General features: G+C 45.7%; 2 protein-coding genes and 1 pseudogene across 3 annotated transcripts; all 3 read right to left on the bottom strand.

Moving 5' to 3' along the window:
* Positions 1–54,720: 54,720 nt before the first annotated feature.
* On the bottom strand, positions 54,721–123,861 carry LOC106593846 (BAG family molecular chaperone regulator 1). Its single transcript, XM_045714195.1, has 7 exons — positions 123,697–123,861; positions 122,344–122,469; positions 111,072–111,154; positions 110,839–110,952; positions 108,117–108,224; positions 57,830–57,892; positions 54,721–57,278 (listed from the first exon to the last, which is right to left on the bottom strand). The coding sequence occupies exons 1-7, from the start codon at positions 123,731–123,733 to the stop codon at positions 57,186–57,188; spliced, it is 624 nt and encodes a 207-aa protein (XP_045570151.1). The 5' UTR covers positions 123,734–123,861; the 3' UTR covers positions 54,721–57,185.
* Positions 123,862–137,388: 13,527 nt separating this feature from the next.
* On the bottom strand, positions 137,389–201,715 carry LOC123741337 (charged multivesicular body protein 5-like). 2 transcript variants are annotated; one of them, XM_045714196.1, is made up of 9 exons: positions 201,647–201,715; positions 200,498–200,602; positions 196,361–196,407; positions 144,903–144,996; positions 142,766–142,837; positions 142,577–142,685; positions 140,027–140,141; position 139,830; positions 137,389–137,880 (listed from the first exon to the last, which is right to left on the bottom strand). In XM_045714196.1, exons 1-9 carry the CDS (start codon positions 201,713–201,715, stop codon positions 137,830–137,832), a joined length of 663 nt encoding a protein of 220 aa, XP_045570152.1. In that variant the 3' UTR covers positions 137,389–137,829. The 2 variants fall into 2 exon arrangements, with proteins under 2 accessions (XP_045570152.1, XP_045570153.1); XM_045714197.1 differs by lacking the exon at position 139,830 and having other exon boundaries at positions 137,389–137,882; positions 140,031–140,141.
* Positions 201,716–223,549: 21,834 nt separating this feature from the next.
* LOC123723955 (delta-type opioid receptor-like) lies at positions 223,550–240,199 on the bottom strand (annotated as a pseudogene).
* Positions 240,200–288,358: the final 48,159 nt, after the last annotated feature.

Below are 288,358 nucleotides of genomic sequence, written 5' to 3'. Positions count from 1 at the left end.
TATAATGTGGGTGGGGGACCGGGTAGTTGAGGTAATATAATGTAGGGAGGGGTAGCAGGTAGTAGAGGTAATGTGTACATGTGGGTAGGGGTACCAGGTAGTTGTGGTAGGGGTGCCAGGTGGTTGTGGGTAATATAATGTGGTAGGGGTACCAGGTAGTTGAGGTAATGTGTACATGTAGGTAGGGGAACCAGTAGTTGTAGGTAATATAATGTAGGTAGGGGTACCAGGTAGTTGAGGTAATATAATGTGGTGGGGTCAGGTGGTTGAGTAATATAATGTGGTAGAGGTACCAGGTGTTGTGGGTAATATAATGTGGGTGCGGGGACAAGGTAGTTGTGGGTAATATGATGTGGGTAGGGGTACCAGGTAGTTGAGGTAATATAATGTGGGTAGGGGTATCAGGTAGTTGAGGTAATATAATGTGGGTAGGGGTACCAGGTAGTTGAGGGTAATATAATGTGTGGGGTACTAGTTGAGGTAATATAATGTGGGTAGGGGTGCCGGTAGTTGAGGTAATATAATGTAGGTAGGGGTACCAGGTAGTTGAGGTAATGTGTACATGTAGGTAGGGGTACCAGGTTGTTGAGGTAATATAATGTGGGTAGTGGTACCAGGGAGTTGAGTCAATGTGTACATGTAGGTAGGGGTACCAGGTAGTAGAGGTAATATAATGTAGGTAGGGGTATCAGGTAGTTGAGGTAATATAATGTACTTAGGGGTACCAGGTAGTTGAGGTAGTTGAGGTAATATAATGTAGGTAGGGGTACCAGGTAGTTGTAGGTAATATAATGTAGGTAGTGGTACCAGGTAGTTGAGTCAATGTGTACATGTAGGTAGGGGTACCAGTTAGTAGAGGTAATATAATGTAGGTAGGGGTACCAGGTAGTTGAAGTAATATAATGTAGTTAGGGGTACCAGGTAGTTGAGGTAATATAATGTAGGTAGGGGTACCAGGTAGTTGAGGTAATATAATGTAGGTAGGGGTAACAGGTAGTTGAGGTAATGTGTACATGTAGGTAGGGGTACCGGTAGTTGTAGGTAATATAATGTGGTAGGGGTACCAGGTAGTTGAAGTAATATAATGTAGGTAGGGGTACCAGATATTTGAGGTCTGCGTACATGTGGTAGGGGTACCGGTAGTTGAGGTAATATTATTTGTAGGGGTGCCAGTAGTTGAGGGTAATATAATGTGGTAGGGATACGGTGGTTGTGGGTAATATAATGTGGTAGGGGTACCAGGTAGTTGAGGTAATATAATGTGGGTAGGGGTACCAGGTAGTTGAGGTAATATAATGTGGGTAGTGGTACCAGGGAGTTGAGTCAATGTGTACATGTGGGTAGGGGTACCAGGTAGTAGAGGTAATAAAATGTGGTAGGGGTATCAGGTAGTTGAGGTAATATAATGTAGTTAGGGGTACCGTAGTTGAGGTAGTTGAGGTAATATAATGTGGGTAGGGGTGCCAGGTAGTTGTGGGTAATATAATGTAGTAGTGGTACCAGGTGGTTGAGGTCAATGTGTACATGTGGTAGGGGTGCCGGTAGTAGAGGTAATATAATGTAGGTAGGGGTGCCGGTGGTTGAAGTAATATAATGTAGTTGGGGTACCAGTAGTTGAGGTGTTGAGGTAATATAATGTGGTGGGGGTACCAGGTAGTTGTAGGTAATATAATGTAGTGGGGGTACCAGTAGTTGAGGTAATATAATGTAGGTAGGGGTACCGGTAGTTGAGGTAATGTGTACATGTGGGTAGGGGTACCAGGTAGTTGTAGGTAATATAATGTGGGTAGGGGTACCAGGTAGTTGAAGTAATATAATGTGGTGGGGGTACCAGATATTTGAGGTTGCGTACATGTAGGTAGGGGTACCAGGTAGTTGAGGTAATATTATGTGGGTAGGGGTGCCAGGTGGTTGAGGTAATATAATGTGGTGGGGATACCAGGTGGTTGTGGGTAATATATGTGGTGGGGGTACCAGGTAGTTGAGGTAATATAATGTGGTAGGGGTACCAGGTAGTTGAGGTAATATAATGTGGGTAGGGGTACCAGGTAGTTGTAAGTAATATAATGTGGGTGGGGGGACCAGGTAGTTGAGGTAAAATAATGTGGGGAGGGGTGGCAGGTAGTAGAGGTAATGTGTGCATGTGGTAGGGGTGCCAGGTAGTAGAGGTAATATAATGTGGTGGGGGTATCAGGTAGTTGATGTAATATAATGTAGTTGGGGTACCGGTGTTGAGGTAGTTGGGTAATATAATGTGGTAGGGGTACCAGGTAGTTGTAGGTAATATAATGTAGGTGGGGGTACCAGGTAGTTGAGGTAATATAATGTGGTGGGGGTACCAGGTAGTTGAGGTAATATAATGTGGGTGGGGGTGCCAGGTAGTTGAGGTAATATAATGTGGGTAGGGGTACCAGGTAGTTGAGGTTATATAATGTGGGTAGTGGTACCGGTAGTTGAGGTCAATGTGTACATGTGTAGGGTACCAGGTAGTAGAGGTAATATAATGTGGTAGGGGTACCAGGTAGTTGAAGTAATATAATGTAGTTGGGGGTACCAGGTAGTTGAGGTAATATAATGTATGTGGGGGTACCGGGTAGTTGTGGGTAATATAATGTGGGTGGGGGTAACAGGTAGTTGAGGTAATATAATGTGGTAGGGGTACCAGGTAGTTGAGGTAATGTGTACATGTGGTGGGGGTACCAGTAGTTGTAGGTAATATAATGTGGTGGGGTACCAGGTAGTTGTAAGTAATATAATGTGGTGGGGGTACCAGGTAGTTGAGGGTAATATAATGTAGGGAGGGGTGGCAGGTGGTTGGGGTAATGTGTACATGTGGGTGGGGGTGCCGGTAGTTGTGTAGGGGTACCAGGTAGTTGTGGGTAATATAATGTGGTGGGTACCAGTGTTGGGTAATATAATGTGGTGGGTACCGGTGGTTGAGGTAATATAATGTGGGTAGGGGTACCAGGTGTTGTGGTAATATAATGTAGGTGGGGGACCAGGTAGTTGTGGGTAATATGATGTGGGTAGGGTACCAGGTGGTTGGTAATATAATGTGGGTAGAGGTACCAGGTAGTTGTAGGTAATATAATGTAGAGTGCGGGGACAAGGTAGTTGTAGTAATATGTGTGGTGGGGTACCAGGTAGTTGGGTAATATAATGTGGTGGGGGTATCAGGTAGTTGAGGTAATATAATGTGGTAGGGGTACCAGGTAGTTGAGGTATATAATGTGGGTGGGGGTACCAGGTAGTTGAGGTAATATATTGGTAGGGGTACCAGGTAGTTGAGGTAATATAATGTAGTAGGGGTACCGGTAGTTGAGGTAATGTGTACATGTGGTAGGGGGTACCAGGTTGTTGAGGTAATATAATGTGGGTAGTGGTACCGGGAGTTGAGGTCAATGTGTACATGTGGGTGGGGGTACCGGTAGTAGAGGTAATATAATGTGTAGGGGTATCAGGTAGTTGAGGTAATATAATGTACTTGGGGTACCAGGTAGTTGAGGTAGTTGAGGTAATATAATTGGTAGGGGTACCAGGTAGTTGTAGGTAATATAATGTGGGTAGTGGTACCAGGTAGTTGAGTCAATGTGTACATGTGGTGGGGGTACCAGTTAGTAGAGGTAATATAATGTGGGTAGGGGTACCAGGTAGTTGAGGTAATATAATGTAGTTAGGGGTACCAGGTAGTTGAGGTAATATAATGTAGGTAGGGGTACCAGGTAGTTGAGGTAATATAATGTAGGTAGGGGTAACAGGTAGTTGAGGTAATGTGTACTGTGGTAGGGTACCAGGTAGTTGTGGTAATATAATGTGGGTAGGGGTACCAGGTAGTTGAATAATATAATGTGGTGGGGGTACCAGATATTTGAGGTAATGCGTACATGTGGGTGGGGGTACCAGGTAGTTGAGGTAATATTATTTTGGTAGGGGTACCAGGTAGTTGAGGGTAATATAATGTGGTAGGGATACCAGGTGGTTGTAGGTAATATAATGTAGGTGGGGTACCAGGTAGTTGAGGTAATATAATGTGGTGGGGTACCAGGTAGTTGAGGTAATATAATGTGGGTAGTGGTACCAGGGAGTTGAGTCAATGTGTACATGTGGTGGGGGTACCGGTGTAGAGGTAATAAAATGTGGTGGGGTATCAGTAGTTGAGGTAATATATTAGTTGGGGGTACCAGGTAGTTGAGGTAGTTGAGGTAATATAATGTGGGTAGGGGTACCAGGTAGTTGTGGGTAATATAATGTGGGTAGTGGTACCAGGTAGTTGAGTTCAATGTGTACATGTGGTGGGGTACCAGGTAGTAGAGGTAATATAATGTAGGTGGGGGTACCAGGTAGTTGAGGTAATATAATGTAGTTAGGGGTACCGGTAGTTGAGGTGGTTGAGGGTAATATAATGTGTGGGGGTACCAGGTGTTGTATAATATAATGTGGGTAGGGGTCCAGGTAGTTGAGGTAATATAATGTAGGTGGGGGTACCAGGTGGTTGAGGTAATGTGTACATGTGGTAGGGGTACCAGGTAGTTGTGGTAGGGGTACCAGGTGGTTGAGGGTAATATAATGTGGTGGGGGTACCAGTGGTTGAGGTAATATAATGTGGGTAGTGGTACCGGGGTTGAGTCATGTGTACTGTGGGTAGGGGTACCAGGTAGTAGAGGTAATAAAATGTGGTAGGGGTATCGGTAGTTGAGGTAATATAATGTAGTTAGGGGGTACCAGGTAGTTGGGTAGTTGAGGTAATATAATGTGGTGGGGGTACCAGGTAGTTGTGGGTAATATAATGTGGGTAGTGGTACCAGGTAGTTGAGTCAATGTGTACATGTGGTGGGGGTACCAGGTAGTAGAGGTAATATAATGTAGATAGGGGTACCAGGTAGTTGAAGTAATATAATGTAGTTAGGGGTACCAGGTAGTTGAGGTAGTTGAGGTAATATAATGTGGTAGGGGTACCAGGTAGTTGAGGTAATATATGTGGTAGGGGTACCAGGTAGTTGAGGTAATGTGTACATGTAGGTGGGGGTACCAGGTAGTTGTGGGTAATATAATGTGGTAGGGGTACCAGGTAGTTGAAGTAATATAATGTGGTAGGGGTACCAGATATTTGAGGTAATGCGTACATGTAGGTAGGGGTACCAGGTAGTTGAGGGTAATATTATGTAGGTAGGGGTACCAGGTAGTTGAGGGTAATATAATGTAGGTAGGGATACCAGGTGGTTGTGGGTAATATAATGTGGTGGGGGTACCAGGTAGTTGAGGTAATATAATGTGGGTAGGGGTACCAGGTGGTTGAGGTAATATAATGTGGTAGGGGTACCAGGTGGTTGTAAGTAATATAATGTGGTGGGGGGACCAGGTATTGAGTAATATAATGTAGGGAGGGGTAGCGGTAGTAGAGGTAATGTGTACATGTGGTAGGGGTGCCAGGTAGTAGAGGTAATATAATGTGGTAGGGGTATCAGGTAGTTGATGTAATATAATGTAGTTAGGGGTACCAGGTAGTTGAGGTAGTTGAGGGTAATATAATGTGGTAGGGGTGCCAGGTGGTTGTAGGTAATATAATGTGGTGGGGGTACCAGGTAGTTGAGGTAATATAATGTGGTAGGGGTACCAGGTAGTTGAGGTAATATAATGTGGGTGGGGGTACCAGGTGGTTGAGGTAATATAATGTAGGTGGGGGTACCAGGTAGTTGAGGTTATATAATGTGGGTAGTGGTACCAGGTAGTTGAGTCAATGTGTCCATGTGTGGGGGTGCCAGGTAGTAGAGGTAATATAATGTGGTAGGGGTACCAGGTAGTTGAAGTAATATAATGTAGTTAGGGGTACCAGGTAGTTGAGGTAATATAATGTGGTGGGGGTGCCAGGTAGTTGTGGTAATATAATGTGGGTGGGGGTACCAGGTAGTTGAGGTAATATAATGTGGTGGGGGTGCCAGGTAGTTGAGGTAATGTGTACATGTGGGTAGGGGTACCAGGTGGTTGTAGGTAATATAATGTGGTAGGGGTACCAGGTAGTTGTAAGTAATATAATGTGGTGGGGGGACCGGTAGTTGGGGGTAATATAATGTGGGGAGGGGTGGCAGGTAGTAGAGGTAATGTGTACATGTGGTGGGGTACCAGGTGGTTGTAGGTAGGGGTACCAGGTAGTTGTGGGTAATATAATGTGGGTGGGGGTACCAGGTAGTTGAGGTAATGTGTACATGTGGGTAGGGGTACCGGTAGTTGTGGGTAATATAATGTGTGGGTACCAGGTAGTTGAGGTAATATAATGTAGGTAGGGGGACCAGGTGTTGGGTAATATAATGTGGTAGGGTACCAGGTAGTTGTGGGTAATATAATGTGGGTGCGGGGACAAGGTAGTTGTAGGTAATATGATGTGGGTAGGGGTACCAGGTAGTTGAGGTAATATAATGTGGTAGGGGTATCGGTAGTTGAGGTAATATAATGTGGTAGGGGTACCAGGTAGTTGAGGGTAATATAATGTGGTAGGGGTACCAGGTAGTTGAGGTAATATAATGTGGGTAGGGGTACCAGGTAGTTGAGGTAATATATGTGGTAGGGGTACCAGGTAGTTGAGGTAATGTGTACATGTAGGTAGGGGTACCAGGTTGTTGAGGTAATATAATGTGGGTAGTGGTACCGGGAGTTGGGGTCAATGTGTACATGTGGTAGGGGTACCAGGTAGTTGAGGTAATATTATGTGGTGGGGGTACCAGGTAGTTGAGGTAATATAATGTGGTGGGGATACCAGGTGGTTGTGGGTAATATAATGTGGTGGGGGTACCAGGTAGTTGAGGTAATATAATGTGGTAGGGGTACCAGGTAGTTGAGGTAATATAATGTGGTGGGGGTACCAGGTGGTTGTAAGTAATATAATGTGGTAGGGGACAGGTGTTGAGGTATTATAATGTAGGGAGGGGTAGCAGGTAGTAGAGGTAATGTGTACATGTAGGTAGGGGTGCCGTGTAGAGGTAATATAATGTGGTAGGTATCAGGTAGTTGATGTAATATAATGTAGTTAGGGGTACCAGTAGTTGAGGTAGTTGAGGTAATATAATGTGGGTAGGGGTACCAGGTAGTTGTGGGTAATATAATGTGGTAGGGGTACCAGGTAGTTGAGGTAATATAATGTGGGTAGGGGTACCAGGTAGTTGAGGTAATATAATGTGGGTGGGGGTACCAGGTAGTTGAGTAATATAATGTAGGTAGGGGTACCAGGTAGTTGAGGTTATATAATGTGGGTAGTGGTACCAGGTAGTTGAGGTCAATGTGTACATGTGGTGGGGGTACCAGTAGTAGAGGTAATATAATGTGTAGGGGTACCAGGTAGTTGAGGTAATATAATGTAGTTAGGGGTACCAGGTAGTTGAGGTAATATATTGGTAGGGGTACCAGGAAGTTGTAGGTAATATAATGTGGTAGGGGTAACAGGTAGTTGAGGGTAATATAATGTGGGTGGGGGTGCCAGGTGTTGAGGTATGTGTACATGTGGGTGGGGGTACCAGGTAGTTGTGGGTAATATAATGTAGGTGGGGGTACCAGGTAGTTGTAAGTAATATAATGTGGGTAGGGGACCAGGTAGTTGAGGTAATATAATGTAGGGGGGTAGCAGGTAGTAGAGGTAATGTGTACATGTGGTAGGGGTACCGGTGTTGTAGGTAGGGGTACCAGGTGGTTTGGTAATATAATGTGGGTGGGGGTACCAGGTAGTTGAGGTAATGTGTGCATGTGGGTAGGGGTACCAGGTAGTTGTAGGTAATATAATGTGGTGGGTGCCAGGTAGTTGAGGGTAATATAATGTGGTGGGGTACCGGTCGTTGGTAATATATGTGGTGGAGGTACCAGGTGGTTGTGGGTAATATAATGTAGTGCGGGGACAAGGTAGTTGTAGGTAATATGATGTAGGTAGGGGTACCAGGTAGTTGAGGTAATATAATGTGTAGGGGTATCGGTAGTTGAGGTAATATAATGTGGTAGGGGTACAGGTAGTTGAGTATATAATGTGGGTAGGGGTACCGGTAGTTGAGGTAATATAATGTGGGTAGGGGTACCAGGTAGTTGAGGTAATATAATGTGGGTAGGGGTACCAGGTAGTTGAGGTAATGTGTACATGTAGGTAGGGGTACCAGGTTGTTGGGTAATATAATGTGGGTAGTGGTACCAGGGAGTTGAGGTCATGTTACATGTGGTGGGGGTACCAGGTATAGAGGTAATATAATGTGGGTGGGGGTATCAGTGGTTGAGGTAATATAATGTAGTTAGGGGTGCCGGTAGTTGGGTAGTTGAGGTAATATATGTGGTGGGGGTACCAGGTAGTTGTGGTAATATAATGTGGGTAGTGGTACCAGGTAGTTGAGTCAATGTGTACATGTGGGTAGGGGTACCGGTAGTAGAGGTAATATAATGTGTAGGGGTGCCAGGTAGTTGAAGTAATATAATGTAGTTGGGGTACCAGGTAGTTGAGGTAGTTGAGGTAATATAATGTAGGTAGGGGTTCCAGTATTTGAGGTAATGCGTACATGTGGTAGGGGTACCAGGTAGTTGAGGTAATATTTGTGGTGGGGTACCGGTAGTTGAGGTAATATAATGTAGGTAGGGATACCTGGTAGTTGTGGTAATATAATGTGTAGGGGTACCAGGTAGTTGGTAATATAATGTATAGGGGTACCAGGTGGTTGAGGTAATATAATGTGTGGGGGTACCAGGTAGTTGTAAGTAATATAATGTGGTAGGGGTACCAGGTAGTTGAGGTAATATAATGTGGGGAGGGGTGGCAGGTATAGAGGTAATGTGTACATGTGGGTAGGGGTACCAGGTAGTTGTAGTAGGGGTACCAGGTAGTTGTAGTAATATAATGTGGTAGGGGTGCCAGGTAGTTGAGGTAATGTGTACATGTGGTGGGGGTACCGGTAGTTGTGGGTAATATAATGTGGTAGGGGTACCAGGTGTTGAGGTAATATAATGTGGGTGGCGGTACCAGGTGGTTGAGTAATATAATGTGGTAGGGGTACCAGGTAGTTGTGGTAATATAATGTGGTGGGGGGCAAGTAGTTGTAGTATATGATGTGGTAGGGGTGCCGTAGTTGAGGGTAATATAATGTAGGTAGGGGTATCAGGTAGTTGAGGTAATATAATGTGGGTAGGGGTACCAGGTAGTTGAGGTAATATATGTGGTAGGGGTACCAGGTAGTTGAGGGTAATATAATGTGGGTGGGGTACCAGGTAGTTGAGGGTAATATAATGTGGTAGGGTACCAGGTAGTTGAGGTAATGTGTACATGTGGGTAGGGGTACCAGGTTGTTGAGGTAATATAATGTGGTGTGTACCAGGGGTTGAGTCCAATGTTACATGTGTGGGTACCAGGTAGTAGAGTTAATATAATGTGGTAGGGGTTCCGTGTTGAGGTAATGTTACATGTAGGTAGGGGTACCAGGTTGTTGAGGTAATATAATGTGGGTAGTGGTACCGGGAGTTGAGGCCATGTGTACATGTGGTAGGGGTACCAGGTTAGGTATATTGTGGTGGGGGTACCAGGTAGTTGTGGGTAATATAATGTGGTAGGGGTACCAGGTAGTTGAGGTAATATAATGTGGGTAGGGGTACCAGGTAGTTGAGTATTAATGTGGTGCGTACCAGGTAGTTGGGTAATATAATGTGGTAGGGGTGCCAGGTAGTTGAGGTTATATAATGTGGGTAGTGGTACCGGGTAGTTGAGGTCAATGTGTACATGTAGGTGGGGGTACCGGTAGTAGAGGTAATATAATGTGGGTAGGGGTACCAGGTGGTTGAAGTAATATAATGTAGTTAGGGTGCCAGGTAGTTGAGGTAATATAATGTGGTAGGGTACCAGGTGGTTGTAGTATTTTAGTAGGGGTACCAGGTAGTTGAGGTAATATAATGTGGTGGGGGTAGTGTTGAGGTAATGTGTACATGTGGTAGGGGGTACCAGGTGGTTGTGGGTAATATAATGTGGGTGGGGGTGCCAGGTGGTTGTAAGTAATATAATGTGGTGGGGGACCAGGTGTTGGGTAATATAATGTAGGGGGGGTAGCGGTAGTTGAGGTAATGTGTACATGTAGGTAGGGGTACCAGGTAGTTGTAGGTGGGGTACCAGGTAGTTGTGGGTAATATAATGTGGTGGGGTACCAGGTGGTTGAGGTAATGTGTCATTGGTAGGTACCAGGTAGTTGTGTATATAATGTGGGTGGGGGTACCGGTAGTTGGGTAATATAATGTGGTAGGGGTACCAGGTGGTTGAGGTAATATAATGTGGGTAGGGTACCATAGTTGTGGGTAATATAATGTAGGTGGGGACAAGGTAGTTGTAGGTAATATGATGTAGGTAGGGGTACCAGGTAGTTGAGGTAATATAATGTAGGTAGGGGTATCAGGTAGTTGAGGGTAATATAATGTAGGTAGGGGTACCAGGTAGTTGAGGTAATATAATGTGGTAGGGGTACCAGGTAGTTGAGGTAATATAATGTGGGTAGGGGTACCAGGTAGTTGATGTAATATAATGTGGGTAGGGGTACCAGGTAGTTGAGGTAATGTGTACATGTGGGTAGGGGTACCAGGTTGTTGAGGTAATATAATGTGGGTAGTGGTACGGGGGAGTTGAGGTCAATGTGTACATGTGGTAGGGGTACCAGGTAGTAGAGGTAATATAATGTGGGTAGGGGTACCAGGTAGTTGAGGTAATATCATGTGGGTGGGGGTACCAGGTAGTTGTAGGTAATATAATGTAGGTAGTGGTACCAGGTAGTTGAGTCAATGTGTACATGTAGGTGGGGGTACCAGTTAGTAGAGGTAATATAATGTAGGTGGGGGTGCCAGGTAGTTGAGGTAATATAATGTAGTTAGGGGTACCAGGTAGTTGAAGGTAATATAATGTAGGTAGGGGTGCCAGGTAGTTGAGGTAATATAATGTGGGTGGGGTACCAGGTAGTTGAGGTAATGTGTACATGTAGGTAGGGGTACCAGGTGGTCGTAGGTAATATAATGTAGGTAGGGGTACCAGGTAGTTGAAGTAATATAATGTGGTGGGGTACCAGATATTTGAGGTAATGCGTACATGTGGTAGGGGTACCAGGTAGTTGAGGTAATATTTTTGGGTAGGGGTACCAGGTAGTTGAGGGTAATATAATGTAGGTAGGGATACCAGGTAGTTGTGGGTAATATAATGTGGTAGGGGTACCAGGTAGTTGAGGTAATATAATGTGGTAGGGGTACCAGGTAGTTGAGGTAATATAATGTGGGTAGTGGTACCAGGAGTTGAGTCAATGTGTACATGTGGGTAGGGGTACCAGGTAGTAGAGGTAATAAAATGTAGGTAGGGGTATCAGGTAGTTGAGGTAATATAATGTAGTTGGGGGTACCAGGTAGTTGAGGTAGTTGAGGGTAATATAATGTGGTAGGGGTACCGGTAGTTGTAGGTAATGTAATGTAGGTAGTGGTACCAGGTAGTTGAGTCAATGTGTACATGTAGGTAGGGGTACCAGGTAGTAGAGGTAATATAATGTGGATAGGGGTACCAGGTAGTTGAAGTAATATAATGTAGTTAGGGGTACCAGGTAGTTGAGGTAGTTGGGTAATATAATGTGGTAGGGGTACCAGGTAGTTGTAGGTAATATAATGTGGTAGGGGTACCAGGTAGTTGAGGTAATATAATGTGGGTGGGGGTACCAGGTAGTTGAGTAATGTGTACATGTGGGTAGGGGTACCAGGTAGTTGTAGGTAATATAATGTAGGTAGGGGTACCAGGTAGTTGAAGTAATATAATGTGGGTAGGGGTACCAGATATTTGAGGTAATGCATACATGTGGGTAGGGGTGCCAGGTAGTTGTGGTAATATATGTGGTAGGTACCAGGTAGTTGAGGGTAATATAATGTGGGTAGGGGTACCAGGTAGTTGTAGGTAATATAATGTGGGTAGGGGTACCAGGTAGTTGAGGTAATATATGTGGTGGGGGTACCAGGTAGTTGAGGTAATATAATGTAGGTAGGGGTACCAGGTAGTTGTAAGTAATATAATGTGGTAGGGGGACCAGGTAGTTGAGGTAATATAATGTAGGGAGGGGTAGCAGGTAGTAGAGGTAATGTGTACATGTGGTGGGGTGCCAGGTAGTAGAGGTAATATAATGTGGTGGGGGTATCAGGTAGTTGATGTAATATAATGTAGTTCCGGGTACCAGGTAGTTGAGGTAGTTGAGGGTAATATAATGTGGTAGGGGTACCAGGTAGTTGTGGGTAATATAATGTAGGTAGGGGTACCAGGTAGTTGAGGTAATATAATGTAGGTGGGGGTACCAGGTAGTTGAGGTAATATAATGTGGGTAGGGGTACCAGGTAGTTGAGGGTAATATAATGTGGTGGGGGTACCAGGTAGTTGAGGTTATATAATGTGGGTAGTGGTACCAGGTAGTTGAGTCAATGTGTACATGTGGGTAGGGGTGCCAGGTAGTAGAGGTAATATAATGTAGGTAGGGGTACCAGATAGTTGAAGTAATATAATGTAGTTAGGGGTACCAGGTAGTTGAGGTAATATAATGTGGTGGGGGTACCAGGTAGTTGTAGGTAATATAATGTAGGTAGGGGTACCAGGTAGTTGAGGTAATATAATGTGGGTGGGGTCCAGGTGGTTGAGGTAATGTGTTCATGTGGGTAGGGGTACCAGGTAGTTGTGGGTAATATAATGTTGGGGTACCAGGTAGTTGAGGTAATATATGTAGGTGGGGTACCAGATTTTGAGGTAATGCGTCTGTGGTAGGGGTACCAGGTAGTTGAGGTAATATTTGTAGGTGGGGGTACCAGGTAGTTGAGGTAATATAATGTGGTAGGGATACCAGGTAGTTGTGGTAATATAATGTGGGTGGGGGTACCAGGTAGTTGAGGTAATATAATGTTGGTAGGGTACCAGGTAGTTGAGGTAATATAATGTGGGTAGGGGTACCAGGTGGTTGTAGGTAATATAATGTAGGTAGGGGTACCAGGTAGTTGAGGTAATATAATGTAGGGGGGGTAGCAGGTAGTAGAAGTAATGTGTACATGTGGGTGGGGGTACCAGGTAGTTGTGGTAGGGGTACCAGGTAGTTGTAGGTAATATAATGTGGTAGGGGGTACCAGGTGGTTGAGGTAATGTGTACATGTGGTGGGGGTACCAGGTAGTTGTAGGTAATATAATGTGGTGGGGGTACCAGGTAGTTGAGGTAATATAATGTGGTAGGGGTACCAGGTCGTTGAGGTAATATAATGTAGGTAGGGGTACCAGGTAGTTGTAGGTAATATAATGTGGGTACGGGGACAAGGTAGTTGTGGGTAATATGATGTAGGTAGGGGTACCAGGTAGTTGAGGTAATATAATGTGGTAGGGGTATCAGGTAGTTGATGTAATATAATGTAGTTAGGGGTACCAGGTAGTTGGGTAGTTGAGGTAATATAATGTAGGTAGGGGTACCAGGTAGTTGTAGGTAATATAATGTGGTAGGGTACCAGGTAGTTGAGGTAATATAATGTAGGTAGGGGTACCAGGTAGTTGAGGTAATATAATGTGGGTGGGGTACCAGGTAGTTGAGGTAATATAATGTAGGTGGGGGTACCAGTAGTTGAGGTATATAATGTGGGTAGTGGTACCAGGTAGTTGAGTCAATGTGTACATGTGGTAGGGGTACCAGGTAGTAGAGGTAATATAATGTAGGTAGGGGTACCAGGTAGTTGAAGTAATATAATGTAGTTGGGGGTACCAGGTAGTTGAGTAGTTGAGGTAATATAATGTGGTAGGGGTACCAGGTAGTTGTAGGTAATATAATGTGGGTAGGGGTACCAGGTGGTTGAGGTAATATAATGTGGGTAGGGGTACCAGGTAGTTGAGGTAATGTGTACATGTAGGTAGGGGTACCAGGTAGTTGTAGGTAATATAATGTAGGTAGGGGTACCAGGTAGTTGAAGTAATATAATGTAGGTAGGGGTACCAGATATTTGAGGTAATGCGTACATGTAGGTAGGGGTACCAGGTAGTTGAGGTAATATTATTTAGGTAGGGGTACCAGGTAGTTGAGGTAATATAATGTAGGTAGGGATACCAGGTAGTTGTAGGTAATATAATGTAGGTAGGGGTACCAGGTAGTTGAGGTAATATAATGTAGGTAGGGGTACCAGGTAGTTGTAAGTAATATAATGTAGGTAGGGGGACCAGGTAGTTGAGGTAATATAATGTAGGGAGGGGTAGCAGGTAGTAGAGGTAATGTGTACATGTAGGTAGGGGTACCAGGTAGTTGTAGGTAGGGGTACCAGGTAGTTGTAGGTAATATAATGTAGGTAGGGGTACCAGGTAGTTGAGGTAATGTGTACATGTAGGTAGGGGTACCAGGTAGTTGTAGGTAATATAATGTAGGTAGGGGTACCAGGTAGTTGAGGTAATATAATGTAGGTAGGGGTACCAGGTCGTTGAGTAATATAATGTAGGTAGAGGTACCAGGTAGTTGTAGGTAATATAATGTAGGTACGGGGACAAGGTAGTTGTAGGTAATATGATGTAGGTAGGGGTACCAGGTAGTTGAGGTAATATAATGTAGGTAGGGGTATCAGGTAGTTGAGGTAATATAATGTAGGTAGGGGTACCAGGTAGTTGAGGTAATATAATGTAGGTAGGGGTTCCAGGTAGTTGAGGTAATATAATGTGGGTAGGGGTACCAGGTAGTTGAGGTAATATAATGTAGGTAGGGGTACCAGGTAGTTGAGGTAATGTGTACATGTAGGTAGGGGTACCAGGTTGTTGAGGTAATATAATGTGGGTAGTGGTACCAGGGAGTTGAGTCAATGTGTACATGTAGGTAGGGGTACCAGGTAGTAGAGGTAATATAATGTAGGTAGGGGTATCAGGTAGTTGAGGTAATATAATGTAGTTAGGGGTACCAGGTAGTTGAGGTAGTTGAGGTAATATAATGTAGGTAGGGGTACCAGGTAGTTGTAGGTAACATAATGTAGGTAGTGGTACCAGGTAGTTGAAGTAATATAATGTAGTTAGGGGTACCAGGTAGTTGAGGTAGTTGAGGTAATATAATGTAGGTAGGGGTACCAGGTAGTTGTAGGTAATATAATGTAGGTAGTGGTACCAGGTAGTTGAGTCAATGTGTACATGTAGGTAGGGGTACCAGGTAGTAGAGGTAATATAATGTAGGTAGGGGTACCAGGTAGTTGAAGTAATATAATGTAGTTAGGGGTACCAGGTAGTTGAGGTAGTTGAGGTAATATAATGTAGGTAGGGGTACCAGGTAGTTGTAGGTAATATAATGTAGGTAGGGGTACCAGGTAGTTGAGGTAATATAATGTAGGTAGGGGTACCAGGTAGTTGAGGTAATGTGTACATGTAGGTAGGGGTACCAGGTAGTTGTAGGTAATATAATGTAGGTAGGGGTACCAGGTAGTTGAAGTAATATAATGTAGGTAGGGGTACCAGATATTTGAGGTAATGCGTACATGTAGGTAGGGGTACCAGGTAGTTGAGGTAATATTATGTAGGTAGGGGTACCAGGTAGTTGAGGTAATATAATGTAGGTAGGGATACCAGGTAGTTGTAGGTAATATAATGTAGGTAGGGGTACCAGGTAGTTGAGGTAATATAATGTAGGTAGGGGTACCAGGTAGTTGAGGTAATATAATGTAGGTAGGGGTACCTGGTAGTTGTAAGTAAGATAATGTAGGTAGGGGGACCAGGTAGTTGAGGTAATATAATGTAGGGAGGAGTAGCAGGTAGTAGAGGTAATGTGTACATGTAGGTAGGGGTCCCAGGTAGTTGTAGGTAGGGGTACCAGGTAGTTGTAGGTAATATAATGTAGGTAGGGGTACCAGGTAGTTGAGGTAATGTGTACATGTAGGTAGGGGTACCAGGTAGTAGAGGTAATATAATGTAGGTAGGGGTATCAGGTAGTTGAGGTAATATAATGTAGTTAGGGGTACCAGGTAGTTGAGGTAGTAGAGGTAATATAATGTAGGTAGGGGTACCAGGTAGTTGTAGGTAATATAATGTAGGTAGGGGTACCAGGTAGTTGAGGTAATATAATGTAGGTAGGGGTACCAGGTAGTTGAGGTAATATAATGTAGGTAGGGGTACCAGGTAGTTGAAGTAATATAATGTAGTTAGGGGTACCAGGTAGTTGAGGTAATATAATGTAGGTAGGGGTACCAGGTAGTTGTAGGTAATATAATGTAAGTAGGGGTACCAGGTAGTTGAGGTAATATAATGTAGGTAGGGGTACCAGGTAGTTGAGGTAATGTGTACATGTAGGTAGGGGTACCAGGTAGTTGTAGGTAATATAATGTAGGTAGGGGTACCAGGTAGTTTAAGTAATATAATGTAGGTAGGGGTACCAGATATTTGAGGTAATGCGTACATGTAGGTAGGGGTACCAGGTAGTTGAGGTAATATTATGTAGGTAGGGGTACCAGGTAGTTGAGGGTAATATAATGTGGGTAGGGGTACCAGGTAGTTGAGGTAATGTGTACATGAGGTGGGTGTACCAGGTAGTTGAGGTAATATAGTGTAGGTAGGGGACCAGGTAGTTGAGGTAATGTGTACATGTAGGTGGGGGTACCAGGTAGTTGAGGTAATATAATGTAGGGAGGGGTACCGGTAGTAGAGGTAATGTATACATGTGGTGGGGGTACCAGGTAGTTGAGGTAATATAATGTAGGTAGGGGGACCAGGTAGTTGAGGTAATGTGTACATGTGGGAGGGGTACCAGGTAGTTGAGGGTCATATAATGTGGGGAGGGGTACCAGGTAGTAGAGGTAATGTGTACATTTGGGTAGGGGTACCAGGTAGTTGAGGTAATATAATGTAGGTGGGGGTACCAGGTAGTTCAGGTAATATAATGTGGGTGGGGTACCAGGTAGTTGAGGTAATATAATGTAGTTAGGGGTACCAGGTAGTTGAGGTAGTTGAGGTAATATACATGTGGGTATGGGTACCAGGTAGTTGAATGTAATATAATGTGGTAGGTGTACCAGGTAGTTGAGGTAATATAATGTAGGTGGGGGTACCAGGTGTTGAGGTAATATATGTGGTAGGGGTACCAGGTAGTTGAGAGTAATATAATGTGGTGGGGTACCAGGTAGTTGAGGTTATATAATGTGGGTAGTGGTACCAGGTAGTTGAGGTCAATGTGTACATGTAGGTAGGGGTACCAGGTAGTAGAGGTAATATAATGTAGGTAGGGGTACCAGGTAGTTGAAGTAATATAATGTAGTTAGGGGTACCAGGTAGTTGAGGTAATATAATGTAGGTAGGGGTACCAGGTAGTTGTAGGTAATATAATGTAGGTAGGGGTAACAGGTAGTTGAGGTAATATAATGTAGGTAGGGGTACCAGGTAGTTGAGGTAATGTGTACATGTAGGTAGGGGTACCAGGTAGTTGTAGGTAGGGGTACCAGGTAGTTGTAGGTAATATAATGTAGGTAGGGGTACCAGGTAGTTGAGGTAATGTGTACATGTAGGTAGGGGTACCAGGTAGTTGTAGGTAATATAATGTAGGTAGGGGTACCAGGTAGTTGAGGTAATATAATGTGGGTAGGGGTACCAGGTAGTTGAGGTAATATAATGTAGTAGAGGTACCAGGTAGTTGTAGGTAATATAATGTGGTAATGGGGACCAGGTAGTTGTAGGTAATATAATGTGGGTAGGGGTACCAGGTAGTTGAGGTAATATAATGTAGGTAGGGGTATCAGGTAGTTGAGGTAATATAATGTAGGTAGGGGTACCAGGTAGTTGAGGTAATATAATGTGGTGGGGTACCAGGTAGTTGAGAGTAATATAATGTGGGTGGGGGTACCAGGTAGTTGAGGTAATGTACATGTAGGTAGGGGTACCAGGTAGTTGAGGTAATGTGTACATGTAGGTAGGGGTACCAGGTTGTTGAGGTAATATAATGTGGGTAGTGGTACCAGGGGTTGAGTTCAATGTGTACATGTAGGTAGGGGTACCAGGTAGTTGAGGTAATATAATGTGGTAGGGGTACCAGGTAGTTGAGGGTAATATAATGTAGGTAGGGGTACCAGGTAGTTGTAGGTAATATAATGTAGGTAGGGGTACCAAGGTAGTTGAGGTAATATAATTTAGGTAGGGGTACCAGGTAGTTGAGGTAATATGTACATGTGGTAGGGGTACCAGGTAGTTGTAGGTAATATAATGTAGGTAGGGGACCAGGTAGTTGAGGTAATATAATGTGGGGAGGGGTACCAGGTAGTTGAGGTAATGTGTACATGTAGGTAGGGGTGCCAGGTAGTAGAGGTAATATAATGTAGGTAGGGGTATCAGGTAGTTGATGTAATATAATGTGGGTAGTGGTACCAGGTAGCTGAGTCAATGTGTACATGTAGGTAGGGGTACCAGGTAGTAGAGGTAATAAAATGTAGGTAGGGGTATCAGGTAGTTGAGGTAATATAACGTAGTGGGGGGTACCAGAGGTAGTTGAGGTAGTTGAGGTAATATAATGTAGGTAGGGGTACCAGGTAGTTGTAGGTAATATAATGTAGGTAGTGGTACCAGGTAGTTGAGTCAATGTGTACATGTAGGTAGGGGTACCAGGTAGTAGAGGTAATATAATGTAGGTAGGGGTACCAGGTAGTTGAAGTAATATAATGTAGTTAGGGGTACCAGGTAGTTGAGGTAATATAATGTAGGTAGGGGTACCAGGTAGTTGTAGGTAATATAATGTAGGTAGGGGTACCAGGTAGTTGAGGTAATATAATGTAGGTAGGGGTACCAGGTAGTTGAGGTAATGTGTACATGTAGGTAGGGGTACCAGGTAGTTGTAGGTAATATAATGTAGGTAGGGGTACCAGGTAGTTGTAGGTAATATAATGTAGGTAGGGGTACCAGGTAGTTGATGTAATATAATGTGGGTAGTGGTACCAGGGAGCTGAGTCAATGTGTACATGTAGGTAGGGGTACCAGGTAGTAGAGGTAATAAAATGTAGGTAGGGGTATCAGGTAGTTGAGGTAATATAATGTAGTTAGGGGTACCAGGTAGTTGAGGTAGTTGGGTTAATGTGGTGGGGGTACCAGGTAGTTGTAGGTAATATAATGTAGGTAGTGGTACCAGGTAGTTGAGGTCAATGTGTACATGTAGGTAGGGGTACCAGGTAGTAGAGGTAATATAATGTAGGTGGGGGTACCAGGTGGTTGAAGTATATAATGTAGTTAGGGGTCCTGGTAGTTGAGGTGTTGGTTATAATGTGGTAGGGGTACCAGGTAGTTGTAGGTAATATAATGTAGGTAGGGGTACCAGGTAGTTGAGGTAATATAATGTAGGTAGGGGTACCAGGTAGTTGAGGTAATGTGTACATGTAGGTAGGGGTACCAGGTAGTTGTAGGTAATATAATGTAGGTAGGGGTACCAGGTAGTTGAGGTAATATAATGTAGGTAGGGGTACCAGATAGTTGAGGTAATGCGTACATGTAGGTAGGGGTACCAGGTAGTTGAGGTAATATTATGTGGGTAGGGGTACCAGGTAGTTGAGGTAATATAATGTAGGTAGGGGTACCAGGTAGTTGTAGGTAATATAATGTAGGTAGGGGTACCAGGTAGTTGAGGTAATATAATGTAGGTAGGGGTACCAGGTAGTTGAGGTAATATAATGTAGGTAGGGGTACCAGGTAGTTGTAGGTAATATAATGTAGGTAGGGGGACCAGGTAGTTGAGGTAATATAATGTAGGGAGGGGTAGCAGGTAGTAGAGGTAATGTGTACATGTAGGTAGGGGTGCCAGGTAGTAGAGGTAATATAATGTAGGTAGGGGTATCAGGTAGTTGATGTAATATAATGTAGTTAGGGGTACCAGGTAGTTGAGGTGTTGGGTAATATAATGTAGGTAGGGGTACCAGGTAGTTGTAGGTAATATAATGTGGGTAGGGGTACCATGTAGTTGAGGTAATATAATGTAGGTAGGGGTACCAGGTAGTTGTAGGTAATATAATGTAGGTAGGGGTACCAGGTAGTTGAGGTAATATAATGTGGGTAGGGGTACCAGGTAGTTGAGGTAATATAATGTAGGTAGGGGTACCAGGTAGTTGTAGGTAATATAATGTAGGTAGGGGGACCAGGTAGTTGAGGTAATATAATGTGGGGAGGGGTACCAGGTAGTTGAGGTAATATGTACATGTTGGTAGGGGTACCAGGTAGTAGGGTAATATAATGTAGGTAGGGGTACCAGGTAGTTGAGGTAATATAATGTAGTTAGGGGTACCAGGTAGTTGAGGTAGTTGAGGTAATATAATGTAGGTAGGGGTACCAGGTAGTTGTAGGTAATATAATGTAGGTAGGGGTACCAGGTAGTTGAGGTAATATAATGTAGGTAGGGGTACCAGGTAGTTGAGGTAATATAATGTGGGTAGGGGTACCAGGTAGTTGAGGTAATATAATGTAGGTAGGGGTACCAGGTAGTTGAGGTAATATAATGTGGGTAGTGGTACCAGGTAGTTGAGTCAATGTGTACATGTAGGTAGGGGTACCAGGTAGTAGAGGTAATATAATGTAGGTAGGGGTACCAGGTAGTTGAGGTAATATAATGTAGGTAGGGGTACCAGGTAGTTGAGGTAATATAATGTGGTAGGGGTACCAGGTAGTTGTAGGTAATATAATGTAGGTAGGGGTACCAGGTAGTTGAGGTAATATAATGTAGGTAGGGGTACCAGGTAGTTGAGGTAATGTACATGTGGTTACCAGGTAGTGATGGTAGGGGTACCAGGTAGTTGGAGGTAATATAATGTGGTAGGGGTACCAGGTAGTTGAGGTAATGTGTACATGTAGGTAGGGGTACCAGGTAGTTGTAGGTAATATAATGTAGGTAGGGGTACCAGGTAGTTGAGGTAATATAATGTAGGTAGGGGTACCAGGTAGTTGAGGTAATATAATGTAGGTAGGGGTACCAGGTAGTTGTAGGTAATATAATGTAGGTACGGGGACGAGGTAGTTGTAGGTAATATAATGTAGGTAGGGGTACCAGGTAGTTGAGGTAATATAATGTGGGTAGGGGTACCAGGTAGTTGAGGTAATATAATGTAGGTAGGGGTACCAGGTAGTTGAGGTAATATAATGTAGGTAGGGGTACCAGGTAGTTGAGGTAATATAATGTGGGTAGGGGTACCAGGTAGTTGAGGTAATATAATGTAGGTAGGGGTACCAGGTAGTTGAGGTAATGTGTACATGTAGGTAGGGGTACCAGGTAGTTGAGGTAATATAATGTGGGTAGTGGTACCAGGTAGTTGAGGTAATGTGTACATGTAGGTAGGGGTACCAGGTAGTAGAGGTAATATAATGTAGGTAGGGGTACCAGGTAGTTGAGGTAATATAATGTAGGTAGGGATACCAGGTAGTTGTAGGTAATATAATGTAGGTAGGGGTACCAGGTAGTTGAGGGTAATATAATTTAGGTAGGGGTACCAGGTAGTTGAGGTAATATAATGTAGGTAGGGGTACCAGGTAGTTGTAGGTAATATAATGTAGGTAGGGGGACCAGGTAGTTGAGGTAATATAATGTAGGTAGGGGTACCAGGTAGTTGAGGTAATGTGTACATGTAGGTAGGGGTACCAGGTAGTTGAGGTAATATAATGTAGGTAGGGGTATCAGGTAGTTGAGGTAATATAATGTGGGTAGTGGTACCAGGGAGCTGAGTCAATGTGTACATGTAGGTAGGGGTACCAGGTAGTAGAGGTAATAAAATGTAGGTAGGGGTACCAGGTAGTTGAGGTAATATAATGTAGGTAGGGGTACCAGGTAGTTGAGGTAGTTGAGGTAATATAATGTAGGTAGGGGTACCAGGTAGTTGTAGGTAATATAATGTAGGTAGTGGTACCAGGTAGTTGAGTCAATGTGTACATGTAGGTAGGGGTACCAGGTAGTAGAGGTAATATAATGTAGATAGGGGTACCAGGTAGTTGAAGTAATATAATGTAGTTAGGGGTACCAGGTAGTTGAGGTAGTTGAGGTAATATAATGTAGGTAGGGGTACCAGGTAGTTGTAGGTAATATAATGTAGGTAGGGGTACCAGGTAGTTGAGGTAATATAATGTAGGTAGGGGTACCAGGTAGTTGAGGTAATGTGTACATGTGGTAGGGGTACCAGGTAGTTGTAGGTAATATAATGTCGGTAGGGGTACCAGGTAGTTGTAGGTAATGTAATGTAGGTAGGGGTACCAGGTAGTTGATGTAATATAATGTGGGAGTGGACCAGGGAGCTGAGGTCAATGTGTACATGTAGGTAGGGGTACCAGGTAGTAGAGGTAATAAAATGTAGGTAGGGGTATCAGGTAGTTGAGGTAATATAATGTAGTTAGGGGTACCAGGTAGTTGAGGTAGTTGAGGTAATATAATGTAGGTAGGGGTACCAGGTAGTTGTAGGTAATATAATGTAGGTAGTGGTACCAGGTAGTTGAGTCAATGTGTACATGTAGGTAGGGGTACCAGGTAGTAGAGGTAATATAATGTAGGTAGGGGTACCAGGTAGTTGAAGTAATATAATGTAGTTAGGGGTACCAGGTAGTTGAGGTAGTTGAGGTAATATAATGTAGGTAGGGGTACCAGGTAGTTGTAGGTAATATAATGTAGGTAGGGGTACCAGGTAGTTGAGGTAATATAATGTAGGTAGGGGTACCAGGTAGTTGAGGTAATGTGTACATGTAGGTAGGGGTACCAGGTAGTTGTAGGTAATATAATGTAGGTAGGGGTACCAGGTAGTTGAAGTAATATAATGTAGGTAGGGGTACCAGATATTTGAGGTAATATGACATGTAGGTAGGGGTACCAGGTAGTTGAGGTAATATAATGTGGTAGGGGTACCAGGTAGTTGAGGGTAATATAATGTAGGTAGGGGTACCAGGTAGTTGTAGGTAATATAATGTAGGTAGGGGTACCAGGTAGTTGAGGTAATATAATGTGGTAGGGGTACCAGGTAGTTGAGGTAATATAATGTGGTAGGGGTACCAGGTAGTTGTAAGTAATATACATGTAGGTAGGGGACCAGGTAGTTGAGGTAATATAATGTAGGTAGGGGTACCAGGTAGTTGAGGTAATGTGTACATGTGGTAGGGGTGCCAGGTAGTTGAGGTAATATAATGTAGGTAGGGGTACCAGGTAGTTGAGGTAATATCACATGTAGTTAGGGGTACCAGGTAGTTGAGGTAGTTGAGGAATATAATGTAGGTAGGGGTACCAGGTAGTTGTAGGTAATATAATGTGGTAGGGGTACCATGTAGTTGAGGTAATATAATGTAGGTAGGGGTACCAGGTAGTTGTAGGTAATATAATGTAGGTAGGGGTACCAGGTAGTTGAGGTAATATAATGTAGGTAGGGGTACCAGGTAGTTGAGGTAATATAATGTAGGTAGGGGTACCAGGTAGTTGTAAGTAATATAATGTAGGTAGGGGGACCAGGTAGTTGAGGTAATATAATGTAGGGAGGGGTAGCAGGTAGTAGAGGTAATGTGTACATGTAGGTAGGGGTGCCAGGTAGTAGAGGTAATATAATGTAGGTAGGGGTATCAGGTAGTTGATGTAATATAATGTAGTTAGGGGTACCAGGTAGTTGAGGTAGTTGAGGTAATATAATGTAGGTAGGGGTACCAGGTAGTTGTAGGTAATATAATGTAGGTAGGGGTACCAGGTAGTTGAGGTAATATAATGTAGGTAGGGGTACCAGGTAGTTGAGGTAATATAATGTGGGTAGGGGTACCAGGTAGTTGAGGTAATATAATGTAGGTAGGGGTACCAGGTAGTTGAGGTTATATAATGTGGGTAGTGGTACCAGGTAGTTGAGTCAATGTGTACATGTAGGTAGGGGTACCAGGTAGTAGAGGTAATATAATGTAGGTAGGGGTACCAGGTAGTTGAAGTAATATAATGTAGTTAGGGGTACCAGGTAGTTGAGGTAATATAATGTAGGTAGGGGTACCAGGTAGTTGTAGGTAATATAATGTAGGTAGGGGTACCAGGTAGTTGAGGTAATATAATGTAGGTAGGGGTACCAGGTAGTTGAGGTAATGTGTACATGTAGGTAGGGGTACCAGGAAGTTGTAGGTAATATAATGTAGGTAGGGGTACCAGGTAGTTGAGGTAATATAATGTAGGTAGGGGTACCAGATATTTGAGGTAATGCGTACATGTAGGTAGGGGTACCAGGTAGTTGAGGTAATATTATGTAGGTAGGGGTACCAGGTAGTTGAGGTAATATAATGTAGGTAGGGATACCAGGTAGTTGTAGGTAATATAATGTAGGTAGGGGTACCAGGTAGTTGAGGTAATATAATGTAGGTAGGGGTACCAGGTAGTTGAGGTAATATAATGTAGGTAGGGGTACCAGGTAGTTGTAAGTAATATAATGTAGGTAGGGGGACCAGGTAGTTGAGGTAATATAATGTAGGGAGGGGTAGCAGGTAGTAGAGGTAATGTGTACATGTAGGTAGGGGTACCAGGTAGTTGTAGGTAGGGGTACCAGGTAGTTGTAGGTAATATAATGTAGGTAGGGGTACCAGGTAGTTGAGGTAATATAATGTAGGTAGGGGTACCAGGTTGTTGAGTAATATAATGTAGGTAGGGGTACCAGGTAGTTGTAGGTAATATAATGTAGGTACGGGGACCAGGTAGTTGTAGGTAATATGATGTAGGTAGGGGTACCAGGTAGTTGAGGTAATATAATGTAGGTAGGGGTATCAGGTAGTTGATGTAATATAATGTAGTTAGGGGTACCAGGTAGTTGAGGTAGTTGAGGTAATATAATGTAGGTAGGGGTACCAGGTAGTTGTAGGTAATATAATGTAGGTAGGGGTACCAGGTAGTTGAGGTAATATAATGTAGGTAGGGGTACCAGGTAGTTGAGGTTATATAATGTGGGTAGGGGTACCAGGTAGTTGAGGTAATATAATGTAGGTAGGGGTACCAGGTAGTTGAGGTTATATAATGTGGGTAGTGGTACCAGGTAGTTGAGTCAATGTGTACATGTAGGTAGGGGTACCAGGTAGTAGAGGTAATATAATGTAGGTAGGGGTACCAGGTAGTTGAAGTAATATAATGTAGTTAGGGGTTACCAGGTAGTTGAGGTGTTGAGGTAATATAATGTAGGTAGGGGTACCAGGTAGTTGTAGGTAATATAATGTAGGTAGGGGTACCAGGTAGTTGAGGTAATATAATGTAGGTAGGGGTACCAGGTAGTTGAGGTAATGTGTACATGTAGGTAGGGGTACCAGGTAGTTGTAGGTAATATAATGTAGGTAGGGGTACCAGGTAGTTGAAGTAATATAATGTAGGTAGGGGTACCAGATATTTGAGGTAATGCGTACATGTAGGTAGGGGTACCAGGTAGTTGAGGTAATATTATTTAGGTAGGGGTACCAGGTAGTTGAGGTAATATAATGTAGGTAGGGGTACCAGGTAGTTGTCGGTAATATAATGTAGGTAGGGGTACCAGGTAGTTGAGGGTAATATAATGTAGGTAGGGGTACCAGGTAGTTGTAAGTAATATAATGTAGGTAGGGGGACCAGGTAGTTGAGGTAATATAATGTAGGGAGGGGTAGCAGGTAGTAGAGGTAATGTGTACATGTAGGTAGGGGTACCAGGTAGTTGTAGGTAGGGGTACCAGGTAGTTGTAGGTAATATAATGTAGGTAGGGGTACCAGGTAGTTGAGGTAATGTGTACATGTAGGTAGGGGTACCAGGTAGTTGTAGGTAATATAATGTAGGTAGGGGTACCAGGTAGTTGAGGTAATATAATGTAGGTAGGGGTACCAGGTCGTTGAGTAATATAATGTAGGTAGAGGTACCAGGTAGTTGTAGGTAATATAATGTAGGTACGGGGACAAGGTAGTTGTAGGTAATATGATGTAGGTAGGGGTACCAGGTAGTTGAGGTAATATAATGTAGGTAGGGGTATCAGGTAGTTGAGGTAATATAATGTAGGTAGGGGTACCAGGTAGTTGAGGTAATATAATGTAGGTAGGGGTACCAGGTAGTTGAGGTAATATAATGTGGGTAGGGGTACCAGGTAGTTGAGGTAATATAATGTAGGTAGGGGTACCAGGTAGTTGAGGTAATGTGTACATGTAGGTAGGGGTACCAGGTTGTTGAGGTAATATAATGTGGGTAGTGGTACCAGGGAGTTGAGTCAATGTGTACATGTAGGTAGGGGTACCAGGTAGTAGAGGTAATATAATGTAGGTAGGGGTATCAGGTAGTTGAGGTAATGTGTACATGTAGGTAGGGGTACCAGGTTGTAGAGGTAATGAGGAAATGTAGGTAGGGGTACCAGGTAGTTGAGGTAATATAATGTAGGTATGGGGACCAGGTAGTTGTAGGTAATATAATGTAGGTAGGGGTACCAGGTAGTTGAGGTAATATAATGTGGGTAGGGATACCAGGTAGTTGAGGTAATATAATGTAGGTAGGGGTATCAGGTAGGTGAGGTAATATAATGTAGGTAGGGGTACCAGGTCGTGGTAGGTAATATAATGTGGGTAGGGATATCAGGTAGTTGAGGTAATATAATGTAGGTAGGGGTACCAGGTAGTTGAGGTAATGTGTACATGTAGGTAGGGGTACCAGGTAGTTGAGGTAATGTGTACATGTAGGTAGGGGTACCAGGTAGTTGAGGTAATATAATGAAGGTAGGGGTACCAGGTACTTGAGGTAATATAATGTAGGTAGGGGTACCAGGTAGTTGTAGGTAATATAATGTAGGTAGGGGTACCAGGTAGTTGAGGTAATATAATGTACGTAGGGGTACCAGGTAGTTGTAGGTAATATGATGTAGGTAGGGGTACCAGGTAGTTGATGTAATATAATGTAGGTAGGGGTACCAGGTAGTTGTAGGTAATAGAATGTAGGTAGGGGTACCAGGTAGTTGAGGTAATGTGTACATGTAGGTAGGGGTACCAGGTACATGTAGGTAATATAATGTCGGTATGGTTACCAGGTAGTTGTAGGTAATTTAATGTAGGTAGGGGTACCAGGTAGTTGAGGTAATATAATGTAGGGAGGGGTATCAGGTAGTAGAGGTAATGTGTACATGTAGGTAGGGGTACCAGGTAGTTGAGGTAATGTGGACATGTAGGTAGGGGTACCAGGTAGTAGAGGTAATGTGTACATGTAGGTAGGGGTACCAGGTAGTTGTAGGTAGGGGTACTAGTTAGTTGTAGGTAATATAATGTGGATAGGAGTACAAGGTAGTTGAGGTAATGTGTACATGTAGGTAGGGGTACCAGGTTGTAGAGGTAATGAGGAAATGTAGGTAGGGGTACCAGGTAGTTGAGGTAATATAATGTAGGTATGGGGACCAGGTAGTTGTAGGTAATATAATATAGGTAGGGGGACCCGGTAGTTGTAGGTAATATAATGTAGGTAGGGGTACCAGGTAGTTGAGGTAATATAATGTGGGTAGGGGTACCAGGTAGTTGAGGTAATATAATGTAGGTAGGGGTACAAGGTAGTATAGGTAATGTGTGCATGTAGGTAGGGGTACCAGGTAGTTGAGGTAATATAATGTAGGGAGGGATACCAGTTAGTAGAGGTAATGTGTGCATGTAGGTAGGGGTACCAGGTAGTTGAGGTAATGTGGACATGTAGGTAGGGGTATCAGGTAGTAGAGGTTATGTGTACATGTAGGTAGGGGTACCAGGTAGTTGAGGTAATATAATGTAGGTAGGGGGACCAGGTAGTTGAGGTAATATAATGTAGGGAGGGGTACCAGGTAGTAGAGGTAATGTGTACATGTAGGTAGGGGTACCAGGTAGTTGAGGTAATATAATGTAGGGAGGGGGACCAGGTAGTTGAGGTAATGTGTACATGTAGGTAGGGGTACCAGGTAGTTGAGGTAATATAATGTAGGGAGGGGTACCAGGTAGTAGAGGTAATGTGTACATTTAGGTAGGGGTACCAGGTAGTTGAGGTAATATAATGTAGGTAGGGGTACCAGGTAGTTGAGGTAATATAATGTGGGTAGGGGTACCAGGAGTTGAGGTAATATAATGTAGGTAGGGGTAGCAGGTAGTTGAGGTAATGTGTACATGTAGGTAGGGGTACCAGGTAGTTGAGGTTATATAATGTGGGTAGTGGTACCAGGTAGTTGAGTCAATGTGTACATGTAGGTAGGGGTACCAGGTAGTAGAGGTAATATAATGTAGGTAGGGGTACCAGGTAGTTGAGGTAATATAATGTAGTTAGGGGTACCAGGTAGTTGAGGTAGTTGAGGTAATATAATGTAGGTAGGGGTACCAGGTAGTTGAATGTAATATAATGTAGGTAGGTGTACCAGGTAGTTGAGGTAATATAATGTAGGTAGGGGTACCAGGTAGTTGAGGTAATGTGTACATGTAGGTAGGGGTACCAGGTAGTTGTAGGTAATATAATGTAGGTAGGGGTACCAGGTAGTTGAGGTAATATAATGTACGTAGGGGTACCAGGTAGTTGTAGGTAATATGATGTAGGTAGGGGTACCAGGTAGTTGATGTAATATAATGTAGGTAGGGGTACCAGGTAGTTGTAGGTAATAGAATGTAGGTAGGGTACCAGGTAGTTGAGGTAATGTGTACATGTTGGTAGGGGTAACAGGTAGATGTAGGTAATATAATGTCGGTAGGGGTACCAGGTAGTTGTAGGTAATATAATGTAGGTAGGGGTACCAGTTAGTTGAGGTAATATAATGTAGGGAGGGGTACCAGGTAGTAGAGGTAATGTGTACATGTAGGTAGGGGTACCAGGTAGTTGAGGTAATGTGGACATGTAGGTAGGGGTATCAGGTAGTAGAGGTAATGTGTACATGTAGGTAGGGGTACCAGGTAGTTGAGGTAATATAATGTAGGTAGGGGTACCAGGTAGTTGAGGTAATGTGTACATGTAGGTAGGGGTACCAGGTAGTTGAGGGTAATATAATGTAGGTATGGGGACCAGGTAGTTGTAGGTAATATACATGTAGGTAGGGGTACCAGGTAGTTGAGGTAATGAGGATAATGTGGGTAGGGGTACCAGGTAGTTGAGGTAATATAATGTAGGTAGGGGTATCAGGTAGTTGTAGGTAATATAATGTAGGTAGGGGTACCAGGTCAGTTGAGGTAATATAATGTGGGTAGGGATACCAGGTAGTTGAGGGTAATATAATGTAGGTAGGGGTACCAGGTAGTTGAGGTAATGTTACATGTAGGTAGGGGTACCAGGTAGTTGAGGTAATATAATGTAGGTAGGGGGACCAGGTAGTTGAGGTAATATAATGTGGGAGGGGTACCAGGTAGTAGAGGTAATGTGTACATGTAGGTAGGGGTACCAGGTAGTTGAGGTAATATAATGTAGGGAGGGGTACCAGGTAGTAGAGGTAATGTGTACATTTAGGTAGGGGTACCAGGTAGTTGAGGTAATATAATGTAGGTAGGGGTACCAGGTAGTTGAGGTAATATAATGTGGGTAGGGGTACCAGGAGTTGAGGTAATATAATGTAGGTAGGGGTAGCAGGTAGTTGAGGTAATGTGTACATGTAGGTAGGGGTACCAGGTAGTTGAGGTTATATAATGTGGGTAGTGGTACCAGGTAGTTGAGTCAATGTGTACATGTAGGTAGGGGTACCAGGTAGTAGAGGTAATATAATGTAGGTAGGGGTACCAGGTAGTTGAGGTAATATAATGTAGTTAGGGGTACCAGGTAGTTGAGGTAGTTGAGGTAATATAATGTAGGTAGGGGTACCAGGTAGTTGAATGTAATATAATGTAGGTAGGTTTACCAGGTAGTTGAGGTAATATAATGTAGGTAGGGGTACCAGGTAGTTGAGGTAATGTGTACATGTTGGTAGGGGAACCAGGTAGATGTAGGTAATATAATGTCGGTAGGGGTACCAGGTAGTTGTAGGTAATATAATGTAGGTAGGGGGACCAGGTAGTTGAGGTAATGTGTACATGTAGGTAGGGGTACCAGGTAGTTGAGGTAATATAATGTAGGGAGGGGTACCAGGTAGTAGAGGTAATGTGTACATGTAGGTAGGGGTACCAGGTAGTTGAGGTAATATAATGTAGGGAGGGGTACCAGGTAGTAGAGGTAATGTGTACATGTAGGTAGGGGTACCAGGTAGGTGTAGGTAGGGGTACTAGTTAGTTGTAGGTAATATAATGTGGATAGGAGTACCAGGTAGTTGAGGTAATGTGTACATGAAGGTAGGGGTACCAGGTTGTAGAGGTAATGAGGAAATGTAGGTAGGGGTACCAGGTAGTTGAGGTAATATAATGCAGGTATGGGGACCAGGTAGTTGTAGGTAATATAATGTAGGTAGGGGTACCAGGTAGTTGAGGTAATATAATGTGGGTAGGGATACCAGGTAGTTGAGGTAATATAATGTAGGTAGGGGTATCAGGTAGGTGAGGTAATATAATGTAGGTAGGGGTACCAGGTAGTTGAGGTAATGTGTACATGTAGGTAGGGGTACCAGGTAGTTGAGGTAATGTGTACATGTAGGTAGGGGTACCAGGTAGTTGAGGTAATATAATGAAGGTAGGGGTACCAGGTAGTTGAGGTAATATAATGTAGGTAGGGGTACCAGGTAGTTGTAGGTAATATAATGTGGGTAGGGATATCAGGTAGTTGAGGTAATATAATGTAGGTAGGGGTACCAGGTAGTTGAGGTAATGTGTACATGTAGGTAGGGGTACCAGGTAGTTGAGGTAATGTGTACATGTAGGTAGGGGTACCAGGTAGTTGAGGTAATATAATGAAGGTAGGGGTACCAGGTAGTTGAGGTAATATAACGTAGGTAGGGGTACCAGGTAGTTGTAGGTAATATAATGTAGGTAGGGGTACCAGGTAGTTGAGGTAATAAAACGTACGTAGGGGTACCAGGTAGTTGTAGGTAATATGATGTAGGTAGGGGTACCAGGTAGTTGATGTAATATAATGTAGGTAGGGGTACCAGGTAGTTGTAGGTAATAGAATGTAGGTAGGGGTACCAGGTAGTTGAGGTAATGTGTACATGTAGGTAGGGGTACCAGGTAGATGTAGGTAATATAATGTCGGTAGGGGTACCAGGTAGTTGTAGGTAATATAATGTAGGTATGGGGTACCATGTAGTTGAGGTAATATAATGTAGGGAGGGGTACCAGGTAGTAGAGGTAATGTGTACATGTAGGTAGGGGTACCAGGTAGTTGAGGTAATGTGGACATGTAGGTATGGGTATCAGGTAGTTGAGGTAATATTATGTAGGTAGGGGTACCAGGTAGTTGAGGTAATATAATGTAGGTAGGGATACCAGGTAGTTGTAGGTAATATAATGTAGGTAGGGGTACCAGGTAGTTGAGGTAATATAATGTAGGTAGGGGTACCAGGTAGTTGAGGTAATATAATGTAGGTAGGGGTACCTGGTAGTTGTAAGTAAGATAATGTAGGTAGGGGTACCAGGTAGTTGAGGTAATATACATGTAGGTAGGGGGACCAGGTAGTTGAGGTAATATGACATGTAGGTAGGGGTACCAGGTAGTTGAGGTAATATAATGTAGGTAGGGGTACCAGGTAGTTGAGGTAATATAATGTAGGTAGGGGTACCAGGTAGTTGAGGTAATATAACGTAGGTAGGGGTACCAGGTAGTTGAGGAAGGTAATATAATGTAGGTAGGGGTACCAGGTAGTTGTAGGTAATATAATATAGGTAGGGCTACCAGGTAGTTGAGGTAATATAATGTAGGTAGGGGGACCAGGTAGTTGTAGGTAATATAATGTAGGTAGGGGTACCAGGTAGTTGTAGGTAATATAATGTAGGTAGGGGTACCAGGTAGTTGAGGTAATATAATGTAGGTAGGGGTACCAGGTAGTTGAGGTAATATAATGTAGGTAGGGGTACCAGGTAGTTGAGGTAATATAATGTAGGTAGGGGTACCAGGTAGTTGAGGTGATATAATGTAGGTAGGGGTACCAGGTAGTTGAGGTAATGTAATGTAGGTAGGGGTACCAGGTAGTTGAGGTAATATAATGTAGGTAGGGGTACCAGGTAGTTGAGGTAATGTGTACATGTAGGTAGGGGTACCAGGTAGTTGAGGTAATATAATGTAGGTAGGGGTACCAGGTAGTTGAGGTAATGTACATGTAGGTAGGGGTACCAGGTAGTTGAGGTAATGTGTACATGTAGGTAGGGGTACCAGGTAGTTGAGGGTAATATTATGTAGGTAGGGGGACCAGGTAGTTGAGGTAATATAATGTAGGTAGGGGTACCAGGTAGTTGAGGTAATATAATGTAGGTAGGGGTACCAGGTAGTTGAGGTAATATAATGTAGGTAGCGGTACCAGGTAGTTGTAGGTAATATAATGTAGGTAGGGGTACCAGGTAGTTGAGGTAATATAATGTAGGTAGGGGTACCAGGTAGTTGAGGTAATATAATGCAGGGAGGGGTACCAGGTAGTAGAGGTAATGTGTACATGTAGGTAGGGGTACCAGGTAGTTGAGGTAATATAATGTAGGTAGGGGTACCAGGTAGTTGAGGTAATGTGTACATGTAGGTAGGGGTACCAGGTAGTAGAGGTAATATAATGTAGGTAGGGGTACCAGGTAGTTGAGGTAATATAATGTAGTTAGGGGTACCAGGTAGTTGAGGTAGTAGTAATATAACGTAGGTAGGGGTACCAGGTAGTTGAGGTAATATAATGTAGGTAGGGGTACCAGGTAGTTGAGGTAATATAATGTAGGTAGGGGTACCAGGTAGTTGAGGTAATATAATGTAGGTAGGGGTACCAGGTAGTTGAGGTAATATAATGTAGGTAGGGGTACCAGGTAGTTGAGGTAATATAACGCAGGTAGGGGTACCAGGTAGTTGTAGGTAATATAATGTAGGTAGGGGTACCAGGTAGTTGAGGTAATATAATGTAGGTAGGGGTACCAGGTAGTTGAGGTAATGTGCACATGTAGGTAGGGGTACCAGGTAGTTGAGGTAATATAATGTAGGTAGGGGTACCAGGTAGTTGTAGGTAATATAATGTAGGTAGGGGTACCAGATATTTGAGGTAATGCGTACATGTAGGTAGGGGTACCAGGTAGTTGAGGTAATATTATGTAGGTAGGGGTACCAGGTAGTTGAGGTAATATAATGTAGGTAGGGGTACCAGGTAGTTGAGGTAATGTGTACATGAAGGTAGGTGTACCAGGTAGTTGAGGTAATATAGTGTAGGTAGGGGGACCAGGTAGTTGAGGTAATGTGTACATGTAGGTAGGGGTACCAGGTAGTTGAGGTAATATAATGTAGGGAGGGGTACCAGGTAGTAGAGGTAATGTGTACATGTAGGTAGGGGTACCAGGTAGTTGAGGTAATATAATGTAGGTAGGGGGACCAGGTAGTTGAGGTAATGTGTACATGTAGGAGGGGTACCAGGTAGTTGAGGTCATATAATGTAGGGAGGGGTACCAGGTAGTAGAGGTAATGTGTACATGTAGGTAGGGGTACCAGGTAGTTGAGGTAATATAATGTAGGTAGGGGTACAAGGTAGTTCAGGTAATATAATGTGGATAGGGGTACCAGGTAGTTGAGGTAATATAATGTAGGTAGGGGTACCAGGTAGTTGAGGTAATGTGTACATGTAGGTAGGGGTACCAGGTAGTTGAGGTAATATAATGTGGGTAGGGGTACCAGGTAGTTGAGGTAATGTGTACATGTAGGTAGGGGTACCAGGTAGTTGAGGTAATATAATGTAGGTAGGGGTACCAGGTAGTTGAGGTAATATAATGTAGGTAGGGGTACCAGGTAGTTGTAGGTAATATAATGTAGGTAGGGGTACCAGGTAGTTGAATGTAATATAATGTAGGTAGGGGTACCAGGTAGTTGAGGTAATATAATGTAGGTAGGGGTACCAGGTAGTTGAGGTAATGTGTACATGTAGGTAGGTGTACCAGGTAGTTGAGGTAATATAGTGTAGGTAGGGGTACCAGGTAGTTGAGGTAATGTGTACATGTAGGTAGGGGTACCAGGTAGTTGAGGTAATATAATGTAGGTAGGGGTACCAGGTAGTAGAGGTAATGTGTACATGTAGGTAGGGGTACCAGGTAGTTGTAGGTAGCGGTACTAGTTAGTTGTAGGTAATATAATGTGGATAGGAGTACCAGGTAGTTGAGGTAATGTGTACATGTAGGTAGGGGTACCAGGTTGTAGAGGTAATGAGGAAATGTAGGTAGGGGTACCAGGTAGTTGAGGTAATATAATGTAGGTAGGGGGACCAGGTAGTTGTAGGTAATATAATGTAGGTAGGGGTACCAGGTAGTTGAGGTAATATAATGTGGGTAGGGATACCAGGTAGTTGAGGTAATATAATGTAGGTAGGGGTATCAGGTAGTTGAGGTAATATAATGTAGGTAGGGGTACCAGGTCGTTGTAGGTAATATAATGTGGGTAGGGGTACCAGGTAGTTGAGGTAATATAATGTAGGTAGGGGTACCAGGTAGTTGAGGTAATGTGTACATGTAGGTAGGGGTACCAGGTAGTTGAGGTAATGTGTACATGTAGGTAGGGGTACCAGGTAGTTGAGGTAATATAATGTGGGTAGGGGTACCAGGTAGTTGAGGTAATATAATGTAGGTAGGGGTACCAGGTAGTTGAGGTAATATAATGTAGGTAGGGGTACCAGGTAGTTGAGGTAATATAATGTAGGTAGGGGTACCAGGTAGTTGTAGGTAATATAATGTAGGTAGGGGTACCAGGTAGTTGAGGTAATATAATGTAGGTAGGGGTACCAGGTAGTTGAGGTAATATAATGTAGGTAGGGGTACCAGGTAGTTGAGGTAATATAATGTAGGTAGGGGTACCAGGTAGTTGAGGTAATATAATGTAGGTAGGGGTACCAGGTAGTTGAGGTAATGTGTACATGTAGGTAGGGGTACCAGGTAGTTGAGGTAATGTGTACATGTAGGTAGGGGTACCAGGTAGTTGTAGGTAGGGGTACCAGGTAGTAGAGGTAATGTGTACATGTAGGTAGGGGTACCAGGTAGTTGAGGTAATATAATGTAGGTAGGGGTACCAGGTAGTTGAGGTATAATGTAGGTAGGGGTACCAGGTAGTTGTAGGTAATATAATGTGGGTAGGGGTACCAGGTAGTTGTAGGTAATATAATGTAGGTAGGGGTACCAGGTAGTAGAGGTAATGTGTACATGTAGGTAGGGGTACCAGGTAGTTGAGGTAATATAATGTAGGTAGGGGTACCAGGTAGTTGTAGGTAATATAATGTAGGTAGGGGTACCCGGTAGTTGAGAGGTAATATAATGTAGGTAGGGGTACCAGGTAGTTGAGGTAATATAATGTAGGTAGGGGTACCAGGTAGTAGAGGTAATGTGTGCATGTAGGTAGGGGTACCAGGTAGTTGAGGTAATGTGACATGTAGGTAGGGGTATTAGGTAGTTGAGGTAATATTACATGTAGGTAGGGGTACCAGGTAGTTGAGGTAATATAATGTAGGTAGGGGTACCAGGTAGTTGAGGTAATATAATGTAGGTAGGGGTACCAGGTAGTAGAGGTAATGTGTACATGTAGGTAGGGGTACCAGGTAGTTGAGGTAATATAATGTAGGGAGGGGTACCAGGTAGTAGAGGTAATGTGCACATTTAGGTAGGGGTACCAGGTAGTTGAGGTAATATAATGTAGGTAGGGGTACCAGGTAGTTGAGGTAATATAATGTGGGTAGGGGACCAGGAGTTGAGGTAATATAATGTAGGTAGGGGTAGCAGGTAGTTGAGGTAATGTGTACATGTAGGTAGGGGTACCAGGTAGTTGAGGTTATATAATGTGGGTAGTGGTACCAGGTAGTTGAGGTCAATGTGTACATGTAGGTAGGGGTACCACGTAGTAGAGGTAATATAATGTAGGTAGGGGTACCAGGTAGTTGAGGTAATATAATGTAGTAGGGGTACCAGGTAGTTAGGTAGTTGAGGTAATATAATGTAGGTAGGGGTACCAGGTAGTTGAATGTAATATAATGTAGGTAGGTGTACCAGGTAGTTGAGGTAATATAACGTAGGTAGGGGTACCAGGTAGTTGAGGTAATGTGTACATGTAGGTAGGGGTACCAGGTAGTTGTAGGTAATATAATGTAGGTAGGGGTACCAGGTAGTTGAGGTAATATAATGTACCGTAGGGGTACCAGGTAGTTGTAGGTAATATGATGTAAGTAGGGGTACCAGGTAGTTGATGTAATATAATGTAGGTAGGGGTACCAGGTAGTTGTAGGTAATAGAATGTAGGTAGGGTACCAGGTAGTTGAGGTAATGTGTACATGTTGGTAGGGGTAACAGGTAGATGTAGGTAATATAATGTCGGTATGGGTAACAGGTAGTTGTAGGTAATATAATGTAGGTAGGGGTACCAGTTAGTTGAGGTAATATAATGTAGGGAGGGGTACCAGGTAGTAGAGGTAATGTGTACATGTAGGTACGGGTACCAGGTAGTTGAGGTAATGTGGACATGTAGGTAGGGGTATCAGGTAGTAGAGGTAATGTGTACATGTAGGTAGGGGTACCAGGTAGTTGAGGTAATATAATGTAGGTAGGGGGACCAGGTAGTTGAGGTAATGTGTACATGTAGGTAGGGGTACCAGGTAGTTGAGGTAATATAATGTAGGGAGGGGTACCAGGTAGTAGAGGTAATGTGTACATGTAGGTAGGGGTACCAGGTTGTAGAGGTAATGAGGAAATGTAGGTAGGGGTACCAGGTAGTTGAGGTAATATAATGTAGGTATGGGGACCAGGTAGTTGTAGGTAATATAATGTAGGTACGGGTACCAGGTAGTTGAGGTAATATAATGTGGGTAGGGATACCAGGTAGTTGAGGTAATATAATGTAGGTAGGGGTATCAGGTAGGTGAGGTAATATAATGTAGGTAGGGGTACCAGGTCGAGGTAGGTAATATAATGTGGGTAGGGATATCAGGTAGTTGAGGTAATATAATGTAGGTAGGGGTACCAGGTAGTTGAGGTAATGTGTACATGTAGGTAGGGGTACCAGGTAGTTGAGGTAATATAATGTAGGTAGTGGGACCAGGTAGTTGAGGTAATATAATGTAGGGAGGGGTACCAGGTAGTAGAGGTAATGTGTACATGTAGGTAGGGGTACCAGGTAGTTGAGGTAATATAATGTAGGGAGGGGTACCAGGTAGTAGAGGTAATGTGTACATTTAGGTAGGGGTACCAGGTAGTTGAGGTAATATAATGTAGGTAGGGGTACCAGGTAGTTGAGGTAATATAATGTGGGTAGGGGTACCAGGAGTTGAGGTAATATAATGTAGGTAGGGGTAGCAGGTAGTTGAGGTAATGTGTACATGTAGGTAGGGGTACCAGGTAGTTGAGGTTATATAATGTGGGTAGTGGTACCAGGTAGTTGAGTCAATGTGTACATGTAGGTAGGGGTACCAGGTAGTAGAGGTAATATAATGTAGGTAGGGGTACCAGGTAGTTGAGGTAATATAATGTAGTTAGGGGTACCAGGTAGTTGAGGTAGTTGAGGTAATATAATGTAGGTAGGGGTACCAGGTAGTTGAATGTAATATAATGTAGGTAGGTTTACCAGGTAGTTGAGGTAATATAATGTAGGTACGGATACCAGGTAGTTGAGGTAATGTGTACATGTTGGTAGGGGTACCAGGTAGATGTAGGTAATATAATGTCGGTAGGGGTACCAGGTAGTTGTAGGTAATATAATGTAGGTAGGGGTACCAGTTAGTTGAGGTAATATAATGTAGGGAGGGGTACCAGGTAGTAGAGGTAATGTGTACATGTAGGTAGGGGTACCAGGTAGTTGAGGTAATGTGGACATGTAGGTAGGGGTATCAGGTAGTAGAGGTAATGTGTACATGTAGGTAGGGGTACCAGGTAGTTGAGGTAATATCATGTAGGTAGGGGGACCAGGTAGTTGAGGTAATGTGTACATGTAGGTAGGGGTACCAGGTAGTTGAGGTAATATAATGTAGGGAGGGGTACCAGGTAGTAGAGGTAATGTGTACATGTAGGTAGGGGTACCAGGTAGGTGTAGGTAGGGGTACTAGTTAGTTGTAGGTAATATAATGTGGATAGGAGTACCAGGTAGTTGAGGTAATGTGTACATGTAGGTAGGGGTACCAGGTTGTAGAGGTAATGAGGAAATGTAGGTAGGGGTACCAGGTAGTTGAGGTAATATAATGCAGGTATGGGGACCAGGTAGTTGTAGGTAATATAATGTAGGTAGGGGTACCAGGTAGTTGAGGTAATATAATGTGGGTAGGGATACCAGGTAGTTGAGGTAATATAATGTAGGTAGGGGTATCAGGTAGGTGAGGTAATATAATGTAGGTAGGGGTACCAGGTAGTTGAGGTAATGTGTACATGTAGGTAGGGGTACCAGGTAGTTGAGGTAATGTGTACATGTAGGTAGGGGTACCAGGTAGTTGAGGTAATATAATGAAGGTAGGGGTACCAGGTAGTTGAGGTAATATAATGTAGGTAGGGGTACCAGGTAGTTGTAGGTAATATAATGTGGGTAGGGATATCAGGTAGTTGAGGTAATATAATGTAGGTAGGGGTACCAGGTAGTTGAGGTAATGTGTACATGTAGGTAGGGGTACCAGGTAGTTGAGGTAATGTGTACATGTAGGTAGGGGTACCAGGTAGTTGAGGTAATATAATGAAGGTAGGGGTACCAGGTAGTTGAGGTAATATAATGTAGGTAGGGGTACCAGGTAGTTGTAGGTAATATAATGTAGGTAGGGGTACCAGGTAGTTGAGGTAATAAAATGTACGTAGGGGTACCAGGTAGTTGTAGGTAATATGATGTAGGTAGGGGTACCAGGTAGTTGATGTAATATAATGTAGGTAGGGGTACCAGGTAGTTGTAGGTAATAGAATGTAGGTAGGGGTACCAGGTAGTTGAGGTAATGTGTACATGTAGGTAGGGGTACCAGGTAGATGTAGGTAATATAATGTCGGTAGGGGTACCAGGTAGTTGTAGGTAATATAATGTAGGTATGGGGTACCATGTAGTTGAGGTAATATAATGTAGGGAGGGGTACCAGGTAGTAGAGGTAATGTGTACATGTAGGTAGGGGTACCAGGTAGTTGAGGTAATGTGGACATGTAGGTAGGGGTATCAGGTAGTAGAGGTAATGTGTACATGTAGGTAGGGGTACCAGGTAGTTGAGGTAATATAATGTAGGTAGGGGGACCAGGTAGTTGAGGTAATGTGTACATGTAGGTAGGGGTACCAGGTAGTTGAGGTAATATAATGTAGGGAGGGGTACCAGGTAGTAGAGGTAATGTGTACATGTAGGTAGGGGTACCAGGTAGTTGTAGGTCGGGGTACTAGTTAGTTGTAGGTAATATAATGTGGATAGGAGTACCAGGTAGTTGAGGTAATGTGTTCATGTAGGTAGGGGTACCAGGTTGTAGAGGTAATGAGGAAATGTAGGTAGTGGTACCAGGTAGTTGAGGTAATATAATGTAGGTATGGGGACCAGGTAGTTGTAGGTAATATAATATAGGTAGGGGGACCAGGTAGTTGTAGGTAATATAATATAGGTAGGGGTACCAGGTAGATGTAGGTAATATAATGTAGGTAGGGAGACCAGGTAGTTGTAGGTAATATAATGCAGGTAGGGGGACCAGGTAGTTGTAGGTAATATAATGTAGGTAGGGGTACCAGGTAGTTGAGGTAATATAATGTAGGTAGGGGTACCAGGTAGTTGAATGTAATATAATGTAGTTAGGGGTATCAGGTAGTTGAGGTAATATAATGTGGGTAGGGGTACCAGGTAGTTGAGGTAATATAATGTAGGTAGGGGTACCAGGTAGGTGAGGTAATATAATGTAGGTAATTGTTCCAGGTCGTTGTAGGTAATATAATGTGGGTAGGGGTATCAGGTAGTTGAGGTAATATAATGTAGGTAGGGGTACCATGTAGTTGAGGTAATGTGTACATGTAGGTAGGGGTACCAGGTAGTTGAGGAAATGTGTACATGTAGGTAGGGGTACCAGGTAGTTGAGGTAATATAATGTAGGTAGGGGTACCAGGTCGTTTTAGGTAATATAATGTGGGTAGGGGTATCAGGTAGTTGAGGTAATATAATGTAGGTAGGGGTACCAGGTAGTTGAGGTAATGTGTACATGTAGGTAGGGGTACCAGGTAGTTGTGGAAATGTGTACATGTAGGTAGGGGTACCAGGTAGTTGAGGTAATATAATGTAGGTAGGGGTTCCAGGTCATTGTAGGTAATATAATGTAGGTAGGGGTACCAGGTAGTTGAGGTAATATAATGTAGGCAGGGGTACCAGGTAGTTGAGTAATATAATGTAGGTAGAGGTACCAGGTAGTTGTAGGTAATATAATGTAGGTACGGGGACGAGGTAGTTGTAGGTAATAAAATGTAGGTAGGGGTACCAGGTAGTTGATGTAATATAATGTAGGTAGGGGTATCAGGTAGTAGAGGTAAAATAATGTAGGTAGGGATACCAGATAGTTGAGGTAATATAATTTAGGTAGGGGTACCAGGTAGATGAGGTAATATAATGTAGGTAGGAGAACCAGGTAGTAGAAGTAATATAATGTAGGTGGGGTACCAGGTAGTTGAGGTAATATAATGTAGGTAGGGGTACCAGGTAGTTGAGGTAATATAATGTAGGTAGGGATACCAGGAAGTAGAGTTAATATAATGTAGGTAGGGGTACCAGGTAGTTGAGTTAATATAATGTAGGTAGGGGTACCAGGTAGTTGAGGTAATATAATGTGGGTAGGGGTACCAGGTAGTTGAGGTAATATAATGTAGGTAGGGGTACCAGGTAGGTGAGGTAATATAATGTAGGTAGGGGTACCAGGTCGTTGTAGGTAATATAATGTGCGTAGGGGTATCAGGTAGTTGAGATAATATAATGTAGGTAGGGGTACCAGGTAGTTGAGGTAATGTGTACATGTAGGTAGGGGTACCAGGTAGTTGAGGAAATGTGTACATGTAGGTAGGGGTACCAGGTAGTTGAGGTAATATAATGTAGGTAGGGGTACCAGGTAGTTGAGGTAATATAATGTAGGTAGGAGTACCAGGTAGTTGAGGTAATATAATGTAGGTAGGGGTACCAGGTAGTTGAGTAATATAATGTAGGTAGAGGTACCAGGTAGTTGTAGGTAATATAATGTAGGTAGGGGTACCAGGTAGTTGAGGTAATGTGTACATGTAGGTAGGGGTACCAGGTAGTTGAGGAAATGTGTACATGTAGGTAGGGGTACCAGGTAGTTGAGGTAATATAATGTAGGTAGGGGTATCAGGTAGTTGAGGTAATATAATGTAGGTAGGGGTACCAGGTAGTTGAGGTAATATAATGTAGGTAGGGGTACCAGGTAGTTGAGGTAATATAATGTGGGTAGGGGTACCAGGTAGTTGAGGTAATATAATGAAGGTAGGGGTACCAGGTAGTTGAGGAAATATAATGTAGGTAGGGATACCAGGTAGTAGAGGTAATATAATGTTGGTAGGGGTACCAGATAGTTGAGGTAATATAATGTAGGTAGGGGTACCAGGTAGTTGAGGTAATATAATGTAGGCAGGAGAACCAGGTAGTAGAAGTAATATAATGTAGGTGGGGTACCAGGTAGTTGAGGTAATATAATGTAGGTAGGGGTACCAGGTAGTTGAGGTAATATAATGTAGGTAGGGGTACCAGGTAGTTGAGGTAATATACTGCTCAAAAAATAAAGGGAACACTTAAACAACACAATGTAACTCCAAGTCAATCACACTTCTGTGAAATCAAACTGTCCACTTAGGAAGCAACACTGATTGACAATACATTTCACATGCTGTTGTGCAAATGGAATAGACAACAGGTGGAAATTATAGGCAATTAGCAAGACACCCCCAATAAAGGAGTGTTTCTGCAGGTGGTAACCACAGACCACTTCTCAGTTCCTATGCTTCCTGGCTGATGTTTTGGTCACTTTTGAATGCTGGCGGTGCTTTCACTGTAGTGGTAACATGAGACGGAGTCTACAACCCACACAAGTGGCTCAGGTAGTGCAGCTCATCCAGGATGGCACATCAATGCAAGCTGTGGCGATAAGGTTTGCTGTGTCTGTCAGCGTAGTGTTCAGAGCATGGAGGCGCTACCAGGAGACAGGCCAGTACATCAGGAGACGTGGAGGAGGCCGTAGGAGGGCAACAACCCAGCAGCAGGACCGCTACCTCCGCCTTTGTGCAAGGAGGAGCACTGCCAGAGCCCTGCAAAATGACCTCCAGCAGGCCACAAATGTGCATGTGTCTGCTCAAACGGTCAGAAACAGACTCCATGAGGGTGGTATGAGGGCCCGACGTCCACAGGTGGGGGTTGTGCTTACAGCCCAACACCGTGCAGGACGTTTAGCATTTGCCAGAGAACACCAAGATTGGCAAATTCGCCACTGGCGCCCTGTGCTCTTCACAGATGAAAGCAGGTTCACACTGAGCACATGTGACAGACGTGACAGTCTGGAGACGCCGTGGAGAACGTTCTGCTGCCTGCAACATCCTCCAGCATGACCGGTTTGGCGGTGGGTCAGTCATGGTGTGGGGTGGCATTTCTTTGGGGGCCGCACAGCCCTCCATGTGCTCGCCAGAGGTAGCCTGACTGCCATTAGGTACCGAGATGAGATCCTCAGACCCCTTGTGAGACCATATGCTGGTGCGGTTGGCCCTGGGTTCCTCCTAATGCAAGACAATGCTAGACCTCATGTGGCTGGAGTGTGTCAGCAGTTCCTGCAAGAGGAAGGCATTGATGCTATGGACTGGCCCACCCGTTCCCCAGACCTGAATCCAATTGAGCACATCTGGGACATCATGTCTCGCTCCATCCACCAACGCCACGTTGCACCACAGACTGTCCAGGAGTTGGCGGATGCTTTAGTCCAGGTCTGGGAGGAGATCCCTCAGGAGACCATCCGCCACCTCATCAGGAGCATGCCCAGGCGTTGTAGGGAGGTCATACAGGCACATGGAGGCCACACACACTACTGAGCCTCATTTTGACTTGTTTTAAGGACATTACATCAAAGTTGGATCAGCCTGTAGTGTGGTTTTCCACTTTAATTTTGAGTGTGACTCCAAATCCAGACCTCCATGGGTTGATAAATTGGATTTCCATTGATTATTTTTGTGTGATTTTGTTGTCAGCACATTCAACTATGTAAAGATAAAAGTATTTAATAAGATTTTTTCATTCATTCAGATCTAGGATGTGTTATTTTAGTGTTCCCTTTATTTTTTGGAGCAGTGTACAATGTAGGTAGGGGTACCAGGTAGTTGAGGTAATATAATGTAGGTAGGGGTACCAGGTAGTTGAGGTAATATAATGTAGGTAGGGGTACCAGGTAGTTGAGGTAATATAATGTAGGTAGGGGTACCAGGTAGTTGAGGTAATATAATGTGGGTAGGGGTACCAGGTAGTTGCGGTAATATAATGTAGGTAGGGGTACCAGGTAGTTGAGGTAATATAATGTAGGTAGGGGTACCAGGTAGGGCCATTCCCCCAGAAATGTCCGGGAACTTGCAGGTGCCTTGGTGGAAGAGTGGGGTAACATCTCACAGCAAGAACTGGCAAATCTGGTGCAGTCCATGAGGAGATGTACTGCAGTACTTAATGCAGCTGGTGGCCACACCAGATACTGATTGTTACTTTTGATTTTGACCCCCCCTTTGTCCAGGGACACATTATTCCATTTCTGTTAGTCACATGTCTGTGGAACTTGTTCAGTTTGTGTCTCAGTTGTTGAATCTTACGTTCATACAAATATTTCTACATGTTAAGTTTGCTGAAAATAAACGCAGTTGACAAGTGAGAGGACGTTTCTTTTTTGCTGAGTTTGTGGTAGTGGTGGAGTAGGGGTCTGAGGGCACAGTGTCTTGTGAAATCTGTGAATGTATTGTAATGTTTTAAAATTGTATAAACTGCATTAATTTTGCTGGACTCCTGGAAGAGCTATAATATATACAGTTGGGGGAAAAAATATTTGATCCCCTGCTGATTTTGTACATTTGCCCACTAACAAAGAAATGATCTATAATTTTAATGGTAGGTTTATTTGAACAGTGAGAGACAGATTAACAAAAAAATCCAGAAAAACGCATGTCAAAAATGTTATAAAATGATTTCCATTTTAATGAGGGAAATAAGTATTTGACCCCTCTGCAAAACATGACTTAGTACTTGGTGGCAAAACCCTTGTTGGCAATCACAGAGGTCAGACGTTTCTTGTAGTTGGCCACCAGGTTTGCACACATCTCAGGAGGGATTTTGTCCCACTCCTCTTTGCAGATCTTCTCCAAGTCATTAAGGTTTCGAGGCTGACGTTTGGCAACTCGAACCTTCAGCTCCCTCAAAAGATTTTCTATGGGATTAAGGTCTGGAGACTGGCTAGACCACTCCAGGACCTTAATGTGCTTCTTCTTGAGCTACTCCTTTGTTGCCTTGGCCGTGTGTTTTGGGCCATTGTCATGCTGGATTCCCCAGCACGACCCATTTTCAATGCCCTGGCTGAGGGAAGGAGGTTCTCACCCAAGATTTGACAGTACATGGCCCCGTCAAATGATGCGGTGAAGTTGTCCTGTCCCCTTAGTAGAAAAACACCCCCAAAGCATAATGTTTCCACCTCCATGTTTGACGATGGAGATGGTGTTCTTGGGGTCATAGGCAGCATTCCTCCTCCTCCAAACACGGCGAGTTGAGTTGATGCCAAAGAGCTCCATTTTGGTCTCATCGAACCACAACACTTTCACCAGTTGTCCTCTGAATCATTCAGATGTTCATTGGCAGACCTCAGACAGGCATGTATATGTATTCTTGAGCAGGGGGGACCTTGCGGGCGCTGCAGGATTTAAGTCCTTCACGGCGTAGTGTGTTACCAATTGCTTTCTTGGTGACTATGGTCCCAGCTGCCTTGAGATCATTGACAAGATCCTCCTGTGCAGTTCTGGGCTGATTCCTCACCGTTCTCATGATCATTGCAACCCCACGAGGTGAGATCTTGCATGGAGCCCCAGGCTGAGGGAGATTGACAGTTCTTTAGTGTTTCTTCCATTTGCGAATAATCGCACCAACTGTTGTCACCTTCTCACCAAGCTGCTTGGCGATGGTCTTGTAGCCCATTCCAGCCTTGTGTAGGTCTACAATCTTGACCCTGACATCCTTGGAGAGCTCTTTGGTCTTGGCCATGGTGGAGAGTTTGGAATCTGATTGATTGATTGCTTCTGTGGACATGTGTCTTTTTTACAGGTAACAAGCTGCGGTTAGAAGCACTCCCTTTAAGAGTGTGCTCCTAATCTCAGCTCGTTACCTGTATAAAAGACACCTGGGAGCCAGAAATCTTTCTGATTGAGAGGGGGTCAAATACTTATTTCCCTCATTAAAATGCAAATCAATTTATAACATTTTTGACATGCGTTTTTCTGGATATTTTTGTTGTTATTCTGTCTCTCACTGTTCAAATAAACATACCATTAAAATTATAGACTGATCCTTTCTTTATCAGTGGGCAAACGTACAAAATCAGCAGGGGATCAAATACTTTTTCCCCCCACTGTACAAATACAAGTATTCATTCCACCGATTCTGTTGAAAAAAAATTCATAAACGAAAGCAAATGGAACAAAATGGGGATAAACATACCTGAATCTGTCCAATAGAAACTCTCGTTTGCAACTGTTGGGACTAATGATTACACCCTAGATCAGCTAGATGCAGGCAGGAGTGTGAAAGGCGGTATTGAATGTGTCACTGTCTGTCACCTTGATTACTCAAACCTCATGATGGGTATAGGGAAAATGGGAGTATCATGTATTAGCCTAAACCTATCGATGTTACATTGAACTGGGTGGATGGAATATGAATGACAGTCATCCAATATGCTGTAATAGAAATAAGACCATGCTCATTAAAAAATATTGCGTCCTCCCTCATTTTAAACTGCAGCGACCGCCACTGAAATACATCCTTTCCTTATTTATTTCTACATTTCAATGCACAGCCTTTGAATCAGGTAATAATTCAACAAAAACGTGCTGCCTTTCTAATTGACACAAATATTCCTTTGAAAAACGCAAAATACCTTCACATTGTCTGTTTTAACAATGTAATAATAATGTCCCACTGTGGCTCAGTTGGTAGAGCATGGCGCTTGCAACGCCAGGGTTGTGGGTTCGATTCCCACGGGGGGCCAGTATTTAAAAGTGTAATAAAATGTATGCACTCTACTGTAAGTCGCTCTGGATAAGAGCGTCTGCTAAATGACGTAATAATAATAAATGCAATTTAGCAGAAGCTTTTATCCAAAGCGATTTAGTCATTCATACATTTTACGTATCGGTGGCCCCGTGAATCAAACCCACAACCCTGCTGGTGCAACCACCATAGTCTATTATATTTGATTGATTTAACCTTTATTTAACGAGGCAAGTCAGTTAAGAACAAATTCTTATTTTACAATGACGGCCTACCCCGACCAAACCCTCCCCTAACCCGGACGACACTGGGCCAAATGTGCGCCGCCCTATGGGACTCCCGATCACGGCCGGTTGTGATACAGCCCGGGATTGAACCCGGGTCTGTAGTGACACCTCTAGCGCTGCGATGCAGGGCCTTAGACCGCTGCACCACTCAGGACCACAATGTATAATTGAATACGTGTTTATAACAGTCAATAGCAGTGTATTAACTGTTTATATCAATGTACAGCACAGCTACCTATGCCCAGATGCGTTTCAAGAGCATCAAATATTTTGTTTCTAAACCCTCAGACCCCTGACTGGGAGCAGCATGGGGGACAGTGCCATCTAGTGGAACGAAAATGAAACTGTTATTCCAGATATTATATAATTATATAATGCGGAATCTTTACATTTCAAATAATTCATTCCTTTTCAACTCATTTATATTTAACTTTATTGTTTAATACCCTTTTTGATGTCCACTTATTAAAATAATTATGTTTTTGAACATGTACTGATTGCATTTTATTAATTTACCTACCTTGGAAGAATACCTATTTACAAATAACCAATAGAAACAGCCAACATATACTCCATCTTGAACCTGCCAACATATACGCCAATTTGTTATGTTCAAGTGTTCAATACAAGACTCCCTTGTGAAAGAGACCTCGTTCTCAATGGTGACTCCCCTGCTTAAATAAAGGTCAAATAAGTAAATGGAAGACTTTTATTTTGAAGAGTTTTGCTCGATTTGGACCCATTAATGTTGCTGATTTCACAGAGCTACTTGAGTGATTGATCGTCTCGGTCCGTGTTCACAGAGCTACTTGACTGATTGATCGCCTCGGACTTTATTAGAAGACTTGTAGTACTAGCTAGAATAAATAACCTTGCACGGAATGATCACCCTGTGGTTTCTCTGACCCAGGTACAGCCCCCCCCACCCTGACAACATCATGATCACCCTGTGGTTTCTCTGACCCAGGTACAGCCTCCCACCCTGACAACATCATGATCACCCTGTGGTTTATCTGACCCAGAGACAGCCTCCACCCTGACAACATCATGATCACCCTGTGGTTTCTCTGAACCCAGGTACAGCCTCCCACCCTGCCAACATCATGATCACCCAGTGGTTTCCCTGACCCAGGTACAGCCTCCCACCCTGCCAACATCATGATCAACCTGTGGTTTCTCTGACCCAGGTACAGCTCCCCACCCTGACAACATCATGATCACCCAGTGGTTTCTCTGACCCAGGTACAGCCTCCCACCCTGACAACATCATTATCACCCTGTGGTTTCTCTGACCCAGAGACAGCCTCCCACCCTGACAACATCATGATCACCCTGTGGTTTCTCTGACCCAGGTACAGCCACCCCCACCCTGACAACATCATGATCACCCTGTGGTTTCACTGACCCAGGTACAGCCTCCCACCCTGACAACATCATGATCACCCTGTGGTTTCTCTGACCCAGAGACAGCCTCCCACCCTGACAACATCATGATGACCCTGTGGTTTCCCTGACCCAGGTACAGCCTCCCACCCTGCCAACATCATGATCACCCAGTGGTTTCCCTGACCCAGGTACAGCCTCCCACCCTGCCAACATCATGATCACCCAGTGGTTTCTCTGACCCAGGTACAGCCTCCCACCCTGCCAACATCATGATCAACCTGTGGTTTCTCTGACCCAGGTACAGCTCCCCACCCTGACAACATCATGATCACCCAGTGGTTTCTCTGACCCAGGTACAGCCTCCCACCCAACATCATGATCACCCAGTGGTTTCTCTGACCCAGGTACAGCCTCCCACCCTGACAACATCATGATCACCCTGTGGTTTCTCTGACCGAGAGACAGCCTCCCACCCTGCCAACATCATGATCACCCTGTGGTTTCTCTGACCCAGGTATAGCCCCCCAACCTGCCAACATCATGATCACCCTGTGGTTTCTCTGACCCAGGTACAGCCCCCCACCCTGACAACATCATGATCACCCTGTGGTTTCTCTGACCCAGGTACAGCCTCCCACCCTGCCAACATCATGATCACCCTGTGGTTTCTCTGACACAGGTACAGCCTCCCACCCTGTCAACATCATGATCACCCTGTGGTTTCTCTGACCCAGGTACAGCCCCCCACCCTGACAACATCATGATCACCCAGTGGTTTCCCTGACCCAGGTACAGCCTCCCACCCTGCGAACATCATGATCACCCCGTGGTTTCTCTGACCCAGGTAGAGCCTCCCACCCTGCCAACATCATGATCACCCCGTGGTTTCTCTGACCCAGGTACAGCCTCCCACCCTGACAACATCATGTCCATGTACAGTAAGATAGCGGAAGATCACTAAGAAACCCTTCTAGAGGGCAACCTCCAACGTGTTAAGAAAGCCTTCCAGAGGGCAACCTCCAACGTGTTAAGAAAGCCTTCCAGAGGGAAACCTCCAACGTGTTAAGAAACCCCTCCATAGGTCAACCTCCGTGTTAAGAAACCCCTCCAGAGGGTAAACTCCAACGTGTTAAGAAACCCCTCCAGAGAGCAACCTCCAACGTGTTAAGAAACCCCTCCAGAGAGCAACCTCCAACGTGTTAAGAAACTCTTTTAGAGGCCATCTCCAACGTGTTAAGAAACCCTTCCAGAGGGCAACCTCCAACGTGTTAAGAAACCCTTCTAGAGGGCAACCTCCAACGTGTTAAGAAACCCTTCTAGAGGGCAACCTCCAACGTGTTAAAAAAAACCCTCCAGAGGTCAACCTCCAACGTGTTAAGAAGCCCTCCAGAGGTCAACCTCCAAAGTGTTAAGAAACCCTTCTAGAGGTCAACCTCCAACGTGTTAAGAAACCCTTCTAGAGGGCAACCTCCAACGTGTTAAGAAACCCCTCTAGAGGGCAACCTCCAACGTGTTAAGAAACCCTTCTAGAGGGCAACCTCCAACGTGTTAAGAAACCCTTCTAGAGGGCAACCTCCAATGTGTTAAGAAACCCCTCCAGAGGTCAACCTCCAACGTGTTAAGAAACCCTTCTAGAGGTCAACCTCCAATGTGTTAAGAAACCCTTCTAGAGGGCAACCTCCAACGTGTTAAGAAACCCCTCTAGAGAGCAACCTCCAACGTGTTAAGAAACCCTTCCAGAGATCAACCTCCAACATGTTCGCTATGTTCGACCAATCCAGAATTTTAAAGAAGCCTTTAACATGACCAACCAGAACAAAGACAAATTCATCGACAAAGAGGACCTGCACAACATTCTGCCTTCACTAGGTACTGTAGGCTACACCAGCTGAAACAACATGGGTTAGGTTAGGAAGACATGCCCTACATGCCGGCATTACGAGGTACTGTAAGGTTAGGGGTTGTTTTCCCTAGGGGGAAAAGGAGGCAAACTGCGAGGGAGCCATCAAACAGGCAAAGTGTCAATACAGGACTACAATCGAATCCTACAACGCCGGCTCTGTCGCTCGTTGGATGTGGCAGGGCTTACAAACTATCACGGATTACAAAGGGAAACAACCGCAAGCTGCCCAGTGACGCGATCCTACCAGACGAGCTAAATGCGCTCTATGCTCGCTTCGAGGCAAGCAACACTGAACCATGCATAAACACATTCTCCGTAGCTGATCTGAGTAAGACCTTTAAATAGGTTAACATTCACAAGGCAGCGGGACCAGCTGGCATGTGTCTTCACTGGCATTTTCAACGTCTCCCTGACCCAGTCTGTAATACCTACGTTTCAAGCCGAACACCATAGTCCCCGTGCCCAATAACGCCAAAGTAACCTGTCTAAATGACTATTGCCTATCTGTAGCCGTGAAATGCTTTGAAAGGCTGGTCATGGCTCACAACACCATCATCACAGACACCTTGGACCAACTCCAGTTCACATACCGCCCCAACTGATCCATAGATGACACAATCTCTATTGCACTGCACACTCTCCTTAGAACATGTTCTAGAAGCATTCACTGATGTCTACTGATTCAAATTATATGGAATATGATTCTATAAAGTGTGTTAATATTATTATTATTTTAATGTTACGTGAAAACTGCCCTGTACATTGCCCACTATATGAAATGCCATAGGAATGCATTACATCCAGCAGAGAGGTACAGGTAACCCATTTTCACAAAATGCCTTCATAATGAGAGCACCAAACTGCACATCAAGCTAGGTCTAAACAATGATGCCTAGATATTTAAACAGTATGGCACCTCAGGGGTTTTGTGGTATAAGGTACCACGGCTAAGGGCTGTTCTTACGCACGACGTAACGCAGGTGGATACAGCCCTTCGCCGTGGTATATTGGCCATATACCACAACCCCCTGAGGAGCCGTATTGCTATTATCAACTGGTTATCAAAGTAATTAGAGCAGTAAAAAGGCATGTTTTTGTCATACCCGTGGTATACGGTCTGATATACCACAGCTGTCAGCCAATCAGAATTCAGGGCTCAAATCAGCCAATTTATAAAACTGATGTAACCGTATGTCATGACTTCCTCCTTGTTCGGGCGGTGTTCGACGTCACCGACCTTCTAGCCATCGCCGATCCACTTTTCATTGGTTTTGTCTTGTCTTCCATCACACCAATTCCATCAATTACATGTTGTGTATTTAACCCTGTTCCCCCCCCATGTCCTTGTCCGTAATTGTTTGTTGTAGTGCTTGTGCACGGTATGCTGGTATTTACCGGGTTTTGTTTGACCGATTGATTGTATTATTTTGTTGACGGTGGTTTATGGTTATTAAACACAACCGTTGTAAATCAGTTTCCGCTCTCCTGCGCCTGACTTCTCTGCCGCCAGTAGCATCGCATTACAGAATTACGGACCAATACTATGGAGTCAGCAGGAGCTGGTACCCGGGTATAGGGGTGGAGGAGCGCGTCCGGGAACACGCAGCAATGCTCCACCATCTTGGCACCACCATGGATCGCGTTGTCCAGACAATGGACCACTGAGAGACTCCACCAACATAACCGGGGTCTCCCCTGAGCGCCCCTCTTCATCCTGGTCCCAGTGGGATTCGTCTCTCCCTGCCCCAGGAATATGATGGGAAGGCTGCGAACTGCCAGGGGTTCCTTCTACAATTGGACCTATACCTGGCCACCGTCCACCCGGCTCCATCGGGCCGTGAGAGGGTGTCAGCCCTCGTCTTGTGCCTCACCGGGAAAGCCCTGGAGTGGGACAACGCCGTGTGGAGGGAGGGAGATGCGGCGCTGGACCAGTTTGAGGAGTTCACCCGCCCGAGGGTAGAGCGGCGGGTGAGCGACTCTTCCATCTGAGGCAGGAGACGAGGAGCGTCCAGGAGTTCGCCCTGGAGTTTAGGACCCTGGCTGCCGGCGTGGGATGGAACGACAGGGCCCTGATCGACCATTACCGCTGCAGTTTGCGCGAGGACGTCCGTCGGGAGTTGGCCTGCAGAGACATCACCCTCACGTTTGACCAGCTTGTGGACCTGTCCATCCATCTGGACAACCTGCTGGCTATCCGCGGACGTTCAGAGCGGGGTCTGGTGGTTCCATCCCCCAGCACCCCCCTCTCCGATACCCATGGAGCTGGGAGGGGCGGTGCGCAGGGAGACCGGAGGGGGTTCAATGACTCACTACTGTAGTGGTTCTGGATCAGAGAGTCTGTTAAATGACTCACTACTGTAATGGCTCTGGATCAGAGAGTCTGCTATATGACTCACTACTGTAGTGGCTCTGGATCAGAGAGTCTGCTATATGACTCACTACTGTAGTGGCTCTGGATCAGAGAGTCTGCTAAATGACTCACTACTGTAGTGGCTCTGGATCAGAGTCTGCTAAATGACTCACTACTGTAGTGGCTCTGGATCAGAGTCTGTTAAATGACTCACTACTGTAGTTGCTCTGGATAAGAGAGTCTGTTAAATGACTCACTACTGTAGTATCTCTGGATAAGAGAGTCTGCTAAATGACTCACTACTGTAGTGGCTATGGATCAGAGAGTCTGCTAAATGACTCACTACTGTAGTGGCTCTGGATCAGAGAGTCTGCTAAATGACTCACTACTGTAGTGGCTCTGGATCAGAGAGTCTGCTAAATGAATCACTACTGTAGTGGCTCTGGATCAGAGTCTGCTAAATGACTCACTACTGTAGTGGCTCTGGATCAGAGTCTGTTAAATGACTCACTACTGTAGTTGCTCTGAATAAGAGTCTGCTAAATGACTAACATTTAATGTGACGCATAGACTTCCATACAACAAGACATACATTAAGAAAGTATTCAGACCCCTTGACTTTTTCCCAAAAATGTTACGTTACAGCCTTATTCTAAAATGGATTTAATTGCTTTTTCGCCCCCTCATCAATCTACACACAATACCCCATAATGACATCACAATACCCCATAATGACAAAGTAAAAACAGGTTTTTAGAAATGTTTGCACATTTATTAAAAATACAAAACTGAAATATCACATAGACATAAGTAATTCAGACCCTTCACTCAGTACTTTGTTGAAGCACCTTTGGCAGTGATTACAGCCTCGAGTCTTCTTGGGTATGACGCTACAAGCTTGGCACACCTGTATTTGGGGAGTTTCTCCCATTCTTCTCTGCAGATCCTCTCAAGCTCTGTCAGGTTGGATGGGGAGCGTCGCTGCAAAGCTATTTGATGGTCTCTCCAGAGATGTTTGATCGGATTCAAGTCCGGGCTCTGGCTGGGCCATTCAAGGACATTCAGACTTGTCCCAAAGCCACTCCTGTGTTGTCTTGGCTGTGTGCTTAGGGCCGTTGTCCTGTTGGAAGGTGAACCTTCGCCTCAGTCCGAGGTCCTGAGCGCTCTGCAGCAATTTGTCATTAAGGATCTCTTTGTACTTTGCTCCGTTCATCTTTCCCTCCTCGATCATGACTAGTCTCCCAGCCCCTGCAGCTGAAAAATATTCCCACAGCATGATGCTGCCATCATCATGCTTCACCATAGGGATGGTGCCATGTTTCCTCCAGACGTGACGCTTGGCATTCAGGCCAAAGAGTTCAATCTTGGTTTCATCAGACCAGAGAATCTTGCTTCTCATGGTCTGAGAGTCCTTTAGGTGCCTTTTGGCAAACTCCAAGCGGGCTGTCATGTGCCTTTTACTGAGGAGTGGCTTCCGTCTGGCCACTCTACCGTAAAGGCCTGATCCTTGGAGTACTGCAGATATGGTTGTCCTTCTGGAAGGTTCTCCCATCTCCACAGAATGACCATCGGGTTCTTGGTCATCTCCTTGACCAAGGCCATTCTCCCCCGATGGCTGGGCAGACAGCTCTAGGAAGAGTCTTGGTGGCTCCAAACTTCTTCCATTTAGAATGAAGTAGGCCACTGTGTTCAATGCTGAATAATTATTTTGGTACCTATTCCCTGATCTATGCCTCGATACTATCCTGTCTTGGAGCTCTACGGACAATTCCTTCGATCTCACAGCTTGGTTTTTGTTCTGACATGCACTGTCAACTGTGGGCCCTTATATAGACAGGTGTGTGTCTTTCCAAATCATGTCTGATCAATTGAATTTACCACAGGTGGACTCTAATCAAGTTGTAGAAACATCTCAAAGATGATCAATGGAAACAGGATGCACCTGAGCTCAATTTCATGTCTCATAGCAAAGGGTCTGAATACTTTATTTAATAATTTAATAATAAATACTTTATTTAATCAATTTTAGAATAAGTCTGTAACGTAACAAAATGTGGAAAAGGGGGAAGGGGTCTGAATACTTTCCGAATGCTCTGTATAAAGGTATGAAAGTGAAGACAGATGTTGGATTTGTTAATCTGCTGACTGATAGAATACGCTTGACTGCATCTCAAACACCATATTCAATATGGCTGCGTTTACACAACCAGCACAATTCTAATATTCTTCCCACTAACTGCGTCGTTTGATCAACTAGATTAGCCCTTTTGTCAAAAATTGGGGGAAAGATCAGAATTCAGCTGCCTGTGTAAATTCAGCTAAATAGTGCACTACTTTTGACCAGGGTGCTGGGGTCTAGTGCACTACTTTTGACCAGGGTGCTGGGGGCTAGTGCACTACTTTTGACCAGGGTGCTGGGGGGCTAGTGCACTACTTTTGACCAGGGTGCTGGGGGGCTAGTACACTACTTATGACCAGGGTGCTGGGGGCTAGTGCACTACTTTTGACCAGGGTGCTGGGGGCTAGTGCACTACTTTTGACCAGGGTGTTGGGGTCTAGTGCACTATATTATCACAGGATGCCAGTTCAGACAGACTACACGGTTTAAACCACACAATCACAACAGCTTTTTATCTAAAACGACACACTATAACATGGTTCCACTAGGCAGCCAGCATCACATCCTGTCACTGGTCAGACTGTCCATTAGTGACATCACATCCTGTCACTGGTCAGACTGTCCATTAGTGACATCACATCCTGTCACTGGTCAGACTGTCCATTAGTGACATCACATCCTGTCACTGGTCAGACTGTCCATTAGTGACATCACATCCTGTCACTGGTCAGACTGTCCATTAGTGACATCACATCCTGTCACTGGTCAGACTGTCCATTAGTGACATCACATCCTGTCACTGGTCAGACTGACCCTTAGTGACATCACATCCTGTCACTAGAAAGCAGTACAGAATCAGTCACCAGCTCAATATCAGCCGTCTCTTCGTAATTACAACACATATCAGCAAACACCACACATTTTCAAAGTCTGAAGGATTATTTCATTTTGGTTATTTTACTTTGTTTGTTAAAATATCCTACATACACAGCACCAAAGGCAGGGGACATTGTTAAGAGGCTGCAACAGTCAGTGTTGTCTTCTCTACCCCAGCACACACACGGAGGGCTCAGTCACTATAAAGGTACTCTGCTGCATGTTGCCATGCTAAATAAATACATTAGAACAGCTCATAAATGTCACTTTTCCTTATTTAGAGTCCTAGCTTTGGCCTGACAGGGCTACCACATAGGTCTCTGTCCAAAACTAGAGCACTACGTTGGAATAGGCTTCCACTAGGTGTCCTAGAGCTGCACCAGGCCTGGAGAGAGATGATGACTCCACTAGAGGTGTCCTAGAGCGGCTCCAGGCCTGGAGAGAGATGATGACTCCACTAGAGGTGTCCGAGAGCTGCTCCAGGCCTGGAGAGAGATGATGACTCCACTAGAGGTGTCCTAGAGCTGCTCCAGGCCTGGAGAGAGATGATGACTCCACTAGAGGTGTCCTAGAGCTGCTCCAGGCCTGGAGAGAGATGATGACTCCACTAGAGGTGTCCTAGAGCTGCTCCAGGCCTGGAGAGAGATGATGACTCCACTAGAAGTGTCCTAGAGCTGCTCCAGGCCTGGAGAGAGATGATGACTCCACTAGAGGTGTCCTAGAGCTGCTCCAGGCCTGGAGAGAGGATGATGACTCCACTAGAGGTGTCCTAGAGCTGCTCCAGGCCTGGAGAGAGGATGATGACTCCACTAGAGGTGTCCTAGAGCTGCTCCAGGCCTGGAGAGAGATGATGACTCCACTAGAGGTGTCCTAGAGCTGCTCCAGGCCTGGAGAGAGATGACTCCACTAGAGGTGTCCTAGAGCTGCTCCAGGCCTGGAGAGAGATGATGACTCCACTAGAGGTGTCCTAGAGCTGCTCCAGGCCTGGAGAGAGATGATGACTCCACTAGAGGTGTCCTAGAGCGGCTCCAGGCCTGGAGAGAGATGACTCCACTAGAGGTGTCCTAGAGCTGCTCCAGGCCTGGAGAGAGATGATGACTCCACTAGAGGTGTCCTAGAGCGGCTCCAGGCCTGGAGAGAGATGACTCCACTAGAGGTGTCCTAGAGCTGCTCCAGGCCTGGAGAGAGATGATGACTGAAGACAGAAGTGTTGCTCAAAGAGCAACATAGGACCAGGGCAGAGTCACAGCAGAGAGAGAGAGAGAGGGAAGGGATATGTTGAGAGATTTAGTAGATTAAGAAATCTACTTGAATTCAATCACTTTTTGACAGCATCCCTTTTGATTTAAACACAACTTTCCATCCATGTTTGTCCATGGAAGAAGAGTCCTCAAAGGTCCTCAAAGTTTACCCATTTTGCATATCCCACCATACCACGAGACATCCATTTCAATGGAAAAGATTTATGGTTGAGATTGATATCATTTAAAAGCTTACAAACAGGGTTGTCATACGATTTAATAATTTATTGAAAAAATATGTTTTAATAAAAATGTGGACATTATTTAAGCTTTAACATAAATTATCTAACAACGTGTAAACTGTTTTTCATATCTGCATGTTGTAGCTTAGAACCTATTTCACACCATCTGAGGTGGTTGTGTTGTGCCCGTCATCGGTTGAGACACAACATGCTCTTGAATACAGAATGGGTGTCACACATTCCAATAGGTCAACGTTGAACACCTTTATGTCTTCGATGTTTTGACATTAAGGTCCCGAAAGTCATTTTCACACCACTTCTACAATGAGCGACTACGTATGGAAGGTTTTGTTCAAATCGAAAGGGATGCTGTCAAAAGGTCACTGAAATCAAATGGATTTCCCCAGATCCCAGACGGTGACCCAGTGGAGACCAGGGCAGATGGAGAGATGTGGAACAGCAGAGGGATGGACATGATGGCAGATCCCAGATGGTGACCCAGTGGAGACCAGGGCAGATGGAGAGATGTGGATCAGCAGAGGGATGGACATGATGGCAGATCCCAGACGGTGACCCAGTGGATCTCTGTGAACTGGTAGATCTAAGAATCTGCCAGGGCCAGGTTCTTAGACTGGATCTTAGCCAAGTGGTCTAAAATCCCTGCTTCTATCTTGTCACACTGAGCCAGGAATCCCTGGCAGAGGAACAAGGAGAGACAGTTAAATCCCTGGAGGAGGAACAGGAAGAGACAGTTAAATCCCTGGAGGAGGAACAAGAAGAGACAGTTAAATCCCTGGAGGAGGAACAAGAAGAGACAGTTAAATCCCTGGAGGAGGAGGAACAAGAAGAGACAGTTAAATCCCTGGAGAAGGAGGAACAAGAAGAGACAGTTAAATCCCTGGAGGAGGAGGAACAAGAAGAGACAGTTAAATCCCTGGAGGAGGAGGAACAGGAAGAGACAGTTAAATCCCTGGAGGAGGAGGAACAAGAACAGACAGATAAATCCCTGGAGGAGGAGGAACAAGAAGATACAGATAACTCCTTGGAGGAGGAGGAGGAGGCAGATAAATCCCTGGAGGAGGAGGAACATGAAGAAGTGACAGTGGATAGTCTTAGACCATCGTAGTAACCCTGTAATAACTAGTAACAACTTATTAACAGCATGGTTTTATATTTATTACTCAAGTGGAAAAAGGACATAATTGATCACTCACTGAGAGTTCATCAGAAATTAAACAGACTCACCTGAACTGTTTTTACTAGGCCTTTTTTCTTCATCCGACAGTCACCAAAGTTCTCTGGTAAAGTCTGTTAAAATAACATAGTTGTTTTAGTGTTTACAGAGTAAGCTGTGATAAGACTAGCAGCTAGGGAATCTCTACTCAACAAATCTGTTACACCAGTCCACTACGTGTGTTTGTTAATAAGGTTGTGTTACCATAGAGTTAACCTGCTTTAGGAGCAGGCCTAAATTACTGAAGGGGGGTTAGGGGGACCAGTACCAAGTGTAGGAGGGTTAGGGGGACCAGTACTAAGTGTAGGGGGGGTTAGGGGACCAATACTAAGTGTAAGGAGGTTAAGGGGACCAGTACTAAGTGTAGGAGGGTTAGGGGACCAGTACTAAGTGTATGAGGGTTAAGGGGACCAGTATTAAGTGTAGGGGGGTTAGGGGACCAGTACTAAGTGTATGAGGGTTAGGGGGACCAGTACTAAGTGTAGGAGGGTTAGGGGGGACCAGTACTAAGTGTAGGGGGGTTAGGGGACTAATACTAAGTGTAAGGGGGTTAAGGGGACCAGTACTAAGTGTAAGGGGGTTAAGGGGACCAGTACTACGTGTAGGAGTGTTAGGGGACCAGTACTAAGTTTAGGGGGGTTAAGGTTGACCAGTACTAAGTGTAGGGGGGTTAAGGGGACCAGTACTAAGTGTAAGGGGGTTAGGGGGACCAGTACTAAGTGTAGGGGGGTTAGGGGGACCAGTACTAAGTGTAGGAGGGTTAGGGGGACCAGTACTAAGAGTAGAAGGATTAAGGGAAAAGTACTAAGTGTAGGGGGGTTAGGGGGACCAGTACTAAGTGTAGGAGGGATAGGGGGACCAGTACTAAGAGTAGGAGGGTTAAGGGGAAAAGTACTAAGTGTAGGAGGGTTAGGGGGACCAGTACTAAGTGTAGGGGGGTTAGGGGGACCAGTACTAAGTGTAGGATGGTTAGGGGAACCAGTACTAAGTGTTGGGGGGTTAGGGGGACAAGTACTAAGTGTGGGAGGGTTAGGGGGACCAGTACTAAGTGTAGGGGGGTTAGGGGGACCAGTACTAAGTGTAGGAGGGTTAGGGGGACCAGTACTAAGTGTAGGGAGGTTAGGGGGACCAGTACTAAGTGTAGGGGGGTTAAGGGGACCAGTACAAAGTGTAGGAGGGTTAGGGGACCAGTACTAAGTGTAGGGAGGTTAGAGGGACCAGTACTAAGTGTAGGAGGGTTAAGGGGAAAAGTAGTAAGTGTAGGTTGGTTAGGGGGACCAGTACTAAGTGTTAGAGGTATAGGGGGCCAGTACCAAGTGTAGGGAGGTTAGGGGGACCAGTACTAAGTGTAGGGGGGTTAAGGGGACCAGTACAAAGTGTAGGAGGGTTAGGGGACCAGTACTAAGTGTAGGGAGGTTAGAGGGACCAGTACTAAGTGTAGGAGGGTTAAGGGGAAAAGTAGTAAGTGTAGGTGGGTTAGGGGACCAGTACTAAGTGTAGGAGGTATAGGGGGACCAGTACCAAGTGTAGCAGGGTTAAGGGGAAAAGTACTAAGTGTAGGAGGGTTAGGGGGACCAGTACTAAGTGTAGGGGGGTTAGGGGGACCAGTACTAAGTGTAGGGGGGTTAGGGAAACAGTACTAAGCATAGGGGGTTAAGGAGGACCAGTACTAAGTGTAGGGGGGTTAGGGGACCAGTACTAAGTGTAGGAGGGTTAGGGGGACCAGTACTAAATGTAGGGAGGTTAGGGGGACCAGTACTAAGTGCAGGATGGTTAGGGGGACCAGTACTAAGTGTAGGAGGGTTAGGGGGACCAGTACTGAGTGTAGGGGGGTTAGGGGGACCAGTACTAAGTGTAGGGAGGTTAAAAGGACCAGTACTAAGTGTAGGAGGGTTAGGGGGACCAGTGCTAAGTGTAGGAGGGTTAGGGGGACCAGTTCTAAGTGTAGGGGGGTTAGGGGACCAGTACTAAGTGTAGGGGGGTTAAGGGGACCAGAACTAAGTGTAGGGGGGTTAGGGGAACCAGTACTAAGCATAAGGGGGCTAAGGAGGACCAATACTAAGTGTAGGGGGGTTAGGGAGACCAGTACAAAGTGTAGGAGGGTTAGGGGACCAGTACTAAGTGTAGGGAGGTTAGAGGGACCAGTACTAAGTGTAGGAGGGTTAAGGGGAAAAGTACTAAGTGTAGGTGGGTTAGGGGACCAGTACAAAGTGTAGGAGGGTTAGGGGACCAGTACTAAGTGTAGGGAGGTTAGAGGGACCAGTACTAAGCATAGGGGGTTAAGGAGGACCAGTACTAAGTGTAGGGGGTTAGGGGGACCAGTACTAAGTGTAGGAGGGTTAAGGGGACCAGTACTAAGTGTAGGGAGGTTAGGGGGACCAGTAGTAAGTGCAGGAGGGTTAGGGGGACCAGTACTAAGTGTAGGAGGGTTAGGGGGACCAGTACTGAGTGTAGGAGGGTTAGGGGGACCAGTACTAAGTGTAGGGAGGTTAAAAGGACCAGTACTAAGTGTAGGGAGGTTAAAAGGACCAGTACTAAGTGTAGGGAGGTTAAAAGGACCAGTACTAAGTGTAGGGGGGTTGGGGACCAGTACTAAGTGTAGGAGGGTTAGGGGACCAGTGCTAAGTGCAGGAGGGTTAGGGGGACCAGTACTAAGTGTAGGAGGGTTAGGGGGACCAGTACTAAGTGTAGGGGGGTTAGGGGGACCAGTACTAAGTGTAGGGGGGTTATGGGGACCAGTACTAAGTGTAGGAGGGTTATGGGGACCAGTACTAAGTGTAGGGGGTTAAGGGAAACAGTACTAAGCATAGGGGGGTTAGGGGAAACAGTACTAAGCATAGGGGGGTTAAGGGGAAAAGTAGTAAGTGTAGGTGGGTTAGGGGGACCAGTACTAAGTGTTAGAGGTATAGGGGCCAGTACCAAGTGTAGGGAGGTTAGGGGACCAGTACTAAGTGTAGGGGGTTAAGGGGACCAGTACAAAGTGTAGGAGGGTTAGGGGACCAGTACTAAGTGTAGGGAGGTTAGAGGGACCAGTACTAAGTGTAGGAGGGTTAAGGGGAAAAGTAGTAAGTGTAGGTGGGTTAGGGGGACCAGTACTAAGTGTAGGAGGTATAGGGGACCAGTACCAAGTGTAGGAGGGTTAAGGGGAAAAGTACTAAGTGTAGGAGGGTTAGGGGACCAGTACTAAGTGTAGGGGGTTAGGGGACCAGTACTAAGTGTAGGGGGTTAGGGGAAACAGTACTAAGCATAGGGGGTTAAGGAGGACCAGTACTAAGTGTAGGAGGGTTAGGGGGACCAGTACTAAGTGTAGGGAGGTTAGGGGGACCAGTACTAAGTGCAGGATGGTTAGGGGGACCAGTACTAAGTGTAGGAGGGTTAGGGGGACCAGTACTGAGTGTAGGGGGGTTAGGGGGACCAGTACTAAGTGTAGGGAGGTTAAAAGGACCAGTACTAATTGTAGGAGGGTTAGGGGGACCAGTGCTAAGTGTAGGAGGGTTAGGGGGACCAGTTCTAAGTGTAGGGGGTTAGGGGACCAGTACTAAGTGTAGGGGGTTAAGGGGACCAGAACTAAGTGTAGGGGGGTTAGGGGAACCAGTACTAAGCATAAGGGGGCTAAGGAGGACCAATACTAAGTGTAGGGGGGGTTAGGGAGACCAGTACAAAGTGTAGGAGGGTTAGGGGACCAGTACTAAGTGTAGGGAGGTTAGAGGGACCAGTACTAAGTGTAGGAGGGTTAAGTGGAAAAGTACTAAGTGTAGGTGGGTTAGGGGACCAGTACAAAGTGTAGGAGGGTTAGGGGACCAGTACTAAGTGTAGGGAGGTTAGAGGGACCAGTACTAAGCATAGGGGGTTAAGGAGGACCAGTACTAAGTGTAGGGGGGTTAGGGGACCAGTACTAAGTGTAGGAGGGGACCAGTACTAAGTGTAGGAGGGTTAAGGGGACCAGTACTAAGTGTAGGGAGGTTAGGGGGACCAGTAGTAAGTGCAGGAGGGTTAGGGGGACCAGTACTAATATGAGGGAGGAGGGGGACAGGAAGTTAGTTTAGAGTATATTGAGTAGAACGTCATTAGATATAGTCTCAAATATTTTATATTTTTAAGAGCAACAGGGCTGGCAAGTAGGATTTAGTTTCTCCCTGTCTCTGGCCCCCACTCCAGTAGTAGTTGGTGGTAATGCACCATAACCTGCACCACAGCCTTCCCTGTGGCTCAGTTTGTAGAGCATGATGTTTGCAATGCCAGGGTTGTGGGTTCGATTCACACGGGGGCCAGTACAAAAAAATGTTTTTATGAAATGTATGTATTCACTACTGTAAGTCGCTCTGGATAAGAGCGTCTGCAAATGACTAAAATGTAAAAAATGTAAAATGTACTAAGTGTAGGAGGGTTAGGGGGACCAGTACTGAGTGTAGGAGGGTTAGGGGACCAGTACTAAGTGTAGGGAGGTTAAAAGGACCAGTACTAAGTGTAGGGAGGTTAAAAGGACCAGTACTAAGTGTAGGGAGGTTAAAAGGACCAGTACTAAGTGTAGGGGGGTTAGGGGACCAGTACTAAGTGTAGGAGGGTTAGGGGACCAGTACTAAGTGTAGGAGGGTTAGGGGGACCAGTACTAAGTGTAGGAGGGTTAGGGGGACCAGTACTAAGTGTAGGAGGGTTAAGGGGACCAGTACTAAGTGTAGGGTGGTTAGGGGGACCAGTACTAAGTGTAGGAGGGTTAAGGGGACCAGTACCAAGTGTAGGGGGGTTATGGGGAACCAGTACTAAATGGAGGAGGGTTAGGGGGACCGGTACTAAGTGTAGGGGGGTTAAGGGGACCATTACTAAGTGTAGAAGGGTTATGGGGACCAGTACTAAGTGTAGGAGGGTTAGGGGGACCAGTACTAAGTGTAGGAGGGTTAGGGGAGACCAGTACTAAGTGTAGGGGGGTTAGGGGACCAGTACTAAGTGTAGGAGGGTTAGGGGAGACCAGTACTAAGTGAAGGGGGGGTAAGTGTAGGGGGTTAAAAGGAACCAGTACTAAGTGTAGGAGGGTTATGGGGACCAGTACTAAGTGTAGGGGTTTAGGGGACCAGTACTAAGTGTAGGAGGGTTAAGTGTAGAGGGGTTAGGGGGACCAGTACTAAGTGTAGGAGGGTTAAGGGACCAGTACTAAGTGTTTGGGGGTTAAGGGGACCAGTACTAAGTGTAGGGGGTTAGGGGAAACAGTACTAAGCATAGGGGGGTTAAGGAGGACCAGTACTAAGTGTAGGGGGGTTAGGGGACCAGTACTAAGTGTAGGGGGGTTAGGGGTACAAGAACTAAGTGTAGGAGGGTTAGGGGAACAGTACTAAGTGTAGAAGGGTTAGGGGGTTAGGGGAAGAGTACTAAGTGTAGAAGGGTTAGGAGGGTTAGGGGGGTAGGGGGACCAGTACTGGACCAGTTAGGACCACTTAGTACTGGTTAGGGGGACCAGTACTAAGTGTAGGGAGGTTAGGGGACCAGTACTAAGTGTAGGAGGGTTAAGGGGACCAGTACTAAGTGTAGGAGGGTTAGGGGACCAGTACTAAGTGTAGGAGGGTTAAGGGGACCAGTACTAAGTGTAGGGGGGTTAAGTGGACCAGTACTAAGTGTCGGGGGGTTAGGGGACTGGTACTAAGTGTAGGGGGTTAAGGGGGACAAGTACTAAGTGTAGGAGGGTTAGGGAGACCAGTACTAAGTGAAGGGGGGTTAAGTGTAGGGGGGTTAAAAGGAACCAGTACTAAGTGTAGGAGGGTTATGGGGACCAGTACTAAGTGTAGCAGGGTTATGGGGACCAGTACTAAGTGTAGGGGTGGTTAGGGGGACCAGTACTAAGTGTAGGGGGTTTAGGGGGACCAGTACTAAGTGTAGGAGGGTTAAGTGTAGAGGGGTTAGGGGACCAGTACTAAGTGTAGGAGGGTTAGGGGACCAGTACTAAGTGTTGGGGGTTAAGGGGACCAGTACTAAGTGTAGGGGGTTAGGGAAACAGTACTAAGCATAGGGGGGGGTAAGGAGGACCAGTACTAAGTGTAGGAGGGTTAAGGGGACCAGTACTAAGTGTAGGGAGGTTAGGGGACCAGTAGTAAGTGCAGGAGGGTTAGGGGGACCAGTACTAAGTGTAGGAGGGTTAGGGGACCAGTACTGAGTGTAGGAGGGTTAGGGGGACCAGTACTAAGTGTAGGGAGGTTAAAAGGACCAGTACTAAGTGTAGGGAGGTTAAAAGGACCAGTACTAAGTGTAGGGGGGTTAGGAGACCAGTACTAAGTGTAGGGGGTTAGGAGTACAAGAACTAAGTGTAGGAGGGTTAGGGGAACAGTACTAAGTGTAGAAGGGTTAGGGGGTTAGGGGAACAGTACTAAGTGTAGAAGGGTTAGGGGGTTAGGGGGACCAGTACTGGACCAGTTAGGGGGGACCACTTAGTACTGGGTTAGGGGACCAGTACTAAGTGTAGGAGGGTTAGGGGGACCAGTACTAAGTGTAGGGAGGTTAGGGGACCAGTACTAAGTGTAGGAGGGTTAAGGGGACCAGTACTAAGTGTAGGAGGGTTAGGGGACCAGTACTAAGTGTAGGAGGGTTAAGGGGACCAGTACTAAGTGTAGGGGGGTTAAGTGGACCAGTACTAAGCGTCGGGGGTTAGGGGACCGGTACTAAGTGTAGGGGGGGTTAAGGGACCAGTACTAAGTGTAGAAGGGTTATGGGGACCAGTTCAAAGTGTAAGGGGTTAGGGGGACCAGTACTAAGTGTAGGGGGGTTAAGTGGACCAGTACTAAGTGTAGGAGGGTTAAGGGACCAGTACTAAGTGTAGGGGGTTAGGGGACCAGTACTAAGTGTAGGAGGGTTAAGGGGACCAGTACTAAGTGTAGGAGGGTTAGGGGGACCAGTACTAAGTGTAGGGAGGTTAGGGGACCAGTACTAAGTGTAGGAGGGTTAAGGGGACCAGTACTAAGTGTAGGGGGGTTAAGTGGACCAGTACTAAGTGTAGGGGGGTTAGGGGAAGAGTACTAAGTGTAGGGGGGTTAGGGGACCAGTACTAAGTGTAGGAGAGTTAAGGGGACCAGTACTAAGTGTAGGGGTGGTTAGGGGACCAGTACTAAGTGTAGGAGGGTTAGGGGACCGGTACTAAGTGTAGGGGGGTTAAGGGACCAGTACTAAGTGTAGAAGGGTTATGGGGACCAGTTCAAAGTGTAAGGGGGTTAGGGGACCAGTACTAAGTGTAGGAGAGTTAAGGGGACCAGTACTAAGTGTAGGGTGGTTAGGGGGGACCAGTACTAAGTGTAGGAGGGTTAGGGGACCAGTACTAAGTGTAGGGAGGTTAGGGGACCAGTACTAAGTGTAGGAGGGTTAAGGGACCAGTACTAAGTGTAGGAGGGTTAGGGGGACCAGTACTAAGTGTAGGAGGGTTAAGGGGACCAGTACTAAGTGTAGGGGGTTAAGTGGACCAGTACTAAGTGTCGGGGGTTAGGCGGACCGGTACTAAGTGTAGGGGGGTTAAGGGGACCAGTACTAAGTGTAGAAGGGTTATGGGGACCAGTTCAAAGTGCAAGGGGTTAGGGGACCAGTACTAAGTGTAGGGGGGGTTAAGGGGACCAGTACTAAGTGTAGGAGGGTTAAGGGGACCAGTACTAAGTGTATTAGGGTTAACGGGACCAGTACTAAGTGTAAGAGGGTTAGGGGGACCAGTACAAAGTGTAGGGGGTTAGGGGAACCAGTACTAAGTATAGGGGGGGTTAAGGGGCCAGTACTAAGTGTAGGGGGGTTAGGGGACCAGTACTAAGTGCAGGGGGTTAGGGGAACCAGTACTAAGTGTAGGGGGGTTAAGGGGACCAGTACTAAGTGTAGGAGGCTTAGGGTTGACCAGTACTAAGTGTAGGAGGCTTAGGGTTGACCAGTACTAACTGTAGGAGGGTTAGGGGGGACCAGTACTAAGTGTAGGGGGGCTAGGGGGACCAGTACTAAGTGTAGGAGGGTTAAGGGGACCAGTACTAAGTGTAGAAGGGTTATGGGGACCAGTTCAAAGTGTAAGGGGGTTAGGGGACCAGTACTAAGTGTAGGAGAGTTAAGGGGACCAGTACTAAGTGTAGGGTGGTTAGGGGACCAGTACTAAGTGTAGGAGGGTTAGGGGGACCAGTACTAAGTGTAGGGAGGTTAGGGGGACCAGTACTAAGTGTAGGAGGGTTAAGGGGACCAGTACTAAGTGTAGGGGGGTTAAGTGGACCAGTACTAAGTGTCGGGGAGTTAGGCGGACCGGTACTAAGTGTAGGGGGGTTAAGGGGACCAGTACTAAGTGTAGAAGGGTTATGGGGACCAGTTCTAAGTGTAGGAGGGTTAGGGGACCAGTACTAAGTGTAGGGGGGTTAGGGGACCAGTACTAAGTGTAGGGGGTTAAGGGGACCAGTACTAAGTGTAGGAGGGTTAGGGGACCAGTACTAAGTGTAGGAGGCTTAGGGTTGACCAGTACTAAGTGTAGGAGGGTTATGGGGGACCAGTTCTAAGTGTAGGGGGTTAGGGGACCAGTACTAAGTGCAGGAGGGTTAGGGGACCAGTACTAAGTGTAGGGGGTTAGGGGACCAGTACTAAGTGTAGGAGGGTTAGGGGACCAGTACTAAGTGTAGGGAGGTTAGGGGACCAGTACTAAGTGTAGGAGGGTTAGGGGGACCAGTACTAAGTGTAGGGGGGTTAAGTGGACCAGTACTAAGTGTCGGGGGGTTAGGCGGACCGGTACTAAGTGTAGGGAGTTAGGGGACCAGTACTAAGTGTAGAAGGGTTATGGGGACCAGTTCAAAGTGTAGGAGGGTTAGGGGACCAGTACTAAGTGTAGGAGGGTTAGGGGACCAGTACTAAGTGTAGGGGGGTTAAGTGGACCAGTACTAAGTGTCGGGGGTTAGAGCGGACCGGTACTAAGTGTCGGGGGGGTTAGGCGGACCGGTACTAAGTGTAGGGGGGTTAAGGGACCAGTACTAAGTGTAGAAGGGTTATGGGGACCAGTTCAAAGTGTAAGGGGGTTAGGGGACCAGTACTAAGTGTAGGGGGGTTAAGGGGACGAGTACTAAGTGTAGGAGGGTTAAGGGGACCAGTACTAAGTGTATTAGGGTTAACGGGACCAGTACTAAGTGTAAGAGGGTTAGGGGACCAGTACAAAGTGTAGGGGGTTAGGGGAACCAGTACTAAGTATAGGGGGGTTAAGGGGGCCAGTACTAAGTGTAGGGGGTTAGGGGACCAGTACTAAGTGCAGGGGGGTTAGGGGAACCAGTACTAAGTGTAGGGGGGTTAAGGGGACCAGTACTAAGTGTAGGAGGCTTAGGGTTGACCAGTACTAAGTGTAGGAGGCTTAGGGTTGACCAGTACTAACTGTAGGAGGGTTAGGGGGGACCAGTACTAAGTGTAGGGGGGCTAGGGGGACCAGTACTAAGTGTAGGAGGGTTAAGGGGACCAGTACTAAGTGTAGGAGGGTTAGGGGGACAAGTACTAAGTGCAGGAGGGTTAGGGGACCAGTACTAAGTGTAGGGAGGTTAAAAGGACCAGTACTAAGTGTAGGAGGGTTAGGGGGACCAGTACTAAGTGTAGGGGGTTAGGGGGACCAGTACTAAGTGTAGGAGGGTTAAGGGGACCAGTACTAAGTGTAGGAGGGTTAGGGGACAAGTACTAAGTGTAGGGAGGTTGGGGGGACCAGTACTAAGTGTAGGAGGGTTAAGGGGACCAGTACTAAGTGTAGGGGGGTTAAGTGGACCAGTACTAAGTGTAGGGGGGTTGGGGGAACCAGTACTAAGTGTAGGAGGGTTAAGGGGACCAGTACTAAGTGTAGGGGGGTTAGGGGACCAGTACAAAGTGTAGGAGGGTTAGGGTTGACCAGTACTAAGTGTATGGGGGTTAGGGGGACAAGTACTAAGTGTAAGGGGTTAAGGGACCAGTACTAAGTGTAGGGGGGTTAAGGGGCCAGTACTAAGTGTAGGGGGGTTAGGGGACCAGTACTAAGTGCAGGGGGGTTAGGGGAATTAGTACTAAGTGTAGGGGGGTTAAGGGGACCAGTACTAAGTGTTGGGGGGTTAATGGGACCAGTACTAAGTGTAGGGGGAGTTAGGGGGACCAGTACTAAGTGTAGGGGGTTAGGGGGACCAGTACTAAGTGTAGGAGGGTTAGGGGACCAGTACTAAGTGTAGGGGTGGTTAGGGGGACCAGTACTAAGTGTAGGACGGTTACGGGGACCAGTACCAAGTGTAGGGGGGTTAAGGGGTACTAAGTGTAGGAGGGTTAAGGGGACCAGTACTAAGTGTAGGGGGGGTTAAGTGGACCAGTACTAAGTGTAGGGTGGTTAGGGGGACCAGTACTAAGTGTAGGAGGGTTAGGGGGACCAGTACTAGGTGTAGGGAGGTTAGGGGACCAGTACTAAGTGTAGGAGGGTTAAGGGGACCAGTACTAAGTGTAGGAGGGTTAGGGGGACCAGTACTAAGTGTAGGAGGGTTAAGGGGACCAGTACTAAGTGTAGGGGGGTTAAGTGGACCAGTACTAAGTGTCGGGGGGTTAGGGGACCGGTACTAAGTGTAGGGGGGGTTAAGGGGACCAGTACTAAGTGTAGAAGGGTTATGGGGACCAGTTCAAAGTGTAAGGGGGTTACGGGGACCAGTACTAAGTGTAGGGGGGTTAAGTGGACCAGTACTAAGTGTAGGAGGGTTAGGGGACCAGTACTAAGTGTAGGGGTTAGGGGACCAGTACTAAGTGTAGGGGGGTTAAGGGGACCAGTACTAAGTGTAGAAGGGTTATGGGGACCAGTTCAAAGTGTAAGGGGGTTACCGGGGACCAGTACTAAGTGTAGGGGGGTTAAGTGGACCAGTACTAAGTGTAGGGAGGTTAGAGGGACCAGTACTAAGCATAGGGGGGTTAAGGAGGACCAGTACTAAGTGTAGGGGGGTTAGGGGACCAGTACTAAGTGTAGGAGGGGACCAGTACTAAGTGTAGGAGGGTTAAGGGACCAGTACTAAGTGTAGGGAGGTTAGGGGGACCAGTAGTAAGTGCAGGAGGGTTAGGGGACCAGTACTAATATGAGGGAGGAGGGGGACAGGAAGTTAGTTTAGAGTATATTGAGTAGAACGTCATTAGATATAGTCTCAAATATTTTATATTTTTAAGAGCAACAGGGCTGGCAAGTAGGATTTAGTTTCTCCCTGTCTCTGGCCCCCACTCCAGTAGTAGTTGGTGGTAATGCACCATAACCTGCACCACAGCCTTCCTGTGGCTCAGTTTGTAGAGCATGATGTTTGCAATGCCAGGGTTGTGGGTTCGATTCACACGGGGCCAGTACAAAAAAATGTTTTTATGAAATGTATGTATTCACTACTGTAAGTCGCTCTGGATAAGAGCGTCTGCGAAATGACTAAAATGTAAAAAATGTAAAATGTACTAAGTGTAGGAGGGTTAGGGGGACCAGTACTGAGTGTAGGAGGGTTAGGGGACCAGTACTAAGTGTAGGGAGGTTAAAAGGACCAGTACTAAGTGTAGGGAGGTTAAAAGGACCAGTACTAAGTGTAGGGAGGTTAAAAGGACCAGTACTAAGTGTAGGGGGTTAGGGGACCAGTACTAAGTGTAGGAGGGTTAGGGGACCAGTACTAAGTGTAGGAGGGTTAGGGGACCAGTACTAAGTGTAGGAGGGTTAGGGGACCAGTACTAAGTGTAGGAGGGTTAAGGGGACCAGTACTAAGTGTAGGGTGGTTAGGGGACCAGTACTAAGTGTAGGAGGGTTAAGGGGACCAGTACCAAGTGTAGGGGGGTTATGGGGAACCAGTACTAAATGGAGGAGGGTTAGGGGACCGGTACTAAGTGTAGGGGGGTTAAGGGGACCATTACTAAGTGTAGAAGGGTTATGGGGACCAGTACTAAGTGTAGGAGGGTTAGGGGGACCAGTACTAAGTGTAGGAGGGTTAGGGAGACCAGTACTAAGTGTAGGGGGGTTAGGGGACCAGTACTAAGTGTAGGAGGGTTAGGGAGACCAGTACTAAGTGAAGGGGGGTAAGTGTAGGGGGGTTAAAAGGAACCAGTACTAAGTGTAGGAGGGTTATGGGGACCAGTACTAAGTGTAGGGGGGTTTAGGGGACCAGTACTAAGTGTAGGAGGGTTAAGTGTAGAGGGGTTAGGGGGACCAGTACTAAGTGTAGGAGGGTTAAGGGACCAGTACTAAGTGTTGGGGGTTAAGGGGACCAGTACTAAGTGTAGGGGGGTTAGGGAAACAGTACTAAGCATAGGGGGTTAAGGAGGACCAGTACTAAGTGTAGGGGGTTAGGGGACCAGTACTAAGTGTAGGGGGGTTAGGGTACAAGAACTAAGTGTAGGAGGGTTAGGGAACAGTACTAAGTGTAGAAGGGTTAGGGGTTAGGGGAAGAGTACTAAGTGTAGAAGGGTTAGGAGGGTTAGGGGGTAGGGGGACCAGTACTGGACCAGTTAGGGGGACCACTTAGTACTGGTTAGGGGACCAGTACTAAGTGTAGGGAGGTTAGGGGACCAGTACTAAGTGTAGGAGGGTTAAGGGGACCAGTACTAAGTGTAGGAGGGTTAGGGGGACCAGTACTAAGTGTAGGAGGTTAAGGGGACCAGTACTAAGTGTAGGGGGGTTAAGTGGACCAGTACTAAGTGTCGGGGGGTTAGGGGACTGGTACTAAGTGTAGGGGGGGTTAAGGGGGACAAGTACTAAGTGTAGGAGGGTTAGGGAGACCAGTACTAAGTGAAGGGGGTTAAGTGTAGGGGGTTAAAAGGAACCAGTACTAAGTGTAGGAGGGTTATGGGGACCAGTACTAAGTGTAGCAGGGTTATGGGGACCAGTACTAAGTGTAGGGTGGTTAGGGGGACCAGTACTAAGTGTAGGGGGTTTAGGGGGACCAGTACTAAGTGTAGGAGGGTTAAGTGTAGAGGGTTAGGGGGACCAGTACTAAGTGTAGGAGGGTTAGGGGACCAGTACTAAGTGTTGGGGGTTAAGGGGACCAGTACTAAGTGTAGGGGGGTTAGGGAAACAGTACTAAGCATAGGGGGGGTAAGGAGGACCAGTACTAAGTGTAGGAGGGTTAAGGGGACCAGTACTAAGTGTAGGGAGGTTAGGGGGACCAGTAGTAAGTGCAGGAGGGTTAGGGGGACCAGTACTAAGTGTAGGAGGGTTAGGGGACCAGTACTGAGTGTAGGAGGGTTAGGGGGACCAGTACTAAGTGTAGGGAGGTTAAAAGGACCAGTACTAAGTGTAGGGAGGTTAAAAGGACCAGTACTAAGTGTAGGGGGGTTAGGAGACCAGTACTAAGTGTAGGGGGGTTAGGAGTACAAGAACTAAGTGTAGGAGGGTTAGGGGAACAGTACTAAGTGTAGAAGGGTTAGGGGGGTTAGGGGAACAGTACTAAGTGTAGAAGGGTTAGGGGGGTTAGGGGGACCAGTACTGGACCAGTTAGGGGGACCACTTAGTACTGGTTAGGGGGACCAGTACTAAGTGTAGGAGGGTTAGGGGGACCAGTACTAAGTGTAGGGAGGTTAGGGGACCAGTACTAAGTGTAGGAGGGTTAAGGGGACCAGTACTAAGTGTAGGAGGGTTAGGGGACCAGTACTAAGTGTAGGAGGTTAAGGGGACCAGTACTAAGTGTAGGGGGGTTAAGTGGACCAGTACTAAGCGTCGGGGGTTAGGGGACCGGTACTAAGTGTAGGGGGGTTAAGGGGACCAGTACTAAGTGTAGAAGGGTTATGGGGACCAGTTCAAAGTGTAAGGGGGTTAGGGGACCAGTACTAAGTGTAGGGGGGTTAAGTGGACCAGTACTAAGTGTAGGAGGGTTAAGGGGACCAGTACTAAGTGTAGGGGGTTAGGGGACCAGTACTAAGTGTAGGAGGGTTAAGGGGACCAGTACTAAGTGTAGGAGGGTTAGGGGGACCAGTACTAAGTGTAGGGAGGTTAGGGGACCAGTACTAAGTGTAGGAGGGTTAAGGGGACCAGTACTAAGTGTAGGGGGTTAAGTGGACCAGTACTAAGTGTAGGGGGTTAGGGGAAGAGTACTAAGTGTAGGGGGGTTAGGGGGACCAGTACTAAGTGTAGGAGAGTTAAGGGGACCAGTACTAAGTGTAGGGTGGTTAGGGGACCAGTACTAAGTGTAGGAGGGTTAGGGGGACCGGTACTAAGTGTAGGGGGGTTAAGGGGACCAGTACTAAGTGTAGAAGGGTTATGGGGACCAGTTCAAAGTGTAAGGGGGTTAGGGGGACCAGTACTAAGTGTAGGAGAGTTAAGGGGACCAGTACTAAGTGTAGGGTGGTTAGGGGGACCAGTACTAAGTGTAGGAGGGTTAGGGGGACCAGTACTAAGTGTAGGGAGGTTAGGGGGACCAGTACTAAGTGTAGGAGGGTTAAGGGGACCAGTACTAAGTGTAGGAGGGTTAGGGGGACCAGTACTAAGTGTAGGAGGGTTAAGGGGACCAGTACTAAGTGTAGGGGGGTTAAGTGGACCAGTACTAAGTGTCGGGGGGTTAGGCGGACCGGTACTAAGTGTAGGGGGGTTAAGGGGACCAGTACTAAGTGTAGAAGGGTTATGGGGACCAGTTCAAAGTGCAAGGGGGTTAGGGGGGACCAGTACTAAGTGTAGGGGGGTTAAGGGGACCAGTACTAAGTGTAGGAGGGTTAAGGGGACCAGTACTAAGTGTATTAGGGTTAACGGGACCAGTACTAAGTGTAAGAGGGTTAGGGGACCAGTACAAAGTGTAGGGGGGTTAGGGGAACCAGTACTAAGTATAGGGGGGTTAAGGGGGCCAGTACTAAGTGTAGGGGGGGTTAGGGGACCAGTACTAAGTGCAGGGGGTTAGGGGAACCAGTACTAAGTGTAGGGGGGGTTAAGGGGACCAGTACTAAGTGTAGGAGGCTTAGGGGTTGACCAGTACTAAGTGTAGGAGGCTTAGGGTTGACCAGTACTAACTGTAGGAGGGTTAGGGGGACCAGTACTAAGTGTAGGGGGGCTAGGGGGACCAGTACTAAGTGTAGGAGGGTTAAGGGGACCAGTACTAAGTGTAGAAGGGTTATGGGGACCAGTTCAAAGTGTAAGGGGGTTAGGGGACCAGTACTAAGTGTAGGAGAGTTAAGGGGACCAGTACTAAGTGTAGGGTGGTTAGGGGACCAGTACTAAGTGTAGGAGGGTTAGGGGACCAGTACTAAGTGTAGGGAGGTTAGGGGGACCAGTACTAAGTGTAGGAGGGTTAAGGGGACCAGTACTAAGTGTAGGGGGGTTAAGTGGACCAGTACTAAGTGTCGGGGGGTTAGGCGGACCGGTACTAAGTGTAGGGGGGTTAAGGGGACCAGTACTAAGTGTAGAAGGGTTATGGGGACCAGTTCAAAGTGTAGGAGGGTTAGGGGGACCAGTACTAAGTGTAGGAGGGTTAAGGGACCAGTACTAAGTGTAGGGGGGTTAAGTGGACCAGTACTAAGTGTCGGGGGGTTAGGCGGACCGGTACTAAGTGTAGGGGGGTTAAGGGGACCAGTACTAAGTGTAGAAGGGTTATGGGGACCAGTTCTAAGTGTAGGGGGGGTTAGGGGACCAGTACTAAGTGCAGGGGGGTTAGGGGACCAGTACTAAGTGCAGGGGGTTAGGGGAACCAGTACTAAGTGTAGGGGGGTTAAGGGACCAGTACTAAGTGTAGGAGGCTTAGGGTTGACCAGTACTAAGTGTAGGAGGCTTAGGGGTTGACCAGTACTAACTGTAGGAGGGTTAGGGGGACCAGTACTAAGTGTAGGGGGGGTTAGGGGACCAGTACTAAGTGTAGGAGAGTTAAGGGGACCAGTACTAAGTGTAGGGTGGTTAGGGGACCAGTACTAAGTGTAGGAGGGTTAGGGGGACCAGTACTAAGGTGTAGGGAGGTTAGGGGGACCAGTACTAAGTGTAGGAGGGTTAAGGGGACCAGTACTAAGTGTAGGGGGGGGTTAAGTGGACCAGTACTAAGTGTCGGGGGTTAGGCGGACCGGTACTAAGTGTAGGGGGGTTAAGGGGACCAGTACTAAGTGTAGAAGGGTTATGGGGACCAGTTCAAAGTGTAGGAGGGTTAGGGGGACCAGTACTAAGTGTAGGAGGGTTAAGGGGACCAGTACTAAGTGTAGGGGGGTTAAGTGGACCAGTACTAAGTGTCGGGGGTTAGGCGGACCGGTACTAAGTGTCGGGAGTTAGGCGGACCGGTACTAAGTGTAGGGGGGTTAAGGGGACCAGTACTAAGTGTAGAAGGGTTATGGGGACCAGTTCAAAGTGTAAGGGGGTTAGGGGACCAGTACTAAGTGTAGGGGGGGTTAAGGGGACCAGTACTAAGTGTAGGAGGGTTAAGGGGACCAGTACTAAGTGTATTAGGGTTAACGGGACCAGTACTAAGTGTAAGAGGGTTAGGGGGACCAGTACAAAGTGTAGGGGGGTTAGGGGAACCAGTACTAAGTATAGGGGGGTTAAGGGGGCCAGTACTAAGTGTAGGGGGGGTTAGGGGACCAGTACTAAGTGCAGGGGGTTAGGGGAACCAGTACTAAGTGTAGGGGGGTTAAGGGACCAGTACTAAGTGTAGGAGGCTTAGGGTTGACCAGTACTAAGTGTAGGAGGCTTAGGGTTGACCAGTACTAACTGTAGGAGGGTTAGGGGGACCAGTACTAAGTGTAGGGGGGGCTAGGGGACCAGTACTAAGTGTAGGAGGGTTAAGGGACCAGTACTAAGTGTAGGAGGGTTAGGGGGACAAGTACTAAGTGCAGGAGGGTTAGGGGACCAGTACTAAGTGTAGGGAGGTTAAAAGGACCAGTACTAAGTGTAGGAGGGTTAGGGGGGACCAGTACTAAGTGTAGGGGGGTTAGGGGACCAGTACTAAGTGTAGGAGGGTTAAGGGGACCAGTACTAAGTGTAGGAGGGTTAGGGGACAAGTACTAAGTGTAGGGAGGTTAGGGGGACCAGTACTAAGTGTAGGAGGGTTAGGGGACCAGTACTAAGTGTAGGGGGGTTAAGTGGACCAGTACTAAGTGTAGGGGGGTTAGGGGAACCAGTACTAAGTGTAGGAGGGTTAAGGGGACCAGTACTAAGTGTAGGGGGGTTAGGGGGACCAGTACAAAGTGTAGGAGGGTTAGGGTTGACCAGTACTAAGTGTATGGGGGTTAGGGGGACAAGTACTAAGTGTAAGGGGTTAAGGGACCAGTACTAAGTGTAGGGGGGGTTAAGGGGGCCAGTACTAAGTGTAGGGGGTTAGGGGACCAGTACTAAGTGCAGGGGGGGTTAGGGAATTAGTACTAAGTGTAGGGGGGTTAAGGGGACCAGTACTAAGTGTTGGGGGTTAATGGGACCAGTACTAAGTGTAGGGGAGTTAGGGGGACCAGTACTAAGTGTAGGGGGGTTAGGGGACCAGTACTAAGTGTAGGAGGGTTAAGGGGACCAGTACTAAGTGTAGGGTGGTTAGGGGGACCAGTACTAAGTGTAGGACGGTTACGGGGACCAGTACCAAGTGTAGGGGGGTTAAGGGGTACTAAGTGTAGGAGGGTTAAGGGGACCAGTACTAAGTGTAGGGGGGTTAAGTGGACCAGTACTAAGTGTAGGGTGGTTAGGGGGACCAGTACTAAGTGTAGGAGGGTTAGGGGACCAGTACTAGGTGTAGGGAGGTTAGGGGACCAGTACTAAGTGTAGGAGGGTTAAGGGACCAGTACTAAGTGTAGGAGGGTTAGGGGGACCAGTACTAAGTGTAGGAGGGTTAAGGGGACCAGTACTAAGTGTAGGGGGGTTAAGTGGACCAGTACTAAGTGTCGGGGGGTTAGGGGACCGGTACTAAGTGTAGGGGGGTTAAGGGGACCAGTACTAAGTGTAGAAGGGTTATGGGGACCAGTTCAAAGTGTAAGGGGTTACGGGGACCAGTACTAAGTGTAGGGGGGTTAAGTGGACCAGTACTAAGTGTAGGAGGGTTAAGGGGACCAGTACTAAGTGTAGGGGTTAGGGGACCAGTACTAAGTGTAGGAGGGTTAAAGGGACCAGTACTAAGTGTAGGAGGGTTAGGGGACCAGTACTAAGTGTAGGGAGGTTAGGGGACCAGTACTAAGTGTAGGAGGGTTAAGGGGACCAGTACTAAGTGTAGGGGGGTTAAGTGGACCAGTACTAAGTGTAGGGGGGTTAGGGGAAGAGTACTAAGTGTAGGGGGGTTAGGGGACCAGTACTAAGTGTAGGAGAGTTAAGGGGACCAGTACTAAGTGTAGGGGTGGTTAGGGGACCAGTACTAAGTGTAGGAGGGTTAAGGGGACCAGTACTAAGTGTAGGGAGGTTAGGGGACCAGTACTAAGTGTAGGAGGGTTAAGGGGACCAGTACTAAGTGTAGGAGGGTTAGGGGACCAGTACTAAGTGTAGGAGGGTTAAGGGGACCAGTACTAAGTGTAGGGGGGTTAAGTGGACCAGTACTAAGTGTCGGGGGTTAGGGGACCGGTACTAAGTGTAGGGGGGTTAAGGGGACCAGTACTAAGTGTAGAAGGGTTATGGGGACCAGTTCAAAGTGTAAGGGGGTTAGGGGGACCAGTACTAAGTGTAGGGGGGTTAAGGGGACTAGTACTAAGTGTAGGAGGGTTATGGGGACCAGTACTAAGTGTAGGGGGGGTTAGGGGACCACTACTAAGTGTAGGAGGGTTAGGGGGACCAGTACTAAGTGTAGGGAGGTTAGGGGGACCAGTACTAAGTGTCACGAGGGTTATGGGGACCAGTACTAAGAGTAGGGGGGTTAGGGGACCAGTACTAAGTGTAGGGGGGGTTAGGAGACCAGTACTAAGTGTAGGGGGGTTAGGGGTACAAGAACTAAGTGTAGGAGGGTTAGGGGAACAGTACTAAGTGTAGAAGGGTTAGGGGGACCAGTACAAAGTGTAGGGGGGTTAGGGGACCAGTACTAAGTGTAGGAGGGTTAAGTGTAGGGGGTTAGGGGGACCAGTACTAAGTGAAGGAGGGTTAAGGGGACCAGTACAAAGTGTAGGAGGGTTAGGGTTGAACAGTACTAAGTGTAGGAGGGTTAAGGGGACCAGTACTAAGTGTAGGAGGGTTAAGGGGACCAGTACTAAGTGTAGGAGGGTTAAGGGGACCAGTACTAAGGGTAGGAGGGTTAGGGGGACCAGTACTAAGTGTAGGAGGGTTAGGGGGACCAGTACTAAGTGTAGGAGGGTTAGGGAGACCAGTACTAAGTGTAGGGGGTTAGGGGACCAGTACTAAGTGTAGGAGGGTTAGGGAGACCAGTACTATGTGAAGGGGGGGTTAAGTGTAGGGGGGTTAAAAGGAACCAGTACTAAGTGTAGGAGGGTTATGGGGACCAGTACTAAGTGTAGCAGGGTTATGGGGACCAGTACTAAATGTAGGGGGGTTAGGGGGACCAGTACTAAGTGTAGGGGGGTTAGGGGGACCAGTACTAAGTGTAGGTGGGTTAGGGGGACCAGTACTAAGTGTAGGAGGGTTATGGGGACCAGTACTAAGTGTAGGAGGGTTAAGGGGACCAGTACTAAGTGTAGGGGGGTTAAGTGGACCAGTACTAAGTGTCGGGGGGTTAGGGGGACCGGTACTAAGTGTAGGGGGGTTAAGGGGACCAGTACTAAGTGTAGAAGGGTTATGGGGACCAGTTCAAAGTGTAAGGGGGTTAGGGGACCAGTACTAAGTGTAGGGGGGGTTAAGTGGACCAGTATTAAGTGTAGGAGGGTTAAGGGGACCAGTACTAAGTGTAGGGGGTTAGGGGACCAGTACTAAGTGTAGGAGGGTTAAGGGGACCAGTACTAAGTGTAGGGGGGTTAAGTGGACCAGTACTAAGTGTAGGGCGGTTAGGGGAAGAGTACTAAGTGTAGGGGGGTTAGGGGACCACTACTAAGTGTAGGAGAGTTAAGGGGACCAGTACTAAGTGTAGGGTGGTTAGGGGGACCAGTACTAAGTGTAGGAGGGTTAGGGGACCAGTACTAAGTGTAGGGAGGTTAGGGGGACCAGTACGAAGTGTAGGAGGGTTAAGGGGACCAGTACTAAGTGTAGGAGGGTTAGGGGGACCAGTACTAAGTGTAGGAGGGTTAAGGGGACCAGTACTAAGTGTAGGGGGTTAAGTGGACCAGTACTAAGTGTCGGGGGGTTAGGGGGACCGGGACTACGTGTAGGGGGGTTAAGGGGACCAGTACTAAGTGTAGAAGGGTTATGGGGACCAGTTCAAAGTGTAAGGGGGTTAGGGGGACCAGTACTAAGTGTAGGGGGGTTAAGGGGACCAGTACTAAGTGTAGGAGGGTTATGGGGACCAGTACTAAGTGTAGGGGGGTTAGGGGACCACTACTAAGTGTAGGAGGGTTAGGGGACCAGTACTAAGTGTAGGGAGGTTAGGGGGACCAGTACTAAGTGTAGGAGGGTTATGGGGACCAGTACTAAGAGTAGGGGGTTAGGGGACCAGTACTAAGTGTAGGGGGTTAGGAGACCAGTACTAAGTGTAGGGGGGTTAGGGGTACAATAACTAAGTGTAGGAGGGTTAGGGGAACAGTACTAAGTGTAGAAGGGTTAGGGGGACCAGTACAAAGTGTAGGGGGGTTAGGGGGACCAGTACTAAGTGTAGGAGGGTTAAGTGTAGGGGGTTAGGGGGACCAGTACTAAGTGAAGGAGGGTTAAGGGGACCAGTACTAAGTGTAGGAGGGTTAGGGTTCAACAGTACTAAGTGTAGGAGGGTTAAGGGGACCAGTACTAAGTGTAGGAGGGTTAAGGGGACCAGTACTAAGTGTAGGAGGGTTAAGGGGACCAGTACTAAGTGTAGGAGGGTTAGGGGGACCAGTACTAAGTGTAGGAGGGTTAAGGGGACCAGTACTAAGTGTAGGGTGGTTAGGGGACCAGTACTAAGTGTAGGAGGGTTAAGGGACCAGTACCAAGTGTAGGGGGGTTACGGGGAACCAGTACTAAGTGTAGAAGGGTTAGGGGACCGGTACTAAGTGTAGGGGGGTTAAGGGGACCATTACTAAGTGTAGAAGGGTTATGGGGACCAGTACTAAGTGTAGGAGGGTTAGGGGGACCAGTACTAAGTGTAGGAGGGTTAGGGAGACCAGTACTAAGTGTAGGGGGGGTTAGGGGGACCAGTACTAAGTGTAGGAGGGTTAGGGAGACCAGTACTATGTGAAGGGGGGTTAAGTGTAGGGGGGTTAAAAGGAACCAGTACTAAGTGTAGGAGGGTTATGGGGACCAGTACTAAGTGTAGCAGGGTTATGGGGACCAGTACTAAGTGTAGGGGGGTAGGGGGACCAGTACTAAGTGTAGGGGGGTTAGGGGACCAGTACTAAGTGTAGGTGGGTTAGGGGGACCAGTACTAAGTGTAGGAGGGTTATGGGGACCGGTACTAAGTGTAGGAGGGTTAGGGGACCAGTACTAAGCGTGGGGGGTTAAGGGGACCAGTACTAAGTGTAGGGGGGTTAGGGGACCAGTACTAAGTGTAGGGGGGTTAGGGGACCAGTACTAAGTGTAGGGGGGTTAGGGGACCAGTACTAAGTGTAGGGGGTTAGGGGACCAGTACTAAGTGTAGGGGGGTTAGGGGACCAGTACTAAGTGTAGGAGGGTTAGGGGACCGGTACTAAGTGTAGGGGGGTTAGGGGGACCAGTACTAAGTGTAGGGGGGTTAGGGGACCAGTACTAAGTGTAGGAGGGTTAGGGGACCGGTACTAAGTGTAGGGGGGTTAAGTGGACCAGTACTAAGTGTAGGGGGTTAGGGGACCAGTACTAAGTGTAGGAGGGTTAAGGGGACCAGTACTAAGTGTAGGAGGGTTAGGGGACCAGTACTAAGTGTAGGAGGGTTAGGGGACCAGTACTAAGTGTAGGAGGGTTAAGGGGACCAGTACTAAGTGTAGGGGGGTTAGGGGACCAGTACTAAGTGTAGGAGGGTTAGGGGACCAGTACCAAGTGTAGGGGGGTTACGGGGACCAGTACTAAGTGTAGAAGGGTTAGGGGACCGGTACTAAGTGTAGGGGGTTAAGGGGACCATTACTAAGTGTAGAAGGGTTATGGGGACCAGTACTAAGTGTAGGAGGGTTATGGGGACCAGTACTAAGTGTAGGAGGGTTAGGGAGACCAGTACTAAGTGTAGGGGGGTTAGGGGGACCAGTACTAAGTGTAGGAGGGTTAGGGAGACCAGTACTATGTGAAGGGGGTTAAGTGTAGGGGGGTTAAAAGGAACCAGTACTAAGTGTAGGAGGGTTATGGGGACCAGTACTAAGTGTAGCAGGGTTATGGGGACCAGTACTAAGTGTAGGGGGGTAGGGGACCAGTACTAAGTGTAGGGGGGTTAGGGGACCAGTACTAAGTGTAGGTGGGTTAGGGGACCAGTACTAAGTGTAGGAGGGTTATGGGGACCGGTACTAAGTGTAGGAGGGTTAGGGGACCAGTACTAAGCGTAGGGGGGTTAGGGGACCAGTACTAAGTGTAGGGGGTTAGGGGACCAGTACTAAGTGTAGGGGGTTAGGGGGACCAGTACTAAGTGTAGGGGGGTTAGGGGACCAGTACTAAGTGTAGGGGGTTAGGGGACCAGTACTAAGTGTAGGGGGTTAGGGGACCAGTACTAAGTGTAGGAGGGTTAGGGGACCAGTACTAAGTGTAGGGGGTTAGGGGACCAGTACTAAGTGTAGGGGGTTAGGGGGACCAGTACTAAGTGTAGGAGGGTTAGGGGACCGGTACTAAGTGTAGGGGGGTTAAGGGGACCAGTACTAAGTGTAGGGGGGTTAAGGGGAACAGTACTAAGTGTAGGGGGGTTAGGGGGACCAGTACTAAGTGTAGGAGGGTTAGGGGACCAGTACTAAGTGTAGGGAGGTTAGGGGGACCAGTACGAAGTGTAGGAGGGTTAAGGGGACCAGTACTAAGTGTAGGAGGGTTAGGGGACCAGTACTAAGTGTAGGAGGGTTAAGGGGACCAGTACTAAGTGTAGGGGGGTTAAGTGGACCAGTACTAAGTGTCGGGGGTTAGGGGACCGGGACTACGTGTAGGGGGGTTAAGGGGACCAGTACTAAGTGTAGAAGGGTTATGGGGACCAGTTCAAAGTGTAAGGGGTTAGGGGACCAGTACTAAGTGTAGGGGGTTAAGGGGACCAGTACTAAGTGTAGGAGGGTTATGGGGACCACTACTAAGTGTAGGAGGGTTAGGGAGACCAGTACTAAGTGTAGGGGGTTAGGGGACCAGTACTAAGTGTAGGAGGGTTAGGGGGACCAGTACTATGTGAAGGGGTTAAGTGTAGGGGGTTAAAGGAACCAGTACTAAGTGTAGGAGGGTTATGGGGACCAGTACTAAGTGTAGCAGGGTTATGGGGACCAGTACTAAGTGTAGGGGGGTTAGGGGGACCAGTACTAAGTGTAGGGGGGTTAGGGGACCAGTACTAAGTGTAGGTGGGTTAGGGGGACCAGTACTAAGTGTAGGAGGGTTATGGGGACCGGTACTAAGTGTAGGAGGGTTAGGGGGACCAGTACTAAGTGTAGGGGGTTAGGGGGACCAGTACTAAGTGTAGGGGGGTTAGGGGACCAGTACTAAGTGTAGGGGGTTAGGGGACCAGTACTAAGTGTAGGGGGGGTTAGGGGACCAGTACTAAGTGTAGGGGGGTTAGGGGGACCAGTACTAAGTGTAGGAGGGTTAGGGGACCAGTACTAAGTGTAGGGGGTTAGGGGACCAGTACTAAGTGTAGGAGGGTTAGGGGACCGGTACTAAGTGTAGGGGGTTAGGGGACCAGTACTAAGTGTAGGGGGGTTAGGGGACCAGTACTAAGTGTAGGAGGGTTAGGGGACCAGTACTAAGTGTAGGGGGGTTATGGGGACCAGTACTAAGTGTAGGGGGGTTAGGGGACCAGTACTAAGTGTAGGGGGGTTAGGGGGACCAGTACTAAGTGTAGGAGGGTTAGGGGACCAGTACTAAGTGTAGGGAGGTTAGGGGACCAGTACTAAGTGTAGGAGGGTTAAGGGGACCAGTACTAAGTGTAGGAGGGTTAGGGGACCAGTACTAAGTGTAGGAGGGTTAAGGGGACCAGTACTAAGTGTAGGGGGTTAAGTGGACCAGTACTAAGTGTCGGGGGGTTAGGGGACCGGGACTACGTGTAGGGGGGGTTAAGGGGACCAGTACTAAGTGTAGAAGGGTTATGGGGACCAGTTCAAAGTGTAAGGAGGGTTAGGGGACCAGTACTAAGTGTAGGGGGGTTAAGGGACCAGTACTAAGTGTAGGAGGGTTATGGGGACCACTACTAAGTGTAGGAGGGTTAGGGGACCAGTACTAAGTGTAGGGAGGTTAGGGGACCAGTACTAAGTGTAGGAGGGTTATGGGGACCAGTACTAAGAGTAGGGGGTTAGGGGACCAGTACTAAGTGTAGGGGGGTTAGGAGACCTGTACTAAGTGTAGGGGGGTTAGGGGTACAAGAACTAAGTGTAGGAGGGTTAGGGGAACAGTACTAAGTGTAGAAGGGTTAGGGGACCAGTACAAAGTGTAGGGGGGGTTAGGGGGACCAGTACTAAGTGTAGGAGGGTTAAGTGTAGGGGGTTAGGGGGACCAGTACTAAGTGAAGGAGGGTTAAGGGGACCAGTACTAAGTGTAGGAGGGTTAGGGTTGAACAGTACTAAGTGTAGGAGGGTTAAGGGGACCAGTACTAAGTGTAGGAGGGTTAAGGGGACCAGTACTAAGTGTAGGAGGGTTAAGGGGACCAGTACTAAGTGTAGGAGGGTTAAGGGGACCAGTACTAAGTGTAGGAGGTTAAGGGGACCAGTACTAAGTGTAGGGTGGTTAGGGGACCAGTACTAAGTGTAGGAGGGTTAAGGGGACCAGTACCAAGTGTAGGGGGGTTACGGGGAACCAGTACTAAATGGAGGAGGGTTAGGGGACCGGTACTAAGTGTAGGGGGGGTTAAGGGGACCATTACTAAGTGTAGAAGGGTTATGGGGACCAGTACTAAGTGTAGGAGGGTTAGGGGGACCAGTACTAAGTGTAGGAGGGTTAGGGAGACCAGTACTAAGTGTAGGGGGGTTAGGGGACCAGTACTAAGTGTAGGAGGGTTAGGGAGACCAGTACTATGTGAAGGGGGGTTAAGTGTAGGGGGGTTAAAAGGAACCAGTACTAAGTGTAGGAGGGTTATGGGGACCAGTACTAAGTGTAGCAGGGTTATGGGGACCAGTACTAAGTGTAGGGGGGTTAGGGGGACCAGTACTAAGTGTAGGGGGGGTTAGGGGGACCAGTACTAAGTGTAGGTGGGTTAGGGGACCAGTACTAAGTGTAGGAGGGTTATGGGGACCAGTACTAAGTGTAGGGGGTTAGGGGACCAGTACTAAGCGTAGGGGGGTTAGGGGACCAGTACTAAGTGTAGGGGGGTTAGGGGACCAGTACTAAGTGTAGGGGGGTTAGGGGACCAGTACTAAGTGTAGGGGGGTTAGGGGACCAGTACTAAGTGTAGGGGGTTAGGGGGACCAGTACTAAGTGTAGGGGGTTAGGGGGACCAGTACTAAGTGTAGGGGGGTTAGGGGACCAGTACTAAGTGTAGGAGGGTTAGGGGACCGGTACTAAGTGTAGGGGGGTTAGGGGACCAGTACTAAGTGTAGGGGGGGTTAGGGGACCAGTACTAAGTGTAGGAGGGTTAGGGGACCGGTACTAAGTGTAGGGTGGTTAAGAGGACAAGTACTAAGTGTAGGGGGGTTAGGGGACCAGTACTAAGTGTAGGGGGGTTAGGGGACCATTGCTAAGTGTAGGAGGGTTAAGTGTAGGGGGGTTAAGTGACCAGTACTAAGTGTAGGGGGGGTTAAGGGGACCAGTACTAAGTGTAGAAGGGTTATGGGGACCATTTCAAAGTGTAAGGGGTTAGGGGACCAGTACTAAGGGTAGGGGGTTAGGGGGACCAGTTCTAAGTGTAGGGGGGTTAGGGGCCAGTACTAAGTGTAGGAGGGTTAGTGGACCAGTACTAAGTGTAGGGGGTTAGGGGGGCCAGTACTAAGTGTAGGAGGGTTAGGGGGACCAGTACTAAGTGTAGGGAGGTTATGGGGACCAGTACTAAGTGTAGGAGGGTTAAGGGGACCAGTACTAAGTGTTGGAGGGTTAGGGGGACCAGTACTAAGTGTAGGAGGGTTAAGGGGACCAGTACTAAGTGTCGGGGGTTAGGGGACCGGTACTAAGTGTAGGGGGTTAAGGGGACCAGTACTAAGTGTAGAAGGGTTATGGGGACCAGTTCAAAGTGTAAGGGGTTAGGGGACCAGTACTAAGTGTAGGGAGGTTAGGGGGACCAGTACTAAGTGTCGGGGGGTTAGGGGACCGTACTAAGTGTAGGGGGGTTAAGGGGACCAGTACTAAGTGTAGAAGGGTTATGGGGACCAGTTCAAAGTGTAAGGGGGTTAGGGGACCAGTACTAAGTGTAGGGGAGGTTAGGGGGACCGGGACTACGTGTAGGGGGGGTTAAGGGGACCAGTACTAAGTGAAGGGGGGTTAGGGGACCACTACTAAGTGTAGGAGGGTTAGGGGACCAGTACTAAGTGTAGGGAGGTTAGGGGACCAGTACTAAGTGTAGGAGGGTTAAGTGGACCAGTACTAAGTGTCGGGGGTTAGGGGACCGGTACTAAGTGTAGGGGGGTTAAGGGGACCAGTACTAAGTGTAAAAGGGTTATGGGGACCAGTTCAAAGTGTAAGGGGTTAGGGGACCAGTACTAAGTGTAGGGGGGTTAAGGGACCAGTACTAAGTGTAGGAGGGTTATGGGGACCAGTACTAAGTGTAGGGGGGTTAGGGGACCACTACTAAGTGTAGGAGGTTAGGGGACCAGTACTAAGTGTAGGGAGGTTAGGGGACCAGTACTAAGTGTAGGAGGGTTATGGGGACCAGTACTAAGAGTAGGGGGGTTAGGGGACCAGTACTAAGTGTAGGGGGGTTAGGAGACCAGTACTAAGTGTAGGGGGTTAGGGGTACAAGAACTAAGTGTAGGAGGGTTAGGGGAACAGTACTAAGTGTAGAAGGGTTAGGGGACCAGTACAAAGTGTAGGGGGGTTAGGGGACCAGTACTAAGTGTAGGAGGGTTAAGTGTAGGGGGTTAGGGGGACCAGTACTAAGTGAAGGAGGGTTAAGGGGACCAGTACTAAGTGTAGGAGGGTTAGGGTTGAACAGTACTAAGTGTAGGAGGGTTAAGGGGACCAGTACTAAGTGTAGGAGGGTTAAGGGGACCAGTACTAAGTGTAGGAGGGTTAAGGGGACCAGTACTAAGTGTAGGGTGGTTAGGGGACCAGTACTAAGTGTAGGAGGGTTAAGGGGACCAGTACCAAGTGTAGGGGGGTTATGGGGAACCAGTACTAAATGGAGGAGGGTTAGGGGACCGGTACTAAGTGTAGGGGGGTTAAGGGGACCATTACTAAGTGTAGAAGGGTTATGGGGACCAGTACTAAGTGTAGGAGGGTTAGGGGACCAGTACTAAGTGTAGGGGGTTAGGGGACCAGTACTAAGTGTAGGAGGGTTAGGGAGACCAGTACTATGTGAAGGGGGGTTAAGTGTAGGGGGTTAAAAGGAACCAGTACTAAGTGTAGGAGGGTTAGGGGACCAGCACTAAGTGTAGCAGGGTTATGGGGACCAGTACTAAGTGTAGGGGGGTTAGGGGACCAGTACTAAGTGTAGGGGGGTTATGGGGACCAGTACTAAGTGTAGGTGGGTTAGGGGGACCAGTACTAAGTGTAGGGGGGTTATGGAGACCAGTACTAAGTGTAGGGGGGTTAGGGGACAAGAACTAAGTGTAGGAGGGTTAGGGGACCAGTACTAAGTGTAGAAGGGTTAGGGGGACCAGTACAAAGTGTAGGGGGGTTAGGGGACCAGTACTAAGTGTAGGAGGGTTAAGTGTAGGGGTTAGGGGACCAGTACTAAGTGAAGGAGGGTTAAGGGGACCAGTACTAAGTGTAGGGGGTTAGGGGACCGGTACTAAGTGTAGGGGGGTTAGGGGACCATTACTAAGTGTAGGAGGGTTATGGGGACCAGTACTAAGTGTAGGAGGGTTAGGGGACCAGTACTAAGTGTAGGAGGGTTAGGGAGACCAGTACTAAGTGTAGGGGGGTTAGGGGACCAGTACTAAGTGTAGGAGGGTTAGGGAGACCAGTACTATGTGAAGGGGGTTAAGTGTAGGGGGTTAAGGGACCAGTACTAAGTGTAGGAGGGTTATGGGGACCAGTACTAAGTGTAGGAGGGTTATGGGGACCAGTACTAAGTGTAGGGGGTTAGGGGACCAGTACTAAGTGTAGGGGGTTAGGGGACCAGTACTAAGTGTAGGGGGTTAGGGGACCAGTACTAAGTGTAGGAGGGTTAGGGGACCAGTACTAAGTGTAGGAGGGTTAGGGGACCAGTACTAAGTGTAGGGGGGTTAAGGGGACCAGTACTAAGTGTAGGAGGTTAGGGGACCAGTACTAAGTGTAGGGGGGTTAGGGGGACCAGTACTAAGTGTAGGAGGTTAGGGGACCAGTACTAAGTGTAGGGGGTTAGGGGACCAGTACTAAGTGTAGGGGGGTTAGGGGACCAGTACTAAGTGTAGGGGGTTAGGGGACCAGTACTAAGTGTAGGGGGTTAGGGGACCAGTACTAAGTGTAGGAGGGTTAGGGGACCGGTACTAAGTGTAGGGGGGTTAGGGGACCAGTACTAAGTGTAGGGGGGTTAGGGGGACCAGTACTAAGTGTAGGAGGGTTAAGGGGACCAGTACTAAGTGTAGGAGGGTTAGGGGACCAGTACTAAGTGTAGGAGGGTTAGGGGACCAGTACTAAGTGTAGGAGGGTTAAGGGGACCAGTACTAAGTGTAGGGGTGGTTAGGGGGACCAGTACTAAGTGTAGGAGGGTTAAGGGGACCAGTACCAAGTGTAGGGGGTTAGGGGAACCAGTACTAAGTGTAGGAGGGTTAGGGGGACCAGTACTAAGTGTAGAGGGTTATGGGGACCATTACTAAGTGTAGAAGGTTAGGGGACCAGTACTAAGTGTAGGAGGGTTAGGGGACCAGTACTAAGTGTAGGGGGTTAGGGGACCAGTACTAAGTGTAGGAGGTTAGGAGACCAGTACTATGTGAAGGGGGTTAAGTGTAGGGGTTAAAAGGAACCAGTACTAAGTGTAGGAGGGTTATGGGGACCAGTACTAAGTGTAGCAGGGTTATGGGGACCAGTACTAAGTGTAGGGGGTTAGGGGGACCAGTACTAAGTGTAGGGGTTAGGGGACCAGTACTAAGTGTAGGTGGGTTAGGGGACCAGTACTAAGTGTAGGAGGGTTATGGGGACCAGTACTAAGTGTAGGAGGGTTAGGGGACCAGTACTAAGCGTAGGGGGGTTAAGGGGACCAGTACTAAGTGTAGGGGGTTAGGGGACCAGTACTAAGTGTAGGAGGGTTAGGGGACCAGTACTAAGTGTAGGGGGGTTAGGGGACCAGTACTAAGTGTAGGGGGTTAGGGGACCAGTACTAAGTGTAGGGGGGTTAGGGGACCAGTACTAAGTGTAGGAGGGTTAGGGGACCGGTACTAAGTGTAGGGGGTTAGGGGACCAGTACTAAGTGTAGGGGGTTAGGGGACCAGTACTAAGTGTAGGAGGTTAGGGGACCAGTACTAAGTGTAGGGGGGGTTAGGGGACCAGTACTAAGTGTAGGAGGTTAGGGGACCAGTACTAAGTGTAGGGGGTTAGGGGGACCAGTACTAAGTGTAGGAGGGTTAGGGGACCAGTACTAAGTGTAGGGAGGTTAGGGGACCAGTACTAAGTGTAGGAGGGTTAAGGGGACCAGTACTAAGTGTAGGAGGGTTAGGGGACCAGTACTAAGTGTAGGAGGGTTAGGGGACCAGTACTAAGTGTAGGGGGTTAAGTGGACCAGTACTAAGTGTCGGGGGTTAGGGGACCGGTACTAAGTGTAGGGGGGTTAAGGGGACCAGTACTAAGTGTAGAAGGGTTATGGGGACCAGTTCAAAGTGTAAGGGGGTTAGGGGGACCAGCACTAAGTGTAGGGGGGTTAAGGGGACCAGTACTAAGTGTAGGAGGGTTAGGGGACCAGTACTAAGTGTAGGAGGGTTAGGGAGACCAGTACTAAGTGTAGGGGGGTTAGGGGACCAGTACTAAGTGTAGGAGGGTTAGGGGACCAGTACTATGTGAAGGGGTTAATTAGGGGGTTAGGAACCAGTACTAAGTGTAGGGGGTTATGGGGACCAGTACTAAGTGTAGCAGGGTTATGGGGACCAGTACTAAGTGTAGGGGGTTAGGGGACCAGTACTAAGTGTAGGGGGGTTAGGGGACCAGTACTAAGTGTAGGTGGGTTAGGGGACCAGTACTAAGTGTAGGAGGGTTATGGGGACCGGTACTAAGTGTAGGAGGGTTAGGGGACCAGTACTAGCGTAGGGGGTTAGGGGACCAGTACTAAGTGTAGGGGGTTAGGGGGGACCAGTACTAAGTGTAGGGGGTTAGGGAACCAGTACTAAGTGTAGGGGGTTAGGGGACCAGTACTAAGTGTAGGGGGTTAGGGGACCAGTACTAAGTGTAGGGGGGTTAGGGGACCAGTACTAAGTGTAGGGGTTAGGGGGACCAGTACTAAGTGTAGGAGGGTTAGGGGACCAGTACTAAGTGTAGGGGGTTAGGGGACCAGTACTAAGTGTAGGGGGGTTAGGGGACCAGTACTAAGTGTAGGAGGGTTAGGGGACCGGTACTAAGTGTAGGGGGTTAAGTGGACCAGTACTAAGTGTAGGGGGTTAGGGGAAGAGTACTAAGTGTAGGGGGTTAGGGGACCAGTACTAAGTGTAGGAGGGTTAGGGGACCAGTACTAAGTGTAGGGAGGTTAGGGGACCAGTACTAAGTGTAGGAGGGTTAAGGGGACCAGTACTAAGTGTAGGAGGGTTAGGGGGACCAGTACTAAGTGTAGGAGGGTTAAGGGACCAGTACTAAGTGTAGGGGGTTAAGTGGACCAGTACTAAGTGTCGGGGGTTGGGGACCGGTACTACGTGTAGGGGGGTTAAGGGGACCAGTACTAAGTGTAGAAGGGTTATGGGGACCAGTTCAAAGTGTAAGGGGTTAGGGGACCAGTACTAAGTGTAGGGGGTTAAGGGGACCAGTACTAAGTGTAGGAGGGTTATGGGGACCAGTACTAAGTGTAGGAGGGTTAGGGGGACCAGTACTAAGTGTAGGGAGGTTAGGGGGACCAGTACTAAGTGTAGGAGGGTTATGGGGACCAGTACTAAGAGTAGGGGGTTAGGGGACCAGTACTAAGTGTAGGGGGTTAGGAGACCAGTACTAAGTGTAGGGGGTTAGGGGTACAAGAACTAAGTGTAGGAGGTTAGGGAACAGTACTAAGTGTAGAAGGGTTAGGGGACCAGTACAAAGTGTAGGGGGTTAGGGGGACCAGTACTAAGTGTAGGAGGGTTAAGTGTGGGGTTAGGGGACCAGTACTAAGTGAAGGAGGGTTAGGGGACCAGTACTAAGTGTAGGAGGGTTAGGGTTGAACAGTACTAAGTGTAGGGGGGTTAGGGACCAGTACTAAGTGTAGGAGGGTTGGACCAGTACTAAGTGTAGGAGGGTTAGGGGACCAGTACTAAGTGTAGGAGGTTAAGGGGACCAGTACTATGTAGGAGGGTTAAGGGGACCAGTACTAAGTGTAGGGTGGTTAGGGGACCAGTACTAAGTGTAGGAGGGTTAAGGGGACCAGTACCAAGTGTAGGGGGGTTACGGGGAACCAGTACTAAATGGAGGAGGGTTAGGGGACCGGTACTAGTGTAGGGGGGTTAAGGGGACCATTACTAGTGTAGAAGGGTTATGGGGACCAGTACTAAGTGTAGGAGGGTTAGGGGACCAGTACTAAGTGTAGGAGGGTTAGGGGACCAGTACTAAGTGTAGGGGGGTTAGGGGGACCAGTACTAAGTGTAGGAGGTTAGGGGACCAGTACTATGTGAAGGGGGGTTATGTAGGGGGTTAAAAGGAACCAGTACTAAGTGTAGGAGGGTTATGGGGACCAGTACTAAGTGTAGCAGGGTTATGGGGACCAGTACTAAGTGTAGGGGGGTTAGGGGGACCAGTACTAAGTGTAGGGGGTTAGGGGACCAGTACTAAGTGTAGGTGGGTTAGGGGGACCAGTACTAAGTGTAGGAGGGTTATGGGGACCAGTACTAAGTGTAGGGGGTTAGGGGACCAGTACTAAGCGTAGGGGGGGTTAGGGGACCAGTACTAAGTGTAGGGGGGTTAGGGGACCAGTACTAAGTGTAGGGGGGGTTAGGGGACCAGTACTAAGTGTAGGGGGGTTAGGGGACCAGTACTAAGTGTAGGGGGGTTAGGGGACCAGTACTAAGTGTAGGAGGGTTAGGGGACCAGTACTAAGTGTAGGGGGGTTAGGGGGGACCAGTACTAAGTGTAGGAGGGTTAGGGGACCAGTACTAAGTGTAGGGGGGTTAGGGGACCAGTACTAAGTGTAGGGGGGTTAGGGGGACCAGTACTAAGTGTAGGAGGGTTAGGGGACCGGTACTAAGTGTAGGGTGGTTAAGAGGACCAGTACTAAGTGTAGGGGGGTTAGGGGACCAGTACTAAGTGTAGGGGGGTTAGGGGGGACCATTGCTAAGTGTAGGAGGGTTAGTTGGGGTGACCAGTACTAAGTGTAGGAGGGTTAAGGGACCAGTACTAAGTGTAGAGGGGTTATGGGGACCAGTTCAAAGTGTAGGGGGTTAGGGGACCAGTACTAAGGGTAGGGGGGTTAGGGGGACCAGTTCTAAGTGTAGGGGGTTAGGGGACCAGTACTAAGTGTAGGAGGGTTAGTGGACCAGTACCAAGTGTAGGGGGTTACGGGGACCAGTACTAAGTGTAGGAGGGTTAGGGGACCAGTACTAAGTGTAGGGAGGTTAGGGGGACCAGTACTAAGTGTAGGAGGGTTAGGGGGACCAGTACTAAGTGTAGGAGGGTTAGGGGACCAGTACTAAGTGTAGGAGGGTTAAGGGACCAGTACTAAGTGTAGGGGGTTAGGGGACCAGTACTAAGTGTAGGGGGTTAAGGGGACCAGTACTAAGTGTAGAAGGGTTATGGGACCAGTTCAAAGTGTAGGGGGTTAGGGGACCAGTACTTGTAGGGAGGTTGGGGACCAGTACTAAGTGTCGGGGTTAGGGACCGGTACTAAGTGTAGGGGGGTTAAGGGGACCAGTACTAAGTGTGAAGGGTTATGGCCGTTCAAAGTGTAAGGGGTTAGGGGACCAGTACTAAGTGTAGGGAGGTTGGGGGACCGGTACTTACGTGTAGGGGTTAAGGGGACCAGTACTAAGTGTAGGGGGTTAGGGGACCAGTACTAAGTGTAGGAGGGTTAGGGGACCAGTACTAAGTGTAGGGAGGTTAGGGGACCAGTACTAGTGTAGGAGGGTTATGGACCAGTACTAAGTGTCGGGGGTTAGGGGACCGGTACTAAGTGTAGGGGGGTTAAGGGACCAGTACTAAGTGTAAAAGGGTTATGGGGACCAGTTCAAAGTGTAAGGGGGGTTAGGGGACCAGTACTAAGTGTAGGGGGTTAAGGGGACCAGTACTAAGTGTAGGAGGGTTATGGGGACCAGTACTAAGTGTAGGGGGTTAAGGGGACCAGTACTAAGTGTAGGGGGTTAGGGGACCAGTACTAAGTGTAGGGAGGTTAGGGGACCAGTACTAAGTGTAGGAGGTTATGGGGACCAGTACTAAGTGTAGGGGGGTTAGGGGACCAGTACTAAGTGTAGGAGGGGTTAGGAGACCAGTACTAAGTGTAGGGGGTTAGGGGACAAGAACTAAGTGTAGGAGGTTAGGGGAACAGTACTAAGTGTAGAAGGTTAGGGGGACCAGTACTAAGTGTAGGGGGTTAGGGGACCAGTCTAAGTGTAGGAGTTAGTGTTTAGGGGGACCAGTACTAAGTGAAGGAGGGGTTAAGGACCAGTACTAAGTGTAGGAGGGGTTAGGGTTGAACAGTACTAAGTGTAGGAGGGTTAAGGGGACCAGTACTAAGTGTAGGAGGGTTAAGGGGACCAGTACTAAGTGTAGGAGGGTTAAGGGGACCAGCACTAAGTGTAGGGTGGTTAGGGGACCAGTACTAAGTGTAGGAGGGTTAGGGGACCAGTACCAAGTGTAGGGGGGTTATGGGGAACCAGTACTAAATGGAGGAGGGTTAGGGGACCGGTACTAAGTGTAGGGGGGTTAAGTGGACCATTACTAAGTGTAGAAGGGTTATGGGGACCAGTACTATGTAGGAGGGTTAGGGGACCAGTACTAAGTGTAGGGGGTTAGGGGACCAGTACTAAGTGTAGGAGGTTAGGGAGACCAGTACTAAGTGAAGGGGGTTAAGTGTAGGGGTTAAAAACCAGTACTAAGTGTAGGAGGGTTAGGGGGACCAGCACTAAGTGTAGCAGGGTTAGGGGGACCAGTACTAAGTGTAGGGAGGTTAGGGGACCAGTACTAAGTGTAGGAGGGTTATGGGGACCAGTACTAAGAGTAGGGGGTTAGGGGACCAGTACTAAGTGTAGGGGGGTTAGGAGACCAGTACTAAGTGTAGGGGTTAGGGGTACAAGAACTAAGTGTAGGGGGTTAGGGGAACAGTACTAAGTGTAGAAGGGTTAGGGGGACCAGTACAAAGTGTAGGGGGGTTAGGGGACCAGTACTAAGTGTAGGAGGGTTAAGTGTGGGGGGTTAGGGGGACCAGTACTAAGTGAAGGAGGGTTAGGGGACCAGTACTAAGTGTAGGAGGGTTAGGGTTGACCAGTACTAAGTGTAGGAGGGTTAAGGGGACCGGTACTAAGTGTAGGAGGGTTAAGGGACCAGTACTAAGTGTAGGAGGTTAGGGGACCAGTACTAAGTGTAGGAGGGTTAAGGGGACCAGTACTAAGTGTAGGAGGGTTAAGGGGACCAGTACTAAAGTGTAGGGTGGTTAGGGGAGACCAGTACTAAGTGTAGGAGGGTTAGGGGGACCAGTACCAAGTGTAGGGGGTTACGGGGACCAGTACTAAGTGTAGGAGGGTTAGGGGCCGTACTAAGTGTAGGGGGTTAGGGGACCAGTACTAAGTGTAGGAGGTTATGGGGACCAGTACTAAGTGTAGGAGGGTTGGGGACCAGTACTAAGTGTAGGAGGGTTAGGGGACCAGTACTAAGTGTAGTTAGGGGACCAGTACTAAGTGTAGGAGGGTTAGGGACCAGTACTAGGGAAGTGTAGGGGTTAAGGGAACCAGTACTAAGTGTAGGAGGGTTATGGGGACCAGTACTAAGTGTAGCGGGGTTATGGGGACCAGTACTAAGTGTAGGGGGGTTAGGGGACCAGTACTAGAGTGTAGGGGGTTAGGGACCAGTACTAAGTGTAGGTGGGTTAGGGGACCAGTACTAAGTGTAGGAGGGTTGGGACCAGTACTAAGTGTAGGGGGTTAGGGGGACCAGTACTGCGTAGGGGGTTAAGGGGACCAGTACTAAGTGTAGGGGGTTAGGGGACCAGTACTAAGTGTAGGGGGTTAGGGGACCAGTACTAAGTGTAGGGGGTTGGGGACCAGTACTAAGTGTAGGGGGTTAGGGGGACCAGTACTAAGTGTAGGAGGTTAGGGGACCAGTACTAAGTGTAGGGGAGTTAGGGGACCAGTACTAAGTGTAGGAGGGTTAGGGGGACCAGTACTAAGTGTAGGGGGTTAGGGGACCAGTACTAAGTGTAGGAGGTTAGGGGACCAGTACTAAGTGTAGGAGGGTTAAGGGGACCAGTACTAAGTGTAGGAGGGTTAGGGGGACCAGTACTCAAGTGTAGGAGGGTTAGGGGACCAGTACTAAGTGTAGGGGGGTTAGGGGACCAGTACTAAGTGTAGGAGGGTTGGGACCGTACTAAGTGTAGGGGGTTAAGGGGACCAGTACTAAGTGTAGAAGGTTATGGGGACCAGTTCAAAGTGTAAGGGGTTAAGGGGACCAGTACTAAGTGTAGGGGGTTAAGTGGACCAGTACTAAGTGTCGGGGGTTGGGGACCAGTACTAAGTGTAGGGGGGTTAGGGGGACCAATACCCCTGAAGTGTAGGAGGGTTAGGGGGACCAGTACTAAGTGTAGGGAGGTTAGGGGACCAGTACTAAGTGTAGGAGGGTTATGGGGACCAGTACTAAGTGTAGGGGGTATAAGGGGACCAGTACCAGAGTGTAGGGGGTTAGGAGACCATACTAAGTGTAGGGGGTTAGGGCACCAGGTACTAAGTGTAGGAGGGTTAGGGGACCAGTACTAGGGTGTAGAAGGGTTAGGGGACCAGTACTAAGTGTAGGGGGTTGATGGGGACCAGTACTAGTGTAGGAGGTGACCAGTACTAAGTGTAGGGGGTTAGGGGACCAGTACTAAGTGTAGGAGGTTAAGGGGACCAGTACTAAGTGTAGGGTAGGGGAAGTGCACTAAGTGTAGGAGGTTAGGGGACCAGTACTAAGTGTAGGAGGGTTAGGGGGGACCAGTCCACTAAGTGTAGGAGGGTTAAGGGGACCAGTACTAAGTGTAGGAGGGTTAGGGGACCAGTACTAAGTGTCGAAGGGTTAGGGGACCAGTACTAAGTGTAGGAGGTTAGGGGACCAGTACTAAGTGTAGAAGGGTTATGGGGACCAGTTCAAAGTGTGGGGTTAGGGGACCGGTACTAAGTGTAGGGGGGTTAGGGGGACCAGTACTAAGTGTAGGAGGGTTATGGGGACCAGTACTAAGTGTAGGAGGGTTAGGAGACCAGTACTAAGTGTAGGGGGGTTAGGGGACCAGTACTAAGTGTAGGAGGGTTAGGGGACCAGTACTATGTGTAAGGGACCATAAGTGTAGGGGGTTGGGCCAGTACTAATGTAGGGTTAGGGGACCAGTACTAAAGTGTAGGAGGGTTATGGGGGACCAGTACTAAAGTGTAGGGGGGTTAGGGGGGACCAGTACTAAGTGTAGGGGGTTAGGGGGGACCAGTACTAAGTGTAGGAGGTTAGGGGACCAGTACCCCAAGTGTAGGAGGTTATGGGGACCAGTACTAAGTGTAGGAGGGTTAGGGGACCGGTACTAGCGTAGGGGGTTAGGGGACCAGTACTAAGTGTAGGGGGTTAGGGGGACCAGTACTAAGTGTAGGGGGTTAGGGGACCAGTACTAAGTGTAGGGGGGTTAGGGGACCAGTACTAAGTGTAGGGGGTTAGGGGACCAGTACTAAGTGTAGAGTTGGGGGACCAGTACTAAGTGTAGGGGGTTAGGGGACCAGTACTAAGTGTAGGAGGGTTAGGGGACCGGTACTAAGTGTAGGGGGTTAGGGGACCAGTACTAAGTGTAGGGGGGTTAGGGGACCAGTACTAAGTGTAGGAGGGTTAGGGGACCCGTACTAAGTGTAGGGGGGTTAAGTGGACCAGTACTAAGTGTAGGGGGGTTAGGGGAAGTACTAAGTGTAGGGGGTTAGGGGACCAGTACTAAGTGTAGGAGTTAGGGGACCAGTACTAAGTGTAGGGAGGTTAGGGGACCAGTACTAAGTGTAGGAGGGTTAGGGGACCAGTACTAAGTGTAGGAGGGTTAGGGGACCAGTACTAAGTGTAGGAGGGTTAAGGGGACCAGTACTAAGTGTAGGGGGGGTAAGTGGACCAGTACTAAGTGTCGGGGGTTAGGGGACCGGTACTACGTGTAGGGGGGTTAAGGGGACCAGTACTAAGTGTAGAAGGGTTATGGGGACCAGTTCAAAGTGTAAGGGGTTAGGGGGGACCAGTACTAAGTGTAGGGGGTTAAAGGGGACCAGTACTAAGTGTAGGAGGGTTATGGGGACCACTACTAAGTGTAGGAGGGTTAGGGGACCAGTACTAAGTGTAGGGAGGTTAGGGGACCAGTACTAAGTGTAGGAGGGTTATGGGGACCAGTACTAAGTGTAGGGGGGTTAGGGGACCAGTACTAAGTGTAGGGGGTTAGGAGACTTGTACTAAGTGTAGGGGGTTAGGGGTACAAGAACTAAGTGTAGGAGGGTTAGGGGAACAGTACTAAGTGTAGAAGGGTTAGGGGACCAGTACAAAGTGTAGGGGGGGTTGGGGGACCAGTACTAAGTGTAGGAGGGTTAAGTGTAGGGGTTAGGGGGACCAGTACTAAGTGAAGGAGGGTTAAGGGGACCAGTACTAAGTGTAGGAGGGTTAGGGTTGAACAGTACTAAGTGTAGGAGGGTTAAGGGGACCAGTACTAAGTGCAGGAGGGTTAAGGGACCAGTACTAAGTGTAGGAGGGTTAGGGGACCAGTACTAAGTGTAGGAGGGTTAGGGGACCAGTACTAATGTAGGAGGGTTAAGGGACCAGCACTCATGTAGGGTGGCTAGGGGACCAGCACTAAGTGTAGGAGGTTAAGGGACCAGCACCGAGTGTAGGGGGGTTACGGGGAACCAGTACTAAATGTGGGGGTTAGGGGACCGGTACTAAGTGTAGGGGGGTTAAGGGACCAGTACTAAGTGTAGAAGGGTTATGGGGACCAGTACTAATGTAGGAGGGTTAGGGGACCAGTACTAAGTGTAGGAGGGTTAGGGAGACCAGTACTAAGTGTAGGGGGGTTAGGGGACCACTACTAAGTGTAGGAGGGTTAGGGAGACCAGTACTATGTGAAGGGGGTTAAGAGGGGGTTAAAAGGAACCAGTACTAAGTGTAGGAGGGTTATGGGGACCAGTACTAAGTGTAGGGGTTATGGGGGACCAGTACTAAGTGTAGGGGGTTAGGGGACCTGTACTAAGTGTAGGGGGGTTAGGGGACCAGTACTAAGTGTAGGGGGGTTAGGGGACCAGTACTAAGTGTAGGAGGGTTTGGGGACCAGTACAAGTGTAGAAGGGTTAGGGGACCAGTACTGTCGTAGGGGTTAGGGGGGACCAGTACAATGTAGGGGGTTAGGGGACCAGTACTCTGTAGGGGGGTTAGGGGACCAGTACTAAGTGTAGGGGGTTAGGGGACCAGTACTAAGTGTAGGGGGTTAGGGGAAGTACTAAGTGTAGGGGGTTAGGGGACCAGTACTAAGTGTAGGGGGGTTAGGGGACCAGTACTAAGTGTAGGAGGGTTAGGGGACCAGTACTAAGTGTAGGGGGTTAGGGGACCAGTACTAAGTGTAGGGGGGTTAGGGGACCAGTACTAAGTGTAGGAGGGTTAGGGGACCGGTACTAAGTGTAGGGGTTAAAAGGACAAGTACTAAGTGTAGGGGGGTTAGGGGACCAGTACTAAGTGTAGGGGGTTAGGGGACCATTGCTAGTGTAGGAGGGTTAAGTGTAGGGGGGTAATGACCAGTACTAAGTGTAGGGGGGTTAAGGGACCAGTACTAAGTGTAGGAGGTTATGGGGGACCATTTCAAAGTGTAATTAGGGGACCAGTACTAAGGGTAGGGGGTTAGGGGGACCAGTTCTAAGTGTAGGGGGTTAGGGGGGCCAGTACTAAGTGTAGGAGGTTAGTGGACCAGTACTAAGTGTAGGGGGGTTAGGGGCCAGTACTAAGTGTAGGAGGGTTAGGGGACCAGTACTAAGTGTAGGGAGGTTATGGGGACCAGTACTAAGTGTAGGAGGGTTAGGGGACCAGTACTAAGTGTTGGAGGTTAGGGGACCAGTACTAAGTGTAGGAGGGTTAAGGGACCAGTACTAATGTCGGAGGTTAGGGGACCGGTACTAAGTGTAGGGGGGTTAAGGGACCAGTACTAAGTGTAGAAGGGTTATGGGGACCAGTTCAAAGTGTAAGGGGGTTAGGGGACCAGTACTAAGTGTAGGGAGGTTAGGGGACCAGTACTAAGTGTCGGGGGGTTAGGGGGACCGGTACTAAGTGTAGGGGGGTTAAGGGACCAGTACTAAGTGTAGAAGGGTTATGGGGACCAGTTCAAAGTGTAAGGGGTTAGGGGACCAGTACTAAGTGTAGGGAGGTTAGGGGGACCGGGACTACGTGTAGGGGGGTTAAGGGGACCAGTACTAGGCAGTGAAGGGGGGTTAGGGGACCACTACTAAGTGTAGGAGGGTTAGGGGACCAGTACCAAGTGTAGGGAGGTTAGGGGACCAGTACTAAGTGTAGGAGGGTTAAGTGGACCAGTACTAAGTGTCGGGGGTTAGGGGGACCGGTACTAAGTGTAGGGGGGTTAAGGGGACCAGTACTAAGTGTAAAAGGGTTATGGGGACCAGTTCAAAGTGTAAGGGGTTAGGGGACCAGTACTAAGTGTAGGGGGGGTTAAGGGACTCAGTACTAAGTGTAGGAGGGTTATGGGGACCAGTACTAAGTGTAGGGGGGTTAGGGGACCACTACTAAGTGTAGGAGGGTTAGGGGGACCAGTACTAAGTGTAGGGAGGTTAGGGGACCAGTACTAAGTGTAGGAGGGTTATGGGGACCAGTACTAAGAGTAGGGGGGTTAGGGGACCAGTACTAAGTGTAGGGGGTTAGGAGACCAGTACTAAGTGTAGGGGGGTTAGGGGTACAAGAACAAAGTGTAGGAGGGTTAGGGGAACAGTACTAAGTGTAGAAGGGTTAGGGGACCAGTACAAAGTGTAGGGGGGTTAGGGGACCAGTACTAAGTGTAGGAGGGTTAAGTGTAGGGGGTTAGGGGGACCAGTACTAAGTGAAGGAGGGTTAAGGGGACCAGTACTAAGTGTAGGAGGGTTAGGGTTGAACAGTACTAAGTGTAGGAGGGTTAAGGGGACCAGTACTAAGTGTAGGAGGGTTAAGGGGACCAGTACTAAGTGTAGGAGGGTTAAGGGACCAGTACTAAGTGTAGGGTGGTTAGGGGGACCAGTACTAAGTGTAGGAGGTTAAGGGGACCAGTACCAAGTGTAGGGGGGTTATGGGGAACCAGTACTAAATGGAGGAGGGTTAGGGGACCGGTACTAAGTGTAGGGGGGTTAAGGGGACCATTACTAAGTGTAGAAGGGTTATGGGGACCAGTACTAAGTGTAGGAGGGTTAGGGGACCAGTACTAAGTGTAGGGGGGTTAGGGGGACCAGTACTAAGTGTAGGAGGGTTAGGGAGACCAGTACTATGTGAAGGGGGGTTAAGTGTAGGGGGTTAAAAGGAACCAGTACTAAGTGTAGGAGGGTTAGGGGGACCAGCACTAAGTGTAGCAGGGTTATGGGGACCAGTACTAAGTGTAGGGGGGTTAGGGGGACCAGTACTAAGTGTAGGAGGGTTATGGGGACCAGTACTAAGAGTAGGGGGGTTAGGGGGACCAGTACTAAGTGTAGGGGGGTTAGGAGACCAGTACTAAGTGTAGGGGGGTTAGGGGTACAAGAACTAAGTGTAGGAGGGTTAGGGGAACAGTACTAAGTGTAGAAGGGTTAGGGGACCAGTACAAAGTGTAGGGGGTTAGGGGGACCAGTACTAAGTGTAGGAGGGTTAAGTGTAGGGGGTTAGGGGGACCAGTACTAAGTGAAGGAGGGTTAAGGGGACCAGTACTAAGTGTAGGAGGGTTAGGGTTGAACAGTACTAAGTGTAGGAGGGTTAAAGGGACCAGTACTAAGTGTAGGAGGGTTAAGGGGACCAGTACTAAGTGTAGGAGGGTTAAGGGGACCAGTACTAAGTGTAGGAGGTTAAGGGACCAGTACTAAGTGTAGGAGGGTTAAGGGGACCAGTACTAAGTGTAGGGTGGTTAGGGGGACCAGTACTAAGTGTAGGAGGGTTAAGGGGACCAGTACCAAGTGTAGGGGGTTACGGGGAACCAGTACTAAATGGAGGAGGGTTAGGGGGACCGGTACTAAGTGTAGGGGGGTTAAGGGACCATTACTAAGTGTAGAAGGGTTATGGGGACCAGTACTAAGTGTAGGAGGTTAGGGGACCAGTACTAAGTGTAGGAGGGTTAGGGAGACCAGTACTAAGTGTAGGGGGGTTAGGGGACCAGTACTAAGTGTAGGAGGGTTAGGGAGACCAGTACTATGTGAAGGGGGGTTAAGTGTAGGGGGGTTAAAAGGAACCAGTACTAAGTGTAGGAGGGTTATGGGGACCAGTACTAAGTGTAGCAGGGTTATGGGGACCAGTACTAAGTGTAGGGGGGTTAGGGGACCAGTACTAAGTGTAGGGGGGTTAGGGGGACCAGTACTAAGTGTAGGTGGGTTAGGGGACCAGTACTAAGTGTAGGAGGGTTATGGGGACCAGTACTAAGTGTAGGGGTTAGGGGACCAGTACTAAGCGTAGGGGGTTAGGGGACCAGTACTAAGTGTAGGGGGGTTAGGGGACCAGTACTAAGTGTAGGGGGGTTAGGGGACCAGTACTAAGTGTAGGGGGTTAGGGGGACCAGTACTAAGTGTAGGGGGGTTAGGGGACCAGTACTAAGTGTAGGGGGGTTAGGGGACCAGTACTAAGTGTAGGGGGTTAGGGGACCAGTACTAAGTGTAGGAGGGTTAGGGGACCGGTACTAAGTGTAGGGGGGTTAGGGGACCAGTACTAAGTGTAGGGGGTTGGGGGACCAGTACTAAGTGTAGGAGGGTTAGGGGACCGTACTAAGTGTAGGGTGGTTAAAAGGACAAGTACTAAGTGTAGGGGGGGTTAGGGGACCAGTACTAAGTGTAGGGGGGTTAGGGGACCATTGCTAAGTGTAGGAGGGTTAAGTGTAGGGGGGGTTAAGTGACCAGTACTAAGTGTAGGGGGGTTAAGGGACCAGTACTAAGTGTAGAAGGGTTATGGGGACCATTTCAAAGTGTAAGGGGGTTAGGGGACCAGTACTAAGGGTAGGGGGTTAGGGGACCAGTTCTAAGTGTAGGGGGTTAGGGGCCAGTACTAAGTGTAGGAGGGTTAGTGGACCAGTACTAAGTGTAGGGGGGTTAGGGGGCCAGTACTAAGTGTAGGAGGGTTAGGGGACCAGTACTAAGTGTAGGGAGGTTATGGGGACCAGTACTAAGTGTAGGAGGGTTAAGGGGACCAGTACTAAGTGTTGGAGGGTTAGGGGACCAGTACTAAGTGTAGGAGGGTTAAGGGGACCAGTACTAAGTGTCGGGGGGTTAGGGGACCGGTACTAAGTGTAGGGGGGTTAAGGGGACCAGTACTAAGTGTAGAAGGGTTATGGGGACCAGTTCAAAGTGTAAGGGGGTTAGGGGACCAGTACTAAGTGTAGGGAGGTTAGGGGACCAGTACTAAGTGTCGGGGGTTAGGGGACCGGTACTAAGTGTAGGGGGGTTAAGGGACCAGTACTAAGTGTAGAAGGGTTATGGGGACCAGTTCAAAGTGTAAGGGGTTAGGGGACCAGTACTAAGTGTAGGGAGGTTAGGGGGACCGGGACTACGTGTAGGGGGTTAAGGGGACCAGTACTAAGTGAAGGGGGGTTAGGGGACCACTACTAAGTGTAGGAGGGTTAGGGGGACCAGTACTAAGTGTAGGAGGGTTAAGTGGACCAGTACTAAGTGTCGGGGGTTAGGGGACCGGTACTAAGTGTAGGGGGGGTTAAGGGGACCAGTACTAAGTGTAGAAGGGTTATGGGGACCAGTTCAAAGTGTAAGGGGGTTAGGGGACCAGTACTAAGTGTAGGGGGGTTAAAGGGACCAGTACTAAGTGTAGGAGGGTTATGGGGACCAGTACTAAGTGTAGGGGGGTTAGGGGACCACTACTAAGTGTAGGAGGGTTAGGGGGACCAGTACTAAGTGTAGGGAGGTTAGGGGGACCAGTACTAAGTGTAGGAGGGTTATGGGGACCAGTACTAAGAGTAGGGGGGTTATGGGGACCAGTACTAAGTGTAGGGGGTTAGGAGACCAGTACTAAGTGTAGGGGGTTAGGGGTACAAGAACTAAGTGTAGGAGGGTTAGGGGAACAGTACTAAGTGTAGAAGGGTTAGGGGGACCAGTACAAAGTGTAGGGGGTTAGGGGACCAGTACTAAGTGTAGGAGGGTTAAGTGTAGGGGGTTAGGGGGACCAGTACTAAGTGAAGGAGGGTTAAGGGGACCAGTACTAAGTGTAGGAGGGTTAGGGTTGAACAGTACTAAGTGTAGGAGGGTTAAGGGGACCAGTACTAAGTGTAGGAGGGTTAAGGGACCAGTACTAAGTGTAGGAGGGTTAAGGGGACCAGTACTAAGTGTAGGGTGGTTAGGGGGACCAGTACTAAGTGTAGGAGGGTTAAGGGGACCAGTACCAAGTGTAGGGGGGTTATGGGGAACCAGTACTAAATGGAGGAGGGTTAGGGGACCGGTACTAAGTGTAGGGGGTTAAGGGGACCATTACTAAGTGTAGAAGGGTTATGGGGACCAGTACTAAGTGTAGGAGGGTTAGGGGGACCAGTACTAAGTGTAGGGGGGGTTAGGGGACCAGTACTAAGTGTAGGAGGGTTAGGGAGACCAGTACTATGTGAAGGGGGGTTAAGTGTAGGGGGTTAAAAGGAACCAGTACTAAGTGTAGGAGGGTTATGGGGACCAGTACTAAGTGTAGCAGGGTTATGGGGACCAGTACTAAGTGTAGGGGGGTTAGGGGACCAGTACTAAGTGTAGGGGGTTAGGGGACCAGTACTAAGTGTAGGTGGGTTAGGGGACCAGTACTAAGTGTAGGAGGGTTATGGGGACCAGTACTAAGTGTAGGGGGGTTAGGGGACCAGTACTAAGCGTAGGGGGGTTAGGGGACCAGTACTAAGTGTAGGGGGGTTAGGGGGACCAGTACTAAGTGTAGGGGGGTTAGGGGACCAGTACTAAGTGTAGGGGGGTTAGGGGACCAGTACTAAGTGTAGGGGGGTTAGGGGACCAGTACTAAGTGTAGGGGGGTTAGGGGACCAGTACTAAGTGTAGGGGGGTTAGGGGACCAGTACTAAGTGTAGGAGGGTTAGGGGACCGGTACTAAGTGTAGGGGGGTTAGGGGACCAGTACTAAGTGTAGGGGGTTAGGGGACCAGTACTAAGTGTAGGAGGGTTAGGGACCGGTACTAAGTGTAGGGGGGTTAGGGGGACCATTGCTAAGTGTAGGAGGGTTAAGTGTAGAGGGTTAAGTGACCAGTACTAAGTGTAGGGGGGTTAAGGGACCAGTACTAAGTGTAGAAGGGTTATGGGGACCATTTCAAAGTGTAAGGGGGTTAGGGGACCAGTACTAAGGGTAGGGGGGTTAGGGGGGCCAGTACTAAGTGTAGGAGGGTTAGGGGACCAGTACTAAGTGTAGGGAGGTTAGGGGACCAGCACTAAGTGTAGGGGGGTTAAGGGGACCAGTACTAAGTGTAGGAGGGTTAGGGGACCAGTACTAAGTGTAGGAGGGTTAAGGGGACCAGTACTAAGTGTCGGGGGGTTAGGGGACCGGTACTAAGTGTAGGGGGGTTAAGGGGACCAGTACTAAGTGTAGAAGGGTTATGGGGACCAGTTCAAAGTGTAAGGGGGTTAGGGGGACCAGTACTAAGTGTAGGGAGGTTAGGGGGACCGGACTACGTGTAGGGGGGTTAAGGGGACCAGTACTAAGTGTAGGGGGGTTAGGGGACCACTACTAAGTGTAGGAGGGTTAGGGGACCAGTACTAAGTGTAGGGAGGTTAGGGGACCAGTACTAAGTGTAGGAGGGTTAAGTGGACCAGTACTAAGTGTCGGGGGGTTAGGGGACCGGTACTAAGTGTAGGGGGTTAAGGGGACCAGTACTAAGTGTAGAAGGGTTATGGGGACCAGTTCAAAGTGTAAGGGGGTTAGGGGGACCAGTACTAAGTGTAGGGGGTTAAGGGGACCAGTACTAAGTGTAGGAGGGTTATGGGGACCAGTACTAAGTGTAGGGGGGTTAGGGGACCAGTACTAAGTGTAGGAGGGTTAGGGGACCAGTACTAAGTGTAGGGAGGTTAGGGGACCAGTACTAAGTGTAGGAGGGTTATGGGGACCAGTACTAAGTGTAGGGGGGTTAGGGGACCAGTACTAAGTGTAGGGGGGGTTAGGAGACCAGTACTAAGTGTAGGGGGGTTAGGGGTACAAGAACTAAGTGTAGGAGGGTTAGGGGAACAGTACTAAGTGTAGAAGGGTTAGGGGACCAGTACAAAGTGTAGGGGGTTAGGGGGACCAGTACTAAGTGTAGGAGGGTTAAGTGTAGGGGGTTAGGGGGGACCAGTACTAAGTGAAGGAGGGTTAAGGGGACCAGTACTAAGTGTAGGAGGGTTAGGGTTGAACAGTACTAAGTGTAGGAGGGTTAAGGGGACCAGTACTAAGTGTAGGAGGGTTAAGGGGACCAGTACTAAGTGTAGGAGGGTTAAGGGGACCAGTACTAAGTGTAGGGTGGTTAGGGGGACCAGTACTAAGTGTAGGAGGGTTAAGGGGACCAGTACCAAGTGTAGGGGGGTTATGGGGAACCAGTACTAAATGGAGGAGGGTTAGGGGGACCGGTACTAAGTGTAGGGGGGTTAAGGGGACCATTACTAAGTGTAGAAGGGTTATGGGGACCAGTACTAAGTGTAGGAGGGTTAGGGGACCAGTACTAAGTGTAGGGGGGTTAGGGGACCAGTACTAAGTGTAGGAGGGTTAGGGAGACCAGTACTATGTGAAGGTGGGTTAAGTGTAGGGGGGTTAAAAGGAACCAGTACTAAGTGTAGGAGGGTTATGGGGACCAGTACTAAGTGTAGCAGGGTTATGGGGACCAGTACTAAGTGTAGGGGGTTAGGGGGACCAGTACTAAGTGTAGGGGGGTTAGGGGGACCAGTACTAAGTGTAGGTGGGTTAGGGGGACCAGTACTAAGTGTAGGAGGGTTATGGGGACCAGTACTAAGTGTAGGGGGGTTAGGGGACCAGTACTAAGCGTAGGGGGGTTAGGGGGACCAGTACTAAGTGTAGGGGGGTTAGGGGACCAGTACTAAGTGTAGGGGGGTTAGGGGGACCAGTACTAAGTGTAGGGGGGTTAGGGGACCAGTACTAAGTGTAGGGGGGTTAGGGGGACCAGTACTAAGTGTAGGGGGGTTAGGGGACCAGTACTAAGTGTAGGGGGGTTAGGGGACCAGTACTAAGTGTAGGAGGGTTAGGGGACCGGTACTAAGTGTAGGGGGTTAGGGGACCAGTACTAAGTGTAGGGGGGTTAGGGGACCAGTACTAAGTGTAGGAGGGTTAGGGGGACCGGTACTAAGTGTAGGGGTGGTTAAAAGGACCAGTACTAAGTGTAGGGAGGTTAGGGGACCAGTACTAAGTGTAGGGGGGTTAGGGGACCATTGCTAAGTGTAGGAGGGTTAAGTGTAGGGGGGTTAAGTGACCAGTACTAAGTGTAGGGGGTTAAGGGACCAGTACTAAGTGTAGAAGGGTTATGGGGACCATTTCAAAGTGTAAGGGGGTTAGGGGACCAGTACTAAGTGTAGGGGGGTTAGGGGACCAGTACTAAGTGTAGGGGGGTTAGGGGGACCAGTACTAAGTGTAAGAAGGTTAGTGGACCAGTACTAAGTGTAGGGGGGTTAGGGGACCAGTACTAAGTGTAGGAGGGTTAGGGGACCAGTACTAAGTGTAGGAGGGTTAAGTGTAGGGGGTTAAGTGACCAGTACTAAGTGTAGGGGGGTTAAGGGGACCAGTACTAAGTGTAGAAGGGTTATGGGGACCAGTTCAAAGTGTAAGGGGTTAGGGGACCAGTACTAAGGGTAGGGGGTTAGGGGACCAGTTCTAAGTGTAGGGGGTTAGGGGACCAGTACTAAGTGTAGGAGGGTTAGTGGACCAGTACTAAGTGTAGGGGGTTAGGGGGGCCAGTACTAAGTGTAGGAGGGTTAGGGGGACCAGTACTAAGTGTAGGGAGGTTAGGGGACCAGCACTAAGTGTAGGGGGGTTAAGGGGACCAGTACTAAGTGTAGGAGGGTTAGGGGACCAGTACTAAGTGTAGGAGGGTTAGGGGACCAGTACTAAGTGTAGGGGGTTAGGGGACCGGTACTAAGTGTAGGGGGTTAAGGGGACCAGTACTAAGTGTAGAAGGGTTATGGGGGACCAGTTCAAAGTGTAAGGGGGTTAGGGGACCAGTACTAAGTGTAGGGAGGTTAGGGGGACCGGGACTACGTGTAGGGGGGTTAAGGGGACCAGTACTAAGTGTAGGGGGGTTAGGGGACCACTACTAAGTGTAGGAGGGTTAGGGGGACCAGTACTAAGTGTAGGGAGGTTAGGGGACCAGTACTAAGTGTAGGAGGGTTAAGTGGACCAGTACTAAGTGTCGGGGGTTAGGGGACCGGTACTAAGTGTAGGGGGGTTAAGGGGACCAGTACTAAGTGTAGAAGGGTTATGGGGACCAGTTCAAAGTGTAAGGGGGTTAGGGGACCAGTACTAAGTGTAGGGGGGTTAAGGGGACCAGTACTAAGTGTAGGAGGGTTATGGGGACCAGTACTAAGTGTAGGGGGGTTAGGGGGACCAGTACTAAGTGTAGGAGGGTTAGGGGACCAGTACTAAGTGTAGGGAGGGTTAGGGGACCAGTACTAAGTGTAGGAGGGTTATGGGGACCAGTACTAAGTGTAGGGGGTTAGGGGGACCAGTACTAAGTGTAGGGGGGGTTAGGAGACCAGTACTAAGTGTAGGGGGGTTAGGGGGACAAGAACTAAGTGTAGGAGGGTTAGGGGACCAGTACTAAGTGTAGAAGGGTTAGGGGACCAGTACTAAGTGTAGGGGGGTTAGGGGGACCAGTACTAAGTGTAGGAGGGTTAAGTGTAGGGGGTTAGGGGGACCAGTACTAAGTGAAGGAGGGTTAAGGGGACCAGTACTAAGTGTAGGAGGGTTAGGGTGAACAGTACTAAGTGTAGGAGGGTTAAGGGGACCAGTACTAAGTGTAGGAGGGTTAGGGGACCAGTACTAAGTGTAGGAGGGTTAAGGGGACCAGTACTAAGTGTAGGGTGGTTAGGGGACCAGTACTAAGTGTAGGAGGTTAAGGGGACCAGTACCAAGTGTAGGGGGGTTATGGGGAACCAGTACTAAATGTAGGAGGGTTAGGGGACCGGTACTAAGTGTAGGGGGGTTAAGGGGACCATTACTAAGTGTAGAAGGGTTATGGGGACCAGTACTAAGTGTAGGAGGGTTAGGGGACCAGTACTAAGTGTAGGGGGTTAGGGGACCAGTACTAAGTGTAGGAGGGTTAGGGAGACCAGTACTATGTGAAGGGGGTTAAGTGTAGGGGGTTAAAAGGAACCAGTACTAAGTGTAGGAGGGTTATGGGGACCAGTACTAAGTGTAGCAGGGTTATGGGGACCAGTACTAAGTGTAGGGGGGTTAGGGGACCAGTACTAAGTGTAGGGGGTTAGGGGACCAGTACTAAGTGTAGGTGGGTTAGGGGGACCAGTACTAAGTGTAGGAGGGTTAGGGGGACCAGTACTAAGTGTAGGAGGGTTAGGGGGACCAGTACTAAGCGTAGGAGGGTTAGGGGACCAGTACTAAGTGTAGGGGGGTTAGGGGACCAGTACTAAGTGTAGGGGGGGTTAGGGGGACCAGTACTAAGTGTAGGGGGGTTAGGGGACCAGTACTAAGTGTAGGGGGGTTAGGGGACCAGTACTAAGTGTAGGGGGGTTAGGGGACCAGTACTAAGTGTAGGGGGGTTAGGGGGACCAGTACTAAGTGTAGGAGGGTTAGGGGACCGGTACTAAGTGTAGGGGGGTTAGGGGGACCAGTACTAAGTGTAGGGGGTTAGGGGACCAGTACTAAGTGTAGGAGGGTTAGGGGGACCGGTACTAAGTGTAGGGTGGTTAAAAGGACCAGTACTAAGTGTAGGGAGGTTAGGGGACCAGTACTAAGTGTAGGGGGGGTTAGGGGACCATTGCTAAGTGTAGGAGGGTTAAGTGTAGGGGGGTTAAGTGACCAGTACTAAGTGTAGGGGGGGTTAAGGGGACCAGTACTAAGTGTAGAAGGGTTATGGGGACCATTTCAAAGTGTAAGGGGGTTAGGGGACCAGTACTAAGTGTAGGGGGTTAGGGGGACCAGTACTAAGTGTAGGGGGGTTAGGGGGGCCAGTACTAAGTGTAAGAAGGTTAGTGGACCAGTACTAAGTGTAGGGGGTTAGGGGGCCAGTACTAAGTGTAGGAGGGTTAGGGGACCAGTACTAAGTGTAGGGGGGTTAGGGGGCCAGTACTAAGTGTAGGGGGGTTAGGGGACCAGTACTAAGTGTAGGAGGGTTAGGGGGACCAGTATTAAGTGTAGGAGGGTTAGGGGGACCAGTACTAAGTGTAGGAGGGTTAGGGGACCAGTACTAAGTGTAGGAGGGTTAGGGGGACCAGTACTAAGTGTAGGAGGGTTAGGGGACCAGTACTAAGTGTAGAAGGGTTAGGGGGACCAGTACTAAGTGTAGGAGGGTTAGGGGGACCAGTACTAAGTGTAGGAGGGTTAGGGGGACCAGTACTAAGTGTAGGAGGGTTAGGGGGACCAGTACTAAGTGTAGAAGGCTTAGTGGGACCAGTACTAAGTGTAGGAGAGTTAGTGGGACCAGTACTAAGTGTAGGAGGGTTAGGGGGATCGGTACTAAGTGTAGGGGGGTTAGGGGGACCAGTACTAAGTGTAGGAGGGTTAGGGGGACCAGTACTAAGTGTAGGAGGGTTAGGGGGACCAGTACTAAGTGTAGGAGGGTTAGGGTTGTGTTACCATAGAGTCCACCTGCTCTAGAATCTTCATGAACTGTTCAGAAGCCACCTTCACTCTTTGGTCCAGTCTCCCCAGCGCCTCAGCCTGCAGGTCCTTAGCTAGGAACCCCTATAGAACAACAGGAACAGGAAAGAGCAAAGAAAAGCTAACTCCTGTGTACATGCAATGTGTAGATACTGTGTGGGTGCTGACAAGTGCAGCCTCTTGCTTCACTCTCTCTGGGCATTATCTAACACTACTGCTGGGTCCTAGTTTGGGAAGGATGCCAAGGTAGAACCAGGACCATACCAGCAACGCAATACTCCTTAGTATTGTGGCAAGGACACAAAACACGAAGCGGATTTAACTTGTTTAGGAAACAAACATCATATTTATTTTCTAAGCTATAGGAGTGCTAGAGGGGCTCCGGTGGAAGTCTGTGGATTAGGAGTGCTAGAGGGGATACGGGTGGAGGTCTGTGGATTAGGAGTGCTAGAGGGGATACGGGTGGAGGTCTGTGGATTAGGAGTGCTAGAGGGGATACGGGTGGAGATCTTTGGATTAGGAGTGCTAGAGGGGATACGGGTGGAGATCTTTGGATTAGGAGTGCTAGAGGGGATACGGGTGGAGGTCTTTGGATTAGGAGTGCTAGAGGGGATACGGGTGGAGGTCTTTGGATTAGGAGTGCTAGAGGGGATACGGGTGGAGGTCTTTGGATTAGGAGTGCTAGAGAGGATACGGGTGGAGATCTGTGGATTAGGAGTGCTAGAGGGGATACGGGTGGAGATCTTTGGATTAGGACTGCTAGAGGGGATACGGGTGGAGGTCATTGGATTAGGAGTGCTAGAGGGGATACGGGTGGAGATCTGTGGATTAGGAGTGCTAGAGGGGATACGGGTGGAGGTCTGTGGATTAGGAGTGCTAGAGGGGATACGGGTGGAGATCTGTGGATTAGGAGTGCTAAAGGGGATACGGGTGGAGATCTTTGGATTAGGAGTGCTAGAGGGGATACGGGTGGAGATCTTTGGATTAGGAGTGCTAGAGGGGATACGGGTGGAGATCTTTGGATTAGGAGTGCTAGAGGGGATACGGGTGGAGGTCTTTGGATTAGGAGTGCTAGAGGGGATACGGGTGGAGGTTTTTGGATTAGGAGTGCTAGAGGGGATACGGGTGGAGATCTTTGGATTAGGAGTGCTAGAGGGGATACGGGTGGAGGTCTGGATTAGGAGTGCTAGAGGGGATACGGGTGGAGGTCTTTGGATTAGGATTGCTAGAGGGGATACGGGTGGAGATCTGTGGATTAGGAGTGCTAGAGGGGATACGGGTGGAGATCTGTGGATTAGGAGTGCTAGAGGGGATACGGGTGGAGATCTGTGGATTAGGAGTGCTAGAGGGGATACGGGTGGAGGTCTGTGGATTAGGAGTGCTAGAGGGGATACGGGTGGAGGTCTGTGGATTAGGAGTGCTAGAGGGGATACGGGTGGAGGTCTGTGGATTAGGAGTGCTAGAGGGGATACGGGTGGAGGTCTTTGGATTAGGAGTGCTAGAGGGGATATGGGTGGAGATCTTCTGATTAGGAGTGCTAGAGGGGATACGGGTGGAGATCTTTGGATTAGGAGTGCTAGAGGGGATACGGGTGGAGGTCTGGATTAGGAGTGCTAGAGGGGATACGGGTGGAGGTCTGGATTAGGAGTGCTAGAGGGGATACGGGTGGAGATCTTTGGATTAGGAGTGCTAGAGGGGATACGGGTGGAGGTCTGGATTAGGAGTGCTAGAGGGGATACGGGTGGAGGTCTGGATTAGGAGTGCTAGAGGGGATACGGGTGGAGGTCTTTGGATTAGGATTGCTAGAGGGGATACAGGTGGAGATCTTTGGATTAGGCATCAAGGGGGTTGAGGTCGCTCTGGATAAGAGCGTCTGCTAAATGACTTAAATGTAAATGTAGGTCAGGTCAGATCCCCTTAAGGGAGAAACAATGGTTTATTACCCCATCACTTCCTCTTCCTGTCAAACCATAATAGATGTACAGATTGGAGAGGAGGAGTGCCTAAATTGGAGTATATATACTTGTGGTGGTGGAAACATGTCTAATGCAGCTGTATTGATCCTCAGGGAAGAAATCAACTTGGTTAAGCTTTCACAGTGTCGTTTGAGTTATTTACTCTGTGAATTAGAACCTAAGAGTAGTGACTGGGTGTATTGATACACCATCCAAAGTGTAGTTAATAACTTCACCATGTTCTAAGGGATATTCAATATCTGCTTTTTTTAAACATGTTTACCTGTCTACCAATAGGTGTCCTTCTTTGCAAGGCACTGAAAAACCTACCTGGTCATTGTGGTTGAATTTGTGCTTGAAATTCACTACTCGATTGAGGGAACTTTTATTTATTTTCATTATTTAACTAGGCAAGTCAGTTAAGAACAAATTCTTATTTACAATGACGGTCTACAGATGTGTGGGGTACAGAGATGGGGTAGTCATTCAAAACTCCTGAACTTATTTAGGCTAGCCATAACAAAAGGGTTTGAATACTTATTGACTCAAGACATTTCAGCTTTAAAATGTTTTATCAATTAGAAAAATATTCCACAAACTAAATGTCACTTTGCCATGGGGTATTACATGTAGATCAGTGACACTAAATCTTAAGTAAATTAATTTTAACTTCAGTCTGTAACAACAAAAACGTGGAAACGGTGAAGGAAATGTATATAATATGTAGACATAAAGTATCATACATTCTTTAGCCCTGTCAGCTCTCCGTCCACCTTCTCCAGTTTCTTAGCCGTCTGTTCTACTGACTTCTCAATGTCCTTCAACTTCTTCAGCTCGGACTCCTCCTCTGGGCTGTTCTGAGAGGAGACGACACACAGAGGTCTGTATTCAAACCATTTTCAGGAACCAATGATTGACCGAATGATAAAAAAAACAAATGAGTGAGTGCCAGTCAGCAGAACTAGGAAGGTCTTACCCTCTTCCCAATCATCATGAGTTTACATCCCTGTTTGATTCCAAAGCTAGACAGACTCTCCTCCATCTCCTTCAGTGACTTCCCTGAAACAACAGGACAGCAGAGGCATCATGCTGGGGCTTGAACCAGCTACCCTGTGGTTAGAGGTGAGTGCAATATAGTACAACCTGTGCCATACAGTCCAGTCCTCTTGGCAGAAGCTGTAGTAATAATCGGTGCGGCCAACTCCTTATGAAACCCTGTGCCATACAGTCCAGTCCTTTTGGCAGAGGCTGTAGTAATAGTCTGGCTGCCAGTCTGTCTGTTGCTAACTCCTTAGAAAACTGTCAAGCCGAACAATGGACTTGACTTATTACACCTTTAATGAGAACAGGTGAAGAAGTCGCTGCAGTGGATTCCGCTATTTTCTGTGGTTGTTTTTATGCTGATCTTAACTTTTTTTTTTTGTACATAATATTTCCATCATCGTTTCTTATGACTGAAAACAGCTTCTGGGCATCAGAACAGCGATCACTACAGCACACCACCCACCGCTTCCCAGTATATTACTCACTAATGTCCAGTCCCTAGTTAACAAAGTCGCCGAATTTAGGGCAAGAGTTACTTTCCAAAGAGATATCCGGGATTGTAACATACTCTGTTTCACGGAGACATGGCTAGCCGGGGACGTGGCTAGCCGGGGACGTGGCTAGCCGGGGACGTGGCTAGCCGGGAGATGCTGCCAGAGTCCGTACAGCCAACGTGATTTTCACTGCATCGCGCCGACAGATACAAACATCTCTTTGGTAAGAAGAAGGGCGAGGGTGTAGATTTCATGATTAACGACTCATGGTGTAATTGTAACAACATACAATAACTCAAGTCCTTTTGTTCACCTGACCTAGAATTCCTCACAATCAAATGCCGACGGTATTATCTCCCAAGAGAACTCTCCTCGGTTATCGTCACAGCCGTGTATATCCCCCCGCAAGCAGATACCAAGACGGCCATCAAGGAACTTCACTGGAAACTTCATGCAAACTGGAAACCATATATCCTGAGGCTGCATTTATTGTAAATGGGGATTTTAACAAAGCTAAATCTGAGAACAAGGCTACCTAAATTCTATCAGCATATCGATTGCAGTACACGAGTGAGTAACACACTTGACCACTACTACTCTAACTTCTTCCGCAACGCATTCAAGGCCCTTCACCGCCCTCCTTTTGGCAAATCTGACCATGACTCCATCTTGTTGCTCCACTCCGATAGGCAGAAACTAAACCAGGAAGTGCCCGTACCAACGCTGATCTGACCAATCGGATTCCACGCTTCAAGATTGCTTCGATCACGTGGACTGGGATATTGTCCAGGTAGCCTCAGACAATAACATTGATGTATAAGCTGACTCGGTGAGCGAGTTTATAAGGAAGTGTATAGGAGATGTTAAACCCACTGTGACTATTAAAACCTTCCCCAACCAGAAACCGTGGATTGATGGCAGCATTTGCTCAAAACTGAAAGCACGTACCACCGCATATAGTATTCCCTCCATAAGGCAATCAAACAAGCAAAGCGTCAGTATAGAGACAAAGTGGAGTTGCAATTCAACGGCTCAGACATATGTGGCAGGGTCTACAGTCAATCACAGCTTATCAAAAGAAAACCAGCCCCGTAGCGGACATCGACGTCTTGCTGCCAGACAAATTAAACAACTTCTTTGCGCGCTTTTGGACAATACAGTGCCACCGACACGGCCCGCTACCAAAGACTGTGGGCTCTCCTTCTCCGTGGCCGATGTGAGAAAAACATTTAAACGTGTTAACCCTCGCAAGGCTGGCGGCCCAGACGGCATCCCCGGCCGAGTCCTCAGAGCATGCGCAGACCAGCTGGCTGGTGTGTTTACGGACATATTCAATCAATTCCTATCACAGTCTGCTTTAGTTAGTTCAGTCCCCACATGCCTCAAGATGGCCACCATTGTTCCTGTACCCAAGAAGGCAAATGTAATTGAACTAAATGACTATCGCCCGGTAGCACTCACTTCTGTTATCATGAAGTGCTTTGAGAGACTAGTCAAGGATCAGATCACCTCCACCCTACCTGTTACACTAGACCCACTCCAATTTGCATTCCGCCCCAATAGGTCCACAGACGATGCAATCACCATCACACTGAACAATCCCATCTGGACAAGAAGAATACCTATGTAAGAACGCGGTTCATTGATTACAGCTCAGCATTCAACACCATAGTACCCTCCAAACTCATCATTAAGCTCCAGACCCTGGGTCTCCACCCCACCCTGTGCAACTGGGTCCTGGACTTCCTGACAGGCCGCCCCCAGGTAGTGAAGGTAGGAAACAACACCTCTACTTCGCTGATCCTCAACACTGGGGCCCCACAAGGGTGCGTTCTCAGCCCTCTCCTGTACTCCCTGTTCACCCATGACTGCGTGGCCATGCACGCCTCCAACTCAATCATCAAGTTTGCAGATGACAAACAATACTAACAACGATGAGACGGCCGACAGGGAGGAGGTGAGGGCCCTTGGAGTGTGGTGTCAGGAAAATAACCCCTCACTCAATGTCAGCAAAATAAAACAAATGATACTGGACTTCAAGAAACAGCAAAGGGAGCACCCCCCTATCAACATCAACGGGACAGTAGTGGAGAAGGTGGAAAGTTAAGTTCCTCGGCGTACACATCATGGACAAACTGAAATGGTCCACCCACACAGACACTGAGGTGAAGAAGGCGCAACAACGCCTCTACAACCTCAGCAGGCTGAAGAAATGTGGCCTGTCACCGAAAACCCTGACTAACTTTTACAGATGCACAATTGAGAGCATCCTGTCGGGCTGTATCACCGCCTGGTACGGCAACTGCACCGCCCACAACCACAGAGGGTAGTGAGGTCTGCACAACACATCACTGGGGGAAAACTACCTGCCCTCCAATACACCTACAACACCCGATGTCACAGGAAGGCAAAAAAGATCATCAAGGACAATAACCACCTGAGCCACTACCAGTTCACCCCGCTTCCATCCAGAAGGCGAGGTCAGTACAGGTGCATCAGAGCTGGGACAGAGATTGAAAAACAGATTCTATCTCAAGGCCATTAGATTGTTAAACAGCACAGAGAGGCGGCTGCCTGCCTACAGACTTGATATCATTTTCCAATTTAATAAATGGAACACTAGTCACTTTAATAATGCAACTTTATATAATGTTTACATATCACGCATTACTCATCTCATATGTACAGTTGAAGTCAGAAGTTTACATACACTTAGGTTGGAGTCATTAAAACTCGTTTTTCAACCACTCCACAAATTTCTTGTTAACAAACTATAGTTTTGGCAAGTCGGTTAGGCCATCTACTTTGTGCATAACAAGTAATTTTTCCAACAACTGTTTATAGACAGATTATTTCACTTATAATTCACTGTATCACAATTCCAGTGGGTCAGAAGTTTACATACACTAAGTTGACTGCCTTTAAACAGCTTGGAAAATTCAAAAAAATTATGTCATGGCTTTAGAAGCTTCTGATAGGCTAATTGACATCATTTGAGTCATTTGGAGGTGTACCTGTGGATTTATTTCAAGGCCTACCTTCAAACTCAGTGCCTCTTTGCTTGACATCATGGGAAAATCAAAAGAAATCAGCCAAAAATTGTAGACCTCCACAAGTCTGGCTCATCCTTGGGAGCAATTTCCAAACGCCTGAAGGTACCACGTTCATCTGTATAAACAATATTATACAAGTATAAACTCAGTGCACAGTTTGCTAGGACCACGCAGCCGTCATACCGCTCAGGAAGGAGACGCGTTCTGTCTCCTAGAGATGAACGTACTTTGGTGCGAAAAGTGCAAATCAATCCCAGAACAGCAGCAAAGGACCTTGTGAAAGATGCTGGAGGAAACAGGTACAAAAGTATCTATATCCACAGTAAAATGAGTCCTATATCAACATAACCTGAAAGGCCGCTCAGCAAGGAAGAAACCACTGCTCCAAAACCGCCATAAAAAAGCCAGACTACGGTTTGCAACTGCACATGGGGACAAAGATCATACTTTTTGGAGAAATGTCCTCTGGGCTGATGAAACAAAAATAGAACTGTTTGGCCATAATGACCATCGTTATGTTTGGAGGAAAAAGGGGGAGGCTTGCAAGCCGAAGAACACCATCCAAACCGTGAAGCACGGGGGTGGCAGCATCATGTTGTGGGGGTGCTTTGCTGCAGGAGGGACTGGTGCACTTCACAAAATAGATGGCATCATGAGGTAGGAAAATTGTGGATATATTGAAGCAACATCTCAAGACATCAGTCAGGAAGTTAAAGCTTGGTCGCAAATGGATCTTCCAAATGGACAATGACCCCAAGCATACTTCCAAAGTTGTGGCAAAATGGCTTAAGGACAATAAAGTCAAGGTATTGGAGTGGCCATCACAAAGCTCTGACCTCAATCCCATTGAGAATTTGTGGGCAGAACTGAAAAATCGTGTGCAAGCAAGGAGGCCTACAAACCTGACTCAGTTACACCAGCTCAGTCAGGAGGAATGGGCCAAAATTCACCCAATTTATTGTGGGAAGCTTGTGGAAGGCTACCTGAAACGTTTGACCCAAGTTAACCTCTCTAGGCTAGGCGGGACGAATTCGTCCCACCTACGTAACAGCCACGGCTATCCTGTGGCGCGATTTTCAAAACCTTAAAAATCCTATTACTTCAATTTCTCAAACATATGACTATTTTACAGCCATTTAAAGATAAGACTCTTGTTAATCTAACCACACTGTCCGATTTCAAAAAGGCTTTACAACGAAAGCAAAACATTAGATTATGTCAGCAGAGTACCAAGCCAGAAATAATCAGACACCCATTTTTCAAGCCAGCATATAATGTCACCAAAACCCAGAAGACAGCTAAATGCAGCACTCACCTTTGATGATCTTCATCAGATGACAACCCTAGGACATTATGTTATACAATACATGCATGTGTTGTTCAATCAAGTTCATATTTATATCAAAAACCAGCTTTTTACATTAGCATGTGACGTTCAGAACTAGCATACCCCCCGCAAACTGTTAGTAAATTCCCCGGAAGTTTGCTGAACGTCACATGCTAATGTAAAAAGCTGTTTTTTGATATAAATATGAACTTGATTGAACAGACATGCATGTATTGTATAACATAATGTGTCATCTGATGAAGATCATAAAAGGTTAGTGCTGCATTTAGCTGTGGTTTGGGTTTTGGTGACATTATATGCTAGCTTGAAAAATGGGTGTCTGATTATTTCTGGCTGGGCACTCTCCTGACATCATCTAATGTTTTGCTTTCGTTGTAAAGCCTTTTTGAAATCGGACAGTGTGGTTAGATAAAGGAGAGTCTTGTCTTTAAATAGCTGTAAAATAGTCATATGTTTGAGAAATTGAAGTAATAGTATTTCAAACGATTCAAAAATCGCGCCACTGGATTAGACTGGCTGTTACGTAGGTGGGACGAATTCGTCCCGCCTAGCCCATAGAGGTTAAAGGCAATGCTACCAAATACTAATTGAGTGTATGTAAACTTCTGACCCACTGGGAATGTGATGAAAGAAATCAAATCTGAAATAAATCATTCTCTCTAATATTATTCTGACATTACACATTATTAAAATAAAGTGGTGATCGTAACTGACCTAAGACAGGGATTTTTTACTATGACTAGATTTCAGGAATTATGAAAAACTGAGTTTAAATGTATTTGGCTAAGGTGTATGTAAAATTCCGACTTCAACTGTACTTTATCCCACTAACTACTAACCCAAACATCAGATCCCTTATCACACTAACATCAGATCCCTTATCACACTAAACTTATCAGATACCTCATCACACTAACCTTAACATCAGATACCTCATCACACTAACCTTAACATCAGATACCTCAGGTGAATGTAAAACTTCTGACTTCAACTGTATCCTTCACTCTCTATTCTTTACTATCTATTGCATCTTAGCCGCTCTGTCACTGCTCATCCATATATTTTATACTGATATATTCTCATCCCATTCCTTTACTAGATTGTGTGTATTAGGTTTTGTTGTGGAATTGTTAGATATTACCTGTTAGATACTGCTTCACTGTCGGATCTAGAAGCACAAGCACTTCGCTACACTCGCAATAACATCTGCTAACCAAGTGTATGTGACCAACACAATTTGATTTGATGTCACCTGTGTGACTAGAGGTGAAAAAAACTCTAGATCACCTTTCCTCCACACAGAGAGACGTGTAAAAAGCTCTCCCTCGCCCTCCATTTGGCAAATCTGACCAAAACTCCACCCTCCTGATTCTTGCTTACAAACAAAAACTCAAACAGAAAGCACCAGTGACAATGAAACAGATGCTAAGATACAGGACTGTTTCGCTAGCGCAGACTGGAAAATGTTCCAGGATTCATCCGATAACCACATCAGTCACCGGCCCCACAGTGACTGTACGTACATATCCCAACCAGAAGCCATAGATTACAGGCAACATCCGCACTGAGCTAAATGCTAGAGCTTCCGCTTTCAAGCAGCGGGGCACAAATCTGGAAGCTTATAAGAAATCCCGCTACGACGAGCCATCGAACAGACAAAACGTCAATACAGGACTAAGATTGAATCCTACAACGCCGGCTCTGGCGCTCGTTGGATTGACAGGGCTTGCTAACTATCACGGATTACAGGAAACCCAGCTGCAAGCTGTCAAGTGACTCAAGCCTACCAGACAGACCAAATGCCTCTATGCTAGCTTTGAGGTAAGCAACACTGAACCATGCATGAGAACACCAGCTGTTCCGGGTGACTGTGTGATCAAGCTCTTCATAGCCGATGTGAGAAAGACCTTAAACCTGTTTAGGATAGGGGGCAGTATTTTTACGGCCGGATAAAAAATGTACCCGATTTAATCTGGTTATTACTCCTGCCCAGAAACTAGAATATGCATATAATTGTTTGATTTGGATAGAAAACACCCTAAAGTTCCTAAAACTGTTTGAATGGTGTCTGTGAGTATAACAGAACTCATATGGCAGGCCAAAACCTGAGAAGATTCTAAACAGGAAGTGCCCTCTCTGACCATTTCTTGGCCTTCTATAGCCTCTTTGTGGAAAATAGAGGATCTCTGCTGTAACGTGACATTTTCTAAGACTCCCATGGGCTCTCAGAAGGCGCCAGAACGGGGAATGATGACTCTGCAGTCCCTGGGCGAAAAACAGTAGCGCATTTGGATAGTGGTCGATCTGAGAACAATGAAACGGGCGCGCGTGAAGAGTCCATTTTACATTTTCAGTCTTTGAATGAAAACAACGTCTCCTGGTCGGAATATTATCGCTATTTTACGAGAAAAATCGCATAAAAATTTATTTTAAACAGCGTTTGACATGCTTCGAAGTACGGTAATGGAATATTTTGACATTTTTTGTCACGATATGCGCCGGCGCGTCACCCTTCGGATAGTGTCTTGAACGCAAGAACAAAACGCCGCTATTTGGATATAATTATGGATTATTTTGAAACAAAACAACTTTGGGTGTAAAGTAGAAGTCCTGGGAGTGCATTCTGATGAAGAACAGCAAAGGTAATCCAATTTTTCTTATGGTAAATCTGAGTTTGGTGAGTGCCAAACTTGGTGGGTGTCAAAATAGCTAGCCATGATGGCCGGGCTATCTACTCAGAATATTGCAAAATGTGCTTTCACCGAAAAGCTATTTTAAAATCTGACACAGCGATTGCATAAAGGAGTTCTGTATCTATAATTCTTAAAATAATTGTTATGTTTTTTGTGAACGTTTATCGTGAGTAATTTAGTAAATTCACCGGAAGTGTTTGGTGGGTATGCTAGTTCTGAACGTCACATGCTAATGTAAAAAGCAGTTTTTTTATATAAATATGAACTTGATTGAACAAAACATGCATGTATTGTATAACATAATGTCCTAGGAGTGTCATCTGATGAAGATCATCAAAGGTTAGTGCTGCATTTAGCTGTGGTTTTGGTTTTTGTGACATTATATGCTAGCTTGAAAAATGGGTGTGTGATTATTTCTGGCTGGGTACTCTCCTGACATAATCTAATGTTTTGCTTTCGTTGTAAAGCCTTTTTGAAATCGGACAGTGTGGTTAGATAAAGGAGAGTCTTGTCTTTAAAATGGTGTAAAATAGTCATATGTTTGAAAAATGGACGTTTTGGGATTTTTGAGGAGTTTGTAATTCGCGCCACGCCCTATCATTGGATATTGGAGCGGTTGTTCCGCTTAGCGGAACATCTAGATGTAAGAGGTTAAACAGGTTAATATTCACAAGGCCAGGTGGATTACATACTCAGAGCATACGCTGACCAGCTGGCAAGTGTCTTCACTGAAATTTTCAACCTCTCCCTGACCTGGTCTGTAATACCTACATGTTTCAAGCAGACCATCATAGTCCCTGTGCCCAAGAACGCCAAGGTAACTTGTCTAAATGACTATTGCCCTGTGGCACTCATATGTAACCTGGTCATGGCTCACATCACGCCAGACACTCTGGACCCATTCGAATTCACATACCACCCCAACAGATTCACAGATTGCACTCCACACTGCCCTTACCCACCTGGACAAAAAGAACAACTACGTGAGAATGCTGTTCGTTGACTACAGCTCAGCGTTCAACACCATAGTGCCCTCCAAGCTCATCACTAAGCTCAGGACCCTGCGACTAAACACTGCCTTCTGCCACAGGATCCTGGACTTCCTGACGGGCCGCACCCAGGTGGTGAGGGTAGGCAACAACACATCCACCACGCTGACCCTCAACACAGGGGCCCCTCATGGGTGTGTGCTTAGTGCCATCATGTACTCCCTGTTCACTCATGACTGCATGGCCGCGCACGTGACTACCAACCCCATCATTAAGTTAGCCAACGTCTCGACAGTGGTAGGTCTGATCACCGACGACAAAACAGCCTATGGGGAAGAGGTCAGAGACCTGGCAGTGTGGTGCCAGAACAACAATCTCTCCCTCAATGTCAGCAAGACAAAGGAGCTGATCGTGGACTACAGGAAATGGACGGGCGGCACGGCCCCATTCACATAGACAGGGCTGTAGTGGAGCGGGTCAAGAACTTCAAGTTCCTCATTGTCCACATCAGTAAGGACCCATCCTGGTACAAACACACCAATACAGCCGTGAAGAGGGCACGACATCTCCTCTTCCTCCTCAGGAGGCTGAAAAGATGTGGCATGGGCCATCAGATCCTCAAGAAGTTCTACAGCTGCACCATTGAGGACATCTTGACTGGCTGCATCATCGCTTGGTACGGCAACTGCTTGGCATCCAACCGTAAGCCGTTACAGAGGATAGTGTGTACGGCCAGTACATCACTGGGGCCGAGCTCACTGCCATCCAGGTACTCTGTACCAGGCGGTGTCAGAGGAAGCCCCTAACAATTGTCTAAGACATCAGTCACCCAAGTCATAGACTGCTCTCTCTTATATCGCATGGCAAGCGGTACCAAGTCTGGGACCAAAAGGCTTCTGAAAAGCTTCCATCCCCAAGCCATAAGACTGCTGAAGAGTTAATCAAATTTTTGGACAAAATATTTGCCGACTATAGTAGACATCGATCAAGTGCACAAGGCGACATGTATGCAAAAATAACGTCCACTGAGTAAAAAAAAAATCATAATCCCCCTGTGTTACTGTCAAGGTCAACACAACAAAAGCAATCTCTTTGGGCGACACTGCACATTATTACATAGTGCACATTATTACATTGTACACTTTCTGCCTGTGGACATCTGTTCTATAATGTTCCAGCAGAGCATGATACCCATTGTTGACATAATTGATCTCTTTCAGGCAGAGAGTAGACCTGGCATACCCCTTTTGATCCACTGTATTGAAGAAGTGAGACAGAGGGAAAGTGTGTGTTGTTCCTTTCACCTCTATAGAGGCATCCAGTTTAAGCCAGGCCCAGCTCCAGCTACACCTGATCCCTGAATCCACTTGTTTAACAAGCAACACCTCATTTTCACCTCATTCTCTCATTCTGAAAATTAACCACATACTGTAGAGGGAAAACATTAGTCAACAGATAGTAGTTAGTTCGTTAGCTAGTTAACATTTCACACATATTGCCAGGGTCCAGTAAGCAACTAACGTGTTATAACTTGACGAACGACAAGGAGTCGTATACCAGTTAATACTACAGTGAATTGGTTAGGTTACTAACGTTAGCTCACCTGATGTTGCAACGTTAGCTGCTGCTACTGTTTATTATATATCCTGTTGTCTAAGTCACTTTACCCCTAGTTATATGTACATATCTACCTCAATTACCTCGTACCTTGCACATCGACTCTGTACTGGTAGCCCATGTATAGCGCCATGTTATTACCTCGTACCCCTGCACATTGACTCTGTACTGGTAGCCCATGTATAGCGCCATGTTATTACCTCGTACCCCTGCACATTGACTCTGTACTGGTACCCCGTGTATATAGCCATGTTATTACCTCATACCCCTGCACATTGACCCAGTACAAGTACTCCGTCTATATAGCCACGTGATTACCTCGTACCCCTGCACATTGACTCAGTACTAGTAATCTGTGTATATAGCCACGTTATTACCTCGTACCCCTGCACATTGACTCAGTACTAGTAATCTGACTCAGTACTAGTAATCTGTGTATATAGCCACGTTATTACCTCGTACCCCTGCACATTGACTCAGTACTAGTAATCTGTGTATATAGCCACGTTATTACTCGCACTCCCTGCACATTGACTCAGTACTAGTATTCGGTGTATATAGCCACGTTATTACCTCGCACTCCTGCACATTGACTCAGTACTCTGTGTATTTAGCCATGTTATTACCTCGTACCCCTGCACATTGACTCAGTACTAGTACTCTGTGTATTTAGCCATGTTATTACCTCGTACCCCCTGCACATTGACTCAGTACTAGTACTCTGTGTATATAGCCATGTTATTTCCTCGTACCCCTGCACATTGACTCAGTACTAGTATTCGGTGTATATAGCCATGTTATTACCTCGTACCCCTGCACATTGACTCAGTACTAGTACTCCGTGTATATAGCCATGTTATTGTTACTCATTGTGCATTTATTCCTCATCTCATCATTTCTCTTGTTTCTCTCTGCATTGTTGGGAAGGACCCGTTAGTAAGCATTTCACTGTTAGTCTACACCTATTGTTTACCAAGCATGTGACATAACATTTTGATTTGTTTCTGTACCTTTAAAGATGAGTTTCTGTGCAGGCATCGGGACCCCGGTGACCTGAACGAGAGCATCAGAAAGGTCCTTCAGTATCGGTTCGTTCCCGTCCAGCCCCGTTACCGTGATGCTGTGCTTCGTAGAACCTGCATGAGGGGGGATGGAGTAGACGCAGAGTACTTTTATATAGTTGCTACATCAGAGACATTAGCTAGCTAGCCATCTCAGTAACTGATAGGTGCTTTTAGCAACATACACTAGCGTTGCTTTCGATTGTATTGGTTTGCACAAAAACAGTCCATGGGAAGCCAGATGTTAAATACAATTCCATTTCAATTTAGTGTGCCAGTGGGCAGGACGGTTTTGTCATTATGACCGGGGGCAGTTGAGACAAAATATCTAAAGGATCATATTACTAAACTGAATTTCCAAACGTGGGTCTGTTGTAGACCCACTTCCTCTCTGTTTACGTTCAAATTAAAAGTCGTGCACGTGTGGCATATGTGGACCAACAGGGAATAATAACCTGTGGGGGGACTTTGACATGGGTAACGTTACGCAGAGAGGAAGTGGGTAACGTTACGAGGAAGTGGGTAACGTTACGCAGAGAGGAAGTGGGTAACGTTACGCAGAGAGGAAGTGGGTAACTTTACGCAGAGAAGAAGTGGGTAACGTTACGCAGAGAGCAAGTGGGTAACTTTACGCAGAGAGCAAGTGGGTAACTTTACGCAGAGAGCAAGTGGGTAACGTTACGCAGAGAGCAAGTGGGTAACTTTACGCAGAGAGGAAGTGGGTAACGTTACGCAGAGAGGAAGTGGGTAACGTTACGCAGAGAGGAAGAGGGTTAGTGGGTAACGTTACGCACGCAGAGAGGAAGTGGGTCTACAACAGACCCACGTTTGGAACGTATTTCATAACACGATATTTTAGATATTTTGTCTCAAATTCGCCAGTTATTAATGACCAACAGTCCTGTCTACCCAGCGACTCAGTACATTAAAATGAAATCGTATTGATGTCGCGTTCAGATGCTAGTCGGAACTACGGGAATGTGTATTCGGAGTTTCCTAGTTCCGTCTAGCGTGTGAATGAGGCATTAACATCTGGCTCCCCAAACACTGTTTTGGTGCAATCCAATACAATTTAAAGCAATACCTGTGTACATAAATACACCAGCATTTCAAAAGCACCTAGCTACGTATCTGACAACTACCTGGCTAGCTAGCTAGCATCTCCTGCTGTGTGTAGCTAGCTAGCTAGCTAGCCCGTAGACTCAGACTTTCCGACTACCAGTACCATCTATTTGTCTTCGTTTTACGGGGTAATATACATTAAACAAGCGACAACATTCAAAGCAAAGTGTTTGACTTTACCGTAAGCGACAGTGACCGTCACAGTATTCTCCGCCATTTCTGTGTAGCATGAGTGAAAACCCAAGGGGCCAGGGTTCCGGTTGGAAAGCACGCCATCCCGTGTACATAGAGGGGACTGGCGGTACTGCAGTTTAACTGGCGCCGAGCCCAGAAAGACCCAGAGATTCTGGGTCCTCATCTCCCCTGGTCGATTTGAGAAGGGCGCTCCTCACTCACTACTACTGCCCGGTCACCGGAACACCCAATACACAACCAATCAGTCGATATAATCGAGAACTATCGTCAGAAATCACGCGATATGAATCAGACAGTGAAAAAAGTAACATGAAAAAGACACACACACACACAAAAAAACACAGAACAGCCATAATAGTTGTCGATTAAATCAACTGATTGCTTTTGTATGGGGTGACCGGTTATAGCCCGGTGTACCGTGGCTCAGGTTAAATCAAATCACATTTTATTGGTCACATACACATGGTTAGAAGATGTTAATGCGAGTGTAGAGAAATGCTTGTGCTTCTAGCTCCGACAGTGCAGTAATATCTAACAAGTAATCTAACAATACCACAATAACTACCTTATACACACAAATCTAAAGGAATGAATAAGAATATGTACATATAAATATATGGATGAACGATGGCCGATCGGCATTGGCAAGATGCAGTAGATGGTATAGAGTACAGTATATAAATATTAGATGAGTAATGTAAGATACGTAAACATTATTATAGTGGCATTATTAAAGAGACTAGTGATCCATTTGTTAGAGTGGCCAGTGATTGGGTTTCAATGTTGGCAGCAGCCTCTCTGAGTTACTGATGGCTGTTTAAGAGTCTGATGGCCTTGAGATAGAAGCTGTTTTTCAGTCTCTCGGTCCCAGCTTTGGTGCACCTGTACTGACCTCGCCTTCTGGATGATAGCGGGGTCAACAGGCAGTGGCTCGGGTGGTTGTTGTCCTTGATGATCTTTTTGGCCTTCCTGTGACATCGGTAGACTCAGACTTTCCGACTACCAGTAGGTGTCCTGGAGGGCAGGTAGTTTCAAATCAAATCAAACTTTATTTGTCACATGCACCGAATACAACAAGTGTACACCTTACCGTGAAATGCTTACTTACAAGCCCTTAACAACAGTGCAGTTCAAAAAGAGATAAGAAGAAAATATTTACCAAATAAACTAAAGGAAAAAATAATAAAAAGTAACACAATAACATAACAATAACGAGGTTATATAAAGGGGGTACTGGTACAGAGAAAGTGTGCAGGGGAACAGGTTAGAGGTAATTTGTACATGTAGGTAGGGTGGAACCGGTCAGGTTGCTCTCAATGGTGCAGCTGTAGAACTTTTTGAGGATCTGGGGACCCATGCCAAAGCTTTTTAGTTTCCTGAGGGGGAAAAGGTTTTGTCGTGCCCTCTTCACGACTGTCTTGGTATGTTTGGACCATGATAGATCGTTGGTGATGTGGACACCAAGGAACTTGAAACGCTCGACCCGCTTCACTACAGCCCCGTCGATGAGAATGGGGGTCTGTTCGGCCCGCCTTTTCCTGTAGTCCACAATCATCTCCTTTGTTTTGCTCACATTGAGGGTGGTTGTTGTCCTGGCACCACACTGCCAGGTCTCTGACCTTCTCCTTATAGGCTGTCTCATAGTTGTTGGTGATCAGGCCTACCACTGCTGTGTTGTCAGCAAACTTAATGATGGTGTTGGAGTCGTGTTTGGCCACGCAGTCGTGGGTGAACAGGGAGTACAGGAGGGGACTAAGTACACCCTTGAGGGACCCCAGTGTTAAGGATCAGAGTGGCAGACGTGTTGTTGCCTACCCTTACCACCTTGGGGCGGCCCGTCAGAAAGTCCAGGACCCAATTGCACATGGCGGGGTTGAGACCCAGGGACTCATGTTTAATGGTGAGCTTGGAGGGTACAATGGTGTTGAATGCTGAGCTGTAGTCAATGAACAGCATTCTTACATAGGTATTCATCTTGTCCAGATGGGTTAGGGCAGTGTGCAGTGTGATGGCGATTGCGTCATCTGTGGACCTGTTGGGGTGGTATGCAAACTGAAGTGGGTCTAGGGTGTCAGGTAAGGTAGAGGTGATATGATCCTTGACTAGTCTCTCAAAGCACTTCATGATGACAAAAGTAATTTAGTTCAGTTATCTTTGCCTTATTGGATACAGGAACAATGGTGTCCGTCTTGAAGCATGTGGTGACAGCAGACTGGGATAGGGAGAGATTGAATATGTCCGTAAACACACCAGCCAGCTGGTCTGCACATGCTCTGAGGACGCGGCTAGGGATGCCGTCTGGGCCAGCAGCCTTGCGAGGGTTAACACGTTTAAATGTCTTACTCACGTCGGCCACAGAGAAGGAGAGTTTTTGGTAGCGGCTGCGTCGGTGGCACTGTATTATCCTCAAAGCGTGCAAAGAAGATGTTCAGTTTGTCTGGAAGCAAGACGTCAGTGTCCGTGACATGGCTGGTTTTCTTTTTGTAGTCCGTAATTGCCTGTAGACGCTGCCACATACGTCTCGTGTCTGAACCTTTGAATTGCAAACTCCACTTTGTCCGTATACCGCTTGTTTGATTGCCTTGCAGAGGGAATAACTACACTGTTTATATTCGGCCATATTCCCAGTCATCTTTCCATGTGTCGGCTTTAAATGCGGTGGTTTACGCTTTCAGTTTTGCGCGAATGTCGCCATCCATCCATGGTTTCTGGTTAGGGTATGTTTTAATAGTCACAGTGGGTACAACCTCTCCAATGCACTTCCTTATAAACTCACTCACCGAGTCAGCATACAAATCGATGTACCCACTAGACATCCCTGTGTTGGCACTGCTACTTCCTACCTGACAGGTAAGACGACATCGAAACACACACTATTAGGAGTGTTCCCCTATTTATATGTTTGGGGGCATGTGTCAGTGGTGAGGGATGCTAAGCCAGTGTTTGAGTGTCTGGTATGTTATGAGGACATGCAGATGCACTCCAATTTCCTGGACAGGAAGGTGACATCACAGATAGAACAATGAGTTATAAAAACCTTTGGTGACAGTCTTTCCCTACACCCTACCCATTACCTCTACTCTCACTCTTCTTCTTCTTCTTCTTCGATGTGGTTTAATGGCGGTTGGCATCCAATATGTTGCATTACTGCCACCTACTAGACTGGAGTACAACTCCCGTATACTTTGCTTGAAAAAGAAATACAAAAAAAAGAATAACACCACTGTACTGCACTATTTAAATCTACAGTATTTAGTCCTACGACATGACCAACAAACTGAAAGGATGGGACATCACTTAACACACCCTGTAACTCTTCTGATGTCAAGTCTCGCATACCCAAAACCTCAACATGCCTCTCTCGCATGGCACATTTCTGATCCCTAGCCCCTACAATTAACACATACCACTACTTTCCGCAATGCTAAACATTCCTTTGTCTTATACCCTTCTGCACACTTCTCACACCTAGGAACCTCCCTCCTACACACTGCTGCCACATGCCCATATGCTTGACACCTGTAACAACGTAATGTATTCGGTACAAAAGCTTGTACAGGATAACTTATATATCCTAATATCACTTTGTCGGGCAAAAACTCAACATCAAAACTCAAAAGAACAGACAATGACTCTTCAGTTTCACCACTCTCGCCACCCTGTCTGAGTCTCGCCACCCTGTCTGAGTCTCACCACCCTGTCTGAGTCTCGCCACCCTGTCTGAGTCTCGCCACCCTGTCTGAGTCTCCCCACCCTGTCTGTCTCTCTCCACCCTGTCTGTCTCTCTCCACCCTGTCTGTCTCTCTCCACCGTCTGTCTCTGGTCACCCTGTCTGCGTCGTACCAAACGACGAGCATCACAAACACCAGGAATCTTCCCCTTCAGTTGGTCAACTTTAACATTTACCTCTACCCCCAGTAATCACTCCTTTCACATTTACCTCTACCCCCAGTAATCACTCCTTTCAATGGAGCCCTTTTCTAGAGAGAGAAACAATTCACATCTCTTGTCCCCATTCGTTTAAACTTTAATTTGATTTAACGCTGAGCGCCTTCTCCCTCTGACCAGCAGAAACACAAACAATTATCACAAGACCACTTCTGGTTACCCTCACCGATTCCACAGCACCCAACTCTGTTTTCACCTACCCTGAAACCACAAATGGATCAGCCAAAAGGGTCCACTTTTTCTGTCACAGACTCATCTTTATCCTGACCCTCGGTGCAAGCCTCGGGCTCAAGAGAACTTCACCACACCTACCACCTCAGATACTTTGCCCTCCTTCACTTCCATTTCTTCTCCTGTCTTCAGCTCACTCTGCTTACACTTTCTACCATTCTTCTTTAACAAACCATCTCCCTTTTTTCCACCATTTTTAACCGCCTCAAGCTCATCGTCTTCCTCCCTCTCTCTCTTACACCTCCTCTGCCTCTCTTTTCCCTCCATTCCTCCTCCGTATTCCAAGTATACGTCTCCTTGTGATAATACTGCACTTCTCCTGACATCCATCTTGTTCTTGCCTTCTCAAGGGACGCCATTTAACCCTCTGTCACAATCTCCATACAATCAGCACCTACCCCTCAGGACTCTCAACAGTACATCCCAATTATAATGCAGCTGCTTCGTCTTGATGTTATTCTTTATCAAAATCTACAGCGGCACTTTTCAATTTCAAACAAGCGTTCTCTCCGCCTTCCTTCTCCAACGTCGCTCCCCGATCCCTCTGCCCGTGGGGAAACATGAGAATAATGTTGCTCTGTAACTTCCTCCCCAGGCCTCTACTCTCACCCTGGCCTAGCTGCTTACTTTCAAACCACTATTGCCGCTTACAAAACTGGGATTTCGGAACTCGTAAATCTCAGACTTCAGTGCTTTCTAAACAACTGGGTACTCTGAAAAAAACGAGCTCCGACTGGGAATTCTAACTCAGGAACTCAGGCCTCTTTCCAGAGCTCCGACTTTCTGACCTGAAAATCACTGACGTCATGATTTGAACTCGTATTTTTCAGAGTTCCCAGTTGTTTTGAACACGGCATAAGTTTCCAACATGACCTGACGTGTGTGTTACACATGGTGTTATAGGAGGAATTGAAGACAGAGCATATGGGTGGTGATAAGTGCCAGAATTAAGCCTCGTGAAGCTACTGACACCTCTCACCAAGTCACCTAACGTCTTCCATAAAATACCTCCATGAATTAACAAGGACTGTCAATGGAGACACGTTTTTTTCTAAGGCGTCAAATCTTACATGACACGTACACGTCGTGTAGACGTAGTGTAAGACACATCACGTGTCACTTTGCTTGTAAGATTATTATGAAACATGTTAGTTGAAGTGTCTGTTTAGTTTATTATTAAAATATCTCACCATGTACATTACCAATCAAAAGTTTGGACACACCTACTCATTCAAGGGTTTTTCTTTATTTTTACTATTTTCTACATTGTAGAATAATAGTGAAGACATCAAAACTATGAAATAACACATATGGAATCATGTAGTAACCAAAAAGTGTTAAAGAAATCAAAATATATTTTAGATTCTTCAAAGTAGCCACCCTTTGCCTTGATGACAGCTTTGCACACTCTTGGTATTCTCTCAACCAGCTTCACCTGGAATGTTTTTCCAACAGTCTTGAAGGAGTTCCAACATATGCTGAGCACTTGTTAACTGCTTTTCCTTCAGTCTGCGGTCCAACTCATCCCAAACCACCTCAATTGGGGTCGGGTGATTGTGGAGGACAGGTCATCAAATAGCCTTTACACAACCTGGAGGTTTGGGTCATTGTCCTGTTGAAAAACAAATTATAGTCCCACTAAGCGCAAGCCAGATGGGATGGCTTATCGCTGCAGAATGCTGTGGTAGTTATGCTGGTTAAGTGTGCCTTGAATTCTAAATAAATCACTGACAGTGTCACCAGCAAAGCACCCCCACACCATCAAACCTCCTCCTCCATGCTTCACGGTGGGAACCACACTTGCGGAGATCATCCGTTCACCTACTCTGCGTCTCACAAAGACACGGCAGTTGGAACCAAAAATCTCAAATTTGAACTCATCAGACCAAAGGACAGATTTCCACCGGTCTAATGTCCATTGCTCGTGTTTCTTGGCCCAAGCAAGTCTCTTCTTCTTATTGGTGTCCTTTAGTAGTGGTTTCTTTGCAGCAATTCCACCATGAAGGCCTTATTCATGCAGTCTCCTCTGAACAGTTGATATTGAGATGTGTTTGTTACTTGAACTCTGTGAAGCAATTATTTGGGCTGAAATTTCTGAGGTTGGTAACTCTAATGAACTTATCCTCTGCAGCAGAGGTAACTCGGGATCTTCCTTTCCTGTGGCGGTCCTCATGAGAGCCAGTTTCATCATAGCGCTTGATGAATTTTTTGCGACTGCACTTGAAGTAACCTTCAAAGTTCTTGAAATTTTCCAGATTGCCTGACCATGCATTAAAGTAATGATGGACTGTCGTTTCTCTTTGCTTATTTGAGCGGTTCTTGCCATAATATCGACTTGGTATTTTACCAAATAGGGCTATCATCTGTATACCAACCCTACCTTGTCACTGATTTGCTCAAACGCATTAATAAATAAATAAATTCCACAAATTAACAAGGCACACCTGTTAATTGAAATGCATTCCAGGTGACTACCTCATGAAGCTGGTTGAGAGAATGTCAAGAGAGTGCAATTTGAACCCCCCTCCAGGTGTCGCCCATCTTACCCATTATCTCAAGTGTATTTATACCTGTGTTCTCTGTTTGTTTGTTGCCAGTTCGTCTTGGTCTTGTTAAGCTTGTTTTTCCATGGTCCTGTTTTCCTAGTCTCTGATTTCTAGCCCTCCCATTTCTGACCTGTTCTGCCTGCACTGACCTCAAGCCTGCCTGCCCCCCTGTATCTTTCAGACTCTGACCTGGTTAATGAACTTCTGCCTGTCCTCGACCTGTCTATTGCCTGCCCCATGTATTTTAATAAATATCAGAGACTCTAACCATCTGCCTCCTGCGTCTGCATCTGGGTCTCACCCTATGTCGTTGCCCTGAGTTTGAAGATGTAATCCAGAGACAGGTGTTTTCGCCATCTCTTTAGCTACCATACTCTAATTCCACTGATTTCAAAACTTGATCCTCCAGAAAGTGGAGAGCAACACTTATCCAGCTCCACTACACAATACATAAAAAAGCAGCGTTCTACAGGATTACCAACACAGACTGACAAGCTCAAATAGACAGAAGCCTTCTATATGGCAGACCAATCTGAACTCCTCTCTCGGCATGTCCAGCCCACTCATTATCTCAACCAATCTTGGCTAGTGGGAAGGTTGCTGACTTTTTCTGTGACTTTACCAACAAGGCTCATAATTTAACAATTGTATTTGTATTTACATACGGCATCCAAGTTTGTTATTAAGGCACATGAAAGTTGACATGTCCCAGAAGGCATTTCTGCCAGAAAAAATACATTTTGATCAAAATAAATACACTTTCAAATGGCTCTCCTGTGAAGTCGTGACTTGAGACATACGACTAGTCTCCTGAAACAGGTCACATTTATCAATTGGATACAGTTGAAGTCGTGACCTGAGACATACGACTAGTTTCCTGAAATGGGTCACATTTATCAATTACATACAATTGAAGTCGGAAGTTTACATACACTTAGGTTGGAGTCATTAAAACTAGTTTTTCAACCACTCCACAAATTTCTTGTTAACAAACTAGTTTTGGCAAGTGGGTTAGGACATCTACTTTGTGCATGAGACAAGTAATCTTTCCAACAATTGTTTACAGACAGATTTTTCACTTATAATTCACTGTATCACAATTCCAGTGGGTCAGAATTTTACATACACTAAGGTGACTGTGACTTTAAATAGCTTGGAAAATTGGCCACATATACTGTAGAACTGGTTAGTTAACCCACAGAGTCCAGTCCATATACTGTAGATAACCGACTGTAAGTTTACCAGAACAAGAGGAGGATGAGGATCCACACCAATAAAACATTTTTGGAGAATATTTATTATGTTTTTGAGTGAGTTTGTTGTTTCTGACAGGACAGTTGTCGGAGTCAGATTAAAGGTCATTTTTTACTGCTCGGACATGTGCAGCGTTTACCGTGAATGCAGTCTTCCGCTAAATCGGGAAAATTTAATTCACGCTGTAAAGCTGAACTTCAGCAGATTGAGATTCAGCTAGAGTTCAGACTCCAGTAAAACAACAGATAACCCTAAACACACCAGCCTGCCGCAAAGCTAAACCATCCACCAAGAAGACGATATCAACCTGTCAAAAAGGAGAAAATGAAGCAGCACGATATCATGTTGATACACATTTAGAGTATCGGAACTCCGTTCCTTTATTACATTCGTTTCCAAAACACATCTTACAGACAGAAAGGAATGTTCTTGGCAACATCTGGACCGATGGTTTTAGCCATCATACAGAAGAACACTGTTATATTAGTACAGGCTAATTAATATTGTACAGGACAATACTTACTGAGGATATGCTAGACAGGGAGGAGGGGGTGGGTAGCCTGAGTGCCAGTCTGTTTGTGTTATCATGCTAACTCCCTGGCACACCAAATGTTTGGCTTGACAATGGCAACAATGGAGTTGTCAAAAACACAGGCCTAGATTCAATCAAATCAAGCGTTAAAAACACAGGCCTAGATTCAATAAGATCCAAGCGTTAAAAACACGGGCCTAGATTCAATCAAATCAAGCGTTAAAAACACGGGCCTAGATTCAATCAAATCAAGTGTTAAAAACACGGGCCTAGATTCAATCAGATCAAGCGTTAAAAACACAGGCCTAGATTCAATCAATTCAAGCGTTAAAAACACAGGCCTAGATTCAATCAATTCAAGCGTTAAAAACACAGGCCTAGATTCAATCAAATCAAGCGTTAAAAACACAGGCCTAGATTCAATCAAATCAAGCGTTAAAAATGTCAGGCCTAGATTCAATCAAATCAAGCGTTAAAAACACAGGCCCAGAGTCAATCAAATCAAGCGTTAAAAACACGGGCCTAGATTCAATCAAATCAAGCGTTGAAAACACAGGCCTAGATTCAATCAAATCAAGCGTTAAAAACACAGGCCTAGATTCAATCAAATCAAGTGTTAAAAACACGGGCCTAGATTCAATCAAATCAAGTGTTAAAAACACGGGCCTAGATTCAATCAAATCAAGTGTTAAAAACACGGGCCTAGATTCAATCAAATCAAGTGTTAAAAACACGGGCCTAGATTCAATCAAATCAAGTGTTAAAAACACGGGCCTAGATTCAATCAAATCAAGTGTTAAAAACACGGGCCTAGACTCAATCAAATCAGGCATTAAAAACACAGGCCTAGATTCAATCAGATCAAGCATTAACGCCGATAGCAGACACCCGCATAGCGGATGTTTTGGCGGTGGAGGAACTGTGTCGGTGAGCAGCTGCTGCAAAAAGCTTATTTCTCTCAAATGTTGGGCACAAATGTGTTTACGTCCCTGTTAGTGAGCATTTCTCCTTTGCCAAGATTATCCATCCACCTGACAAGTGTGGCATATCAAGAAGCTGATTAAACAGCATGATTATTACACAGGTGCACCTTGTGCTTGGGACAATAAAAGGCCACTGTAAAATGTGCAGTTTTGTCACACAACACAATGCCCTCATGTTTTGAACGTGTAATTGGCATGCTGAACGCAGAAAGGTCCACCACAGCTGTTGCAATATAATTGAATGTTCATTTCTCTACCACAAGTCGCCTCCACCGTAATTTTTGAGAATTTGGCAGTATGTTCAACCGGCCTCACAACCACAGACCACGTGTAACCACACCAGTCCATAACCTCCACATCCTGCTTCTTCACCTGCGGGATCGCCTGAGACCAGCCACCAGGACAGCTAATGAAACTGTGGGATCATCTGAGACCAGCCATTCGGACAGCTGATGAAACTGTGGGATCATCTGAGACCAGCCACCTGGACAGCTGATGAAACTGTGGGTTCATCTGAGACCAGCCACCAGGACAGCTGATGAAACTGTGGGATCATCTGAGACCAGCCAGCCGGACAGCTGATGAAACTGTGGGATCATCTGAGACCAGCCACCTGGACAGCTGATGAAACTGGTTTCATCTGGGACCAGCCACCTGGACAGCTGATGAAACTCTGGGATCATCTGAGACCAGCCACCAGGACAGCTGATGAAACTGTGGGATCATCTGAGACCAGCCACCTGGACAGCTGATGAAACTGTGGGATCATCTGAGACCAGCCAGCTGGACAGCTGATGAAACTGTGGGATCATCTGAGACCAGCCACCTGGACAGCTGATGAAACTGGGGGTTTGCACAACTGAAGAATTTCTACAAAAACTGTCAGAAACCGTCTCAGAGAAACTCATCTGTGTGTTTGTCGTCCTCACCAGGGTCTTGATCTGACTGCAGTTCGGTGTTGTAACCAACTTCAGTGATCCCACCTATTTTAAAGGTATCTGTGACCAACAGATGAGTATCTGTATTCCCAGTCATGTGAAATCCATAGATTAGGGCCTAATGAATTCATTTCATTTGACTGACTTCCTCATGTGAACTGTAATTGAACTATATGAAATTGTTGCATGTTGCATTTATATTTTTGTTCAGTGTAGAAATAATTATGCTCAAAGTGGGGAATTCCCTTTTTATACATTTTTCTCTCTATGCGTATTCTGACCTTGAATTTAAGCATGAGAATAGCATGCTATTCACCCGCTATTTGTTTGGGATGGTCGATCAAAGAAATTAAAGGTGAGTTTGATGTGTTTCTACAGATACGCCATATTCTAACCTTGATTTAATGTAATTCCCTCATAATTCCACCATGGGATGAAAACCTGTCGGTTCCAAGTGGAACAACATCCAGCCTGCTTTCCTTTCCCTGACAGAAAAACACCATTCTCCATGCACTGTAATTTACAACTTGATAAGGCAGGGTAGCCTAGTGGTTAGAGTGTTAGAGTGTTGGACTTGTAACCGAAAGGTTGCAAGTTCAAATCCCCAAGCTGACAAGGTACAAATCTGTCGTTCTGCCCCTAAACAAGGCAGTTAACCCACTCTACCTAAGCCGTCATTGAAAATAAGAATTTGTTCTTAACTGACTTGCCTAGTTAAATAAAGGTTAAAAGAAAATAAAAATAATGAGTTAACCGTTTGGAAAAGGGGATTGTAAATTACAATTGTTTCAGATCAATTTTACCTTAAAATCGCTGGAGACAAATGTGAAACCAGTCACATCGCAGCAAACGGAATGAACATATCACCTTTTCCACAGTGAAGGTTATGAAATGCCTTCATAACTGTCAGGGATGAAATGTGGAGACCCAAGCTAAAGGCTTCTCTAGTCATGATAACAGTACATAACCAAACCTACTGAGTTGATTTATGATTTCTAGAATGTTTTATTATACGCCTGGACTTTTAAAATTTGTATGGTGTTAATATTAGCCACTTCGGTAGACACCGTCAGTTATTCCCACATACCGTTCAAAAGATTGGTGTCACTTAGAAATGTCCTTGTTTTCCATAAAAACATACATGAAATGAGTTGCAAAATTAATAGGAAATATAGTCAAGATGTTGACAAGGTTATAAATAATGACCTTTTATTGAAATAATAATTGTGTCCTTCAAACTTTGAAATCCTCCATTTACAGCAATTACAGCCTTGCAGACCTTTGGCATTCTAGTTGTCAATTTGTTGAGGTAATCTGAAGAGATTTCACCCCATGCTTCCTGAAGCACCTCCCACAAGTTGGATTGGCTTGATGGGCACTTACGTACCATACGGTCAAACTGCTCCCACAACAGCTCAGTAGGGTTGAGATCCGGTGACTGTGCTGGCCACTCCATTATAGACAGAATACCAGCTGACTGCTTCTTCCCTAAATAGTTCTTGCATAGTTTGGAGCTGTGCTTTGGGTCATTGTCCTGTTGTAGGAGGAAATTGGCTCCAATTAAGCACCGTCCACAGGGTATGGCATGGCGTTGCAAAATGGAGTGATAGCCTTCCTTCTTCAAGATCCCTTTTACCCTGTACAAATCTCCCACTTTACCACCACCAAAGCACCCCCAGACCATAACATTGCGTCAAGCACTCCTCCAGCATCTTTTAATTTCTTCTGCGTCTCACGAATGTTCTTCTTTGTGATCCGAACACCTCAAACTTAGATTTGTCTGTCCATAACACTTTTTGTCCAATATTCCTCTGTCCAGTCCTATGTTCTTTTGCCCATCTTAATCTTTTATTTTTATTGACCAGTCTGAGATATGGCTTTTTCTTTGCAACTCTGCCTAGAAGGCCAGCATCCCGGAGTCACCTCTTCACTGTTGATGTTGAGACTGGTGTTTTGCGGGTACTATTTTAATGAAGCTGCCAGTTGAGGACTTGTGAGGCGTCTGTTTCTCAAACTAGACACTCTAATGTACTTGTCCTCTTGCTCAGTTGTGCACCGGGGCCTCCCACTCCTCTTTCTATTCTGGTTAGAGCCAGTTTGTGTTGTTCTGTGAAGGGAGTAGTACACAGCGTGGTACGAGATCTTCAGTTTCTTGGCAATTTCTCACATGGAATAGCCTTCATTTCTCAGAACAAAAATAGACTGACGAGTTTCAGAAGAAAGTCCTTTGTTTCTGGCCATTTTGAGCCTGTAATCGAACCCACAAATGCTGATGCTCCAGATACTTAACTAGTCTAAAGAAGGCCAGTTTTATTGCTTCTTTAATCAGGACAACAGTTTTCAGCTGTGCTAACATAATTGCAAAAGGGTTTTCTAATGATCAATTAGCCTTTTAAAATGATCAACTTGGATTAGCTAACACAACGTGCCATTGGAACACAGGAGTGATGGTTGCTGATAATAGGCCTCTGTACGCCTATGTAGATATTCCATTAAAAATCAGCCTTTTCCAGCTACAATAGTCATTTACAACATTAACAATGTCTACACTGTATTTCTGATCAATTTGATGTTATTTTAAATGGACCAAAAATGTGTTTTTCTTTCAAAAACAAGGACATTTCTAAGTGACCGTAAACTTTTGAACGGTAGTGTACGTTTAGAACTGTCACTTCAGTGTTAGTTTCCTTACATGTTGCATCATTACATTGTTAGTTGACCTTTCATCCCTCTGTCATGTTGGTTGTTCCTGAGGGATGCTAGCAATAGTGGATCATATTAAGCTCATGTATTACAAGTTGTGGCATAATTTGGGACCTGTAGCCTATTTGAATCAAGGGCGATTTTTTAAAAACATTTTAAAATGCATGGCCTGCAATCATTTATTTTTTATTTAAAGAAATTATTGGGGGGGGAGGGGAGGGGGGGGAATTGACCCGTTCTGAATGTTGAGGGGGGACATGTCCCCCATCCCCCGTGGTAATTTATCCTATGATGTGAATCATTATGGAAAGCAGACCACACATAGCAGTTTATACCTGGAGCCTGGTGCACAGTTCCAGACGACTGGACCGTTGTCATCCCAGTTCCACGACTAGTGATGATTATTAGGATAGTTTTATAGGACTACTGGTCAACCCCTAATGTACACTTTTCTCCCCTTCCAATACTTCATGGATTGGACAACTGAATATGACAACTTTCAGGATGAATCAAACCACTGTAGTTTTGATTCACCAATATATTTAGTGTGTAAAGGCTCTCCAAACCGGTTTTTACTTTCCTAACCCTAAATAATATACAAGATCAGAGCATTTTAAAATCTACTAATTGGTGCTGAAAAGGAAACAAATGTATGTATTTCCATGGCTTTCTGTCATTGACCCCTAATATTCTGAACCGTCTCTCCATATATTCCACTGAGTCTGTCGAGAACCTTCTAATTAAAGATACACCACATTTAAAGGGACGGCTTTAGGTAAATGTAAACCCTATCGGTAACAATATAAACTCATCTCCAAAGCAGCATCAATACCTTAGTAATACAGTGGTAGTAAGTTATGTAACCTGTTCTCAGGTCAGATCATTGTAATGTAGAAATGTTACTCTACATATAAAAGTGTAGCAGGAATCTGTAGTTTTATGTAGCAGGGATCTGTAGTTTTATGTAGCAGGGATCTGTAGTTTTATGTAGCAGGAATCTGTGGCAGACCAAACTCATCCACCAGAACACCATCCTGGAAAAACAAGAAAATACTTGTTAAAAAAACCCTAGAGTCAATAACAATAACATATCAGTCAGTTTAAGCTAGAGAGGTGTTTGTCAGACCAGGAGACATCCCATCTGAGGTGAAAGAGCTAGAGAGGTGTTTGTCAGACTGTGAGACATCCCGAAAATCGCTCCTCACAAAATCGTCTGTAGCGTACTGAACGGTTTCTATGGAAAGGTGGGACTCACACGAACATGTTGGTTGTTTTGCTCTAGGACACCCACAAGTCCCATAAGACTAGTATGAAGGTAGCTGGGTACCAGTTAAAAAAATGAATTGAAGTACAGCGCATTTGGAAAGTATTCAGACCCCTTCACTTTTTCCACATTTTGTTATGTTACATCCTTATTCTAAAATTGATTAAATAAAACATTTTCCTCAATCTACACACAACACCCCATAATGACAAAGCGAATGCAGGCTTTCAAAAACAGAAATACCTTATTTACATAAGTATTCAGACCCTTTGCTATGAGACTTGAAATTGAGCTCAGGTCCATCCTGTTTCCATTGATCATCCGTGAGATGTTTCTACAACTTGATTGGAATCCACCTGTGATAAATTCAATTGATTGGACATGTTTTGGAAAGACCCACACACCTGTCTATATAAGGTCCCACAGTTGACAGTGCATGTCGGAACAAAAACCAAGCATGAGGCCAAAGGAATTGTCTGTAGAGCGCCGAGACAGGATTGTGTCGAGGCACAGATCTGGGGAAGGGTACCAACAAACGTCTGCAGCATTGAAGGTCCCCAAGAACACAGTGGCCTCCATCATTCTTAAATGGAAGAAGTGTAGAACCACCAAGACTCTTCCTAGAGCTGGCCGCCCGGCCAAACCGAGCAATCGGGGGAGAAGGGCCTTGGTCAGGGAGGTGACCAAGAACCTGATGGCCACTCTGACAGAGCTCCAGAGTTCCTCTCAATCAGGCCTTTACGGTAGAGTGGCCAGACAGAAGCCACTCCTCAGTAAAAAGTTTGCCAAAAGGCACCTAAAGGACTCTCAGACCATGAGAAACAAGATTCTCTGGTCTGATGAAACCAAGATTGAACTCTTTAGCCTGAATGCCAAGCGTCTGGAGGAAACCTGGCACCATCCCTACGGTGAAGCATGGTGGTGGCAGCATCATGCTGTGGGGATGTTTTTCAGTGGCAGGGACTGGGAGTCAGGAACGAGGGAAAGATGAACGGAGCAAAGTACAGAGAGATCGTTGATGAAAATCTGCTCCAGAGTGCTCAGGACCTCAGACTGGGGCCAAGGGTCACCTTCCAACAGGACAATGACCTGCCAGAACAAGGACTTTAACCAGATCGAACATCTCTGGAGAGACCTGAGAATATCTGTGCAGCGACACTCCCCATCCAACCTGACAGAGCTTGAAAGGATCTGCAGAGAAGAATGGGAGAAACTCCCCAAATACAGGTGTGCCAAGCTTGTAGCGTCATACCCAAGAACACTTGAGGCTGTAATAGCTGCCAAAGGTGCTTCAGCAAAGAACTGAGAAAAGGGTGTTATTTTTAATACATTTGCTAAAATGTCTAAAAACCAATTTTGCTTTGTCATTACGAGATAATGTTGATTCCATTTTAAAACAAGGCTGTAACGTAACAAAATGTGGAAAAAGTCAAGGGGTCTGAATACTTTCCAAATGCACTGTATAAGTACACTACATGACCAAAAGTACGTGGACACCTGCTGATTGAAAATCTCATTCCAAAATGATGGGCATTAATATGGAGTTGGTCTTCTGGGAAGGCTTTCCACTAGATGTTGGAACATTGCTGCTATAACAGCTTCCACTCTTCTGGGAAGGCTTTCCACTAGATGTTGGAACATTGCTGCTATAACAGCCTCCTCTCTTCTGGGAAGGCTTTCCACTAGATGTTGGAACATTGCTGCTATAACAGCCTCCACTCTTCTGGGAAGGCTTTCCACTAGATGTTGGAACATTGCTGCGGGGACTTGCTTCCATTCAGCCACAAGAGCATTAGTGAGATCGAGCGCTGATGTTGGGCGATTGGGCCTGGCTCACAGTCTGTATTCCAATTCATTCCAAAGGTGTTCGATGGGTTGAGGTCAGGGCTCTGTGCAGGCTAGGGCTGTGTCTTAACTTGTTGGTTTTACTGTCGTTGGGTACGCCCTCTGGGATGGAGGGGGCAGAGGAAGCCTCATCCAGGTAGGAACTGTCATCATCCAGTAACAACTCATCCCCTAGGGCATCCAGCTCTGACAAAACACAACAACATCATCCCCTAGGGCATCCAGCTCTGACAACACACAACAACATCATCCCCTAGGGCATCCAGCTCTACCTGCTGTTAGACCCACACCCCTACCTGCTGTTAGACCCACACCCCTACCTGCTGTTAGACCCACACCCCTACCTGCTGTAAGACCCACACCCCTACCTGCTGTTAGACCCACACCCCTACCTGCTGTTAGACCCACACCCCTACCTGCTGTTAGACCCACACCTCTACCTGCTGTTAGACCCACACCTCTACCTGCTGTTAGACCCACACCCCTACCTGCTGTTAGACCCACACCCCTACCTGCTGTTAGACCCACACCCCTACATGCTGTTAGACCCACAACCCTACCTGCTGTTAGACCCACACCCCTACCTGCTGTTAGACCCACACCCCTACCCGCTGTTAGACCCACATCCCTACCCGCTGTTAGACCCACATCCCTACCCGCTGTTAGACCCACATCCCTACCCGCTGTTAGACCCACACCTCTACCCGCTGTTAGACCCACCCCCCTACCCGCTGTTAGACCCAAATCCCTACCTGCTGTTAGACCCACACCCCTACCTGCTGTTAGACCCACACCCCTACCTGCTGTTAGACCCACAACCCTACCTGCTGTTAGACCCACACCCCTACCTGCTGTTAGACCCACACCCCTACCCGCTGTTAGACCCACATCCCTACCCGCTGTTAGACCCACATCCCTACCCGCTGTTAGACCCACATCCCTACCCGCTGTTAGACCCACACCTCTACCCGCTGTTAGACCCACCCCCTACCCGCTGTTAGACCCAAATCCCTACCCGCTGTTAGACCCACATCCCTACCCGCTGTTAGACCCCCATCCCTACCTGCTGTTAGACCCACACCCCGACCTGCTGTTAGACCCACACCCCGACCTGCTGTTAGACCCACACCCCTACCTGCTGTTAGACCCACACCCCTACCAGCTGTTAGACCCACACCTCTACCAGCTGTTAGACCCACACCCCTACCCCTGTTAGACCCACACCCCTACCCGCTGTTAGACCCACACCCCTACCCGCTGTTAGACCCACATCCCTACCCACTGTTAGACCCACATCCCTACCCGCTGTTAGACCCACATCCCTACCCGCTGTTAGACCCACACCTCTACCCGCTGTTAGACCCACCCCCCTACCCGCTGTTAGACCCAAATCCCTACCCGCTGTTAGACCCACATCCCTACCCGCTGTTAGACCCCCATCCCTACCTGCTGTTAGACCCACACCCCGACCTGCTGTTAGACCCACACCCCGACCTGCTGTTAGACCCACACCCCTACCTGCTGTTAGACCCACACCCCTACCAGCTGTTAGACCCACACCTCTACCAGCTGTTAGACCCACACCCCTACCCCTGTTAGACCCACACCCCTACCCACTGTTAGACCCACACCCCTACCCGCTGTTAGACCCACATCCCTACCCACTGTTAGACCCACACCCCAACCCGCTGTTAGACCCACACCCCTACCCGCTGTTAGACCCACACCCCTACCCGCTGTTAGACCCACACCCCTACCTGCTGTTAGACCCACACCCCTACCCGCTGTTAGACCCACACCCCTACCCGCTGTTAGACCCACACCCCTACCCGCTGTTAGACCCACACCCCTACCCGCTGTTAGACCCACACCCCTACCCGCTGTTAGACCCACACCTCTACCTGCTGTTAGACCCACACCCCTACCTGCTGTTAGACCCACACCCCTACCTGCTGTTAGACCCACATCCCTACCTGCTGTTAGACCCACAACTCTACCTGCTGTTAGACACACACCCCTACCCGCTGTTAGACCCACACCCCTACCCGCTGTTAGACCCACACCCCTACCCGCTGTTAGACCCACACCTCTACCTGCTGTTAGACCCACACTCCTACCTGCTGTTAGACCCACACCCCTACCTGCTGTTAGACCCACATCCCTACCTGCTGTTAGACCCACAACTCTACCTGCTGTTAGACCCACACCCCTACCTGCTGTTAGACCCACACCCCTACCTGCTGTTAGACCCACACCCCTACCCGCTGTTAGACCCACACCTCTACCTGCTGTTAGACCCACACCCCTACCTGCTGTTAGACCCACACCCCTACCTGCTGTTAGACCCACACCCCTACCTGCTGTTAGACCCACACCCCTACCTGCTGTTAGACCCACACCCCTACCTGCTGTTAGACCCACACCCCTACCTGCTGTTAGACCCACACCCCTACCCGCTGTTAGACCCACACCCCTACCCGCTGTTAGACCCACACCTCTACCTGCTGTTAGACCCACACCCCTACCTGCTGTTAGACCCACACCCCTACCTGCTGTTAGACCCACACCCCTACCTGCTGTTAGACCCACACCCCTACCTGCTGTTAGACCCACATCCCTACCTGCGTCCAGGTCGTCCTCGTCTATCTCAGGAGTTCCATAGCTGCGACTCAGAGACTCCTGAACCTCCTTGGCATCCTCCATCATATCCTCCAGCTGATCCTGTAGGTCCTACACCACATCATACATGATGAAGAAGCTCCACAGCGTATACTGTGAGAGAACTGATATAAACACATGAAATGAGTTACTTCTATCTGATCGGTCTTCACGTCCTTGTAAGCCCTCTTCATCTCTTTAGCGCCAATCTTCATAGCCTCCACCTGGGAACCAACAATACAAAGGACAAGTAGTCAACGACTAATCCTTTATATCTAATCAAACCCATTCCCTCTGCTTTGCATGCATGTTTCAGTTCTCTTCCGTGGGACAGAAGAGAACTGAACAGAGACAGATCGTGTAATCCTTATTGTAGTCTGAGGCCCTGTCTATACATGACAGTTAAAGCAGTTTTTGTATTCTGATCATAGAGTTCTGATCATGGAATTACAAACGTGTCATGCATCTACACCTACATTTAAATGTGTCCACCGTGTCCACAGTGTGTCCGGATTCCCTTCTCCCGCGCTATATTCAAATGTATGCATTCTGCAAGCGATGGAACAGGCTAAATATGATAACACAACAACAACTTCATGGCAGTAGCCAACTACTGTAGCTAACTAGCCAGCTAACCTCTGTAGTTAGCCAGCAAGCTAGCAAGCACAGCTAAAAGGATTTGCAAATGGCTTAGCATAACTGTAGCCAACCAAATATTTTCTTAGCTAGCTGGTTAACATTTAAGAGGCGAGCAAACACGTTCCTCACATGCTCGGAATGTATTTCCTCCAACGTTATAATGAAAGGTGCCTCTCGGTCCAAAACACACGTTTTCCGGAGACTTGAAGGCAGAATACTGATGACATCACCCACTGTATGCACTTACGGTAACCTGATTGTGTCCAGAATTAAGATACATTTGCATGGTGTTGTTACAGTGTAGTTACAATGTAGTTACATGGTAGTAAGTGTAGTTACATGGTAGTAAGAGTGTAGTAACAGTGTAGTTATGTGTAGTGTCAGTGTCGTTACAGTGCAGGTATAGTGTAATTACAGTGTAGTGTAGTTAGTGTCATTACAGTGTAGTGTAGTTATAGTGTAGTGTCACTATGATGTAGTTACGGTGTAGTTACAGTGTAGTGTAGTTACAGTGCAGGTATAGTGTAATTACAGTGTAGTGTAGTTAATGTCATTACATTATAGTTAGTGTCTTGATAGTGTAGTTACGGTGTAGTGTAGTTATAGCGTAGTGTCACTATGATGTAGTTAGTGTAGTTACAGTGTAGACAGTGTTGTGCAGTTATTGTGCAGTTAGTGTAGTTACACTGTAGTTTGGTTAAGGTGTAGTTATAGTGTAGTCACAGTGTAGTGTACTTATGGTGTAGTCAGTGTAGTTTTGTTATAGTGTCATTATAGTGTAATTATAGTGTAGTGTAGTTACAGTGTAGTGTAGTTATGGTGTAGTTGTAGTGTAGTGTAGTTATGGTGTAGTTAGTGTAGTGTAGTTATGGTGTAGTTACAGTGTAGTGCAGTTATGGTGTAGTTAGTGTAGTTTGGTTAGTGTAGTCATAGTGAAGTTACAGTGTAGTATAGTTATGGTGTAGTTAGTGTGTAGTGTAGTTACGGTGTAGTGTAGTTAGAGTGTAGTTCCAGAGTAGTGTAGGTATGGTGTAGTTAGTGTAGTTAGTGTTGTTACAGTGTAGTGAAGTTATGGTGTAGTTATAGTGTAGTGTTGGTGTAGTTATTGTGTGGTGTAGTTACAGGGTAGTGGAGTTATTGTGTGGTTATAGTGTAGTGTAGTTATGCTGTAGTTATAGTGTAGTTACAGTGTTGTTACAGTGTAGTGAAGTTATGGTGTAGTTATAGTGTAGTGTTGGTGTAGTTATAGTGTGGTGTAGTTACAGGGTAGTGGAGTTATTGTGTGGTTATTGTGTAATGTAGTTACAGTGTAGTTTGGTTGTAGTGTAGTTACGGCATAATTACCAGTGTAGTTTGTGACAGGTCTTACTGTAGTTTTAGTGTCCTACTGTAGTTGTAGTGTCCTTTAGTGTCTGGATGGTGTAGTGGGGCTATACAGCAGATACAGTGTAGTTAGTGACAGGTCTTACTGTAGTTTTAGTGTCCTACTGTAGTTGTAGTGTCCTTTAGTGTCTGGATGGTGTAGTGGGGCTATACAGCAGATACAGTGTAGTTAGTGACAGGTCTTACTGTAGTTTTGGTATCCTTGAGGGACTGGATGGTGTAGTGGGGCTATACAGCAGATACAGTGTAGTTAGTGACAGGTCTTACTGTAGTTTTGGTATCCTTGAGGGACTGTATAGTGTAGTTGGCCTGTTCCATGTTGAAGGACTGCTGAGCCAGCTGGTCTCTCTGGCCCTCATACCTGGAATATAACATGGTCGTTATTCATACCTGGAATATAACATGGTCATTATTCATACCTGGAATACAACATGGTCATTATTCATACCTGGAATACAACATGGTCATTATTCATACCTGGAATACAACATGGTCATTATTCATACCTGGAATACAACATGGTCGTTATTCATACCTGGAATACAACATGGCCGTTATTCATACCTGGAATACAACATGGTCATTATTCATACCTGGAATACAACATGGTCGTTATTCATACCTGGATTATAACATGGTCATTATTCATACCTGGATTATAACATGGTCATTATTCATACCTGGATTATAACATGGTCATTATTCATACCTGGAATATAACATGGTCATTATTCATACCTGGAATACAACATGGTCATTATTCATACCTGGAATATAACATGGTCATTATTCATACCTGGAATATAACATGGTCGTTATTCATACCTGGAATATAACATATAATTATTCATACCTGGAATACAACATATCATTCATCATACCTGGAATATAACATGGTCGTTATTCATACCTGGAATATACCATGGTCGTTATTCATACCTGGAATATACCATGGTCATTATTCATACCTGCAACATAATATACACTGAGTGTACAAAACACTAGGAACCCCCTTTTGTCCTCAGCCTCCATTCATCAGAACATGGACTCTACAAGGTGTGGAAAACATTCCACAGGGATGCTGGTCCATGTTGACTCCAATGCTTTCCCACAGTTGTGTCAAGTTGGTTGGATGTCTTTTGGATGGTGGACCATTCTTGATACACACAAGAAAATGTTGAGTGTGAAAAACCCAGCAGCTTTGCAGTTCTTGACACAAACCGGTGCGCCTGGCACCTACAACCATAACCCGTTCAAAAGCACTTAAATATTTTGTCTTGCCCATTCACCCTCTGAATGGCACACATACACAATCCATGTTTCAATTGTCTCAAGGCTTAAAAACCCTTCTTTAACCCGTCTCCTCCCCTTCATCTGCACCAGGGTTCGTCAACTAGGTTTGGCCTCGGGCCAAAGTTTGTCTGAGCTAATAGTCGGCGGGCCAGAACAATATTAGCACAATTAATTGGCCTACACTACAAATGGAACAACATGTTTAACACATCTGATTAGTACATAATGCATTTAGTGACAATAACAATCATTTTGATCTGATTACACTCATAAAATAACCAATGTCTCTATTCAATTATATTGTATATTTCTCTGTGCGTTGATTGGTGGGGAAAAACAGTTCTACGTAGTCTACTGTTTTGTGCTGATTGGTGGGGGGAAACAGTTCTACGTAGCCTACTGTAGTTTCTATTTCTCTGTGCGCTGATTGGTGGGGGAAACAGTTCTACGTAGTCTACTGTGTGCTGATTGGTGGGGAAAACAGTTCTACGTAGCCTACAGTAGTTTCTATTTCTCTGTGCGCTGATTGGTGGGGAAAACAGTTCTACGTAGCCTACTGTGTGCTGATTGGTGGGGAAACAGTTCTACGTAGACTACTGTAGTTTCTATTTCTCTGTGTGCTGATTGGTGGGGGAAACAGTTCTACGTAGTCTACTGTGTGCTGATTGGTGGGGAAACAGTTCTACGTAGCCTACTGTAGTTTCTATTTCTCTGTGCGCTAATTGGTGGGGGAAACAGTTCTACGTAGTCTACTGTAGTTTCTATTTCTCTGTGTGCTGATTGGTGGGGAAACAGTTCTACGTAGCCTACTGTACGCTGATTGGTGGGGAAAACAGTTCTACGTAGCCTACTGTAGGTTATACTACTCTTTTTAACGTCAACATTTCTTCAGAACAATTAACTTGATAGCAACAGATAATATCGCTCTCAAAAAGTATCAAAAGAAAGGTGGACAATGAAAATGGATGTTTCAGGGAAGAATGTACCGAGAGATGCGTTCATCTGACCATATTTTCCCATTGACAAACCAGTGTGTCTTATTTGAAAATAAAATGTAGCATTTTTTTTTTTTAAAGGGGTAGATCAACTTTAATATTGTTGATAGATTGTAGCTTCCATTAATGTAATTGTCTGCATCACTTCCAATCCCCCATATATATTTTTTGCAGATATACACTGCTCAAAAAAATTAAGGGAACACTTAAACAACACAATGTAACTCCAAGTCAATCACACTTCTGTGAAATCAAACTGTCCACTTAGGAAGCAACACTGATTGACAATACATTTCACATGCTGTTGTGAAAATGGAATAGACAACAGGTGGAAATTATAGGCAATTAGCAAGACACCCCCAATAAAGGAGTGGTTCTGCAGGTGGTAACCACAGACCACTTCTCAGTTCCTATACTTCCTGGCTGATGTTTTGGTCACTTTTGAATGCTGGCGGTGCTTTCACTCTAGTGGTAGCATGAGACAGAGTCTACAACCCACACAAGTGGCTCAGGTAGTGCAGCTCATCCAGGATGGCACATCAATGCGAGCTGTGGCAAGAAGGTTTGCTGTGTCTGTCAGCGTAGTGTCCAGAGCATGGAGGCGCTACCAGGAGACAGGCCAGTACATCAGGAGACGTGGAGGAGGCCGTAGGAGGGCAACAACCCAGCAGGAGGACCGCTACCTCTGCCTTTGTGCAAGGAGGAGCAGGAGGAGTACTGCCAGAGCCCTGCAAAATGACCTCCAGCAGGCCACAAATGTGCATGTGTCTGCTCAAATGGTCAGAAACAGCCTCCATGAGGGTGGTAGGAGGGCCCGACGTCCACAGGTGGGGTTGTGCTTACAGCCCAACACCGTGCAGGACGTTTGGCATTTGCCAGAGAACACCAAGATTGGCAAATTCGCCACTGGCGCCCTGTGCTCTTCACAGATGAAAGCAGGTTCACACCGAGCACATGTGACAGACGTGACAGAGTCTGGAGACGCCGTGGAGAACGTTCTGCTGCCTGCAACATCCTCCAGCATGACCGGTTTGGCGGTGGGTCAGTCATGGTGTGGGGTGGCATTTCTTTGGGGGGGCCGCACAGCCCTCCATGTGCTCGCCAGAGGTAGCCTGACTGCCATTAGGTACCGAGATGAGATCCTCAGACCCCTTGTGAGACCATATGCTGGTGCGGTTGGCCCTGGGTTCCTCCTAATGCAAGACAATGCTAGACCTCATGTGGCTGGAGTGTGTCAGCAGTTCCTTCAAGAGGAAGGCATTGATGCTATGGACTGGCCCGCCCGTTCCCCAGACCTGAATCCAATTGAGAACATCTGGGACATCATGTCTCGCTCCATCCACCAACGCCACGTTGCACCACAGACTGTCCAGGAGTTGGCGGATGCTTTAGTCCAGGTCTGGGAGGAGATCCCTCAGGAGACCATCCGCCACCTCATCAGGAGCATGCCCAGGCGTTGCAGGGAGGTCATACAGGCACGTGGAGGCCTGTATGTTTTAAGGACATTACATCAAAGTTGGATCAGCCTGTAGTGTGGTTTTCCACTTTAATTTTGAGTGTGACTCCAAATCCAGACCTCCATGGGTTGATAAATTGGATTTCCATTGATTATTTGTGTGTGATTTTGTTGTCAGCACATTCAACTATGAAAAGAAAAACTATTTAATAAGATTATTTCTTTTATTCAGATCTAGGATGTGTTGTTTAAGCGTTCCCTTAATTTTTTTGAGCAGTGTATATATATATATATCTGCAAAAATGTAAATACATACATATACACGTACATATTATTATTTTTTTTAAATTAGTATATAGACTTTTTTCTATAGTGTTATTGACTGTACGCTTGTTTATTCCATGTGTAACTCTGTGTTGTTGTCTGTGTCGCACTGCTTTGCATTATCTTGGCCAGGTCGCAGTTGTAAATGAGAACTTGTTCTCAACTGGCTGACCTGGTTAAATAAAGGACTTGTTCTCAACTGGCCTACCTGGTTAAATAAAGGACTTGTTCTCAACTGGCCGACCTGGTTTACAATAGTTTTATTTTAACTCTTGTCCTTCCTCTACCCTCAACCTCTCCATCTATTACTGATGTCCTTCCTCAACCTCTCCATCTATTACTGATGTCCTTCCTCTACCCTCAACCATCTATTACTGATGTCCTTCCTCTACCCTCAACCTCTCCATCTATTACTGATGTCCTTCCTCAATCTCTCCATCTATTACTGATGTCCTTCCTCTACCCTCAACCATCTATTACTGATGTCCTTCCTCTACCCTCAACCTCTCCCATCTATTACTGATGTCCTTCCTCTACACTCAACCTCTCCCATCTATTACTGATGTCCTTCCTCTAACATCTATTACTGATGTCCTTCCTCTACCTCTCCCATCTATTACTGATGTCCTTCCTCTACCCTCAACCTCTCCCATCTATTACTGATGCCCTTCCTCTACCCTCTACCTCTCCCATCTATTACTGATGTCCTTCCTCAACCCTCAACCATATATTACTGATGTCCTTCCTCAACCCTCAACCTCTCCCATCTATTACTGATGTCCTTCCTCAACCCTCAACCTCTCCCATCTATTACTGATGTCCTTCCTCTACCCTCAACCTCTCCCATATATTACTGATGTCCTTCCTCAACCTCTCCCATCTATTACTGATGTCCTTCCTCAACCCTCAAATCTATTACTGATGTCCTTCCTCTACCCACAACCTCTCCCATCTATTACTGATGTCCTTCCTCTACCCTCAACCATCTATTACTGATGTCCTTCCTCAACCTCTCCCATCTATTACTGTTGTCCTTCCTCTACCCTCAACCTCTCCATCTATTACTGATGTCCTTCCTCTACCCTCAACCATCTATTGCTGATGTCCTTCCTCTACCCTCAACATCTCCCATCTATTACTGATGTCCTTCCTCTACCTTCAACCTCTCCCATCTATTACTGATGTCCTTCCTCTACCCTCAACCTCTCCCATCTATTACTGATGTCCTTCCTCTACCCTCAACCTCTCCCATCTATTACTGATGTCCTTCCTCAACCCTCTCCCATCTATTACTGTTGTCCTTCCTCTACCCTCAACCTCTCCATCTATTACTGATGTCCTTCCTCTACCCTCAACCATCTATTGCTGATGTCCTTCCTCTACCCTCAACATCTCCCATCTATTACTGATGTCCTTCCTCTACCTTCAACCTCTCCCATCTATTACTGATGTCCTTCCTCTACCCTCAACCTCTCCCATCTATTACTGATGTTCATCCTCAATCCTCAACCTCTCCCATCTATTACTGATGTCCTTCCTCAATCCTCAACCTCTCCCATCTATTACTGATGTCCTTCCTCTACCCTCAACCTCTCCCATCTATTACTGATGTCCTTCCTCTACCTCAACTCAATCTATTACTGATGTCCTTCCTCAACCCTCAACCATCTATTACTGATGTCCTTCCTCTACCCTCAACCTCTCCCATCTATTACTGATGTCCTTCCTCTACCTCTCCCATCTATTACTGATGTCCTTCCTCTACCCTCAACCTCTCCCATCTATTACTGATGTCCTTCCTCTACCCTCAACCTCTCCCATCTATTACTGATGTCCTTCCTCAACCCTCAACCTCTCCCATCTATTACTGATGTCCTTCCTCTACCCTCAACCTCTCCCATCTATTACTGATGTCCTTCCTCAACCTCTCCCATCTATTACTGATGTCCTTCCTCAACCCTCAACCTCTCAAATCTATTACTGATGTCCTTCCTCTACCCTCTCCCATCTATTACTGATGTCCTTCCTCTACCTTCAAACTCTCCATCTATTACTGATGTCCTTCCTCTACCTTCAACCTCTCCCATCTATTACTGATGTCCTTCCTCTACCCTCTCCAATCTATTACTGATGTCCTTCCTCTACCCTCAACCTCTCCCATCTATTACTGATGTCCTTCCTCTACCCTCAACCATCTATTACTGATGTCCTTCCTCTACCCTCAACCTCTCCCATCTATTACTGATGTCCTTCCTCTACCCTCAACCTCTCCCATCTATTACTGATGTCCTCCTCTACACTCTCCCATCTATTACTGATGTCCTTCCTTTAACCTCAACCATCTATTACTGATGTCCTTCCTCTACCCTCAACCTCTCCCATCTATTACTGATGTCCTTCCTCTACCCTCAACCTCTCCCATCTATTACTGATGTCCTTCCTCTACCCTCAACCTCTCCCATCTATTACTGATGTCCTTCCTCTACCCTCAACCATCTATTACTGATGTCCTTCCTCTACCCTCAACCATCTATTACTTATGTCATTCCTCAACCCTCAACCTCTCCCATCTATTACTGATGTCCTTCCTCTACCCTCAACCTCTCCCATCTATTACTGATGTCCTTCCTCTACCCTCAACATCTCCCATCTATTACTGATGTCCTTCCTCTACCTTCAACCTCTCCCATCTATTACTGATGTCCTTCCTCTACCCTCTCCCATCTATTACTGATTTCCTTCTTCTACCCTCTCCCATCTATTACTGATGTCCTTCCTCTACCCTCAACCTCTCCCATCTATTACTGACGTCCTTCCTCTACCCTCAACAATCTATTACTATTACTGATGTCCTCCTCTACCCTCTCCCTTCTATTACTGATGTCCTTCCTATACCCTCAACCATCTATTACTGATGTCCTTCCTCTACCCTCAACCATCTATTACTGATGTTCTTCCTCTACCCTCAACCTCTCCATCTATTACTGATGTTCTTCCTCTACCTCTCCCATCTATTACTGATGTCCTTCCTCTACCCTCAACCTCTCCATCTATTACTGATGTCCTTCCTCTACCCTCAACCTCTCCATCTATTACTGATGTCCTTCCTCTACCTTCAACCTCTCCCATCTATTACTGATGTCCTTCCTCTACCTTCAACCTCTCCCATCTATTACTGATGTCCTTCCTCTACCCTCTCCCATCTATTACTGATTTCCTTCCTCTACCCTCTCCCATCTGTTACTGATGTCCTTCCTCTACCCTCAACCTCTCCCATCTATTACTGATATCCTTCCTCTAGCCTCAACCATCTATTACTGATGTCCTTCCTCTACCCTCAACCTCTCCCATCTATTACTGATGTCCTTCCTCTAACCTCTCCATCTATTACTGATGTCCTTCCTCTACCCTCAACCATCTATTACTGATGTCCTTCCTCTAACCTCAACCTCTCCCATCTGTTACTGATGTCCTTCCTCTACACTCAACCTCTCCCATCTATTACTGATGTCCTTCCTCTACCATCTATTACTGATGTCCTTCCTCTACCTCTCCCATCTATTACTGATGTCCTTCCTCTACCCTCAACCTCTCCCATCTATTACTGATGCCCTTCCTCTACCCTCTACCTCTCCCCATCTATTACTGATGTCCTTCATCAACCCTCAACAATATATTACTGATGTCCTTCCTCTACCCTCAACCTCTCCCATCTATTACTGATGTCCTTCCTCTACCCTCAACCTCTCCCATCTATTACTGATGTCCTTCCTCAACCTCTCCCATCTATTACTGATGTCCTTCCTCAACCCTCAAATCTATTACTGATGTCCTTCCTCTACCCTCAACCTCTCCCATCTATTACTGATGTCCTTCCTCTACCCTCAACCATCTATTACTGATGTCCTTCCTCAATCTCTCCCATCTATTACTGTTGTCCTTCCTCTACCCTCAACCTCTCCATCTATTACTGATGTCCTTCCTCTACCCTCAACCTCTCCCATCTATTACTGATGTCCTTCCTCTACCCTCAACCTCTCCCATCTATTACTGATGTCCTTCCTCTACCCTCAACCTCTCCCATCTATTACTGATGTCCTTCCTCAACCCTCAACCTCTCCCATCTATTACTGATGTCCTTCCTCTACCCTCAACCTCTCCCATCTATTACTGATGTCCTTCCTCTACCCTCAACCATCTATTGCTGATGTCCTTCCTCTACCCTCAACATCTCCCATCTATTACTGATGTCCTTCCTCTACCTTCAACCTCTCCCATCTATTACTGATGTCCTTCCTCTACCCTCAACCTCTCCCATCTATTACTGATGTTCTTCCTCAATCCTCAACCTCTCCCATCTATTACTGATGTCCTTCCTCAATCCTCAACCTCTCCCATCTATTACTGATGTCCTTCCTCTACCTCAACCTCTCCCATCGATTACTGATGTCCTTCCTCTACCCTCAACCTCTCCCATCTATTACTGATGTCCTTCCTCAACCCTCAACCATCTATTACTGATGTCCTTCCTCCACCCTCAACCTCTCCCATCTATTACTGATGTCCTTCCTCTACCTCTCCCATCTATTACTGATGTCCTTCCTCTACCCTCAACCTCTCCCATCTATTACTGATGTCCTTCCTCTAACCTCAACCTCTCCCATCTATTACTGATGTCCTTCCTCAACCCTCAACCTCTCCCATCTATTACTGATGTTCTTCCTCTACCCTCAACCTCTCCCATCTATTACTGATGTCCTTCCTCAACCTCTCCCATCTATTACTGATGTCCTTCCTCAACCCTCAACCTCTCCATCTATTACTGATGTCCTTCCTCTACCCTCTCCCATCTATTACTGATGTCCTTCCTCTACCTTCAAACTCTCACATCTATTACTGATGTCCTTCCTCTACCTTCAACCTCTCCCATCTATTACTGATGTCCTTCCTCTACCCTCTCCAATCTATTACTGATGTCCTTCCTCTAGCCTCAACCTCTCCCATCTATTACTGATGTCCTTCCTCTAGCCTCAACCATCTATTACTGATGTCCTTCCACTACCCTCAACCTCTCCCATCTATTACTGATGTCCTTCCTCTACCCTCAACCTCTCCCATCTATTACTGATGTCCTCCTCTACACTCTCCCATCTATTACTGATGTCCTTCCTTTAACCTCAACCATCTATTACTGATGTCCTTCCTCTACCCTCAACCTCTCCCATCTATTACTGATGTCCTTCCTCTACCCTCAACCTCTCCCATCTATTAGTGATGTCCTTCCTCTACCCTCAACCTCTCCCATCTGTTACTGATGTCTTTCCTCTACCCTCAACCATGTATTACTGATGTCCTTCCTCTACCCTCAACCTCTCCCATCTATTACTTATGTCCTTCCTCAACCCTCAACCTCTCCCATCTATTACTGATGTCCTTCCTCTACCCTCAACCTCTCCCATCTATTACTGATGTCCTTCCTCTACCCTCAACATCTCCCATCTATTACTGATGTCCTTCCTCTACCCTCAACCTCTCCCATCTATTACTGATGTCCTTCCTCTACCCTCTCCCATCTATTACTGATGTCCTTCCTCTACCCTCTCCCATCTATTACTGATGTCCTTCCTCTACCCTCAACCTCTCCCATCTATTACTGATGTCCTTCCTCTACCCTCAACTCCCCATCTATTACTGATGTCCTTCCTCTACCCTCAACCTCTCCCATCTATTACTGATGTCCTTCCTCTACCCTCCTCTCCATCTATTACTGATGTCCTTCCTCTACCCTCTCCCATCTATTACTGATGTCCTTCCTCTACCCTCAACCTCTCCCATCTATTACTGATGTCCTTCCTCTACCCTCAACCATCTATTCTTTACTGATGTCCTTCCTCTACCCTCATCCCATCTATTACTGATGTCCTTCCTCTACCCTCAACCATCTATTACTGATGTCCTTCCTCTACCCTCAACCTCTCCATCTATTACTGATGTCCTTCCTCTACCCTCAACCTCCCATCTATTACTGATGTCCTTCCTCTACCTCTCCCATCTATTACTGATGTCCTTCCTCTACCCTCAACCTCTCCCATCTATTACTGATGTCCTTCCTCTACCCTCAACCTCTCCATCTATTACTGATGTCCTTCCTCTACCCTCAACCTCTCCCATCTATTACTGATGTCCTTCCTCTACCTCAACCTCTCCATCTATTACTGATGTCCTTCCTCTACCCTCCCTCCCATCTATTACTGATGTCCTTCCTCTACCCTCAACCTCTCCCATCTATTACTGATGTCCTTCCTCTACCTCAACCCCCCATCTATTACTGATGTCCTTCCTCTATGCCTCAACCATCTATTACTGATGTCCTTCCTCTACCCTCAACCTCTCCATCTATTACTGATGTCCTTCCTCAACCTCTCCCATCTATTACTGATGTTCTTCCTCTACCCTCAACCATCTATTACTGATGTCCTTCCTCTACCCTCAACCTCTCCCATCTATTACTGATGTCCTTCCTCTACCCTCAACCTCTCCCATCTATTACTGATGTCCTTCCTCTGCCATCTGTTACTGATGTCCTTCCTCAACCTCTCCCATCTATTACTGATGTCCTTCCTCTACCCTCAACCTCTCCCATCTATTACTGATGTCCTTCCTCTACCCTCAACCTCTCCCATCTATTACTGATGTCCTTCCTCAACCCTCAACCATCTATTACTGATGTCCTTCCTCCACCCTCAACCTCTCCCATCTATTACTGATGTCCTTCCTCTACCCTCAACCTCTCCCATCTATTACTGATGTCCTTCCTCAACCTCTCCCATCTATTACTGATGTCCTTCCTCAACCCTCAACCTCTCCCATCTATTACTGATGTCCTTCCTCTACCCTCAACCTCTCCCATCTATTACTGATGTCCTTCCTCTACCCTCAACCTCATCTATTACTGATGTCCTTCCTCAACCTCTCCCATCTATTACTGTTGTCCTTCCTCTACCCTCAACCTCTCCCATCTATTACTGATGTCCTTCCTCTACCCTCAACCATCTATTGCTGATGTCCTTCCTCTACCCTCAACATCTCCCATCTATTACTGATGTCCTTCCTCTACCTTCAACCTCTCCCATCTATTACTGATGTCCTTCCTCTACCCTCAACCTCTCCCATCTATTACTGATGTCCTTCCTCTACCCTCAACCTCTCCCATCTATTACTGATGTCCTTCCTCAACCTCTCCCATCTATTACTGTTGTCCTTCCTCTACCCTCAACCTCTCCATCTATTACTGATGTCCTTCCTCTACCCTCAACCATCTATTGCTGATGTCCTTCCTCTACCCTCAACATCTCCCATCTATTACTGATGTCCTTCCTCTACCCTCAACCTCTCCCATCTATTACTGATGTCCTTCCTCTACCCTCAACCTCTCCCATCTATTACTGATGTTCTTCCTCAATCCTCAACCTCTCCCATCTATTACTGATGTCCTTCCTCAATCCTCAACCTCTCCCATCTATTACTGATGTCCTTCCTCTACCCTCAACCTCTCCCATCTATTACTGATGTCCTTCCTCTACCCTCAACCTCTCCCATCTATTACTGATGTCCTTCCTCAACCCTCAACCATCTATTACTGATGTCCTTCCTCCACCCTCAACCTCTCCCATCTATTACTGATGTCCTTCCTCTACCCTCTCCCATCTATTACTGATGTCCTTCCTCTACCCTCAACCTCTCCCATCTATTACTGATGTCCTTCCTCTACCCTCAACCTCTCCCATCTATTACTGATGTCCTTCCTCAACCCTCAACCTCTCCCATCTATTACTGATGTTCTTCCTCTACCCTCAACCTCTCCCATCTATTACTGATGTCCTCCTCCCAACCTCTCCCATCTATTACTGATGTCCTTCCTCAACCCTCAACCTCTCCCATCTATTACTGATGTCCTTCCTCTACCCTCTCCCATCTATTACTGATGTCCTTCCTCTACCTTCAAACTCTCACATCTATTACTGATGTCCTTCCTCTACCTTCAACCTCTCCCATCTATTACTGATGTCCTTCCTCTACCCTCTCCAATCTATTACTGATGTCCTTCCTCTAGCCTCAACCTCTCCCATCTATTACTGATGTCCTTCCTCTAGCCTCAACCATCTATTACTGATGTCCTTCCTCTACCCTCAACCTCTCCCATCTATTACTGATGTCCTTCCTCTACCCTCAACCTCTCCCATCTATTACTGATGTCCTCCTCTACACTCTCCCATCTATTACTGATGTCCTTCCTTTAACCTCAACCATCTATTACTGATGTCCTTCCTCTACCCTCAACCTCTCCCATCTATTACTGATGTCCTTCCTCTACCCTCAACCTCTCCCATCTATTAGTGATGTCCTTCCTCTACCCTCAACCTCTCCCATCTGTTACTGATGTCCTTCCTCTACCCTCAACCATGTATTACTGATGTCCTTCCTCTACCCTCAACCATCTATTACTTATGTCATTCCTCAACCCTCAACCTCTCCCATCTATTACTGATGTCCTTCCTCTACCCTCAACCTCTCCCATCTATTACTGATGTCCTTCCTCTACCCTCAACATCTCCCATCTATTACTGATGTCCTTCCTCTACCTTCAACCTCTCCCATCTATTACTGATGTCCTCCTCTACCCTCTCCCATCTATTACTGATTTCCTTCTTCTACCCTCTCCCATCTATTACTGATGTCCTTCCTCTACCCTCAACCTCTCCCATCTATTACTGACGTCCTTCCTCTACCCTCAACCATCTATTACTATTACTGATGTCCTCCTCTACCCTCTCCCATCTATTACTGATGTCCTTCCTATACCCTCAACCATCTATTACTGATGTCCTTCCTCTACCCTCAACCTCTCCATCTATTACTGATGTCCTTCCTCTACCCTCAACCTCTCCATCTATTACTGATGTTCTTCCTCTACCTCTCCCATCTATTACTGATGTCCTTCCTCTACCCTCAACCTCTCCATCTATTACTGATGTCCTTCCTCTACCCTCAACCTCTCCATCTATTACTGATGTCCTTCCTCTACCTTCAACCTCTCCCATCTATTACTGATGTCCTTCCTCTACCCTCTCCCATCTATTACTGATTTCCTTCCTCTACCCTCTCCCATCTGTTACTGATGTCCTTCCTCTACCCTCAACCTCTCCCATCTATTACTGATATCCTTCCTCTAGCCTCAACCATCTATTACTGATGTCCTTCCTCTACCTTCAACCTCTCCCATCAATTACTGATGTCCTTCCTCTACCCTCAACCTCTCCCATCTATTACTGATGTCCTTCCTCTACCCTCAACCTCTCCCATCTATTACTGATGTCCTTCCTCTACTCTCAACCCATCTATTACTGATGTCCTTCCTCTACCCTCAACCTCTCCCATCTATTACTGATGTCCTTCCTCTACACTCAACCTCTCCCATCTATTACTGATGTCCTTCCTCTACCCACCATCTATTACTGATGTCCTTCCTCTAGCCTCAACCATCTATTACTGATGTCCTTCCTCTACACTCAACCTCTCCCATCTATTACTGATGTCCTTCCTCTACCCTCAACCTCTCCATCTATTACTGATGTCCTTCCTCTACCCTCAACCTCTATCTATTACTGATGTCCTTCCTCTACCCTCAACCTCTCCCATCTATTACTGATGTCCTTCCTCCTCAACCTCTCCATCTATTACTGATGTCCTTCCTCTACCCTCAACCATCTATTACTGATGTCCTTCCTCTACCCTCAACCTCTCCCATCTATTACTGATGTCCTTCCTCTACCCTCAACCTCTCCCATCTATTACTGATGTCCTTCCTCTACCCTCTACCTCTCCCATCTATTACTGATGTCCTTCCTCTACCCTCAACCTCTCCCATCTATTACTGATGTCCTTCCTCTACCCTCAACCTCTCCCATCTATTACTGATGTCCTTCCTCTACCTCTCCCATCTATTACTGATGTCCTTCCTCTACCCTCAACCTCTCCCATCTATTACTGATGTCCTTCCTCTACCCTCAACCTCTCCCATCTATTACTGATGTCCTTCCTCAACCCTCAACCTCTCCCATCTATTACTGATGTTCTTCCTCTACCCTCAACCTCTCCCATCTATTACTGATGTCCTTCCTCAACCCTCAACCTCTCCCATCTATTACTGATGTCCTTCCTCTACCCTCCCTCCATCTATTACTGATGTCCTTCCTCTACCTTCAACCTCTCACATCTATTACTGATGTCCTTCCTCTACCTTCAACCTCTCCCATCTATTACTGATGTCCTTCCTCTACCCTCTCCAATCTATTACTGATGTCCTTCCTCTAGCCTCAACCTCTCCCATCTATTACTGATGTCCTTCCTCTAGCCTCAACCATCTATTACTGATGTCCTTCCTCTACCCTCAACCTCTCCCATCTATTACTGATGTCCTTCCTCTACCCTGAACCTCTCCCATCTATTACTGATGTCCTTCCTCTACAACCTCTCCCATATATTACTGATGTCCTTCCTTTAACCTCAACCATCTATTACTGATGTCCTTCCTCTACCCTTACCTCTCCCATCTATTACTGATGTCCTTCCTCTACCCTCAACCTCTCCCATCTATTAGTGATGTCCTTCCTCTACCCTCAACCTCTCCCATCTGTTACTGATGTCCTTCCTCTACCCTCAACCATCTATTACTGATGTCCTTCCTCTACCCTCAACCATCTATTACTTATGTCATTCCTCAACCCTCAACCTCTCCCATCTATTACTGATGTCCTTCCTCTACCCTCAACCTCTCCCATCTATTACTGATGTCCTTCCTCTACCCTCAACATCTCCCATCCATTACTGATGTCCTTCCTCTACCTTCAACCTCTCCCATCTATTACTGATGTCCTCCTCTACCCTCTCCCATCTATTACTGATTTCCTTCTTCTACCCTCTCCCATCTATTACTGATGTCCTTCCTCTACCCTCAACCTCTCCCATCTATTACTGACGTCCTTCCTCTACCCTCAACCATCTATTACTATTACTGATGTCCTCCTCTACCCTCTCCCATCTATTACTGATGTCCTTCCTATACCCTCAACCATCTATTACTGATGTCCTTCCTCTACCCTCAACCTCTCCATCTATTACTGATGTCCTTCCTCTACCCTCAACCTCTCCATCTATTACTGATGTTCTTCCTCTACCTCTCCCATCTATTACTGATGTCCTTCCTCTACCCTCAACCTCTCCATCTATTACTGATGTCCTTCCTCTACCCTCAACCTCTCCCATCTATTACTGATGTCCTTCCTCTACCTACAACCTCTCCCATCTATTACTGATGTCCTTCCTCTACCCTCTCCCATCTATTACTGATTTCCTTCCTCTACCCTCTCCCATCTGTTACTGATGTCCTTCCTCTACCCTCAACCTCTCCCATCTATTACTGATGTCCTTCCTCTTGCCTCAACCATCTATTACTGATGTCCTTCCTCTACCTTCAACCTCTCCCATCTATTACTGATGTCCTTCCTCTACCCTCAACCTCTCCCATCTATTACTGATGTCCTTCCTCCAACCTCTCCCATCTATTACTGATGTCCTTCCTCTACCCTCAACCATCTATTACTGATGTCCTTCCTCTACCCTCAACCTCTCCCATCTATTACTGATGTCCTTCCTCTACACTCAACCTCTCCCATCTATTACTGATGTCCTTCCTCTACCATCTATTACTGATGTCCTTCCTCTACCCTCAACCATCTATTACTGATGTCCTTCCTCTACCCTCAACCTCTCCATCTATTACTGATGTCCTTCCTCAACCTCTCCATCTATTACTGATGTCCTTCCTCTACCCTCAACCATCTATTACTGATGTCCTTCCTCTACCCTCAACCTCTCCCATCTATTACTGATGTCCTTCCTCTACCCTCAACCTCTCCCATCTATTACTGATGCCCTTCCTCTACCCTCTACCTCTCCCATCTATTACTGATGTCCTTCCTCAACCCTCAACCATCTATTACTGATGTCCTTCCTCAACCCTCAACCTCTCCCATCTATTACTGATGTCCTTCCTCAACCCTCAACCTCTCCCATCTATTACTGATGTCCTTCCTCTACCCTCAACCTCTCCCATCTATTACTGATGTCCTTCCTCAACCTCTCCCATCTATTACTGATGTCCTTCCTCAACCCTCAACCATCTATTACTGATGTCCTTCCTCTACCCTCAACCTCTCCCATCTATTACTGATGTCCTTCCTCTACCCTCAACCTCTCCCATCTATTACTGATGTCCTTCCTCCACCCTCAACCTCTCCCATCTATTACTGATGTCCTTCCTCTACCTCTCCCATCTATTACTGATGTCCTTCCTCTACCCTCAACCTCTCCCATCTATTACTGATGTCCTTCCTCTAACCTCAACCTCTCCCATCTATTACTGATGTCCTTCCTCAACCCGCAACCTCTCCCATCTATTACTGATGTTCTTCCTCTACCCTCAACCTCTCCCATCTATTACTGATGTCCTTCCTCAACCCTCAACCTCTCAAATCTATTACTGATGTCCTTCCTCTACCCTCTCCCTTCTATTACTGATGTCCTTCCTCTACCTTCAAACTCTCACATCTATTACTGATGTCCTTCCTCTACCTTCAACCTCTCCCATCTATTACTGATGTCCTTCCTCTACCCTCTCCAATCTATTACTGATGTCCTTCCTCTAGCCTCAACCTCTCCCATCTATTACTGATGTCCTTCCTCTAGCCTCAACCATCTATTACTGATGTCCTTCCTCTACCCTCAACCTCTCCCATCTATTACTGATGTCCTTCCTCTACCCTGAACCTCTCCCATCTATTACTGATGTCCTCCTCTACACTCTCCCATCTATTACTGATGTCCTTCCTTTAACCTCAACCATCTATTACTGATGTCCTTCCTCTACCCTCAACCTCTCCCATCTATTACTGATGTCCTTCCTCTACCCTCAACCTCTCCCATCTATTAGTGATGTCCTTCCTCTACCCTCAACCTCTCCCATCTGTTACTGATGTCCTTCCTCTACCCTCAACCTTATCTATTACTGATGTCCTTCCTCTACCCTCAACCTCATCTATTACTTATGTCCTTCCTCAACCCTCAACCTCTCCCATCTATTACTGATGTCCTTCCTCTACCCTCAACCTCTCCCATCTATTACTGATGTCCTTCCTCTACCCTCAACATCTCCCATCCATTACTGATGTCCTTCCTCTACCTTCAACCTCTCCCATCTATTACTGATGTCCTTCCTCTACCCTCTCCCATCTATTACTGATTTCCTTCCTCTACCCTCTCCCATCTATTACTGATGTCCTTCCTCTACCCTCAACCTCTCCCATCTATTACTGACGTCCTTCCTCTACCCTCAACCATCTATTACTATTACTGATGTCCTCCTCTACCCTCTCCCATCTATTACTGATGTCCTTCCTATACCCTCAACCATCTATTACTGATGTCCTTCCTCTACCCTCAACCTCTCCATCTATTACTGATGTCCTTCCTCTACCTACAACCTCTCCCATCTATTACTGATGTCCTTCCTCTACCCTCTCCCATCTATTACTGATTTCCTTCCTCTACCCTCTCCCATCTGTTACTGATGTCCTTCCTCTACCCTCAACCTCTCCCATCTATTACTGATATCCTTCCTCTTGCCTCAACCATCTATTACTGATGTCCTTCCTCTACCTTCAACCTATCCCATCAATTACTGATGTCCTTCCTCTACCCTCAACCTCTCCCATCTATTACTGATGTCCTTCCTCAACCTCTCCATCTATTACTGATGTCCTTCCTCTACCCTCAACCATCTATTACTGATGTCCTTCCTCTACCCTCAACCTCTCCCATCTATTACTGATGTCCTTCCTCTACACTCAACCTCTCCCATCTATTACTGATGTCCTTCCTCTACCATCTATTACTGATGTCCTTCCTCTACCCTCAACCATCTATTACTGATGTCCTTCCTCTACGCTCAACCTCTCCATCTATTACTGATGTCCTTCCTCATCCTCTCCCATCTATTACTGATGTCCTTCCTCTACCCTCAACCATCTATTACTGATGTCCTTCCTCTACCCTCAACCTCTCCCATCTATTACTGATGTCCTTCCTCTACCCTCAACCTCTCCCATCTATTACTGATGTCCTTCCTCTACCCTCAACCTCTCCCATCTATTACTGATGTCCTTCCTCAACCATCAACCATATATTACTGATGTCCTTCCTCAACCCTCAACCTCTCCCATCTATTACTGATGTCCTTCCTCAACCCTCAACCTCTCCCATCTATTACTGATGTCCTTCCTCTACCCTCAACCTCTCCCATCTATTACTGATGTCCTTCCTCAACCTCTCCCATCTATTACTGATGTCCTTCCTCAACCCTCAAATCTATTACTGATGTCCTTCCTCTACCCTCAACCTCTCCCATCTATTACTGATGTCCTTCCTCTACCCTCAACCATCTATTACTGATGTCCTTCCTCAACCTCTCCCATCTATTACTGATGTCCTTCCTCTACCCTCAACCTCTCCATCTATTACTGATGTCCTTCCTCTACCCTCAACCATCTATTACTGATGTCCTTCATCTACCCTCAACATCTCCCATCTATTACTGATGTCCTTCCTCTACCTTCAACCTCTCCCATCTATTACTGATGTCCTTCCTCTACCTCAACCTCTCCCATCTATTACTGATGTCCTTCCTCTACCCTCAACCTCTCCCATCTATTACTGATGTCCTTCCTCAACCTCTCCCATCTATTACTGATGTCCTTCCTCTACCCTCAACCTCTCCCATCTATTACTGATGTCCTTCCTCTACCCTCAACCATCTATTGCTGATGTCCTTCCTCTACCCTCAACCTCTCCCATCTATTACTGATGTCCTTCCTCTACCTTCAACCTCTCCCATCTATTACTGATGTCCTTCCTCTACCCTCAACCTCTCCCATCTATTACTGATGTTCTTCCTCAATCCTCAACCTCTCCCATCTATTACTGATGTCCTTCCTCAATCCTCAACCTCTCCCATCTATTACTGATGTCCTTCCTCTACCCTCAACCTCTCCCATCTATTACTGATGTCCTTCCTCTACCCTCAACCTCTCCCATCTATTACTGATGTCCTTCCTCAACCCTCAACCATCTATTACTGATGTCCTTCCTCTACCCTCAACCTCTCCCATCTATTACTGATGTCCTTCCTCTACTCTCCCATCTATTACTGATGTCCTTCCTCTACCCTCAACCTCTCCCATCTATTACTGATGTCCTCCCTCTAACCTCAACCTCTCCCATCTATTACTGATGTCCTTCCTCAACCCTCAACCTCTCAAATCTATTACTGATGTCCTTCCTCTACCCTCTCCCTTCTATTACTGATGTCCTTCCTCTACCTTCAAACTCTCCCATCTATTACTGATGTCCTTCCTCTACCTTCAACCTCTCCCATCTATTACTGATGTCCTTCCTCTACCCTCTCCAATCTATTACTGATGTCCTTCCTCTAGCCTCAACCTCTCCCACCTATTACTGATGTCCTTCCTCTAGCCTTAACCATCTATTACTGATGTCCTTCCTCTACCCTCAACCTCTCCCATCTATTACTGATGTCCTTCCTCTACCCTCAACCTCTCCCATCTATTACTGATGTCCTCCTCAACACTCTCCCATCTATTACTGATATCCTTCCTCTACCCTCAACCATCTATTACTGATGTCCTTCCTCTACCCTCAACCTCTCCCATCTATTACTGATGTCCTTCCTCTACCCTCAACCATCTATTACTGATGTCCTTCCTCTACCTTCAACCTCTCCCATCTATTACTGATGTCCTTCCTCTACCCTCAACCTCTCCCATCTATTACTGATGTCCTTCCCCAACCTCTCCCATCTATTACTGATGTCCTTCCTCTACCCTCAACCCATCTATTACTGATGTCCTTCCTCCACCCTCAACCTCTCCCATCTATTACTGATGTCCTTCCTCTACCCTCAACCTCTCCCATCTATTACTGATGTCCTTCCTCTACCCCCCATCTATTACTGATGTCCTTCCTCTACCCTCAACCATCTGTTACTGATGTCCTTCCTCTACCCTCAACCTCTCCCATCTATTACTGATGTCCTTCCTCTACCCTCAACCTCTCCCATCTATTACTGATGTCCTTCCTCAACCTCTCCCATCTATTACTGATGTCCTTCCTCAACCCTCAAATCTATTACTGATGTCCTTCCTCTACCCTCAACCTCTCCCATCTATTACTGATGTCCTTCCTCTACCCTCAACCTCTCCCATCTATTACTGATGTCCTTCCTCCACCCTCAACCTCTCCCATCTATTACTGATGTCCTTCCTCTACCTCTCCCATCTATTACTGATGTCCTTCCTCTACCCTCAACCTCTCCCATCTATTACTGATGTCCTTCCTCTAACCTCAACCTCTCCCATCTATTACTGATGTCCTTCCTCAACCCTCAACCTCTCCCATCTATTACTGATGTTCTTCCTCTACCCTCAACCTCTCCCATCTATTACTGATGTCCTTCCTCAACCCTCAACCTCTCAAATCTATTACTGATGTCCTTCCTCTACCCTCTCCCATCTATTACTGATGTCCTTCCTCTACCTTCAAACTCTCCCATCTATTACTGATGTCCTTCCTCTACCTTCAACCTCTCCCATCTATTACTGATGTCCTTCCTCTACCCTCTCCAATCTATTACTGATGTCCTTCCTCTAGCCTCAACCTCTCCCATCTATTACTGATGTCCTTCCTCTAGCCTCAACCATCTATTACTGATGTCCTTCCTCTACCCTCAACCTCTCCCATCTATTACTGATGTCCTTCCTCTACCCTCAACCTCTCCCATCTATTACTGATGTCCTCCTCTACACTCATCCCATCTATTACTGATGTCCTTCCTTTAACCTCAACCATCTATTACTGATGTCCTTCCTCTACCCTCAACCTCTCCCATCTATTACTGATGTCCTTCCTCTACCCTCAACCTCTCCCATCTATTAGTGATGTCCTTCCTCTACCCTCAACCTCTCCCATCTGTTACTGATGTCCTTCCTCTACCCTCAACCATCTATTACTGATGTCCTTCCTCTACCCTCAACCATCTATTACTTATGTCATTCCTCAACCCTCAACCTCTCCCATCTATTACTGATGTCCTTCCTCTACCCTCAACCTCTCCCATCTATTACTGATGTCCTTCCTCTACCCTCAACCTCTCCCATCTATTACTGATGTCCTTCCTCTACCTTCAACCTCTCCCATCTATTACTGATGTCCTCCTCTACCCTCTCCCATCTATTACTGATTTCCTTCTTCTACCCTCTCCCATCTATTACTGATGTCCTTCCTCTACCCTCAACCTCTCCCATCTATTACTGACGTCCTTCCTCTACCCTCAACCATCTATTACTGATGTCCTCCTCTACCCTCTCCCATCTATTACTGATGTCCTTCCTCTACCCTCAACCATCTATTACTGATGTCCTTCCTCTACCCTCAACCTCTCCATCTATTACTGATGTCCTTCCTCTACCTACAACCTCTCCCATCTATTACTGATGTCCTTCCTCTACCCTCTCCCATCTATTACTGATTTCCTTCCTCTACCCTCTCCCATCTGTTACTGATGTCCTTCCTCTACCCTCAACCTCTCCCATCTATTACTGATGTCCTTCCTCTTGCCTCAACCATCTATTACTGATGTCCTTCCTCTACCTTCAACCTCTCCCATCAATTACTGATGTCCTTCCTCTACCCTCAACCTCTCCCATCTATTACTGATGTCCTTCCTCAACCTCTCCATCTATTACTGATGTCCTTCCTCTACCCTCAACCATCTATTACTGATGTCCTTCCTCTACCCTCAACCTCTCCCATCTATTACTGATGTCCTTCCTCTACACTCAACCTCTCCCATCTATTACTGATGTCCTTCCTCTACCATCTATTACTGATGTCCTTCCTCTACCCTCAACCATCTATTACTGATGTCCTTCCTCTACGCTCAACCTCTCCATCTATTACTGATGTCCTTCCTCATCCTCTCCATCTATTACTGATGTCCTTCCTCTACCCTCAACCATCTATTACTGATGTCCTTCCTCTACCCTCAACCTCTCCCATCTATTACTGATGTCCTTCCTCTACCCTCAACCTCTCCCATCTATTACTGATGCCCTTCCTCTACCCTCTACCTCTCCCATCTATTACTGATGTCCTTCCTCAACCATCAACCATATATTACTGATGTCCTTCCTCAACCCTCAACCTCTCCCATCTATTACTGATGTCCTTCCTCAACCCTCAACCTCTCCCATCTATTACTGATGTCCTTCCTCTACCCTCAACCTCTCCCATATATTACTGATGTACTTCCTCAACCTCTCCCATCTATTACTGATGTCCTTCCTCAACCCTCAAATCTATTACTGATGTCCTTCCTCTACCCTCAACCTCTCCCATCTATTACTGATGTCCTTCCTCTACCCTCAACCATCTATTACTGATGTCCTTCCTCAACCTCTCCCATCTATTACTGTTGTCCTTCCTCTACCCTCAACCTCTCCATCTATTACTGATGTCCTTCCTCTACCCTCAACCATCTATTGCTGATGTCCTTCCTCTACCCTCAACATCTCCCATCTATTACTGATGTCCTTCCTCTACCTTCAACCTCTCCCATCTATTACTGATGTCTTTCCTCTACCCTCAAACTCTCCCATCTATTACTGATGTCCTTCCTCTACCCTCAACCTCTCCCATCTATTACTGATGTCCTTCCTCAACCTCTCCCATCTATTACTGTTGTCCTTCCTCTACCCTCAACCTCTCCATCTATTACTGATGTCCTTCCTCTACCCTCAACCATCTATTGCTGATGTCCTTCCTCTACCCTCAACCTCTCCCATTTATTACTGATGTCCTTCCTTTACCTTCAACCTCTCCCATCTATTACTGATGTCCTTCCTCTACCCTCAACCTCTCCCATCTATTACTGATGTTCTTCCTCAATCCTCAACCTCTCCCATCTATTACTGATGTCCTTCCTCAATCCTCAACCTCTCCCATCTATTACTGATGTCCTTCCTCTACCCTCAACCTCTCCCATCTATTACTGATGTCCTTCCTCTACCCTCAACCTCTCCCATCTATTACTGATGTCCTTCCTCAACCCTCAACCATCTATTACTGATGTCCTTCCTCCACCCTCAACCTCTCCCATCTATTACTGATGTCCTTCCTCTATCTCTCCCATCTATTACTGATGTCCTTCCTCTACCCTCAACCTCTCCCATCTATTACTGATGTCCTCCCTCTAACCTCAACCTCTCCCATCTATTACTGATGTCCTTCCTCAACCCTCAACCTCTCAAATCTATTACTGATGTCCTTCCTCTACCCTCTCCCTTCTATTACTGATGTCCTTCCTCTACCTTCAACCTCTCCCATCTATTACTGATGTCCTTCCTCTACCTTCAACCTCTCCCGTCTATTACTGATGTCCTTCCTCTACCCTCTCCAATCTATTACTGATGTCCTTCCTCTGGCCTCAACCTCTCCCACCTATTACTGATGTCCTTCCTCTACCCTTAACCATCTATTACTGATGTCCTTCCTCTACCCTCAACCTCTCCCATCTATTACTGATGTCCTTCCTCTACCCCAACCTCTCCCATCTATTACTGATGTCCTTCCTCAACCTCTCCCATCTATTACTGATGTCCTTCCTTTAACCTCAACCATCTATTACTGATGTCCTTCCTCTACCCTCAACCTCTCCCATCTATTACTGATATCCTTCCTCTAGCCTCAACCATCTATTACTGATGTCCTTCCTCTACCTTCAACCTCTCCCATCAATTACTGATGTCCTTCCTCTACCCTCAACCTCTCCCATCTATTACTGATGTCCTTCCTCAACCTCTCCATCTATTACTGATGTCCTTCCTCTACCCTCAACCATCTATTACTGATGTCCTTCCTCTACCCTCAACCTCTCCCATCTATTACTGATGTCCTTCCTCTACACTCAACCTCTCCCATCTATTACTGATGTCCTTCCTCTACCATCTATTACTGATGTCCTTCCTCTACCCTCAACCATCTATTACTGATGTCCTTCCTCTACCCTCAACCTCTCCATCTATTACTGATGTCCTTCCTCAACCTCTCCATCTATTACTGATGTCCTTCCTCTACCCTCAACCATCTATTACTGATGTCCTTCCTCTACCCTCAACCTCTCCCATCTATTACTGATGTCCTTCCTCTACCCTCAACCTCTCCCATCTATTACTGATGTCCTTCCTCTACCATCTATTACTGTGTCCTTCCTCTACCTCTCCCATCTATTACTGATGTCCTTCCTCTACCCTCAACCTCTCCCATCTATTACTGATGTCCTTCCTCTACCCTCAACCTCTCCCATCTATTACTGATGTCCTTCCTCAACCCTCAACCATTATTACTGATGTCCTTCCTCAACCCTCAACCTCTCCCATCTATTACTGATGTCCTTCCTCAACCCTCAACCTCTCCCATCTATTACTGATGTCCTTCCTCTACCCTCAACCTCTCCCATCTATTACTGATGTCCTTCCTCAACCTCTCCCATCTATTACTGATGTCCTTCCTCAACCCTCAAATCTATTACTGATGTCCTTCCTCTACCCTCAACCTCTCCCATCTATTACTGATGTCCTTCCTCTACCCTCAACCATCTATTACTGATGTCCTTCCTCAACCTCTCCCATCTATTACTGATGTCCTTCCTCTACCCTCAACCTCTCCATCTATTACTGATGTCCTTCCTCTACCCTCAACCCCATCTATTGCTGATGTCCTTCCTCTACCCTCAACCTCTCCCATCTATTACTGATGTCCTTCCTCTACCTTCAACCTCTCCCATCTATTACTGATGTCTTTCCTCTACCCTCAAACTCTCCCATCTATTACTGATGTCCTTCCTCTACCCTCAACCTCTCCCATCTATTACTGATGTCCTTCCTCAACCTCTCCCATCTATTACTGATGTCCTTCCTCTACCCTCAACCTCTCCATCTATTACTGATGTCCTTCCTCTACCCTCAACCATCTATTACTGATGTCCTTCCTCTACCCTCAACATCTCCCATCTATTACTGATGTCCTTCCTCTACCTTCAACCTCTCCCATCTATTACTGATGTCCTTCCTCTACCCTCAACCTCTCCCATCTATTACTGATGTTCTTCCTCAATCCTCAACCTCTCCCATCTATTACTGATGTCCTTCCTCAACCCTCAACCTCTCCCATCTATTACTGATGTCCTTCCTCTACCCTCAACCTCTCCCATCTATTACTGATGTCCTTCCTCTACCCTCAACCTCTCCCATCTATTACTGATGTCCTTCCTCAACCCTCAACCATCTATTACTGATGTCCTTCCTCCACCCTCAACCTCTCCCATCTATTACTGATGTCCTTCATCTACCTCTCCCATCTATTACTGATGTCCTTCCTCTACCCTCAACCTCTCCCATCTATTACTGATGTCCTTCCTCTACCCTCAACCTCTCCCATCTATTACTGATGTCCTTCCTCAACCCTCAACCTCTCCCATCTATTACTGATGTCCTTCCTCTACCCTCAACCTCTCCCATCTATTACTGATGTCCTTCCTCAACCCTCAACCTCTCAAATCTATTACTGATGTGCTTCCTCTACCCTCTCCCTTCTATTACTGATGTCCTTCCTCTACCTTCAAACTCTCACATCTATTACTGATGTCCTTCCTCTACCTTCAACCTCTCCCATCTATTACTGATGTCCTTCCTCTACCCTCTCCAATCTATTACTGATGTCCTTCCTCTACCCTCAACCTCTCCCATCTATTACTGATGTCCTTCCTCTAGCCTCAACCATCTATTACTGATGTCCTTCCTCTACCCTCAACCTCTCCCATCTATTACTGATGTCCTTCCTCTACCCTGAACCTCTCCCATCTATTACTGATGTCCTCCTCTACACTCTCCCATCTATTACTGATGTCCTTCCTTTAACCTCAACCATCTATTACTGATGTCCTTCCTCTACCCTCAACCTCTCCCATCTATTACTGATATCCTTCCTCTAGCCTCAACCATCTATTACTGATGTCCTTCCTCTACCTTCAACCTCTCCCATCTATTACTGATGTCCTTCCTCTACCCTCAACCTCTCCCATCTATTACTGATGTCCTTCCTCAACCTCTCCATCTATTACTGATGTCCTTCCTCTACCCTCAACCATCTATTACTGATGTCCTTCCTCTACCCTCAACCTCTCCCATCTATTACTGATGTCCTTCCTCTACCCTCAACCTCTCCCATCTATTACTGATGTCCTTCCTCTACCATCTATTACTGATGTCCTTCCTCTACCCTCAACCATCTATTACTGATGTCCTTCCTCTACCCTCAACCTCTCCATCTATTACTGATGTCCTTCCTCTACCTCTCCCATCTATTACTGATGTCCTTCCTCTACCCTCAACCATCTATTACTGATGTCCTTCCTCTACCCTCAACCTCTCCCATCTATTACTGATGTCCTTCCTCTACCCTCAACCTCTCCCATCTATTACTGATGTCCTTCCTCTACCATCTATTCTGTGTCCTTCTCAACCTCTCCCATCTATTACTGATGTCCTTCCTCTACCCTCAACCTCTCCCATCTATTACTGATGTCCTTCCTCTACCCTCAACCTCTCCCATCTATTACTGATGTCCTTCCTCAACCCTCAACCATCTATTACTGATGTCCTTCCTCTACCCTCAACCTCTCCCATCTATTACTGATGTCCTTCCTCTACCCTCAACCTCTCCCATCTATTACTGATGTCCTTCCTCTACCCTCAACCTCTCCCATCTATTACTGATGTCCTTCCTCAACCTCTCCCATCTATTACTGATGTCCTTCCTCAACCCTCAAATCTATTACTGATGTCCTTCCTCTACCCTCAACCTCTCCCATCTATTACTGATGTCCTTCCTCTACCCTCAACCATCTATTACTGATGTCCTTCCTCAACCTCTCCCATCTATTACTGATGTCCTTCCTCTACCCTCAACCTCTCCCATCTATTACTGATGTCCTTCCTCTACCCTCAACCATCTATTACTGATGTCCTTCCTCTACCCTCAACCTCTCCCATCTATTACTGATGTCCTTCCTCTACCTTCAACCTCTCCCATCTATTACTGATGTCCTTCCTCTACCCTCAACCTCTCCCATCTATTACTGATGTCCTTCCTCTACCCTCAACCTCTCCCATCTATTACTGATGTCCTTCCTCAACCTCTCCCATCTATTACTGATGTCCTTCCTCTACCCTCAACCTCTCCCATCTATTACTGATGTCCTTCCTCTACCCTCAACCTCTCCCATCTATTACTGATGTCCTTCCTCTACCCTCAACATCTCCCATCTATTACTGATGTCCTTCCTCTACCTTCAACCTCTCCCATCTATTACTGATGTCCTTCCTCTACCCTCAACCTCTCCCATCTATTACTGATGTTCTTCCTCAACCCTCAACCTCTCCCATCTATTACTGATGTCCTTCCTCAATCCTCAACCTCTCCCATCTATTACTGATGTCCTTCCTCTACCCTCAACCTCTCCCATCTATTACTGATGTCCTTCCTCTACCCTCAACCTCTCCCATCTATTACTGATGTCCTTCCTCAACCCTCAACCTCCATCTATTACTGATGTCCTTCCTCTACCCTCAACCTCTCCCATCTATTACTGATGTCCTTCCTCTACCTCTCCCATCTATTACTGATGTCCTTCCTCTACCCTCAACCTCTCCCATCTATTACTGATGTCCTTCCTCTAACCTCAACCTCTCCCATCTATTACTGATGTCCTTCCTCTACCCTCAACCTCTCCCATCTATTACTGATGTTCTTCCTCTACCCTCAACCTCTCCCATCTATTACTGATGTCCTTCCTCAACCCTCAACCTCTCCAATCTATTACTGATGTCCTTCCTCTACCCTCTCCCATCTATTACTGATGTCCTTCCTCTACCTTCAACCTCTCCCATCTATTACTGATGTCCTTCCTCTACCTTCAACCTCTCCCATCTATTACTGATGTCCTTCCTCTACCCTCTCCAATCTATTACTGATGTCCTTCCTCTACCCTCAACCTCTCCCATCTATTACTGATGTCCTTCCTCTAGCCTCAACCCCCATCTATTACTGATGTCCTTCCTCTACCCTCAACCTCTCCCATCTATTACTGATGTCCTTCCTCTACCCTCAACCTCTCCCATCTATTACTGATGTCCTTCCTCTACCCTCTCCCATCTATTACTGATGTCCTTCCTTTAACCTCAACCATCTATTACTGATGTCCTTCCTCTACCCTCAACCTCTCCCATCTATTACTGATGTCCTTCCTCTACCCTCAACCTCTCCCATCTATTAGTGATGTCCTTCCTCTACCCTCAACCTCTCCCATCTATTACTGATGTCCTTCCTCTACCCTCAACCATCTATTACTGATGTCCTTCCTCTACCCTCAACCATCTATTACTGATGTCCTTCCTCAACCCTCAACCTCTCCCATCTATTACTGATGTCCTTCCTCTACCCTCAACCTCTCCCATCTATTACTGATGTCCTTCCTCTACCCTCAACCTCTCCCATCTATTACTGATGTCCTTCCTCTACCTTCAACCTCTCCCATCTATTACTGATGTCCTTCCTCTACCCTCTCCCATCTATTACTGATGTCCTTCCTCTACCCTCTCCCATCTATTACTGATGTCCTTCCTCTACCCTCAACCTCTCCCATCTATTACTGATGTCCTTCCTCTACCTTCAACCTCTCCCATCTATTACTGATGTCCTTCCTCTACCCTCAACCTCTCCCATCTATTACTGATGTCCTTCCTCTACCCTCAACCTCTCCCATCTATTACTGATGTCCTTCCTCTAACCTCTCCCATCTGTTACTGATGTCCTTCCTCTACCCTCAACCTCTCCATCTATTACTGATGTCCTTCCTCTACCCTCAACCATCTATTACTGATGTCCTTCCTCTACCCTCAACCTCTCCCATCTATTACTGATGTCCTTCCTCTACCTTCAACCTCTCCCATCTATTACTGATGTCCTTCCTCTACCCTCAACCTCTCCCATCTATTACTGATGTCCTTCCTCACCCTCAACCTCTCCCATCTATTACTGATGTCCTTCCTCAATCCTCAACCTGTCCCATCTATTACTGATGTCCTTCCTCTACCCTCAACCTCTCCCATCTATTACTGATGTCCTTCCTCTACCCTCAACCTCTCCCATCTATTACTGATGTCCTTCCTCAACCCTCAACCATCTATTACTGATGTCCTTCCTCAACCCTCAACCTCTCCCATCTATTACTGATGTCCTTCCTCTACCTCTCCCATCTATTACTGATGTCCTTCCTCTACCCTCAACCTCTCCCATCTATTACTGATGTCCTTCCTCTACCCTCAACCTCTCCCATCTATTACTGATGTCCTTCCTCTACCCTCAACCTCTCCCATCTATTACTGATGTCCTTCCTCTACCCTCAACCTCTCCCATCTATTACTGATGTTCTTCCTCTACCCTCAACCTCTCCCATCTATTACTGATGTCCTTCCTCTACCCTCAACCTCTCCCATCTATTACTGATGTCCTTCCTCTACCCTCAACCTCTCCCATCTATTACTGATGTCCTTCCTCTACCCTCAACCTCTCCCATCTATTACTGATGTCCTTCCTCTACCCTCAACCCATCTATTACTGATGTCCTTCCTCTACCCTCAACCTCTCCCATCTATTACTGATGTCCTTCCTCCCTCACCTCTCCCATCTATTACTGATGTCCTTCCTCTACCCTCAACCTCTCCCATCTATTACTGATGTCCTTCCTCTACCCTCAACCTCTCCCATCTATTACTGATGTCCTTCCTCAACCCGCAACCTCTCCCATCTATTACTGATGTCCTTCCTCTACCCTCAACCTCTCCCATCTATTACTGATGTCCTTCCTCAACCCTCAACCTCTCCCATCTATTACTGATGTCCTTCCTCTACCCTCTCCCATCTATTACTGATGTCCTTCCTCTACCTTCAACCTCTCCCATCTATTACTGATGTCCTTCCTCTACCCTCAACCTCTCCCATCTATTACTGATGTCCTTCCTCTACCTCAACTCTCCAATCTATTACTGATGTCCTTCCTCTACCCTCAACCTCTCCCATCTATTACTGATGTCCTTCCTCTACCCTCAACCATCTATTACTGATGTCCTTCCTCTACCCTCAACCTCTCCCATCTATTACTGATGTCCTTCCTCTACCCTCAACCTCTCCCATCTATTACTGATGTCCTTCCTCTACACTCTCCCATCTATTACTGATGTCCTTCCTTTAACCTCAACCATCTATTACTGATGTCCTTCCTCTACCCTCAACCTCTCCCATCTATTACTGATGTCCTTCCTCTACCCTCAACCTCTCCCATCTATTAGTGATGTCCTTCCTCTACCCTCAACCTCTCCCATCTGTTACTGATGTCCTTCCTCTACCCTCAACCATCTATTACTGATGTCCTTCCTCTACCCTCAACCATCTATTACTGATGTCCTTCCTCAACCCTCAACCTCTCCCATCTATTACTGATGTCCTTCCTCTACCCTCAACCTCTCCCATCTATTACTGATGTCCTTCCTCTACCCTCAACATCTCCCATCTATTACTGATGTCCTTCCTCTACCTTCAACCTCTCCCATCTATTACTGATGTCCTTCCTCTACCCTCTCCCATCTATTACTGATTTCCTTCCTCTACCCTCTCCCATCTATTACTGATGTCCTTCCTCTACCCTCAACCTCTCCCATCTATTACTGATGTCCTTCCTCTACCCTCAACCTCTCCCATCTATTACTGATGTCCTTCCTCTACCCTCAACCTCTCCCATCTATTACTGATGTCCTTCCTCTACCCTCAACCTCTCCCATCTATTACTGATGTCCTTCCTCACCCTCTCCCATCTATTACTGATGTCCTTCCTCTACCCTCAACCTCTCCCATCTATTACTGATGTCCTTCCTCTACCCTCAACCATCTATTACTGATGTCCTTCCTCTACCCTCAACCTCTCCCATCTATTACTGATGTCCTTCCTCTACCCTCAACCTCTCCCATCTATTACTGATGTCCTTCCTCTACCCTCAACCTCTCCCATCTATTACTGATGTCCTTCCTCTACCCTCAACCTCTCCCATCTATTACTGATGTCCTTCCTCTACCCTCAACCTCTCCCATCTATTACTGATGTCCTTCCTCTACCCTCAACCTCTCCCATCTATTACTGATGTCCTTCCTCTACCCTCAACCTCTCCCATCTATTACTGATGTCCTTCCTCAACCCTCACATCTATTACTGATGTCCTTCCTCTACCCTCAACCTCTCCCATCTATTACTGATGTCCTTCCTCTACCTCAACCTCTCCCATCTATTACTGATGTCCTTCCTCTACCCTCAACCTCTCCCATCTATTACTGATGTCCTTCCTCTAACCTCAACCTCTCCCATCTATTACTGATGTCCTTCCTCAACCCTCAACCTCTCCCATCTATTACTGATGTCCTTCCTCTACCCTCAACCTCTCCCATCTATTACTGATGTCCTTCCTCTACCCTCAACCTCTCCCATCTATTACTGATGTCCTTCCTCTACCCTCTCCCATCTATTACTGATGTCCTTCCTCTACCCTCAACCTCTCCCATCTATTACTGATGTCCTTCCTCTACCTTCAACCTCTCCCATCTATTACTGATGTCCTTCCTCTACCTCAACCTCTCCCATCTATTACTGATGTCCTTCCTCTACCCTCAACCTCTCCCATCTATTACTGATGTCCTTCCTCTAGCCTCAACCATCTATTACTGATGTCCTTCCTCTACCCTCAACCTCTCCCATCTATTACTGATGTCCTTCCTCTACCCTCAACCTCTCCCATCTATTACTGATGTCCTTCCTCTACCCTCACCTCTCCCATCTATTACTGATGTCCTTCCTCTAACCTCAACCCATCTATTACTGATGTCCTTCCTCTACCCTCAACCTCTCCCATCTATTACTGATGTCCTTCCTCTACCCTCAACCTCTCCCATCTATTACTGATGTCCTTCCTCTACCCTCAACCTCTCCCATCTGTTACTGATGTCCTTCCTCTACCCTCAACCATCTATTACTGATGTCCTTCCTCTACCCTCAACCATCTATTACTGATGTCCTTCCTCTACCCTCAACCTCTCCCATCTATTACTGATGTCCTTCCTCTACCCTCAACCTCTCCCATCTATTACTGATGTCCTTCCTCTACCCTCAACCTCTCCCATCTATTACTGATGTCCTTCCTCTACCCTCAACCTCTCCCATCTATTACTGATGTCCTTCCTCTACCCTCAACCTCTCCCATCTATTACTGATGTCCTTCCTCTACCCTCAACCCTCACATCTATTACTGATGTCCTTCCTCTACCCTCAACCTCTCCCATCTATTACTGATGTCCTTCCTCTACCCTCAACCTCTCCCATCTATTACTGATGTCCTTCCTCAACCCTCAACCTCTCCCATCTATTACTGATGTCCTTCCTCTACCCTCTCCCATCTATTACTGATGTCCTTCCTCTACCCTCAACCTCTCCCATCTATTACTGATGTCCTTCCTCTACCCTCAACCTCTCCCATCTATTACTGATGTCCTTCCTCTACCCTCAACCTCTCCCAATCTATTACTGATGTCCTTCCTCTAGCCTCAACCTCTCCCATCTATTACTGATGTCCTTCCTCTAGCCTCAACCCCATCTATTACTGATGTCCTTCCTCTACCCTCAACCTCTCCCATCTATTACTGATGTCCTTCCTCTACCCTCAACCTCTCCCATCTATTACTGATGTCCTCCTCTACACTCTCCCATCTATTACTGATGTCCTTCCTCTAACCTCAACCATCTATTACTGATGTCCTTCCTCTACCCTCAACCTCTCCCATCTATTACTGATGTCCTTCCTCTACCCTCAACCTCTCCCATCTATTACTGATGTCCTTCCTCTACCCTCAACCTCTCCCATCTGTTACTGATGTCCTTCCTCTACCCTCAACCATCTATTACTGATGTCCTTCCTCTACCCTCAACCCATCTATTACTGATGTCCTTCCTCAACCCTCAACCTCTCCCATCTATTACTGATGTCCTTCCTCTACCCTCAACCTCTCCCATCTATTACTGATGTCCTTCCTCTACCCTCAACATCTCCCATCTATTACTGATGTCCTTCCTCTACCTTCAACCTCTCCCATCTATTACTGATGTCCTTCCTCTACCCTCTCCCATCTATTACTGATTTCCTTCTTCTACCCTCTCCCATCTATTACTGATGTCCTTCCTCTACCCTCAACCTCTCCCATCTATTACTGACGTCCTTCCTCTACCCTCAACCATCTATTACTATTACTGATGTCCTCCTCTACCCTCTCCCATCTATTACTGATGTCCTTCCTCTACCCTCAACCTCTCCATCTATTACTGATGTCCTTCCTCTACCCTCAACCTCTCCATCTATTACTGATGTCCTTCCTCTACCCTCAACCTCTCCATCTATTACTGATGTCCTTCCTCTACCTCTCCCATCTATTACTGATGTCCTTCCTCTACCCTCAACCTCTCCATCTATTACTGATGTCCTTCCTCTACCCTCAACCTCTCCCATCTATTACTGATGTCCTTCCTCTACCTTCAACCTCTCCCATCTATTACTGATGTCCTTCCTCTACCCTCTCCCATCTATTACTGATTTCCTTCCTCTACCCTCTCCCATCTATTACTGATGTCTTTCCTCTACCCTCAACCTCTCCCATCTATTACTGATGTCCTTCCTCTAGCCTCAACCCCATCTATTACTGATGTCCTTCCTCTACCCTCAACCTCTCCCATCTATTACTGATGTCCTTCCTCTACCCTCAACCTCTCCCATCTATTACTGATGTCCTTCCTCAACCTCTCCCATCTATTACTGATGTCCTTCCTCTACCCTCAACCTCTCCATCTATTACTGATGTCCTTCCTCTACCCTCAACCTCTCCATCTATTACTGATGTCCTTCCTCTACCCTCAACCTCTCCCATCTATTACTGATGTCCTTCCTCTACCATCTAGTCCTTCTCCCTCAACCATCTATTACTGATGTCCTTCCTCTACCCTCAACCTCTCCATCTATTACTGATGTCCTTCCTCTACCTCTCCCATCTATTACTGATGTCCTTCCTCTACCCTCAACCATCTATTACTGATGTCCTTCCTCTACCCTCAACCTCTCCCATCTATTACTGATGTCCTTCCTCTACCCTCAACCTCTCCCATCTATTACTGATGTCCTTCCTCTACCCTCAACCTCTCCCATCTATTACTGATGTCCTTCCTCTACCCTCAACCCATCTATTACTGATGTCCTTCCTCTACCCTCAACCTCTCCCATCTATTACTGATGTCCTTCCTCTACCCTCAACCTCTCCCATCTATTACTGATGTCCTTCCTCTACCCTCAACCTCTCCCATCTATTACTGATGTCCTTCCTCTACCCTCAACCTCTCCCATCTATTACTGATGTCCTTCCTCAACCCTCAACCATCTATTACTGATGTCCTTCCTCTACCCTCAACCTCTCCCATCTATTACTGATGTCCTTCCTCTACCCTCAACCTCTCCCATCTATTACTGATGTCCTTCCTCAACCTCTCCCATCTATTACTGATGTCCTTCCTCTACCCTCAACCTCTCCCATCTATTACTGATGTCCTTCCTCTACCCTCAACCTCTCCCATCTATTACTGATGTCCTTCCTCTACCCTCAACCTCTCCCATCTATTACTGATGTCCTTCCTCTACCCTCAACCTCTCCCATCTATTACTGATGTCCTTCCTCTCCCTCAACCTCTCCCATCTATTACTGATGTCCTTCCTCAACCTCTCCCATCTATTACTGATGTCCTTCCTCTACCCTCAACCTCTCCCATCTATTACTGATGTCCTTCCTCTACCCTCAACCATCTATTACTGATGTCCTTCCTCTAACCTCTCCCATCTATTACTGATGTCCTTCCTCTACCCTCAACCTCTCCCATCTATTACTGATGTCCTTCCTCTACCCTCAACCTCTCCCATCTATTACTGATGTCCTTCCTCTACCCTCAACCTCTCCCATCTATTACTGATGTCCTTCCTCTACCCTCAACCTCTCCCATCTATTACTGATGTCCTTCCTCTACCCTCAACCTCTCCCATCTATTACTGATGTCCTTCCTCTACCCTCAACCTCTCCCATCTATTACTGATGTCCTTCCTCTACCCTCAACCTCTCCCATCTATTACTGATGTCCTTCCTCTACCCTCAACCTCTCCCATCTATTACTGATGTCCTTCCTCTACCCTCAACTCCCATCTATTACTGATGTCCTTCCTCTACCCTCAACCTCTCCCATCTATTACTGATGTCCTTCCTCTACCCTCAACCTCTCCCATCTATTACTGATGTCCTTCCTCTACCCTCAACCTCTCCCATCTATTACTGATGTCCTTCCTCTACCCTCAACCTCTCCCATCTATTACTGATGTCCTTCCTCTACCCTCAACCTCTCCCATCTATTACTGATGTCCTTCCTCTACCCTCAACCTCTCCCATCTATTACTGATGTCCTTCCTCTACCCTCAACCTCTCCCATCTATTACTGATGTCCTTCCTCTACCCTCAACCTCTCCCATCTATTACTGATGTCCTTCCTCTACCCTCACTCTCCCATCTATTACTGATGTCCTTCCTCTACCCTCAACCTCTCCCATCTATTACTGATGTCTTTCCTCTACCCTCAAATCTATTACTGATGTCCTTCCTCTACCCTCAACCTCTCCCATCTATTACTGATGTCCTTCCTCTACCCTCAACCTCTCCCATCTATTACTGATGTCCTTCCTCTACCCTCAACCTCTCCCATCTATTACTGATGTCCTTCCTCTACCCTCAACCCCATCTATTACTGATGTCCTTCCTCTACCCTCAACCTCTCCCATCTATTACTGATGTCCTTCCTCTACCCTCAACCTCTCCCATCTATTACTGATGTCCTTCCTCTACCCTCAACCTCTCCCATCTGTTACTGATGTCCTTCCTCTACCCTCAACCTCTCCCATCTATTACTGATGTCCTTCCTCTACCCTCAACCATCTATTACTGATGTCCTTCCTCTACCCTCAACCTCTCCCATCTATTACTGATGTCCTTCCTCTACCCTCAACCTCTCCCATCTATTACTGATGTCCTTCCTCTACCCTCAACCTCTCCCATCTATTACTGATGTCCTTCCTCTACCCTCAACCTCTCCCATCTATTACTGATGTCCTTCCTCTACCTCTCCCATCTATTACTGATGTCCTTCCTCTACCCTCTCCCATCTATTACTGATGTCCTTCCTCTACCCTCAACCTCTCCCATCTATTACTGATGTCCTTCCTCTACCCTCAACCTCTCCCATCTATTACTGATGTCCTTCCTCTACCCTCAACCTCTCCCATCTATTACTGATGTCCTTCCTCTACCCTCAACCTCTCCCATCTATTACTGATGTCCTTCCTCTACCATCTATTAGTGATGTCCTTCCTCTACCCTCAACCTCTCCCATCTGTTACTGATGTCCTTCCTCTACCCTCAACCATCTATTGCTGATGTCCTTCCTCTACCCTCAACCTCTCCCATCTATTACTGATGTCCTTCCTCAACCCTCAACCTCTCCCATCTATTACTGATGTCCTTCCTCTACCCTCAACCTCTCCCATCTATTACTGATGTCCTTCCTCTACCCTCAACCTCTCCCATCTATTACTGATGTCCTTCCTCTACCCTCAACCTCTCCCATCTATTACTGATGTCCTTCCTCTACCCTCAACCTCTCCCATCTATTACTGATGTCCTTCCTCTACCCTCAACCTCTCCCATCTATTACTGATGTCCTTCCTCAACCCTCAAATCTATTACTGATGTCCTTCCTCTACCCTCAACCTCTCCCATCTATTACTGATGTCCTTCCTCTACCTCTCCCATCTATTACTGATGTCCTTCCTCTACCCTCAACCTCTCCCATCTATTACTGATGTCCTTCCTCTACCCTCAACCTCTCCCATCTATTACTGATGTCCTTCCTCAACCCTCAACCTCTCCCATCTATTACTGATGTCCTTCCTCTACCCTCAACCTCTCCCATCTATTACTGATGTCCTTCCTCAACCCTCAACCTCTCCCATCTATTACTGATGTCCTTCCTCTACCCTCTCCCATCTATTACTGATGTCCTTCCTCTACCCTCAACCTCTCCCATCTATTACTGATGTCCTTCCTCTACCCTCAACCTCTCCCATCTATTACTGATGTCCTTCCTCTACCCTCTCCAATCTATTACTGATGTCCTTCCTCTAGCCTCAACCTCTCCCATCTATTACTGATGTCCTTCCTCTAGCCTCAACCATCTATTACTGATGTCCTTCCTCTACCCTCAACCTCTCCCATCTATTACTGATGTCCTTCCTCTACCCTCAACCTCTCCCATCTATTACTGATGTCCTCCTCTACCCTCTCCCATCTATTACTGATGTCCTTCCTTTAACCTCAACCATCTATTACTGATGTCCTTCCTCTACCCTCAACCTCTCCCATCTATTACTGATGTCCTTCCTCTACCCTCAACCTCTCCCATCTATTAGTGATGTCCTTCCTCTACCCTCAACCTCTCCCATCTGTTACTGATGTCCTTCCTCTACCCTCAACCATCTATTACTGATGTCCTTCCTCTACCCTCAACCATCTATTACTTATGTCCTTCCTCAACCCTCAACCTCTCCCATCTATTACTGATGTCCTTCCTCTACCCTCAACCTCTCCCATCTATTACTGATGTCCTTCCTCTACCCTCAACATCTCCCATCTATTACTGATGTCCTTCCTCTACCTTCAACCTCTCCCATCTATTACTGATGTCCTCCTCTACCCTCTCCCATCTATTACTGATTTCCTTCTTCTACCCTCTCCCATCTATTACTGATGTCCTTCCTCTACCCTCAACCTCTCCCATCTATTACTGATGTCCTTCCTCTACCCTCAACCATCTCATCTATTACTGATGTCCTTCCTCTACCCTCTCCCATCTATTACTGATGTCCTTCCTATACCCTCAACCATCTATTACTGATGTCCTTCCTCTACCCTCAACCTCTCCATCTATTACTGATGTCCTTCCTCTACCCTCAACCTCTCCATCTATTACTGATGTCCTTCCTCTACCTCTCCCATCTATTACTGATGTCCTTCCTCTACCCTCAACCTCTCCATCTATTACTGATGTCCTTCCTCTACCCTCAACCTCTCCCATCTATTACTGATGTCCTTCCTCTACCTTCAACCTCTCCCATCTATTACTGATGTCCTTCCTCTACCCTCTCCCATCTATTACTGATTTCCTTCCTCTACCCTCTCCCATCTGTTACTGATGTCCTTCCTCTACCCTCAACCTCTCCCATCTATTACTGATGTCCTTCCTCTAGCCTCAACCATCTATTACTGATGTCCTTCCTCTACCCTCAACCTCTCCCATCTATTACTGATGTCCTTCCTCTACCCTCAACCTCTCCCATCTATTACTGATGTCCTTCCTCTAACCTCTCCCATCTATTACTGATGTCCTTCCTCTACCCTCAACCTCTCCATCTATTACTGATGTCCTTCCTCTACCCTCAACCTCTCCCATCTATTACTGATGTCCTTCCTCTACCCTCAACCTCTCCCATCTATTACTGATGTCCTCCTCTACCCTCTCCCATCTATTACTGATGTCCTTCCTCTACACTCAACCTCTCCATCTATTACTGATGTTCTTCCTCTACCCTCAACCTCTCCATCTATTACTGATGTCCTTCCTCTCAACCTCTCCCATCTATTACTGATGTCCTTCCTCTACCCTCAACCTTCCATCTATTACTGATGTCCTTCCTCTACCCTCAACCTCTCCCATCTATTACTGATGTCCTTCCTCTACCCTCAACCTCTCCCATCTATTACTGATGTCCTTCCTCTACCCTCAACCTCTCCCATCTATTACTGATGTCCTTCCTCACCTCTCAACCATCTATTACTGATGTCCTTCCTCAACCCTCAACCTCTCCCATCTATTACTGATGTCCTTCCTCTACCCTCAACCTCTCCCATCTATTACTGATGTCCTTCCTCTACCCTCAACCTCTCCCATCTATTACTGATGTCCTTCCTCTAACCTCTCCCATCTATTACTGATGTCCTTCCTCAACCCTCAACCCATCTATTACTGATGTCCTTCCTCTACCCTCAACCTCTCCCATCTATTACTGATGTCCTTCCTCTACCCTCAACCATCTATTACTGATGTCCTTCCTCAACCTCTCCCATCTATTACTGATGTCCTTCCTCTACCCTCAACCTCTCCCATCTATTACTGATGTCCTTCCTCTACCCTCAACCATCTATTACTGATGTCCTTCCTCTACCCTCAACCTCTCCCATCTATTACTGATGTCCTTCCTCTACCCTCAACCTCTCCCATCTATTACTGATGTCCTTCCTCTACCCTCAACCTCTCCCATCTATTACTGATGTCCTTCCTCTACCCTCAACCTCTCCCATCTATTACTGATGTCCTTCCTCAACCTCTCCCATCTATTACTGATGTCCTTCCTCTACCCTCAACCTCTCCCATCTATTACTGATGTCCTTCCTCTACCCTCAACCATCTATTGCTGATGTCCTTCCTCTACCCTCAACCTCTCCCATCTATTACTGATGTCCTTCCTCTACCCTCAACCTCTCCCATCTATTACTGATGTCCTTCCTCTACCCTCAACCTCTCCCATCTATTACTGATGTCCTTCCTCTACCCTCAACCTCTCCCATCTATTACTGATGTCCTTCCTCAACCCTCAACCTCTCCCATCTATTACTGATGTCCTTCCTCTACCCTCAACCTCTCCCATCTATTACTGATGTCCTTCCTCTACCCTCAACCTCTCCCATCTATTACTGATGTCCTTCCTCAACCCTCAACCATCTATTACTGATGTCCTTCCTCCACCCTCAACCTCTCCCATCTATTACTGATGTCCTTCCTCTACCTCTCCCATCTATTACTGATGTCCTTCCTCTACCCTCAACCTCTCCCATCTATTACTGATGTCCTTCCTCTACCCTCAACCTCTCCCATCTATTACTGATGTCCTTCCTCTACCCTCAACCTCTCCCATCTATTACTGATGTCCTTCCTCTACCCTCTCCCATCTATTACTGATGTCCTTCCTCTACCCTCAACCTCTCCCATCTATTACTGATGTCCTTCCTCTACCCTCAACCTCTCCCATCTATTACTGATGTCCTTCCTCTACCCTCTCCAATCTATTACTGATGTCCTTCCTCTAGCCTCAACCTCTCCCATCTATTACTGATGTCCTTCCTCTACCCTCAACCATGTATTACTGATGTCCTTCCTCTACCCTCAACCTCTCCCATCTATTACTGATGTCCTTCCTCTACCCTCAACCTCTCCCATCTATTACTGATGTCCTTCCTCTACCCTCTCCCATCTATTACTGATGTCCTTCCTTTAACCTCAACCATCTATTACTGATGTCCTTCCTCTACCCTCAACCTCTCCATCTATTACTGATGTCCTTCCTCTACCCTCAACCTCTCCCATCTATTACTGATGTCCTTCCTCTACCCTCAACCTCTCCCATCTATTACTGATGTCCTTCCTCTACCCTCAACCTCTCCCATCTATTACTGATGTCCTTCCTCTACCCTCAACCATCTATTACTGATGTCCTTCCTCTACCCTCAACCTCTCCCATCTATTACTGATGTCCTTCCTCTACCCTCAACCTCTCCCATCTATTACTGATGTCCTTCCTCTACCCTCAACCTCTCCCATCTATTACTGATGTCCTTCCTCTACCCTCAACCTCTCCCATCTATTACTGATGTCCTTCCTCTACCCTCTCCCATCTATTACTGATGTCCTTCCTCTACCCTCTCCCATCTATTACTGATGTCCTTCCTCTACCCTCAACCTCTCCCATCTATTACTGATGTCCTTCCTCTACCCTCAACCTCTATTCTATTACTGATGTCCTTCCTCTACCCTCTCCCATCTATTACTGATGTCCTTCCTCTACCCTCAACCTCTCCCATCTATTACTGATGTCCTTCCTCTACCCTCAACCTCTCCATCTATTACTGATGTCCTTCCTCTACCCTCAACCTCTCCATCTATTACTGATGTCCTTCCTCTACCTCTCCCATCTATTACTGATGTCCTTCCTCTACCCTCAACCTCTCCCATCTATTACTGATGTCCTTCCTCTACCCTCAACCTCTCCATCTATTACTGATGTCCTTCCTCTACCCTCAACCTCTCCCATCTATTACTGATGTCCTTCCTCTACCCTCAACCTCTCCCATCTATTACTGATGTCCTTCCTCTACCCTCACCTCCCATCTATTACTGATGTCCTTCCTCTACCCTCAACCTCTCCCATCTATTACTGATGTCCTTCCTCTACCCTCAACCCTCCCATCTATTACTGATGTCCTTCCTCTACCCTCAACCTCTCCCATCTATTACTGATGTCCTTCCTCTACCCTCAACCTCTCCCATCTATTACTGATGTCCTTCCCTCCCTCAACCTCTCCCATCTATTACTGATGTCCTTCCTCTACCCTCAACCTCTCCCATCTATTACTGATGTCCTTCCTCTACCCTCAACCTCTCCCATCTATTACTGATGTCCTTCCTCTACCCTCAACCTCTCCCATCTATTACTGATGTCCTTCCTCTACCCTCAACCTCTCCATCTATTACTGATGTCCTTCCTCTACCCTCAACCTCTCCCATCTATTACTGATGTCCTTCCTCTACCCTCAACCTCTCCCATCTATTACTGATGTCCTTCCTCTACCCTCAACCTCTCCCATCTATTACTGATGTCCTTCCTCTACCCTCAACCTCTCCCATCTATTACTGATGTCCTTCCTCTACCCTCAACCTCTCCCATCTATTACTGATGTCCTTCCTCTACCCTCAACCTCTCCATCTATTACTGATGTCCTTCCTCTACCCTCTCCCATCTATTACTGATGTCCTTCCTCTACCCTCAACCTCTCCCATCTATTACTGATGTCCTTCCTCTACCCTCAACCTCTCCATCTATTACTGATGTCCTTCCTCTACCTCTCCCATCTATTACTGATGTCCTTCCTCTACCCTCAACCTCTCCCATCTATTACTGATGTCCTTCCTCTACCCTCAACCTCTCCATCTATTACTGATGTCCTTCCTCTACCCTCAACCTCTCCCATCTATTACTGATGTCCTTCCTCTACCTTCAACCTCTCCCATCTATTACTGATGTCCTTCCTCTACCCTCTCCCATCTATTACTGATTTCCTTCCTCTACCCTCTCCCATCTATTACTGATGTCCTTCCTCTACCCTCAACCTCTCCCATCTATTACTGATGTCCTTCCTCTACCCTCACTCTCCCATCTATTACTGATGTCCTTCCTCTACCCTCTCCCATCTATTACTGATGTCCTTCCTCTACCCTCAACCTCTCCCATCTATTACTGATGTCCTTCCTCTACCCTCAACCTCTCCCATCTATTACTGATGTCCTTCCTCTAGCCTCAACCATCTATTACTGATGTCCTTCCTCTACCCTCAACCTCTCCCATCTATTACTGATGTCCTTCCTCTACCCTCAACCTCTCCCATCTATTACTGATGTCCTTCCTCTACCCTCAACCTCTCCCATCTATTACTGATGTCCTTCCTCAACCTCTCCCATCTATTACTGATGTCCTTCCTCTACCCTCAACCTCTCCCATCTATTACTGATGTCCTTCCTCTACCCTCAACCTCTCCCATCTATTACTGATGTCCTTCCTCAACCCTCAACCATCTATTACTGATGTCCTTCCTCCACCCTCAACCTCTCTCATCTATTACTGATGTCCTTCCTCTACCCTCAACCTCTCCCATCTATTACTGATGTCCATCCTCTACCTTCAACCTCTCCCATCTATTACTGATGTCCTTCCTCTACCTCTCCCATCTATTACTGATGTCCTTTCTCAATCCTCAACCTCTCCCATCTATTACTGATGTCCATCCTCTACCCTCAACCTCTCCCATCTATTACTGATGTTCTTCCTCTACCCTCAACCTCTCCCATCTATTACTGATGTCCTTCCTCAACCTCTCCCATCTATTACTGATGTCCTTCCTCTACCCTCAACCTCTCCCATCTATTACTGATGTCCTTCCTCTACCCTCAACCTCTCCATCTATTACTGATGTCCTTCCTCTACCCTCAACCTCTCCCATCTATTACTGATGTCCTTCCTCTACCCTCTCCCATCTATTACTGATGTCCTTCCTCTCAACCTCTCCCATCTATTACTGATGTCCTTCCTCTACCCTCAACCTCTCCCATCTATTACTGATGTCCTTCCTCTACCCTCAACCTCTCCCATCTATTACTGATGTCCTTCCTCTACCCTCAACCTCTCCCATCTATTACTGATGTCCTTCCTCTACCCTCAACCTCTCCCATCTATTACTGATGTCCTCCTCTACCCTCTCCCATCTATTACTGATGTCCTTCCTCTACCCTCAACCTCTCCATCTATTACTGATGTCCTTCCTCTACCCTCAACCTCTCCCATCTATTACTGATGTCCTTCCTCTACCCTCAACCTCTCCCATCTATTACTGATGTCCTTCCTCTACCCTCAACCTCTCCCATCTATTACTGATGTCCTTCCTCTACCCTCAACCTCTCCCATCTATTACTGATGTCCTCCTCTACCCTCTCCCATCTATTACTGATGTCCTTCCTCTACCCTCTCCCATCTATTACTGATGTCCTTCCTCTACCCTCAACCTCTCCATCTATTACTGATGTCCTTCCTCTACCCTCAACCTCTCCCATCTATTACTGATGTCCTTCCTCTACCCTCAACCTCTCCCATCTATTACTGATGTCCTTCCTCTACCCTCTCCCATCTATTACTGATTTCCTTCCTCTACCCTCTCCCATCTATTACTGATGTCCTTCCTCTACCCTCAACCTCTCCCATCTATTACTGATGTCCTTCCTCTACCCTCAACCCTCCATCTATTACTGATGTCCTTCCTCTACCCTCAACCTCTCCCATCTATTACTGATGTCCTTCCTCTACCCTCAACCTCTCCCATCTATTACTGATGTCCTTCCTCAACCTCTCCCATCTATTACTGATGTCCTTCCTCTACCCTCAACCTCTCCCATCTATTACTGATGTCCTTCCTCTACCCTCAACCTCTCCCATCTATTACTGATGTCCTTCCTCTACCCTCAACTATCTATTACTGATGTCCTTCCTCTACCCTCAACCTCTCCCATCTATTACTGATGTCCTTCCTCAACCCTCAACCTCTCCCATCTATTACTGATGTCCTTCCTCTACCTCTCCCATCTATTACTGATGTCCTTCCTCTACCCTCAACCTCTCCCATCTATTACTGATGTCCTTCCTCTACCCTCAACCTCTCCCATCTATTACTGATGTCCTTCCTCTACCCTCAACCTCTCCCATCTATTACTGATGTCCTTCCTCTACCTCTCCCATCTATTACTGATGTCCTTCCTCTACCCTCAACCTCTCCATCTATTACTGATGTCCTTCCTCTACCCTCAACCTCTCCCATCTATTACTGATGTCCTTCCTCTACCTTCAACCTCTCCCATCTATTACTGATGTCCTTCCTCTACCTTCAACCTCTCCCATCTATTACTGATGTCCTTCCTCTACCCTCTCCCATCTATTACTGATTTCCTTCCTCTACCCTCTCCCATCTATTACTGATGTCCTTCCTCTACCCTCAACCTCTCCCATCTATTACTGATGTCCTTCCTCTACCCTCAACCTCTCCCATCTATTACTGATGTCCTTCCTCTACCCTCAACCTCTCCCATCTATTACTGATGTCCTTCCTCTACCCTCAATCCCATCTATTACTGATGTCCTCCTCTACCCTCTCCCATCTATTACTGATGTCCTTCCTCTACCTCAACCTCTCCCATCTATTACTGATGTCCTTCCTCTACCCTCAACCATCTATTACTGATGTCCTTCCTCTACCTTCAACCTCTCCCATCTATTACTGATGTCCTTCCTCTACCCTCAACCTCTCCCATCTATTACTGATGTCCTTCCTCTAACCTCTCCCATCTATTACTGATGTCCTTCCTCTACCCTCAACCTCTCCCATCTATTACTGATGTCCTTCCTCTACCCTCAACCTCTCCCATCTATTACTGATGTCCTTCCTCTACCCTCAACCTCTCCCATCTATTACTGATGTCCTTCCTCTACCCTCAACCTCTCCCATCTATTACTGATGTCCTTCCTCTACCCTCAACCTCTCCCATCTATTACTGATGTCCTTCCTCTACCCTCAACCTCTCCCATCTATTACTGATGTCCTTCCTCTACCCTCAACCATCTATTACTGATGTCCTTCCTCTACCCTCAACCTCTCCATCTATTACTGATGTCCTTCCTCTACCCTCAACCTCTCCATCTATTACTGATGTCCTTCCTCTACCTCAACCTCTCCCATCTATTACTGATGTCCTTCCTCTACCCTCAACCTCTCCCATCTATTACTGATGTCCTTCCTCTACCCTCAACCTCTCCCATCTATTACTGATGTCCTTCCTCTACCCTCAACCTCTCCCATCTATTACTGATGTCCTTCCTCTACCCTCAACCTCTCCCATCTATTACTGATGTCCTTCCTCTACCCTCAACCTCTCCCATCTATTACTGATGTCCTTCCTCTACCCTCTCCCATCTATTACTGATGTCCTTCCTCTACCCTCAACCTCTCCCATCTATTACTGATGTCCTTCCTCTACCCTCAACCTCTCCCATCTATTACTGATGTCCTTCCTCTACCCTCAACCTCTCCCATCTATTACTGATGTCCTTCCTCTACCCTCAACCTCTCCCATCTATTACTGATGTCCTTCCTCTACCCTCAACCTCTCCCATCTATTACTGATGTCCTTCCTCTACCCTCAACCTCTCCCATCTATTACTGATGTCCTTCCTCTACCCTCAACCTCTCCCATCTATTACTGATGTCCTTCCTCAACCCTCAACCATCTATTACTGATGTCCTTCCTCTACCCTCAACCTCTCCCATCTATTACTGATGTCCTTCCTCTACCCTCAACCTCTCCCATCTATTACTGATGTCCTTCCTCTACCTCTCCCATCTATTACTGATGTCCTTTCTCAATCCTCAACCTCTCCCATCTATTACTGATGTCCATCCTCTACCCTCAACCTCTCCCATCTATTACTGATGTTCTTCCTCTACCCTCAACCTCTCCCATCTATTACTGATGTCCTTCCTCAACCTCTCCCATCTATTACTGATGTCCTTCCTCAACCCTCAACCTCTCCGATCTATTACAGATGTCCTTCCTCTACCCTCAACCTCTCCATCAATTACTGATGTCCTTCCTCTACCCTCAACCTCTCCATCTATTACTGATGTCCTTCCTCTACCCTCAACCTCTCCATCTATTACTGATGTCCTTCCTCTACCATCTATTAGTGATGTCCTTCCTCTACCCTCAACCTCTCCCATCTGTTACTGATGTCCTTCCTCTACCCTCAACCATCTATTGCTGATGTCCTTCCTCTACCCTCAACCTCTCCCATCTATTACTGATGTCCTTCCTTAACCCTCAACCTCTCCCATCTATTACTGATGTCCTTCCTCTACCCTCAACCTCTCCCATCTATTACTGATGTCCTTCCTCTACCCTCAACATCTCCCATCTATTACTGATGTCCTTCCTCTACCCTCAACCTCTCCCATCTATTACTGATGTCCTTCCTCTACCCTCAACCTCTCCCATCTATTACTGATGTCCTTCCTCTACCCTCAAATCTATTACTGATGTCCTTCCTCTACCCTCAACCTCTCCCATCTATTACTGATGTCCTTCCTCTACCCTCAACCTCTCCCATCTATTACTGATGTCCTTCCTCTACCCTCAACCTCTCCCATCTATTACTGATGTCCTTCCTCTACCCTCAACCTCTCCCATCTATTACTGATGTCCTTCCTCTACCCTCAACCTCTCCCATCTATTACTGATGTCCTTCCTCTACCCTCAACCATCTATTACTGATGTCCTCCTCTACCCTCTCCCATCTATTACTGATGTCCTTCCTATACCCTCAACCATCTATTACTGATGTCCTTCCTCTACCCTCAACCTCTCCCATCTATTACTGATGTCCTTCCTCTACCTCTCCCATCTATTACTGATGTCCTTCCTCTACCCTCAACCTCTCCATCTATTACTGATGTCCTTCCTCTACCCTCAACCTCTCCCATCTATTACTGATGTCCTTCCTCTACCCTCAACCTCTCCCATCTATTACTGATGTCCTTCCTCTACCTTCAACCTCTCCCATCTATTACTGATGTCCTTCCTCTACCCTCAAATCTATTACTGATGGGCTTCCTCAACCCTCAACCTCTCCATCTATTACTGATGTCCTTCCTCTACCCTCAACCTCTCCCATCTATTACTGATGTCCTTCCTCTACCCTCTCCCATCTATTACTGATGTCCTTCCTCTACCCTCAACCTCTCCCATCTATTACTGATGTCCTTCCTCTACCCTCACCTCCCATCTATTACTGATGTCCTTCCTCTACCCTCAACCTCTCCCATCTATTACTGATGTCCTTCCTTTAACTTCAACCATCTATTACTGATGTCCTTCCTCTACCCTCAACCTCTCCCATCTATTACTGATGTCCTTCCTCTACCCTCAACCTCTCCCATCTATTACTGATGTCCTTCCTCTACCCTCAACCTCTCCCATCTATTACTGATGTCCTTCCTCTATCTTCAACCTCTCCCATCTATTACTGATGTCCTTCCTCTACCCTCAACCTCTCCCATCTATTACTGATGTCCTTCCTCTACCCTCAACCTCTCCCATCTATTACTGATGTCCTTCCTCTACCCTCAACCTCTCCCATCTATTACTGATGTCCTTCCTCTACCCTCAACCTCTCCCATCTATTACTGATGTCCTTCCTCTACCCTCAACCATCTATTACTGATGTCCTTCCTCTACCCTCAACCTCTCCCATCTATTACTGATGTCCTTCCTCTACCCTCAACCTCTCCCATCTATTACTGATGTCCTTCCTCTACCTCTCCCATCTATTACTGATGTCCTTCCTCAACCCTCAACCTCTCCCATCTATTACTGATGTCCTTCCTCTACCCTCAACCTCTCCCATCTATTACTGATGTCCTTCCTCTACCCTCAACCTCTCCCATCTATTACTGATGTCCTTCCTCAACCTCTCCCATCTATTACTGATGTCCTTCCTCTACCCTCAACCTCTCCCATCTATTACTGATGTCCTTCCTCTACCCTCAACCTCTCCCATCTATTACTGATGTCCTTCCTCTACCCTCAACCTCTCCATCTATTACTGATGTCCTTCCTCTACCCTCAACCTCTCCCATCTATTACTGATGTCCTTCCTCACTCTCACCATCTATTACTGATGTCCTTCCTCTACCTCAACCTCTCCCATCTATTACTGATGTCCTTCCTCTACCCTCAACCTCTCCCATCTATTACTGATGTCCTTCCTCTACCCTCAACCTCTCCCATCTATTACTGATGTCCTTCCTCTACCCTCAACCTCTCCCATCTATTACTGATGTCCTTCCTCTACCCTCAACCTCTCCCATCTATTACTGATGTCCTTCCTCTACCCTCAACCTCTCCCATCTATTACTGATGTCCTTCCTCTACCCTCAACCTCTCCCATCTATTACTGATGTCCTTCCTCTACCCTCAACCTCTCCATCTATTACTGATGTCCTTCCTCTACCCTCAACCTCTCCCATCTATTACTGATGTCCTTCCTCTACCCTCAACCTCTCCCATCTATTACTGATGTCCTTCCTCTACCCTCAACCTCTCCCATCTATTACTGATGTCCTTCCTCTACCCTCAACCTCTATCTGTTCCTTCCCTCCCATCTATTACTGATGTCCTTCCTCTACCCTCAACCTCTCCATCTATTACTGATGTCCTTCCTCTACCCTCAACCTCTCCATCTATTACTGATGTCCTTCCTCTACCCTCAACCTCTCCCATCTATTACTGATGTCCTTCCTCTACCTCTCACCTCTCCCATCTATTACTGATGTCCTTCCTCTACCCTCAACCTCTCTCCATCTATTACTGATGTCCTTCCTCTACCCTCAACCATCTCTCTATTACTGATGTCCTTCCTCTACCCTCACATCTATTACTGATGTCCTTCCTCTACCCTCAACCTCTCCCATCTATTACTGATGTCCTTCCTCTACCCTCAACCTCTCCCATCTATTACTGATGTCCTTCCTCTACCTCAACCTCTCCCATCTATTACTGATGTCCTTCCTCTACCCTCAACCTCTCCCATCTGTTACTGATGTCCTTCCTCTACCCTCAACCTCTCCCATCTGTTACTGATGTCCTTCCTCTCAACCTCTCCCATCTATTACTGATGTCCTTCCTCTACCCTCAACCTCTCCCATATATTACTGATGTCCTTCCTATACCCTCAACCTCTCCCATATATTACTGATGTCCTTCCTCTACCCTCAACCTCTCCCATCTATTACTGATGTCCTTCCTCTACCTTCAACCTCTCCAATCTATTACTGATGCCCTCTCCCATCTATTACTGATTTCCTTCCTCTACTTTCTCCCATCTATTACTGATGTCCTTCCTCTACCCTCAACCTCTCCCATCTATTACTGATGTCCTTCCTCTAGTCTCAACCATCTATTACTGATGTCCTTCCTCTACCCTCAACCTCTCCCATCTATTACTGATGTCCTCCTCTACCATCTCCCATCTATTACTGATGTCCTTCCTTTACCCTCAACCATCTATTACTGATGTCCTTCCTCTACCCTCAACCTCTCCATCTATTACTGATGTCCTTCCTCTACCCTCAACCTCTCCATCTATTACTGATGTCCTTCCTCTACCCTCAACCTCTCCCATCTATTACTGATGTCCTTCCTCTACCCTCAACCATCTATTACTGATGTCCTTCCTCTCCCCTCAACCATCCATTACTGATGTCCTTCCTCTACCCTCAACCTCTCCCGTCTATTACTGATGTCCTTCCTCTACCCTCAACCATCCATTACTGATGTCCTTCCTCTACCCTCAACCTCTCCCGTCTATTACTGATGTCCTTCCTCTACCCTCAACCATCTATTACTGATGTCCTTCCTGTACCCTCAACCTCTCCCATCTATTACTGATGTCCTTCCTCTAACCTCAACCATCTATTACTGATGTCCTTCCTCTACCCTCAACCTCAACCATCTATTACTGATGTCCTTCCTCTACCCTTACGTAGGACGCTACATTTAAATGATTGTTTATGTAGGACGCTACATTTAACTGATTGATTGATGTAGGACGCTACATTTAAATGATTGTTTTACGTAGGACGCTACATTTAAATTATTATTTTACGTAGGACGCTACATTTAACTGATTGTTTTACTTAGGACGCTACATTTAACTGATTGTTTTACGTAGGACGCTACATTTAACTGATTGTTTTACGTAGGACGCTACATTTAACTGATTGTTTTACGTAGGACGCTACATTTAACTGATTGTTTTACGTAGGACGCTACATTTAACTGATTGTTTTACGTAGGACGCTACATTTAACTGATTGTTTTACGTCGGACGCTACATTTAACTGATTGTTTTACGTCGGACGCTACATTTAACTGATTGTTTATGTAGGACGCTACATTTAAATGATTGTTTATGTAGGACGCTACATTTAAATTATTGTTTTACGTAGGACACTACATTTAAATGATTGTTTTACGTAGGACGCTACATTTAAATGATTGTTTAAATGACAGCCTTATAGCCTACCTCTGGCAGTTCAATTATTTTATATAGGCCTAGGCTCAGGAAGAATTAGACTCCAATTAAGCCCTATTGATGTTTGTAAAGTCAAATTAAAATGAAGGTTATTGAAGATATGATCAATATATCTTCAATATAAAATATAAAATATAATTATTCATACCTTCAATATATCATTATTCATACCTTCAATATAATATATCATTATTCATAACTGGAATACAATATGGTCATTTATTCCAAGCTGAATAGACAATTTGACTCATTTTCTGAGTGTTTGTTTCTAAACAACAGTGGTATCTTGCTTATACAGTGGTACTGAAATGAACATCATCTTACTGTCTCTTCTGCTTCAGAACCCTCATAGCTTTCTGCTTCACCATGTTCTGGAGAGGAAGAGGAGATAGGAGACAAGAAGACTTTATTAGTCCATCAGCTTTCAAGAACACCGACAGACAGGCAGGCAGACTGACAGACAGAAAGGCAGACAGACAGGCAAGACAGGCAGGCAAGACAGACAGGCAAGACAGACAGGCAAGACAGACTGACAACCAGAGACAGACTGACAGGCAGAGACAGACTGACAGACAGTAGGACAGAGACAGACTGACAGACAGTAGGACAGAGACAGGCAGGCAGGCAAGACAGACTGACGGACAGGCAGGCAAGACAGACGGACGGACAGGCAGGCAGGCAAGACAGACGGACGGACAGGCAGGCAAGACAGACGGACGGACAGGCAGGCAAGACAGACGGACGGACAGGCAGGCAAGACAGACTGACGGACAGGCAGGCAAGACAGACTGACGGACAGGCAGGCAAGACAGACGGACGGACAGGCAGGCAAGACAGACGGACGGACAGGCAGGCAAGACAGACGGACGGACAGACAGGCAAGACAGACGGACGGACAGGCAGTCAAGACAGACGGACGGACAGGCAGTCAAGACAGACGGACGGACAGGCAGTCAAGACAGACTGACAGGCAGGCAAGACAGACTGACAGGCAGGCAAGACATACTGACAGGCAGGCAAGACAGACTGACCGACATACTGACACATAGACTTGCAGGCATCAGAGGTTAGTGTAAGCGGTCAGTCAAGGGCAGCGTTTCCCAAACTCGGTCTTCAGGACCCCAAGGGGTGCACGTTTTGGTTTTAATGATGATTAGTTGATAATCTGAATCAGCTGTGTAGTGTTGGGGGAAAATAAAACCGTGCATCCCTTGTGGTCCCGGGGACCGAGTTTGGGAAACGCTGCTCTAGGGTGAAATCATTTGAATTAAAACACTTTTTGACAGAGAAGGAGATGTGTCGCGCTGCACGAGGTAAATGGTGGTCACACCAGATACTGACTGGTTTTCTGATCCACGCCCCTACCTTTTTTATAAGGTATCTGCGAGTAGGGCTCTACCTGATTTAAAAAAATCTTGGTCGACTGAGAGTTTTGTTGGTCGACAGAGTTTTGTTGTTTCGACCAATCTATTAGTCTACATTTTAAAACATGTATTTTTCCGTATATAGACACATGAAATCAACTATATGTAGGCTACTGAGCTTGTCTGATGCTTTAAGCGATTAAAAATGAAGACACAAATTACTAAAGAGGGAGCCAGAGATCAATATAGCCTAACCAGTATACAATAACCAGTTTCCGACCCCCCTCATCCTGCTGGCCTTGGCAGATTCTGCCATTATGTTCCTGAAGTTGCCAGTAACAGGCTACACCAGCGGTCTACAACCTTCTCCATTTGGAGTGCCAAGTTATCCTACCATTTCTACTGATCTGCTTGCCAGTAATGGTTTTCATGTGCACATTTTCATGGAACAGTTTTATTTCATTCATAATAAAAGTCTTCATATCTCAAAATCAATGTCATGTGGTTAATCAAAATTCTATCTAAATGAAAATGATACAAATCTGTCAATATCTAAAAATAGCCGACATAAAGACAACAAATACAAACTTGGTAGCCTGCTGGTAGAAAACATTCCGATAAAAACAATATCCTATAAATCACATTGTTTACACATGGCCTGTCTGCAAACAACTTGAAACATTGTATCAACTATTAACTTGGTCCAGCCTGAAGCTTGCTAGCAAACTTGCAAGATATTATAAAATATTCTGGTCCCTCAGAGTTTCCCACTCCAGTGAGCTCCAGACTGACAGACACGGCTGTAGGCTATTTGAGCAAAGGATAAGAAGTAATCAGGAAGGTCTATTTTATGACATTTTTCCCCCTTTCATGCTGAGTGGTTATGGAAAGGGAGAGAGCTGGAAAGATTTTTCAAATTGGCTACATTGAGGAACTATTGTCATTCTCAATGGATGTAAAAACAGGTTTGCTTGGTGTTTGAGGTGAGGAAGACTTTACTTTGAGAAGTTCCACAGCTCATTAGTGGTGGTGCTTTAAGCCAATCAGAAATACTGTCGGATCCCCAAATAGGCACATTTATATGCCCACATTTAGGAGGCCAGGTAGCCTAAAGGCCTAAAGCCAGGTAGCCTAAAGGCCTACTCTATGCCTAATCAGGTGCGTGTCCATTCTATGCCTAATCAGGTGCGTGTCCATTCTATGCCTAATCAGGTGCGTGTCCATTCTATGCCTAATCAGGTGCGCGTCCATTCTATGCCTAATCAGGTGCGCGTCCATTCTATGCCTAATCAGGTGCGCGTCCATTCTATGCCTAATCAGGTGCGCGTCCATTCTATGCCTAATCAGGTGCGCGTCCATTCTATGCCTAATCAGGTGCGCGTCCATTCTATGCCTAATCAGGTGCGTGTCCATTCTATGCCTAATCAGGTGCGTGTCCATTCTATGCCTAATCGGGTGCGTGTCCATTCTATGCCTAATCGGGTACGTGTCCATTCTATGCCTAATCGAGTGCGTGTCCATTCTATGCCTAATCAGGTGCGTGTCCATTCTATGCCTAATCAGGTGCGTGTCCATTCTATTCCTAATCAGGTGCGTGTCCATTCTATGCCTAATCAGGTATGTGTCCATTCTATGCCTAATCAGGTACGTGTCCATTCTATGCCTAATCAGGTGCGTGTCCATTCTATGCCTAATCAGGTGCGTGTCCATTCTATGCCTAATCAGGTATGTGTCCATTCTATGCCTAATCAGGTACGTGTCCATTCTATGCCTAATCAGGTACGTGTCCATTCTATGCCTAATCAGGTGCGTGTCCTTAAGATTGACAGGAGCGCTACAAACAAATGACAATTAATAAATTGACATCTCGTAAATGAAATAAACCCCCCCAAAACCAAAATTCTCACAAGTTAGGCCCTGCAAACAACTTTTTTTTTTACATTTACATTTTAGTCATTTAGCAGATGCTCTTATCCAGAGCGACTTACAGTAGTGAATGCATACATTTCATAATTTTTTTTCTCTGTACTGGTCCCCTGTGGGAACCGAACCCACAACCCTGGCGTTGCAAACACCATGTTCTACCAACTGCTCTACCACCTGCTCTACCAACTGATCTACCAACTGCTCTACCACCTGCTCTACCAACTGATCTACCAACTGCTTTACCAACTGCTTTACCAACTGCTCTACCAACTGCTCTACCAATTGCTCTACCAAGTGCTCTACCAACTGAGCCACACGGGACTGTGGCTTTTTAATATATTTTCCACAGCTCGACTAAAAAAAATCTTGGGTCGACCAACAGCCTATTGACCAAACAATCACCTAGTCAACTAAATGAGGTCAGCCCTATCTGTGACCAACAGATGCAGATCTGTATTCCTAGTCGTGAAATTAATAGATTAGGGCCTAATTCATTTATTTCAGTTGACTGATTTCATTATATGAACTGTAACTCAGTAAAATGTTTGAAGTTGTTGCATGTTGCGTTTAGATACGTGTAGATAATAAAATAGACTTTTCCATTTAAGTTGACATGCGACGGCGGGTGGGCCGGCAGCCATTTTATTGTAGTAATTAGAAGTTAAAATGTCAATGGTGTACCATCTAAACGTAGTGTTCTGAAGAGATAGAAACATAACTCATAGAATGGACCTATGATTGAAATGACACCCATTCTGTATTCAAGAGCATGTTGTGTCTCAACCGATGACGGGCACAACACAACCACCTCAGATTACGTGAAATAGGGTCTAAGCTACAACATGCAGATATGAAAAACAGTTTACATGTTGTTAGATAATTTATGTTAAATGTCATAATTTTTTATTACAAATCATCAGTTTATTTTTCCCAGTGATGTAGAAATGGATGTCTCGTGGTATGGTGGGGTATGCAAAATGGGTAAACTTTGAGGACCCTTTATCTCCTGAATGTTTTGGTATTCAGGTCCCAAAAGTCACTTTCTGACCTCTTCTTCCATGGGCAAACATGGATGGAAAGTTGTGTTTAAATCAAAAGGCATGCTGTCAAAAAAGTGACTGAATTCAGATGGATTTTCCCTCTAACCTGAGCCATCTACTAAATCTCTAACCTTTGAGGGTCCGTCTCTCATCTTCTTCATTTGGTCTTTATACTTCATCAGTTCAGCGTCCAGACGGGAGATCTTCTGATCCATAGACTCCGCCCTGGCATCCACCTACATCACATCAAATCAAATGTATTTATAAAGCCCTTCTTACATTTTTATTTTATTTATTTTGCTCCTTTGCACCATATTATTTATATTTTATCTTTGAACTTTCTTCAAACTACAAATCTACCATTCCAGTGTTTTTCTTGCTGTACTTTATTTACTTTGCCACCATGGCATTTTTTTGCCTTTACCTCCCTTATCTCACATCATTTGCTCACATTGTATATAGTCTTATTTTTATTTTTATTTTTCTACTGCATCATTGATTGTATGTTGTTTTACTCCATGTGTAACTCTGTGTTTTTGTATGTTGTCGAACTGCTTTGCCAGGTCGCAATTGTAAATGAGAACTTGTTCTCAACTTGCCTACCTGGTTAAATAAAGGTGAAATAAATAAATAAATAAAATACATCAGCTGATATCTCAAAGTGCCGTACAGAAACCCAGCCTAAAACCCCAGAACCTAGGAAGAAACCTAGAGAGGAACCAGGCTATGAGGGGTGGCCAGTCCTCTTCTGGCTGTGCCGGGTGGAGATTATAATAGCATCACACAGCATCACACAGCTCTCAGTTAATCACAGATGTATCAATAAATACTATCTAAAGACACAGATACCACAGTCCTTCCTTTAAATGACATGTTTGGAATAAACTGAAGGAAAATGCAGCCCCTTGGGACAGTTCCCAAACAGGCCTACAGCTAGGAGAGACATGAGACCTGGACAGACAACAGGACAAACCAATTACATTACTGTAATAGCCTGAAGCAGCAAGACACCAAATAACAGGATTACCACGTTGGGAAAGAAGGCAGTTTATTAGCTGTTTGACCCGAGGTGGAAAATGACCCTAACTAGCTGCAGTGACATGATCCATCCAGGGAAATGGCTCTACAGTTGAACCGTAATGTTGGTGAGTTCTGTTGTTTTGATTTCTACAGATGAACAACCTAACCCTATCGATAGGTAACATTAGCTGGCTAATTTTAGCCGACTGGTTGTCATCATAACTAGCGGAAAAACAAACACACCACCAGATAAAACTTACATTTCCTATGCAGTCCGATAGCTTAGGAGGGGGTGCTTTGGGTTTTCCCCGACCAAATATTCGGTTCATTTTGACAATATATAACTCCCAGAAGCCTTATAACCTGTGTAATAAAGATAATCTAACGTTTTACCTAATTATATATAAGGAGGGCATTTGCACAACATGTTTCACAACAGCACACAACAAAATTCCAGAGACATATTGAGCAACCAACTGATACCAATCACGACCACACCCAGAGACTGATGGCGGACTAAGCACTCACACAAAAATGTCAAGACATGAAAGCACCCTAGCCACACGAACTGACCAATGGTGTAAAGAACAACATTCCATGAATATCGCAAGCACCCAGACACGAATTACCAGAAATACACACACACACACACACACTTAGGTGTGTTGGACTCCGAGGACAACGGACACTGCCAAGGGCCAATGGGAAGTCGACACCACCTGGAGAGTGGACCGTCCCTCCACTCATCGACCAGTCAGGAGAGCGGACCTACTAGACTCAACGTCAACACACTGTTATTTCATTGTATAAATTGGATGTACACTATGTTTCGGGGCTCTCTTCTGCTAGTTCCCTATGAGCTAAACGAAGGAGTCCGTGCATGCTTTGCCAAATATCTTTGTCTCATAATAAACTGCCTTACTATAAACTGAATCACCCGGTCCAACGTCTTGACTTGGTCTCCTTCTCAAATAACTAATCATCAACAGAATTGGTAGCAGAGGATGGTTTCAAACTCCTGAATTCGGTCCATTAATGGTTGATGTGAGAGGAGACAAGTCCGGGACAATCTCGTAAGGACGGGTGACCTGTCCGCAGGAGTCATCGGCGATTCTGCTTACCCCGGGAAACTGATCAACGAGCTCGACTTAAAAAAAAAAAGGTAAGCAGAGCCTGTTAAACAAAATCTGCATATTATATTATAGTCTTTATCCAAATTTTGATCAGTAGTACTGGGCGTGAGTATGAATTACTGTTAATATTGTATAAAATTGTATAAACAAACGTTAAGGCTGAGTACAAGGATATTTGCTGTTATAGGCCTAAAAATGTATCCGTGAGTTTCTGTCCAACCAAAGTGGCGTTTGGTTTGGACATTAATACATAGTCGGGTACATGGGATATTGCATTCCGTGAGATTGGGACGGACTGAAGTGACTCTCAGTCCGGAGCATCAATACATAGTCGGGTGCATATAAATGAACCTAGAGATATCCGTGAGATTGGGGCTAACTGAAGTGGTCATCAGTTAGGAGCACCAATATATAGTCGGATAATTAGTTGTTAGGTCAAGTTGCATCGGTACACTGGGACTAGTCGAAATGGCGCTCGACTAGGCGCATCAGTAAAACTGGGATTGATCACGATTAGAACCGAGTAGCGTCAGTAAACTGGGATCGGTATAACTACTCAAGTAGAGTTAGTAAACTGGGATTGGTAAAACGTATCTGTGAGTTTCTGTCCGGCTGAAGTGGCGTTTAGTTGGAGACATTAATATACAGTCAGATACATTGGAATAGTGCATTCCGTGAAATTGGGGCGGACTGAAGTGACTCTCAGTCCGGAGCGTCAATACACAGTCGGGTGCATAGAAAATTTAACCTGGAAATATCCGTGAGATTGGGACAACTGAAGTAGTCATCAGTTAGGAGCGCCAATATACAGTCGGATAATTTGGAATATTGTAGTGTTGATTGAGCGTTTCACAGGTCTCCTTTTAATCAATTTAATTTCATTTGTATAATTTTTAAGAATTACTGAGTGAATTGTGGTAAACCGCCGTGCTGTTGGTATTGTCCTGGGTTATTTCAACAATACAATTAACGAACTGTCTTAATAAAGGTTGAAGTGGTTGTTATTCTGCTACTGTAATATAGACAGTTCATTAAATTAAATTATAATTTTCGGAACTTTGTCTACGAGGGTGGGGCACCAGAGATAAGTCTGTGTCAGCACCGTGAATACATCGCTGGTTTTGACCAACGACGGGCTAAGTATACAAAGATAGAGGGACATTAGTGTGGGTAATAAAATGGCAACCATTCCACCAACCAAACTTAAATTTAGCGAATATTTAGATCAGAAGATACAGGATAGAGCGGGGGGAAAGGAACATTATAAAGCAATAAGGTAGTGATGGAGGAAGGTTTGAAGGAAGCAGTTGAGAAGGGAATAGAAAGTGAAAAGGACAGAAACAGGAACCACATGTTTAAGAAGGAAGAAAAAAAAACAGAGAAAAGGAAGACACCGTCAGGGGCCCAGATAACGTGGCAAGTGGAAAGGGGGTACCTGGTGGGAGTGAAAGACAGGTTTGTTGGGTGGGTAACAGTAGTACCAGAGCAATACCAAAGGCACGAGAGGATGCCAAGTCAGTCATAAAGTGGCTGCAAATCAGTAACAAGCACCTGAGACAGGTGGAGGAGAGATTCGGGATTGTACACAAATTTGGGTAGGTGTGCAGGCCCCAATCTCAGGGCCTCGTGGAACGCGCCACTCAAACCCTTAAGGCTAAATAGCTAAGGTATGTGCAGGTTTGAATATGCCTGGTCCACCAAGGGAGGGAGGTCATATGCCCGCCCTTGATGTACAACAAATTGTAATGTCTGTATGTGATAAAACTGACGGAACTTTCTGCAGCTCTCTCCACACAGATCCGCAAGGTCAAAGAGGGGGAGCTGTTGGGAGACTCGCCACCACTGAAGGTAAAAGTTGGGGACTGGGTGAGGGTCAAAGTCCACAAGAGAAAGTGTCTGGAACCCAGGTGGACTGGGCCGTACGAAGTGAAGGAAGTTACTTCACACTCTGTCCAGGTCAAAGGTAAATCAGGAGCACCTTGGCACCACCTTACACATTGCACTCCAGCCCCAACCCCTTCCAGAACTTTGACTGAAACCAGGGCCGATTTGCGCGCCCTATATAAATTCGATTCCAACCACTGAAACCTTAGTTGGGGAAAATGGGACAATGGCTTCCGTTTCCACGACCTAAGGCACCACGCCCAGGGTCGGGGTACATCCCTCCCTGGGAGAGGCTGGGGATATCAGCTCCCCTGTTTGTTATTTTTGTGAGTGTACACTACTAGGCTGATCACCACCGCTATTGACCCTGGTCAGGCTGATAGGGGCCTAATGTTTCCTTTGCTTCAGGTGGAAGACACTGAACCCGAGTATGCATTCGAATAGTTTAGTTTTCACGCCTGCCACGCGGGAGGCCTGGGTTCGGATCCCAGCCCATGCACCATGGGACTAAAATGTAAGAAGATATGTTTTGCCTGGAGAGATACGGTTGCTAGCGTTTGTTTAAGATATAAATGTAACGTTTTGATAGCTTGATTAGTTTAAATTGAAAGGCTAACTAATTAGAAAATAATAGCGAGGGAATTTTGATATAATACGTTCTCTGTTGCTGGAAATGGCATACAGAGAAAGAGTTGAATGATGTTATTTTTATAAGTATGGCGATTTACATGGTACATATAAGGACATAGACATTTCATAAGTGTGAAGCCGAAAGAGAGATACAGTTGGAATATTGGTTTTAATCTTGTGATAGAGGAAAGGCAGAACGCTGTTTGAAAAGAGGTAATCGCTGGGCTATGTTTGGCGGGAAAGAAGCGTTTTGTTTTGTGATAAATTCTGGTTATTGATTCGTGGTATTGATTGTTTAGTAACACCAGTGAATTGAACATTGCAAGGAAAAATATCAAGTCATTAAGGTGAATTACAGGTGGAGTTAATTTTATATTAACAGGGACGGTGCACATTAAACACAGTTGTGTATAATGGCAGGGTATTCCTAGCAAACAGAATGGGCCGGTTTGCAGACAAACTGAAAGGGTTTTAGGGTTTTAAGCAATCTTGGGTCAAATTGGTTAAATAGTACGTTAAAATATGGGGTTTCATAGATTGAAGTACAGTATTGTATCCAAGGGTAGCGCATGTTCAATTAAGTTTAAAACTAATGATTGGGGGGAGTACAATGGAAGTATAAGCATTTTTAGGTTTTGTTTGTAGTTAACTTTTGGGTTTCTGAATCGGTGTAGTATGAGGAAATGCTGATCAAGTGGTTATTTTATGGAATATGGAGCGCTTAGCTCTTTGGGGAAAATTCCTAGGGACAGGATATCTTAAAGGGGTAGACACACATGGCATTTTAAAGTTTTATTTTCTGAGTTTTAATTAAACACGTGAAATTCTTTTGATAGGGAATGTTTTGGGAACTTGAGATACGAAATCTAGATAAGGTTATTAGCTTTCATTTGTCTAATGTAGTAAGAAAGAAAAAACGGTTCTGAAAAGGGGTTATGACTTTTTTGACCCCACTGGTGACTTTTCCTTTTGTGGTCTGATCAGCCGCAATGAAAAGCCATTGGATGGTGAATTTAAGGTCATTTGGGATACTAACTTTAAGGAAACTAGGAGAACTGATAATTATGATGGATTTAAAGTTCTTAGACACAATTGATAATTTGAACCAATGAGAAGACAAAATGACGAAAAGGGTACAATAATTTTTCTTTGGGGAGTAGTTCAGATTAGTCATTTTGATCTGATTATGTTACGTGAATATCGTTTGATAAGTAGGGGTACTTTTTACATTATCTAGATACGTTTATTTTCCCTTAGGAAGTCAGCTGTGGTTGTATTTAGTGGAAGAGATTTACCACAACAAGACTGTGGAATTAATATAATAGTAATATTATATTTTGTTGATAAAACAGGTTAATAATGGTAGACTTAAGCCAACAGGACAGGAATATATGACATGTGTAGGGAATCCAGGATTATTGAGGGTATCTAGATAAATGTAAGTAGCTATGTAATAAGACCATGAGACATTTAGTACTGCCCTGCACTGCTGAGACCTTGATGGGTTGGAAGTAGAAGGAGGAGAGCATAAACAAGGAAGAGAAGATAAAAGTAACATAGAATTAGATAACGGTTAGTGAGTGGAGACCAGCATAGTTAAATTATAAACAGGTGAGGACAGAAATAACACTGGGAGAGACAGAAAAGACATAAGAATAGAAGATAGCAGGATAATTTAGTTAGGTTCATTTAGTTAGGATAGTAATACATGGAGAGACTATCGGCTCCATAGGCATGTATTATAGTTTTGATTTTAAGTTATGTTTGGTAAAATTCGCTAGGAAAAGATATGATAATTTAGTTGAAAGAAGTTGTTCAATCTTAAAGAGGATAGGACACTTGATAGAGAAATGCACAGGGTACCTAAGGATGAATGCCCCAGGGAGAATTGTACATGTGGTATATGAAAGGGGGCAATCCTACAAGAGAAGGGCTGACATAAGGATAATTTACTAACCTTACAAAAGACATTGTTAAGAAATACAGCAAAATTGATACATGGTTTGAGCCATGTATAAAAAGGGGGAGTAAGGGGGAGTATAGTAGAGCAGGCGATAGAACAGGATAGGATGCTACTAGAACAAAAACATTTTTTGTAGAATGTCCGTTCCAACATTTGGAAATGGACTTATTGAACTATTCCGAATTGAGGGGAAGAAGGGGTGTTTAACAATAACAGATAAGTATAGCAAATGGGTAGAAGTGTTCCCAACTTACTTGGTGGACATGATTATGGTAGCTAGAATATTAGGACAAGATATAATCCCTAGTGTTGATACTGGGATCTATCTCTTTAAATGATGGATGACAGTTTAGCTAATCAGGTAGAGCCTATAGAATGCCAGAGTTAGGGAGAATAGAGATACCAGAACAGGTAGACATAGAAGTTAAAGATATACTAGCAGAGCACATGAGAAGACTGTTTGTTAACCAAACCCGTATGTCCAAGATTTTGTGTTCAACAGGTGAATTACAGGAGAAGGTGATTCACTCAATCCAACCAGGAGACTGGGTGTGGATCCAGTCCCTGAGGAGAAAAGACAGGAAGCAGCCCCGTTGGGAAGGCCCATACCAGGTGCTGTTAAACCATTGCCTTTGCCATTAGAAAAGCTGAGAGAGTCACTTGGGTCCACGTTACCCACTGCAAGGAGGTATGTACACATATGACCACTGCTGATCACACACAGAGTTAGGAGAAGAACCGATACCAACAGGGTCCGGGGGTTACCTCCTTAACGAAGATTCCCTATCCCGACCGTTCATCACTGTGTGTGCTCCTAGAGGTGTGAGTATGGGGTGGTACCAAGCAGAGAGACTAAGGGCAGGAGAGGGTTGACGGTTTTTGGGAAGAGTAGAGACTCTGAGCTGCATCATAGTCTAATCTTTCTGATACATTCAGATCCAACACCTACGGGTACTAAACATAGGTTACCGTTGTCATTGAGATGAAGTAAAAGATAAACTATATAATACACTGATGAGTGACGTACAGAATAAGGAATCAAAGAAGATCAAGATGTAGAATTTAAGGTAAACATTAAACAATTTCCTGGGGAAGCAGACAACTTTACAGGAATTGGGGTTGGCCAGATTGTACTCAGCCAACCCACCTCGGTTCACCTAAATTCTGGATGAATACCAGTGTTATAGATACAAGAATGGCACCGAGAACTAAGATGATTTTAATGGCTGAAAATAATCGTTAATGTGACTAACTTAGGTTTGAGAGATGAATAGAACATTCTTAACCTCACAGCACCTATAACTGATGAAGGGTGGGCTAGTACCAGCAAAGGACGCATACGACAGAAATTACCACAAAGGGTGGTTAGGAATTGCGCCCTGGGGTTATTGGTCTAACCAGTTCGAATTAGTCATCAGAGGCCAGTTATAGGAGGCTAAAGTAGGCACAGGAGGAGTTTTGACCAGGATGGGAGTAGCTTTACAAGATGGATGCTATTGGCATCCTCAGGGAAGTTCCAGATGAATACAAAGCTATGAATCAAATATGTGAAGGCTTTAACACTACATTATTTTGGTGGTTAACAATAAATAATAATGGGGATTGAATTAATGACATCTTTTAATCAACAGAGATTCATGAAGGAAACAGGGGATGCAGTAAAGAGGTTCTCTGACCAATTATCCGCCACCTCCCTCATGACCTGGTAAAATAGACTGACTCTAGATAGGTTACGGGCAAAAGAGGATGGTGTAGGTAGAATGATTAGGTTCATTGCTGTACGTACATTTTTGATAACACAGATCATGTTTGGGAAATGGAAAAGTGTTGCAAGAACTGTATTATGGGCTGCTTTCACCTGTATGAGTGTGTTTGGGTTGTGTGGTTGTTGTTTGGTCCCGTGTGCAAGAGGTTTAATCACCAGAACTCTAGAGAGATGGATAACGGAGCAGATGGTGAGCTACGGACCGAGTCAAAGTTCAGATCAATGAGACGACAAGTACCTACCGCCGAGCAAGCCTGTTTCCCTTTTTCTTTGTCACGTCTTGCAGACGTGAAGAGGGGGATTTGTAATAAAGATAATCTAACGTTTTACCTAATTATATATAAGGAGGGCATTTGCACAACATGTTTCACAACAGCACACAACAAAATTCCAGAGACATATTGAGCAACCAACTGATACCAATCACGACCACACCCAGAGACTGACGGCGGACTAAGCACTCACACAAAAATGTCAAGACATGAAAGCACCCTAGCCACACGAACTGACCAATGGTGTAAAGAACAACATTCCATGAATATCGCAAGCACCCAGACACGAATTACCAGAAATACACACACACACACACACTTAGGTGTGTTGGACTCCGAGGACAACGGACACTGCCAAGGGCCAATGGGAAGTCGACACCACCTGGAGAGTGGACCGTCCCTCCACTCATCGACCAGTCAGGAGAGCGGACCTACTAGACTCAACGTCAACACACTGTTATTTCATTGTATAAATTGGATGTACACTATGTTTCGGGGCTCTCTTCTGCTAGTTCCCTATGAGCTAAACGAAGGAGTCCGTGCATGCTTTGCCAAATATCTTTGTCTCATAATAAACTGCCTTACTATAAACTGAATCACCCGGTCCAACGTCTTGACTTGGTCTCCTTCTCAAATAACTAATCATCAACACCTGTCATAAAACACAATGCATCAAATATATATGTAAACCACCGCTGAACACACCCGGAAGCTGCGGTACCCACACAAAGTGATGCTATTGGTAATGACGGTGGCCAATGACGTTTGAGCAAAGGTCGCCCTCATGTGGTGAGAACAGGTGCTGCACATGCAGGGCAGATTACTATCTGTTATTATATTATTATATGTTATTATTATATGTGTCTGTTATTACTCTGGCCTGGCCTGGAGGGGGTGACCGACCAAGTTATAAACCATCAATGAAAACAGTGATTATGCATGAGAAAAAATATGACCTTTATAATAAAGCATTACATGCATATCATCGCATTGCATTTGCGTAGTGGCATTAATCAGTAAAGTAGAGGCACTTACAGAAGTTCCACACATGGGGCAGATTTTTTGGTCGCCTAGGTTCCTGGGTAAATGTTGACCTTTTATTAACGCATTTTAATGCAATTTAATTATGCGTCATCTTACATGACTGCAGACTTTGGCATAATATTCTTTTTTTATACCACACAAATGATCAAAATCACAGGCTACTTTGACACTGAGAAACGGAGGATCTGATATCAATAAAAACAACCTTGTGTTTAATCCATCAATAGCCTTGGCCTAGATGTGTGGAGACAGACACATTGTAAGCTACAATATGACAAGGAAATTATAGTCCTAAAAATTGCTTTAAAGTTTCACTGACTCACCCAATGATTGCAGCTCACTTGCAGGTGATGGCTGATGCATCCTGACAAAAGCCTGTACAGTATCTCTCTTGTTTTACTTTGTAAAACAATATTTGGAAGTTGATCTAGTATTTTGGTAGCCTACAGTCTTTTCAGCAGGAGCCATTTCCTAACAAACTTGTGGTTTCCCCTGATTGTATTTTAAATATTGCGAAAGGCCTGTTTTGTCCGCATGCTGTTTGTTCATTGACAGATTTGCCATTCCTGACCGTAGGCTATGCCTTGTTATTGGGCTACATACAATCCACAGCTAGGCTATTTAAAAAAAGAAAAGCTATTGATCCTCTGTGGCTAAATGATGGTCCTTCTCATGGTGTAGTCGGCTATTTTGAATTATTTCATTTGTTTCCGAACAATAATTCTATAACTTTGATAAAAGGAGAGATGAGAGTTGCAGGCATGTCACCTTGTTTTCCTTGGGCACTGGGATGACGGTGGTCTCCTTGAAGCAGGTGGGAACTACAGGATCGGACAGCCTGGGACAGCCTGGGACAGCCTGGGAGAGGGACAGCAGCTGGTCGTCCGGAGCCCCCGGAAGAGCTCAGAGACATGGCAGTGTGTGCCAGGACAACAACCTCTTCCTTTGTCAGCAAGACAAAGGAGCTAATCATGCACTACAGGAGGGGCAAATGCCCCATTCACATCAACAGGGCTGTAGTGGAGCGGGTCGAGAGCTTCAAGTTCCTTATTGTCAAGATCACTAAGGAAATAACAAGGTCCACACACATTAACACATTTATGAAGAGAGCACGGCAGCGCTTCTTTCCCTCAGGAGACTGAAAAGATTTGGCATGGACCCTCAGATTCTCAAAAAGTTCTACAGCTGCACCATTGAGAGCATCTTGACTGGCTGTATCACCGCTTGGTATGGCAACTGCAAGGTACCCGACCTCAAGGCGCTACAGAGGGTGGTGGGTACGGACCAGTATGTCAGTATGCCATCCAGGACCTCTCTACCAGCAGTGTCAGAGGAAAGCCCCAAAAAGTGTCAAAGACTCCAGCCACCCAAGCCATGGACTGATCTCCCTACTACTGTTCTTTCTCCTAATGTACAGCAAGTGGTACCGATGCACCAAGTCTGGAACCAACAGGACCCTGAGAACAGCTTCTACCTCCAAGCCATCAGACTGCTAAATATTTAGTTAATCCTTAGCTACCCGGACTATCTGCATTGACCCTTTGCACTAACTCTTTTGACTCATCGCATATACTGCTGCTACTGTCTAATATCAATCCTTTACCCCTACCTACAGTATAGTGCTGTTACTGTCTATTATCTATCCTTTACCCCTACCTACAGTATACTGCTGTTACTGTCTATTATCTATCCTTTACCCCTACCTACAGTATACTGCTGTTACTGTCTATTATCTATCCTTTACCCCTACCTACAGTATACTGCTGTTACTGTCTATTATCTATCCTGTTGTCTAGTCACTTTACCCCTACCTACAGTATACTGCTGCTACTGTCTATTATCAATCCTTTATCCCTACCTACAGTATACTGCTGCTACTGTCTATTATCAATCCTTTACTCCTACCTACAGTATACTGCTGTTACTGTCTATTATCTATCCTTTCCCCCTACCTACAGTATACTGCTGTTACTGTCTATTATCTATCCTGTTGTCTAGTCACTTTACCACTACCTACAGTATACTGCTGTCACTGTCTATTATCTATCCTTTACCCCTACCTACAGTATACTGCTGTTACTGTCTATTATCTATCCTTTACCCCTACCTACAGTATACTGCTGTTACTGTCTATTATCTATCCTTTACCCCTACCTACAGTATACTGCTGTTACTGTCTATTATCTATCCTTTACCCCTACCTACAGTATACTGTTAGCCCCCATGTGTTTAGTTGGATTTCCTTCATCATTTGCTGTAAAAGATATCAGAGAATATTGTTAATTAAATCAACACCTTTCTCAAATATTCAAATGGCAGGAAGTGGTAACGATTAATCTTTCTGTGATTCGAGTGTCACTGATATCTTTGTGGAATTTCTTTGAGGTCATTTAAAGAAGTGCCTATTCGATGTTGTCCATATTGGTCGTGTCTGTGCTTAGAAATATCTGGAAAGATGAAAAGCTGTCTTTGAAAATGCATATTGATGAGTTAGTTAAGAAGCTGAGAATAAAAATGGGCTTCTTCTATAGAAATAGGTCCTGCCTCTCGCTACATAGTATTCAGTTGACGTTCCTATCGGTTCTTGACTACGGCGACATCGTCTATATGAACGCAGCTTCATTAAAGCCGTTAGATGCAGTTTGTCATAGCGCACTGTGCTTTATTACAGAGCAGGTTTTGGCCTCTTGCATGTTAATGTCAGAAGTCTATTTCCAAAAATAGACATGATTAGAATATGGGCCAAAATAACAAATGCAGACGTAATGGTTATATCAAACTTGGCTAAAGAAATCTGTGTCAAATAACTTGATTTCTATTGATGGGTACACGGTTTTTAGATCAGATGGGTAAAGGAGGAGGGGTTGCAATTTGTTAAATCCGAGTTTAACTTCTGAAATTCTCTCGATTACTAAAGCCAAACATTTTCAATTGCTTGCAGTTAAAGTGAACACATATAAGGACTCCCACATCACTGTAGTCGGCTGCTTACAGACCGCCCTCGGCTGCCGCAGGCCGCCCTCGGCTGCCGCAGGCCGCCCTCGGCTTCGGGAGACGCACTTAACTCTTTCTGATGTCCTGCACAAACTAAATGACTCTGAATTCATTATCTTAGGAGATTTGAACTGGGACATGCTTACATCTGTATCGGACTCTTTTAAAGAACTGTGTGACTCTGAATCTCACTCAATTAATGCGCCTACAAGACCGAATCCCAGAGCACCTAACAAATCAACGCTATTGGACATTATTCTAACGAATACCCCTCACAAATACACATGGACTTGCAGAATGAATTAGAAAGAGAAATATCTCTTGGAATCAAGCCAGACATACAAATGCTCCTGTTGACTGGGCCTCCTTCAGAGCTTTAAGAAACAAATGCTCCTGTTGACTGGGCCTCCTTCAGAGCTTTAAGAAACAAATGCTCCTGTTGACTGGGCCTCCTTCAGAGCTTTAAGAAACAAATGTTCCTGTTGACTGGGCCTCCTTCAGAGCTTTAATGAAACAAATGTACAGATTTGATCAGGAAGTCCAAATCAGATTACTATTTAAATACAGTCACAGAGAACCTAAACAACCCTACCAAGTTCTGGAAGCTAATCAAATCAGTGTCAGGTTTTAATGTGGCCTTCCTGACCGTTTAATGATGGATTCTAATGAAGTGAAGGATAAAGCCGATATTGTAGGGGTTTTTAACAAGCACTTCCTATCTGCTGGTTCAGTTTTTGATAATGGTGGGGCCCATGCCTCTAATGTAAAGCTCTGTTACAATCAACTATGATATAGGCTCTCATGTGAACCCTTTTAACTTTGAGCCTGTTTCTTATGCTGATATCTATAAAGCACTAAAGGCAATGGACACTAACGTCTGCAGGTCCAGACAACCTCTTAAAGATAGCAGCAGGAATTATTACTGAACCCGTGGCTCACATTTTCAACTTGAGTCTCTTGACCAATTCCATACCCAGCATTTAGAAATCAGCTGATGTCCTCCCACTGCTAAAGGGTGGAGATCCCTCAGATGCTAATAACTATGGTCCTCTCTCTAAACTCCCTATCCTGGACAAAGTCTATGAATCCCTAGTGAACTCCCTCTATCCTAGACAAAGTCTATGAATCCCTAGTGAACTCCCTATCCTGGACAAAGTCTATGAATCCCTAGTGAACTCCCTATCCTGGACAAAGTCTATGAATCCCTAGTGAACTCCCTATCCTGGCCAAAGTCTATGAATCCCTAGTGAACACCGGTAGACTTCTTAATTGAGAAGAACATACTGAGTGGGGTTCAGTCTGGCTTTAGATCGGGGCACAGCACCACAACTGCAGCTATGGCAGTGTGGCAAATAACATCATTAATGTACTTGATAAAAAGCAACATTGTGCTGCTCTGTTTGTGGATTTATCAAAGGCCTTTGATTCAGTTGACCATGAATTGTTGCTAGCTAGTCTCAGTGAAGGGGCAGTAAATTGGTTTAGGAACTATCTTTCCGACAGAACACAATGTGTATATACTGACAATCACAAGTCTAGCTGTCTAGAGATTAATAGAGGTGTCCCCCAGGGTTCCGTTTTAGCTCCTGTGTTGTTCTCAATGTTTATTAATGATTTGGGAAATGATAGTTATATATTCATGTGCTCCTTCTCTGGGTCAGGCTGTTGAAGAGCTCCAGACTGATTTTCAGTCACTGCAGGCCTCCCTTTATGATCTCAAACTGGTCTTGAATGTACAAAAACCTAAATTCATGACCTTTTACCAGAGTTCGAACTCTGCTAGAGAAGGTTAGCATTGTCACCTCTGGTGGCTTATCCATTGAAAAAGTGTCATCCTACAAATACCTAGGTATATGGTTGGATGACAAGTTGTCCTTTAAAGTTCATGTGGATAATCTTGTGACAAAGCTTAAATTGAAATTGGTTTTTTATTTTCGTAATAAGGCTTGCTTCCCGCTTATGGCTAGAAAGAAGCATGTTCAGCCCACTATTTCTCTCTGTAATTGATTATTGTTTCAATCTTATTGACTGTCCCTTTTAGCTTGTTTGTATCTTTCTCCAATGTCGCAGCTTTTTCGTCACTCATCTCGAGGCTTGCCTTCAACTCTTTTATATCCTTACTGACTAGTTCAAGTGTACCCAGTTTGTCATTTATTTATTTTAACAGATCGGTTTCGACCTTTACCATTCCCGGTGGTGAAAATATTAAATCGTCTGTGTCTGTAGAAGAGTCACTTTTTCATTTTGAAATCGGTTCCCCTGTCTTACTCTCCGTCATGTTTGGGTGTTGCTTGTTTTCATAATATTTGTTGATAAATCTAGTTTTAAGATTTGTTTTGTGTTATTATCCAGATTGAAGGTTATTACCCACCAGATTGTGTAGTGCTAATATTTAGTCTAATTTACCGATATTGAATATTACGTTTTTATCTTTGAGGTGGTCTACATAGCTGTGTTCAGTCCACCATCTTGCTCTGTGTTGTCCCAACCTGTGGGGCCTCCCACTCCTCTTTCTATTCTGGTTAGAGTCAGTTTGCGCTGTTCTGTGAAGGGAGTAGTACACGGCGTTGTACGAGATCTTCCATTTCTTGGCAATTTCTCACATGGAATAGCCTTCATTTCTCAGAACAAGAATAGACTGACGAGTTTCAGAAGAAAGGGCTTTGTTTCTGGCCATTTTGAGCCTGTAATCGAACCCACAAATGCTGATGCTCCAGATACTCAACTAGTCTAAAGAAGGCCAGTTTTCAGCTGTGCTAACATAATTGCAAAATGGTTTTGTAATGATCAATTAGCCTTTTAAAATGATAAACTTGGATTAGCTAACACAACATGCAATTGGAACACAGGAGTGATGGTTGCTGATAATTGGCATCTGTACGCCTATGTAGATATTTCTTAAAAAATTTGCAGTTTCCAGCTACAATAGTCATTTACAATGTTTACACTGTATTTCTGATCAATTTTATGTTATTTTAATGGATATTTTTTTTAAAATTTTCTTTCAAAAACAAGGACATTTCTAAGTGACCCCAAACTTTTGAACGGTAGTGTATGTCCTGGATGTCAGGAAGCTTGGCCCCGGTGATGTACTGAGCCATACTCACTAACTTGTGTAGCACCTTACGGTCAGATGCCGAGCAGTTGCCATACCATGCGATGATGCAACCGGTCAGGATGCTCTCGATGGTGCAGCTGTAGAACTTTTTGAGGATCTGGGGACCAATGCCAAATCTTTTCAGTCTCCTGAGGGGGAAAAGGTGTTGTCGTGCCCTCTTCACAACTGTCTTGGTGTGTTTGTACCATGATAGTTAGTTGGTGATGTGGACACCAAGGAACTTGAAACTCTCAACCCGCTCCACTACAGCCCCGTCAATGTTAATGGGGGCCTGTTCGGCCCGTCTTTTTCTGTAGGCTGTCTCATCATTGTCGGTGATCAGGCCTACTACTGTTGTGTCGTCAGCAAACTTAATGATAGTATTGGAGTTGTATTTGGCCACACAGTCGTGGGTGAACAGGGAGTACAGGAGGGGACTAAGTACACACCCCTGAGGGGCCCCAGTGTTGAGGATCAGTGTGGCAGACGTGTTGTTGCCTACTCTTACCACTTGGGCGCGGCCCGTCATGAAGTCCAGGATCCAGTTGCAGAGGGAGGTGTTTAGTCCCAGGGTCCTGAGCTTAGTGATGAGCTTCGTGGGCACTGTGGTGTTGAATGCTGAGCTGTAGTCAATGAACAGCATTCTCACATAGGTGTTCCTTTTGTCCAGGTGGGAAAGGGCAGTGTGGAGTGCGATTGAGATTGCGTCATCTGTGGATCTGTTGGGGCGGTATGCGAATTTGAGTGGGTCTATGGTATCCGGGAGAATGCTGTTGTTGTGAGCCATGACCAGCCTTTCAAAGCACTTCATGGCTACCGAGGTGAGTGCTATGGGGTGGACAGGTTACCTTCACTTCCTTGGGCACAGGGATTATGGTGGTCTGCTTGAAACATGTAGGTATTACAGACTCGGTCAGGGAGAGGTTGAAAATGTCAGTGAAGACACTAGCCAGTTGGTCAGCGCATGCTCGGAGTACACGTCCTGGTAATCCGTCTGGCCCTGCGGCCTTGTGAATGTTGACCTGTTTAAAGGTCTTGTTCACATTGGCTACCAAGAGCGTTGTCACACAGTCGTCCGGAAAAGCTGATGCTCTCATGCATCTTTCGGTGTTGCTTGCCTCGAAGCGAGCATAAAAGGCATTTAACTCGTCTGGTAGGCTGGTGTCACTGGGCAGCCCGCGTCTGGGTTTCCCTTTGGGTTTCCCATCCAACGCGTGTCCTCTATTGACACTTTGCTTGTTTGATGGTTCGTCTGAGGGCATAGCAGGATTTCTTATAAGCGTCTGGATTAGTGTCCAGCTCCTTGAAAGCGGCAGCTCTAGCATTTAGCTTGATGAGGATGTTGCCTGTAATCCATGGCTTCTGGTTGGGATATGTACGTACGGTCACTGTGGGACGACGTCGTCGATGCACTTATTGATGAAGCCGGTGACTGAGGTGGTATACTCCTCAAAACTGTTAGATGAATATTCCAGTCTGTGCTAGCAAAACAGTCTTGTAGCGTAGCATCTGCGTCATCTGACCACTTCCGTATTGAATGAGTCACTGGTACTTCCTGCTTTAGTTTTTACTTGTAAGCAGGAATCAGGAGGATAGAATTATGGTCAGATTTGGATGTCGTTATTTCACCATGTTAATAACCTATAGTTCAAAAGGTACTCGCACATTTGAGCTATCTTTGTTGCAGGTACAGTACATGGTAACAAAATAATAATATGAGAGAAAAAAGAAGAAACCTGCACACTGCTCTTGCTAGTATCACTGCTCTTAATGAAGCGCTCCCCTCCCCCACAGGGGAGACAACTAAGGCGTTGAGTCCAATACGTAAAGCTTAATAAAGAGCAGTGATACTAGCAAGAGCAGTGTGCAGGTTTCTTCATTAATCAGTAGTTGACAATAGACATACTATATACACCCCTTCGAACCAGTGCATTCAGCTATATCAGCCCGTTGCTGACAGGTGTATACAATCCTTTAAAGTTATTGTGAAGTGGAAAGGTCTAAGAGCAACAACGGCTCAGCCGTGAAGTGATAGGCAACACAAGCTCACAGAACGGGACCGCCGAGTGCTAAAATGCGTAGCGTGTAAAAAATAATCTGTCGTCGGTTGCAACACTCACTACCGAGTTCCAAACTACCTCTGGAAGCAACGTCAGCAAAACAACTGTTCGTCGGGAGCTTCATGAAATGGGTTTCCATGGCTGAGCAGCCGTACACAAGCCTAAGATCACCATTGTGCAATAACAAGAGTCGGCTGGAGTGGTGTAAAGCTCGCCGCCATTGGACTCTGGAGCAGTGGAAACGCGTTCTCTGGAGTGATGGCAGTCTGACAGACGATTCTTGGTTTGGCGGATGCCAGGAGAACGCTAGCTGCCCCAATGCATAGTGCCAACTGTAAAGTTTGGTGGAGGAGGAATAATGGTCTGGGGCTGTTTTCCATGGTTTGAGCTAGGCTCCTTAGTGCCAGTGAAGGGAAATCTTAATGCTACAGCATACAATGACCTTCTAGACTGTTCTGTGCTTTCCAACTTTGTGGCAACAGTTTGGGGAAGGCCCTTTCCTGTTTCAGCATGACAATTCCCCCACGCACAAAGTGAGGTCCATACAGAAAAGGTTTGTCAAGATCAGTGTGGAAGAACTTGACTGGCCTGCACAGAGCCCTGACCTCAACTCCATCGAACATTTTTGGGATGAATTGCGAGCCAGGCCTAATTGCCCAATATCAGTGCCCAACATCACTAATGCTCTTGTGGCTGAATGGAAGCAAGTCCCCGAAGCAATGTTCCAACATCTAGTGGAAAGCCTTCCCAGAAGAGTGGAGGCTGTTATAGCAGCAATGTTCCAACATCTAGTGGAAAGCCTTCCCAGAAGAGTGGAGGTTGTTATAGCAGCAAAGGGGGGGACCAACTCCATATTAATGCCCATGATTTTGGAATGAGATGCTCGACGAGCAGGTGTCCACATACTTTTGGTCATGTAGTGTATGTAGTGATGTTTTAGACTGGCTGGGATGTAAACACTGTCATGTATGTGTCAATGTTAGGGACAGATCAACATATTTATCCATGCTACCATAGCAATGCTGGTGCAGGTGCAAAGCTCCTGGGTGGCCTCTTCTAATACAGCACAGAGATAACACGTTGACAGTATCATCACACGTTGACAGTATCATCACATGTTGACAGTATCATCACACGTTGACAGTATCATCACACGTTGACAGTATCATCACACGTTGACAGTGTCATCACACGTTGACAGTGTCATCACACGTTGACAGTATCATCACACGTTGACAGTATCATCACATGTTGACAGTATCATAACACGTTGACAGTATTATCACACGTTGACAGTATCATAACACGTTGACAGTATCATCACACGTTGACAGTATCATCACACGTTGACAGTATCATCACACGTTGTCTTTATTGTGTCTGTGTGGAACTGTGTGTTGACATTTCAAAGCTTCCAGCAAACAGGTAAAGTACAACATAGATAGTAAACACTACAATACACAGTGTTGCTCAACCTGTTTCTGGACATCCACTTTGTATAGTCCTGTGGACTTCACCACAGGAACCACATGGAATGACAACTATGTGCATCCCAAATGGCTGCCTATTCCCTATATAGTGGCAACTAGTTGCATCCCAAATGGCTGCCTATTCCCTATATAGTGGCAACTAGTTGCATCCCAAATGGCTGCCTATTCCCTATATAGTGGCAACTAGTTGCATCCCAAATGGCTGCCTATTCGCTATATAGTGACAACTAAATGTGTTCCAAATGGCTGCCTATTCCCTATATAGTGACAACTAGTTATGTCCCAAATAGCTGCCTATTCCCTATATAGTGCACTACTTCTGAACAGAGTGTTTTGAGTCCTGGTCAAAAGTAGTACTATAAAATCCTATAAAGGGAATGAAGTGCAATTTGGATGAAAAACTAGTGTAGGACACAGTGGTCCAGGACTGAGCCATGACAACACACATCACTTAGTGGCAAGACTCTATACACGTCAAACTGGTTCAAATTCTGCTACAACAACTTCACTAATATTGAACATGTTAATAGTAGAAACAGCATGATTCAAAATATTCACCAATATTGACTAAAAGAAATGCATCATATTAATATCATAAATAGTAGGAACAGAACTAGACAGTGTAACCTCTATGGGATTGGTGTCCCTCCACCGAGACGGTTGAGCTAACGTGCGCTAATGTGATTAGCATGACATTGTAAGTAACAAGAACATTTGCCAGGATATAGACATGTCTTATATGGGCAGAAAGCTTAACTTCTTGTTAATCTAACTGCACTGTCTAATTTACAGTAGCTATTACAGTGAAAAAAAGACCATGCTATTGTTTCAGGAGAGTGCACAACAACAAAAACTTTTATCACGGCAACTGGTTTGATACATTCACCTCTGAAGGTAAATAATGTACTTACATTCAGTAATCTTGCTCTGATTTGTCATCCTGAGGGTCCCAGAGATAAAATGTAGCATAGTTTTGTTTGATAAAATCAATTTTATAATAAAATGTAGGAACTGGATTCTGCAGTTTAAACCCCTGCTGTCTCTGGCTCCACACCCACCCCACCCAGCCATCTAGATGTGTGAAAGTTAGTCTAGAAGCTAATGATCCATCATGTATGACGTTCCTGGGAGTGTGTCAACTTACATTTTGTATTACCATATCATTTTTGTATGTTCTCTATAGTTCTGTTCACCGGATGTGCTACCTTGTCCTGGACCTTCTGTTTTCGACTCTCTCTCTCTCTACCGCACCTGCTATCTTCGTCTCTCTCTCTACCGCACCTCTACCGCATCTCCACCCGGCACAACCAGAAGAGGACTGGCCACCCCTCAGAGCCTGGTTCCTCTCTAGGTTTCTTCCTAGGTTCCTGCCTTTCTAAGTAGTTTTTCCTAACCACTGTGCTTCTACATCTGCATTGCTTGCTGTTGGAGTTTTAGGCTGGATTTTTGTATAGCCCTTTGTGACATAGGCTGATGTAAAAAGGGCTTTATAAATACATTTGATTGATTGATTGATTGATTGATTGAAAAGGTATCAATTGACCAATTCTGCACATTTGGGCAGACTTGATACAAAATATTGTCCAGGATTGAAAGGCTATACTGGATCAATCTGGAACTTTGCACACACACTGCTGCCATCTAGTGGGGAAAATCTAATTTGTGCCTAACCTGCAATAATACATTATGGCCTTTCTCCTGCATTTCAAAAATGCATGTTTTTTTGTTTGTATTATCTTTTACCAGATCTAATGTGTTATATTCTCCTACATTAATTTCACATTTCCACAAACTTCAAAGTGTTTCCTTTCAAATGATACCAAGAATATGCATATTCTTGCTTCAGGCCCTGAGCTACAGGCAGTTAGATTTGGGTATGTAATTTTAGTCGAAAATTGGAAAAAAAGGGGCCGATTCATAAGAGGTCTACGTAGTTCATAGTTCTGGTCCATTAGGCTCAGAATTTTTACAAATTGTCTTTTTTTTTCTCAGATAGAACTACTACACATATTAGTATAGACAGTCAAAACAAACATGTCTGCTTTCTGTTCATACTATATGCTATATGTCAGGTTGTCTTTTCCCTGGTGGGCTAACAGTGGAAACTACGATGGTACACAAGTGAACGATGAGATAGGCAATAATAATTGTTCATGTTCTTAAAAACACCTAATTTTCAGACATCACTGACTGACAACACAACGGGTAGAAACACCAAATATGTTGATAAAACAAATTTTAGATGAACAGAAATGTCAATTTAGTATTTTTTAAGAAACACATTGTCTGTATACTAAATCCTGTAAATATATGTTGAGCTGCATCAAACAGAAACACTAGCCTTTATACACTGAATACAAGATAAGCTCACACTAAATCCTTGTAGTTGTCTCAAATGAATGTTTACATTCTGTTACGATTTTAATTAGTATTTCAACAGAAGCTAACAAATATAACTGATAGATCCATCTAAACTTACAGTTTACAATCCATAGCATAATATTACAGTAATGCGAAGTTACAGTTTACAATCCATAGCATAGTATTACAGTAATGCGAACCCACTGAACGTTGATAACATGAGTATAGATCAGGGCTCTCCATCCCTGTTCCTGGAGAGATACCATCCTGTGTATTCAGACCAAGGCTCTCCAACCCTGCTCCTGGAGAGATGCCATCCTGTGTATTCAGACCAAGGCTCTCCAACCCTGTTCCTGGAGAGATACCATCCTGTGTATCTAGACCAGGGCTCTCTAACCCTGTTCCTGGAGAGATAACATCCTGTGTATCTAGACCAGGGCTCTCCAATCCTGCTCCTGGAGAGATATCATCCTGTGTATTCAGACCAAGGCTCTCCAACCCTGTTCCTGGAGAGATACATCCTGTGTATTCAGACCAAGGCTCTCCAACCCTGTTCCTGGAGAGATACCATCCTGTGCATTCAGACCAAGGCTCTCCAACCCTGTTCCTGGAGAGATACCATCCTGTGTATCTAGACCAGGGCTCTCCAACCCTGCTCCTGGAGAGAAGCATCCTGTGTATCTAGACCAGGGCTCTCCAACCCTGCTCCTGGAGAGATACCATCCTGTGTATTCAGACCAAGGCTCTCCAACCCTGTTCCTGGAGAGATATCATCCTGTGTATTCAGACCAAGGCTCTCCAACCCTGTTCCTGGAGAGATACCATCCTGTGTATCTAGACCAGGGCTCTCCAACCCTGCTCCTGGAGAGAAGCATCCTGTGTATCTAGACCAGGGCTCTCCAACCCTGCTCCTGGAGAGATACCATCCTGTGTATTCAGACCAAGGCTCTCCAACCCTGTTCCTGGAGAGATACCATCCTGTGTATTCAGACCAAGGCTCTCCAACCCTGTTCCTGGAGAGATACCATCCTGTAACTTTTCACTAAAATCCTAATCATGCGCATCTGATTCTAATAATTAGCTGGTTGATAAACTGAATCAGGTTAGTTACAATCTCAATCTCTCCAGGAACAGGGTTGGAGCGAAAACCTACAGGAGGGTCTCTCTCCAGGAACAGAGTTGGAGTTAAAACCTACAGGATGGTATCTCTACAGGAACAGGGTTGGAGTTAAAACCTACAGGAGGGTCTCTCTCCAGGAACAGGGTCGGAGTTAAAACCTACAAGATGGTATCTCTACAGGAACAGGGTTAGAGTTAAAACCTACAGGAGGGTATCTCTCCAGGAACAGGGTTGGAGTTAAAACCTACAGGATGGTATCTCTACAGGAACAGGGTTAGAGTTAAAACCTACAGGAGGGTCTCTCTCCAGGAACAGGGTTGGAGTTAAAACCTACAAGATGGTATCTCTACAGGAACAGGGTTGGAGTTAAAACCTACAGGAGGGTATCTCTCCAGGAACAGGGTTGGAGTTAAAACCTGCAGGAGGGTATCTCTCCAGGAGCAGGGTTGGAGTTAAAACCTACAGGAGGGTATCTGCTGTCCCTCAGTTAGAAGATCTGGGTCTCTTTAGGACTGGGTCAGGTTAAGATAGCGGTGGTGAGGTGAAGGATGTACTGCTGTCCCTCAGTTAGAAGATCTGGGTCTCTTTAGGACTGGGTCAGGTTAAGATAGCGGTGAAGGATGTACTGCTGTCCCTTAGTTAGAAGATCTGGGTCTCTTTAGGACTGGGTCAGGTTAAGATAGCGGTGGTGAGGTGAAGGACGTACTGCTCTAGAAGAACACATCAGAAGACGGTGCTGTGATACTCTCCCGGAGATAGACGATGTGATCTGAGTCAACCCGTTGGAGTCATCTCTGCCGTGGGAGTTAAGGGAGGACTGTTCCAGTACCACCGCTGGTCATACAGGCCTCCCCCTCCCTCTGTCCCCCCTGGCCTGCCCCCTGCCCCCGAGCCCTAGGTGGGCAGGTGTAGCTCCTCAACGTGCTCCTCACTCGACTCCCCCCCTGGCTGTCCCCCCCTGCCCCCCTCCCCCCCGGGCAGCAGAAGTCTCTGAAGCAGCGTTTGAAGTTCTCGTCCAGGAAGGCGTAGAGGATTGGGTTGAGGCTGCTGTTGGTGTAACCCAGGGCAACGCAGAAGAAGTAGGCCGCCATGACGGGCGTGGTCTCGAGGACGCCACCGGGGGGCGCCAGCATCTTGACCAGGATAAAGATGTGGATCGGCGTCCAGCAGACTATGAACACTGCCACCACCACCAGAACCAGACGGGTGATCCGCCGCAGGTTCCGGTCCTTCTCCCGGGAGCCGGAGAGCAGCCGCACGCTCTTCAGACGCAGAACCATGAGGGTGTAACACACACTGACGATGAGGAGGGGGGCCACGAAGCCGAAGATGAACACACAGATCTTCATCACTGTGTCCCAGTAGAGATAGGGGTCAGGGAACTGGAGGGCACACTCTGTACTACCTGGAGATATAACAACAACATTATCCCTAACTAACCTTAACCTAGAGATATAACACTAACATTATCCCTAACTAACCCTAACCTAGAGATATAACAATAACATTATCCCTAACTAACCCTAACCTAGAGATATAACAATAACATTATCCATAACTAACCCTAACCTAGAGATATAACAATAACATTATCCTTAACTAACCCTAACCTAGAGCTATAACAATAACATTATCCCTAACTAACCCTAACCTAGAGATATAACAATAACATTATCCCTAACTAACCCTAAATAACACAAACCCTAACCTAGAGATATAATAATAACATTATCCCTAACTAACCCTAACCTAGCGATATAACAATAACATTATCCCTAACTAACCCTAACCTAGCGATATAACAATAACATTATCCCTAACTAACCCTAACCTAGAGATATAACAATAACATTATCCCTAACTAACCCTAACCTAGAGATATAACAATAACATTATCCCTAACTAACCCTAACCTAGAGATATAACAATAACATTATCCCTAACTAACCCTAACCTAGAGATATAACAATAACATTATCCCTAACTAACCCTGACCTAGAGATATAACAATAACATTATCCCTAACTAACCCTAACCTAGAGATATAACAATAACATTATCCCTAACTAACCCTAAACTAGAGATATAACAACAACATTATCCCTAACTAACCCTAACCTAGAGATATAACAATAACATAATCCCTAACTAACCCTAAATCTAACTGGTGAATCAGTTAGACAGTGGTCTGGTGTATCAGTTAGACAGTGGTCTGGTGTATAGACAGTGGTCTGGTGTATAGACAGTGGTCTGGTGTATCAGTTAGACAGTGGTCTGATGTATAGACAGTGGTCTGGTGTATCAGTTAGACAGTGGTCTGATGTATAGACAGTGGTCTGGTGTATAGACAGTGGTCTGATGTATAGACAGTGGTCTGGTGTATAGATAGTGGTCTGGTGTATAGACAGTGGTCTGATGTATAGACAGTGGTCTGGTGTATCAGTTAGACAGTGGTCTGATGTATAGACAGTGGTCTGGTGTATAGACAGGGGTCTGATGTATAGACAGTGGTCTGGTGTATAGACAGTGGTCTGGTGTATAGACAGTGGTCTGATGTATAGATAGTGGTCTGGTGTATAGACAGTGGTCTGATGTATAGATAGTGGTCTGGTGTATCAGTTAGACAGTGGTCTGGTGTATAGATAGTGGTCTGGTGTATAGATAGTGGTCTGGTGTATAGATAGTGGTCTGGTGTATAGACAGGGGTCTGGTGTATAGACAGTGGTCTGGTGTATAGACAGTGGTCTGATGTATAGACAAGCAACAACCTTGGGATTAATTTTATTTTAACCATGCTAAACTCTAAAATCGAAATAACTGAACTGTCTCTCACTACTGTCTCCTCATTTGAATACATTGTTTACAAATCATCTTGCTCCATGACCACTCTACTTGTGTACCGTCCTCCTAAAGCTAATGAATCGTTCTGTCTGAACTACTCACCATTGCTGTCCCACTCTCCTCCCGCTGGCTGTTGCTTGGTGATATGAATATTCACGTGGACTTGCCTCTGATTTCAATGTTCACAGTCACATCAAGGGACACATACTAGACCTCATCTGCTCTGTCTGACCCCAACCTAACTCATATTACCCCTCCCTGTTCCCACTGTCTGACCCCAACCTAACTCATATTACCCCTCCCTGTTCCCACTGTCTGACCCCAACCTAACTCATATTACCCCTCCCTGTTCCCACTGTCTGACCCCAACCTAACTCATATTACCCCTCCCTGTTCCCACTGTCTGACCCCAACCTAACTCATATTACCCCTCCCTGTTCCCACTGTCTGACCCCAACCTAACTCATATTACCCCTCCCTGTTCCCACTGTCTGACCCCAACCTAACTCATATTACCCCTCCCTGTTCCCACTGTCTGACCTCAGTACAGGTGCATCAAAGCTGTGACGGAGAGACTGAAAAACAGCTTCTATCTCAAGGCCATCAGACTGTTAAACAGCCATCACTAGCACATTAGAGGCTGCTGCCTATAGGCATAGACTAGAAATCACTGGCCACTTTAAGGAATGGAACACTAGTCACTTTAATAAGGTTTACATATCTGGCATTACTCATCTCATATGAACTGTATATACTGTATTCTATACTATTCTACGGTATCTTAGTCACTTAATAATGTTTACATATCTTGCATTACTCATCTCATATGTATATGCTGTATTCTATACTATTCTACTGTATCTTAGTCCGTTCCACTCTGACATCACTCGTCCATATGTATATAGTCTTAATTCATTCCTACTTAGATTTGTGTGTATTGGGTATATGTTGTGTAATTTGTTAGATATTACTTGTTAGATATTACTGCCCTGTCAGAGCTAGAAGCACAAGCATTTCGCTACACCCGCAAAAACATCTGCTAATCACGTGTATGTGACAAATTAAATTTGATTTTATTTGACATCACCCCTGTCCTCATCACCCCTTGATTACAAGATCCTCCTTCTGCCTTACAAAGCCCTTCACCACCTTGCCCCCCCTTACCCCTCAGACCTTCTTCTTCCCTATCAACCCACACCCTCACTCCGTGCCACCACGTCATCCCCAGATCCAAATAAAATCTAATTGTATTTGTCACATGCGCCGAATGCAACATGTGTAGACCTTTCAGTATAATGCTGACTTACAAGCCCTTAACCAACAATGCAGTTTTAAGAAAAATAAGTGTTACCCTTATCCTGCCCCTTACCCTAGTCCCTACCCTACCCCTTACCCTAAACCCTTACCCTAAACCTTACCCTACCCCTTACCCTAAAACCTTACCCTAAACCTTACCCTACCCTAAACCCTTACCCTAATCCAGGTTCCTATCTAAACCCCAACTCTGACCCTCCCCATCCACTGATACATCAGACTCTTTCGCTTCGTTGAGCCCACCCCTCTCTTTATTCATGTCTTCTTTGAGCCCACCCCTCTCTTTATTCATGTCTTCATTGAGCCCACCCCTCTCTTTATTCATGTCTTCATTGAGCCCACCCCTCTCTTTATTCATGTCTTCTTTAGTCTGATGTTTTGATGGTTTTCTTTTTCATTTCTATAATTGGAAAGCGACTTTGGGTCGCTACAGCAGCGTAGCCTAGTGGTAAGAGTGTTGGACTAGTAACCGAAAGGTTGCAAGTTTGAATCCCTGAGCTGGCAATGTACAAAATCTGTCGTTCTACCCCTGAACAAGGCAGTTAACCCACTGTTCCTAGGCTGTCATTGAAAATAAGAATTTGTTTTTAACTGACTTGACTAGTTAAATAAAGGTAAAAAAAGTGACTATATAATTCCCATGCATTATTATTATTATTACTAGCTACAGTACCAGTTAAAAGTTTGGACAAGCCTACTCATTCCAGACTGTTAGTTACTGTAGAATAGCTAGTCTTATATTTATTTGTCTCCCTGAAACTCAAATAACCCATAATGCACTTCTCCTTCTCGTCAAAGCCTCTACTCCTCGACAGACATAATCCCACATCGACCCCTAAATCCTAAACCATACACACTGACGCGATGTAATCAATGTGTGTGTGTGTGTGTGTGTGTGTGTGTGTGTGTGTGTGTGTGTGTGTGTGTGTGTGTGTGTGTGTGTGTGTGTGTGTGTGTGTGTGTGTGTGTGTGTGTGTGTGTGTGTGTGTGTGTGTGTGTGTGTGTGTGTGTGTGTGTGTGTGTGTGTGTGTGTGTGTGTGTGTGTGTGTGTGTGTGTGTGTGTGTGTGTGTGTGTGTGTGTGTGTGTGTGTGTGTGTGTGTGTGTGTGTGTGTGTGTGTGTGTGTGTGTGTGTGTGTGTGTGTGTGTGTGTGTGTGTGTGTGTGTGTGTGTGTGTGTGTGTGTGTGTGTGTGTGTGTGTGTGTGTGTGTGTGTGTGTGTGTGTGTGTGTGTGTGTGTGTGTGTGTGTGTGTGTGTGTGTGTGTGTGTGTGTGTGTGTGTGTGTGTGTGTGTGTGTGTGTGTGTGTGTGTGTGTGTGTGTGTGTGTGTGTGTTGTGTGTTGTGTGTGTGTGTGTGTGTGTGTGTGTGTGTGTGTGTGTGTGTGTGTGTGTGTGTGTGTGTGTGTGTGTGTGTGTGTGTGTGTGTGTGTGTGTGTGTGTGTGTGTGTGTGTGTGTGTGTGTGTGTGTGTGTGTGTGTGTGTGTGTGTGTGTGTGTGTGTGTTGTGTGTGTGTGTGTGTGTGTGTGTGTGTGTGTGTGTGTGTGTGTGTGTGTGTGTGTGTGTGTGTGTGTGTGTGTGTGTGTGTGTGTGTGTGTGTGTGTGTGTGTGTGTGTGTGTGTGTGTGTGTGTGTGTGTGTGTGTGTGTGTGTGTGTTGTTTTTTTTGTGTGTGTGTGTGTGTGTGTGTGTGTGTGTGTACCGTTGCTGTTCTGTGTGCTGCCCAGCACCAGAGCAGGGATGCCGCAGCGGAGGATGAAACCCAGATGAGAACGTTGATGATCTTCGCTTTCACGGGAGTTCTAAAGTCCAGAGCCTTGACCGGGTGACACACAGCTACATACCGATCCACTGACATCATGGTCAGAGTGAAGATACTGGTAAACATGTTGTAGTAGTCTATACTGATGAACACCTTACACACCACCTGGAGGACAGGATCATTATTTTACAAAGAAATGTGCTTAATGCCATTTCAAATCAGCTCACCACAGGACAGACAGAGTAGGTAATCTGCCAAACATTATGCTGTTGAGGTACAGTAATCTACCAAACACTATGCTGTTGAGGTACAGTAATCTACCAAACATTATGCTGTTGAGGTACAGTAATCTACCAAACATTATGCTGTTGAGGTACAGTAATCTACCAAACATTATGCTGTTGAGGTACAGTAATCTGCCAAACATTATGCTGTTGAGGTACAGTAATCTACCAAACATTATGCTGTTGAGGTACAGTAATCTACCAAACATTATGGTATTGAGATACAGTAATCTACCAAACATTATGCTGTTGAGGTACAGTAATCTGCCAAACATTATACTGTTGAGGTACAGTAATCTGCCAAACATTATGCTATTGAGGTACAGTAATCTACCAAACATTATGCTGTTGAGGTACAGTAATCTGCCAAAAATTATGCTATTGAGGTACAGTAATCTACCAAACATTATGCTGTTGAGGTACAGTAATCTACCAAACATTATGCTGTTGAGGTACAGTAATCTACCAAACATTATGCTGTTGAGGTACAGTAATCTGCCAAACATTATGCTGTTGAGGTACAGTAATCTACCAAACATTATGCTGTTGAGGTACAGTAATCTACCAAACATTATGCTATTGAGATACAGTAATCTACCAAACATTATGCTGTTGAGGTACAGTAATCTGCCAAACATTATACTGTTGAGGTACAGTAATCTGCCAAACATTATGCTATTGAGGTACAGTAATCTACCAAACATTATGCTGTTGAGGTACAGTAATCTGCCAAAAATTATGCTATTGAGGTACAGTAATCTGCCAAACATTATGCTGTTGAGGTATAGTAATCTGCCAAACATTATGCTGTTGAGGTACAGTAATCTGCCAAACATTATGCTGTTGAGGTACAGTAATCTGCCAAACATTATGCTATTGAGGTACAGTAATCTGCCAAACATTATGCTGTTGAGGGACAGTAATCTACCAAACATTATGCTATTGAGGTACAGTAATCTACCAAACATTATGCTGTTGAGGTACAGTAATCTGCCAAACATTATGCTATTGAGGTACAGTAATCTACCAAACATTATGCTGTTGAGGTACAGTAATCTGCCAAACACTGGAAGGGTTAGGGGTTAGGGGTTAGGGGTTCGAGGTTAGAGGTTAGGGGTTAGGGGTTAGAGGTTAGAGGTTAGGGGTTACGGGTTAGAGGTTAGGGGTTAGGGGTTAGAGGTTAGAGATTAGGGGTTAGGGGTTAGAGGTTAGAGATTTAGAAGTTAGGGGTTAGAGGTTAGGGGTTAGAGGTTAGGGGTTAGAGGTTAGGGGTTAGGGGTTAGAGGTTAGAGGTTAGGGGTTAAGGGTTAGAGGTTAGGGGTTAGAGGTTAGGGGTTAGGGGTTAGAGTTTAGGGGTTAGAGGTTAGGGGTTAGGGGTTAGAGATTAGGGGTTAGGGGTTAGAGGTTAGAGGTTAGGGGTTAGAGGTTAGGGGTTAGGGTTAGGGGTTAGAGGTTAGAGGTTAGGGGTTAAGGGTTAGAGGTTAGGGGTTAGAGGTTAGGGGTTAGGGGTTAGAGGTTAGGGGTTAGGGGGTAGGGGTTAGAGGTTAGAGGTTAGGGGTTAGGGGTTAGAGTTTAGGGGTTAGAGGTTAGGAGTTAGGGGTTAGAGATTAGGGGTTAGGGGTTAGGGTTAGAGGTTAGGGGTTAGAGGTTAGGGGTTAGGGGTTAGAGGTTAGGGGTTAGGGGTTAGAGGTTAGGGATTAGGGGTTAGGGGTTAGAGGTTAGGGGTTAGAGGTTAGAGGTTAGGGGTTAGGAGTTAGAAGTTAGGGGTTAGAGGTTAGGGGTTGGGGTTAGGGGTTAGGGGTTAGAGGTTAGATGTTAGGGGTTAGGGGTTAGAGGTTAGGGGTTAGAAGTTAGAGGTTAGGGGTTAGAGATTAGGGGTTAGGGTTAGGGTTACCTCTCCGAAGGGCCAGGAGTTGATCAGGTAGTCAGTACTCTGGAAAGGCATTGTGGTGGTCACTAGGGCGTCGCCTACTGCCAGATTAAAGATGTAGATGTTGGTGGCCGTATTCATCTTAGTGTACCTGGAAAGACAGATATAATAGGACTTTATTAGTGGTATACCTGGAAATACAGATATAATAGGACTTTATTCGTGGTATACCTGGCCAGACAGAGAAATTAGGACTTTATTAGTGGTATGCCTGGCCAGACAGAGATAATAGGACATTATTAGTGGTATACCTGGCCAGACAGAGAAATTAGGACCTTATTAGTGGTATACCTGGCCAGACAGATATAATAGGACTTTATTAGTGGTATTCCTGGCCAGACAGAGATAATAGGACATTATTAGTGGTATACCTGGCCAGACAGAGAAATTAGGACCTTATTAGTGGTATACCTGGCCAGACAGATATAATAGGACTTTATTAGTGGTATTCCTGGCCAGACAGAGATAATAGGACATTATTAGTGGTATACCTGGCCAGACAGATATAACATGACTTTATTAGTGGTATACCTGGTCAGCAAGAGATAACATGACTTTATTAGTGGTATACCTGGTCAGACAGAGATAATAGGACATTATTAGTGGTATACCTGGACAGACAGAGTAACATGACTTTATTAGTGGTATACCTGGCCAGACAGATATAACATGACTTTATTAGTGGTATACCTGGCCAGACAGAGATAACATGACTTTATTCGTGGTATACCTGGTCAGACAGAGATAATAGGACATTATTAGTGGTATACCTGGACAGACAGAGATAACATGACTTTATTAGTGGTATACCTGGCCAGACAAATATAACATGACTTTATTAGTGGTATACCTGGCCAGACAGAGATAATAGGACATTATTAGTGGTATACCTGGCCAGACAGAGATAATAGGACATTATTAGTGGTATACCTGGCCAGACAGATATAACATGACTTTATTAGTGGTATACCTGGCCAGACAGATATAACAGGACTTTTTTAGTGGTATACCTGGTCAGCAAGAGATAACATGACTTTATTAGTGGTATACCTGGCCAGACAGAGATAATAGGACATTATTAGTGGTATACCTGGCCAGACAGATATAACATGACATTATTAGTGGTATACCTGGCCAGACAGATATAACATGACTTTATTAGTGGTATACCTGGCCAGACAGAGATAACATGACTTTATTAGTGGTATACCTGGCCAGACAAATATAACATGACTTTATTAGTGGTATACCTGGTCAGACAGAGATAATAGGACATTATTAGTGGTATACCTGGACAGACAGAGATAACATGACTTTATTAGTGGTATACCTGGCCAGACAAATATAACATGACTTTATTAGTGGTATACCTGGCCAGACAGAGATAATAGGACTTTATTAGTGGATAAAGCCCCACCTTATCTCAGCTCACTGGTCACCATAGCAGCACCCACTCGTATCACGCGCTCCAGCAGGTATATCTCACTGGTCACCCCCAAAGCCAATTCCTCCTTTGGTCATCTTTCCTTCCAGCTCTCTGCTGCCAATGATTGGAACGAACTGCAAAAATCTCTGAAGCTGCGGACTCTTACCTCCCTCACTAGCTTTAACCTGTTGGGTCTAGGGGGCAGCATTTGCACGTCTGGATAAAAAAAATGTACCCGATTTAATCTGGTTACTAATCCTACCCAGTAACTAGAATATGCATATACTTATTATATATGGATAGAAAACACTCTAAAGTTTCCAAAACTGTTTGAATGGTGTCTGTGAGTATAACAGAACTCATTTGGCAGGCAAAACCCTGAGACATTTTCTGACAGGAAGTGGATACCTGATGTGTTGTATTGACTTTAAACCTATCCCATTGAAAAACACAGGGGTTTAGGAATATTTTGGCACTTCCTATTGCTTCCACTAGATGTCACCAGCCTTTACAAAGTGTTTTGAGTCTTCTGGAGGGAGATCTGACCGAACAAGAGCCATGGAACGGTGATGTCCCATTAGACACCTGGCGCGCTACTTCATGTTGGGTACCCTCGTTCCAATACGTTATAAAAGACTATGCATTCGTCCACCTTGAATATTATTCATGTTCTGGTTAAAAAGGCCCTAATGATTTATGCTATACAACGTTTGACATGTTTGAACGAACGGAAATATATTTTTTCCCTCGTTCATGACGAGAAGTCCGGCTGGCTTACATCATGTGCTAACGAGACGGAGATTTTTGGACATAAATGATGAGCTTTTTTGAACAAAACTACATTCGTTATGGACCTGTGATACCTGGAAGTGACATCTGATGAAGAGAATCAAAGGTAATGGATTATTTACATAGTATTTTCGATTTTAGATCTCCCCAACATGACGTCTAGTCTGTATCGCAACGCGTATTTTTCTGGGCACAGTGCTCAGATTATTGCAAAGTGTGATTTCCCAGTAAGGTTATTTTTAAATCTGGCAAGTTGATTGCGTTCAAAAGATGTAAATCTATAATTCTTTAAATGACAATATAATATTTTACCAATGTTTTCTAATTTTAATTATTTAATTTGTGACGCTGACTTGACTGCCGGTTATTGGAGGGAAACGATTTCCTCAACATCAATGCCATAGTAAAACGCTGTTTTTGTATATAAATATCAACTTGATAGAACAAAAATGCATGCATTGTCTAACATAATGTCCTAGGAGTGTCATCTGATGGAGATTGTAAAAGGTTAGTGCATCATTTTAGCTGGTTTTATGGTTTTGGTGACCCTGTCTTTGACTTGACAAAACATTACACACAACTCTTGTAAATGTACTGTCCTAACATACTCTAAATTTATGCTTTCGCCGTAAAACTTTTTTGAAATCGTAAAACGTGGTTAGATTAAGGAGATGTTTATCTTTCAAATGGTGTAACATAGTTGTATTTTTGAAAAATTTGAATTTTGACATTTATTTGGATTCAAATTTGCCGCTCTTGAAATGCACCTGCTATTGATGGAGTGCACCACGGGTGGCACGCTAGCGTCCCACCTAGCCCCAAGAGGTTAAGCACCAGCCGTCAGAGCAGCTCACAGATCACTGCACCTGTATATAGCCCATCTGTAAACAGCCCATCTATCTACCTACCTCATCCCCATACTGTATTTATGTATTTATCTTGCTCCTTTGCACCCCAGTATCTCCACTTGTATCTCTCCACCAGTCCTCCGTGTCAGCCCTGATTCTGCTCTTCACCAGTCCTCCGTGTCAGCCCTGATTCTGCTCTTCACCAGTCCACCGTGTCAACCCTGATTCTGCTCTTCACCAGTCCTCCGTGTCAGCCCTGATTCTGTTCTTCACCAGTCCTCCGTGTCAGCCCTGATTCTGTTCTTCACCAGTACTATTCTACCAATCTCCCATTATACCATTCTACCAATCTACCATTCCACCAATCTACTGATCTACCATTCTTCTGATCTACCTTTCTACCAATGTCTACCATTCTACCAATCTACCATTTTACCAATCTAACATTCTAGCAATCTACCATTCTACTGATCTACTATTCTATGAATCTACCATTCTACTAATCCACTATACTACTAATGTACCATTCTACCAATAAACCATTCTACTAATCTACCATTCTCCAATCTACCATCTACCAATCTACTACTCTACCAATCTACTAATCTACCATTCCACCAATCTACCATTCTACCATTCAACTGATCTACCGATCTACCATTTTACTAATCTACCTTTCTTCCAATCTATCATTCTACTGATCTACTATACTACTTATAGCCTCTTTTGGCTAGGGGGCAGTATTTTCACGTTCGGATGAAAAGCGTGCCCAGAGTAAACTGCCTGCTACTCAGGCCCAGAAGCTAGGATATGCATAGTATTAGTAGATTTGGATAGAAAACACTCTGAAGTTTCTAAAACAGTTTGAATGATGTCTGTGAGTATAACAGAACTCATATGGCAAGCAAAAACCGGAGAAAAATCCAACCAGGAAGTGGGAAATCTGAGGTTGGTAGTTTTTCAAGTGATTGCCTATCGAATATACAGTGTAAATGGGGTCAGATTGGACTTCCTAAGGCTTCCACTAGATGTCAACAGTCTTTAGAAAGTTGTTTCAGGCTTCTATTGTGAAAGGGGAGCGAATAAGACCAGTCACAGTAGATGGCTCAGCTGAAAGCCTTTAGTTGTTGATCGCATGCAGCTCTGTTCCCTTTCCTTTCTAAAGACAAAGGAATTGTCCGTTTGGAATATTATTGAAGATTTATGATAAAAACATCCTAAAGATTGATTATATACATCGTTTGACATTTTTCTACGAACTGTAATGGAACTTTTGGACTTTTCGTCTGGACTTAGTGCCCGCGCCTTGTGCATTTGGATTAGTGAACTAAACACGTGAACAAAAAGGAGGTATTTAGACATAAAGATGAACTTTATCGAACAAAACAAACATTTATTGTGGAACTGGGATTCCTGGGAGTGCATTCCGATGAAGATCATCAAAGGTAAGTGAATATTTATAACGCTATTTCTGACTTATGTTGACTCCACAACATGACGGGTATCTGTATGGCTTGTTTTGGTGGCTGAGCGCTGTACTCAGATTATTGCATGGTGTGCTTTCGCCGTAAAGCTTTTTTGAAATCTGACACAGCGGTTGCATTAAGGAGAAGTTTATCTTTAATCCTATGTATAACACTTGTATCTTTCATCAAAGTTTATGATGAGTATTTCTGTAAATTGATGTGGCTTTCTGCAAATTCGCCGGGTGTTTTGGAGGCAAAACATTACTGAACATAACGCTCCAATGTAAACTGAGATTTTTGGATATAAATATGAACTTTATCGAACAAAACATACATGTATTGTGTAACATGAAGCCCTATGAGTGCCATCTGATGAAGATCATCAAAGGTTAGTGATGAATTTTATCTCTATTTCTGCTTTTTGTGACTCCTCTCTTTGGCTGGAAAATGGCTGTATGTTTTTTTTTTGTGACTAGGCGCTGACCTAACATAATTGCTTGGTGTGCTTTGGCCGTAAAGCCTTTTTGAAACCTGACACGATGGTTAGATTAACAAGAAGTTAAGCTTTAATTTGATGTATTGCACTTGTGAATGTATGAAAGTTAAATATTTCAAATAATTTTATTTGAATTTTGGGCTCTGCCATTTCACCGGATATTGTCGAGGGGTTCCGCTAGGCTAATCTACCATTCTACTAATCCACCTATATTACTAATCTACCAATATACCATTCTACTAATCTACCATTCTCTAATCTACCATTCTTCCAATCTACCATTCTGCTAATCTACCATTCTACTAATCTACCATTCTCTAATCTACCATTCTGCTAATCTACCATTCTGCTAATCTACCATTCTACTAATCTACCATTCTCCAGTCTACCATTCTACTAATCTACCATTCTCTAATCTACCATTCTTCCAATCTACCATTCTGCTAATCTACCATTCTACCAATCTACCATTCTACCAATCTACCATTCTACCAAGCTACCATTCCACCAATCTATATCTCTACCAATCTACCATTCTACAGTCAACCAATCTACCTATTTACCAATCTACCATTCTACATTCTACCATTCCACCAATCTATCTACCAATCTACCATTCTACATTCTACCAATCTACCATTCTACTACTATACCAATCTACCATTCTACCAATCTACTATTCTACTAATATACCAATCTACCATTCTACATTCTACCAATCTACCTATTTACCAATCTACCATTCTACATTCTACCATTCCACCAATCTATCTACCAATCTACCATTCTATATTCTAGCAATCTACCATTCTACCAATCTACTAATATACCAATCTACCAATCAACCATTCCACCAATCTATATCTCTACCAATCTACCATTCTACAGTCTACCAATCTACCTATTTACCAATCTACATTCTACCATTCCACCAATCTATCTACCAATCTACCATTCTACATTCTACCAATCTACCATTCTACCAATCTACTAATATACCAATCTACCATTCTACCAATCTACTATTCTACTAATATACCAATCTACCATTCTACCATTCTACCATTCCACCATTCTACCATTCTACATTCTACCAATCTACCTATTTACCAATCTACCATTCTACATTCTACCATTCTATCTACCAGTCTACCATTCTACATTCTCTAATCTACCATTCTACCATTCTACCATTCCACCATTCTACCATTCTACCAATCTACTATTCTACTAATCTACCTATCATTACCTCTAGAATCCTGACTGATTCTGATGCAAAAAAAGGCATCAAGGATCCAGAGTACCACATTATCATAGCCATTTCACACACCAGCACATGCACACATACAAGCTCGCACCCCCACCACACACACACACACTGACAGTGAACAATTATTAAATGTGAAATTAATCGGAATCTAAATCTGTATTTTGACAGTTTTGGCTCTGAATGTGTTCCAATTGGGGGCGCAAAGGAACGTCCACAAACTTCAAACACACAGCATCTCAGTGTTGCGCGTGAAACTCAGACAATTCCATGGCATGTCATCGAATCACTAGAGTGGGAGCAGTTGAAAGTTAAACCAGAACAAACACTATCACACAACGTCCTCATAATAATGCAGCATAGTAGGGTCCTAGTCGTTTATTTATGAATTGTTTCAATAGTTGAGCGTTTCATATAGATTACACCTAACCACGGTCTAGATTACACCTAACCATGGTCCAGATTACACCTAACCACGGTCCAGACTACACCTAACCACGGTCCAGACTACACCTAACCACGGTCCAAATTACACCTAACCCCAGTCTAGATTACACCTAACCACAGTCTAGATTACACCTAACCACGGTCCAGATTACACCTAACCACGGTCCAGATTACACCTAACCACGGTCTAGATTACACCTAACCATGGTCCAGACTACACCTAACCATGGCCCAGATTACACCTAACCCCAGTCTAGATTACACCTAACCATGGTCTAGATTACACCTAACCATGGTCCAGATTACACCTAACCATGGTCCAGATTACACCTAACCATGGTCCAGACTACACCTAACCATGGTCCAGACTACACCTAAACATGGTCCAGACTACACCTAACCATGGTCCAGACTACACCTAACCATGGTCCAGATTACAGCTAACCATGGTCCAGATTACACCTAACCATGGTCCAGATTACACCTAACCCCAGTCTAGATTACACCTAACCATGGTCCAGATTACACCTAACCACAGTCTAGATTACACCTAACCCCGGTCCAGATTACACCTAACCATGGTCCAGATTACGCCTAACCATGGTCCAGACTACACCTAACCATGGTCCAGATTACACCTAACCATGGTCCAGATTACACCTAACCATGGTCCAGATTACACCTAACCATGGTCCAGACTACACCTAACCACGGTCCAGATTACACCTAACCACAGTCTAGATTACACCTAACCACGGTCCAGATTACACCTAACCATGGTCCAGATTACACCTAACCATGGTCCAGATTACACCTAACCATGGTCCAGATTACACCTAACCACGGTTCAGATTACACCTAACCACAGTCCAGATTACACCTAACCACGGTCTAGATTACACCTAACCACGGTCCAGATTACACCTAACCATGGTCCAGATTACACCTAACCACGGTCCAGATTACACCTAACCATGGTCCAGATTACACCTAACCATGGTCCAGATTACACCTAACCACGGTTCAGATTACACCTAACCACAGTCCAGATTACACCTAACCACGTTCTAGATTACACCTAACCACGGTCCAGATTACACCTAACCATGGTCCAGATTACACCTAACCATGGTCCAGATTACACCTAACCATGGTCCAGATTACACCTAACCATGGTCCAGACTACACCTAACCATGGTCCAGACTACACCTAACCACGGTCCAGATTACACCTAACCACAGTCCAGACTACACCTAACCACAGTCCAGACTACACCTAACCACGGTCCAGACTACACCTAACCACGGTCCAGATTACACCTAACCATGGTCCAGACTACACCTAACCACAGTCTAGATTACACCTAACCACAGTCCAGATTACACCTAACCATGGTCCAGATTACACCTAACCATGGTCCAGATTACACCTAACCACGGTTCAGATTACACCTAACCACAGTCCAGATTACACCTAACCACGGTCTAGATTACACCTAACCACGGTCCAGATTACACCTAACCACGGTCCAGATTACACCTAACCACGGTCCAGATTACACCTAACCATGGTCCAGACTACACCTAACCATGGTCCAGACTACACCTAACCATGGTCCAGACTACACCTAACCATGGTCCAGACTACACCTAACCATGGTCCAGATTACACCTAACCACAGTCCAGACTACACCTAACCATGGTCCAGATTACACCTAACCATGGTCCAGCGCTGGGATAAAAACTTCCAAGGCTTCATGCTTGGATCTGTGCTAAAGTAGTGATGCCTTCATCTATGCATCACATAGCCTATAACCCCTAGTTTACTCCACATGGACCATACAGGTAAGGGACAGGAGTAGACTAACCTAGTCAGAACATGACTATCCTAGACTCACCTGATGATGATAAACATGACCAGACAGTTTCCAACCAGTCCGACCACAAACACAACGGAGTACATCGCCGCTATGATGAGGATGATTGGCGACATGGGCTCCGGGTCCCCCAGCGAGCTGCCATTAGCTGTGTAGTTGAACAGCTCTGGGAAACCTGGCTGCCACGTGAAGTTGAGGAGGCAGTCCTCGGGGCGACCGGAAGGGCACCGGTCCTCCTTGAAGATCTGCACCACGCCGTTACTGTCATGGGAACCGGCGTTGGCCATGGTGCTGAAACCAACCGGGCCAGAGGAGAGAAACGCACTGAATGTTACACTGACGATTACGGTGTTATTCTCAAACGGCGAGTTGTTGCAATAATTAACATGACATTGGCATGTTGAGGTGTTTGTACAAGTTTCAATATAGGCTATAGGCTAATTATCTGAAGCTAATATTTTGAACAAAAAATGTTTCAAGGACATGGACACCCATCATTCAAATAACATCAATCTTACCTTTGAGAACTGCCTCTTTTTAAAGTTGACTGGAGTGAAAAGTGTCCGCAGTTAAACAGGATATTTTATCATCAACAACCATCCATCCTTTCCAGAAAATAACCTTTTTACCCTGGTAGTGGTACCTATCACGGTATCTCGCGCTCTCAATCAGATTTCCCTGCATGAACTAGCCGCTGACTACACTGGTGGCGCACGCTCCAAGCCGAAGGCGCTTGCAGTGAGTGACATCAGAGCTGAGAGAAGACTGAGCCCACCTAGACACAGAAACACACGGCTATATGCAGCAAGCAAAACTGAAAATATGGTCGTTTCCAATATGTTGTCTAAATCTGCATTCATTCTTCCCCAATGCAATTTTTAGTATGAGTTAATCCTTCCTTAAAGCAATTTATATTAATCTCCCAGCCATAAGTAGATGGCAAGCAGAATAACATATATCTTTTCTATACCCTATTAAACTATGTAATTATACTGTTTTATCATTGATAATAGCCAACACGTCTGTATACTTCTCCAGTGATATTTAATGACTAATTCATTATTCAGTAATCTCCTCATCAACTAACTGTGTGCTTGCAAACTAAGGCTGAATAAAGACAGAGACAGAGTACATATTCAGGTTGCCAGGCTTTCCTCCCCATGCAGCCCCACACCTTCTGTTACATATAACCTGTGTCTTTACCATGTGCACCTCACTCAGTAACTCTATCTGATATCTAGATTATAGAACACAGTATGGAGGAGTGGAGGTGTTGATTCTAGTAGACAGTACGGAGGAGTGGAGGTGTTGATTCTAGAAGACAGTATGGAGGTGTTGAGGAGTTGATTCCAGAAGACAGTATAGAGGAGTGGAGGTGTTGATTCTAGAAGACAGTATAGAGGAGTGGAGGTGTTGATTCTAGAAGACAGTACGGAGGAGTGGAGGTGTTGATTCTAGAAGACAGTATGGAGGAGTGGAGGTGTTGATTCTAGTAGACAGTATGGAGGAGTGTGGAGGTGTTGATTCTAGAAGACAGTATGGAGGAGTGGAGGTGTTGATTCTAGAAGACAGTATGGAGGAGTGGAGGTGTTGATTCTAGAAGACAGTACAGAGGAGTGGAGGTGTTGATTCTAGAAGACAGTTTGGAGGAGTGAAAGAGTGGAGGTGTTGATTCTAGTAGACAGTATAGAGGAGTGGAGGTGTTGATTCTAGAAGACAGTATAGAGGAGTGGAGGTGTTGATTCTAGAAGACAGTATAGAGGAGTGGAGGTGTTGATTGCTAGTAGACAGTATGGAGGAGTGGAGGTGTTGATTCTAGTAGACAGTATGGAGGAGTGGAGGTGTTGATTCTAGTAGACAGTATGGAGGAGTGGAGGTGTTGATTCTAGAAGACAGTATGGAGGAGTGAAAGAGTGGAGGTGTTGATTCTAGTAGACAGTACGGAGTAGTGGGAGAGTGGAGGTGTTGATTCTAGAAGACAGTATGGAGGACTGAAAGATGGGAGGTGTTGATTCTAGAAGACAGTATGGAGGAGTGGAGCGGTTGATTCTAGAAGACAGTATGGAGGAGTGGAGGTGTTGATTCTAGAAGACAGTACAGAGGAGTGGAGGTGTTGATTCTAGAAGACAGTTTGGAGGAGTGAAAGAGTGGAGGTGTTGATTCTAGTAGACAGTATAGAGGAGTGGAGGTGTTGATTCTAGAAGACAGTATAGAGGAGTGGAGGTGTTGATTCTAGAAGACAGTATAGAGGAGTGGAGGTGTTGATTCTAGTAGACAGTATGGAGGAGTGGAGGTGTTGATTCTAGTAGACAGTATGGAGGAGTGGAGGTGTTGATTCTAGTAGACAGTATAGAGGAGTGGAGGTGTTGATTCTAGAAGACAGTATGGAGGAGTGAAAGAGTGGAGGTGTTGATTCTAGTAGACAGTACGGAGTAGTGGGAGAGTGGAGGTGTTGATTCTAGAAGACAGTATGGAGGACTGAAAAGTGGAGGTGTTGATTCTAGAAGACAGTATGGAGGAGTGGAGGTGTTGATTCTAGTAGACAGTATAGAGGAGTGGAGGTGTTGATTCTAGAAGACAGTTTGGAGGAGTGAAAGAGTGGAGGTGTTGATTCTAGTAGACAGTATAGAGGAGTGGAGGTGTTGATTCTAGAAGACAGTATAGAGGAGTGGAGGTGTTGATTCTAGCAGACAGTATAGAGGAGTGGAGGTGTTGATTCTAGTAGACAGTATGGAGGAGTGGAGGTGTTGATTCTAGAAGACAGTATGGAGGTGTTGAGGAGTTGATTCCAAAAGACAGTATAGAGGAGTGGAGGTGTTGATTCTAGAGACAGTATAGAGGAGTGGAGGTGTTGATTCTAGAAGACAGTACAGAGGAGTGGAGGTGTTGATTCTAGCAGACAGTACGGAGGAGTGGTGGTGTTGATTCTAGTAGACAGTATGGAGGAGTGGAGGTGTTGATTCCAGAAGACAGTATAGAGGAGTGGAGGTGTTGATTCTAGAAGACAGTATGGAGGAGTGGAGGTGTTGATTATAGAAGACAGTATGGAGGAGTGGAGGTGTTGATTCTAGAAGACAGTATGGAGGTGTTGATTCCAGAAGCCAGTATGGAGGAGTGAAAGTGTGGAGGTGTTGATTATAAAAGACAGTACGGAGTAGTGGGAGAGTGGAGGTGTTGATTCTAGTAGACAGTATGGAGGAGTGGAGGTGTTGATTCTAGAAGACAGTATAGAGGAGTGGAGGTGTTGATTCTAGAAGACAGTTTGGAGGAGTGGAGGAGTGCAGGTGTTGATTCTAGTAGACAGTATAGAGGAGTGGAGGTGTTGATTCTAGAAGACAGTATAGAGGAGTGGAGGTGTTGATTCTAGAAGACAGTTTGGAGGAGTGGAGGTGTTGATTCTAGTAGACAGTATGGAGGAGTGGAGGTGTTGATTCTAGAAGACAGTATGGAGGAGTGAAAGAGTGGAGGTGTTGATTCTAGTAGACAGTATGGAGGAGTGGAGGTGTTGATTCTAGAAGACAGTTTGGAGGAGTGGAGGTGTTGATTCTAGTAGACAGTATAGAGGAGTGGAGGTGTTGATTCTAGAAGACAGTTTGGAGGAGTGGAGGTGTTGATTCTAGTAGACAGTATGGAGGAGTGGAGGTGTTGATTCTAGAAGACAGTATGGAGGAGTGAAAGATGGAGGTGTTGATTCTAATAGACAGTACGGAGTAGTGGGAGAGTGGAGGTGTTGATTCTAGAAGACAGTATGGAGGAGTGAAAGAGTGGAGGTGTTGATTCTAGTAGACAGTATGGAGGAGTGGAGGTGTTGATTCTAGTAGACAGTATGGAGGAGTGGAGGTGTTGATTCTAGAAGACAGTATAGAGGAGTGGAGGTGTTGATTCTAGTAGACAGTATAGAGGAGTGGAGGTGTTGATTCTAGAAGACAGTATGGAGGAGTGAAAGAGTGGAGGTGTTGATTCTAGTAGACAGTATGGAGGAGTGGAGGTGTTGATTCTAGAAGACAGTATGGAGGAGTGGAGGTGTTGATTCTAGTAGACAGTATAGAGGAGTGGAGGTGTTGATTCTAGAAGACAGTTTGGAGGAGTGGAGGTGTTGATTCTAGTAGACAGTATGGAGGAGTGGAGGTGTTGATTCTAGAAGACAGTATGGAGGAGTGAAAGAGTGGAGGTGTTGATTCTAATAGACAGTACGGAGTATTGAGAGAGTGGAGGTGTTGATTCTAGAAGACAGTACGGAGGAGTGAAAGTGGAGGTGTTGATTCTAGTAGACAGTATGGAGGAGTGGAGGTGTTGATTCTAGTAGACAGTATGGAGGAGTGGAGGTGTTGATTCTAGAAGACAGTATGGAGGAGTGGAGGTGTTGATTCTAGTAGACAGTATGGAGGAGTGGAGGTGTTGATTCTAGAAGACAGTATGGAGGAGTGAAAGAGTGGAGGTGTTGATTCTAGTAGACAGTATAGAGGAGTGGAGGTGTTGATTCTAGTAGACAGTATAGAGGAGTGGAGGTGTTGATTCTAGAAGACAGTTTGGAGGAGTGGAGGTGTTGATTCTAGTAGACAGTATGGAGGAGTGGAGGTGTTGATTCTAGTAGACAGTATGGAGGAGGAGTGGAGGTGTTGATTCTAGTAGACAGTATGGAGGAGTGGAGGTGTTGATTCTAGAAGACAGTATGGAGGAGTGGAGGTGTTGATTCTAGAAGACAGTATGGAGGAGTGGAGGTGTTGATTCTAGAAGACAGTATGGAGGAGTGAAAGAGTGGAGGTGTTGATTCTAGTAGACAGTACGGAGTAGTGGGAGAGTGGAGGTGTTGATTCTAGAAGACAGTATGGAGGATGAAAAGTGGAGGTGTTGATTCTAGCAGACAGTATGGAGGAGTGGAGGTGTTGATTCTAGAAGACAGTATGGAGGAGTGGAGGTGTTGATTCTAGTAGACAGTATGGAGGAGTGGAGGTGTTGATTCTAGTAGACAGTATGGAGGAGTGGAGGTGTTGATTCTAGAAGACAGTATGGAGGAGTGAGTGGAGGTGTTGATTCTAATAGACAGTACGGAGTAGTGAGAGTGGAGGTGTTGATTCTAGAAGACAGTATGGAGGATAAAGAGTGGAGGTGTTGATTCTAGTAGACAGTATGGAGGAGTGGAGGTGTTGATTCTAGAAGACAGTTTGGAGGAGTGGAGGTGTTGATTCTAGTAGACAGTATAGAGGAGTGGAGGTGTTGATTCTAGAAGACAGTTTGGAGGAGTGGAGGTGTTGATTCTAGTAGACAGTATGGAGGAGTGGAGGTGTTGATTCTAGAAGACAGTATGGAGGAGTGAAAGTGTGGAGGTGTTGATTCTAGAAGACAGTATGGAGTAGTGGGAGAGTGGAGGTGTTGATTCTAGTAGACAGTATGGAGGAGTGGAGGTGTTGATTCTAGAAGACAGTATAGAGGAGTGGAGGTGTTGATTCTAGAAGACAGTATGGAGGAGTGAAAGAATGCAGGTGTTGATTCTAGAAGACAGTATAGAGGAGTGGATGTGTTGATTCTAGTAGACAGTATAGAGGAATGGAGGTGTTGATTCTAGAAGACAGTTTGGAGGAGTGGAGGTGTTGATTCTAGTAGACAGTATAGAGGAGTGGAGGTGTTGATTCTAGAAGACAGTTTGGAGGAGTGGAGGTGTTGATTCTAGTAGACAGTATGGAGGAGTGGAGGTGTTGATTCTAGAAGACAGTATGGAGGAGTGAAAGAGTAGAGGTGTTGATTCTAATAGACAGTACGGAGTAGTGGGAGAGTGGAGGTGTTGATTCTAGAAGACAGTATGGAGGAGTGAAAGTGTGGAGGTGTTGATTCTAGTAGACAGTATGGAGGAGTGGAGGTGTTGATACTAGAAGACAGTATGGAGGAGTGGAGGTGTTGATTCTAGAAGACAGTTTGGAGGAGTGGAGGTGTTGATTCTAGTAGACAGTATAGAGGAGTGGAGGTGTTGATTCTAGAAGACAGTTTGGAGGAGTGGAGGTGTTGATTCTAGTAGACAGTATGGAGGAGTGGAGGTGTTGATTCTAGTAGACAGTATGGAGGAGTGGAGGTGTTGATTCTAGAAGACAGTTTGGAGGAGTGGAGGTGTTGATTCTAGTAGACAGTATGGAGGAGTGGAGGTGTTGATTCTAGTAGACAGTATTGAGGAGTGGAGGTGTTGATTCTAGTAGACAGTATAGAGGAGTGGAGGTGTTGATTCTAGAAGACAGTTTGGAGGAGTGGAGGTGTTGATTCTAGTAGACAGTATGGAGGAGTGGAGGTGTTGATTCTAGTAGACAGTATGGAGGAGTGAAAGAGTGGAGGTGTTGATTCTAGTAGACAGTATGGAGGAGTGGAGTTGTTGATTCTAGAAGACAGTATGGAGGAGTGGAGGTGTTGATTTCTAGAAGACAGTATGGAGGAGTGGAGGTGTTGATTCTAGTAGACAGTATGGAGGAGTGGAGGTGTTGATTCTAGTAGACAGTATGGAGGAGTGGAGGTGTTGATTCTAGTAGACAGTATGGAGGAGTGGAGGTGTTGATTCTAGAAGACAGTATGGAGGAGTGAAAGAGTGGAGGTGTTGATTCTAGTAGACAGTACGGAGTAGTGGAGAGTGGAGGTGTTGATTCTAGAAGACAGTATGGAGGACTGAAAGAGTGGAGGTGTTGATTCTAGAAGACAGTTTGGAGGAGTGGAGGTGTTGATTCTAGTAGACAGTATGGAGGAGTGGAGGTGTTGATTCTAGTAGACAGTATGGAGGAGTGGAGGTGTTGATTCTAGTAGACAGTATGGAGGAGTGGAGGTGTTGATTCTAGAAGACAGTATGGAGGAGTGAAAGAGTGGAGGTGTTGATTCTAATAGACAGTACGGAGTAGTGGGAGAGTGGAGGTGTTGATTCTAGAAGACAGTATGGAGGAGTGAAAGAGTGGAGGTGTTGATTCTAGTAGACAGTATGGAGGAGTGGAGGTGTTGATTCTAGAAGACAGTATAGAGGAGTGGAGGTGTTGATTCTAGAAGACAGTTTGGAGGAGTGGAGGTGTTGATTCTAGTAGACAGTATGGAGGAGTGGAGGTGTTGATTCTAGAAGACAGTATGGAGGAGTGGAGGTGTTGATTCTAGTAGACAGTATGGAGGAGTGGAGGTGTTGATTCTAGAAGACAGTATAGAGGAGTGGAGGTGTTGATTCTAGAAGACAGTTTGGAGGAGTGGAGGTGTTGATTCTAGAAGACAGTATGGAGGAGTGGAGGTGTTGATTCTAGTAGACAGTATGGAGGAGTGAAAGAGTGGAGGTGTTCATTCTAGTAGACAGTATGGAGGAGTGGAGGTGTTGATTCTAGAAGACAGTTTGGAGGAGTGGAGGTGTTGATTCTAGAAGACAGTATGGAGGAGTGGAGGTGTTGATTCTAGTAGACAGTATGGAGGAGTGGAGGTGTTGATTCTAGAAGACAGTTTGGAGGAGTGGAGGTGTTGATTCTAGTAGACAGTATGGAGGAGTGGAGGTGTTGATTCTAGTAGACAGTATAGAGGAGTGGAGGTGTTGATTCTAGTAGACAGTATAGAGGAGTGGAGGTGTTGATTCTAGAAGACAGTTTGGAGGAGTGGAGGTGTTGATTCTAGTAGACAGTATGGAGGAGTGGAGGTGTTGATTCTAGTAGACAGTATGGAGGAGTGAAAGAGTGGAGGTGTTGATTCTAATGGACAGTACGGAGGAGTGGAGGTGTTGATTCTAGAAGACAGTATGGAGGAGTGGAGGTGTTGATTCTAGTAGACAGTATGGAGGAGTGGAGGTGTTGATTCTAGTAGACAGTATGGAGGAGTGGAGGTGTTGATTCTAGTAGACAGTATGGAGGAGTGGAGGTGTTGATTCTAGTAGACAGTATGGAGGAGTGGAGGTGTTGATTCTAGAAGACAGTATGGAGGAGTGAAAGAGTGGAGGTGTTGATTCTAATAGACAGTACGGAGTAGTGGAGAGTGGAGGTGTTGATTCTAGAAGACAGTATGGAGGATGAAAGAGTGGAGGTGTTGATTCTAGAAGACAGTATGGAGGAGTGGAGGTGTTGATTTCTAGAAGACAGTATGGAGGAGTGGAGGTGTTGATTCTAGTAGACAGTATGGAGGAGTGGAGGTGTTGATTCTAGTAGACAGTATGGAGGAGTGGAGGTGTTGATTCTAGAAGACAGTATGGAGGAGTGGAGGTGTTGATTCTAGAAGACAGTATGGAGGAGTGAAAGAGTGGAGGTGTTGATTCTAGTAGACAGTACGGAGTAGTGGAGAGTGGAGGTGTTGATTCTAGAAGACAGTATGGAGGATGAAAGAGTGGAGGTGTTGATTCTAGCAGACAGTATGGAGGAGTGGAGGTGTTGATTCTAGTAGACAGTATGGAGGAGTGGAGGTGTTGATTCTAGTAGACAGTATGGAGGAGTGGAGGTGTTGATTCTAGTAGACAGTATGGAGGAGTGGAGGTGTTGATTCTAGAAGACAGTATGGAGGAGTGAAAGATGGAGGTGTTGATTCTAGTAGACAGTATGGAGGGGAGAGTGGAGGTGTTGATTCTAGAAGACAGTATGGAGGAGTGAAAGGTGGAGGTGTTGATTCTAGTAGACAGTATGGAGGAGTGGAGGTGTTGATTCTAGTAGACAGTATGGAGGAGTGGAGGTGTTGATTCTAGAAGACAGTATGGAGGAGTGGGGGTGTTGATTCTAGAAGACAGTATAGAGGAGTGGAGGTGTTGATTCTAGAAGACAGTATGGAGGAGTGGAGGTGTTGATTCTAGTAGACAGTATAGAGGAGTGGAGGTGTTGATTCTAGTAGACAGTATAGAGGAGTGGAGGTGTTGATTCTAGAAGACAGTATGGAGGAGTGGAGGTGTTGATTCTAGTAGACAGTATGGAGGAGTGGAGGTGTTGATTCTAGAAGACAGTATGGAGGAGTGAAAGAGTGGAGGTGTTGATTCTAGTAGACAGTATGGAGGAGTGGAGGTGTTGATTCTAGAAGACAGTATGGAGGAGTGGAGGTGTTGATTCTAGAAGACAGTATGGAGGAGTGGAGGTGTTGATTCTAGTAGACAGTATGGAGGAGTGGAGGTGTTGATTCTAGAAGACAGTATGGAGGAGTGGAGGTGTTGATTCTAGTAGACAGTATGGAGGAGTGGAGGTGTTGATTCTAGAAGACAGTATGGAGGAGTGAAAGAGTGGAGGTGTTGATTCTAGTAGACAGTATGGAGGAGTGGAGGTGTTGATTCTAGAAGACAGTATGGAGGAGTGGAGGTGTTGATTCTAGAAGACAGTATGGAGGAGTGGAGGTGTTGATTCTAGTAGACAGTATGGAGGAGTGGAGGTGTTGATTCTAGAAGACAGTATGGAGGAGTGGAGGTGTTGATTCTAGTAGACAGTATGGAGGAGTGGAGGTGTTGATTCTAGTAGACAGTATAGAGGAGTGGAGGTGTTGATTCTAGTAGACAGTATAGAGGAGTGGAGGTGTTGATTCTAGAAGACAGTTTGGAGGAGTGGAGGTGTTGATTCTAGTAGACAGTATGGAGGAGTGGAGGTGTTGATTCTAGAAGACAGTATGGAGGAGTGAAAGAGTGGAGGTGTTGATTCTAGTAGACAGTACGGAGGAGTGGAGGTGTTGATTCTAGAAGACAGTATGGAGGAGTGGAGGTGTTGATTCTAGAAGACAGTATGGAGGAGTGGAGGTGTTGATTCTAGTAGACAGTATGGAGGAGTGGAGGTGTTGATTCTAGTAGACAGTATGGAGGAGTGGAGGTGTTGATTCTAGTAGACAGTATGGAGGAGTGGAGGTGTTGATTCTAGAAGACAGTATGGAGGAGTGAAAGAGTGGAGGTGTTGATTCTAATAGACAGTACGGAGTAGTGGGAGAGTGGAGGTGTTGATTCTAGAAGACAGTATGGAGGACTGAAAGAGTGGAGGTGTTGATTCTAGCAGACAGTATGGAGGAGTGGAGGTGTTGATTCTAGTAGACAGTATGGAGGAGTGGAGGTGTTGATTCTAGAAGACAGTATGGAGGAGTGGAGGTGTTGATTCTTGTAGACAGTATGGAAGAGTGGAGGTGTTGATTCTAGAAGACAGTATGGAGGAGTGAAAGAGTGGAGGTGTTGATTCTAGTAGACAGTACGGAGTAGTGGGAGAGTGGAGGTGTTGATTCTAGAAGACAGTATGGAGGATGAAGAGTGGAGGTGTTGATTCTAGTAGACAGTATGGAGGAGTGGAGGTGTTGATTCTAGAAGACAGTATGGAGGAGTGGAGGTGTTGATTCTAGTAGACAGTATAGAGGAGTGGAGGTGTTGATTCTAGAAGACAGTATGGAGGAGTGGAGGTGTTGATTCTAGTAGACAGTATGGAGGAGTGGAGGTGTTGATTCTAGAAGACAGTATGGAGGAGTGAAAGTGGAGGTGTTGATTCTAGAAGACAGTATGGAGTTAAGAGTGGAGGTGTTGATTCTAGTAGACAGTATGGAGGAGTGGAGGTGTTGATTCTAGAAGACAGTATGGAGGAGTGGAGGTGTTGATTCTAGAAGACAGTATGGAGGAGTGAAAGAGTGGAGGTGTTGATTCTAATAGACAGTACGGAGTAGTGGGAGAGTGGAGGTGTTGATTCTAGAAGACAGTATGGAGGACTGAAAGAGTGGAGGTGTTGATTCTAGCAGACAGTATGGAGGAGTGGAGGTGTTGATTCTAATAGACAGTATAGAGGAGTGGAGGTGTTTATTCTAGAAGACAGTTTGGAGGAGTGAAAGAGTGGAGGTGTTGATTCTAGTAGACAGTATAGAGGAGTGGAGGTGTTGATTCTAGAAGACAGTATAGAGGAGTGGAGGTGTTGATTCTAGAAGACAGTATAGAGGAGTGGAGGTGTTGATTCTAGTAGACAGTATGGAGGAGTGGAGGTGTTGATTCTAGAAGACAGTATGGAGGTGTTGAGGTGTTGATTCCAAAAGACAGTATAGAGGAGTGGAGGTGTTGATTCTAGTAGACAGTATGGAGGAGTGGAGGTGTTGATTCCAGAAGACAGTATAGAGGAGTGGAGGTGTTGATTCTAGCAGACAGTACGGAGGAGTGGTGGTGTTGATTCTAGTAGACAGTATGGAGGAGTGGAGGTGTTGATTCCAGAAGACAGTATAGAGGAGTGGAGGTGTTGATTCTAGAAGACAGTATGGAGGAGTGGAGGTGTTGATTCTAGAAGACAGTATGGAGGAGTGGAGGTGTTGATTCTAGAAGACAGTATGGAGGTGTTGATTCCAGAAGCCAGTATGGAGGAGTGAAAGAGTGGAGGTGTTGATTATAAAAGACAGTACGGAGTAGTGGGAGAGTGGAGGTGTTGATTCTAGTAGACAGTATGGAGGAGTGGAGGTGTTGATTCTAGAAGACAGTATAGAGGAGTGGAGGTGTTGATTCTAGAAGACAGTATGGAGGAGTGGAGGAGTGCAGGTGTTGATTCTAGTAGACAGTATAGAGGAGTGGAGGTGTTGATTCTAGTAGACAGTATAGAGGAGTGGAGGTGTTGATTCTAGAAGACAGTTTGGAGGAGTGGAGGTGTTGATTCTAGTAGACAGTATGGAGGAGTGGAGGTGTTGATTCTAGAAGACAGTATGGAGGAGTGAAAGAGTGGAGGTGTTGATTCTAGTAGACAGTATGGAGGAGTGGAGGTGTTGATTCTAGAAGACAGTTTGGAGGAGTGGAGGTGTTGATTCTAGTAGACAGTATAGAGGAGTGGAGGTGTTGATTCTAGAAGACAGTTTGGAGGAGTGGAGGTGTTGATTCTAGTAGACAGTATGGAGGAGTGGAGGTGTTGATTCTAGAAGACAGTATGGAGGAGTGAGTGGAGGTGTTGATTCTAGATAGACAGTATGGAGTAGTGAGAGAGTGGAGGTGTTGATTCTAGTAGACAGTATGGAGGAGTGGAGGTGTTGATTCTAGTAGACAGTATAGAGGAGTGGAGGTGTTGATTCTAGAAGACAGTATGGAGGAGTGAAAGAGTGGAGGTGTTGATTCTAATAGACAGTACGGAGTAGTGGAGAGTGGAGGTGTTGATTCTAGAAGACAGTATGGAGGATGAAAGAGTGGAGGTGTTGATTCTAGCAGACAGTATGGAGGAGTGGAGGTGTTGATTCTAGTAGACAGTATAGAGGAGTGGAGGTGTTGATTCTAGAAGACAGTATGGAGGAGTGAAAGAGTGGAGGTGTTGATTCTAGTAGACAGTATAGAGGAGTGGAGGTGTTGATTCTAGTAGACAGTATGGAGGAGTGGAGGTGTTGATTCTAGAAGACAGTATGGAGGAGTGGAGGTGTTGATTCTAGTAGACAGTATGGAGGAGTGGAGGTGTTGATTCTAGAAGACAGTATGGAGGTGTTGAGGAGTTGATTCCAAAAGACAGTATAGAGGAGTGGAGGTGTTGATTCTAGAGACAGTATAGAGGAGTGGAGGTGTTGATTCTAGAAGACAGTACAGAGGAGTGGAGGTGTTGATTCTAGTAGACAGTATGGAGGAGTGGAGGTGTTGATTCTAGTAGACAGTATGGAGGAGTGGAGGTGTTGATTCTAGAAGACAGTATAGAGGAGTGGAGGTGTTGATTCTAGAAGACAGTATGGAGGAGTGGAGGTGTTGATTCTAGAAGACAGTATGGAGGAGTGGAGGTGTTGATTCTAGAAGACAGTATGGAGGTGTTGATTCCAGAAGCCAGTATGGAGGAGTGAAAGAGTGGAGGTGTTGATTATAAAAGACAGTACGGAGTAGTGGGAGAGTGGAGGTGTTGATTCTAGTAGACAGTATGGAGGAGTGGAGGTGTTGATTCTAGAAGACAGTATAGGGGAGTGGAGGTGTTGATTCTAGAAGACAGTATGGAGGAGTGGAGGAGTGCAGGTGTTGATTCTAGTAGACAGTATAGAGGAGTGGAGGTGTTGATTCTAGTAGACAGTATAGAGGAGTGGAGGTGTTGATTCTAGAAGACAGTTTGGAGGAGTGGAGGTGTTGATTCTAGTAGACAGTATGGAGGAGTGGAGGTGTTGATTCTAGAAGACAGTATGGAGGAGTGAAAGAGTGGAGGTGTTGATTCTAGTAGACAGTATGGAGGAGTGGAGGTGTTGATTCTAGAAGACAGTTTGGAGGAGTGGAGGTGTTGATTCTAGTAGATAGTATAGAGGAGTGGAGGTGTTGATTCTAGAAGACAGTTTGGAGGAGTGGAGGTGTTGATTCTAGTAGACAGTATGGAGGAGTGGAGGTGTTGATTCTAGAAGACAGTATGGAGGAGTGAAAGAGTGGAGGTGTTGATTCTAATAGACAGTACGGAGTAGTGGGAGAGTGGAGGTGTTGATTCTAGAAGACAGTATGGAGGAGTGAAAGAGTGGAGGTGTTGATTCTAGTAGACAGTATGGAGGAGTGGAGGTGTTGATTCTAGTAGACAGTATGGAGGAGTGGAGGTGTTGATTCTAGAAGACAGTATAGAGGAGTGGAGGTGTTGATTCTAGTAGACAGTATAGAGGAGTGGAGGTGTTGATTCTAGAAGACAGTATGGAGGAGTGAAAGAGTGGAGGTGTTGATTCTAGTAGACAGTATGGAGGAGTGGAGGTGTTGATTCTAGAAGACAGTATGGAGGAGTGGAGGTGTTGATTCTAGAAGACAGTATAGAGGAGTGGAGGTGTTGATTCTAGAAGACAGTTTGGAGGAGTGGAGGTGTTGATTCTAGTAGACAGTATGGAGGAGTGGAGGTGTTGATTCTAGAAGACAGTATGGAGGAGTGAAAGAGTGGAGGTGTTGATTCTAATAGACAGTACGGAGTAGTGGGGAGTGGAGGTGTTGATTCTAGAAGACAGTATGGAGGAGTGAAATGTGGAGGTGTTGATTCTAGTAGACAGTATGGAGGAGTGGAGGTGTTGATTCTAGTAGACAGTATGGAGGAGTGGAGGTGTTGATTCTAGAAGACAGTATGGAGGGATAGAGGAGTGGAGGTGTTGATTCTAGAAGACAGTTTGGAGGAGTGGAGGTGTTGATTCTAGTAGACAGTATGGAGGAGTGGAGGTGTTGATTCTAGAAGACAGTATGGAGGAGTGAAAGAGTGGAGGTGTTGATTCTAGTAGACAGTATAGAGGAGTGGAGGTGTTGATTCTAGTAGACAGTATAGAGGAGTGGAGGTGTTGATTCTAGAAGACAGTTTGGAGGAGTGGAGGTGTTGATTCTAGTAGACAGTATGGAGGAGTGGAGGTGTTGATTCTAGTAGACAGTATGGAGGAGTGAAAGAGTGGAGGTGTTGATTCTAGTAGACAGTATGGAGGAGTGGAGGTGTTGATTCTAGTAGACAGTATGGAGGAGTGGAGGTGTTGATTCTAGTAGACAGTATGGAGGAGTGGAGGTGTTGATTCTAGAAGACAGTATGGAGGAGTGAAAGAGTGGAGGTGTTGATTCTAATAGACAGTACGGAGTAGTGGAGAGTGGAGGTGTTGATTCTAGAAGACAGTATGGAGGATGAAAGAGTGGAGGTGTTGATTCTAGCAGACAGTATGGAGGAGTGGAGGTGTTGATTCTAGTAGACAGTATGGAGGAGTGGAGGTGTTGATTCTAGAAGACAGTATGGAGGAGTGGAGGTGTTGATTCTAGTAGACAGTATGGAGGAGTGGAGGTGTTGATTCTAGAAGACAGTATGGAGGAGTGAAAGAGTGGAGGTGTTGATTCTAATAGACAGTACGGAGTAGTGGGAGAGTGGAGGTGTTGATTCTAGAAGACAGTATGGAGGACTGAAAGAGTGGAGGTGTTGATTCTAGTAGACAGTATGGAGGAGTGGAGGTGTTGATTCTAGAAGACAGTTTGGAGGAGTGGAGGTGTTGATTCTAGTAGACAGTATGGAGGAGTGGAGGTGTTGATTCTAGAAGACAGTATGGAGGAGTGGAGGTGTTGATTCTAGTAGACAGTATGGAGGAGTGGAGGTGTTGATTCTAGTAGACAGTATGGAGGAGTGAGAGTGGAGGTGTTGATTCTAGTAGACAGTATGGAGGAGTGGAGGTGTTGATTCTAGTAGACAGTATAGAGGAGTGGAGGTGTTGATTCTAGTAGACAGTATGGAGGAGTGGAGGTGTTGATTCTAGTAGACAGTATGGAGGAGTGGAGGTGTTGATTCTAGTAGACAGTATGAGAGGAGTGGAGGTGTTGATTCTAGAAGACAGTATGGAGGAGTGGAGTGGAGGTGTTGATTCTAGTAGACAGTATAGAGGAGTGGAGGTGTTGATTCTAGAAGACAGTATGGAGGAGTGGAGGTGTTGATTCTAGAAGACAGTATGGAGGAGTGGAGGTGTTGATTCTAGTAGACAGTATGGAGGAGTGGAGGTGTTGATTCTAGAAGACAGTATGGAGGAGTGAAGGAGGTGTTGATTCTAGAAGACAGTATGAGAGGAGTGGAGGTGTTGATTCTAGTAGACAGTATAGAGGAGTGGAGGTGTTGATTCTAGAAGACAGTATGGAGGAGTGGAGGTGTTGATTCTAGCAGACAGTATGGAGGAGTGGAGGTGTTGATTCTAGTAGACAGTATGGAGGAGTGGAGGTGTTGATTCTAGAAGACAGTATGGAGGAGTGGAGGTGTTGATTCTAGAAGACAGTATGGAGGAGTGGAGGTGTTGATTCTAGAAGACAGTATGGAGGAGTGGAGGTGTTGATTCTAGTAGACAGTATGGAGTGGAGGTGTTGATTCTAGAAGACAGTATGGAGGAGTGAAAGTGGAGGTGTTGATTCTAGAAGACAGTATGGAGTAGAGTGGAGGTGTTGATTCTAGTAGACAGTATGGAGGAGTGGAGGTGTTGATTCTAGAAGACAGTATAGAGGAGTGGAGGTGTTGATTCTAGAAGACAGTATGGAGGAGTGGAGAGTGAGGTGTTGATTCTAGTAGACAGTATAGAGGAGTGGAGGTGTTGATTCTAGAAGACAGTATGGAGGAGTGGAGGTGTTGATTTCTAGAAGACAGTATGGAGGAGTGGAGGTGTTGATTCTAGTAGACAGTATGGAGGAGTGGAGGTGTTGATTCTAGTAGACAGTATGGAGGAGTGGAGGTGTTGATTCTAGTAGACAGTATGGAGGAGTGGAGGTGTTGATTCTAGAAGACAGTATGGAGGAGTGAAAGAGTGGAGGTGTTGATTCTAATAGACAGTACGAGTAGTGGGAGAGTGGAGGTGTTGATTCTAGAAGACAGTATGGAGGATGAAAGAGTGGAGGTGTTGATTCTAGAAGACAGTATGGAGGAGTGGAGGTGTTGATTCTAGTAGACAGTATGGAGGAGTGGAGGTGTTGATTCTAGTAGACAGTATGGAGGAGTGGAGGTGTTGATTCTAGTAGACAGTATGGAGGAGTGGAGGTGTTGATTCTAGAAGACAGTATGGAGGAGTGAAAGATGGAGGTGTTGATTCTAATAGACAGTACGGAGTAGTGGGAGTGGAGGTGTTGATTCTAGAAGACAGTATGGAGGAGTGAAAGTGTGGAGGTGTTGATTCTAGTAGACAGTATGGAGGAGTGGAGGTGTTGATTCTAGAAGACAGTATGGAGGAGTGGAGGTGTTGATTCTAGAAGACAGTTTGGAGGAGTGGAGGTGTTGATTCTAGTAGACAGTATAGAGGAGTGGAGGTGTTGATTCTAGAAGACAGTATGGAGGAGTGGAGGTGTTGATTCTAGTAGACAGTATGGAGGAGTGGAGGTGTTGATTCTAGTAGACAGTATAGAGGAGTGGAGGTGTTGATTCTAGAAGACAGTTTGGAGGAGTGGAGGTGTTGATTCTAGTAGACAGTATGGAGGAGTGGAGGTGTTGATTCTAGTAGACAGTATGGAGGAGTGAAAGAGTGGAGGTGTTGATTCTAGTAGACAGTATGGAGGAGTGGAGGTGTTGATTCTAGAAGACAGTATGGAGGAGTGGAGGTGTTGATTCTAGAAGACAGTATGGAGGAGTGGAGGTGTTGATTCTAGTAGACAGTATGGAGGAGTGGAGGTGTTGATTCTAGAAGACAGTATGGAGGAGTGGAGGTGTTGATTCTAGTAGACAGTATAGAGGAGTGGAGGTGTTGATTCTAGAAGACAGTATAGAGGAGTGGAGGTGTTGATTCTAGTAGACAGTATAGAGGAGTGGAGGTGTTGATTCTAGAAGACAGTTTGGAGGAGTGGAGGTGTTGATTCTAGTAGACAGTATGGAGGAGTGGAGGTGTTGATTCTAGTAGACAGTATGGAGGAGTGAAAGAGTGGAGGTGTTGATTCTAGTAGACAGTATGGAGGAGTGGAGGTGTTGATTCTAGAAGACAGTATGGAGGAGTGGAGGTGTTGATTCTAGAAGACAGTATGGAGGAGTGGAGGTGTTGATTCTAGTAGACAGTATGGAGGAGTGGAGGTGTTGATTCTAGTAGACAGTATGGAGGAGTGGAGGTGTTGATTCTAGAAGACAGTATGGAGGAGTGAAAGAGTGAGGTGTTGATTCTAATAGACAGTACGGAGTAGTGGAGAGTGGAGGTGTTGATTCTAGAAGACAGTATGGAGGACTGAAAGAGTGGAGGTGTTGATTCTAGAAGACAGTATGGAGGAGTGGAGGTGTTGATTCTAGTAGACAGTATGGAGGAGTGGAGGTGTTGATTCTAGTAGACAGTATGGAGGAGTGGAGGTGTTGATTCTAGTAGACAGTATGGAGGAGTGGAGGTGTTGATTCTAGAAGACAGTATGGAGGAGTGAAAGAGTGGAGGTGTTGATTCTAGTAGACAGTATGGAGTGGGAGAGTGGAGGTGTTGATTCTAGAAGACAGTATGGAGGACTGAAAGAGTGGAGGTGTTGATTCTAGTAGACAGTATGGAGGAGTGGAGGTGTTGATTCTAGAAGACAGTATGGAGGAGTGGAGGTGTTGATTCTAGTAGACAGTATAGAGGAGTGGAGGTGTTGATTCTAGAAGACAGTATGGAGGAGTGGAGGTGTTGATTCTAGTAGACAGTATGGAGGAGTGGAGGTGTTGATTCTAGAAGACAGTATGAGGAGGAGTGGAGGTGTTGATTCTAGAAGACAGTATGGAGAGGAGTGGAGGTGTTGATTCTAGTAGACAGTATGGAGGAGTGGAGGTGTTGATTCTAGAAGACAGTATGGAGGAGTGGAGGTGTTGATTCTAGAAGACAGTATGGAGGAGTGAGAGTGGAGGTGTTGATTCTAGACAGACAGTATGGAGGAGTGGAGGTGTTGATTCTAGAAGACAGTATGGAGGAGAGAGTGGAGGTGTTGATTCTAGAAGACAGTATGGAGGAGTGGAGGTGTTGATTCTAGAAGACAGTATGGAGGAGTGGAGGTGTTGATTCTAGTAGACAGTATGGAGGAGTGGAGGTGTTGATTCTAGAAGACAGTATGGAGGAGTTGAGGTGTTGATTCCAGAAGACAGTATAGAGGAGTGGAGGTGTTGATTCTAGTAGACAGTATAGAGGAGTGGAGGTGTTGATTCTAGAGACAGTATAGAGGAGTGGAGGTGTTGATTCTAGAAGACAGTACAGAGGAGTGGAGGTGTTGATTCTAGTAGACAGTATGGAGGAGTGGAGGTGTTGATTCCAGAAGACAGTATAGAGGAGTGGAGGTGTTGATTCTAGAAGACAGTATGGAGGAGTGGAGGTGTTGATTATAGAAGACAGTATGGAGGAGTGGAGGTGTTGATTCTAGAAGACAGTATGGAGGTGTTGATTCCAGAAGCCAGTATGGAGGAGTGAAAGAGTGGAGGTGTTGATTATAAAAGACAGTATGGAGTAGTGGGAGAGTGGAGGTGTTGATTCTAGTAGACAGTATGGAGGAGTGGAGGTGTTGATTCTAGAAGACAGTATAGGGGAGTGGAGGTGTTGATTCTAGAAGACAGTATGGAGGAGTGGAGGAGTGCAGGTGTTGATTCTAGTAGACAGTATAGAGGAGTGGAGGTGTTGATTCTAGTAGACAGTATAGAGGAGTGGAGGTGTTGATTCTAGAAGACAGTTTGGAGGAGTGGAGGTGTTGATTCTAGTAGACAGTATGGAGGAGTGGAGGTGTTGATTCTAGAAGACAGTATGGAGGAGTGAAAGAGTGGAGGTGTTGATTCTAGTAGACAGTATGGAGGAGTGGAGGTGTTGATTCTAGAAGACAGTTTGGAGGAGTGGAGGTGTTGATTCTAGTAGATAGTATAGAGGAGTGGAGGTGTTGATTCTAGAAGACAGTTTGGAGGAGTGGAGGTGTTGATTCTAGTAGACAGTATGGAGGAGTGGAGGTGTTGATTCTAGAAGACAGTATGGAGGAGTGAAAGAGTGGAGGTGTTGATTCTAATAGACAGTACGGAGTAGTGGGAGAGTGGAGGTGTTGATTCTAGAAGACAGTATGGAGGAGTGAAAGAGTGGAGGTGTTGATTCTAGTAGACAGTATGGAGGAGTGGAGGTGTTGATTCTAGTAGACAGTATGGAGGAGTGGAGGTGTTGATTCTAGAAGACAGTTTGGAGGAGTGGAGGTGTTGATTCTAGTAGACAGTATGGAGGAGTGGAGGTGTTGATTCTAGAAGACAGTATGGAGGAGTGAAAGAGTGGAGGTGTTGATTCTAGTAGACAGTATAGAGGAGTGGAGGTGTTGATTCTAGAAGACAGTATAGAGGAGTGGAGGTGTTGATTCTAGTAGACAGTATAGAGGAGTGGAGGTGTTGATTCTAGAAGACAGTTTGGAGGAGTGGAGGTGTTGATTCTAGTAGACAGTATGGAGGAGTGGAGGTGTTGATTCTAGAAGACAGTATGGAGGAGTGAAAGATGGAGGTGTTGATTCTAATAGACAGTACGGAGTAGTGGGAGAGTGGAGGTGTTGATTCTAGAAGACAGTATGGAGGAGTGAAATTGGAGGTGTTGATTCTAGTAGACAGTATGGAGGAGTGGAGGTGTTGATTCTAGTAGACAGTACGGAGGAGTGGAGGTGTTGATTCTAGAAGACAGTATGGAGGAGTGGAGGTGTTGATTCTAGTAGACAGTATAGAGGAGTGGAGGTGTTGATTCTAGAAGACAGTTTGGAGGAGTGGAGGTGTTGATTCTAGTAGACAGTATGGAGGAGTGGAGGTGTTGATTCTAGAAGACAGTATGGAGGAGTGAAAGAGTGGAGGTGTTGATTCTAGTAGACAGTATGGAGGAGTGGAGGTGTTGATTCTAGTAGACAGTATGGAGGAGTGGAGGTGTTGATTCTAGAAGACAGTATGGAGGAGTGGAGGTGTTGATTCTAGTAGACAGTATGGAGGAGTGGAGGTGTTGATTCTAGAAGACAGTATGGAGGAGTGAAAGAGTGGAGGTGTTGATTCTAGTAGACAGTATGGAGAGAGTGGAGGTGTTGATTCTAGAAGACAGTATGGAGGAGTGGAGGTGTTGATTCTAGTAGACAGTATGGAGGAGTGGAGGTGTTGATTCTAGAAGACAGTATGGAGGAGTGGAGGTGTTGATTCTAGAAGACAGTATGGAGGAGTGGAGGTGTTGATTCTAGAAGACAGTATGGAGGAGTGGAGGTGTTGATTCTAGTAGACAGAATGGAGGAGTGAAAGTGGAGGTGTTGATTCTAGAAGACAGTATGGAGGAGTGGAGGTGTTGATTCTAGTAGACAGTATGGAGGAGTGGAGGTGTTGATTCTAGAAGACAGTATGGAGGAGTGGAGGTGTTGATTCTAGTAGACAGTATGGAGGAGTGGAGGTGTTGATTCTAGAAGACAGTATGGAGGAGTGAAAGAGTGGAGGTGTTGATTCTAGCAGACAGTATGGAGGAGTGGAGGTGTTGATTCCAGTAGACAGTATGGAGGAGTGGAGGTGTTGATTCTAGAAGACAGTATGGAGGAGTGAAAGAGTGGAGGTGTTGATTCTAGTAGACAGTATGGAGGAGTGGAGGTGTTGATTCTAGTAGACAGTATGGAGGAGTGGAGGTGTTGATTCTAGAAGACAGTATGGAGGAGTGGAGGTGTTGATTCTAGTAGACAGTATGGAGGAGTGGAGGTGTTGATTCTAGAAGACAGTATGGAGGAGTGGAGGTGTTGATTCTAGAAGACAGTATGGAGGAGTGGAGGTGTTGATTCTAGTAGACAGTATAGAGGAGTGGAGGTGTTGATTCTAGAAGACAGTATGGAGGAGTGGAGGTGTTGATTCTAGAAGACAGTATGGAGGAGTGGAGGTGTTGATTCTAGAAGACAGTATGGAGGAGTGGAGGTGTTGATTCTAGAAGACAGTATAGAGGAGTGGAGGTGTTGATTCTAGAAGACAGTATGGAGGAGTGGAGGTGTTGATTCTAGAAGACAGTATGGAGGAGTGGAGGTGTTGATTCTAGAAGACAGTATGGAGGAGTGAAAGAGTGGAGGTGTTGATTCTAGAAGACAGTATGGAGGAGTGGAGGTGTTGATTCTAGAAGACAGTATGGAGGAGTGGAGGTGTTGATTCTAGTAGACAGTATGGAGGAGTGGAGGTGTTGATTCTAGAAGACAGTATGGAGGAGTGGAGGTGTTGATTCTAGTAGACAGTATGGAGGAGTGGAGGTGTTGATTCTAGAAGACAGTATGGAGGAGTGGAGGTGTTGATTCTAGAAGACAGTATGGAGGAGTGGAGGTGTTGATTCTAGTAGACAGTATGGAGGAGTGGAGGTGTTGATTCTAGAAGACAGTATGGAGGGAGTGGAGGTGTTGATTCTAGTAGACAGTATGGAGGAGTGGAGGTGTTGATTCTAGAAGACAGTATGGAGGAGTGGAGGTGTTGATTCTAGAAGACAGTATGGAGGAGTGGAAGAGTGAGGTGTTGATTCTAGTAGACAGTATAGAGGAGTGGAGGTGTTGATTCTAGTAGACAGTATAGAGGAGTGGAGGTGTTGATTCTAGAAGACAGTTTGGAGGAGTGGAGGTGTTGATTCTAGTAGACAGTATGGAGGAGTGGAGGTGTTGATTCTAGAAGACAGTATGGAGGAGTGGAGGTGTTGATTCTAGTAGACAGTATGGAGGAGTGGAGGTGTTGATTCTAGAAGACAGTATGGAGGAGTGAAAGATGGAGGTGTTGATTCTAGTAGACAGTACGGAGTAGTGGAGAGTGGAGGTGTTGATTCTAGAAGACAGTATGGAGGAGTGAAAGTGTGGAGGTGTTGATTCTAGTAGACAGTATGGAGGAGTGGAGGTGTTGATTCTAGTAGACAGTATGGAGGAGTGGAGGTGTTGATTCTAGAAGACAGTATGGAGGAGTGGAGGTGTTGATTCTAGTAGACAGTATAGAGGAGTGGAGGTGTTGATTCTAGAAGACAGTATGGAGGAGTGGAGGTGTTGATTCTAGTAGACAGTATGGAGGAGTGGAGGTGTTGATTCTAGTAGACAGTATGGAGGAGTGGAGGTGTTGATTCTAGAAGACAGTTTGGAGGAGTGGAGGTGTTGATTCTAGTAGACAGTATGGAGGAGTGGAGGTGTTGATTCTAGAAGACAGTATGGAGGAGTGGAGGTGTTGATTCTAGTAGACAGTATAGAGGAGTGGAGGTGTTGATTCTAGAAGACAGTATGGAGGAGTGGAGGTGTTGATTCTAGTAGACAGTATGGAGGAGTGGAGGTGTTGATTCTAGTAGACAGTATGGAGGAGTGAAAGAGTGGAGGTGTTGATTCTAATGGACAGTATGGAGGAGTGGAGGTGTTGATTCTAGAAGACAGTATGGAGGAGTGGAGGTGTTGATTCTAGAAGACAGTATGGAGGAGTGGAGGTGTTGATTCTAGTAGACAGTATGGAGGAGTGGAGGTGTTGATTCTAGTAGACAGTATGGAGGAGTGGAGGTGTTGATTCTAGTAGACAGTATGGAGGAGTGGAGGTGTTGATTCTAGAAGACAGTATGGAGGAGTGAAAGAGTGGAGGTGTTGATTCTAATAGACAGTACGGAGTAGTGGGAGAGTGGAGGTGTTGATTCTAGAAGACAGTATGGAGGACTGAAAGAGTGGAGGTGTTGATTCTAGAAGACAGTATGGAGGAGTGGAGGTGTTGATTCTAGTAGACAGTATGGAGGAGTGGAGGTGTTGATTCTAGTAGACAGTATGGAGGAGTGGAGGTGTTGATTCTAGTAGACAGTATGGAGGAGTGGAGGTGTTGATTCTAGAAGACAGTATGGAGGAGTGAAAATGGAGGTGTTGATTCTAATAGACAGTACGGAGTAGTGGGAGAGTGGAGGTGTTGATTCTAGAAGACAGTATGGAGGAGTGAAAGAGTGGAGGTGTTGATTCTAGTAGACAGTATGGAGGAGTGGAGGTGTTGATTCTAGTAGACAGTATGGAGGAGTGGAGGTGTTGATTCTAGAAGACAGTATGGAGGAGTGGAGGTGTTGATTCTAGTAGACAGTATGGAGGAGTGGAGGTGTTGATTCTAGAAGACAGTATGGAGGAGTGGAGGTGTTGATTCTAGAAGACAGTATAGAGGAGTGGAGGTGTTGATTCTAGTAGACAGTATAGAGGAGTGGAGGTGTTGATTCTAGAAGACAGTTTGGAGGAGTGGAGGTGTTGATTCTAGTAGACAGTATGGAGGAGTGGAGGTGTTGATTCTAGAAGACAGTATGGAGGAGTGAAAGAGTGGAGGTGTTGATTCTAGTAGACAGTATGGAGGAGTGGAGGTGTTGATTCTAGAAGACAGTATGGAGGAGTGGAGGTGTTGATTCTAGAAGACAGTATGGAGGAGTGGAGGTGTTGATTCTAGTAGACAGTATGGAGGAGTGGAGGTGTTGATTCTAGAAGACAGTATAGAGGAGTGGAGGTGTTGATTCTAGTAGACAGTATGGAGGAGTGGAGGTGTTGATTCTAGTAGACAGTATAGAGGAGTGGAGGTGTTGATTCTAGTAGACAGTATAGAGGAGTGGAGGTGTTGATTCTAGAAGACAGTTTGGAGGAGTGGAGGTGTTGATTCTAGTAGACAGTATGGAGGAGTGGAGGTGTTGATTCTAGTAGACAGTATGGAGGAGTGAAAGAGTGGAGGTGTTGATTCTAGCAGACAGTATGGAGGAGTGGAGGTGTTGATTCTAGAAGACAGTATGGAGGAGTGGAGGTGTTGATTCTAGAAGACAGTATGGAGGAGTGGAGGTGTTGATTCTAGTAGACAGTATGGAGGAGTGGAGGTGTTGATTCTAGTAGACAGTATGGAGGAGTGGAGGTGTTGATTCTAGTAGACAGTATGGAGGAGTGGAGGTGTTGATTCTAGAAGACAGTATGGAGGAGTGAAAGAGTGGAGGTGTTGATTCTAATAGACAGTACATAGTGGAGAGTGGAGGTGTTGATTCTAGAAGACAGTATGGAGGACGAAAGAGTGGAGGTGTTGATTCTAGAAGACAGTATGGAGGAGTGGAGGTGTTGATTCTAGAAGACAGTATGGAGGAGTGGAGGTGTTGATTCTAGTAGACAGTATGGAGGAGTGGAGGTGTTGATTCTAGTAGACAGTATGGAGGAGTGGAGGTGTTGATTCTAGAAGACAGTATGGAGGAGTGGAGGTGTTGATTCTAGAAGACAGTATGGAGGAGTGAAAAGTGGAGGTGTTGATTCTAGTAGACAGTATGGAGTGAGAGTGGAGGTGTTGATTCTAGAAGACAGTATGGAGGAGTGGAGGTGTTGATTCTAGTAGACAGTATGGAGGAGTGGAGGTGTTGATTCTAGAAGACAGTATGGAGGAGTGGAGGTGTTGATTCTAGTAGACAGTATGGAGGAGTGGAGGTGTTGATTCTAGAAGACAGTATGGAGGAGTGAAAGAGTGGAGGTGTTGATTCTAATAGACAGTACGGAGTAGTGGAGAGTGGAGGTGTTGATTCTAGAAGACAGTATGGAGGAGTGAAAGGTGGAGGTGTTGATTCTAGAAGACAGTATGGAGGAGTGGAGGTGTTGATTCTAGAAGACAGTATGGAGGAGTGGAGGTGTTGATTCTAGAAGACAGTATGGAGGAGTGGAGGTGTTTATTCTAGTAGACAGTATAGAGGAGTGGAGGTGTTGATTCTAGAAGACAGTATGGAGGAGTGGAGGTGTTGATTCTAGTAGACAGTATGGAGGAGTGGAGGTGTTGATTCTAGAAGACAGTATGGAGGAGTGGAGGTGTTGATTCTAGAAGACAGTATGGAGGAGTGGAGGTGTTGATTCTAGTAGACAGTATGGAGGAGTGGAGGTGTTGATTCTAGTAGACAGTATGGAGGAGTGAAAGAGTGGAGGTGTTGATTCTAGTAGACAGTATGGAGGAGTGGAGGTGTTGATTCTAGAAGACAGTATGGAGGAGTGGAGGTGTTGATTCTAGAAGACAGTATGGAGGAGTGGAGGTGTTGATTCTAGAAGACAGTATAGAGGAGTGGAGGTGTTGATTCTAGAAGACAGTATGGAGGAGTGGAGGTGTTGATTCTAGTAGACAGTATGGAGGAGTGGAGGTGTTGATTCTAGAAGACAGTATGGAGGAGTGAAAGAGTGGAGGTGTTGATTCTAGTAGACAGTATGGAGGAGTGGAGGTGTTGATTCTAGAAGACAGTATGGAGGAGTGGAGGTGTTGATTCTAGAAGACAGTATGGAGGAGTGGAGGTGTTGATTCTAGTAGACAGTATGGAGGAGTGGAGGTGTTGATTCTAGAAGACAGTATGGAGGAGTGGAGGTGTTGATTCTAGTAGACAGTATAGAGGAGTGGAGGTGTTGATTCTAGTAGACAGTATAGAGGAGTGGAGGTGTTGATTCTAGTAGACAGTATAGAGGAGTGGAGGTGTTGATTCTAGAAGACAGTTTGGAGGAGTGGAGGTGTTGATTCTAGTAGACAGTATGGAGGAGTGGAGGTGTTGATTCTAGAAGACAGTATGGAGGAGTGAATGGAGGTGTTGATTCTAGTAGACAGTATGGAGGAGTGGAGGTGTTGATTCTAGAAGACAGTATGGAGGAGTGGAGGTGTTGATTCTAGAAGACAGTATGGAGGAGTGGAGGTGTTGATTCTAGTAGACAGTATGGAGGAGTGGAGGTGTTGATTCTAGTAGACAGTATGGAGGAGTGGAGGTGTTGATTCTAGTAGACAGTATGGAGGAGTGGAGGTGTTGATTCTAGAAGACAGTATGGAGGAGTGAAAGAGTGGAGGTGTTGATTCTAATAGACAGTATGGAGGGAGAGTGGAGGTGTTGATTCTAGAAGACAGTATGGAGGACTGAAAGAGTGGAGGTGTTGATTCTAGAAGACAGTATGGAGGAGTGGAGGTGTTGATTCTAGTAGACAGTATGGAGGAGTGGAGGTGTTGATTCTAGAAGACAGTATGGAGGAGTGGAGGTGTTGATTCTAGTAGACAGTATGGAGGAGTGGAGGTGTTGATTCTAGAAGACAGTATGGAGGAGTGAAAGAGTGGAGGTGTTGATTCTAATAGACAGTACGGAGTAGTGGAGAGTGGAGGTGTTGATTCTAGAAGACAGTATGGAGGAAAAGAGTGGAGGTGTTGATTCTAGTAGACAGTATGGAGGAGTGGAGGTGTTGATTCTAGAAGACAGTTTGGAGGAGTGGAGGTGTTGATTCTAGTAGACAGTATAGAGGAGTGGAGGTGTTGATTCTAGAAGACAGTATGGAGGAGTGGAGGTGTTGATTCTAGTAGACAGTATGGAGGAGTGGAGGTGTTGATTCTAGAAGACAGTATGGAGGAGTGAAAGTGTGGAGGTGTTGATTCTAGAAGACAGTATAGTGGAGGAGTGGAGGTGTTGATTCTAGTAGACAGTATGGAGGAGTGGAGGTGTTGATTCTAGAAGACAGTATGGAGGAGTGGAGGTGTTGATTCTAGAAGACAGTATGGAGGAGTGGAGAGTGGAGGTGTTGATTCTAATAGACAGTACGAGTAGTGGGAGAGTGGAGGTGTTGATTCTAGAAGACAGTATGGAGGATGAAAGAGTGGAGGTGTTGATTCTAGAAGACAGTATGGAGGAGTGGAGGTGTTGATTCTAATAGACAGTATAGAGGAGTGGAGGTGTTGATTCTAGAAGACAGTTTGGAGGAGTGAAAGAGTGGAGGTGTTGATTCTAGTAGACAGTATAGAGGAGTGGAGGTGTTGATTCTAGAAGACAGTATAGAGGAGTGGAGGTGTTGATTCTAGAAGACAGTATTGTAGGAGTGGAGGTGTTGATTCTAGTAGACAGTATGGAGGAGTGGAGGTGTTGATTCTAGAAGACAGTATGGAGGTGTTGAGGAGTTGATTCCAGAAGACAGTATAGAGGAGTGGAGGTGTTGATTCTAGTAGACAGTATAGAGGAGTGGAGGTGTTGATTCTAGAAGACAGTATAGAGGAGTGGAGGTGTTGATTCTAGCAGACAGTACGGAGGAGTGGTGGTGTTGATTCTAGTAGACAGTATGGAGGAGTGGAGGTGTTGATTCTAGAAGACAGTATAGAGGAGTGGAGGTGTTGATTCTAGAAGACAGTATGGAGGAGTGGAGGTGTTGATTCTAGAAGACAGTATGGAGGAGTGGAGGTGTTGATTCTAGAAGACAGTATGGAGGTGTTGATTCCAGAAGCCAGTATGGAGGAGTGAAAGTGTGGAGGTGTTGATTCTAAAAGACAGTATGGAGTAGTGGGAGAGTGGAGGTGTTGATTCTAGTAGACAGTATGGAGGAGTGGAGGTGTTGATTCTAGAAGACAGTATAGGGGAGTGGAGGTGTTGATTCTAGAAGACAGTATGGAGGAGTGGAGGAGTGCAGGTGTTGATTCTAGTAGACAGTATAGAGGAGTGGAGGTGTTGATTCTAGTAGACAGTATAGAGGAGTGGAGGTGTTGATTCTAGAAGACAGTTTGGAGGAGTGGAGGTGTTGATTCTAGTAGACAGTATGGAGGAGTGGAGGTGTTGATTCTAGAAGACAGTATGGAGGAGTGAAAGAGTGGAGGTGTTGATTCTAGTAGACAGTATGGAGGAGTGGAGGTGTTGATTCTAGAAGACAGTTTGGAGGAGTGGAGGTGTTGATTCTAGTAGATAGTATAGAGGAGTGGAGGTGTTGATTCTAGAAGACAGTTTGGAGGAGTGGAGGTGTTGATTCTAGTAGACAGTATGGAGGAGTGGAGGTGTTGATTCTAGAAGACAGTATGGAGGAGTGAAAGAGTGGAGGTGTTGATTCTAATAGACAGTACGGAGTAGTGGGAGAGTGGAGGTGTTGATTCTAGAAGACAGTATGGAGGAGTGAAAGTGTGGAGGTGTTGATTCTAGTAGACAGTATGGAGGAGTGGAGGTGTTGATACTAGTAGACAGTATGGAGGAGTGGAGGTGTTGATTCTAGAAGACAGTATAGAGGAGTGGAGGTGTTGATTCTAGTAGACAGTATAGAGGAGTGGAGGTGTTGATTCTAGAAGACAGTATGGAGGAGTGAAAGAGTGGAGGTGTTGATTCTAGTAGACAGTATGGAGGAGTGGAGGTGTTGATTCTAGAAGACAGTTTGGAGGAGTGGAGGTGTTGATTCTAGTAGACAGTATAGAGGAGTGGAGGTGTTGATTCTAGAAGACAGTTTGGAGGAGTGGAGGTGTTGATTCTAGTAGACAGTATGGAGGAGTGGAGGTGTTGATTCTAGAAGACAGTATGGAGGAGTGAAAGAGTGGAGGTGTTGATTCTAATAGACAGTACGGAGTAGTGGGAGAGTGGAGGTGTTGATTCTAGAAGACAGTATGGAGGAGTGAAAGAGTGGAGGTGTTGATTCTAGTAGACAGTATGGAGGAGTGGAGGTGTTGATTCTAGTAGACAGTATGGAGGAGTGGAGGTGTTGATTCTAGAAGACAGTATGGAGGAGTGGAGGTGTTGATTCTAGTAGACAGTATGGAGGAGTGGAGGTGTTGATTCTAGAAGACAGTTTGGAGGAGTGGAGGTGTTGATTCTAGTAGACAGTATGGAGGAGTGGAGGTGTTGATTCTAGAAGACAGTATGGAGGAGTGAAAGAGTGGAGGTGTTGATTCTAGTAGACAGTATAGAGGAGTGGAGGTGTTGATTCTAGTAGACAGTATAGAGGAGTGGAGGTGTTGATTCTAGAAGACAGTTTGGAGGAGTGGAGGTGTAGATTCTAGTAGACAGTATGGAGGAGTGGAGGTGTTGATTCTAGTAGACAGTATGGAGGAGTGAAAGAGTGGAGGTGTTGATTCTAGTAGACAGTATGGAGGAGTGGAGGTGTTGATTCTAGTAGACAGTATGGAGGAGTGGAGGTGTTGATTCTAGTAGACAGTATGGAGGAGTGGAGGTGTTGATTCTAGAAGACAGTATGGAGGAGTGAAAGAGTGGAGGTGTTGATTCTAATAGACAGTACGGAGTAGTGGGAGAGTGGAGGTGTTGATTCTAGAAGACAGTATGGAGGATAAGAGTGGAGGTGTTGATTCTAGCAGACAGTATGGAGGAGTGGAGGTGTTGATTCTAGTAGACAGTATGGAGGAGTGGAGGTGTTGATTCTAGAAGACAGTATGGAGGAGTGGAGGTGTTGATTCTAGTAGACAGTATGGAGGAGTGGAGGTGTTGATTCTAGAAGACAGTATGGAGGAGTGAAAGAGTGGAGGTGTTGATTCTAATAGACAGTACGGAGTAGTGGTAGAGTGGAGGTGTTGATTCTAGAAGACAGTATGGAGGACTGAAAGAGTGGAGGTGTTGATTCTAGTAGACAGTATGGAGGAGTGGAGGTGTTGATTCTAGAAGACAGTATGGAGGAGTGGAGGTGTTGATTCTAGTAGATAGTATAGAGGAGTGGAGGTGTTGATTCTAGAAGACAGTTTGGAGGAGTGGAGGTGTTGATTCTAGTAGACAGTATGGAGGAGTGGAGGTGTTGATTCTAGAAGACAGTATGGAGGAGTAAAAGAGTGGAGGTGTTGATTCTAGTAGACAGTATAGAGGAGTGGAGGTGTTGATTCTAGTAGACAGTATAGAGGAGTGGAGGTGTTGATTCTAGAAGACAGTTTGGAGGAGTGGAGGTGTTGATTCTAGTAGACAGTATGGAGGAGTGGAGGTGTTGATTCTAGTAGACAGTATGGAGGAGTGAAAGAGTGGAGGTGTTGATTCTAGTAGACAGTATGGAGGAGTGGAGGTGTTGATTCTAGTAGACAGTATGGAGGAGTGGAGGTGTTGATTCTAGTAGACAGTATGGAGGAGTGGAGGTGTTGATTCTAGAAGACAGTATGGAGGAGTGAAAGAGTGGAGGTGTTGATTCTAGTAGACAGTACGGAGTAGTGGGAGAGTGGAGGTGTTGATTCTAGAAGACAGTATGGAGGACTGAAAGAGTGGAGGTGTTGATTCTAGCAGACAGTATGGAGGAGTGGAGGTGTTGATTCTAGTAGACAGTATGGAGGAGTGGAGGTGTTGATTCTAGAAGACAGTATGGAGGAGTGGAGGTGTTGATTCTAGTAGACAGTATGGAAGAGTGGAGGTGTTGATTCTAGAAGACAGTATGGAGGAGTGAAAGAGTGGAGGTGTGGATTCTAGTAGACAGTACGGAGTAGTGGGAGAGTGGAGGTGTTGATTCTAGAAGACAGTATGGAGGACTAAGAGTGGAGGTGTTGATTCTAGTAGACAGTATGGAGGAGTGGAGGTGTTGATTCTAGAAGACAGTTTGGAGGAGTGGAGGTGTTGATTCTAGTAGACAGTATGGAGGAGTGGAGGTGTTGATTCTAGAAGACAGTTTGGAGGAGTGGAGGTGTTGATTCTAGTAGACAGTATGGAGGTGTTGATTCCAGAAGCCAGTATGGAGGAGTGAAAGTGTGGAGGTGTTGATTCTAAAAGACAGTACGGAGTAGTGGGAGAGTGGAGGTGTTGATTCTAGTAGACAGTATGGAGGAGTGGAGGTGTTGATTCTAGTAGACAGTATAGAGGAGTGGAGGTGTTGATTCTAGAAGACAGTATGGAGGAGTGAAAGAGTGCAGGTGTTGATTCTAGTAGACAGTATAGAGGAGTGGAGGTGTTGATTCTAGTAGACAGTATAGAGGAGTGGAGGTGTTGATTCTAGAAGACAGTTTGGAGGAGTGGAGGTGTTGATTCTAGTAGACAGTATGGAGGAGTGGAGGTGTTGATTCTAGAAGACAGTATGGAGGAGTGAAAGAGTGGAGGTGTTGATTCTAGTAGACAGTATGGAGGAGTGGAGGTGTTGATTCTAGAAGACAGTTTGGAGGAGTGGAGGTGTTGATTCTAGTAGATAGTATAGAGGAGTGGAGGTGTTGATTCTAGAAGACAGTTTGGAGGAGTGGAGGTGTTGATTCTAGTAGACAGTATGGAGGAGTGGAGGTGTTGATTCTAGAAGACAGTATGGAGGAGTGAAAGAGTGGAGGTGTTGATTCTAGTAGACAGTACGGAGTAGTGGGAGAGTGGAGGTGTTGATTCTAGAAGACAGTATGGAGGAGTGAAAGAGTGGAGGTGTTGATTCTAGTAGACAGTATGGAGGAGTGGAGGTGTTGATTCTAGTAGACAGTATGGAGGAGTGGAGGTGTTGATTCTAGAAGACAGTATGGAGGAGTGGAGGTGTTGATTCTAGTAGACAGTATGGAGGAGTGGAGGTGTTGATTCTAGAAGACAGTTTGGAGGAGTGGAGGTGTTGATTCTAGTAGACAGTATAGAGGAGTGGAGGTGTTGATTCTAGTAGACAGTATAGAGGAGTGGAGGTGTTGATTCTAGTAGACAGTATAGAGGAGTGGAGGTGTTGATTCTAGAAGACAGTTTGGAGGAGTGGAGGTTTAGATTCTAGTAGACAGTATGGAGGAGTGGAGGTGTTGATTCTAGTAGACAGTATGGAGGAGTGAAAGAGTGGAGGTGTTGATTCTAATGGACAGTACGGAGGAGTGGAGGTGTTGATTCTAGAAGACAGTATGGAGGAGTGGAGGTGTTGATTCTAGAAGACAGTATGGAGGAGTGGAGGTGTTGATTCTAGTAGACAGTATGGAGGAGTGGAGGTGTTGATTCTAGTAGACAGTATGGAGGAGTGGAGGTGTTGATTCTAGTAGACAGTATGGAGGAGTGGAGGTGTTGATTCTAGAAGACAGTATGGAGGAGTGAAAGAGTGGAGGTGTTGATTCTAATAGACAGTACGGAGTAGTGGGAGAGTGGAGGTGTTGATTCTAGAAGACAGTATGGAGGACTGAAAGAGTGGAGGTGTTGATTCTAGCAGACAGTTTGGAGGAGTGGAGGTGTTGATTCTAGTAGACAGTATGGAGGAGTGGAGGTGTTGATTCTAGTAGACAGTATGGAGGAGTGGAGGTGTTGATTCTAGTAGACAGTATGGAGGAGTGGAGGTGTTGATTCTAGAAGACAGTATGGAGGAGTGAAAGAGTGGAGGTGTTGATTCTAATAGACAGTACGGAGTAGTGGGAGAGTGGAGGTGTTGATTCTAGAAGACAGTATGGAGGAGTGAAAGAGTGGAGGTGTTGATTCTAGTAGACAGTATGGAGGAGTGGAGGTGTTGATTCTAGTAGACAGTATGGAGGAGTGGAGGTGTTGATTCTAGAAGACAGTATTGGAGGAGTGGAGGTGTTGATTCTAGTAGACAGTATAGAGGAGTGGAGGTGTTGATTCTAGAAGACAGTTTGGAGGAGTGGAGGTGTTGATTCTAGTAGACAGTATAGAGGAGTGGAGGTGTTGATTCTAGTAGACAGTATAGAGGAGTGGAGGTGTTGATTCTAGAAGACAGTATGGAGGAGTGGAGGTGTTGATTCTAGTAGACAGTATGGAGGAGTGGAGGTGTTGATTCTAGTAGACAGTATGGAGGAGTGAAAGAGTGGAGGTGTTGATTCTAATAGACAGTACGGAGGAGTGGAGGTGTTGATTCTAGAAGACAGTATGGAGGAGTGGAGGTGTTGATTCTAGAAGACAGTATGGAGGAGTGGAGGTGTTGATTCTAGTAGACAGTATGGAGGAGTGGAGGTGTTGATTCTAGAAGACAGTTTGGAGGAGTGGAGGTGTTGATTCTAGTAGACAGTATAGAGGAGTGGAGGTGTTGATTCTAGTAGACAGTATAGAGGAGTGGAGGTGTTGATTCTAGTAGACAGTATAGAGGAGTGGAGGTGTTGATTCTAGAAGACAGTTTGGAGGAGTGGAGGTGTTGATTCTAGTAGACAGTATGGAGGAGTGGAGGTGTTGATTCTAGAAGACAGTATGGAGGAGTGAAAGAGTGGAGGTGTTGATTCTAATAGACAGTACGGAGTAGGAGAGTGGAGGTGTTGATTCTAGAAGACAGTATGGAGGACTGAAAGAGTGGAGGTGTTGATTCTAGTAGACAGTATGGAGGAGTGGAGGTGTTGATTCTAGGAGACAGTATGGAGGAGTGGAGGTGTTGATTCTAGTAGACAGTATGGAGGAGTGGAGGTGTTGATTCTAGTAGACAGTATGGAGGAGTGGAGGTGTTGATTCTAGAAGACAGTATGGAGGAGTGAAAGAGTGGAGGTGTTGATTCTAGTAGACAGTACGGAGTAGTGGGAGAGTGGAGGTGTTGATTCTAGAAGACAGTATGGAGGACTGAAAGAGTGGAGGTGTTGATTCTAGTAGACAGTATGGAGGAGTGGAGGTGTTGATTCTAGAAGACAGTTTGGAGGAGTGGAGGTGTTGATTCTAGTAGACAGTATAGAGGAGTGGAGGTGTTGATTCTAGAAGACAGTATGGAGGAGTGGAGGTGTTGATTCTAGTAGACAGTATGGAGGTGTTGATTCTAGAAGCCAGTATGGAGGAGTGAAAGTGTGGAGGTGTTGATTCTAAAAGACAGTACGGAGTAGTGGGAGAGTGGAGGTGTTGATTCTAGTAGACAGTATGGAGGAGTGGAGGTGTTGATTCTAGAAGACAGTATAGAGGAGTGGAGGTGTTGATTCTAGAAGACAGTATGGAGGAGTGGAAGAGTGCAGGTGTTGATTCTAGTAGACAGTATAGAGGAGTGGAGGTGTTGATTCTAGTAGACAGTATAGAGGAGTGGAGGTGTTGATTCTAGAAGACAGTTTGGAGGAGTGGAGGTGTTGATTCTAGTAGACAGTATGGAGGAGTGGAGGTGTTGATTCTAGAAGACAGTATGGAGGAGTGAAAGAGTGGAGGTGTTGATTCTAGTAGACAGTATGGAGGAGTGGAGGTGTTGATTCTAGAAGACAGTTTGGAGGAGTGGAGGTGTTGATTCTAGTAGATAGTATAGAGGAGTGGAGGTGTTGATTCTAGAAGACAGTTTGGAGGAGTGGAGGTGTTGATTCTAGTAGACAGTATGGAGGAGTGGAGGTGTTGATTCTAGAAGACAGTATGGAGGAGTGAAAGAGTGGAGGTGTTGATTCTAATAGACAGTACGGAGTAGTGGGAGAGTGGAGGTGTTGATTCTAGAAGACAGTATGGAGGAGTGAAAGTGTGGAGGTGTTGATTCTAGTAGACAGTATGGAGGAGTGGAGGTGTTGATTCTAGTAGACAGTATGGAGGAGTGGAGGTGTTGATTCTAGAAGACAGTTTGGAGGAGTGGAGGTGTTGATTCTAGTAGACAGTATAGAGGAGTGGAGGTGTTGATTCTAGAAGACAGTTTGGAGGAGTGGAGGTGTTGATTCTAGTAGACAGTATGGAGGAGTGGAGGTGTTGATTCTAGAAGACAGTATGGAGGAGTGAAAGAGTGGAGGTGTTGATTCTAGTAGACAGTATAGAGGAGTGGAGGTGTTGATTCTAGTAGACAGTATAGAGGAGTGGAGGTGTTGATTCTAGAAGACAGTTTGGAGGAGTGGAGGTGTTGATTCTAGTAGACAGTATGGAGGAGTGGAGGTGTTGATTCTAGAAGACAGTATGGAGGAGTGAAAGAGTGGAGGTGTTGATTCTAATGGACAGTATGGAGGAGTGGAGGTGTTGATTCTAGAAGACAGTTTGGAGGAGTGGAGGTGTTGATTCTAGAAGACAGTATGGAGGAGTGGAGGTGTTGATTCTAGTAGACAGTATGGAGGAGTGGAGGTGTTGATTCTAGTAGACAGTATGGAGGAGTGGAGGTGTTGATTCTAGTAGACAGTATGGAGGAGTGGAGGTGTTGATTCTAGAAGACAGTATGGAGGAGTGAAAGAGTGGAGGTGTTGATTCTAATAGACAGTACGGAGTAGTGGGAGAGTGGAGGTGTTGATTCTAGAAGACAGTATGGAGGACTGAAAGAGTGGAGGTGTTGATTCTAGCAGACAGTATGGAGGAGTGGAGGTGTTGATTCTAGTAGACAGTATGGAGGAGTGGAGGTGTTGATTCTAGTAGACAGTATGGAGGAGTGGAGGTGTTGATTCTAGTAGACAGTATGGAGGAGTGGAGGTGTTGATTCTAGAAGACAGTATGGAGGAGTGAAAGAGTGGAGGTGTTGATTCTAATAGACAGTACGGAGTAGTGGGAGAGTGGAGGTGTTGATTCTAGAAGACAGTATGGAGGACTGAAAGAGTGGAGGTGTTGATTCTAGTAGACAGTATGGAGGAGTGGAGGTGTTGATTCTAGAAGACAGTATGGAGGAGTGGAGGTGTTGATTCTTGTAGACAGTATGGAAGAGTGGAGGTGTTGATTCTAGAAGACAGTATGGAGGAGTGGAGGTGTTGATTCTTGTAGACAGTATGGAGGAGTGGAGGTGTTGATTCTAGTAGACAGTATAGAGGAGTGGAGGTGTTGATTCTAGAAGACAGTATGGAGGAGTGGAGGTGTTGATTCTAGTAGACAGTATGGAGGAGTGGAGGTGTTGATTCTAGAAGACAGTATGGAGGAGTGAAAGAGTGGAGGTGTTGATTCTAGTAGACAGTACGGAGTAGTGGGAGAGTGGAGGTGTTGATTCTAGAAGACAGTATGGAGGAGTGAAAGAGTGGAGGTGTTGATTCTAGTAGACAGTATGGAGGAGTGGAGGTGTTGATTCTAGTAGACAGTATGGAGGAGTGGATGTGTTGATTCTAGAAGACAGTTTGGAGGAGTGGAGGTGTTGATTCTAGTAGATAGTATAGAGGAGTGGAGGTGTTGATTCTAGAAGACAGTTTGGAGGAGTGGAGGTGTTGATTCTAGTAGACAGTATGGAGGAGTGGAGGTGTTGATTCTAGAAGACAGTATGGAGGAGTGAAAGAGTGGAGGTGTTGATTCTAGTAGACAGTATAGAGGAGTGGAGGTGTTGATTCTAGTAGACAGTATAGAGGAGTGGAGGTGTTGATTCTAGAAGACAGTTTGGAGGAGTGGAGGTGTTGATTCTAGTAGACAGTATGGAGGAGTGGAGGTGTTGATTCTAGAAGACAGTATGGAGGAGTGAAAGAGTGGAGGTGTTGATTCTAGTAGACAGTACGGAGGAGTGGAGGTGTTGATTCTAGAAGACAGTATGGAGGAGTGGAGGTGTTGATTCTAGAAGACAGTATGGAGGAGTGGAGGTGTTGATTCTAGTAGACAGTATGGAGGAGTGGAGGTGTTGATTCTAGTAGACAGTATGGAGGAGTGGAGGTGTTGATTCTAGTAGACAGTATGGAGGAGTGGAGGTGTTGATTCTAGAAGACAGTATGGAGGAGTGAAAGAGTGGAGGTGTTGATTCTAATAGACAGTACGGAGTAGTGGGAGAGTGGAGGTGTTGATTCTAGAAGACAGTATGGAGGACTGAAAGAGTGGAGGTGTTGATTCTAGCAGACAGTATGGAGGAGTGGAGGTGTTGATTCTAGAAGACAGTATGGAGGAGTGGAGGTGTTGATTCTAGTAGACAGTATGGAGGAGTGGAGGTGTTGATTCTAGTAGACAGTATGGAGGAGTGGAGGTGTTGATTCTAGAAGACAGTATGGAGGAGTGAAAGAGTGGAGGTGTTGATTCTAATAGACAGTATGGAGGACTGAAAGAGTGGAGGTGTTGATTCTAGTAGACAGTATGGAGGAGTGGAGGTGTTGATTCTAGAAGACAGTATGGAGGAGTGGAGGTGTTGATTCTAGTAGACAGTATAGAGGAGTGGAGGTGTTGATTCTAGAAGACAGTATGGAGGAGTGGAGGTGTTGATTCTAGTAGACAGTATGGAGGAGTGGAGGTGTTGATTCTAGAAGACAGTATGGAGGAGTGAAAGAGTGGAGGTGTTGATTCTAGTAGACAGTATAGAGGAGTGGAGGTGTTGATTCTAGTAGACAGTATGGAGGAGTGGAGGTGTTGATTCTAGAAGACAGTATGGAGGAGTGGAGGTGTTGATTCTAGTAGACAGTATGGAGGAGTGGAGGTGTTGATTCTAGTAGACAGTATGGAGGAGTGGAGGTGTTGATTCTAGTAGACAGTATGGAGGAGTGGAGGTGTTGATTCTAGAAGACAGTATGGAGGAGTGAAAGAGTGGAGGTGTTGATTCTAATAGACAGTACGGAGTAGTGGGAGAGTGGAGGTGTTGATTCTAGAAGACAGTATGGAGGACTGAAAGAGTGGAGGTGTTGATTCTAGCAGACAGTATGGAGGAGTGGAGGTGTTGATTCTAGAAGACAGTATGGAGGAGTGAAAGAGTGGAGGTGTTGATTCTAGAAGACAGTATAGAGGAGTGGAGGTGTTGATTCTAGAAGACAGTATGGAGGAGTGGAGGTGTTGATTCTAGAAGACAGTATAGAGGAGTGGAGGTGTTGATTCTAGTAGACAGTATGGAGGAGTGGAGGTGTTGATTCTAGAAGACAGTATGGAGGAGTGGAGGTGTTGATTCTAGTAGACAGTATGGAGGAGTGGAGGTGTTGATTCTAGAAGACAGTATGGAGGTGTTGAGGAGTTGATTCCAAAAGACAGTATAGAGGAGTGGAGGTGTTGATTCTAGAGACAGTATAGAGGAGTGGAGGTGTTGATTCTAGAAGACAGTACAGAGGAGTGGAGGTGTTGATTCTAGCAGACAGTACGGAGGAGTGGTGGTGTTGATTCTAGTAGACAGTATGGAGGAGTGGAGGTGTTGATTCTAGAAGACAGTATAGAGGAGTGGAGGTGTTGATTCTAGAAGACAGTATGGAGGAGTGGAGGTGTTGATTCTAGAAGACAGTATGGAGGAGTGGAGGTGTTGATTCTAGAAGACAGTATGGAGGTGTTGATTCTAGAAGCCAGTATGGAGGAGTGAAAGAGTGGAGGTGTTGATTATAAAAGACAGTATGGAGTAGTGGGAGAGTGGAGGTGTTGATTCTAGTAGACAGTATGGAGGAGTGGAGGTGTTGATTCTAGAAGACAGTATAGGGGAGTGGAGGTGTTGATTCTAGAAGACAGTATGGAGGAGTGGAGGAGTGCAGGTGTTGATTCTAGTAGACAGTATAGAGGAGTGGAGGTGTTGATTCTAGTAGACAGTATAGAGGAGTGGAGGTGTTGATTCTAGAAGACAGTATGGAGGAGTGGAGGTGTTGATTCTAGAAGACAGTATGGAGGAGTGAAAGAGTGGAGGTGTTGATTCTAGTAGACAGTATGGAGGAGTGGAGGTGTTGATTCTAGAAGACAGTTTGGAGGAGTGGAGGTGTTGATTCTAGTAGACAGTATAGAGGAGTGGAGGTGTTGATTCTAGAAGACAGTTTGGAGGAGTGGAGGTGTTGATTCTAGTAGACAGTATGGAGGAGTGGAGGTGTTGATTCTAGAAGACAGTATGGAGGAGTGAAAGAGTGGAGGTGTTGATTCTAATAGACAGTACGGAGTAGTGGGAGAGTGGAGGTGTTGATTCTAGAAGACAGTATGGAGGAGTGAAAGAGTGGAGGTGTTGATTCTAGTAGACAGTATGGAGGAGTGGAGGTGTTGATTCTAGTAGACAGTATGGAGGAGTGGAGGTGTTGATTCTAGAAGACAGTATGGAGGAGTGGAGGTGTTGATTCTAGTAGACAGTATGGAGGAGTGGAGGTGTTGATTCTAGAAGACAGTATGGAGGAGTGGAGGTGTTGATTCTAGTAGACAGTATGGAGGAGTGGAGGTGTTGATTCTAGAAGACAGTATGGAGGAGTGAAAGAGTGGAGGTGTTGATTCTAGTAGACAGTATAGAGGAGTGGAGGTGTTGATTCTAGTAGACAGTATAGAGGAGTGGAGGTGTTGATTCTAGAAGACAGTATGGAGGAGTGGAGGTGTTGATTCTAGAAGACAGTATGGAGGAGTGAAAGAGTGGAGGTGTTGATTCTAGAAGACAGTATGGAGGAGTGGAGGTGTTGATTCTAGTAGATAGTATAGAGGAGTGGAGGTGTTGATTCTAGAAGACAGTATGGAGGAGTGGAGGTGTTGATTCTAGAAGACAGTATGGAGGAGTGGAGGTGTTGATTCTAGCAGACAGTATGGAGGAGTGGAGGTGTTGATTCTAGTAGACAGTATGGAGGAGTGGAGGTGTTGATTCTAGAAGACAGTATGGAGGAGTGAAAGAGTGGAGGTGTTGATTCTAGTAGACAGTATAGAGGAGTGGAGGTGTTGATTCTAGTAGACAGTATAGAGGAGTGAAGGTGTTGATTCTAGAAGACAGTTTGGAGGAGTGGAGGTGTTGATTCTAGTAGACAGTATGGAGGAGTGGAGGTGTTGATTCTAGAAGACAGTATGGAGGAGTAAAAGAGTGGAGGTGTTGATTCTAGTAGACAGTATAGAGGAGTGGAGGTGTTGATTCTAGTAGACAGTATAGAGGAGTGGAGGTGTTGATTCTAGAAGACAGTTTGGAGGAGTGGAGGTGTTGATTCTAGAAGACAGTATGGAGGAGTGGAGGTGTTGATTCTAGTAGACAGTATGGAGGAGTGGAGGTGTTGATTCTAGTAGACAGTATGGAGGAGTGGAGGTGTTGATTCTAGTAGACAGTATGGAGGAGTGGAGGTGTTGATTCTAGAAGACAGTATGGAGGAGTGAAAGAGTGGAGGTGTTGATTCTAATAGACAGTACGGAGTAGTGGAGAGTGGAGGTGTTGATTCTAGAAGACAGTATGGAGGATGAAAGGTGGAGGTGTTGATTCTAGCAGACAGTATGGAGGAGTGGAGGTGTTGATTCTAGTAGACAGTATGGAGGAGTGGAGGTGTTGATTCTAGTAGACAGTATGGAGGAGTGGAGGTGTTGATTCTAGAAGACAGTATAGAGGAGTGGAGGTGTTGATTCTAGAAGACAGTATGGAGGAGTGGAGGTGTTGATTCTAGAAGACAGTATGGAGGAGTGGAGGTGTTGATTCTAGAAGACAGTATGGAGGTGTTGATTCTAGAAGCCAGTATGGAGGAGTGAAAGTGTGGAGGTGTTGATTCTAAAAGACAGTATGGAGTAGTGGGAGAGTGGAGGTGTTGATTCTAGTAGACAGTATGGAGGAGTGGAGGTGTTGATTCTAGAAGACAGTATAGAGGAGTGGAGGTGTTGATTCTAGAAGACAGTATGGAGGAGTGGAGGAGTGCAGGTGTTGATTCTAGTAGACAGTATAGAGGAGTGGAGGTGTTGATTCTAGTAGACAGTATAGAGGAGTGGAGGTGTTGATTCTAGAAGACAGTTTGGAGGAGTGGAGGTGTTGATTCTAGTAGACAGTATGGAGGAGTGGAGGTGTTGATTCTAGAAGACAGTATGGAGGAGTGAAAGAGTGGAGGTGTTGATTCTAGTAGACAGTATGGAGGAGTGGAGGTGTTGATTCTAGAAGACAGTTTGGAGGAGTGGAGGTGTTGATTCTAGTAGACAGTATAGAGGAGTGGAGGTGTTGATTCTAGAAGACAGTTTGGAGGAGTGGAGGTGTTGATTCTAGTAGACAGTATGGAGGAGTGGAGGTGTTGATTCTAGAAGACAGTATGGAGGAGTGAAAGAGTGGAGGTGTTGATTCTAATAGACAGTACGGAGTAGTGGGAGAGTGGAGGTGTTGATTCTAGAAGACAGTATGGAGGAGTGAAAGAGTGGAGGTGTTGATTCTAGTAGACAGTATGGAGGAGTGGAGGTGTTGATTCTAGTAGACAGTATGGAGGAGTGGAGGTGTTGATTCTAGAAGACAGTTTGGAGGAGTGGAGGTGTTGATTCTAGTAGACAGTATAGAGGAGTGGAGGTGTTGATTCTAGTAGACAGTATGGAGGAGTGGAGGTGTTGATTCTAGAAGACAGTATGGAGGAGTGAAAGAGTGGAGGTGTTGATTCTAGTAGACAGTATAGAGGAGTGGAGGTGTTGATTCTAGTAGACAGTATAGAGGAGTGGAGGTGTTGATTCTAGAAGACAGTTTGGAGGAGTGGAGGTGTAGATTCTAGTAGACAGTATGGAGGAGTGGAGGTGTTGATTCTAGAAGACAGTATGGAGGAGTGAAAGAGTGGAGGTGTTGATTCTAATGGACAGTACGGAGGAGTGGAGGTGTTGATTCTAGAAGACAGTATGGAGGAGTGGAGGTGTTGATTCTAGTAGACAGTATGGAGGAGTGAAAGAGTGGAGGTGTTGATTCTAATAGACAGTACGGAGTAGTGGGAGAGTGGAGGTGTTGATTCTAGAAGACAGTATGGAGGAGTGGAGGTGTTGATTCTAGAAGACAGTATAGAGGAGTGGAGGTGTTGATTCTAGAAGACAGTATGGAGGAGTGAAAGAGTGGAGGTGTTGATTCTAGTAGACAGTATGGAGGAGTGGAGGTGTTGATTCTAGTAGACAGTATAGAGGAGTGGAGGTGTTGATTCTAGAAGACAGTATGGAGGAGTGGAGGTGTTGATTCTAGAAGACAGTATGGAGGAGTGGAGGTGTTGATTCTAGCAGACAGTATGGAGGAGTGGAGGTGTTGATTCTAGTAGACAGTATGGAGGAGTGGAGGTGTTGATTCTAGAAGACAGTATGGAGGAGTGAAAGAGTGGAGGTGTTGATTCTAGTAGACAGTATAGAGGAGTGGAGGTGTTGATTCTAGTAGACAGTATAGAGGAGTGGAGGTGTTGATTCTAGAAGACAGTATGGAGGAGTGGAGGTGTTGATTCTAGTAGACAGTATGGAGGAGTGGAGGTGTTGATTCTAGAAGACAGTATGGAGGAGTGAAAGAGTGGAGGTGTTGATTCTAGAAGACAGTATAGAGGAGTGGAGGTGTTGATTCTAGTAGACAGTATGGAGGAGTGGAGGTGTTGATTCTAGAAGACAGTATGGAGGAGTGGAGGTGTTGATTCTAGTAGACAGTATGGAGGAGTGGAGGTGTTGATTCTAGAAGACAGTATGGAGGAGTGAAAGAGTGGAGGTGTTGATTCTAGTAGACAGTATGGAGGAGTGGAGGTGTTGATTCTAGAAGACAGTATGGAGGAGTGGAGGTGTTGATTCTAGAAGACAGTATGGAGGAGTGGAGGTGTTGATTCTAGAAGACAGTATGGAGGAGTGGAGGTGTTGATTCTAGTAGACAGTATGGAGGAGTGGAGGTGTTGATTCTAGTAGACAGTATGGAGGAGTGAAAGAGTGGAGGTGTTGATTCTAGTAGACAGTATGGAGGAGTGGAGGTGTTGATTCTAGAAGACAGTATGGAGGAGTGGAGGTGTTGATTCTAGAAGACAGTATGGAGGAGTGAAAGAGTGGAGGTGTTGATTCTAGTAGACAGTATAGAGGAGTGGAGGTGTTGATTCTAGTAGACAGAATGGAGGAGTGAAAGAGTGGAGGTGTTGATTCTAGCAGACAGTATGGAGGAGTGGAGGTGTTGATTCTAGTAGACAGTATAGAGGAGTGGAGGTGTTGATTCTAGAAGACAGTATGGAGGAGTGAAAGAGTGGAGGTGTTGATTCTAGTAGACAGTATGGAGGAGTGGAGGTGTTGATTCTAGTAGACAGTATGGAGGAGTGGAGGTGTTGATTCTAGAAGACAGTATGGAGGAGTGGAGGTGTTGATTCTAGAAGACAGTATGGAGGAGTGAAAGAGTGGAGGTGTTGATTCTAGTAGACAGTATAGAGGAGTGGAGGTGTTGATTCTAGAAGACAGTATGGAGGAGTGGAGGTGTTGATTCTAGTAGACAGTATGGAGGAGTGGAGGTGTTGATTCTAGAAGACAGTATGGAGGAGTGGAGGTGTTGATTCTAGTAGACAGTATGGAGGAGTGGAGGTGTTGATTCTAGAAGACAGTATGGAGGAGTGGAGGTGTTGATTCTAGAAGACAGTATGGAGGAGTGAAAGTGAGGTGTTGATTCTAATAGACAGTACGGAGTATTGGGAGAGTGGAGGTGTTGATTCTAGAAGACAGTATGGAGGAGTGAAAGAGTGGAGGTGTTGATTCTAGTAGACAGTATGGAGGAGTGGAGGTGTTGATTCTAGAAGACAGTTTGGAGGAGTGGAGGTGTTGATTCTAGTAGACAGTATGGAGGAGTGGAGGTGTTGATTCTAGAAGACAGTATGGAGGTGTTGATTCTAGAAGACAGTATGGAGGAGTGAAAGAGTGGAGGTGTTGATTCTAAAAGACAGTATGGAGAGTGGAGAGTGGAGGTGTTGATTCTAGTAGACAGTATGGAGGAGTGGAGGTGTTGATTCTAGAAGACAGTATGGAGGAGTGGAGGTGTTGATTCTAGAAGACAGTAAGGAGGAGTGGAGGTGTTGATTCTAGAAGACAGTATGGAGGAGTGGAGGTGTTGATTCTAGAAGACAGTATGGAGGAGTGGAGGTGTTGATTCTAGTAGACAGTATGGAGGAGTGGAGGTGTTGATTCTAGAAGACAGTATGGAGGAGTGGAGGTGTTGATTCTAGCAGACAGTATGGAGGAGTGGAGGTGTTGATTCTAGTAGACAGTATGGAGGAGTGGAGGTGTTGATTCTAGAAGACAGTATGGAGGAGTGGAGGTGTTGATTCTAGAAGACAGTATAGAGGAGTGGAGGTGTTGATTCTAGAAGACAGTTTGGAGGAGTGAAAGAGTGGAGGTGTTGATTCTAGTAGACAGTATAGAGGAGTGGAGGTGTTGATTCTAGAAGACAGTATAGAGGAGTGGAGGTGTTGATTCTAGAAGACAGTATAGAGGAGTGGAGGTGTTGATTCTAGTAGACAGTATGGAGGAGTGGAGGTGTTGATTCTAGTAGACAGTATGGAGGAGTGGAGGTGTTGATTCTAGTAGACAGTATGGAGGAGTGGAGGTGTTGATTCTAGAAGACAGTATGGAGGAGTGAAAGAGTGGAGGTGTTGATTCTAATAGACAGTACGGAGTAGTGGGAGAGTGGAGGTGTTGATTCTAGAAGACAGTATGGAGGACTGAAAGAGTGGAGGTGTTGATTCTAGCAGACAGTATGGAGGAGTGGAGGTGTTGATTCTAGTAGACAGTATGGAGGAGTGGAGGTGTTGATTCTAGAAGACAGTATGGAGGAGTGGAGGTGTTGATTCTAGAAGACAGTTTGGAGGAGTGAAAGAGTGGAGGTGTTGATTCTAGTAGACAGTATAGAGGAGTGGAGTGTTCTAGAAGACAGTATAGAGGAGTGGAGGTGTTGATTCTAGAAGACAGTATGGAGGAGTGGAGGTGTTGATTCTAGTAGACAGTATGGAGGAGTGGAGGTGTTGATTCTAGAAGACAGTATGGAGGAGTGGAGGTGTTGATTCTAGAAGACAGTATGGAGGAGTGGAGGTGTTGATTCTAGAAGACAGTATAGAGGAGTGGAGGTGTTGATTCTAGAAGACAGTTTGGAGGAGTGAAAGAGTGGAGGTGTTGATTCTAGTAGACAGTATAGAGGAGTGGAGGTGTTGATTCTAGAAGACAGTATAGAGGAGTGGAGGTGTTGATTCTAGAAGACAGTATAGAGGAGTGGAGGTGTTGATTCTAGAAGACAGTATGGAGGAGTGGAGGTGTTGATTCTAGAAGACAGTTTGGAGGAGTGAAAGAGTGGAGGTGTTGATTCTAGTAGACAGTATAGAGGAGTGGAGGTGTTGATTCTAGAAGACAGTATAGAGGAGTGGAGGTGTTGATTCTAGTAGACAGTATGGAGGAGTGGAGGTGTTGATTCTAGAAGACAGTATGGAGGAGTGGAGGTGTTGATTCTAGTAGACAGTATGGAGGAGTGGAGGTGTTGATTCTAGTAGACAGTATGGAGGAGTGGAGGTGTTGATTCTAGAAGACAGTATGGAGGAGTGAAAGAGTGGAGGTGTTGATTCCAATAGACAGTACGGAGTATTGGGAGAGTGGAGGTGTTGATTCTAGAAGACAGTATGGAGGAGTGAAAGAGTGGAGCTGTTGATTCTAGTAGACAGTACGGAGGAGTGGAGGTGTTGATTCTAGTAGACAGTATGGAGGAGTGGAGGTGTTGATTCTAGAAGACAGTATAGAGGAGTGGAGGTGTTGATTCTAGAAGACAGTATGGAGGAGTGGAGGTGTTGATTCTAGTAGACAGTATGGAGGAGTGGAGGTGTTGATTCTAGAAGACAGTATGGAGGTGTTGAGGAGTTGATTCCAAAAGACAGTATAGAGGAGTGGAGGTGTTGATTCTAGAGACAGTATAGAGGAGAGTGAGGTGTTGATTCTAGAAGACAGTACAGAGGAGTGGAGGTGTTGATTCTAGCAGACAGTATGGAGGAGTGGTGGTGTTGATTCTAGTAGACAGTATGGAGGAGTGGAGGTGTTGATTCTAGAAGACAGTATAGAGGAGTGGAGGTGTTGATTCTAGAAGACAGTATAGAGGAGTGGAGGTGTTGATTCTAGAAGACAGTATGGAGGAGTGGAGGTGTTGATTCTAGAAGACAGTATGGAGGAGTGAAAGAGTGGAGGTGTTGATTCTAGTAGACAGTATAGAGGAGTGGAGGTGTTGATTCTAGAAGACAGTATAGAGGAGTGGAGGTGTTGATTCTAGAAGACAGTATGGAGGAGTGGAGGTGTTGATTCTAGAAGACAGTATGGAGGAGTGGAGGTGTTGATTCTAGAAGACAGTATGGAGGAGTGGAGGTGTTGATTCTAGAAGACAGTATGGAGGAGTGAAGTGAGGTGTTGATTCTAATAGACAGCATGGAGTATGGAGAGTGGAGGTGTTGATTCTAGAAGACAGTATGGAGGAGTGAAAGAGTGGAGGTGTTGATTCTAGTAGACAGTATGGAGGAGTGGAGGTGTTGATTCTAGTAGACAGTATGGAGGAGTGGAGGTGTTGATTCTAGAAGACAGTATGGAGGAGTGGAGGTGTTGATTCTAGTAAGACAGTATAGAGGAGTGGAGGTGTTGATTCTAGAAGACAGTACAGAGGAGTGGAGGTGTTGATTCTAGCAGACAGTATAGAGGAGTGGTGGTGTTGATTCTAGTAGACAGTATGGAGGAGTGGAGGTGTTGATTCTAGAAGACAGTATGGAGGAGTGGAGGTGTTGATTCTAGAAGACAGTATGGAGGAGTGGAGGTGTTGATTCTAGAAGACAGTATGGAGGAGTGGAGGTGTTGATTCTAGAAGACAGTATGGAGGTGTTGATTCTAGAAGCCAGTATGGAGGAGTGAAAGAGTGGAGGTGTTGATTCTAATAGACAGTACGGAGTAGTGGGAGAGTGGAGGTGTTGATTCTAGAAGACAGTATGGAGGAGTGGAGGTGTTGATTCTAGAAGACAGTATGGAGGAGTGGAGGTGTTGATTCTAGAAGACAGTATAGAGGAGTGGAGGTGTTGATTCTAGAAGACAGTATGGAGGAGTGGAGGTGTTGATTCTAGAAGACAGTATGGAGGAGTGGAGGTGTTGATTCTAGTAGACAGTATGGAGGAGTGGAGGTGTTGATTCTAGAAGACAGTATGGAGGAGTGGAGGTGTTGATTCTAGTAGACAGTATGGAGGAGTGGAGGTGTTGATTCTAGAAGACAGTTTGGAGGAGTGAAAGAGTGGAGGTGTTGATTCTAGTAGACAGTATGGGAGTGGAGTGGAAGACAGTACAGAGGAGTGGAGGTGTTGATTCTAGAAGACAGTATGGAGGAGTGGAGGTGTTGATTCTAGTAGACAGTATGGAGGAGTGGAGGTGTTGATTCTAGAAGACAGTATGGAGGAGTGGAGGTGTTGATTCTAGAAGACAGTATGGAGGAGTGGAGGTGTTGATTCTAGAAGACAGTATAGAGGAGTGGAGGTGTTGATTCTAGAAGACAGTTTGGAGGAGTGAAAGAGTGGAGGTGTTGATTCTAGTAGACAGTATAGAGGAGTGGAGGTGTTGATTCTAGAAGACAGTATAGAGGAGTGGAGGTGTTGATTCTAGAAGACAGTATGGAGGAGTGGAGGTGTTGATTCTAGAAGACAGTAAGGAGGAGTGGAGGTGTTGATTCTAGAAGACAGTTTGGAGGAGTGAAAGAGTGGAGGTGTTGATTCTAGTAGACAGTATAGAGGAGTGGAGGTGTTGATTCTAGAAGACAGTATAGAGGAGTGGAGGTGTTGATTCTAGTAGACAGTATGGAGGAGTGGAGGTGTTGATTCTAGAAGACAGTATGGAGGAGTGGAGGTGTTGATTCTAGTAGACAGTATGGAGGAGTGGAGGTGTTGATTCTAGTAGACAGTATGGAGGAGTGGAGGTGTTGATTCTAGAAGACAGTATGGAGGAGTGAAAGAGTGGAGGTGTTGATTCCAATAGACAGTACGGAGTATTGGGAGAGTGGAGGTGTTGATTCTAGAAGACAGTATGGAGGAGTGAAAGAGTGGAGCTGTTGATTCTAGTAGACAGTACGGAGGAGTGGAGGTGTTGATTCTAGAAGACAGTATGGAGGAGTGGAGGTGTTGATTCTAGAAGACAGTATGGAGGAGTGGAGGTGTTGATTCTAGAAGACAGTTTGGAAGAGTGGAGGTGTTGATTCTAGTAGACAGTATGGAGGAGTGGAGGTGTTGATTCTAGAAGACAGTATGGAGGTGTTGAGGAGTTGATTCTAAAAGACAGTATAGAGGAGTGGAGGTGTTGATTCTAGAGACAGTATAGAGGAGAGGAGTTGTTGATTCTAGAAGACAGTACAGAGGAGTGGAGGTGTTGATTCTAGCAGACAGTACGGAGGAGTGGTGGTGTTGATTCTAGTAGACAGTATGGAGGAGTGGGGGTGTTGATTCCAGAAGACAGTATAGAGGAGTGGAGGTGTTGATTCTAGAAGACAGTATAGAGGAGTGGAGGTGTTGATTCTAGAAGACAGTAAGGATGAGTGGAGGTGTTGATTCTAGAAGACAGTTTGGAGGAGTGAAAGAGTGGAGGTGTTGATTCTAGTAGACAGTATAGAGGAGTGGAGGTGTTGATTCTAGAAGACAGTATAGAGGAGTGGAGGTGTTGATTCTAGTAGACAGTATGGAGGAGTGGAGGTGTTGATTCTAGTAGACAGTATGGAGGAGTGGAGGTGTTGATTCTAGTAGACAGTATTGAGGAGTGGAGGTGTTGATTCTAGAAGACAGTATGGAGGAGTGAAGAGTGGAGGTGTTGATTCCAATAGACAGTACAGTATGGGAGAGTGGAGGTGTTGATTCTAGAAGACAGTATGGAGGAGTGAAGAGTGGAGCTGTTGATTCTAGTAGACAGTATGGAGGAGTGGAGGTGTTGATTCTAGTAGACAGTATGGAGGAGTGGAGGTGTTGATTCTAGAAGACAGTATAGAGGAGTGGAGGTGTTGATTCTAGAGACAGTATAGAGGAGTGGAGGTGTTGATTCTAGAAGACAGTACAGAGGAGTGGAGGTGTTGATTCTAGCAGACAGTACGGAGGAGTGGTGGTGTTGATTCTAGTAGACAGTATGGAGGAGTGGAGGTGTTGATT

This window comes from Salmo salar, unplaced genomic scaffold, assembly GCF_905237065.1.
Source record: "Salmo salar unplaced genomic scaffold, Ssal_v3.1, whole genome shotgun sequence".
In the NCBI taxonomy this organism is placed as follows: Eukaryota; Metazoa; Chordata; class Actinopteri; order Salmoniformes; family Salmonidae; genus Salmo; species Salmo salar.
Note: the sequence above shows the minus strand (reverse complement) of the source record. Positions and strands in the feature narration are given on the sequence as shown.

Bases quoted from the DNA above. Each gene is read 5' to 3' on its own strand.
- LOC106593846 (XM_045714195.1), bottom strand. From the start codon at position 123,733: ATGGCGGAGAATACTGTGACGGTCACTGTCGCTTACG. The intron at 122,470-123,696 runs GTAAAGTCAAAC...CCCCTCATGCAG, and splicing joins GACGGTCACTGTCGCTTACG to GTTCTACGAAGCACAGCATC. The intron at 108,225-110,838 runs GTATGATACTTT...GTTGTTCTATAG, and splicing joins AGCTGACAGGGCTAAAGAAT to GGGTTCCTAGCTAAGGACCT.
- LOC123741337 (XM_045714196.1), bottom strand. From the start codon at position 201,715: ATGAACCGAATATTTGGTCGGGGAAAACCCAAAGCACCCCCTCCTAAG. The intron at 200,603-201,646 runs GTAAGTTTTATC...GATGTGATGTAG, and splicing joins TATCGGACTGCATAGGAAAT to GTGGATGCCAGGGCGGAGTC. The intron at 196,408-200,497 runs GTTAGAGATTTA...CTTCCTCTCCAG, and splicing joins TGAGAGACGGACCCTCAAAG to AACATGGTGAAGCAGAAAGC.